Source organism: Calypte anna, chromosome 19 (assembly GCF_003957555.1).
Source record: "Calypte anna isolate BGI_N300 chromosome 19, bCalAnn1_v1.p, whole genome shotgun sequence".
Lineage (NCBI taxonomy): Eukaryota > Metazoa > Chordata > Aves > Apodiformes > Trochilidae > Calypte > Calypte anna.
In genome coordinates, this window is record NC_044264.1 from 9,606,936 (window position 1) to 9,890,535 (window position 283,600).

General features: G+C 46.8%; 7 protein-coding genes and 1 non-coding gene across 19 annotated transcripts in view; 4 read left to right on the plus strand and 4 right to left on the minus strand.

Annotated features, from left to right (window-relative positions):
- The first annotated feature begins 15,240 nt into the window (after positions 1–15,240).
- LHX1 (LIM homeobox 1) lies at positions 15,241–19,242 on the plus strand. The gene is made up of 5 exons (XM_008491255.2): positions 15,241–15,539; positions 16,632–16,858; positions 17,194–17,471; positions 18,085–18,250; positions 18,735–19,242. Exons 1-5 carry the CDS (start codon positions 15,370–15,372, stop codon positions 19,112–19,114), a joined length of 1,221 nt encoding a protein of 406 aa, XP_008489477.1. The 5' UTR covers positions 15,241–15,369; the 3' UTR covers positions 19,115–19,242.
- An 8,745-nt stretch (positions 19,243–27,987) lies between these two features.
- Positions 27,988–74,066, plus strand: AATF (apoptosis antagonizing transcription factor). Of its 2 annotated transcripts, XM_030462613.1 has the most exons (12): positions 27,988–28,094; positions 30,059–30,247; positions 30,515–30,952; positions 31,553–31,690; positions 45,715–45,829; positions 46,159–46,363; positions 47,119–47,283; positions 48,045–48,128; positions 57,109–57,176; positions 58,602–58,682; positions 62,147–62,218; positions 72,146–74,066. In XM_030462613.1, exons 1-12 carry the CDS (start codon positions 28,010–28,012, stop codon positions 72,207–72,209), a joined length of 1,704 nt encoding a protein of 567 aa, XP_030318473.1. In that variant the 5' UTR covers positions 27,988–28,009; the 3' UTR covers positions 72,210–74,066. The 2 variants fall into 2 exon arrangements, with proteins under 2 accessions (XP_030318473.1, XP_030318474.1); XM_030462614.1 differs by lacking the exon at positions 58,602–58,682.
- Positions 36,944–37,139, minus strand: LOC115599399. The gene has a single exon (XR_003988377.1). It is a non-coding gene; the product is annotated as a U2 spliceosomal RNA (small nuclear RNA).
- Positions 74,067–76,550: 2,484 nt separating the features above from the next.
- Positions 76,551–194,029, minus strand: ACACA (acetyl-CoA carboxylase alpha). Of its 8 annotated transcripts, XM_030462599.1 has the most exons (57): positions 194,015–194,029; positions 190,205–190,329; positions 183,602–183,648; positions 182,262–182,511; positions 170,633–170,765; positions 170,275–170,413; positions 169,933–170,042; positions 169,490–169,571; positions 168,944–169,042; positions 168,264–168,370; positions 167,414–167,524; positions 166,724–166,933; positions 166,013–166,183; positions 164,596–164,757; positions 164,149–164,312; positions 163,192–163,342; positions 162,591–162,694; positions 161,648–161,729; positions 160,438–160,583; positions 159,378–159,528; positions 157,962–158,096; positions 157,005–157,151; positions 156,363–156,551; positions 156,016–156,116; positions 155,764–155,852; positions 154,761–154,885; positions 151,481–151,594; positions 149,845–149,958; positions 149,247–149,336; positions 148,686–148,804; positions 141,728–141,751; positions 139,448–139,591; positions 138,731–138,827; positions 137,613–137,720; positions 135,478–135,534; positions 135,124–135,168; positions 132,598–132,639; positions 131,788–132,003; positions 131,140–131,295; positions 129,091–129,294; positions 126,568–126,723; positions 125,834–125,980; positions 115,238–115,507; positions 114,800–114,897; positions 114,053–114,173; positions 113,442–113,552; positions 101,509–101,652; positions 100,656–100,776; positions 98,662–98,758; positions 95,489–95,585; positions 94,718–94,853; positions 89,840–90,017; positions 89,207–89,319; positions 81,959–82,113; positions 81,656–81,826; positions 79,593–79,729; positions 76,551–78,907 (listed from the first exon to the last, which is right to left on the minus strand). In XM_030462599.1, exons 4-57 carry the CDS (start codon positions 182,483–182,485, stop codon positions 78,781–78,783), a joined length of 7,041 nt encoding a protein of 2,346 aa, XP_030318459.1. In that variant the 5' UTR covers positions 182,486–182,511; positions 183,602–183,648; positions 190,205–190,329; positions 194,015–194,029; the 3' UTR covers positions 76,551–78,780. The 8 variants fall into 8 exon arrangements, with proteins under 8 accessions (XP_030318459.1, XP_030318457.1, XP_030318452.1 ...); XM_030462597.1 differs by lacking the exons at positions 190,205–190,329; positions 194,015–194,029 and adding an exon at positions 187,619–187,739; XM_030462592.1 differs by lacking the exons at positions 190,205–190,329; positions 194,015–194,029 and adding an exon at positions 186,247–186,548.
- TADA2A (transcriptional adaptor 2A) lies at positions 193,889–219,328 on the plus strand. 4 transcript variants are annotated; one of them, XM_030462601.1, is made up of 16 exons: positions 193,889–193,934; positions 195,462–195,647; positions 196,220–196,326; positions 197,278–197,337; positions 197,951–198,042; positions 199,467–199,624; positions 201,198–201,286; positions 201,960–202,032; positions 208,097–208,160; positions 210,037–210,080; positions 210,596–210,706; positions 212,049–212,120; positions 212,733–212,865; positions 213,551–213,594; positions 215,731–215,804; positions 217,494–219,328. In XM_030462601.1, exons 2-16 carry the CDS (start codon positions 195,623–195,625, stop codon positions 217,677–217,679), a joined length of 1,332 nt encoding a protein of 443 aa, XP_030318461.1. In that variant the 5' UTR covers positions 193,889–193,934; positions 195,462–195,622; the 3' UTR covers positions 217,680–219,328. The 4 variants fall into 4 exon arrangements, with proteins under 4 accessions (XP_030318461.1, XP_030318462.1, XP_030318464.1 ...); XM_030462602.1 differs by having other exon boundaries at positions 193,911–193,934; positions 195,531–195,647; positions 217,494–219,031; XM_030462603.1 differs by lacking the exon at positions 193,889–193,934 and adding an exon at positions 194,836–194,867 and having other exon boundaries at positions 195,531–195,647; positions 217,494–219,031.
- A 6,390-nt stretch (positions 219,329–225,718) lies between these two features.
- On the plus strand, positions 225,719–238,109 carry DUSP14 (dual specificity phosphatase 14). The gene is made up of 3 exons (XM_030462648.1): positions 225,719–225,899; positions 234,485–234,581; positions 235,989–238,109. Exon 3 carries the CDS (start codon positions 236,098–236,100, stop codon positions 236,692–236,694), a length of 597 nt encoding a protein of 198 aa, XP_030318508.1. The 5' UTR covers positions 225,719–225,899; positions 234,485–234,581; positions 235,989–236,097; the 3' UTR covers positions 236,695–238,109.
- Positions 238,110–240,184: 2,075 nt separating this feature from the next.
- On the minus strand, positions 240,185–276,382 carry SYNRG (synergin gamma). The gene is made up of 23 exons (XM_030462354.1): positions 276,309–276,382; positions 273,119–273,159; positions 271,714–271,832; positions 270,219–270,349; positions 269,815–269,920; positions 269,099–269,210; positions 267,869–268,168; positions 267,086–267,310; positions 266,147–266,224; positions 265,280–265,476; positions 264,839–265,087; positions 263,885–264,021; positions 261,342–261,460; positions 261,117–261,179; positions 258,559–259,506; positions 249,980–250,579; positions 249,462–249,625; positions 248,688–248,741; positions 247,854–247,950; positions 247,427–247,575; positions 245,530–245,640; positions 245,063–245,098; positions 240,185–244,064 (listed from the first exon to the last, which is right to left on the minus strand). Exons 1-23 carry the CDS (start codon positions 276,380–276,382, stop codon positions 243,933–243,935), a joined length of 4,242 nt encoding a protein of 1,413 aa, XP_030318214.1. The 3' UTR covers positions 240,185–243,932.
- Positions 276,383–277,419: 1,037 nt separating this feature from the next.
- DDX52 (DExD-box helicase 52) overlaps positions 277,420–283,600 on the minus strand; it is a 7,180-nt gene continuing 999 nt past the window's right edge. The window contains exons 4-15 of the mRNA XM_030462622.1: positions 283,330–283,515; positions 283,035–283,178; positions 282,295–282,406; positions 281,942–282,014; positions 281,597–281,800; positions 281,147–281,237; positions 280,542–280,664; positions 280,200–280,350; positions 279,746–279,821; positions 279,418–279,489; positions 278,892–278,984; positions 277,420–278,533 (exon numbers count right to left, since the gene is read on the minus strand). Of these exons, the coding sequence (XP_030318482.1) occupies positions 278,446–278,533; positions 278,892–278,984; positions 279,418–279,489; positions 279,746–279,821; positions 280,200–280,350; positions 280,542–280,664; positions 281,147–281,237; positions 281,597–281,800; positions 281,942–282,014; positions 282,295–282,406; positions 283,035–283,178; positions 283,330–283,515 (1,413 nt within the window). The 3' untranslated portion in view covers positions 277,420–278,445. The remainder of the gene's footprint in view (positions 278,534–278,891; positions 278,985–279,417; positions 279,490–279,745; positions 279,822–280,199; positions 280,351–280,541; positions 280,665–281,146; positions 281,238–281,596; positions 281,801–281,941; positions 282,015–282,294; positions 282,407–283,034; positions 283,179–283,329; positions 283,516–283,600) is intronic.

Genomic DNA, 283,600 nt, shown 5'->3' on the forward strand with positions numbered 1-283,600 from the left:
AGTGGTATTTCTGGGGTGTCAGCTTCAGCCCTGGCTGCAGAGTGCCTGGGTGCCTGGACCCAAACACTCAGCTGAGGCTGGAGCAGCAGGGTTGGAGCCTGTGGGAGCTTTGCTGAGTTATTTCACACCTTCCCTTGGCCTCGTCTGGGCCAGCATGGTGGGATGTGTTGGGCTTGAATGCCACAAGGAACCTGGTGGTACCTGATGGACACGTCTTTTCTCCTAAAGGCCAGAAGATCCCCTTTACCAGCCCTGCTTGCAAAGAGGTGCTCAGCTTGCCCAGAGCCCCCCATGGTTTTATTTTGGTTTTTTGTTGGGTTTTTTTGCATGTTTTGAGTAGCAACAACTCCTTTTTGGAGATGCATTTGCTCCCCTCCCATGTCTGCAGGTCCATGATGGGCAGAATGCTTTTACCTTCTTGGGGTTTGGAGGGCAGGAGGTTGCAGGGTGCTGGGGCTGTGGTGGGGCAGGAGCTCATCCTGCCTCCAAGCAGCAGCAAACAAGCCCAGAGGTGGCCTCCTGTTCTCTTGCCTCTTCTTTTCTCCTTAAAGCATGCATCATATTTTGTGCTGACTTAATACAACACGGAGAGTTGTACTTTCCAAGTAGCTGGCAACCCTTAATCAATGTTAATTGGCTCTAATTAGCATATGTTAATTAATGATATTTACTACAAATTAAAGGTATGAGTGCTCCCAGAGGGTTTCCTGTTCATCCAATTAGTGCCAATTAGTTGCAATTAACACGTGTAAATGAGATGCCATTGAACCCAAAACAAACAGCAGAGAGGCTGCTGCACTGCCTTGCAGTTGAACTTGAGCAGGGGAGAGGGACCATGGAGGGCTCTGGAAAACCAGGAAGGTCTCTAACATCTATTTAAGCTGGCTCCTTAGCTCTGGTTCTGCCTCTCTGTTTGAGGAAGTTGATGTGAATGCAAGCCCTTGGCAGGATAACTGGGATAACTGGGATGTGTTTTCTTGTCTGGTTGGGCACAGCTCAGGACAAGCCCAGAGGTGCTCCAGAGGACTCTGCTCAGCTCAGCCAGTTCCCCAGGCTCTCCTTGTTGATTTTTCCCTCACCAATCTCAGCACCCTCATCAAAAGGTGCCTTCTCAGTACTTTTTCTGCTCGTTTTCTAGCCTGGAGGTAAACACCACCACAAAAGTCTCCCACCCTCAGCTTCTATTGCACATGCAAGCTGGCAGGCAGCAGAACAAATTGTCATAATTGTGTTTAATTAAAAAGCATAAATGGATTATCTGCAGGTAAGGATGATTTATTTAACTAATCAGTCTGATCAGGGGGAATCCATAGTCTGGAGATGGGAATCTTTGGGGGGAAATGGGTAATTCCCACCAGCTCCAAAGTAAGACAGAATTTTAGCACAAAATCCATTCCAGCAGGGCTAAGCCAAGTGCATGACCCTTTGGATGGCTGTGAACACCCTCTTCCCCTTGCCCTAGAGTTGTATTTTTCCTTTTACTCCCTGTTTTGGGATGAGAGCAGCTGCCTAGGCCCATTTTGGATGGTTTGTGCCTCACACTCTGGGCTCAGTCCTGAGCTCTGCAGACACCCAGCTCCTCACCCCATAAATTCAGCAGTTCTGGGGGGATAACCCAGGGCAGGGAGGACAACCTGGGGTGGGATGGAGCCAGCAGCAGCCCTGCAGCCCTTCCTGTGATGCAGGGACCCTGTCTGGGACCCTGAGCCCTGGGCCAGGCAGAGTTAACTCCAAAGGAGCAGAATTAATTGACCATCTGCTTGAAAAGCCAAGGCCTGGGTGGCACTGAAGTGTGACTGCCACGTCCCCAGCCTCTGAAATATCTTGGGAAGTTGGGTGCTTTGGGTACTGATGTGTAGCTCAGATGTCCTGAGCTTTCCTGTGGGTTTTTTGGTTTGGTTTTCTTCTGTGGGAGCTCTTGGATTTTTTAATTTTTATTTTTTGTGGTGGAGATGCTTTAGGGCATGATGCAAAGCTCCTGCCTGAGGAGTTCATCACCTCCTGGGGCTGGCAAGAAGAAAAACCCCATGGGAGGTGGCAGCCAGCACCCACTCACCCAGAGAAGGGTCTTTGCAGACCTCAGACCAAGCACATCCCCATCCCTTGGTTGTCATTATGTGTTTGGGGAATTATTTGAAACACCACGAGCTGGGAAATCAGGCACCTGTGGTGTTTTCTGTTATTTCTAAGAAAATTCTCCTTGTTTTTAATAGGTAGTGTTTAATAAAAATGAAAATGAGCTTATCCTGGGCAGGCATGCACACCAAAAGCTGGCATTTAAATTAGAAATTATGATTTAATAACTTATCAGGAAAGTCACCAATGTAACAGCCTGATAATTACTGAAAGGAGGCTCCAGAAATACTGACACCCCCTGATCTGTTGGGAGAACCCAGCTCACCCAGTGAGCTCTGCCTGGGCTGCAAACCTCGAGAAGGCTCCAGAGACCCCAGGAGGTCCTTGGGGTGATGGACCTGGAGTTTTGGGTACCTGGGAAGGGAGGGCTCCTGCTCCAGGGCTCCAGGAGCCATGGGTTTGGGGATGGAAGGTTCAGTCCCACAGAGCTGGAACTTCCCAGGTTCTGCTTAGAGCTGCTGCCTGGGCAGAGTCTTCTGTTCAAATCATCTGACAACCAAAAATATTTATAGCCTTGGGAGGTCAAGATTGCTCCTCTGCACCCCCTGAGCCTCCTCTAAACCCTTGGATGATCTGCCAGGAAAAATTATCTGTGGTGAGACCTTATTGTTTGAATCATGTCCCCTCTCTTAATTTAAACAAAACGTTCACATAAGGACTTTTTAATCCATACTTTAAATTACAGTCTTGCCTTTCTGTTGGTTGATTGCACCATATGACTCTCAGTTGGAAGGCCATTATTTCTGCTATGATTTACAAAGCACTTAAAAAAAAGTCTGTGCAATAAATATTGAAGCACTGGAATAGATAATTCCATGGATTTAAATGCATCCCCCCCCCTTGGCCCCATGGGTGGGTGCAGGAGGGTGGGAAGGACCTGGACAGGAGCAACTGGCAGGCTCAGGTTTGGGGTTCTGGCTCAGCCACAGGGCTTGGTGTGGCTCAGCATCCCATGGGGAATGGGTGATGGGTGTTTTGGTGTGGCTCAGCATCCCATGGGGAATGGGTGATGGGTGTTTTGGTGTGGCTCAGCATCCCATGGGGAATGGGTGATGGGTGTTTTGGTGTGATCAGCATCCCATGGGGAATGGGTGATGGGTGTTTTGGTGTGGCTCAGCATCCCATGGGGAATGGGTGATGGGTGTTTTGGTGTGGCTCAGCATCCCATGGGGAATGGGTGATGGGTGTTTTGGTGTGGCTCAGCATCCCATGGGGAATGGGTGATGGGTGTTTTGGTGTGATCAGCATCCCATGGGGAATGGGTGATGGGTGTTTTGGTGTGATCAGCATCCCATGGGGAATGGGTGATGGGTGTTTTGGTGTGGCTCAGCATCCCATGGGGAATGGGTGATGGGTGTTTTGGTGTGATCAGCATCCCATGGGGAATGGGTGATGGGTGTTTTGGTGTGATCAGCATCCCATGGGGAATGGGTGATGGTTCCCAGGGGCTGCCATGGTAACACCAGTCCTTAAGGACCACCAAAATGGGAGTGTGAGAGCCCAGCAGATTCTTACTGTATATATGGAGAGGAGACACCAAGTGGGAAGCAGAACTGCACATCCTCACCTTTTTTTTTCTCCCTGTGACTTGCCATCCTGGAGCAAACTCTTGGGGATGAGGAGAGAGCAAGAAAAAAATAACAAATTATGAAAGCAATGGGGAGAAATTGCTCTCCTGTTTCCTCTAAACCAAGGAAATGTCAAGGAAAAACTTTCATACAGATTTTTCCTACTATTTTTCAGTGAAAAATATGTTTCCTCAGAGAAATTTCAGGTCATTCAGTGACTAAATACTGAGCCTGCTTGTTATTCCAGCCAGTGCTCCAGGACTTTTTTTTTTTTAAAGTTAAAACAACTTGAGAGAGAAAATCTCTCTGACACTAAAATCAAATAGGTGTGTTTGAAGGCAATTGGACTGGCCTGGATTGAAAAAAAAACCACCAACAACTGCTTAGTTGATAATTCTGAGTTACCAAATGCCCATTGTGCCCTGGGAGGGTGACTGGGAGTGGGGTTCCCTCACTTAGCTGGGGCAGCTGGCAGTGAAAATCATGGCTTGTGACATTGTGGGGACAGATAAGCTGGGGGGTTAGACAAAAAAAAAAAGAAAAAAAAAAGAAAAAAAAGCATTTCTTGTTTAATTTTTGGTTTATTTTGCTTTCTTGGTCCCTCTCTTTTCTCCCAAGAGAGGGGAGGTGCTGCACCTTCCTTTATAAAAGGTGATGGTGTGGGTTGGGCTCCTGGCTCTCCCCCCCCCATGTTATCTCCCTCTGCCCAAGCACCATCAGCAGTTTGTCACCCAACCTCTCCCCTCCCCTCCCCACCAAACGGGGGGCACACAGAAACACACAGAAAGGTTAAATTCAGGTCAGCCCTCCCCACTCACACCTTTCTGCCCAGCAGCCCTTGGAAAGCCCCAGGGATGCCCAGCAGCTCCCCGGAGTCAAGGTGACAACAGGGGGGGGGGTGTCAGTCCCCCTGTCCTGGCCCACTCCAAACAAACAGAGCCAGGGTGAGAGGCAAACAAATGCACCTTTGAAGTCTTTTCCCGGGTGGGATTCCAGCCAGGGGCATCACCCATGGCTGGGCTTTTCCTTCAGCCCTGGCCATCAGTGTGTGATGTGCCCCCCCCAGCCCTGGCCTTGTCCCCACACACCTGGAGGGGCTGATCAGAGACCCCTGGGTCAGTTCTCCTCGGAATTCAACAGATTTGGGACCAAGGGCACAGCCTGGGTTTGGGGGGGGTTATCCTGGGGCACGAAGGATTTCTCCTCTGGGGTCCAGCCTGGGAGATGGGGTCCATGGCCCAGAGGTGCTCAGGCACTTCAGCCCCATTGGTTTCGAGCTCGTTTTTGCCTTCAAATTGGTGGGATTGGTTAAATTTGCTTCTCTAAGTTCCTGAGCTGTCTCTGCAAGTGGGCACAAGCCTTTGCTTTCACTGAATCTGCCTAAAATGCTCCTTTTCCATGAGGGGGCTCCGTGTAGGACCTGCTCCTGCCTGACTCCATCCAAACCCCAGCTAATCCTGAGTTTTGCTGGGATCACTGGGATCCAGACACCTCTTTTCATGCTGGACCCATGGGGAGGAACTCCCCACCTCAATGGGCCTGATGGGGAAGGAGGATGGAGAAGGGATGGAGGAGGAGGCTCCTTCTCAGCCTGGTGCAGTCTTCCCTGCCCCTTAACTGGAACTTCTCAAAGTTAAACAGGTGCTAAAAAGCTGGATCCTGAGCCAGGGAACTTGGGAATTTTTCTGTTGCCTCAACTTGGAGCTGGCTGTGGGGTTAGGGATGGAGAACTCTGTGTCCAGTGAGGTCCTGCCTGTAACGAGGGAGAAGGCAGGGAACAGGCAAGGAAAACATGGAAAGCAAAAGGAGGGATGCTGGAATGAGGTTGTGGTGGTTCAGTTCCCTCAGATGGCCGGGTCTCTGGTGTTAATATTCAGCAATCCCTGAGAAAACCCCCCTGCATTTTCCTAAAGAATAACTCTCAGCCTGGTAAACAGAGCTGGAGCTGTACAAACTGCAGCAGAATGGCTCAGCTTGTAGAGGCTTTGTGATAAATGGAACAAGGCAACAGCTATGCAAAAAAAAAATGGAAAAAAAATTAAAATGTAGAAAATTGACATTTGGAATTGAGCTGGGATGTGCGTGGGAGATCGACACGGGGGGACCTGCAGCCCTTTCTTAAACCCCAATGATGCTGCCTGATTTATATGCAGTTATTCACGTGTGCAGTAAATTCCAATTATGTTTACAGATGTCTGCTTAACATTTATGGAAAAGGAACCTCAGCATGTCTGAAATATCCTTATAAGGCTTTGGACTGGGCTATCTTTTTTATTTTTTTTTTCCCCAATTTAACTATATTTTGCAGATTTAAAAAAAAAAAATCCAGCTGAGCTCTCTGATAGAAGGTTTAACATCTAATGCATACATTTGGGTTGTTTGACCATTCCAGAAGTGTTTTAACTCTAATTTTTGTTTGTTTGTTTGCTTTGGTGTAAAACTCAGGACCTTAGTTGATTTTTGTTTAGATGCAGAAAAAGAAAGGAGAAACAAACAAGTGCAGTGGCAGATGCACAGGTTTTCAGATGGCTCCGTGTCGTAGGTGATGTTTTTATTCTTTGCCTCTGAGTTGCTTTATTTGAAATGTTTATTATTTATTTTAAGATTTCATTGCTGATGTGTGGTGCTGCTCAGGGTGTGACAGGCTCAGTGGTCACAGAGTGGCATTTTGGGGTCCTTCTCCTCCCTGGAAGAGTGTGGGACATTTCAGAGAGGGGAGAAGAGGAGAGACCCTGATGGGGTTGGGGTAATTTCTCTGGTCTGAGAGTGGAGGTGGGAATCCAGGTGGCAGATTTTAAAAATCAGTTTTGTTTATCACCCAACATTAAGGAAATAAAACCTCCATCCTGAGGAGTGATGTCTCCTCACCAACCACCTTCAGTATTTTCACACATTTATCTAATAGCCACACAAAATTCTTTCAGGGATTTATTCTGGAATCTTGCAGGCTTTACAAATATTAACTCATTACAGCAAGGGAGATTTTCTTTCATCAGCTGAAAAACAAACAAACAAAAAACCCAAGGCATTGCTGGGGGAATTCTGCAGGCTCTGAGTTGCTGAGTCCAGACATCTGCAGGAGGTTCCATCATCCCTGGTGTCACCCTGCCAGGGCAGGCAGCACAGAGCCCTGGGAACACAGGAACAGACTTGGTGAGGCTGTTCCCTGGGGTTTGGGGCTGTTCCTGGAGGATGTGGAGATGAGGAGGGACTCTGTGTTGGGATTGAAGTCAGGTTGTCTGGAGGCAAACCCAACACCTGGGCCTTGGCACTGGGTCCAATGCATCAGCTCCTGGAGCCACCTTCACCTGTGGGTACAGAGAGGGGAGAAGAACACACGGGGAGCAGGCAGAGAGAAGCTCTCAGAGCTCAGGAACTCCTCAGTGAGCAGCCCAGTGGCAAGCCAGGACAGAGCAGCAGGAAGGAGAGGAGCAGGGGGATGTCCCCCTGCCTCCTGTGCTGCCTGACCCCAGAGCCTCATCCAGGCCTGGGGAGGGCAACACAGATGGGGCCTGGGGGGACTGGAGGTCCCCATCCCCCAGGCAGCAGGGCAGGAAGGGGCTGAGGAGTGATGGAGGCTGAAGGGAGCAATGCTGCTGCATGGGAGGGGGAGGTTTGGGTGGTGCCCATCTCTGGGGGACCCTCCGGGTGCCCACCCTGTGTCTCACCAACACAGTGGTTCTGGGCAGGATCTCCAGGCCCAGCTGGGACAGGAGTGGCAGCCACACTGAGGAGTGATTTTTCATTAGAACTGGATCTTTTTCTTTTTTTTTAAGTCATGTTCTGAGCACTGAGTATGGGCAATGGCAGTGTGCAGCTCTGAGGGACCTGCACAGAACATCTTCAGGCAGGACCTTCATGGGGGCTGAGCTCTATCCATGGCTTCTCTTGGAAAAATGATTTGAAACTAGTGAAATTTCATCTTCTAGAATTAAATTATCTAGGGTTTTCATCTTGGAAACTGTGTCTTGATGCATTGCAGAGTAAGGGAACTGTGGCTGTGCATGTTGTATCCTCCCTATGGTGCTGCAGCAAGCTGGGGGTGTGCAGAGCCAAGCACATGGCATCACCCTCCTGTAAAGAAAGGGGAGGGAACTGGGGCTGCAAACAGGGATTTTTAACAAATAAAATAGCACGTTTGGCCACATGTCCTTCCTGCAGTGCTCCAGTTTGATGGCAGTGCAGTGGTGACCCTATGGAAAGCCACTGCAGCTCAGGTGCCCTGAGCAGAGCTAACAAGCCCTGTCAGGAGCCTGCCAGTCACCTCCAGGCTTGTGGAGCACAAGTTGTGCCAAGATGTGTGAGCACGTTGTGGGTCACCAGCTCCCAAGCAGCCTCTGCCTTCCCCTTGGCTTTTTCCTGCCCGGCCCTGGCAGACAAAACGTTGTGCTGAGCTGCAGACACCCAACTTTGTTGGGCTCAAACTGCATGAAAACAGCTCTGGTGGTTTCTGGACAGGTGATAAAGTGGGGAGAAAAAAACCAGGCAGGCTGGCCAGAGCTTCCACCTCCTGTCAGAAACCTTAAAATAGAAGCCTGTCTAAATAGGGCATGAATAGGGTGCTGTATGGTAACCTGGTACCAAATTGCAGGATCTATATATAGAGGAAGATTAATAGGTCAGGACTAATCAGAGATACAAACACAGCCAGGAGCTGTTCACACGTGGGGAGGGAAGTTCAGGATGCTGTGGCACCTGGTGATGCTGCTTTATGTCCCTGCCCCAAGATCTGCCCCTGCACCTGCAGCAGGTAAGCAGAGGGCAGGGCTGGTTTCCCCCAGCCTGGGTGCAGCATCCTCTGGTTTTTGGGGTACTCCTCTTTGGTTTGATTTTTTTCTCAGGTTCTCTGTGTGACGGTGCTGTCAGGCACCAAAAGCAGAGAAAAAACCAAACAGCAAACCAACTCTTAGGTTGGGAGCTCTCTTCTCCAGCTTTAAGGACAAATAACGGAGCAGCCCTTGTGCTGTACACGTGTGGGAAGCCAGCGGCGTGCTCGGCACAGGGAAGTCAGTGCAGTTCTCCCTCCTCTTCTTCTCGGGTAGGAGGGCACAGTCCCCGCTCAGAAACAAGAAAAAACCAAGGAATTTGCCCCGAGTCAGGCAGCTGCAGGGCTGGGCTGGACACCCTCTTCCCCCCAAAGGCTGCTGAGAGCCCCGGTGCCTCTGCACCGACCCCGAGCCGTGGCAGATAGTGGCTGAGATTGACTCTCACTCCCAGGGAAGTTCAGTGACTGTGAAATTAGTAAATTACACAGGCCCACAGAACTTAGAAAAACAATATAATCCTGGGGGTACTGAAATAATTAATTTGCTAATCAACTACACCTTGCTTTTTTTTGCTTTTTTTTTGCTTTGCTTTTTTTTTTTTTTTTTTAATTTGCAAATAGCACCCTGGTTTGTTTCCCCGTTTCAGCCACCTCTAGCAGAGCATTAATTCGGGCAGCAATGCTGAAGGGACCCGGGGGGCTGCAGGGCACTGGGGAGAAGCTTCCTCAGCATTGTCGTGAGCCCAGGAAGAGCTGGGAGATGCTTTGGAGGGGAGGGAATATCCTCTGGATCCAGCCACCAACTTGCAAGGGAAGAGCCGGAGCTGCCGAGTTCCTGCAGATGTTTTGTGCTGGTTTGTCTCCTGGTTGTTTGCTTTAAATCATTTCAAACGCAGGGGCTGTCAGACAAGACAATTAACATGGGGAAGGGGGAAAGTATTACCATCCATTATTTGCCATAACATGAATTTAAGCCGGGAAGTCAAATGATAAAATATGTGGTGAAAAGTGGTGGTGGTGGGAGTGCCTACATGAGTAATAGCCTTGGGCTTCCGAGCCTTGAACTTAGCGTGCTAAGTAAATCCCCGAGGTCAAAAAGTATGAAAATTGTTGCAGCTTGGGGAGATATATTTTAACTTTACACAAGGTCCTCGCAAAGCCTCCGCCGGGGCTCGGCGGGGAGGCAGATGCGGAGCTGCGGAGGCAGCCGGGGGGCTTAACAGCGACAGGCGGGGGCTGGGGACTCGGGTTCTTGGGGGAAAACGAACAAACAAACGAAAAAAACAAATAAAAAAAAACACCCAACAAATTATACTCCGGTGGGGAGCGCTGGGTGCGCACCGGCGGGACGAGCCCGGAGCGGCTCCGGTGGCTTCCCCAGCACCGCGGGGAGAAGCGATCGGCCCAGCCGCTGTGACCCCCCCCCCCGGAACAGCCCCAAACCACCCTCACCCACCCTCACCCACCCACCCTCACCCCCTCACCCACCCTCACCCACCCCAGCCGGGCCGGGGGGCTGCGCTCCGCTCCGCCGCGCTCCAACTCTTCCCCTTTAAAACTCTGTCTCCCAATCGAGCTGACCAGGCGGCTGGATTTATGGAGAGAGATGTTTTAGCAGAAATCCCCCCGAGTCTCCCATCAGCCCTAAATCCCCAGCCTGCTCTCCCTGGGAGACCTCCTGACACAGAGCATGCCAAAACAGCTTCGTTTTGCCTATGCATTAGCAATCTATTTTACCTTTTTGACATCTCTCACACATAAAACCGTAAGAGAGAAATAAAATATCTGTCTCTGGGCGAAAATAAAGCTTTGCCTCCCTCCTGATCTATAGGATATAAAATAAAGCCATGGCTTTGATAGTGGCTTTTCCTTATACTGGAGTTGCTTTTGCACACACGGAGACAATGAAGATGGATGAGCCGGGATCGGTGCATCCTCCTGGGGTTTGGTTCACCCTCTTTTTTTATAGTCTTCCCCCGCCCCCTCCACCTCTTTACTTTTCTTTCTTTTTCTCTTTTATTCGTCTTTTATCTGTCCTTTCTCTCTTTAGCAACGTGAAGAAACCCCTTCAGCTCTCATACCCCCTCCGGGGTCCCCCCGCTGGGTTCCCCCTGCCTGCTCTGGGCCCGGCCCGACCCCCAGCCCTCTGAGGAGAGGGTCCCGGGGGGGTTCTGTCCCACCTCCCTGACCCCCCGACTCCTTCCCGGGTATTTTCCCGTCTCCGCCCGCCGCTCATAGAGAAATACAAAAACCTGGGATTTGTAATTATTTATTAACTATATTTCCCATAAACAATGCATGAGCTTGGAGTGTAAGCGACAACATTTAGCGACGTGGAAGGCAATCCGAGGGGAGGGGGGGGCTAATCAAAAGGGAGGAGGGGGCAGAAAAATAAATAAGAAAAGGAAAAGGCGAGCGGAGCCAGGAGGGGGACGGTGCGGGACCGCCCGTGTTTACCCTCAGCATCGACCCGAGTGTGTCAGGAAAAACTGGGACCCTCTCATATATCATTTAAAGATTTTTATTTTGGTTTTTTGTTTTTTTTCCCCCAAAAGCTCCTTATAAAACAAACCCGGCACGGATGCTGCCCAGCAGCGGGTTTATTGCGTGGGGGGATTGTTCTACCGTCTTCATTTCATTCTCAACTTCAATATTTGTTTAGTGCATATAGATATATTATTATTATTTTTAAGCAGGCGGAGGAGCTCTTCCTGCGGGGAAAATTTCGGGGAGAGGTGGGGGAAGAAGGTGTGACATTTACCCTCTTCCAGGGGCTGTCCTCCCGCAAGCGGTGACCGGGACGCCGGGGACCGGAGTGGTCAGCGCTTGCGGGAGGATGCGGGAGGGGTCGGAGCGTGGGCTCGGCGCTGTCTCCCCCCTCGTCGGGGATGCTACTGGGCACGGAGATGCCTGGGATCGGGGAATCGTCTCCTCCGGTCTCTGAAAACCCGGTAACATCCCCGATCCCGGGCGCCGTCGTTGTGAAACGTTGCGAAGAAGGGAAAAATTAAATTTAAAAAGAATAAACTAAAATTTAAAAGGCTAAGCTCGGTGCTGCCGGGGGACCGACACGGTAGAAAAAGTGCCCAGCTGGGTGGGAAGTTTCTTTCTTGGTTTGGCTCGGGAGGGCGGCTGGAGCGCGGCCGGTAGCACCGGGAGGAGAGGGCTCCGGTGCTCGTACAGCACGAGTGCCCCGGAAAGGAGAGAGAAATCCCATTACCGAGCGCAGCGGTGTAGAAAGGCTGATGATAAACCGGGTGATGTTTAACTAAAAAGAGGGGAACGACACCAATGAAATGCAAATTCCAACTCGCCTGGCAGAGACTTTTTTTCTTTCCTTCTTCTGAATTAGATCTAAAATAATTTGATTTTAATTTTTTTTTCTTTTAATTTCCCCCTTTTCCAAACCCGGCTTCCTCGGCTCTGAAACACGCCGGCCTGCTTTTCCCGATCCACGGGTGGGATCGGCCCCGCCGCTGGGTCTGGGAGCTTGGCCCCGGCCGAATGGACCTGGGCGAATTACAAAATACAATGAAAAGCAACCAAAACTAAAACCCCAGAACCTCAACAACCCAGACGCACTGCTCTGGGGCTCGGAGAGGGGGATTTCCCCCCGCTCTCCTCAGGCTCGTCGGCCCCCCCAGTCCGTGGGTGCCCCCCGCCGGGACACGCGGGGCAGAAGATCCCCGTGGGGGTTCGGACTGCGCCAGTTTTTTTGGGGGGGAGCCTTCTGGAAGCAGAGGAGGCATTTTCCCCTCTCACTGGGTTTCCTCGAGAGGAGGGATAGGCGAGGAGGACCCGGGATACCCCACGGTCCCCACCTCCCGGGGGAGCTCCGTGCCGCTGCTTGTCCGATGCGGGGCTTGGGCGGCTTTGCGTGTCCCGGGGCAGGGAGCCCCGCCGGGAAACCCTCGAACCGTGGGGTTCGGCGGGTACCGACGGGCTCCGTTTCCCCCTCCGCATCCCTGGGTGGGGGACACCCGGCGATCTGTGCCCGTCTCGGCGTCCCCGGGCTCTGCGGGGAGGGAGGGGGCAGGGGACAACCAGATGCTTTCACAAACGCCTGGGAAAGGGGTGGGGGGGAGAAATCGCTGTGAAAAACTGGTGCTTGATGGACGTAAAATGCTCATCTCCTTCCCCTCATTCATCCCCACCAACACATGTCACTTGGGGGCCCGCGGTCAAAGGGAAGCGGTCCCCTCGGTCCCCTGACGGCAGCCCACAGCTGTCGCCTTCCCGGCCGGAGGAGCGGGGCCGCCCGCGCCGCCTCGGCCCCTCCGCCCCGCATGAGAAGCGGCCCATATGCGGGGGGCCCGGGCTGGGGAGGGGGGTGCCGGGGCGAGGAGGGGGTCTATTGATCCCCCCCGCAAGCGGCAAAGCAAACCCAACAGCTGGGCGGGGAGAGCAAGGACGCGGAGCGACGCGGAGAACCCTGCGCGGCCCCGACGGGGCGGGAAACGGCGGCTGCGGGGCACACCTGCAGGAGAGCTGCGGAGCAAATCGCGGGGGCAGCCCCGGGGCTTTTAAACACCCGCAGGAGCAGCGCAACCGCGGGGCAACCCCGCAGATTCTCCCGGCCCGGGCAGGCTCCGCATCCCCCGGCCCGGCAGGCAGCGCCCTGGAACGGAGAGGGTTTTCCTGCCTTCGTTTTCCTTCTTATTTTCAAATTTCTCCCTCCCTTATTCCCCTCTCCCCCGCTTCTCCCCGGGACGAGGAAAACAGCCGTGAAAACGCGGACAGGTGGGTAAGGATGCGGGAGGAGGGGGATGCTGGTGATTTCGAAGGGGTTTCCCCAAACCCCCGCGGCCGCGGAGGGTGCGCACCCCGCCGCGGCCGGCAGCTCTGCCTGCGAGTCACCCTTGGGCAGGCTCGGGCCATTTAATCCGTCGTTTCCCCTCCTAATTCCCCGCCATCGGATCAATCATCCCGCGGGGAAAGTGGAAGCGGGGGCTCTGCCGAGGAGGGGCCCGAGGCCCGGCCCGTGTCTGCCGGGCGGTGACACCTCCCGACGGGCAGCAAAACGAGAAGGAACGAGAAATAGCGGCCCTGCCAAAGTCCCCGGCCACCGGCCGAGCCCCTGGAAGGTAAAAGCAAATGCGGTTTTATTTGCTACAAAAAAAACCAAAACCAACAACCAACAAACTCAACCCAAAAAAGAGTTCAGCAGCGGCGGGCGGTGCCGCTCGGCCCTAGAGGGGCGCCGGTAACGGGATCACCGAAAAGTTCCCGGTTCCTTCTCTCTGCCCGGCCCCCTCGGGCACATCGGAGCTCCCTGGGGGTGGTCCGAGCCCCTCCGCACCTTTCCCCGCCGTTTATGATAGCGAGGGGGAAGACACATCCACACACATTAAACCGGGAATCCGCTTTGACGCCGCTTCCCATCCCGGTGCTCCGGCGGGGGAGGGGGTGGCGGTGTCCCTATACGGGATGTGTCACTCTGTGGGGGTGCCAGACCCCATCGAGTCTCCCAGCTCCCCCACACACACACCGCGAGCACCATCACACCTACCCGCTGCGGCGAGCTCCCGGGCCGTCTGTCGGTCGGTGTGTCTGTCTGTCGGTCGGTGTGTCCGTTTGTCGGTGTGTCCGTCTGTCGGTGTGTCTGTCGGACGGTGTGTCCGTCGGTCGGTCGGTGTGTCCGTCTGTCGGTCGGTCGGTCCCTGCGCGGAGCGGTCTCTATAAAGGGGCGCGGACGCCCCGTCCGGCGGTGGCGGCGGTGGCGGGCGGGAGGCGGCGGGGGTGGAGGTTTGGGGAGGGGGTTGTTGTTGTCGGGGGGTGTGTGTATGGGGGGGTCGTCGTCGTTGTCGCCGGCGATTGGCCGGGTCGGTCGGTGACGTGTGCGCGCGGTGCATAAGGCTGCGGGCTCGAGGCTGCCGGGAACATGCGGAGCGGGCAGCGCGGGACGGCGCGGGCAGCGCGGGCGGCCGCTCTCTGCCCTGCCCGGCCCCGCCACGGCCCGGCACGGCCCTCTCCCTCCCCAACACGGCCCGGCCCGGCACGGCACGGCAGAGGAGGAGGAGGAGGAACAAAAGGGCGGCAGCGGCGGGAGATGCCGGGGACGCGGGAGGCCGCCGCGGGTAGCGCGCAGGGCGGTGCGCGGGGGTAGGTAGGAGCCGGGTGAGACGGTACCGCCGAGACGTCGAGGGAGAGAGAAAGAGAGAGGAGAGAGAAAGAGAGAAAGAGAGAACACGGAGCCAGGAGCTGCGGAGCCCCCCCTTCCCCCCCCCCGCGTAAGGACGGCGGCCCGCTCCGCGGCGCGTAGGGCCATGTCGCCGCGGCAGCAGCCAAAGCCCGTCTGACTGCTGACGGCTCTCCATGTCTCCTTATTTATTTAAGTTTTTTTTATTTTTTTCGTCTTTTGATTTCTCCTTGGGAAAAGCACTTTGACTCCTGACTGCTCTACCTCAGACCTGAGAAAAACTCATCACGCTCGCTTTTTGGCGTTGTGTTGGTTTTTTGTTTTTTTGATTTTTTTTCCTAATTATTATTTTTGATTTTTGTTTATTTTTATGAGCGCCGATCTTTATAGTCATTGTTGTTTTATTGTCACGATTATTATTATTATTATTATTGTTATTATCATTGTTGCTGTGGTTGGTAGCGGCCGGGATTCTGCGGTTGTGTCGAAGCTCTGGTCTCCTTGGGCAGTGGGTGGTTTCTCCTGTGTATCCCTCCTAGGACATTCGAACGACGATTTTTTTTTTCTTCTTCCTTTTCTTTTTCTTCTTCACCTCTCAAAGGCTTTTAAAACAAACGAAAAAAAAAAAGCAGAAAAAAAAAAGCAAACCTACGCCGGTGTTGTCGTCTTTTTTTAAAAAAATTTGTTATTTTTTATTTTATGTTTTTTGCTTGACACCTGGGAAACCACTACCCCCACACTTCCAGAAATAACCAAAGACAATGGTTCACTGTGCGGGCTGCAAAAGGCCAATCTTGGACCGGTTTTTGTTGAATGTACTGGACAGGGCTTGGCATGTGAAGTGTGTTCAGTGCTGTGAATGTAAATGCAATTTGACAGAGAAATGCTTTTCGCGAGAAGGCAAGCTTTACTGCAAAAACGACTTCTTTCGGTAAGTACCGGCCCCTCCTGCTCGGTGCCCTGCATCCATTTGTCATCTCCCTTTTCCCTTGTTTGTTTGGTTTGGTTTGGCCTGGGGTTTTTTGTGTTGTTCCCCCCCGTGGTTCTCTGTGACCTACAAACGCTTCCTCCCTCCCGTTCCCCCTCCCCGAGCACACGCGGAGCCCCCCGACCCCGTTGCTGTTCCTCCGGGTGCTGCTCCGGGGCAGGCCCTGGGAAGGGACCCCCGGACACCCCCGTCGGGGTCCGCAGGGAGAGGCCCGGCCGCTCCCGGTGGCACCGGCTCCCCTTGAGTTCCCCAAAGTTGCTTCCAAACTATCGACCGGCGGGGAGGCCGTCCCGGGCCCGGTGCGGCGGCATTTACCGGGGGTTCGCTGCGGTTCGCTGAGCGGTTCCGTGGGCCCAGCGCATCCCGTCACACCGGGCCGAGGCCGCCGCGGAGGGCAGCGAACCCCCTCCGCAGTACCGACGGGTGATGGAGAGGTGTGCGGGTACCGACACACTCTCGCTGCCGCTTTCCCCGCGGGAACCGGCATCAATCCCGGGCTGGGAGCGGGCCCGTTGTGCTCTGCCCGCCCGGGGCCCCGGTAAAGACCGGGATGGAGCCCGTCCCGCCGCACACCGCAGCGCCCGGTGCTGCCCGGGCCCGGTTACCGGAGCGCCGGTGCGGGTTTGGTTCCCAGCTCCGGTACCGGCGGCTCCTCCGGCCAGCGGGCGGCCTTGACCCATTAATAACGAATAAGAATTTCTGCTTAATGTTCATTAGAATGTCATTAATCAACGTGCCAGGACCCTGAACATCAGGCAGCCCCGGTGGTTAATTCATCCCGCAACCCTGCGCGGTTCGGGTCTTTTTAATGATAATTTAAAATATATAATTTCAGGCATTAGATCGTTAGGAAGGGAGAACGCTCTGGAGGACTGTTTTGTTGTGGTTTTTTACATTTTATTTATTTTGCTTCATGTCTCATGGCCAAGCGGGGCGGGGCGGCCGGAGGTCGCGGTGCGGGGGGTGCTCTTGCCCCCGGGGCCGCTGTCGGTGGGTCTCACGGCTGCTGACCCCCTGCCCGGCCTCTCCCCGCAGGTGTTTCGGGACCAAGTGCGCGGGCTGTGCCCAGGGCATCTCCCCCAGCGACCTGGTCCGCAGGGCGCGGAGCAAAGTGTTTCACTTGAACTGTTTTACGTGTATGATGTGTAACAAGCAACTCTCCACCGGCGAGGAGCTCTACATCATAGACGAAAACAAGTTTGTCTGCAAAGAAGATTACCTAAATAACAGCAATACTGCCAAAGAAAACAGCCTGCATTCAGGTGAGCGAGAGCGGCCGGGCCGGGCCGGGGCGGGGATGCGCTCGGCCCCGGCTCTTCTGCGGTTCCTTCCCCGAGCTGGTCCTTCCGGTCCTTCTGCCTTCTGCCTTTTCCCTGCTCCCTTCTGCCTTCTCCCTTCTCTCCCACCTCCCTCCTCCTGTCTCTCCGTTCTCTCCCGTCCCTTCTCCCTTCTCTCTCTTCTCCCTTCTCCCTTCTCTCCCGTCTCTCCCGTCCCTCCACCCCTCTCTCCCGGCTCCCTTCTCCTCTCCTTCCCCTCCTCTCCCCGTCGCCGTTTCCCCCGGGCTTACCGTGACCTGCTTCCCTCTCCTCTCGCCCAGCCACCACCGGCAGTGATCCCAGCCTGTCCCCCGACTCCCAAGACCCCTCCCAGGACGACGCCAAGGACTCGGAAAGCGCCAACGTCTCCGACAAGGAAACGGGAAGCAACGAAAACGACGACCAGAACCTGGGGGCCAAGAGGCGGGGACCCCGCACCACCATCAAAGCCAAACAGCTAGAGACTCTGAAAGCCGCCTTCGCGGCCACCCCCAAACCCACCCGGCACATCAGGGAGCAGCTGGCCCAGGAGACCGGCCTCAACATGCGGGTCATCCAGGTACCGACGGCCCCCGGGGGGACCTCTGCTGCTCCGGGGGATGCGGGGAGGGGAGGGGGGCTGAGCCCCGCACTTCAGGGCCGGGACAAGTCCCGCCGGTGGTTTAAATCGTTTTGAGCGCCCGATCCCTTCCTCTCCCGCATCGCGGGTCAGCCGGCGGCGGCAGAGCTGCCGGTTGCTTTTAGAAACAGTCCTAAAGAAGCTGTAAATGGCATCGAAATTAATAAGCATAAATGTGAGGGGTTAATGGATAAATAAGAATGACAATGCGCTGGAATTATTAAAAGGTTTATAAACCCGCAGCGCTGGGGGTAATGGGGGGTTAAAGGACCATTAAAGACGAGGTTAGATTGGAGAGTCTCAGTGTGAGGGTAATTAGGAGTAATCTTGTCAGGGTAATAAGAATTAACTCAATCATTCTTGACCTGCAACCGCCGAGCTGCGGGCGGCGGGGAGCGCCCGGTCCCGTTTGGAACGGGAGCAACGGGAACGGGGCCGGGCGGAGGAGACCGGGAGGGGGGAGATTGTCCGCGGCGGGACCGGGGCTGCCGGAAGCGGGATCCCCCGTGGTCGGGGCTGCTCTGACCGGTACCTCTCCCCGCCGCCTGCCCAGGTCTGGTTCCAGAACCGGCGCTCCAAGGAGCGGAGGATGAAGCAGCTGAGCGCGCTGGGAGCCCGCCGGCACGCCTTCTTCCGCAGCCCGCGTAGGATGCGCCCGCTGGTGGACCGCCTGGAGCCCGGCGAGCTCATCCCCAACGGGCCCTTCTCCTTCTACGGAGGTGGGTAACGCGCTTCCCCTTCCCGCTCCCCGCCTTGGGGTGCACGCACCCCCCGCCCGCTCCCTGCGTTCGGCACCGACCAGCGCTGCCCGTTGTACCGGAGCTATTTCCCCCCAACACCGGGGCCAGCTACCCCCGCACATACCGGTGCCGTCCATCTCCCTCCTCCCCGGGGCTGTGGTCGGGTTTTCTCGCCCCTCGGAGCCCGCGGGGCCGGTTCTTGACTGTCCCCGGGATGCCGCTGCCGAGCCGGGAGCGTTTTTGCAGCCCTCGCTGTTTGGTTTGGGTGGTTCCTCCCGGGCTTCGCTGGAAGGGTATCCCCGGGAATCGGCCAAGCCTTTGGCACGTTTCCCCCTTGGGTTCAGCGAGCTCCGGGTGACATTTGGTGGCACCCAGGTGACATTTGGAGGCACCGCCGTGTATTTTCCAAGCTGGTCGCTTTGCCTGGTGTGTGACCTTCCTGCTGTCTCTCCTTGCCCGCCAGATTATCAGAGCGAGTATTACGGCCCTGGAAGCAATTACGATTTCTTCCCACAAGGACCTCCCTCATCTCAAGCGCAGACCCCCGTGGATCTCCCGTTCGTGCCCTCCTCGGGGCCGTCAGGCACCCCCCTGGGGGCCCTGGATCACCCCCTGCCCGGACATCACCCCTCCAGTGAGGCTCAGCGCTTCACTGACATCATGTCACACCCCCCAGGAGACTCGCCCAGCCCCGAACCCAACCTGCCCGGGTCCTTGCACTCCATGTCCGCAGAAGTTTTTGGTCCCAGTCCTCCGTTTTCATCGATATCGGTCAACGGTGGTGCTAACTATGGCAATCACTTGTCCCACCCTCCAGAAATGAACGAAGCAGCTGTGTGGTAGCTTTAAAACAAACTGGGTCTTAAGTAAGTTGATGATCATCTAATCTGCTTATTTGTTATGGTGTACAGAAATGAATTAAATATAACATCTCTCCTGCCCTAAGACAATATTACCTTGGGAATGAACTGAATCCAAGGCTCTCCAAGGCAAGCTTTGCTCTAGACCAGGACAATCTTCCTGTTACAGTTGTGTCAAACAAGCAAGGGGACTTTTTTTGTACCATTGACAAAGAAACTGGTGAAGCTGTACAGTAAAGTGCTGCCATACCCTAGGATGGCGTAAGTGTGATTACCCTGTTGGATGTCATCCTAAGAGCCACAATCCTTAGAAACTTCTCATTTAAAAAAACAAAACAAAAAAAAAAAAAAATTAATAATTGAATGAAGGAAAGGTCAAAGAAAAGGGGAAAAAAAAAAAAAAGCTTCAAGAACTCTAGCGTTCCTGGTTAAGGATGGTTCTGGCATTCTGAATTTGTTTGTTAATTTTTTTGTCTCTCAGAAAGTTCGACAACACAAGAAACTCTTTTTAGCTTCAGCCATTTCAGCCTGCTGACTACCAGGTGGGACAACTTTCTTTTTTCCTTTTTTTTTTTCCTTTTTTTTAATTTTAAATTTTGTTTTCCAAAATAGCAAATCCTAAATGTTAAGCCCTCAGCACCAACTCTTCTACCTTCACAAAGCTACTTGTACAAAACCTCCTCATCCTAGCAAAGGTCACCTCCCAGACCTCTAACGAAAATGACTTGAAAAAAGCAAACAAACAAAAAGTATTCTACCTTCACAGAGAGAGAAAAGCTAAACAAAAAGACTCTATTGAACTAAAAACAGTCAACTGTTTACGTCTAATGTTAAATTCAGGAGTTCAATGTTTTACTAATAAATCCTGTTTTAGAACCTCTTGTTCAAAAGCAAAATATTTTGAGCAACCAACCAAAATAGTTCCTTTTCTTTTCTGTAGATGTTATAACAGATTGCAGGGCTTGTGGTTCACTGTGCTAGTTTGTAAAAGGTGTTGTTTACAGAAGGCAAAGAAAAAAAAAAAACCCACAAAACCCAGACAGTTGCCAAATAAAGTAAATATATAGCACAAATACTGTAAGGTGCTTTGCACCAGCAACCCGAGAAGGTGTTTAAAAAAGTGTTACAAGGTTAAAAAAGAAACAAACAAGCAAACATCTTTGCTAATTTTTAGTCCTGTTGAACATTCATGGAATTGTTAATATGACTTATATAGACCCACACAGGTTTTATTTTTGTGTCTTTAAAATAAAAGTCCAAAATATTTAAATTTTATGGTCAAATATGCAGTCAACAGCTGCTACTTTTTTCTTTATATATTAAATTTCTCATATGTCTTTTATTGTTCTATTAAACCTAAGCTTGTGTGACCTCCAGTGCATATTAGACCATTCACTGTATGAAAGAAAACATGTTGGATAAAATTTGTGCGTTTTTAATAAAATTAGAAAATCTGATGTTTAGATAACTCGTGTTTCATTTGATGTTTTAAGCAATTTTAAAATGGATTCTCTTGAGTAAAATAGCCCTGAGAAAGACTGATCCACTCTGGTGATAATCCTGTCCAGCTCTTCTGCTCTGGAGGGAGCCTGAGCCCTGGTGTGGGTGCAGCGAGCGGCAGCTCCCGCCTCCTCCCAGCCACAGAACCTTGTGTTATTGTGTGCCAGGAAATCCCAACATTGGAACCGACTCAAATTGTTAAATGTACAGAGCTCTTCTTGGTCTGTGCTAAATCAGATTCAGAATGCTTATTTTATGCATAAAGGAAAATGTATTGTAAGTGTAAAACACATGCAAGGATGATCCTGTCATTTTTTTTTTTTTTACTTAAATTAATTCTCCAAAGGTGATTTCTCCTTTTTTTTTTTTTTGTTTTGTTTTTTTGTTTTCCCTAACTGAATGCTTTTCAACACAGCATAACCTCAATGTCATAGAAATAATTTGAATCTTTTTTTTAGAGCTGCTACCAAGTCAATTGTTTCATAGCCTGTGGTGTAGCTGGAGTTCTCTGAAGGGCAGCGGGGGAAATATTTTACTGTGCACTAGATACCTACTCATTTTCTTGGAGAAAAATGAAAGAAAACAAACAAAAAAAATTATTCCAGAACCTTGTGAAATGGCAGATTTAATGTTTTAATTATAAATGGTTGCAGAAACCCAAATATTCAGGTCTTCAAAAGGAAAAGTCTGACTGCTGCCGAGAGGACTTTGAGCTGTGTCAGAGCAGAGAACTGGGGTCGGTTCCGAACGTCTCTGGTTTAAATGTTTTCCTCCTGCTGAGCTAATAGAATGGGATGAGCTGTAATTGCATATTTTCCTCTGTCTCTCAACTGCTCCTGACTCTGGCTTCTTTATTTATTTTACATAGATGCAGAAGTTGACGCTGAACCACAGACATCCCCAGTGATTCAGTTAGTTTTCTCTGTGGACTGAGGGGGAAAAACAAATTATCAAAATGCTTTAAAGTTGTGTGATTTGTAATTTTCAATGATGATTTTTTCATTTTGTTCCCAGCCTAGTTTCTGTGCCCAGCAGAGGGGCCACCTAGATGAAGCAATAGTTCACTTTAAACACAAAATGTCTTATATGAGAATATAAAGATTAAAAAGGATCTGTTAGTGTTTCTAAAAAAATTCATGCTTTATTAAATACGGGGGAGATTTCTTAAAATCCTGGGCTCTGTGTCTAACTCATTTGTCTTTTGTATTGGTGCCATGTTTTGTTGCCTGGTTTGCATTTATATACGTGAAGTAATGGGTGATTATTTAGCACAAACTTTTAGGTAGCTGGGTGAGCACTGTTGATAAATATTGCTGCTTGCACTGCTGCTCTGTGAATCAATTCTTTGACATGAGAATTTCACCAAATCAGCTTATTTTGTACAAAATGTGTCTGCCAAGCGCATTTTATTCTTTTATTTATCTTTTTTTTTTTTTTTTTCTTTATTTTTTTCCCCTCCCCTTTTGGTAACGAAGTGTTTATCCAACTTGTTCCCTGTTCATTTAGGCAGTGAAGTGATGCTGTCCAGGTTAGGTCAGTGGTTTATAGAAGGCAGGGAGCAGAACCTGTATTTTTTCACTGCTCCCATCTCTTGTAGGGGTTTTGCCCATCTTCAGGAGGAGCCCAGGAGCCGTTCCCATGCTCAGGGCTCAGCGGGTCCTTCCCTGCAGCCCAGGATCCGTTCCGGAGGCCCCCAGCACTTTGCAGATTTGAATTCTGAGCTCTCCAGAGCGAGCTGGGTGTTTCTGAAGACCCTAATCCAGCAACAATTGCACAGTCAAAACTCCTTTTGAAATCATTGTCACGTCGGGTTCTTGTAAGTCCTTGTTTACAAGAGCATTTCCATTGACTTCAGCGGCGTTCCTGGGGTGAAGAGAGGGCTGTGGGAGAAGGGCCTGGAAAGCTACTGCTGCTTGGCTGGATTTGACATCTTCCTCTTCTTCTTTATTTTTTTTGAACCTCAGGACCATGGCCACGCCGCGTGCATCTGCAGGGGTGTGTGGTGTAGTTTGGAAAGGGGGTTTGGGGTTGTGGGTTGTTTTTTTTAAGATGTAATGACTCTCTTTTGATCTTTCCTTCCTTGACTGCTGCTGGTTCCAGTGACTTTCTCCTGGTTCGTGTGTCCCAGCAGGAGCTGCAGCCTCTGGTGATGTGAAACCTCCCCTGGCACCCATGGCCGTGGGCAGGGTGAGCAGTGGGTGCCCTCCCAGCAGGGACCAGCGAGCTCCGGGTGTAACGGTGCAAGGATGAGGACTTGTGCAAGCCCCCCGTGTCCCCACTGAGCAGGAGGAAGGTCCAAGGCAAACACTGTAAGTATAACTCCTGAGCTGAAGGAGATGTTTTGAAGGCTGATCAAAGTGGTTTTTAAATACCGGGAGTTTCCAGTGCCCCAACAGCTCTGCTTTTGGCCCAAAATGCTGGTGTCCCCTGTCCCCCTGCACTGTCCCCGTGTGTTGCTCTCCCCACCCTTCTCCTCCACCCTGGTTGCTCACTCAGGCCAAGATCTGTATCCCAGGAGTAAGAATAGACCTGAATTGCAATTGGTAGGCAAATGGTGTCTATTGTTTTAATATAGGTGTGTGCACCCAGGTACAAGATACAAATATATAAATGTCATTTTTACATATCACTGGCAAGTCACAGATTTTGGGCATCCTTGGAAGTTGCAGATCTTGCAGTGTCTTCTCAGGAATGGTTCCTTTTGCCTAGATTTTTTTCCCCTCAACAAAAGTGTTGTATTTAACTTTGCATGTTCCATATAAGCATTTGCAGCCTCTTTTACTTCCCTTAATAGGTAAATTCAGAAATATTAAGATTAAACAGCTGAAATGTATCTTTAAATGTGGTTGATGATGCTGAGCTGGGAACAGGGAATTGTGATGCTGGAGCAGGTTCTGGAAGGTGTTTTCTTTGTGTCTTCCGTGGCTTTGGGGTGCTCAGCATTCCTCAGGCCAACAAAATATCCATTAAATTATAAATTAAATGAACGGGACCACTGTAAATATATTTTGTTTATAAGTCCTCCTGGGATTGCCATCTTCTGTTCCTCTGTCAATACTCTTGGTGGTGCTTTTAACTCTGGAGCACGGGGTGATGCTCAGGATGTGGAATTTGTTGTTGTCTGGAGAGTTTTCCATTCATTAAATGCAGAGACCAGGGAGTCAAGGTGGCTTTACAGTGAGGTGACCTTCAGCTGCTCAGCCCTCTGTGCCCGGGGTGAACTGCTCCTAGGGCACCACCTGAGCTCCCTGGGAGCTGCCACCTGGGACCCCTGACCCCGGGGGTGGCAGGGGGGGTCTGGGAGGCTGGGCATCCTCCAGCCCCACACGAGGCTCCTGGGGTCGGGCACTGCTGCTGTCCCCTCGCTCTGTCACAGCCTGCTGCAAACCCAGGGCCAGCTCCGTGCTGATGGCATTTGGTTCACTGTTTCAGGAGCGTTTTTGGTAACTGTGAGAATTAGATTTATTTTTTTTTTCCCCCCCTGGATTGGTTTTCTAAAGGCAGAAGTGGTATTAGAGCCTTTAGAGAGGCTGCTGGCATCTCCCGTGGCTTGGGGTGACGCCCGAGGCTCACGGGACAGGTCTGGTGTGATTCTGTGGAATGGTCCCTGTGTGGCACGGGAATTGCCATGCAGCATGGATAAACATGAGCTGGAAAACACTCCCCTGGCATCCAGAGAGCAGGAGGCAGAGGCAGGGTGAGGTGTGGTGGGGATTAGTGCCTGGTGGCACGGGCTCAGTGAGCGGCTCTGTGCTGGCCAGGGCTGATTTTATGGCTGAAAAATAGATTAGTTTTTTTTCTTGCTTTGTCTAAAAAAGGTTTTCTTCTAGTTTTTAAATCTCTGGGTGACCGTTAGAATTGTTATCTGCTGGAAGCATCTTTGGGCTGGGCATCTCTTCAGGCACATCGTATTAATTGTATTTTTAGCTGCGAGAGCAATTAAAGGTTGATTAAATTCATAAAACAGTTGTGTTTTCTGCACGAGTGATGGGTCAGGAATATCAGAAATACTCATGTAAATAAAAAAGATGGAGGTAAAAACAGTAATAAATATTTATAAGGAATGTGGCTTTTAATGTACATAATCTAAATTCCCCGTTAAGTAGTTTGTTTTAGTGCGTGGGTTTTATGTGTGCTCCTTCCTGCTTCAAATGTTCTGGGCTTTTTTCTCTTTTTTTTTTTTTTCCCTCTTTTTCACTTGCCTTGCTGATTTTAAGAGGAGATCTTAACATGAAATAGTGAAAGTGAAAAAGGCCAGCTTGGAAAATCCCATTTGCCAGCCAAAGTGTTGGAAAGATAAGCTCAGCCCCAGCTCGCTGCTGTTTTGGGGTAGCCTGGGGTCCTCCTTGTGTGGGTCACATCCTTATATTGCAATCCAATTAAATCCAGCTGAGGAGACTCTGGACTCCTGTGGCTGTTCCTGGGAAGCCCTGGCAGATGGGTGCCTGGGTGGCTCCATCCCCCAGACTTGGTGCTGCCTTTAGAATGCTTAAGTAAAGAAATGCTCTGAAAAAACGGGTCCATAGCAATAGCCTGCAGGTGTGCAGACACACAAGGGTGACACAGTCCCTGCCAAAGCCACCATCTAGTCTGACAATTTCCTAAAAGGTGCTGAGCTCCACAAATACAGAGGAGCAAAAGGAGCTGAGTGTGAGCAATGAAAAATGAAAAATGCTTTATTCCTTTTTTTTTTTTCTTTTTTTTTCTTTTTTTTTTTTTGTAGCAGTCTATTCCCAAGTCACTTGTTTATCTGTTCTGTGTTTAGGGTGTTATTTCCATTTTGGCAAATGAGCATGTAAATAAAAAGTAAAATTAAGAGGCAAAAATGCCATAGAAATTATGTCAGTGAGTTTGATGGCTTCTGCTTCCAGTTTATAAACAGCAGAGGGTTTTACAGAACGTACTGTGATGCATAAAAAGGCTTTCATGATTGTCTTAAATTAAAATGTATTGATATAATTTTTGTACAAATATTCCCCTGCATGATTATGAGTCCAAGCCACAGCAGCGTGGTTTGAGGGCATGTGAACCAGAAATTAAAACCCAGCCTGAGAGTCTGATTTAATTACCCGGCTAAGTGGAAGGCCAAAGAGAGAGAATAAACAGTGAGGAGGGAGAGACTCTGCTGGTGAAATATTTTAACAACCCATGACTTCCATACACTGCATTTTCTGGCTGGTGTTGGTTGATGTTGACTGAATCTCCTTATCAAAAACAGTTTGGTTTGCACACAGACAAGTGAGGGGCACAGGAGAGAAGAAATGGGTCTCTAAGCCCTGTCAGAGGAACTCAAGTTTCCAGCTGTACACAGGTGAATTTTAATGCATTGCTGGCTTTGGGTTTGCACTGAGTGATTTTCCCTTTTAGTCTCTGTGGGTGAAATCCTGATCTCACTGCCCCGAGTGGCAACAATGCTGTTGACTTCAAGAAGCCCATATTTTACTCCAAAGGACTAATGCAACTTGCTGTGCATTTTTATTAATTATATTTGGTATGTTTTATTTAACCACCATTAAAAGCTTCTCTCTGATTATTAACAGGGCCATTTTTTATTTGTTAGGTTACAGAACAGCCCTTTTTCACTCTGTTAGGGTGCAGAGCTTTGGAAATGCAATTCTGCAGGGGGGTCTTGACACTAATTCTTTGGGTAGGTGAGTGGTTACTTACTGCTGAGTAACTTGTTCAGGTAAGCACTTCTTTCTGCTATTTCATTTTCTATAGATTTATTTCTCCAGGCTCCTCCCTTGGTTCCTAGTGGCACCTTTTCCTCAGGAAACAAAAATCTACAAACTCAGAGGAAGAAAAATCTGGGAGGAAAGGCAGGGGAGAAACACTGAACACATCATCTGCTTCAGAAGCTTCATTTTTATACACCCCACGTTTTAGGGAAATAATAAAATGGGAAATGAGCAGTGCTGGAGCAGCAGCAGCCCCCCGGCACAGACCACAGAGCATTACAGCTGTCAGGCCCTGCTAAAACAAACACAAACCACAAAATAAAGTTGCAATAGGAACGCTCGGCAGCTCCAGGGCTTCGGTTTGGGGTGAAAATGTGCGTTTTCAGCAAACATCGGGGTTTCTATGGACACTGAACTCCGCGGTGTCTCCGCAGTGTGTGGCACCGTGCGGGTTTATGGGGGGGGTCTGAGAGGGGGCTCAGATGTTTGGGGGTCTCTCTGTCGCCTCCATCCCCGGTGCCCCCCGGGTCCCTCCCGAGCGGTGCCGCCGCGGAGCTGCTGCCGGCGGTGCCGATGCGCGATATTCCTCTGCCCTCTGTAGGAGAGCCGTCTGCCTGCACCTGGGCCCGCTTCCCGGGAACAGATCCGGGCTGGATTCATTCCTACAGCACCTCAAGAAGGGTCAGGAACTGGGGAAGAGTTTTGTGTGGACGGGGAGGGGATGAAGGAGCTGCCTGCAGGGGTTGGCTCCGAGCTCGGGCCCGAGCTGGTACCCAACTTGAGTTTGCAGCTTGGTGCTGGCCCCTTCCCAGGAGGAATCCCGAGGCTGGCTGTGGAAAACCAGAATCCTGGGGTCCAGGCTGACCCCCTGCAGCTGCTCATCGGGAAGTGCAGACCGACATCTGCAGCACTGATAGGAGACTCTGACTTGGGACCCTGCTCCCTTGTAACAAAAAACGTGTCAGCCCTCCTTTGCTGTTCCCCAGTTCTAGGTCGAATCCTGTGGTTTTGTGGCCACCCGAGCCCACAAGGCCACCAGGAGAAGCTGTCAGTAGCCAAGCCCATGAGAACCTGTGCTGCACACTCTCAGCTCACTCTGCATCTCACTTCGCTGCCATTTCTGGGCCAGAGCTGCCCAAAACCACCCCGGGAGCTTTGGTGCTGGGGGGGATTCGCTGAGGTTGGTGTAACCCTGGTGCAAGGATCCATCTGGTGTAACCTCAGTGTAAGGATCCGTCTGGTGTAACCCTGGTGTCAGGATCCACCAGCTACACAGGGACTGGGGGTAAGCCAAGAACCCTGGCTTCCACACGATGGGACAATGTGGGGGGACATGTATGGGACAAGAAAAGCAATAACTGAGTTCATCCCTTGGTGCTGTGAGCGCAGCCTTGGGGTGAAGACAGAGCTGTGAGATCTGCGTTATGGAGCGGGGCTTTTACACCACTCCTATCCAGTGCTGCTGGGCACCAGAGCACTGCGGAAACACCAATTCCCCCAACCCCCCAGTGCATAAAATTATTATTATTAGGAATACGTATTTATTATAATAATTATTAGTAATTATCCCCCCTTAATGCCGGGGGGTGGAGGAGGCCGCGCTCCTGGGCTGCCCGAGGGGCCGGGCGGGCATTAGGACCCCGCAGGCCCCGCCCCACGTGGGGCCCCGCTCCTCCCTCCCTGCCTCCTCCCTTCACAAGATGGCGGCGCCCTTAGCGCAGCAGCTGGAGGAGCTGCTCAACCCCCGGCCCAGCTTGCGCGACCCCGAAGACGATGGGGAGGAAGGTGAGGGAGGGCCGGGAGGAGGGTTTAATACCCGCGGCAACCGGGGCCGGGCCGGGACAGAGCGGGTTGGGTGCTGCCGCCGCCGGACCGGCCGCACGTGGCGCCGCAGCGGGCCGGGACACGGGGCTCCCCCGAGCCGCTCGAGTTCCTCTCGGTGCTCCCCGCTGTTCCTCCGGGTGTCCCCATGCTGAGGGGTGCTGGGACCATCGCACCGCGCCCATAAGGGTGACTGGGGTTACCTCAGGGTTACCTCAGGGATACCGTCGGGATCGGGGTTACCTCAGGGGCTGGGATCGGGGTTGCCTCAGGGGCCAGAGTTACCTCAGGGGCCAGGGCCAGAGTTACCTCAGGGATACCGCCGGGGTTACCTCAGGGATACCGCCGGGGTTACCTCAGGGGCCAGAGTTACCTCAGGGATACCGCCGGGGTTACCTCAGGGATACCTCATGGACCGGGGTTACCTCAGAGATACCGCCGGGGTTACCTCAGAGATACCGCCGGGGTTACCTCAGGGATACCGCCGGGGTTACCTCAGGGATACCTCATGGACCGGGGTTACCTCAGGGATACCGCCGGGGTTACCTCAGGGATACCTCATGGACCGGGATTACCTCAGGAATACCGCCGGGATCGGGGTTACCTGAGGGGCCGGGATCGGGTTTACCTCAGGGCTGTCTCCGGTCTCGGGGTTCTCTCCAGGCTTGGGGTTCCCTCAGAGGCTGGGGCTGGAGTTACCCCCAGCGCTCAGTTCCCTCAGAGCTGCCCGAGCCGGGCTGTGGGCAGAGGATCCGGCTGGAAACTTCCAGAAGAGGCATAAACCCGCAGGACACAGTGGAGCAGCCCTGGGGATGAGACCCCTCGGGCCCTGGGTGCTCCCAGCAGGACACAGCAGTTACCAACTTAACCCTTCTAATCCAGCTCTTTTTGCTTTAGTTATGATTTTTGAGGCGTTCGTCTCTTGGTGTGTGTAAATGGTGGTGTAATCTAAGTTTCCAGGCTGGTGCCTGCCATTTCCTTGACTTGCCCTCCCCAGCCAAGCCATGGTCAGGACCTGTCTCCAGGGTCCTGCATTCACCTCTTGAGATAACCAGTTAACCCTCCCAGACTGACTGGTTGGCTGTAGGAGGTACTGGGCACCAGTCATGGTGAACCAGCTAACCTGGTTCTTCTATACCAGTGGTATCTTGTAAGCAACATCTTACTAACCACTGAGGAAATGAATGGAGCCAGCAGAGGTGTTTTCCCATTTTAGTAATCGTGATTTAGTTTCTGACTTCACACTTCAGTGGTGCCAAGACTGAAAGCACCAGGAGATCCATCACGTGCTAGAGGTCATTCTGCATCAGCCCCTCTTGCCCAGTCATTCCTTGGTGCTGAGCATCTTGCCATCCTCCTGTAGCTGCATTTACACCTCATCCTGTTGCTTTGATTATGAACAAGAGATTTTTTTTTTCCTGCTTCCCCCCTGCCTCAAGTAAACACTACATGAGAGGCATTAACGTTTCCAAAGAGACATTAAAAGAGCACTTAGCAATGTTCAGCCAGTTGGATTACTCAGTTGGTTGAACAAAGCTAACCCTGTAATTTTGCATACAGGGTGTCTTGCACATGAGTGAAAATAAGGAGGGAGTATGTTATGATGTGTTCTCTTTGCTGGACTGCTCTGGGCCTGTGTCCTGGAGAAGATGGGTCTGAAAGGGGGTAATAACCACAGTGAAATTATTTTCTCTCTTTAGCCATTCTGGTGTATTATGTGGATTGTGTATATATAGCAAGAGGCCAAAGTGCATTTGAATTGCAGTTTTCCTCATTTAATCTGCAAGCTAGATATTAAGTATTTACTCAGCAGTTCCTGGGCAGGACTAGAGCTCCTTCCTGTAACTACTTCTAGTCTGAAATTTTGTTCTGTTCACACACCTGCCTCAACCTTTTTTTTTTTTCTTTTTTTTTTTCCCCCTCTACAGCTACAGTTGCTAAAGTCATTGACAAATTTGAGGATGAAACTACAGATGACATTTTGCCTGTTGGTAATATACGGAAAAGAGCTTCAGCCTCTCTCTTGGAAGCTGACAAAAGGTACAGAGGAAAAGCGACGTCTCGCAAGGCCTTGCAGGAAGAACTCTGGGGAGATGATCTGTCTGAAGGAGGATCTGGTGAGAAATCTCATTTCTTTCACCTTTCCAGCAGACAAGACAAAATATGATGTTAACCTGTGAACTGAGCTAGTGCCATCAGACCTGAGGTGACAAACTTCAGGTCCCTCTTGCAGGGCAATGAACAGGCACAATTAAGTTGGACAATCTTACACAGGAAACGTTTGAAGCTCAGATAGCCCAAACCAGTACCTACTGATGATGCATACTGCAAACCAGCACATTTGGCTGGTAAGTAAATAACTTTTTTTCTCTTTCTATTATTAGGTGAAGAAGCATTAGATGAATGGTACAGTGGCAGTGAAGATTCAGATGGGAATGGCAGCTTGGGCAGTGAAACAAAGGAGAAGGCCAGCAGTGCTGGCAGTGACCAGGAAGATGACTTGGAAGATGACGAAGAAAGAGATCTGTCTGCCAAGGGCAAGCCACCAAGGTTCAGTTTCCAAAATATCACAGACTTTGAGAAATTTACAGAGGGGATGGATGATGTAGGAAGCAGTGAAGGGGAAGATGAAGATGATGCCAGCATGGAAGAAGGAAGTGAGGAAGAGGAGGAGGAGGGGGAAAGGGAGGAAGATGGCAATGAAAACCACAATGATACGGAGGAAACCAAAGATGGTGAAGATGATGGAGTGGTAATGACTTTCTCAAAGAGACAAGAGAATGAAGATGTAGAGAAAGGAAGAGCTGTGAGGAACCAGCTAGGTTTGTGCATTTTTGCTTTGTATTTTGAGAGGATTTTCACCTTGCTGACACTGCAGAACCTGGCCATTTTAGGAACCACTACAGCATCTTAACGTGCTGTTAGTATAGAGCATGGGCACGCTACAGCAGCCCTAGTGATCTGCAAATGTTCTGCCAGGTCTGCTGTGCAAATGGGTTGCTGCTGGCCCAGCAGGTCCTGTTATGAAGTGGATTTATCCACTGGCTTAGCTGAACCAGGACTGGATGTGCTTGCAGTGGTGGTGGGGATGGGGACCTCTCCTCTGGCAGTGCTGATCCTGTTGCTGTTTCTTTTCAAAGTGTCATGCTGATTGCAGTTTCTTCCTGCATGTTCCATTAAACTTTCAAACCTCCATTTGCTAAATGTCTTTTTAAACAGTAGAGCAAAGGGATGTTTTTGTTTGGTTTTTGGTTTTTTGTGGATTACAAAATTACACTCAGGATCCTGGGATGAGATGTGGCTTTGTCCAGGGACACCTTGTGGAGCACAGAGGAGAGGGCCTGGTAAATCAACAGCTCCTTCACAAGGAGCAAGCAGTTTGTCCTGATGAATAATTGTTTTATTTTCTCTTTGTTCTGAAGCTTTGTGGGATCAGCTCCTGGAAGGGAGAATCAAGATACAGAAGGCTCTCCTAACAGCCAACAGGCTCCCTCAGCCAGATACTTACCCACTCTTCAGAAAGGAAGGGGGACAAGAGTTTGACAACGCTGTCCAGAACTGTAAGAATTCTTCCCTTTTTCTACTTTGGGTATCCTCTATTGCAGCCAAAGTGTTTTGCTTCTGTGGGGAAGTGTTAGTGGGAAAGTGAGGGCTTTGAGTTGGCTGTGTCTGTAGTATTAGGTGCTGGTTTGTGTTGCCTTAATCATTAAGTAGCCACTGTGCAAACAGGAAACAGAAAGTGTTTCCTACCAGACAGAAAACGTCTCCTGTCACCCACACCTGTGTGTGCCTGGCTGATCTCTGCTGATGGCCTCTTGTCACTTAGCTGGTGCTGGTGAGCCTCAGTTCAGGCCCTGCTGCTGTTTCTAGGTCATTTGGGAATTGGAGTTTGCTTATCAGATGAAAGTTTCATGCTGGATCTTGGAAAGAATTGGTTTGGTGGCTGCTGCTGAGCTCAGAGTTGGGATGTTGCTTTGTCTAGAGACACCTTGTGGTACCAGTTTTGTGCTGGGTCAGTGCTTGCTGGTATTACCCTAACCATGAGTAATGGGGTGCAAAGGAGAGGCCCTGCACTGTTAAATCAACAACAAATATCTTTTCAGCTTAGAGCTGGTTCATCTGTTTGTTTCTTAGAATCCCTGTTAATGATATTGATCTGATGAGATTTGTTGTTGGCAAATCTAATGTGCACGCTCCAGCTGATAAGTGCAAAGGACTCAACTCCAGACTCTTGTGGGTCTGTTTAATTTTTAGAACTGGAGACTTTTTACTGGCCCTGAGGTAAATGCCCCGGGAGATAAAATGTCTGGTGTGTGATCCTTAGGAATAAATGCAGACTACTGCAGGTATCAGTTGGTGTCCAGTTCTCCCTGACCTGTTTGTAGCTTTATGGCAAAACCCACCCAGATGCCAATGTTTTATGGTACCTCTGCACTGAAAAAATTAGGTCTGGGCTGGCACAAGTCATCTCAAAACTGGATTAGGACCTTTCACCATCATGGAACCTGACCCTGAATCTTGCACCTGGGCCAAGTTCTGGCAATCATCTTACAGCTTACACCTGAGCTGAACATGGGTGATAATCAGCTTATCTGGAGTTCCAGCAGGTGAGATGCTTTAAAATCTGAAGTTAGCTCAGCTGCTTTAAATGAAGTGATTAAGGAAAGGCAAGGAGAACTCCCAACAACACTCAGGTGACCTTTCAGTGAAATGCAGGTTATTAATGTGTTTAATGAGATGCATTACAAACTGCACTGAGTGCCCTGTTTCATTACAGGTCTAAAATGCAATATCATTAAAGACCTTTAATAGAAACAATGGTTGACATTTTGATATTTCCCATAGCAAAATACATCCAAGAACATGGAGTAGAACACTGTACACAGTGCAGCAGAGAGCTTAAGCTTTCACTTGTCCAGAATACTAAAGGAAAATCCACTGTTAATAAGTGCTCAGTAATTCCCTCCCTACCCTCTTTTCCTAATCTGAGCAGGACAGTTGCAGTAGCACCCTGATGTTCCTGGCAGCCTGGGTGCCTGTCCTGGATTTCATTTTACAGACATCAAGGAATTACAGCTGAGGTGACCTGGGCACAGCTACTCAGACTTGCAGACAGAAAGTAATCAGTTTAGGAACATTCTCTTCCTACTATACTTGTTTAGTGGTTTTTTTGTGTTCTCTAAGGGACCAATGCTATATTCTTTTAAATTTTTTTTTTAATTTTTAAAAATATTTAAAATTTCTTTTTTTTAAAACAAAATCTGTAATCATACAATAAAGTAGGTTGCAATAATAAGCTATGCTGTTATCTAATGCATCTATGCAATGCTCTGCCCTGGAAAGATGATCTTTTCAGAAGTTTCAGAGTGCCAAGCATGAAATAAGGAGTAAAACTTGGCCAGGAAGATGTTATGGAGGATGGGGGTGAGAGCCATTTCTCTCTTGTCCCTGTGAGGGGCATTCCTGTCTTACAGCAGGTAGAGTTTACCCATGGGCAGTGTGAGCTGTGTGACACCTACACTGCCTGGGTAGCAGGGCTGTCACCTATCAGTTCAGGAGGTGAAACTAAGTCCTTTGTGATAACATACATCATCATCAATTTAAAATTCTTTAATTAATTGATGCACCTTGATTTATGAGGGGAATTACTATAAATCACCTTCCAATAAAAGTCCAAGGTTTTAGCTGATCAAATGGTTTAGTGGCTTCTGCTAAAGCAAACTGTTTACTTGATTCTGAATGGCTGAGTAAACATTTTTCAGGCTCTTCAATTCTTTTCCCAGTGGAGAGGATCCCATTCTCCCAACAGGAATAATGAGAATTATTGTATATGAGAAAGTTTAAAGATGAGTGGAAGGCAGGGTTTGTAAATAGTGAGTGGTGATCTGGTTCCATTGCACGTGATGTGCTTCAGTCTGGGACAGGATTTGGGATAATCATGACATTGATTGTCATCAGCCACTGTTTTGGACTGGATGATGCTGTCCTTTCAGGGAAGCTTCAGCACTTCTTTCCAAATCCACAGAGGAAATTTGGCGTGCTGCCACCACTGGCATTGGAGAGGGGGAAAGGATTTGGCGTTTAGGTTGCACAAAGCAGTTGGTGCCAAAAATCCAGACTCTGGGTGTACACTGCAGCCTGCTGAGGGCAGGAGAGCACAGAGAGCTCTTGGCACCCAGCTCTCTCTGAGGTCCTGGACAAGTCCCCCACATCTCTTTGGAAGCTGCCCCAGAATGCTTTCCATGATTTATCCCAAGTCCTTCCATTGCTCATCAGATTTCTGTTCTGTGCTCACAAGGTGTTTCTTTTGAAGCTGCTTTGGTGTCTCCCACTTGTGACAACCCTCTGTGCTGCTCCCCCTGGGAGCAAAATTCCCTGAGGGGCTGATTATAATTGTGTTTAAGAGCAGACAGCAACATTTTATACATTTTCAGGTTTAAAGCCAAATCTGAGTGCAAATAGTAAGGTCATGTTTGTTTTCCAAATGTTGAGCTTGATGGTTGTAGAAAAGGGTTTAATTTATTGTAATCTTTTATGATTTTATTACATATATTTTTTAAATGATACAATGTACATTGGACAGTCTTGGATTCCTGAGATCTCAGGTTCTGGTGGATGATTTACTGCAAAATTGCTTATAAATTGAAGTAGAAAATGTTTTGCAGACCTGGCAGCTTTCAGGCTTCACACCCATTTGTCACCCAGCATTTCCCTTTGTGTATAGAACAAGAATTAATTAGGCTGCACTGCAGGAAAAGTTTATGGCCATAATTTATATAGGATGAAATTCTGTTTAAAGAGACAGCATTGCTTTGTTTGCACTGTCTTACTTTTTATTTCCTTTTTTTTCCCCCCCCTTCTTAATCTTTAATTATATTCCGGATTTTTTTCTGTCACCCTTTTTACATACAAATTGGAGACCAAACTGTGGTCATGGAGCTCATGTTTATTCCTGTTTTGCATCCGTGGAAAAAGTCTGAGTGGTTTTTAATGCTGAAATCAGAGTGGCTGCCTTCTGAATGCAGTGCAAATGTTTTAATGTTTAATGCACTGCACACGTGAACTCCCCCAGCTTTGTGCTGCTGAGGTGCTGCTGCCTGGACTGGTCTGTTTCTCCAAGATATATTTGTATTCTCTTGCACCCTATCTTCCAGTCTTGTCCAGGGCTTGAGATGTTGCCTCTGCTTGGGGTCTTGCACGTTCAATTAATGTTTTTCATAATCAATGCGAGTCAGAATTTGCAATCTGCTCCTGATTTGCACATTAAAGAGACCCATTAATTAAAAATTCCAATCCCTGGCATGTTCCCGCAGGATCCTTGCATTATTTACATAGAAAAAGAGTGCAAGGTGCAAGTTTCTGTGCTGTGTCTCTGCACAGATTGCATGCCTGCCATTCATATTTCTGTGTATGGTTTTGAGGGGGGGGAAGGTTAGAAGTGGCTATCATGGTAATGTCACCAAAAATTACCTCAAGGACAAGAAAGAGCCAAAGAAGAGGTGAAAGCAACATCAGTGAAGCCACATCCAGTGTCAGGAATTAAACAGTTCCTAGGTTTGGGGCTTGTTATGGTAAATCTTGATTCAGTGGCAAAGCAACACAGCTAACTGGGGGCAGGGGGGCAACAGGAGCTCTGAGAAATTATATCTCAGTCACCAGAAGGGAGAAGCTTTGTGCCCTGGGTAGCTGGGCTTCCCAGTACAGCCATACAGCTCTGCTCTTGGTGTTTTAATTACTTTCTCTTTACAATTCTTCTGAAAAATGCTAAGTTGGGAGTATTTCAGTGAGCAGTAGTTAGACAGCAGTAGTTGATGCTTCACCAAAAGAGCTGGGAATTCTAGATTGTAAATACTGCAGTGTGTTATTTTCAGGCTTTAGTTGGCATTAAAAACATTACAGCATGTGAGGGTTTTGTAGGAGGCAAGGTGTTGGTGGAAATTGTAAGATTTAAAACAGATGAGCTGTTGTATATGTTTTCATGTGTTTGTGTTTTCACTTCCCAAGAGTTCAGTAGGTCTCTGAAATGGGAACTACCAGTGAATTTTTCTGGTGTTATGTTTTGTTGGTTTGTTTTTTTTTTTGCTTTGGCTCCATCTGTCAGTGGATTAAGAGCACATGCTGGAATCCCACATTGCTGTTCCTCAGTGTAAGATCAATATAAATTTGGGTTTGGTTTTTATTTTATTTTTAGAAATTGAGAGAATACTGGTAAAAGGTCTGTAGGAGTGGATTTGCTCACTGAAGGAACAAAAGTGGGGACAACAGAAATTAACTGTTATTTACACTTTGTAGAGCTGTGGAGAAGTTACACAAAGGTTTTTGATCAATAAGAAAATAAAGTGAATCAGATAAAAAAATCAAATTAAATGCTCCATGTGCTTGCAAGGCCATTATCCCCAACCTGCCTGGGTTATTAATGTATTCATGGAGCAGCAGCCTGAACTTCTCAGCACAGTGCCTTGTCTGGTGCCAATAGTTACAAAATTGTACACAGCTTTTTAAACTCTGCTGAAATTTGCAAGGCTTTTCTCAGCTCACAGTGATGTTTGAACTTTAATTTTGTATTCTCTCTGGTCAACTATATCTTCTTTTCCTGATCACTGTGATGTTACTCTTAAGATGATTAAACCATGGATATGTGCTGTGGCCATGAGCTGGTGGTGTTGCATCCATGCACAGGATATTCAGGGGATGTTTAGGTTGGAAGAGATCTCCCAGCTCATCCAGCCCAACCTTTGACTAACACCACAGTCAGCTACTAACCCATGTCCTTAAGGACCAGCTCCAAATGCCTTTTAAATGCCTCCAGGGATGGTGACTCCACCACTGTCCTGGGCCATTCCAATGCCCAAAAAAAATAAATAAAAAAAAAAAGACTGAGAGCAAGCTCCGGGTCCAACTCACAGACCCACAAATCTGTTTAATATAAAGTCCTCTCATTGAGGATATTATCAGATATTAAACTGATAAGAAAAATACCACACATCCTCCTGTGCTTCAGGAGGATTCATTATCCAGAAGCAGCCTTGTTTTCCCCATCATGTTGCATTTCTATAGTATCCCCTTTGAAATCCCTCCAGAGCTAGAAGGAACACTTATAAAACATTGCAGGACTTGCCCAGGGCTGTGCAAAGCTGGGTGTTTGGTGCTCCAGAAAAGCTCTGGTGACCCAGAAATGCCTGTTTTGGAGGTGGGAATAGGTGCATTTGTAGGGGGTGGGCTGGTGGAGGACTCTGCTGCCAGCTCCAGCTCCAGACCTCTGCAGTCATTGCCTGAGCTGGGCTCTCACCAGGTTGGTAACTGCTTCTGTGACAAGTGTCTGGCTGGTGACTAAAGAGCCTGTTTATGGACAGGGCCTCTTAAGGATGTGATTAAGAATCCCACTTACATTCATTGCCAGCAGGAGACCTCCAAAGATGCCACGTGTCTTCTGGTTTTACATTCTTGCATATTAAATGTTTCTGTATGAATGCTTCCCACTGATAATCTTTATTTTCTTCCTGGTTAGGTCTGTAATACTTTGCTGAAAAGGGACTTGAGACAGGGAAAGATTATTTTTTTTTAGTACCTCCTCGGTGTATGTTTGCTTGTATGTTCTGAGCATGGTTTAAATAGAGGATTTTTGCTGAATTCTGGTACTCTTGATTCCTGATCTTCCAAAAAAGTAAATTAAAATGCTGTGCAGCATCCAAGTAAGTCATGTTGAAGCAGCTGATTAAGCATTGACCAACTTGGAATAAGATCCAGGGTGCTTTAGGGACTGGAGAACCAGATCCACTTCTTGTGCCAGAGGTTTCTGGCAGGGCATCCTCCTCCCTGTTGGGTGGGCTCACCCTCTGCTCCTCCTTGGCTACACCTGGTTGTTGTTGTTGTTGTACACATCTGGACAAAGAAAAGCTGTCAGAGGAAAGGTGCTTTGTTGACACAGGCTTGGGATTTTATTTTATTTTCTTTTATTTTTTTTTTTTTCCAGAGATGGCTGTAGGAATTAGCTGCCAATAATTCACTTGTAATTTTGTTATCATCTCTCTTCGTGGATCACTTTTTAAAACTCAAGTGTATCCATATGTACATCTGGAGATGATAATGCATTAATCCAGAGCTGGGTAGGTGTCAGGGGGAGTCAGGGAGGAGCTGAGGCCCAGGCAGATTACACAGTTTCCAGAGGCACAGAGCAGTTACAGGATTAATTGGTGCTAGGCAAGATCATGGACTTACTTAAATATATTCTTGCTTTGAAGATTTTACTGGGAGCCTGCACAAATGTGTGACAGCAGAACTGGGTTTCAAGCCTGAGTGTAAATTATTGTGATCAGATCTAGCCCACTTAAAAGTGGTAGTTCATTTTAATTGAATTGTATCAGTCCAGACACTTCATGCATACAAAAAGCATCGTGCTTGTCAAGTCATGTGGGGCTGAATTTGATTTTAATGGCTGTGGATGCAGGTGTCCCCAAATTTCACCTTTCCTCTCTGATCTGATGAGGAATCCATTCAGCTCTTTTTGGGACAGAGTTAGAGCCTGTTGACACTAATGAAAGCTTTTCTCTTGACTGGAATAAATCTGTGAATTGGACCCTTTTTTATAAATTTTGCTGTCACAATCTTGTGCCATGGAGAGCTTTTGGTAAGATTTGGGGTCAGGAAGGATGATGAAGTCCTAAGAGGGAAGAGATCTGAAGTGAGAGGCTGTAGACAAAGGCCCAGGTTGTGGGTTTGGAGCTCTGTTGTTGGTGTGTAGGTGGGTAATGGGGCTGTGAGATTTTGTGCACGAGCAGAATTTGGGCTGTGCAAGGTACTGGACAAGTATTTTTGTATTTTTGAAAAGAGTTTTTGTCTGCTTCTTTTGTATAGATGTGGTGAAACCAAACTGCTCCTGGTTTCCATGTTATCTCCATGGCCATGCATGTTGCACCCTATTGGCATTTGAGGCTTATTTTAAAGCTGCCTTAAATTCTAGTGGAAGAAATGGTTGGAGAGCTGTTGACCTGATAAACCTGAACTTCAGACTGGGATTACACCACACTTCAAGCACATCAGATAGCTCTGCCTATGTTTGAGTTTCCCAAGATAATTAATAGCTAATTAAATTGAGTTTAGCTAAATACTTGTGCATATTAGTCTGTATACTCCACAAACAAGACCCAGGGAAACAAAGGCTTGCAAAGGATCCAGACAACCATGTGCAAATGTCAGCTAACTTGGATTAATTGGCAATTGGTTACCTTGAGCTGGAAACTCAGTGCTTGTCGTGATAAATGTAATTAATGGCCTGGTGTTATACGGGGAGGTCAGTCTGGATGGGCTAATGTTCCCTCCTGGCCTTAATATCCTGATAACTATGAAATTTCACATTTCCCCTTTTCATTCTCACACCTGAACTTGGGGATCCCTGCCTGGCAGAGCTGGGGATGCATGCTCTCAGCTTCCTTACATTTACAGGAATGTAAACCATCAGGTTTTATAAATCTCATTTTTCCAAGCCCTGTCCCCTCCCTGCTTGGGGCTGAGATCAAACCAGGACTGTTGAGCCGAAGCAGTAGAGCATGAACTTCATGGAAGTGTTTCTCTTTCTCTCCCTGCTCAGCATTCTCCCTCCCCCAGTCCCCACTAATAAAATCCTTGAATACCGAGCCTTTTATGCTGTTGTTGCATCTAGTTATTTTCTTTACTTTTAGCAAACTCATCTGTGTCTGATCCTGTTGTCCTTACTGTCAAGCGCAGTAATATCGGAGTGAAAGGGCTAAATTGAGTCTGTTCTGTAACTCTTTGGGAGTCAGCTGAACTGCTTGTGTGAAAGGGGGTTGCAGCACTGGCTCCTTTGTGCTTGCAGGAATACAATTTTCCCCTCTGCAAAGCCTTTTGCATCATTTGCATTCCAATGGAACCAGCAAATTGGGCCTTCTGTACCCAGCAGACCTTTTTATTGCAATCAGCAGAAAAGTTGCCCTTTTTCCTCCTGCCATTTGATAAAACTCCAGGAACTCCATGTTTTGGGGAGTGTGAAGGGAATGTTATTCCTGTCGTTTCCTTAAATGACCTGGACAGATTTACAAGTTCTTTGCTCTAGGATTCAGCTGAAGTCTGTGAGAAATGAGTATGGAAGTACACCTCCTCTAAAACCCAGATCCCTGTCTGCTGCCAGAGGGCTTGTTGCTAGCCTGTCATTTAGCCTGGGCTGCCTCTTGTACCTCCTGTCCTGTGCTTATCAGCAGCCTTTTATTTCTTGGTTTTGGGGCACGAGGATGGACAGGAGAGGGATCTGAAGGCAGGGAGGGTCCTCCCTGCACCATATTGTTCCTCCTACAGTTAGTAACACAGCAGGAATTACAGAAAAGCTCTTGTCCAAAGCCCTGTGGTTGAGATGCAATACCTGGAGGAATTTCCCCTGCCTTTTGCAGGCTGCTACCATTCCTCTGCTGCTGGGAATATAGAGCAAGCTCCAAAAGTAATACTGACAGACTTCAGAATTATGATACACTGGAGCTGGGGCGTAATTCTTTGTTGAAGAAGTTAGAGGCCTAAAATGTTAAGGCTTATTGTTATTCTGAGTTGATAATCTCTGCCTTGCTTTAATAATTTTTCCTCATGCCTGGATAGCCTGCGAGTTGCACAATAATCACTCACACAGCTTTGTAATCAATGCCCAAAGTAATAGGATTCCGCTGGCCAACGGCAATTAATAAATTTGTGTCTTTTTTAAAACACTAGCAAGTCGGGCCTGAAATACGACTGACTGGCTTTCCTCATTTGCATATTTATTGCAGTGGAAAAATTCTTGCCGAATGATTGATGTTGAGCCTGCCTCTTGAATTCCAAACAGCACATTATTATGAAATGAAAAATGCCGGCCATACAGTTGATTAAAGTTGAAGACAGTGGAATCGGTGTTTTTTAAGATTGTGGGAGAATTAAAGGCATATTTTAATAGATGTTGACAAGAAGTGAACTAACAAAAGCAAAGCAAAGGATTTGCTTGAAAAGATTTAATCAAACGTGTTTCTTGGGGGATTAATTGCTGGGGATGACTAGTGCAAGTGGCTGGCTTGTGGATTTGAATGAGAAGTATTGTTCTCAGGCCAGCATATTGAGTGCCATTTTGACCTGGAGTTTAACTCCTGTCCTGCAGTCGTTTGAAAGGAGTGAAAATTCCCCCTCTTCATCTGAATGTCGGGATAAATGCACCCACCTGATAAAGATACTTTTCATTATCTACAGCTATTAAAATAAAAGAGGTTTGATTCCTCTCCTCCTCTTTATTTGCATAATGGGGCCATCCTGCTGCCTGCCATGGTGACAGGGTGGCTCTCGGTGGTGGCAGGGAGGACTCCCCCAGTATCTGGCAGCTCAGCTTTTGCTCTGCAGACTGGTTCACACTCCAGCCTTCTTCCAGCTTTGCTGTCTGAGCTCTTCATGCAGCCTGTGGAGGTACATGGCAAATTAAAAGCTTGCCTGCTGACGATACTCCTGTGATGCCAGATCCTCAGATTTAATTGAGAGGAAAAAAGTAGTTAATTTCCAGCTCTGGCGTGGGCTCTGAATTTCAGCCCTGGCCTGTGCAATGCAGTGTTTGATGCTGGTGATGTGATGATGGTCCCATTCCTGCACACAGTGTCCACACAGGGCCAGGCAGGCACAGCAGTGACCTGGGAGATGCCACGAGCACATAGCCATGGAGTGAAAATCCTGGGATTTTTTCCCCCCAGTGTTAAGGATGCTGTCCCTGAGTGCCATACTTCTCATACTCCAAATCTCCTAGATAAGGGCACAGTGGGGAGGAGCTTGCCTGGAGGAGCAGTTTTGGGAATCCCCCTGGCTGGCTCTGGGAGTACCTCTGAAGACCTGGCCTGGAGACACTGCCTGGTTTTCCATGGATTCAGAGTTTCTCTGCATGGGGCTGCTCCCTGCTGCTCCACACCAGCTGCTGCTCTCTGCAGCTGCTTGGGAAGATGAAACGAGACCCCATTTTTAGAGGTCAGGAGAAAAGAGCAGAGATCTCTTTCTGCTCGGGAAACTGCCTTGCTCTAGAGATGCTGAGCTGAGAGCTGTGGGTGAGTGCAGAAGCTGTCCTGCCTGCAGGTCCCCAGCCTGCTCTGGCTCAGCAGCACTTGGAGGCAGAGCAGAGAGGGCTGGTGGGCTCAGGACCCTGCTGCCAGGAGCCACCCCTGTGCACAGGGATGACCACAGCACAGACAGTTTGTCCCTAACCACTGGCATTGACAAAATTGATTTTTGTGGCTTGAGAGCAGTAGGACAGCTTTCATCTCTGGTGGGTCTCTTGACATTTTGATACATGGCAGTGCTATCCCTGACTGCAGCTAAATACTCCAGGGCTACTTTCTGGCTGGGTGAAAGAATGTATAAAAATGAGAACATACAAGAGAGTATTAACAGAAAGGCACACTTTGATATACTGATACTGGCTCCCAGCTTTCTTGGTGGATTGATACGCTGTCTGCTGGATCTGGAACAACTTTCTCACTCCTGTACACAAAATGAGGGGGCTCCTGTGGACTCTTAAAAGTGACTCTTACAAGTTAGCTTCTCACCACAGACACTCCTGAGTCCCATTTAAGCTGGAAGTTATATTCAGACCACGTTTGCTGTGTTCTTGGAGCAGCTGCAGATGGATCCCACTCAGCATCTTTTTTTCTCTTTCCCTAAGGGCAGCTTTGAAAAGGTTTAATGGACAGAAGGCTTGTGTGTTGTCCTGGGGTTAGCTGGGCTCTCCTACACACAGAGGAGGAGCTGATGTTTGGGGATTTCAGGTGCTCATACTGAAATGCCATAAAGGGATCCAGCTACTTTCGTTTTTAAGGAAGTGCTGAGCCACCTGCCCTCAAAACCCACAGGCTGGACATGCAGAAGTCACTCCTGGAAAAAGAGAGAGGTGTGAGCTTTTCCTCACTGATGATGTATGGCCCAGTGTTAAAGGTGTCAGTTTTGTTTTATGCTGCCTTCATTCAGAAATGGATTCAGTCTTCTCCCCAAAGCAGACGGTGTGAAGGCAGATGAGGACATGAGAGGGAGGAGAAGATGAAGAGGGAGAGGGGGCTGGGAAGCAGACAGACCCTTCTGGAATTAAACACGAAATGGATAGAGTAGAGCTGGATGGGAAGAGGGCAGGGGAAGGTGACTCTTGGCTTCTGAAGTTGAGTTTACAGCACACTTAGTAACAATGAGAATGCCATCCTGTAATGCTTTTAAATAGACAAGAACCAAAAGCAGGGAAATTACCCCAGCTGTGAGAGGCTGGTGATGAAGCCACTGTTTGGAATAATTAGCTCTCCCACCTGCTTAGCATCACGGTCATTGGCTGCCCTGCCCTCTCCATCCCCTTCACTCCCAATAAAATTGCTCCCATCCCCACTCCTGTTGGGGTCTATATCTCATAGCCTGGGGCAGCCTGAGCCTGTCTTTATTCCTTGTGTGCTTGCCGTGGCCCTGCAATACCCCAGAAGAGCTGGAGTGCTACTCCAGTTGTAATTGACAGGATCAGAGCTGCCTGGGGTGCATTAGCACTGCTGCTGGAGGGGAGGCAGCGGGTAGAAAATAAACAGTTTGGGAAGCTCTGGGGAGCAGAGCTGTGTTGCAGGCAGCAGGAAAGATTTTGCTGTTGTAAGCTGCGTGCTCGGGCTAGGGTGGGGGCATTTCCTCTTTTGCAAGTGATGCTTTAGCTGCAGACACATACAACAAATACATTTTTTAAGGGCTTTTGTCTGTCTGTCTCTTGGAATTGTTTTGATGCTAGCACAGGACTGTTTTACAAGCACGGCAAACCTAATCCCTTAATAGGTTTATATAGAAGAGTTGTCAGAACGTATCTGTAATGAACCACAGGCTGGGGAGGGTGAGTCCAACAGCTGAGCTGCAACAAAAATCTTAAAGCATCTTCTCCTTGACATTGCTGTTACTGAGGTCAGGCTGTAATTTATCTGAAGATGGTGACAACTGAGCAATATCACAGTGGTAACATGCAGGAGATTGAGACCTCTGAGTGTCTGGGTTGATTCCTGCTTGCAGTGTCTCTGGCTGGCTGATGAAGATCTGCTTTCACTCTGCCCATGGGCTCTGTGTCCTCCAAAAAAGCTGCCAGGAAAAAGTTCCCCTCCATTCTGCTAGGGTGACTCAAAAGAATGGAACAGGTTTGGGAGTTAGGGAAAGCGCTGACTTCACGTGGGTGGAGGAACTGGCAGAGGAGGCACCAGGGGAACCCAAACCCACCCAGATGCCTCTGGCCATCCAGCCAAGGTGACTGCTGCCCCCCAAGAACCTTGTTCCTCTGGTGCCTCTTTGTAAAAGTAGAAGTGTGAGGTGAGCAGAAATGAATGTGTGTCAAGTTCAGTTCAGGTTTTTTGGATAGAAGCGTACTAAGAGCTTTACCTGTAAGAGCTGACCCTGGGATTGATGTGTAGCAATGTACAAAGGGAGAGTTTGTGTAGGCCTAGACAAACACTTGTTTTATATCAGAGTGCTCTGCAGGGAGGCTTGTAGTTTGCCACAAAGAACTATTTTTAAAGAACAGATGCTGCAACACTGTGCTGTTAACCCTTCCCACAGCCAGCTGCAACTCTGTGTCCTTGGAGAATGTACGATCCTTGGAATAGAGATTGTTTTAATTTGCATAGATACAGAAAATTTGTCAGCTATGAAAGCCTTTGGACACACAGCCTCAGATCTACATTCAGGATTTTTGTCTGCAAATGCCCTGGAAAGCAACTGCTCATCCCCCTGAAACCTTCACACCACAGATCGATCATGTTGTACACCTCTCCACCCCAATCTTTTCTTCACTTGCTTTCTTTCCCAGGCTCTCTGGGCCTGAAGTTCTGCTTTTCTGATGAGAATCCCCTCATTAAACGTGCCAGGTTGTTGTTTAATGTAGATCAAATCTTACTACATTTAATTTTACATTTCCTATATCTCCTGCATGGTGAGCGCAGTGGAATAGAAACCAGCAGTAGTCACAGCCCTACAGGAGTTCAGTTTTTTGTCTTGCCCTACCTCCTTCTGTTCCCTATGGCATGTATATTATGAAGAAGAAAGAGAATTCCAGAGGTCAAGTTCAGATGAGATGTACTCATATACATTTTTCCTTGTGTCACTTCATGCTATCCAAGTGTGTCTGCCCTGTGCCACAGAACTTAGCGTGAGACAGAAACGAGTTAGTCAGCAAAACCAGCTGATGTCATTTGTGTGTGTCACCAGACTTCTGCACACAGGGCTTGCTCCTTCAACATGTTAATTCTCCAGCTCTGCAGTCTGGATGTTTGTCAATGAAACATTAGATCAGGATACTCCCAATGTGCAGCCAGGCAGATGTTTAGAAGGCAGTCCTCCCTCCCTCCCTGCCTCCCTTTTTAGGGAAGAAGTGTTCTTTCCCAGCATGGTGGTGTTTGACATCATTAACAGCTATGAGTCAGTTTGAAGATAAAACCACATCGCTCAAAAAAACAGTTAATGGGACAGGCAGTAGCTGTGGCAGAAATTCAGATTCAAAATGAGAAACTTAAGCATTGCGAAGTTGTCTTCACCAGAAGCAAGGGCCAGTGGGGAGTTGTCACTTGTGTCTCTTGTTCTACAGGTTGTAAAGCCCTGGAGGCATTGCTGAAGGTGTTGGTGGAACTTCAGGATGAGCTGCTTTATCAATACCCAGGCACAAGGCAGCTGGTAGACGGAAAGCAAGCAAAATCTGAGAGGTAAATACAAAACAGGAACTTTCTGAATCATTTGGTCTCCCAACAAACACGACAGTGTGCAGTCTTCCTGACAATACTCACTCTCTACTGATCTCTATCTGGGTGTCAGACACTCTGGACAAATGACCATTTGACTTCCCTCTGCCATTGTGGAAGGTTTGTTTTGTTATTTTTATTGTAATGCAGGAGGGACAGAACCATGGGTGTTCTGGCAGAAATGTCACTGTGGTCTGAAAGAAACACGAGTGGCAGTGGCGGGGCTGTGGAGAATCCACACTTGGTGCCTTTAGAGAGGTGTAGGGTGTATAGTCTGTGTGTTTGTGTTCTAGTGATGATGAAATCCCTAGCAGCAGTGATGAAGAACAAGTGGATAAGGCTCAGGAGAAGAGGAGAAACCTCCCCAAACGAAAGCTGAAGCTGGAGGAGTACCCAGAGTTCATAGCCAAGAGGTACGCTGACTTCAGGACCTATCGCAACAACGTCCTGCAGAAGTGGCATGAGAAGACAAAGCTGGCATCTGGCAAAATGGGAAAGGCAAGTCTGTGTTATGTTTGCCAAGATGCTTATTGCTTTGCTGAGATTGTGGAGCAAGCTGATTGGAAAGTTTTGGATGGTAGATATCATAGCTGTTCCAAGTTAAGCTGAGAGTTACAACAGTATGAATTAAATTCTTCTCCCCAACCAAAGGAGTTTTCCTTCCTCCAAAGGAGTTTGGAATGAATCTTACCCCTCAGATTTCAAAGGCATAAGCTGCTCTCTTTTGTTGGTGGGCAGGACAAATCTTTTTCAGGGGAAAATGGTTTCCCAAGTATTTTTTCCATCCTCTTGGATAGTATTGTTGTTCTCCCAGCCAGACATCTCATTGTAGGCAGTGTCTGGCAGCAAGAAAGCTCTATGAAAATGCTGATCTGTTTGTCTTTTGTACCAGAACTAGGGACTTCTGTGGCTTTCCTCCATGAAGTGCATGCTTTAATACAATGGGTAATCATTTCACCCAAAGATCCAGGGTTTCCTAACATCTCTGAGTTAGTATTAATCATTGAGAAGTTCACCTGAACCAGAACAACAAAGGCATTTTATTAATCCAGGTGTCAGGTTGCCTCAGGCTGGGAAGGGAGAGAGAGGTAGAAACAAATAAGAAATCCTAGTAAAAACCCCTTGCAATGCAACCCAAACCCCCTCCTCATGGAATGCTGTCTGCTTATCCACTGACATGGAAAGATAGAGGAACACTGCTGCCTGGAGGAAAAGCTTTCTGCATTATCTGACACTGGTTGATGTTGTTGCAGGGTTTCGGTGCCTTTGAGCGTTCGATCCTGACTCAGATTGATCATATCCTGATGGACAAAGAGAGATTGCTACGACGGACCCAGACCAAGAGATCCGTGTACACAGTGCTGGGGAAGCAGGAACAGGAATCCCATCCCCTCCCTGAGCCTCTGCCGGAAAATTCAGTAAGGGCTTTTGTTTCTGAAACCTCCTCTAGCAGCAGGGAAACTCTGTGAAACAGTTACCTGGAGCCTGCCTGCAATTAGCAGGTGATATTCTTGCTCGTGAGAGATTTCTGAAGGAGATACCTGAGTGTTGATTCCTGGGATGTAATGGCTAAGGAGAAGATGTAGGCATTTCAATTCCAGTTTTATGGTATTTGCATTATCTCCTGTGCTGGGTCTTGGGAGGGGAAAACGAGATTTGGGATGTGATTGTTCCCCTCCTGTGCTGTAGGAACTGATGCTCACTAAATCTGCTTTTTGAGGTAGCAGCTGAAAAACTTTGCTTTTACTCTGTAGTTTAGAAAGTTACTTCCAAAATCATACTGCATATAACCCACAGCATATTTTAGTAGTAAGTCTGTTATTAATTTAGTATTTAAGAATGAATAAATACTCAATTCTGAGAGATTATGTAGAATTACTGCACTTGCAAGATATATTTTTGCCATTACATTAAAAATATCTGTAGTATTTTGCCAGAAAGACTTTGCACAGTCCTATTTATTTCCCTGTAAAGGTATCATAAATCTGTTTTGGCACTGGCAACATTTCTGCTTTGCCTTTAAATGTATTCCTAGTCCTTAACAGCCTGTTATGTTGGGAGCTTTCCTCCATTCTTTCATATCTACAAGTGTGTTTACAAGCTGCTGCACGTGATGCCATCAGAATTGGGCACAGCAATGTGCACATTTGAGCTGCCAGTGTTTCTTTTGTGCTTCTAGGAAGTCCTCCCTCAGTCAGAGTCCAACAGGCACCTGAAGGACATAGATGAGGAGATATTTGATGATGATGACTTCTATCACCAGGTAGGTGATGGTAAATCTGGGCTGGAATTATGGCTCCAATCAGTTTTTAATACTCACAGAACTATTGTGGGCAGCTCTGTGCTCTAAATCTCTCTCACCAGTGAAACCCAGTTACCTGTTTTCACATCTCTGTAGCTACTGCAGGGGACTTCACTCACAGCTTTGTGTGTCAGGCTTTGTCATCTTAAACTTGCACTGTGGATGCAAACTGGTGGCTACCACTGCCACTGCTGTGCTTGAGTGAGGTCTGTGCCTGGACCTGGTCCTGTTCTTACTGGTACACAAGAGAAAAATGACTGCCTTCCCTAAAGGTGACTGTTCCCTGTGGGTGGGGGCCCCTTATGAAAAACAGTTCAAGTAGATCCTCAAAAGCACCAAAGTTACTCATGGCTCAACCTAAATCATCTCATCTACCTACAGAGTGACAGAGCTGCAGGGCTTCACTGGCACTTCTCCTGGACTTGTGCCAGCTTGGATTGAAGCCAGTTTTTCTTTTCTTATTTGCAAATTTCTTAGAAAGAAGGAATCTGCACCCAGCATGTGGAGGCTGCAGCTTAGGGGAGCCTTGTGTTTGTAATTTAGTTAATAAATGACAGTGCCAACTTTACAAAATACAAAAATTGCCATAAACTGAGGAGTATGATTCACTCTTAAGTCCATCCCCCAATGTTCTGATGATCCACAGAGAGCTTTAGCTTCAGGACTAAACAAATACCCTTATATCCTTAGCAAGGCAGAAGTTTCTGATCTGAATAGTTACTAGAGTGGCCACTAAAGTGTTAGGGCAGTGGGAGAGAGCTCTGGCCATGTGACTGTGCTCTGATAACTGAGTTAACCAGAATCATTTTGACTGCTTTGAAAATCTGACTAGGACTAAAAATGAATAAAAAAGATGTATTAAATTGGGAGTTCTTATCTGTGTTTTATGGGTAGGAAATACAGAGAACTTTAATGCTGCCTTTTTTTCTCCCTCCAAGAAGTTTTCAACACACTTCTGACCCTATTGCTGTAGATGTCTAAAGAAATTTTTGCAGCAGACCTCCAGTAGTGCAGAATTGGGACACTTTGAATATTTAATGTTTGTGAGGGGTCTGCTCAAGGCAGCCTGCCTCAGGACCAGGAATATATTCCAAAGTAGCTCCTCTTTAGGCTGGGCATTTTAAGAGCATCTCTGCTAGGCAGGTGAAGATGCCAGGTTCATCTGTGTAGGCTTTCAACTGGTGATTGGAGAGTTCATGTCTTGTTGGCAGCAGTAGTTGAAGAGGCCAAATTTAACACGTAGAGATAATACAGAGGTGAAATTTGAGGGCCAAGTGGACCCCAGGAACACAGAACAAATTAAGTTAGGGTAACAAAATGCTGAAGTGGTTGGGGAGATAACAGCTGTGATTGACAATCTGTGGACCTGTGCAGGGAAGGTGCTTATTGGCCATGAAATGTTACAATTTTAGAGGAAAAATAGCTCTAGATGGATAGCCCATCTTTCCTTCTAATAACTTCAACTCCGATAAATCGTGATTTCAGAAATATGAGTACTCCCAGCTTAGCTTTTCCCCTCCCTGGTTAATTGGGGTGCCGGGGTTAATCTAAATTAAAACTTAAACTAATAGAGGTCATTGAGGGAAGAGAATCACCTGAGTAAAACAAATGGGTCTGCCAGGCACAACTGTATCTTGGCCATTTTCCCAAGAGGGAGGTGGCAGCAAATTGGAGTTGTTTCAGCAGTGGGTAGAGGTGAAGGATGGGTGACACCAGTTCAGTGCACGGCCCCTCCGGAAGCGTTCCAGCTGCTGCCTCCTGCACGCAGCAACATCTGCCAGCACAGCAAGGAATGGGTGCAACTTCTGAAACCCCATGGACTCTAAAATATGGTGTTTAGCCTGGTGGAGGCTTTCATCACTTACCAGTCCTAGGCAGTGGGCTACGACAGCTCATCCCAGCCTCGTACATCACACACAGACATCTGCTGAGCTGCCACGCAGCTACACATTCATTTTCCTTTCTTGTTTTCTGGGGTTTTTGTTTGGGCTTTGGGTTTTTTTTTTCCTTTTTTTTTATCCCTCCCTCCTCCTTCTCTTTCTCTCTCTCTCCCTCCCTTCCACCCTTCTCCTCTCCTCCCATCCTCACTAAGGGAGAGATGATCTGTGAAGATTACTGCTTCATTGTGTGTGAGTAATTGTGGGGATGCCAGCCCCTTGCCAGCCGCCTGTTCCGCTGACCTGGTTAATGTCTGCTCTTGAGTGGGATTTGGCAGAGATTGGAGCCGAAGCCAATTCAGTGATAAGGCTGAAGAAAACGGCTGTATGTTTTCTGTCACCTCCCAATTAAATTGGTTTCATAAAGTGCTTTGCCTTTATTTGTCAGGGTGGCAAGCTGGAGCTGAGCATTGCATTCAGGAAGGGCAGAGTGCGTTACAATGAAGCGCTGACAGGGCCTGAATGTGTTCTCATAACTGTGCAGGGCTTTTGTCTGCATGGGGGGATGGACATGGGTAAATAAAATGTAGCAAGGGACCTGGTTTTCAGGAGTAATAAGCAGTAACGTCTCCAGTTGTTGAAGCTCACATTGCTCAGAAATTCTGACCTCTGTGTATAATACTTACCACAAAATGTATCTGCCTTTCTTCTCTGTGTTTAACTCCAGGGCCAGACTTTTTTTAGCATCACTTTCATTTTTCTAAATAACATTCTGTAACGATTAGGTTATTTCACTTGCTGCTTATGGTTTGTTAAAGGTAAAAGTTCAGATAAAGGAGACTGGAAACCAACTTCCTGTGTATTTTGGTGTAAAATTAAGCAAGTAAAAATGGATGAGCTCTGATGAACACGCACAAGTTAATAACAGCAGAATAAGTAGCTGTAGTCTTTTGTTATAGATTGTAATACAGAACTCTGTAATTAATCTGCTTTTCCTGCAGAAAAAACAGTTTTCTTGCCCAGGTCTTGGTATTCAGTGGAATTCACCATGTGGGACTGGTGGAATTTTATGACAATCCAGGATTTAGCTTTGTGCTGCCTTTCATCTCACTTTGCCTTCTCTTATATTCATCATGTGTTTATAAGCAGTTACAGTTTTTATTGGGGTGGCCCATGCTGAATGGTAATGTAAAGCTGGGCTCAGCTGAGAGGCTAGACCCCCTTCCCTTTTCTTCTAAACTCTAGTTCATACATGGGTTTAAGGAAGAAAGAGGCTTTTTTATTTTTAGAAGTCGTATTTATGTATCACAGAATGTAGAATTCATTACAGCTGATACTGCAGCATTAAGACTTAAAATTCCAGCCTGCTACCAGAGAGCTGCTGGTCTGACATGCTACAGTGGAGATTTTATTATTAGGTTGAAATACTTCTCTAGTGAAGGCGAGAGTGGAAATTGCTTTGTTTCCAACAGGAATTAGGTTAGTGTTCATATGCTAAGCGTTCCTTAAGGAACCAGCTCTTCCCAGAACAAATGTTCATCATTGATGGCAGCAGGTATGCCTAAGGAGAATTAGGAATATACATAATCCCCTTTTTTCTCTGCTCTCCTGCTCCCTCCTCCCCCTCATTTTGGTTCTGTTCTGTGTCACCGCAATCCTTAATCATCAGTTTTGTCTGTGATCACTGCAACTTCCAGAGGCTGAGCAGGGCCAAGGTGGATGGGGAACATTCCACAAAACACTGAAGTCTTCAAGCAGAGATGGCAACAGCTTGCCAGGCAGGGCTGCCAGCAGGCTGGAGAGGGCTGTCACCCCTCAGGTATTGCATTATGTTGAAATGAACTGTTCCTGTCTGGGATTTACTCCTCAGGTGGGCATGCTTGAGTAGTGAGCAGCTGATCCTTTAGAGAACATTGTTTAATTGAAGGATGGCTAACTGCTTTATTGTTGTCCCTTGTGGAGTGGAGCTGTGTGTCCCTGCACACTCCTGCACACTCCGTGGGACAGAAGTGGTTTTTACAAGTGAGCAAAAAAAAAAACCTTCCTTTTTCTTAACTTAGTGTTCAGAATGCCTGGGTTAATCTGAGTAACCACACAATGAATTTTCAAATCTGACTCTCCTAAGATACTTGTAGCTTAATTTGTTTCTCTTCTGGGTTGTGCTTGTGCCTAAATCCCACTGCATGGCTTTTTCAAGAGCTATTTATTTGGTGAAGTAAATTTCTCCATGTCCCGAGCACGAGCTGGTCTGAAGCAGTTCCTGGGCACATGGTGTGGTTTTCTCTGCCAGGTATTTGATACTGCTGTAAACAAGTAATTACTAATCCAGTGAACTATTAGAAGTCGATGATGGTGAAGGATACAGAGAAGACTGGCTTTCTGACAAGCTGGTTTACCTTAATTAAACTGGTGAGTGATTAATATGGACAGCTGATCTTGTGGCTTTAATTAGATGCATTTAGAGTTTTGTGTGAATAAGAGATGTCTCAAACCATCCCACAGGTTAATGGCAATACAATACTCTTTTCACAGGCATGTATCTTTCAAATGCCTGGCTAGATGGTTAATAACACCTTTTAAAGCTTGATTTGAAACTTCTCTTAATGGCTTATTAGAAATTATGCAAGACAGTGCCTGTTTTACACAAAACTGAATTTTAGGAAAACGTGTTTGAAAACAAGGCTGTGCAGTGATTTCATCTTGCAGTTCAGGCTTCCCTGTGCAGCAGCCACCCCATCTCAAATTCCAGTTCAAAGGCAGCAGTGCCACTTTCAAGACAGAGAAGATGGCTTTGATGCACTGGAGCAGAAATGACCTGTGCCTTTGCTGGCTTTTCTGAAGATGTTAATAACATCAGAGAAAAAAAAAAAAAAAGTTTCTTTTGTTCTGATGGTATTTCCAAGCTTTGTAAACTAAGCTGTTTCCTGCAACTGTAGCTCAACTTTTGCAAGGTATTAATTGGAATTGTGAGTGCTGAGGAGAGCGAGCCTTTTGTCACGAGGCTTATTGCAGCTATACTTAGCTCTTTGTCTCAACTGGAAATTCTTAGGGGTCTGCAAATCAGAAAGGTCAGCAACTGGAGTATTAGAAACACTGATAGATAGCGCATGAAAATGAGACCTAACCTCTAAAATGAAAATTGACCTCTAAAATGAGAAATGAATCTCTCTTACCCTTGAACAACACCCTGATGGCATTTCTAAACCCCTCTCATTTTGTACAACGTGCTCTGTGTGCATCTCTAATGGGTGTGCAGAGGGAGTCCTTTTGAGGTGAATTCTTTAGAAAGCAGCACAGATCAGTGACCTCAGTGTAAATTTGAACAATGGCTTTGGTGTCAGCAAAAGCAGGTGAATACTAACAGCTCTTGAAGCTCTTGCCTTTGGCCATGTTCTGTGGGAGTGCTGTCGTGCTCTTCCTTACCTGGGGCAGATTCTAAGCTCTTGTGTGCTGAGGACACGGGAGGCAGAGTCAGTTCCCACCTGCTCCCAGCTTTCCATGGACGTGGCTTGTGGGCCTTGGCAAACCACACGACCTCCAGGTGCTTTTCTTTACTCATGTGGCTGGCAGTCCTTGGTTTTTAGTGGTAAAGCTTTGCTGAGCTCAGAATCACCCACACACAGGAGTGCTGCTTCCTGCCAAAGGCAAATAAAACTGAGAGCAGGAGCTTCCTTCTGCTTTCTTGCCTGTTGTTCACTTTGCACGTAGTTTGTCCTTGTGGTTCCAGCTTTTGGGAGGGCCAGCTGGGAGCTGGCAGCTCTGTTGCAGACTGCTGGAGGGGAGGTGTTTGCACTTTGTTGTGTTCATTTACGTGGGAGACTGAGCCTGGGTTTTTGAAGTTCAGGGAAGATGTGAAGAGGTGAAGGAGGGAAAGGGAAAAAAGGATATGTTTCAAATCAGAGCCTTTTGATGCTGAAATTGCCTAACTCAAACTCTGTCTTCACACATCAGGGCTTAATGCTGATAGTGATTTACTTACACTTCCTAGTTAATAATTAGACATTGGGAGACACCATATATCACTCCTAATGGAATATATGGGGTCTGATGAGAGTTTTCTGTTTTGACTAATAAATTTTAACCAGAATCACCAAGCTTAATGAAATATTACAGCTTCAGAAGTGTTTTAAGTCTTGTGCTGTGAAAACAGTGTTGCTTTATTCAGTAAATGAATTTATCATTCCCTCTGTATTCTGAGCCCTAGCTGGCTCTGGAGCATTGGCTGAATGCAAGACTCTGAACTAGAAAGTGGAAAAACTAATCAAACCCTTAAAGACCAAAGGCAGCGAGGCAGGTCTAGACTGACTTTCTCAGTGGTAGCCTCTGGCTACATCCCCTTTTATTTTAGTAACCATTGTTAGCATGATTTATAACTGTAGCTTTAAGACATACACTGTTTAGACCTAATAAGATTCTTCGCAGCTTTTACTTCTATTTCCTAATTTCCCTCTTGTCCCCACTCTTTTGTTTCACTTCCCCCTTGTCTTCAGTCCTGCAGCTGGAAGAACATTTCAGTGTCAGCCCCAAGGTCAGCAGAACTGTCTGTACCTCAGCTAAAGGCTGGTGGGCTGGTAGGGCAGAGGAGATGCCTGCATGCTGGGTTTCATCTCCTGCCTGAGGGAATCCTCTGTGCACAGAGGAGAGGCTGTGGCCCTCAGCAAGTACTGGAATCCCAGCTGGTACCCTGCTCCAGGGCACCCACTTCAGCTCCTTGAGTTCCCAGGCATCTCAGGACAGGCTGCCTTGCCACAAGGAATGGGATCCTGCCCACTGGGATCCTGCCTGCTTCCCAGGTGCAGTGTTAGGAGCCTGCCCCCAGAATGCATCTAGTTCCCCCCAGTCTGGTTACACCTTGTGGCTCTCCTTACTCTGCCATTCTGTGGATTTAGTTGGGCCAGCAGGAAGAGCACGTCCTGCTGAAAACGTCTTGGTGCTTAGTTCTCTAAGGGTGTAGGACATCTGGGCATCACTGTCTTCTTCTGCCTTACCCTCTGCCATTATTACTCAGCAGGTTTTTTGTGTGCACTGTGGCAAGGAAGCAAGAGAAGAGGAGACAGTAAACACACCTGATTGCTGGGGCAGGAAGAAACCACTAAAACCTTGCTGCACCGTTTCTGGCTGCTGTTAACACCCTCCCTCCCACCTTGCTTTTGACAGAATATTGACTGGAAACCAAGATCCCATTTCTGCTTAGCCTTAAGGGCAGCTGTTTACAGAGTGGCAGTGTTACATAGGTTTACTGTGTCATACGTCTGTGTAACACTGGATTTGGATCTTGTATTTAGCTGCCAGAAGTGACTGTGATGAAGTGGGAGAGATAAACTGATAGATTGTGTGCCAGAAAGATGTTGGGAATCAATCAGATAAATAGGGCAGAGAAGTAGCTTGCTGTTTTCGAGTGATAATAAACCAGTGGCCTCTCTTCTTGGCATTTTTAAGTGTAATTGCTGCAGTAATAATATCTGAAAATAAGAAAATAGAAAAAAAGTCACGGCAGGTTTTTAATTATGCTCGAATCACACTTCTCTGTGTAATAATATGTATTGGATGCCTCACAGGAGAGGAAAGATGTGGACAGGTATAAATATTATTTGTGTTGCTTGAATGTCTCACACTTGAAATTAAAAAGAGAGTCATAAAATGATGCTCACATACTCCTGTGGCATCTTTCTTTTGTGGGGTTGCTGTGTCTCACACCAGCAGTGTACGTCAGATCAGAAAGTACTCCTGGTTTCCTGGAGGGTCTGTTTCAGCCCTTTCTGAGCTGAGGCAGTAACTTCAGTAGCCAGTGAAATGTCAGCATTGGGAGGCAGCCTGTGGCCCAGTTTTGGAGGGTTTATTTCTGTTCTTTGCATTAACACCTTGGCTAATACCCAAGGCACAGCACGAGCAATTTACAGTGAGTGGTGATAAACGCATGGGCCTGGTCAAGTATTCAGAAAGGCTGCTCACAATATTCTCTGGCTGCAGGGAGCAAAAAGGACAAACCCTGGCCCTCAGGACATGAAAAGAAATCGAAAAGCCTGCTTGAACATTCCTGGTTTGTAGCTATAAAAAATATTTTGCTGTGCTGTTCCTCAGAGCCAGCATTACTGCCCAGCAATGCTTGGCTTGTGTTAGCTGAAGGGTTTTGGTTCCTCCCCTGCTCTCCCCTCTCAAAGTGCAAAGCAAGACCTGTGGTGCAGGGGTCTTGTTGCAGATCTGCCTGCCTCACATCTCTTGCTCATGGGAGCTGTGCACACAACAGCCTGCAAATGTTCAGGCCTTTTTTTCTCCTTCCAAAGCCCCAGGAGCAGTACTGGCCTCAGAAATACAAGCCAAATTCTTCATTCTGCATCTCTGGAGGAAAAACAACCATCTCATGCCAGGCTCAACTGCTCACATCCCACAACCTTGTCACCTATTTACCCTCTGTGTGATTGTAAGCTTTGTTTTGGGCTCCTGGGACCAGCAGTTACAAAATGGTTGGCCCAGCTGACAGTCCCAGAGTGGGCTTTGCAGTGCCCCTGGGGATTCCAGTCCTTTGCTGTTGCTTAGATTTGAGAGCATTGGTTTGCTTTGTCTATGGGGGGCTTCTTTTGCCTGGCCCGTGGTGCTGCTAAGTTGTGTCCCTCTGGCTCTGCATAACCTTTTAGATTCTCTTCAGATAAATGACATGATGTCACCTAAGTAAACCCTGATACTAGCCTGATACTACTCCTAGCCTCATCTGAAATTACATACAGAAAGTCTCTGGAGTGGCCTTCAGTGCTCTGCTCCAGTCACATATTCTGTGGGGACCTTTTTTCAGGAGTGGCATGGTCTACAGTTACTTAAGCTTTTAGCATGAGGTCTTAGTTCCCTACTTGAACCTTTTCAGAGCCATCAACTTTTTCCCTCAGAAAACTTGTGCAGAAGCAGTGGTTCTTGGCTTGGGGTTTTCTAGGAAGTTTCAAGAAACGAGGCAGAGAGGCTCCCTTGGGAACTTGTCAGCTACTTTCTTCAGTCTCTTGGGAAAGCTGTGAGCCTGTTTGCATGAGCATGTCTTTACTGAGCTTTAAGTGGGGTTGTTGGTTTCCTTCCAGCTCCTTCGAGAATTCATAGAACGTAAAACCACCTCAGTGGACCCCAACGACCAGGTAGCCATGGGCAGGTAAGTAGGAACCTATCAGTAACATCATGAGAAAAATTGCTGTGAGCTTCCAGTCCAATTCATCACATAAGCAAAGTGTTGAATTTGTTCTAGAGTTGGGATGTTTCCAGCTCTCAGTGGTTCCTGCAGCACAAAGGGAATCCACGGGGGGATGTCTCAACCAACCCTAGTGAGGGAGAAGGAGACAAAGTGACTGCTGAAATTTGGCCTTTGCTCCTCATGAGCTCTGATTTGTCATTTTTTTTTAGAGGAGCAAACCTTCTGTTGTGAGATCAGTTAAAGCAGTTCCTGTCCTCCCTGCTGTAAGAAAAGGTACTCTGCAGTTAAACAAAATCAGGGAATGTTTCCTGCATGCAGAAGTAAAATATAATTCCATGCAGGGAAGCTCTTATTTCTCTGTTTATTTCTACAGTTAGAAAATAAAGAATATTCCAACTACCACTTAATGAACAGTGTGCATTTGAATAGCCATGAGCTGTAAATTAGAATAAAGTGTAAAAGCAGAGGAATGCTGAAAATGTAGGAGTGGGACTCTCCACTGAAAAAGTGCAGTGGGGGTATGTATGTAGATGGGGGGGAGAAAATGCATTAGGAAGTTTTGTGATGGTGAAATAGCTTTTATCCATGTAAAATATTACCCAAATTTTAGTGCAATGTGTCAGATTTATTTTGTGAATGTCTGGAATATTATGGAAAGCTATTCACTATAATTTAACATGATATAGACAAAATTATATTTAAGTGGTGATTACATTGTACATTTATCTGACTTTACAATAAAATAGATTAGAGTAATTAAGATTATATTAAGATTGCAGTAATTGGATTTTGCTAGATTTTTTTCCCTGATGTTGAGTTTTCACTGTATAAATCAGGTGAGATGACACTCACTTGCATTAAAAAAAATAATAGTTATAACTATCAGAAGTTTTACCCTGCTGAAAACTTAGTTGGCTTGATGAAGTTGTGTTTGAGGAGCTGAATCCTTCTTCCTAAATAACACAGCAGGGGATCAGACAGCACTGTAAAGGCTTTTTTTTTTTTGCAGATTATAACATTTATATTTTTAAAATATTTTCTATTTAATGCCAAAGATTCTTAAAAAAAAGCCCAAGCCATCAGTAATCAACAAAGAATTAAAAAAAGGAGCTAAGGCTGTGCTTCAGCAGGTTTCCCTGCAGCAGAATATTCTCCCAAGCAGTGGCTGTGTTGTTGGGATCAGGTCTGGTCTGTGTGTCCCTCTGTGGCTGGAGAAACCCTTCGTGTTTAAATGCCATGTTCCTGGAGTGAAGCAGGCCCTGGGCACTCCAGAGGTTCATACTTGTTTTCCTGAGGCTCTAAGAAGGGTCCAAGGCCCTGGTGTTACTTGGTGCTGATTTGCCAAGTGGTTCTAACAATGGTTTAACTGTTGTTGTGCATTCCCAGGCAGTGGCTGGCCATCCAGAAGCTACGAAGCAAAATAAAAAAGAAAGTGGACAGAAAAGCCAGTAAAGGAAGGAGGATTCGGTGGGTGAGAGCTTCTGCTGCCAATCACAAGTTCTGATTTTGCCAAATAAAGTCTGTCTGTGCTGGGGTGGCTCTGGGCTGCATTGGTAGGTTTTTTCACACCTTTTAGGGCAAGATGTCTTGCTCTGGGGCATCCACTGAGGAATCTTCATGTGCTTTGAGCCTAGAATAAGGGCTTGGTTGGATGCAGCCTGTGATCAGTCCTGGGGAGGATGTTCATTGGTCTCAGAAAACACTGGAGAGAGGTGTTCAAATATCCCTGAGCAATTTGGGGCTGTAATTTCCAGTGAAAGCCAATAAAGCACCTCTTGTGCAATATATATTTAGCTGACTGAGAGGTGGATAGCAGCTGTAGGGGAAGATGTGCAGAGGTGCCTCATTGAGGTAGATGTCTGTGTCCCCCTGACTGCCAATTGGAATTTGGTGACTAATCTCTTTATTTTTTGTAAGTCCCATCACAGCTCTCTTGAGCTTCAAAGCATTTCACATCCTGACTCATGGATCACTAATTAGGGTTGCTCTCTCCTGTTGTGTCTTCCACCCTGTAGGGTGGAAAGGGAAGCAGTCTGGAGAGGATAGGGTTGGTTTTTTTCCCCTTTGCAGAGCAGATATATTAGTCTCCCTGAGTTTAGCATGACTGCATGATTTGTAGTGGAGGAGGTGTTTGTGGCAGGGAGGCATGCTGAAAAGCTGCACTGCTTCCTGGAAAAAATCTGCAACATTAACCATCCTTTTGTGAGTAAACTATAAATCCTTAGTTTAGATGGCATCTGATAGAAAGTCAGTGGAGTCAGTCTGGGTCAGGCCTGGCATAGCAATTTTTAAGATAGATGTCATAAGATAATTTATTAAAAGAGGGAAGAGCTACTTTGTTGGCCTGAAAAGCCTATAATTATTGACTATCAATATTCTTTTCTGTCAGCATCACACATAATTGGATATATTCATGATTCAGTCAAAACTACTGACAACATCACACAACTGAGTCAGACTCGTAAAGCTCCAGGAATAATGGGGAAGTCTCTCATTGTGTGCAATCTGTGCACTTCAGCATTCCTGAGAGATCAGCTATCTCACCAAGTCAATTGCCTCTTAGATCTTAGGTGCCTTTTTTTACTTTTTTTTTTTTTCTTTTTCTTTTTTTTTTTCTTTTTTTTTTTCCCTTCTTTAAGTAAAAGTTGCACTGACCCAACAGGGAAAATAGCTATAAAAGAAAAAAGTGTCATTGTCTCTGTTCTGGATTAATATGCAGTTAAGATCCAGCATCTTTTCAGAACAGTCCAGTTGAGCCCAAATGGGTGTTTATACATAGTTGGTTCTTCCACTGGGAGACTCAGTGTCACCCCAGGCAGGATCACTTCTCTGTTCTGTTTCTTTCTCTAAAATTGGGGCAGCATCACTCAGATTTGTTTTCATGAAGGTCTTTTAGATCCTGGAGAGCAAACACCAAATACTAAGTTTCATCTGTCTCCAAATTCTTCCTTTTTAGCAATCCTTTAGCAAACCCTCATTATTATGGCTCGTTTGGATGAAGTGTGCTTGCTTATCCTGGGGCTGAGGATCTTCAAGTGCTATCAAAACCAGTCAGTGTTCTGCTTGACACAGGGACCTGTCCCCTCCATAGACAGGGACACTGGGGCACTGAGAGGGGAAGTGAGCTCACCCAAAAACTCCAGTCAGCTTTAAGAAACCTGGTGCTCAGAACTCTGCTGTCCCTGGCTGGGATCTGCCTTCTCTTGAGGCAGGTCTGGAGGAATGATGTGTGCACACCCTGTGCTGCTGCAGCAGGGGATGTCTTTCTGTGAATAAAGTTAAATGTTTTGTATCTGCGGGATTTTTAAAGTCCTGATGTAAGAAATGGGACAGTAATTAGTTCTGGACAAACAACTCGTGTCAGAGAATTTATAGGGATAAGCAGTACTGGCTGTGCCTGTATGAGCTTTGATCTGCGTGAATCCATCAGTTGTTAAAGTCTCAGAAGTGAACTGTTTCACAGTCCAACCTACTGACCTGCTGTTTGTGCACAGCTCTGCCTGGTCCCTGACTGTCATTACAGCCTCACACCAGGGCAGAAGCCCTTGAAGAGCCATTCTGACACAGGCTTGTGAGCTGAAAATCCCCTCTAGGGAGTGTTCCTGCATGAGCAAACAAAAGGGAGTGCAGAGGTGACAGTGGAAAGGTGACTCTGGGCAAATGCTTGTGAATCCTTTTGCCTGCTATTTGTCAAGCTCTAAAAATAGCAGCAGCTTGGATAAAACATTTCAGACTTGGGTAGGCAGCAGGGCAATGTACACCAAAAACCAGTGGTTTGGAGTCCCCTGCCCTCAGACAGTGGGGTTTAAGTGCACCTTTTCCTGCAGAGTTTTTTAGTGCTGGAGATAAATTTTATTTCATAGAATCATAGAAAGTCAGGGCTTGGAAGGGACCTCAAAAGAGCACCCAGTGCAACCCCCCTGCCAGAGCAGGGTCACCTATAGCAGGTCCCACAGGAACACATCAAGGTGGGCTTGGAATGTCTCCACAACCTCCCTGGGCAGCCTGGGCCAGGGCTCCCTCACCCTCACAGTGAAAAAGTTCTTCCTTGTATTTATACAGAGGTGCCTGTGCTCCAGTTAATAACCATTGCCCCTTGTCCTGTTGTTGGTCACTCCTGGGAAAAGCTTGTCAGGTCCTTGAACATGAATCATGAAAAGCTACTGCAAGTTCCTAGCCCATGTGGAAAGCAGGAAGGGGACCCCTTTCTGGAGGTGTAGCTCAGCTTGCAGAAATAATTTGGTGTCTCAGAAGCTGAGACAGATGAAGCACTGTGTCACCTTGGACATGCCCCATCTCTTCTGTGCACACATCTTTATCCTGTCTGCTTTGCTTGTTTTTACATGCTTCATTTGTAAGGTATTCAGGGTAAGACTTTCTAACTTCAGGTGTGGCTACCAGAGTGGGAATTTGATAGCCTTTAGGGCTCTAGATACCACAGAGCAAGAAAAAAGTGCTAGCAGATGGCTGGTTGAGAAGGTCTGATGCTCTGATGCTTCTGCTGCCTGCAGTGGGCTCTTCAGGCACAAATTCCAGAAGGTGATTAGGATGCCAGCTGAAGGAAGGCTGAAAATGAGTTCTTGTTTCTCTGTCTCTTGACTTTTCAGGGTTGTCTGTCTGGGAGGCTGATTAGGTACTCGCACACAATTAATGGATGCTGTGTGTCCTCTTTCAAGCTGTGATAAAAAAGGACTTGCTTGCTATTCAGTTCATTGTATCATCTGATTATTCTTCTGTCCATGTTATAAGAAAGGAGGAGGAGGGAAGGGGTGGGGAATTGCCAGCTACAACTAGTGACTCATTAGTTATCAGCCACCAGGAAAGCCAGAGCTCTGCATTTCAGGGACTGGTGTGTTTCTGTTCAAGCTGCAACATTTCCTTTTCATTAGTAGTTACTAATGTGCTGCCTCCTTATTTCCTGCCCTGTTCAGGTATCATGTCCATAGCAAGCTGGTGAGCTTCATGGCACCTATTGACCACTGTACAATGAATGATGATGCCAGGTGAGTAATAGATTAATTATGTTTCTCAAATGGCTTCATGACAGCATGATATTGACCTGTTCTTCAGTCTGTCTCCCCCTCCATTTCTTCTTATCAGTTAACCATTTGTCTCTGGCATCATAGCCTGGGTGTCTTGGTCACATCTGTCCAGGCAGCCTGAGCTTTCCCTCTGTAATTACTGTGACACCAAACAAGAGTTTTTCATAAATCTCAATACCTACATTTTGCTCCTGCTTTCAAACTCCTGATTTTGAAATCTTAGGGAATTGTTTGGGAAATAGACAACTAAGTTACCTGGTGTCTTCAGATACAATCAAAATTCACAAAGAACTTTCCTGTAACACAAATGGCAACTCTTCAGTTCTGTTTAGTATGCCTTAGGTCAGTTATTAACTGGAATAGTTCAGTCAAGATTCACTCAAGACCTAAAGGTTGCTTGTGTTTATGTTTATTTAAAGAGTGAAGGATGTTTTAATGTGCTAATTAGAAAAGAAAATATAAATTAAGTTTTGCATATAGTTATCACCAGCAAGTGTGCCCAAAGGTCCTGCTGTATGGGCACCAGCATCCCACTCTGCCAAGATCAGGCTTTCAGGCCATGGATGGGGCAATTCCCAAGGCAGGCTGGGCAGGTTCTGTACCTAGTTCTGCTGGTGGCTTCGGGGATGACCTTGAACACTTTGCTTTGTGTTTCTGTGACTCTGATTCCCCTTCCAAGCAATGGAGGTTGAGAAATGCCTGTAAAAAGCAGTGCTTTAGTAATAATAGTATTTCACTTTTTAACATACACAGGGAAGATGTTGTTTCAGGTACAAAAATAGAAGCCTAAGCTTTCCTCACTGTTTGCCCAAATGCTTGCTGGTTACCTATGACACAAAGAAAATGCCTTAACCTTTGCCCATTGCAAGAATTGCTGTCCTCCTTCAGCAGCTTCTCTGCAGCATCCTTCCCACAGCTTGTGCTCTGCCATTGTTTAGTCCTAATGTTGAGCTTGAATTTCCCTTGGCTGTAATTCAGGCCAGTTACTTCTTGTCCTGTTCAATGTGGGCTTGAAAAACAGATTCTTGCTTCCTCTCTGCAGCAGCCCTCAAACATTTGGGTGGGCATTCTTGCTTTGCACAGTGAAAACAGGGGCATTCTTTAGCTTAGCTTCATTCTTTGTCTCCCTGGTTTATGCCATTTGAGTCACATAAAACAGAATCAAAATACCAGAGTGGCCAGTGTCTGAAAATTAGGCCTGAATAGGTGTTTTGGTTCAGCTCCCCTAAAATTAAGATATCTGCTTCCATCAGTCTTTTTTTTTTTCTAAATCATAGTCACTTCACATCCCTGTTTAAAATACTCCTGCATGGGCCATAACACCTCCCTAGCAGCACATAGCTGTACCAGACCAGGCAAGAAGAATTCAACCTCTGCTTTAAACTGCAGGTGAATTAAAAAGAAAGGACTGGGCATGTACACATGAGAGGGAAGCAGTAATGATAACAGCTTTCCTTTGTGACAGAAGAAGGTAATTTTATTGTTTGCCAGTGTGAATTACTAGATTGAAAATGCAGGTATAGACTTCACAGTGATGTGATCATGCTCTGAGCCTTTTTTTTGGCTGTTGTTGTTTTCTGGTCAGGCACTTAAAAGGTATGACCCTAAAATAAGTAACACACCTGAACAATGGGGTGCTCTGTGTTGTAATGTGAGAAATTTTAAGGTGTCAGTGAGACATATATAAAAAAAAGTTTGTAGAAATAGAGCCTGTAGACCAGTCCCCTGAAGTTTTAGCAGTGGTTAAAGTGGCAGGTAGATAGCTGGAAAATGCCAGTAAATAAATAGGGACGTGCAGGTGTGGATGGGCAGAAGCTTGGGGGGATGGTGCAGAGTCTGGGTGTGTGAGGTGAGGAGTGGGTCTGGTTCTTCAGCTGTGCCAAAGCCTCAATCCAAAGCCTCAATCCTCATCACAATGATGGAGCTACACAAGCCCTGGGTCACTGGGGCAGAAGCAGGGGGGACTTGTCTGGGACAGTTTTCTTCCTTTGCTCACTGTAAGTCCATTTGGAGGCACGGGTCTGTGTAGCACCTTGCTCTTTCTGTGCATTTAAGCAGCTCGTGCAGCCTGGGAAAACATTTGGGGCCTGATTCTTCTGTACATTTAATCCATTTTACACACCTCTGGCTGTGCAGGGAGATCTTAAGTTCCCTGTGGGTGGTGTCATGGCTGTGGGACACCCAGGATTTCCAGGATCTGCCACATCAAGTTCATCCCTTGCCACTGCTGCTGGCTGGGGAAACAAAGAGCAAACGTGTGTGAGGAGAAACAGCTCAGGCACTGCCTGGAGAGGGGCATGAAGACTCACTCCAGAATCCTTTCCAAGCCTGAATTTGAGAAGAGAAACGTGCAAGTGTAACAACTGCCTTTGTCAACATCATTGCCACTTCCCTTCTCATTCTTGCTGCTGGTTGGAATAATAGGATTGGTGCAGGCAATTAATCTTCCACTTGCCAGTTTCCCTTGCACCCTAGGCATGGGCATGGCTGTTTAACCTTGTGCTCACATATATTATGTTGTAATGTGGGGGACACTGGTGGCCTCCAGCCCTCCTGGAGTTTAACCCCTCTTTGGTAGTATTTTAAAACATACACTGGAAAGAGATCTTTATGGTTATCTTGGGGTATATGTTTATAGACTTAAATACATCTATTGTATTCTTGGGCCAAGGTTTTTCTAATTAGATCAAGGTCATTGCTATGTAAATGGGCCTGCCCTAAAGCTGTATTTCTGTTTGGGGAAACTGAGGCTGGAGATTGTCCCTGGAAGACTGCAGGTCCATAGGGCAGTGAGTTTATTTTCAGTACGTGCAGAGTTGCTGTATCTGCAGGAGTGGATCCTATAAACAGCCCAGTTGTGACAAGGTCAGGTGAAGCCTGTGTTCCTGGGCAGAGCCCTGTGTGGATATTGGTTTTCTTATATCTCTCTGTCAGCTTTGATGTATAGATCTTCAGATCTCTGCACTGTACTTGTGTGTGTGGGACAGAGACTAAACACAGACACCTTCAAAAAAAACCAAAAAAAAAGAGGTATAATATCAAATTACTGCTAAGTTTGATGAACATCATTATTTCACCTCTGGAGGGATGGCAACTTGCAGGAGAGATGTTCTTTAGGGACACAGATGTTTGGTCCAAACACCTTTATCTCCCAAGACAACTCAGGTTATTCTGACAGGTAAAACAAGATTGTGCAAATATGCAACAGTGATCTAATCAGCTGGAACAACAGCAATATTTTAACTGGCACTACCTTTTAACAGCATCATTAAGGGCTCTCATTACTCTTTTATTAGAGGCTCACTCTATTTCTTATCAGATTACAGAATGAACATAACTCATGGCACTGATTTGATCTCTTGTTAAAGAGGATTACAGCTTTGCATTAACTTGGATTGACACGGTTTATAATTTGCTGTTGATACACATGCTGGTGGTGCCACATGTGTGACCCCCTCCCCACAGCACTGCTGAGGAAAAGGACACCCATACATCATCATTAAAGATGGCACCCAGGGCAGACAGGGGAGGCAAAAGGAGCCTTTTCTGCAGGAAAGGCAGGCAGGACAAAAGAGACGTGTTCTCAAGTGCAAACTGAACTTCAGAACAAGGATTTATAACTGGGGGAGGGTGGGGGAGAACGGGTCAGCTTTTGGGTAGGTTCCTTTCTGCCTCAGCAAATGGTTCTTTGTTACCTGGGAGGACTTTGCATCCATGAAGAGCCAAATCAGAGGGAAGAAGATGGCTGGAACAGGACTGTGTCATACCATGCAGTTCCACCTCCAGTCCTGAGGCACAGAACCCTTTCCAGGAGCTGGAGGAATTTCCCTTGCTCTTCTCAGACCTGGGGGAAGAAGTGAAGTGCATGGCTCCAGCAGTGCCATTGGCCTCTGGTCCTGCTTGGTAGCAGAGCATCCAGCACACTCCTGCTGGGAAGCTAAGACACAGATTATCCAGCTTCCAGGGAGGCTTGGATTAGAGCATTTCCCTTGGATCCAGCCAAGATGCTGTGTGTTTTCCCAATCTGCATTCTCACTCTTGAGCTTAGTGCAGTTGCTTTGTCACAATGTGTCTCACAGCAAGCAGAGGGGGGTACGTAGTAGGGAATCCTGGTATTAAAAGATTAATTTTCTTATGTGACATAAGAGTTTAATATTAAAAAAAAAAAATAAAAAAAAAAAAAAGTTGGTGAGATACCAGCCTTTAAGTTAACTCACTTTATACTTTGGGTATTAAAACACCATGAGACTAGATTAAGGGAGGAATTTGGGCTCTGTGCCTGTCAATCCAGTGTGTTCACTGTGACACAAGTCCCTGGAAGGAGGCAAAGCCCCTCTGTCTGAACAACTGAACCAGCAGCTCCTGTGCTGCATGGCCCAGACCTCTGGTGGCTCTGTTGGTGTGAGAAAAAACTCTTCCAAGTTGGTACAGACACAGCCTGGAGGAAAGGTTGTGCTGCTTTGTTTGGGGAAACAAAGGGAGCAGTGCTCACATGGAGGGTGTTTTAGGGAGGACATTTTAGGGAGAACTGGGATGTGGGTGGGGGGCAAGCTGCTCACCTGGGCTCTCAGGCTTCTGGTCCCTTAGGGGAGATTTGGGGGCTCTCTGGGGAGGTGATGTCTGCTGTGCTGCCACCCTGAGCTCTGCTGGGACCCAGGAGAAGCCACGTCCTGTGGCACCAAACCTGCCTGGGGTGTGACTGTTGGTCCTGTAGGATTTTGTGTGGGGTTCCATTTGGTGGGGTTGATCCCACTCACTCTTGACTGAGCCTTAGGAGTCACTGGTGTAGATGCAGCTGGGTACCTGGTGTGGGTTTTGGGCAGAGTTGTGAGAGGGGTAGCATTGGGATGAGGAGGTTGTGCATCTTTTGAAGCTGGCAGCAGTGGAGTGGTGTACGTGAGCCCGGGATGGGCTGAAATCACCGTGTCCCAACGTTTGATGTTTGACATCCTGAGTAAGAAGACAGACGCCTCTGTTATGGAAATTTCCTTTTTAAAGGGAAAAAAAATAACCTGTTAAGAGCTGCCAGATGATTTGTCGCCCTTCCTTTGTGAGACAATTTGTCTTCTCCTGCATCAAATCTGTTATAAAACAGGCAAGCTGTGAAAGAAGGAAATCATCCTAGGAATATGGGATGTTAAGGTACACAAAGAATGGTCCCCTCTGTGTGGCTGTGTGCACACCTGCACGGGGCACTTCACACCCAGCATTCCAGAGGCTGCTCTGCTCAAATACCTGTCTGAAAACAGGGACTGAGAAAGCATCATTTTATGAATTTCATGGGAACATAAAAGCTGCTGGAAAGCACCCCAGTGCAGGAAGCTGGAGGGTTCTGAACCTCCCTGGATTTTGCTATTTCTCCATCCACTCTTTTAGGATTCATGCTGTAAAAGCTGACATGAAAAGATGAATGCTGTTGGGACCAAAAATCAGGATGAGAGAGGTCCCATTTATGCTGTGCTGGTGTAAGGGGGGATGCTCAGAGCTGCTGACAGAGGGGGCAGGTCTGAACCCCAGCTCTGGTTCAGTCGGGGGGACAGTCCCCTGAGCAGCAGCTCCTCTCTCTCTCTTTTCTGTCCTCCTGCTCTACATCCCCAGCCTCAAAACTGTGCAGAGTCCCTTTGTTCAGGGCAGGAACCAGCTGCCTGAAATACTTATAAATCTTGTGCCTGGTCTCACGAGACAAACCAGAGGTGACATGTCACCTTTCATAATTTAAAGCCGTGGGGACTAAAAGCATTTGCAGAGACTTGCAGGACCCAATCCTGACCTGCCTGAGCAGGAGGGAATTGCTGCAGAGCTTTCTGAATCTCCTTCAGGCTCGGGGCAGGGTGATGGGCTCTGTCTGCTGAGGAATTTATAGCCCGGGTTGTGCGCTTGGGAGTTTTGGGCTGCGGTGGGGAAGGGAGTGAGAGAGTGCCATCTCGTGGGGCTGCTGCCCTGCCAGCACCACTCAGCACCACTCCTCTGCCTCTCAAGCCCTTCTCTTGAGAAGATTTGGGTGTTTTCATCCTGCTTTGATGATTGTCCCTGCTGGCTTTGCTCCACATCCCTGCCCATAGTGTGGGTTTGTCCCGGTGGCAGTTCCAGGGTGAGGGATGGGTGGTGGGAGGTGTGTGACCACCTGCTCATTTAGGGTGATGTTTTCAACTAGAAATTAAGAAATAAAGAGCTTCTGCTTGTTTGCTCTCCCTGAGTACTTTCTCTGCTTGCTGGGTACCTAGCAAGCAGAGCTGCACACCAGAAGACAAAAGGTTCCTTGGGATACAGGCAAAGTTTTCCAATAAAATAATCAACCACTTGTTCCACAGCCAGCTTCAGTTTCCATCAGAAGGTGTTTGTCATCCTCCCTTTCTCACGTTCTTGTGTTCATGCTGTATCTTTCACCAGTTTTTGTGAATTAAGGATTCATTGTTCCCAATGGGGATGCAGTAGGAATGGGGTAGGTGTAGTTATTTTAGTACTGCTTGGACCATATTCTAAATTACCTCTATTTTTGGTTTTGTTTTTTACCCTGAAAGAAGAGAAGTAAAAGATAGAAGGGAATAGGTACATGAAGGGTGTTTTTATAAACAGAGCACAGCAGTGACTCATGCAGTATTGCTGTATTAATAGTACTCTGAAAAAAAAACACCCCACAACTCACTAGAAGCTGAATCTTTTCCCCTTAATGTGGTTCTTCTACTAGTTTACAAAACAACATGGGGAAAAAAGAAGTAATATGACTATAATTACACAATATAGTCCAGCATCAGCTGTGCTCCCCTCCCACATGCAGGTATATATTAGTTTCCCCTTTGTGTATTTGGTGGAATAGTGCTACTGCAGATGGGCAGGGTAGATTCCTGGGGGCCTGCTAACAGGTTCTATGATTTATATTTTGATGATTCTTGTATTTATCAAATGTGCTGTTGCTATTAATATGCACCCAGGACACTTCTGCCCACTGTGTGCTTGTTTCCCTGCTCCCTGATGCAGGGATTTGGGCTCTGCAGTGTGTGTGCCAGCAGGACCTGGGATGTGGAGGGTGGTGAAGTCCCCTGCCCAGTCAGCACAGAGCTCCCTGTCAGAGGTACCTGTCCCTTTAATTTAGTTGTTTAAAAATAAAGGCTGTAGACATGAAATCAGCAGTTTGCATGGAGAGGGAGGGCTGCTCATGGTGCTTGGGGAGCAGAGGAAAAGACCTCCCTCATTGCTACCCTTTGTCTGGGGCTGCTGGTGCCTTGTATGATGGGGCTGTGCAAACTTTTGGGGAGCAGGCAGGGGTGGGTGCCTGGGCACAGCACTCCTGGGAGGCACAGCCCCTGCCCTGGCCTCTGCCTCTCCAGTCAGCCTAGAAGAAATGCATAAATAATTAAGGCAAGGTACTTACACACACATGTTTTATGGCAAATGGCTGTGTGGCTCGTGATCATTTTTTCCAGAAACAGGTTTTATGATAATATAGTAAAAATATTAAATTAGAAAATGCCTCACTAAGGGTGATAAAACCTTACTACAGTGGAAATAGGTAATTATCCCCTCTACAGCCTAAATGACAGTTTAAAAGAAATAAAAATGTTAGTGCTCATTACTTGCTTTTGTAGGTTGCAATAAAGGGTAAGTTAAATTTTAATTCGAGGAAGACCCCTGCATCGACCTGCTCCTTCCCACTGCCCACCTGAGCTGCAGCCACTCTTAATTACTCACTCAGGTTATTCCTCAGCACCTTGCTGAGCCCCCTGCCTCTTTGTGCTAAAGTCCCCTGTCCTTCACCTGGAGGTGGTGGGCTTGCAGCTCTGGTTCCACTCGGTGGCTCCAGCCTGATGTTTAATAGATGTGGGTGGAGGAGAGAAATTTTATATTTTTTTAACCAAAACCCAAGTTCATTATGCGTAGCCTGAAGGGGGCTGCAAGTATTAAAATCCACACTTACCCTGGTGAATTGAAACAGAGACAAGGTTAAACCTGGAGGATTGATGAGTTTTGCTCTCTGCATGGTTAAATCCTGCTGAGGGGAGATGCTGCAGAGGAAAGGGAGCCTGGAGCATGAGAAGAGGGGGGGAGAAAAGGTTGGGTTGTTATATTTTTTTTTTTAGCAGGGTGAAATATTTGTTCTGTTTCAGGGTACCTGATCTCCCCCCTTCTCCCATCACTCTCTGGGTGCCAACCCATGCTGTGTCAGTATCCAAATGGCTCCACTTGATTTTTTTCCTCCAGCAGAAGCAGGATGAGGGCTGTGGGGTGCTGGGTCAGTGCTGCAGGACCCCTCTTTGTACCCACAAAACCTGGGACACCAGTGTCAGACTCTGTCAGTGCTGGCAACATTTCTCTGCCCAGGAAGACAAATTCTTGCTTGGAACCTCCCTGGGCCCTACTAGCTTGAAAAATGACTGTTTATATAAAATCTGTAGGACTGGAGCACATTCAGCATTGCTCCCTGAACTCCTGTACCCATCAGAGAACTATCAAAAAACAAACTTGAGGACAAAAACCTGTGAAGTCTGATTCCCCACCAGTGACAAAAGGCTGCAAACAAACATTATTTTTTTGCAGAAACTCTTGAAGGCAGAAGGTTTGGAGCCTGTCACCTGAGTGAGGCCTTGAAGTCCCAATGGCCTTCTTGGCACTAGTGCCACTTGCCATCTGATTTCTCAGCTGAACCAATAAAAAGCCAGTCCTAATTATCTTTAATAGTCAAGAAAGATGGAAAATGTGGGCTTCCATGAATTAGAATAGTTCCTTGTCTCAGTGGCCTGGCCATGGCTGGAATGGGTACTTCCTTCCTTGTCTTCCTGGGATTAATGGCAGTTTTCTGCCATCACTGTCCAAACCTTGGAATTTCCTTTTTTCAGGAGGCTGACAGGTACCTTTCTGCAGTGGGGATGTCTGGAAGAGGCAGACACCTTTCAAACCAGTTGCCATCTCTTATTGATCTGTGAAGGAGCAAGGCATCAGCACAGCCCCCCCAGAGTGGTCCCTGCTGTGGTCTTAGTTGAGAAGGCACCAAAAATCAGTGTGTCTCTGTCAGAGCTGAATTTCACTCTTGGAAGCCATGTTTTACCCATTCTTGGGTGTAAAGAAGTCCCTTTCCTCAGCCTTTCCTGACAGGTTTCCTGGCCCAGCTGCTTTGCCAGGAGCCATTGGGATGCTGGCACTGGGCTGGTTTGGTTATTGCCCTGGTGAGCCCAGTGACTGTCAGCCTGCTCTGAAGGAACAATCCTGTCCTCTTACACCAAGCTGTTCCTTTAAAAGGTGCATATATAGGCAATAAGGCCCTCCCCAGGCTTATCCTGGATTTCCAGACCTGTGATTTATGAAATGCTCTCTCTTTCCTCCCCCTTCTCTTCTCAGGTTACTTTGGTTTCAAAATTAGATAAATAACACCAGCCCAATTACTTTGTTTTTTTTTTTTTAAGGGAAACTTGCTCCTGTTATCAGAATTGTTGCATATGTGATATTAATTGGAATCTTGTTGCTGGGTCATTTTCATTGTTTTTCAAGTACTGTCAAGTCCAAGAAAACCTATGAAAACTAAATTATAGTCCCACGTAGGCTGTCTGATTGAATCCTCCTTATGGCTCTGCAGTCTCATACATCCTATTAAAATATTCAATCTTGTTTTCTTACTTGAAGAGCCTGTCTGTAAAGGGCAAACTTATAGAAAACCTCATTCTCTAGAGATATGGTATCCAGCCACACTGAAATATTTACATATTTCTGTACTGTGTCTGATTGGTCTCATGCAAGTTCTCCCCTTTGCCTGTATTTATTAATGAAGATTGTTGAATATATTTTTAATTATACAAGGCCTTTTCATTTTAAGGACTGGATGGTTTCACTGGCAGCTTCTTGCTTCTCTTTTGACCTTGAAAAGTAACTTTTCCTTCTTGTTCCTCTTATCCCCAGGACTGAGCTTTATCGTTCCCTGTTTGGAAAAATGACAAGTCCTGGAGAAGCAGAGCAGGATTAGCATCAGGATCCACACCAGGACATCTCCTCTGCCTGGGCAGCTGCTGGTTTGTTCCTAAAAACCTCCCTGAAGGAACATCACACATGGTTACTGCTAAGTGACACAGGCTCAGAAAGAAGAGGCGGGGGAGACATCTAGCTTGGCTAAACACACCCTCCTCTCTAGCCTTGAAATGGACTCTGTTTCTTCCCAAAGACAATCCATTTTTAACTATTCTCTTGAAATTCCTGACCTTGGTTTTGCAATCTGCTCAGCACAGTCAGAGGGTTCTGCTGGGGGGAAGGAGGGACACAGGGTTCAGACCAGCCAGAACCACCAGTCCCCCCTGCAATCAGGTCACCCACCTTAGTGTTAAATCCTGAGAGATTTTTTTTTTTTTATTTGAGGGGTTGGGGTGTGTGTGTTGAAGTCTGCTGTTCTGGTCATTAGCTGCATATCTGGAATGTGTCACTTCATGGGTTTTTTTCACCAAGTCAAGAGGATTTAAATGTCATTTACATAATTAACATGGCCTTAAAACAGAGAAAAGGTGCTCTGCCTTGCAGCCTGCCAGAGCTCCTGGTTCACCCTCCTGTGCCTGACTGAGAGACGTTTGCTGCCTGGTGATGAGGAGCTCCACACAGGGACATTTCTGCAATTAGAACAGATTGCTGAATTTTTTTCAGTCCCTCATTGATCCCTCACACTTTATTATTCCTGCTGATCATGACTCTGAGGCACCCTGCCTTCACCAGTGCCCTGACACACTGGTGTGGGAGGCCAGCACTGGTGTAAACTGGCCAGAGGAGATGACTTGAGGGGTTTTTAGCTCCAAAGGTCAGAAGCTGGGAATTAAATCCCCGTAAGGGGAATTGGTTGGCCTGCAGGGACCAACTGGAAATAGAGGTTATCTTGTGTAAATAATCCCTGCATGTACCTGTGTGGGGAAGGTGGGTGCTGCTTGGGAGCTCAGGAGCTACCCTGTCTTTGTTCTGTGTTTTCTGCCATCTAATTAAAACTCTTTGTAGATGGATTGTCCAAGGGGATCAGTGCAGACAAGGTTCCTGCAGCCACAGCCTCTTATCCCCACCAGCACCATGGTCTTTCTCTGGTGTTTTCAGTGCCACTTGGCAAAGAACTGCATGAGCCACCAACAGCCCAAACCCTCAGGCATCTGGGGTGGAGGAGAGGTGGGAGCACTGCGGGTCAGGGGTGGAAATTCATCCCCTGGCTGCCCCTGGGGTGAGCAGGGGCTCCAGACACAGCCATTTCCCAGGAATCAGGGTGCTGGTGGCATGAGCCTCACTCCTCAGGATGTACCCTCATGACACTGGGAGGAATAAGTCAGCTTTTAGGAACTAAAGTTTGCTTTTTAAATTATTTTTTTCCTAAGCTTAACTAAAAAGACATTCCCTTTTAAGTATGAAGCAGGATGGAGTGAGGGAAGGGATGCCCACTCCTTGCTTCCCCAGCAGAGGAGGCTCAGAGAAGGAGCAGATGGTTCCACCATGGATCTCCCAGCAGTGACCACCCCTTTCCCTACCTCTGGGAAAGGGGACATGCTGCAGCACACTTTTATCCTTTTTTTAAATATTATTTTTTTCCCCCCTTATATTTTCTCTGTAGCTGCATTGCTGCACTTCACTGTGTCCCTGGAGCTGTCTGCAAAGCTGATATTAATTAATCAATTTTGCACCTCATCATTACAGATTTGTCTCTTATTCTGGTCACCTGCTCCAGTAAATAGCTGCCCAATCCCTGCAGTGGTGTGTGGAGCAGAGGCCACCACACCCAGGTGTGGGAGAGCCAGCTCAGCTGCAGAGAGTTTGCTTAATCAAGTGTGGAGTCCTGGGTTAAAAAGCAAGGAAAAAAAAAAAACCCAACCAAAACAAGCAAGCAGAGTTGTGTACAGGTGTGTGTCTGGCTGAGTGCCTCAGAGCAGCTCCGTGGAGCCATGGGAGCTTTTCCTTTCCCTGATTCTCACTGGTGTTGGGCCTCAGCCCTCGAGAGGAGCAGCAGGTCAGCCCTCTGGAGGAGTGGAGCATTTTTCTTGGCTTTAGAAAGTAAGTGCCAAGGTGAGTATTGACTTCGTGCAGCAAACGTGTGTATCAGGGAGGAATAAATCTCCCTGGGCGCGTGCAGCAGGGCAGGAGCTGCAGCTCTCAGGGAAATGCATCGATTTCTCCTGTGTGTGTCCCCACCTCTGGCTTGCAGCTTTCTGCTGGGATTTGCCGGGTGGAAAGGCACCAAATGTCACCCTGGGCTCCTCTCTGCTGCCCTTTCTTGTGCAGCATCCCACCCACACCCTCCTGTCCAGCCCCATCCAGGGAGCTGTGGGGAGCAGGGGCTGGGAGGGGGGGGGCTTTTGGGGGGTTTATTTTGTTTGTTGGTTTGGTTAGTTGGTTTTCAAGGCAAATGTATTGGGATGCAAAGTATCTGCTTCCCAAGTTTGTGTGGGTGCCAGGGCTGAGGCTGTTGGAGCACTGTGGATGTTGAAGGGAAAGCCCCTGGCTCTGCCCTGGGGTTTGCTCTCACTCCCAGGACAGTGCAGCTCTGGGTCCCCTTCATGTTTGACTCCTGTGTCCTTTAAAGTTGTTGCACCAGGGCTCTTCTTTTTTCTTTTTTTTTCTTTTTTGAGCACTAGCTGGATGTACCGTTAAAAGCAGGGTAATGTGAACCACTTTAAATGTGATAACTTCTCGTTCGTATTGTTTGAAGAGATAAGAGTCAAAGCCTCACTAAGCATGCTTTTGAATTCACTTATCAGTGTTTAAGCAGCTTTGCTCCCTGCCAGCCCCCACCACCTGGGCATCAAGATACCCGGGGAGGACCTGGGCCGGCAGCTTCCCGGGGCCCCGTTTCATCTCCTGCCCGGGGCAGCTCTGTTCCTGCCGGGAAAACGGGGCCTTTCCCGGGAGCTGCGGGAGAAAGTGGAATTCCCGAGGAAGGACTCAGCAGGGGCACTGCCTGGAGAGGCTCTGCCGGGGACCTGCCCGTGTCCAGCAGCTCTGGTGGGGGTGGGCACCTGGGGACATCCCTGGGGACATCCCTGGGGACAGCCCCAGCCCCTCACAGCCCCGATGGGGAGGGGGTTCCATGTGTGCACCCCCCCCAGCACCCCGTGCTCTTTACTAAGGGCACAGATAACCAGGATGATTCTCACTGTTATTCCTAATGCTGCCAATTAACAGCAAGTGAGATATTTCCCCCCCCCCCCAAACAGAATATTAATTCTTTATTAATTGAGGCTACAGCTCCTAATTAGCACCTACACAAGCAGACATCATACCTGTGCAGCCCACTGCCCAGTGACTGCACGGGGTGCTGGGGAATTGTCTGTGTGATAGGGGGGATGAGGGGGGCTCTGGTAAGCTCCCCCCCCCCAGCCCTGCAATAGCAAAGAATTTCAACTTTCAGACAAACAACTTCATTTACAAGTGTGTCGCTAATTAGCTGCAGAATTAGTAAAGCAGAGTTTTCCCCCCATAGATCGGCCAAGGCCCTGAGGGAGGCTGTGGAATAGAGAGAATCGCATTTCCAATTATTTTGTTGAATTGCTAATTTAGTTATTGTGCCTGGCGTAATTGTGATGGGTATTGGGTGTGCAATTCAATTTGTTTTAAATATTTGTGGGAAGGCTGATCAGTAATGGAGCTGACCTATTTCATGGCCCAAATTGAGAGAAGAGACTAAAACAAAAAAACAGCTACAAAGCCACAGTTTGTCTCAGTTTTTATTTTGATGTCTCTCATCCCTCTTAAGACTGTTGATGCAACAAAAGGTTTACATTAAAAGATGATGGCACTTTGATCTTGGGCTTTTGAGAGCTTACAGCTTTGGTACTTCTTTTCTTGGCATTTTAATATGGAGATATTTTAGGCTAAAGAGTTTTAAATGTGTTTCTGGAGTTCAGGAGGGTCCGTCCCCTCAACCCCCACTCCCCAATTACATGATGTTTGTTAAGGTGATTTGTGTTTTTAACTGTCAGGAATCTGGTTTGAGAAATGGGTGAAAAATGACTGGGGTTGTGGTTGCTCTTGAACATGTCACGTGCTAACACTTCAGTGTGGGGAACATCTGAAGGTGTTTGTGTTCCTCAGCTCCCAGGGGACACCCCTCACCCAGAGGTCCTGGCTGGTTATTCCCAGTGGGCCCAGTCCCTCCCTGGATACCAGCTCCAGGGGCTCTGGAAGTTCTCCCACCCCCCAGGGCCACAGCTGGGGCTCAGCTTTTCCTGTCTGTTTCTGTAATATTAAAGCTGATGGAGGAGGAAGAGGATTTGCTGGGATGGTGGCAGGGTAGGGGGGCGGGGGACAGCACTCGAGACAAGGGGTGACAGATGTCCACTCCTGGCAACAGAGGTGTAATTCGTTCTTTTTATTAAAAGAAATTGAGGTAAGTGAAATACTTCAGCACCAGCAAGAACCGTTTGTACCCAGGGTGGTTCCCCTGCCCCATGGGAAACCCCCCCGGGGGGCTGGGGGAGAGGGGATGGTGACACTGCCACCGTGGCTTCTGCCAGCGTGGACCCCCCAGGGCTCCTCCCAGGGCTGGACTCTGACTTCAGAGCAGCTCTGATGTCACCCAACAGCTGGGCTTTTTTTAGAGCTACTTTACCCCCAAGTGAAGTGGTGCCCACCCCAGCACCTGTAACAGTGAGACGGGGGCTGCTCCTGCCCAGCAGGGAAGAGACTTTGGCAGCAAGAGCTCCCACCCCCAGGGAACGGAGCAGTGGGCACCAGGACATTCCCTGTAACACCTGCAGCCACCCATAGTAAGGGACAGCTCTGTGTCACCACCACACAGAGAAGTCCTGGTGGCAGTGGAGGAGAAGCCTGAGCTGCCCATGATGCCCCAGAATGGTCCTGCCTGGCTGAGACATTCTCTGTCTTGCTGCAGCCCTCACTGGCATAAGTAAAAGCATCTTTGGGGGTTGTTCAGGGGGCTCTAGTGGAAAAAAAAATTATTAAATCAAATCAAGTTCTTAACTATTAAGAAATAGCTCATCCTTCGGGTGACACTGTGCTGCTGGCCACGGGCAGGGTTGTGCTGCTGCTGCTGCTTGTCCCCAGGGAGGGGAGCAGGGACCCCCGTGCTACACCAGCATCTCTGGCACCACACCAGGGGCTGTGTTACAGTGCAGAAGGAAACAGTACAGGTGTGAGGCACTGGCATCATCATTAATTAATTCACTCATAAAAACATCCATTCTGATACATACTATACTAAAAAAGGAACTGTAAAATCGGAAATACTTTTAAGACAATCATTGGTGTAAGCTCTCTGGTACTGTTTAGACCAAGTTCCATACCAGGATCTGTGCGTTAGGGGGTGACTGTGCTTCCCTCCAGCATTCCAGCTTCTCTGATCTGTTATTGTGGTCAGAAGGCCCAGGAAAATACAAAAGTGTAGCAACAACCCAGGGACTGGGCAACTCTGCTGCCACCCCTGTGCCCTGGGCAGCCTGGCTCAGGAAAAAAGGAGACAAGGAGATGGGTAAAAGAATCAGCTGGTGCTAAGGCAGGGATTCCCACAATTACCTTGTCTTTTATATTTCCATCTTCTCTCCTGCCTCTGGTGCTCCCCTTCCCAGCCAGGGCAGAGGTGGAGGAAAGCTCTGCTCAGCTTTTTGGCAGCTTTAAGCCCCAGTGGTGTGGGTGACTCTGTCCTTTCCCCTCCCTTCCCCTGGCACTTTCTGTTACCTGCTCCTGCAAAAGGAGAAGCACAGCAGTGGGGCTGTTCCATGTCTGTTATCCCACAAAATAATAGGGAAGGAAGAGCAGCCATGGCTGAGCAGCTGGGTTTTGGTCTTCTCTTTTACCTCCTCCTAGCAGGGCCTCTCACACAGGTTACTGACCTCTTCTAAAGCAACTGGGCACAAAGCGAGCAGGGATTTAGCTTCCAAAATCCTGCCCCACCACCTTCACAGTCCTGGGAAGCTCCAAAGCCTTCCCCACAATCTGCCCAGGGCACAGAAACGGCTCTGGCCACACCACCCTCACCACAGTTTTACCTCCACTCCTCAGTAACAAGAGACACTGGGAACACAGGGACAGGAGGGACAACTCCTGGGGGGCAGAGCCCATCCTTGGCTGCTGCCACAGGGAAACGTTGGCACTTGTCAGGGGGGTGAGCAGAGAAGTCAGCAGGGGCACGGGGAGGGGGGGTCACTTAGAGGAGCCCCTGCTGTGCTGTTGCCAGGGCTCAGGGTGCTGCTGGAGCACCCTTCATGGCCTGGCGCAGCTGGGGTGGCAGCCCGAGGTTGGTCCAGTCACGCTTTGTTAAATAAATAAGGTCCAGTTGGACAGCTGTAACTCAGTTCTGCAGGCGCTTGTGTTTGTACATTTCCCTCGTGTCTCTGGCCAAAGAACACACTTCCTCTGGTCAGTCTGATTTGAGAAAATAAAAATGTCACTCTTCCAGCCTTTCCCTGAGCCTCCCCGTCTCGGTACAGTGGTCGCAGTCAAGCAGACAAAGGGCAATTCTGAGCAGCTTCTTTTTTTTTTTTTTTTCTTTTTCTTTTCTTTTTTCTTTTTTTTTTTTTTTTTTCCTCCACTGTACCAGGCAGGGGGAGTGTGGGAAATCGATGCTCTTACGTTGAAGAAGGTGAATCCATTGTGGAGAGGATCCGCACAATCTCTGCTCGCTGGGTGGGTGATATATGCTGGGTCATGTGCACGATCGAATCCATGGCAACCTCTGGATTGGCCTGGACCAGGCTGGAAAGAGGGGAGATGTAAGTGACAGCAGCTCCAGCACTTGGACCCCGGGCTGACACGAGGAGGCCAAGAGCTCTGGCGTGTGCCCTGATCCCACCCAGATCACCCCCAGAGCCTCAGCGGCCACAGCACGGGTGGAGAACCTGGTGGGGATGATGGGAGAGACCCTGTGGAGCCAGAGCTGGGACATGGGAGCCAGAGGAGCTTCACTGCCATTCAGTGCCCTCCCCCAGCTCTCTCAGAGGCAAAGCTGCTGTAAGAAACCTCCAGTCCTACACAAAACCATCAGAATCAGATCTGTTCAAGTCCAGCACAGCGTTTGGCTCATGAGGCAACTCACACAGGAGGAAACTACCGAAGTTTTAGTGTTTCAGGGGTTATTTGGTGCAGTTCTAAACTGCAATGAAAAGGAACCGGGCAGTTTAAGACACTGAGCAAAGATCCCAGATATCTTGTCTGGGATGACTGGGGCTGGGAAAAACAAAGGGAAAGAAGCCATAAGGACCTCCCAGTTGTGACTCTGCTCGTGACACCTGCAGGTGCGGCAGCACCACAGCCTCTGCAGGGACTGGGGCTGGAGACTGAGTCCCAGTAGCTCTGCATTTCACATGAGAGGTGTGGAACTGAGCCCCCTCAGCTGGGACAGTGCACAGGGCCTGAATTCTGTGCTGCGGGCAGGGCTCACCTCCGGATCTGTTTCAGGATGTAGTCCCTGGAGATGTATTTGATGTTTTCATCCACGACGGAGCGGACGCCTTCTTCTTCTGTCAGCTGCTTCTCCAGCCACTCCACCACGTCCTTGTTGCTGTCCCACACATAGGCCTGCCAACAAACCACAAGTGTCACCTGGCAAGTCCCCACAGCCCAGTCACAAGATGAGACAATCCTTTTGCATCCCCCTCTGTAAAGGTGACTAAAGGGGAACCAGAAAGGCAGGAGCTGTCCCAGGTGAAGCCCAGCCTCCTGCTGTGCTCAGATGCCCAACTTGTGCTGGGATCTGCTTGCCTCTGAGGTGAGGGTGGTCAGAGATGCAGCTGAGCTTGGATTTCTCCCCGTGCCAAGCTGTCCTGGGACCCACAAGTCCCTGTCACCTCAAGACCCCCGTGTCCATGTCCTGTGCCACTCGCAGGACCCTTGATCCAGCCCCTCCAGCAGCTCTGCACACAGCTGAGGTCAGGGCCTTGGCAACAAACCCCTTTTTTTTCTTCCCCAAGATCATTTCACCTGGTATTTGCTAGGTAGTTGACTACATAATAATTCAGGAGTGTGTTAGATGCCTAATAGCCTTCTCGCTCCTCTCTTCTCTCATTTTCTTTACAAATCATTTAAGAATCGTTTTGTTAATGGTTTCCGGAAAAGCAAGTACTGCCATTAGCACTCATTCATATTTATGTCATTTTATTTGGGTAATTAAACACAAAGCTCCTCATTTAAAGGTGCACTATCTTTCTCTGTTATCACTAACCCAGTCAAAGTCAGAATGACAATGAGCTGGGTGCAGCCATGGGGCCCCCTCAGCCCCTTTCCCACCAGGGATGATCTCAGGAGCTGTCCCTGGCAGGGAGCAGGGGGTGCAGAGGTGCTTGGAGCAGCAGCAGTGAAACCAGTGACTGCTTTGCCTTACAGAGTTCCTCCTCCTCCTCCTCCCCTCCCTCCCAGCCCTCTCCAAGCCTTCCCAAAGCTCCTTCTCCCCTATCCTTGCTTCAGTGAGGAGCACCAGGGCAGTGCTCACCCTGGCAGCTTCCTCCTGGGTTTGGCTGTTTAATTACAGGTTTCTCAAGTCCAAGAAACCATTTCCCTCCTCTCAGGGACTCTCCCAAGCAACGTTTTTCCCCACCTGATGTGCAGACCCTGCTCCAGCCCCACCATCAGCCCTGTCTGACACTTTCAGACAAAACTGGGATTTTTTAAAATTTTTTTTTCTTTATCATTCTACATCTGCTTGTTTGACATCAGTGATGTCACGGCAACCTCCAGATTTTGCTTATTTCATTGGTTTTTTTTTTTCTTATGATTTTAAACTCGATGGGTTTTGCTCCTTGCTTCTGCCCCCAGCCACACTCCCTGCATACCAAGTAGGGCATTTAGGAAGATTTCAGGAAAAAAAAAACCCAAGCCCGAGAAGCTGCCTTACGGTTGCAGACCTGCGTAAAGCTAGATTTACCCAAGAATCCCAAAGCTTTTAGTTTAGGAGAATATTTAATACTCTTATTAATCATTTTTAATCCGTTTGCTTTTAATTAAGAAACAGCATGATGCTTTCCTATCAACATATGCCAGGGAGCAGATTAATTGTGGCTTAAGATAACTCTCCTTGATTGGTGTAATGTATTAGCTAACGAGATGCCCGCTTTTAAAGACGCTCAGACACTACCTTGGAAAGCCTGCTGCCCTCCAGAGAATGCTCCCCCCCTTTTCTGGAACCCCTGAGTGTTTGTGACTTCAAAAATAGAATAGAATAAAATAAAAATAAAAGAACTCAGATTGGAGGACTGTGACAAAAACAACCTACGAGCAGCTCCAGAGATTGCTCTGCAGAGCTTCCAGCTTCAGAGCTGGCACACAATTAAACCAGAAATCCTCAACGTCAGATGAGGGCCATGGCCAGCACCAAGGCCACCCCGACCCCAAGGCCATTTCCCCCCCAAAATTCAATTTCATCACCTAAAATGTCTTTGTACATGGCAACAGACATCAGAGCTCAAAGCACTGCACTTTCAGCCTGTGGTGCTACTGCTTTGTCATTACCTTCACAGTCCCCTCGGCCTCCACAAACCAGCGGCGCAGCATGGCCTGGATCTGCCCGTCGGTCAGCTCAGGGTTGGCATCATGGATTTTCTTTTTCACCATCTCTTCCAGCAGGAGACGTCTCAATCTCCAGTAGAAGAAGGTACGGGAGGTTTTCCAGTCTAGAATGTCCTGCCCAAGACATATGTGGAGAAGGAGAAGTGAACGAGGGACAACGTTCTCAAGAACACAGCTTGTCCCCCTGGAGCCTGCCATTTCCCAGCCCCTCCCCTGTGTCCCCCCGGGAAGCCCCCTGACACTCACAGTGATGGCTCCCTTCTCCTGCATCCGTCCTGGTGTGTCATGCAGGTCAGCAAACTGCACAGCCACCTGCTGGTACATGGGGATCAGGAATTCCTCCCTCTCCCTCAGCTTGGTCTCCAGCTCCTTCCGCTCCGCGGGGCTCAGCTCAGGGGTACCTGCAGGGGGGCACAGCCACAGCTCAGAGCCCCTGCCTGGGGCAGGGAGGGACAGCCAGCAGCTCCAGGGTGACCAGAGGGAGCAGGGGGAGTTTCTTCTGTCCCCGAGTAAAGGTGGAACCCAGCCTGGCTCTGGCCAGGACACACACCAGACTGTTGGCTCCCAGCAACACCAAGCAGAGCCTCGAGTCAAATCCAAGTGTCCCAGCCCTGATTTCCTGCTACTGATATTCAGGAGAGAGCTTCAAAAGGAGTTTTCACCATGGAAACTCCATTCCATTTAAATGCCAATGAGCTGAGCCATCAATTAAGTGACATTTACTGGACTTGCTCCTAAAAAAGAATAATGTCCCAACACGCAGTTCATTCAGCCATGTGAAACCACCTACACAATTTTGGGCTCTCCTGCAGCCTGGCTCCTGGCAGCAGCTGTCAGAGCCCCTGCCTTGGTAAGGAAAACACAAAGTTATGCTGGAGATGCCAAAACCAGTCATGGTCAGTTCACCAGTGCTCAGCACACACCAGGATCCAGCATGGACTCCCACCATGGACAGGAATGCAGTGTCCTGGGGAGTTCAGGATTTCTCGTTTATTTTAAAGCATTCAGCTCAGATAAAATTAACTTCAATTAAAAACATGCATGAAACAGTTTCCAATTAATCTTGGAATTGCCTGACCCAGACCAAGGGGAAATTGGTGCTGTGGGGCCAAGTGCCACCTCCTGCCCCTGCCCAAAGGGAAAACCCCTCTTCCTCCCAGGGCTGGCATGTTTTTCTGTGCCTCCCAATATAAATGTTACCTAACCTTTCCCGTGCTACTAAGAAGGTTTTAATTAAGAGAAGCTACCCTTAGAACCTTCAGATTAAAAAATTATCTACATTTCTCCATGTTAAACTCCCAGGCTCCTCCAGCTCCCCATTTTAAATGTCCACGTGTGCACTGAAACCAGGGCTGCTGGTGTATCCTGGCCTCCCTGCCACCCTCACCATGTACAGGCAAACCAGCCAGGCCCAGTAATGATTTAGGTGAGATTAACAAATATGTCAATGTCTATTTTCTGCTTAATTTAAAAGCAGCGTCTATAAAGATTTTTGACTTCTGAACCCTGTTCTCCTGGAAGAAAGAAGGTAACAATGAGGAGGGGGGATAAAGAGTGATTATCCCATCATCGATCGTTTGTCAGGAGCATTTCTTATTCACTGGACTATTGTAAAAAGCTAAGCTCTCGATCAATCCTGTAAGCCCCCTGTACAATTAAATATCTTGGAATGGTTTTCTTTCTTTCCTAGGCAGATCTTGAGGCCTGGGGGGGTTTCAGAGAGCTGGGGCTTTATTTATTTATTTCTCAGGAAGAAAAAAAGAAGTCGCCTTCCACAAATCTTACCCTGGCGAGGAGAGGGGAGTTAAAATATGGGATTCCTCTGCTCTAAAGGTACTTGACAGTTAATGAAACTGTTCAAGTTTAAATCATAGGAACATTATAGACCTCGAGGTATGGATTGGCTGCTAATCGATAGAGAAACAAAAGCAGCAGCACTGGGAAGCAGCCCCAGACACAAAGCCCAGTGGGGTTTGGCATGGGGCAGGTAAGAGGAGAGGACAATTTAAAGGCAGAAAGCACACGTGTGACCTTGCTCCCTTGGCAGGCAGTGCAGGACACTTTCTAAGGCAGAGCTCTGAGCACCATAAAATGTCTCATTCATCTTGGATTGCAGCTTGCTCTGCAGCCTCCCTGCAGCCTGGGTTTATATTTAGTGCTGGCATGGGGACAGCTGCTGGCAGGATGGGAAGAGCCCAGGTGAACATCTTGATCCCCCTCTCCACACCTTTACAGCCCCAGACCTCTGCCTTCTAGGGTGTCTACTCTTTTTTTTTTTTTTTTTTTTTTTAAGTCAACAGCAAAACCACATTTAACAAGTTCAAAAAAGCACCCTGGGGATGTGGGGATGTGGTAACTCTGGGGCACCAAACAGACCTGAGGTCAAAAGAGCTGTGGCCAGGGTCCTGCCCTACATAAGATATTCTTCATGAAGAGCAGCCCCCAGACACATGAGGAAGCTGCTGCTGCAATAAATCCAGGGTGAGACCTCTCCTCTGGTACTGGATCTCCATTTGTACTCCTCTCCAAAAGTTAAGGGAAAGCAACATCCAAACTATTCAGACCTGTGCCCCATTAAAGACAAAACCTCCTGGGCAGGGTCCCCAGCACCGCCCCAGCCGTGTCCTGCAGGGAGGGCAGGTTGGGCACGGGCTGCCTTGAGTAAAGTTCCTGCCAGGTGGGAATGGCTCAGCAGGACCATGAATCACAGCTTCACATAACATTTAGTAGCAAAGTGCTTTTTTTAAATATGAGCAGTTTAACAGGTTAGACAAAATGACTTCAAGAAATGTTATTGTAGGTTGCCTCTGATTGCAGAAAGCCAGGCAGCTGCTGAATCAATTTGATGGTTTATGGTTCCTAAGCTGTTAAAATGTGGGATTTTCCCCCTCACCCTCAGCACACAGACTCCACAGGACCAACCATCTACTTGTTCATTTTCTTACCTCTTCCTCAAACATCCACTCACAGAGCTGGGTAAAGCCCAGCACCAAGGCTGCTGACCCTACGGGTTTGTGGAGCCTTCAAGGAGACTGCAAAGGGGCACTAGTAATGATTTTCTGTGTTACAATCACTACTGTATTACTGCTGGCAAATCTGGGGACTTTTTTTTTTTTTTCCCCCCAAAAAACCCTCCACATTAAATTAAATTTATCTCATCATCTGCCTGTGGCCACTCTTCAGTGAAGTGGCTGAATCCCATGGCAGCACGTGCTGGGAGGGTCCTCAGGGGATGAACTCTGGAGATGCACACCAGTTGCTCTGCACCCAGTGACAATTAAATGCCCATTTTAACCCTGGTCATGACTGGCTCACCTATTTCCACACCTGCAACACCAATCCTCCCACCTGAATCTCACCTTTCCTTCCCCTGCCTTGAACAGGCAGAATTTCAGCAAATGCAGCAAGAATGCCAATGGTTGGGGCTGCTCAGGCATCCCAGCTCCCAGCCCAGCTGGATGGAGCTGCTCCAGAGGGCAGAGGGAAGGTCACTGAGAGCCACTCACGTCCCTGGGGACAGAGGCATTTTTTGGCTGTCGCTTGTTTCTTTAAATGAGACTGCCTGTAATTGCTTCACTAAATATTCAGTAGGATTTATGTTACAAAGGTGCAGCATGAAGCAGCAGTGAAGGTCACACATGCTCCTGACACGGGCTTGGAATCTCCTCGTGCAGCTGTGCTGGGCACTGCTCCACCCTGCTCCTTTCCAGCTCTTGGCTCCCAAAGCCTCAGGTTGGCAGCAGAAAGAGTGGGCAGAGTGTGGTGGGTACCTAATTCCAAACATTCCTCTTTTGGGGGAAACCTCTCATCCTGGTGGAGCTGACAGAAAGCAGTCCTTGCTCTTCTAGACTCATGATTGTGAATTAACAACAATTTACAGGCAGCAGCATTTGCAGACAGGAGCAACTGGAAACCTCCTGAAGAGACAAAGTTCCAACCACACTGCCTGCATTTGTCCAAGACTTCAGGAGAGGTGGGATCACAACAGCAGCATTTTTCTTACATTGTTGCTCAAGAAAACAACCAGCATTTTGATTAATTACAACACAGAACAAACAGCTCCCCCCAGAAAAGAAGTACTGGACTTCAGAGCTGCAATCTAACTTCCCAAGCTCGGAACCAGACAGACCACAGGGCTGTCCCCAGGTCACCAGTGAAGTCCTCACCTCTTCCCCTTCCCAAAATGCTGCACACTCCCCTGCCAGCACCTTGCAGGGTGCACACAGGTAGATGTAAAGCAGGCATGTAATTCCAAATAAGACCCAAGATGCAGGCCAGCAGATGAGCAGTTGTTTCATAGGAGCAGCTGCAGAGGATATTCCCACTCTTACAATGTGTATCAGGTGACATTCAAATGCTGCTCCCTTTTACCACATGCTAAATACCTGATGTGAAAATGTAACATCCCATCTTGCTCTACCTGGAGCCATTTTGCCATTCTGTTCAGTCAGATTCCACCGAATTCTCCCATACATTACCCTGTGCACCTGACACATCCCATGCCCAGAACCTGCATGATAAAGCTGATTTTTATTCCACTCCTGCCTCTTGTACTCTAATTGTAATAAATAAATAAAACCAAATCTCTGTATCTGTGGCTACAGCCTGAGCCTTGCAGTCTGAACCACTCCAGCATCCCTAGGCTCCCCTTGCACACCCTCTCTGTGTGGAGATGTGCTCCAGGGCTGGAGCAGGACCATCCCTCCCTCCCCTGCCCTCTGCTCCTCTCCCTTTGCTGCTCTGCAACAGCACAACTCTTGAGTGACATTTTAATAAAACCCGGGGCTAATAAACATTTCAGCAATAGGGCCAGAGAATTGATAATGAACAGATTTATGTCAAATTATTCAATAGCTGCCAGCCTCCTCTGCTCTCACACTCCCCAACTCCAAGTCCAACCCCAATATCTCCAGATGCCTGGAAGGAGAAGGCGGTCGCCCTCTCTCTCCCCACCCCTCCGCAACAGGCACCCGGGAGAGCATCTCCCTGCTCCTCGGCAGCTCCGGGGAGGGATGACAGCCATTCAGGGGTTAAAGAGAGGCAGTGAACCCCCAGCTAATGAGTAAGAATTCAGCAGGCAGTGTAAGATAAATGGAGCTTTCTCTGCTTCTGCTGGAGTCAGCATGAACTGCGGCCCTGCGGCTTGTTTGTGGCAAATGGAGTGCGCGAAATATCAAAGGGCAGTGATCCAGAAGAAGACCGACTTTGACAAATTTTAAATTGGCCAGAAAGAAAACCAGCAAAAAAAAAAAGAAAAAAAGAAAAAAAGAAAAAAAAAATTATGCAATTCAGTGTGTCCTGCAATCTTGGCTTTCCTGCTCCCTGGTACAGAATTAGTGGCAAAACAACAGCAATGATCGCGTGGTGTTGGGAGCAATTACGAACCATCTAAGTGAGATGCTTATCAGTGACTGAAGCTTTTAGAGCTCTCTGTATGTACAGTTGTAAGTGACTTGCTCTTGTGTTGCAGTAATTTTAATTAAAGTGTATGGAGTTTGCTAGGAGTAATTACCCTGTAGAGGAAGAGGGGGGGAAAAAAAAACACCCAACAACCTGAACAGACTCCTGCCTCCTCACATAGTGGCACTGGGGTTCTGATTGTTGGCAGGGTTGTTCTTGTTCTGATTGTCTGTATCCTCTCCTTCTTGTTTTCTTTTCCAGGGATGCTGGTGCAGGTCCCATTGGTGTGGTTCAAGGGTGTTCTGCACCCAGGCAGGGTGCTGGACCCTTGAGAGGGACCCCCCAAAGGTGATGGTTCTCATTTTGCTCTGCTCACCTCCATCCTCCACAGCTTGAGGGCTCCAGCAGCCCCCTGTCTGCAGCCAGGGACTGCTCCTGGGCAAGGACTCAGCCAGAAGACCCCGTGTCTTTGCAGAGGCAGCAGGCTGGCTTGCTCACCAGCAGAGCCAGTGGTTTTTACAGCAGGGTGAAGGTAAATACTCTCAGGAAGGGTGCTCCAGCTGTAGTGCCATTTATCTGCAGGGAGCAGAGCTGACTGCTCAGCATTTTGCCTCCTCTAACCACACATCTCATTTCTCCTGCTCCCTGAGGCTGGTGGGCAGCTCTCCTGTGTCCCAGGAGGAGGTGGAAGCACCCCTCAGGAGCTGTGCTTCTGTGAGGAACTCAACTACAGCCTCCAAACCATGAAAGGTGACACTTGGGGGGGGGTGTTTGCTGGCTCCCCAGGATTTGGTGTAGTGATGCTAACCCCCTGTTCCCTAGGGGACACTGTCAAGTCCAAAAGGGAGGTTTTTCTCCTTGCTGTAACTACCAGTGTTGGAACTGGTTTGTAATTCCACCAGACCCAGGCAGAGGGAAGCACATCCCTCCATCGGGGTGTCCCTGCCTGCTCTCTCACCATCATGGACACCTCTAGGAGCTGAATTCAGACTGAACTGCTGCCTTGTGCCAGGCTGCAAAACTCAACCCCCTGCTAACCTGCTTCTTGCCCAGAAAGCAATGAGCACAGTGAGAGAAAACAAAGAGAGTGTCAAAATGCTATCATTAAAAAGGAGGCAATGTCTTTGATGCTATCAGAGACATCAGTAAGAACCTATCAGTCTGATTCTCAGCACTCCCCCATACCCTTCACAATGGTTATTCTCTTCCCAAGGCCCATCAGAAGGGTTGTTTTGTATATAAATTGTTGCACTGTCATAAATTAAAAAAAAAGCCAAATAATAAACTGCAATGGCAGCAATAGCCACGATTTATCAGTCATTTGCAGAACACTTTCCTCCTGAAGGATCCCAAAAGGGTTTATAAATTCAAACCATCCCCACGTAGTGTGCTTCTTCCACTACTGAAATGTAGTCAATTTTGGAGGTAAAAAAGAGGCTCTGTAAGATTATACTCTTGCAGTAAGAGCTAGTAAAGAACTATTTAAAGAGCCTTCTCCCCTGAGAGAGAACATATCTGCTATTAAGTGCATTTTGCTGCACATTCTGTATTTGGGGTTGTTGGGTGTTGAGCAGACACAGGGATCATTTGGAGTGCAAGGCACAGTAATAACACAACAGAGGCAGTGATGTCCCAGCCACTGAGCACTGCATATCACCCCCTATTTTACTGAGGAGGTGAAGAATTATGGGGTTTTTTTCCTTGAATCCAAAGCACAGACAGCTATCCTTATTTAAAACTACTTCCCACAGTGAGAGTCCAGCAGCCCAAAATGTCTTTGACCAAATTCCTTGGTTATGCCACATGACACCAGCTGAGGGTTTGGCCCAGGCCGTTTTGAGACCCATTCAATAAAAAAAACCCCAAAACCAGAAGAAATAATTTCAAAAAGGTGCTTTCTGTGTCACCCCCCCCTTGGTACAGTGCGTGCTCATCAGCATCGTCTCGCTCACACCTACCTACACACCACTCGTCTCAGCTGGCTGTCCCCCCAGGTTAGATGACAGTAAATAACAATTATCAATAATTTGATAAAAAGCCTCAGAGCCCTTTGTAAGGCCTATGAACACCTCCCCCCTCAGCCCCCAGACCTACCCAGCCTCTCAGCCAGGCGGATGTAGACGGGGTCCACGCGCCGCATCGTCTTCACCAGATCCTTCCTGCGGAACTTGATCTCCACTGTCCCCTCTGGCTCCAGGACTCCTCCTCTGATGGGGGATGGGAAAAGAGAAAAGAAAGGCACTTTGAGGTCATCAGACACAGGGAAACACAAAATGGAATGGTTCAGTGTTGTCTAGAAAGTATGTTAAAGAAGAAGTGGGGGAGGGAGACAAAATGAAAAGAGAGAACAAGAAAGAACCTTAGCTTTTATTCATCCAACACCACAAATGCACAGCAAGCTTCCCAGAAACACAGCTATCCAGCAGCAGATAGCCCAGCCTGGCACAGCAATGCTCCTCCCCTTAAGCTGTGACCTGAAAGGTCTTTCCAAAGGCAGGCAAGCTTAATGAAACCAACCACATAACCAACCACTGCCAAAGGCAGAGGAACACGTGAACTGAAACTTGGGCTTGGTGAGTCAAATCACTTCAGTCTACCTGGGAGTGGTGGAAGATGGTCACCTGGGAAGGTGCCCAGTCCCTTCAGTAACCAACTGCCACCCTCTGAAGTGAGGGTTCTCACTCAGGCAGGCACTGGTAGCTCCTGGGGAAGGAGAAGCTGCCATACCTGCTCTCCCGGTCAGCGTACATCTCCATGTGACGGGGGTTAATGGTGGGGTCAACCACAACCCAGGACCCCCCCCTCAGCTCTGCCTGGGGGGGGATGTAAATCAGCACAGGTTGATGGTATTCTCTCAGGCCATCCACAATGTAGGCACCAAACTTGAGCACCTGGTCATACATGTCTGCAGGAAAAGGACACAATGCTTGAAGTCACAGCTTTCTAAAGCTTTCATTTAGAAAAAACCAACAATAAATCTACTACTGCTTTAGGGACATTTCCACAGCCAAATAGGTGACATTTTCCTCAGTATTCAGCCAAACTTCTTCCCCATCCACATTAATTTCGTATTACTTACTCCTTGCATCACCCTACATAATCTCTCCAGTCCTTCAGGCTCACTAGAAACAGCAGTTGGGTGTTTGGCCACAGTGCAGGTATTCATTTCCCATGTCTCCCAGGACTGTTTTCAAGCCTCTACATCAGCTTTGTTCTTTGCTTGGCACCTCCCAGTTTGCCTCATTTTCCCTGGCCATTAAAATCCCAGTGAACAGAGCAGAAAACCCAAGTGGGTTGCAGGGATGTACCAGGCCCAGCAGAGCAGTGAGGGGCTTACAAGTCTGAGACACTTTAATTCAGCTCAAATCCTTACACAACCACTTGAGCAAGACACCATTTCTGGGGAAGAAAGAGATGCCAGCCCAGGTCCCCTTGTCATTTAACCCCAGTTTAATGTTAAGCATTACCATGAGCATAGTTTAGTACTTAACTCTTTGGGAAATGCTCTTACAGATATAAACCTACTATATAGAATGTGTGCCTGTGTACATATACACACACAAATACATATGGATATAGATACAGTTGCACCATATACACTAATGCAATCTCTTCAGCTCATCTACAAGGTCACTGTCCAAGCACCCAAGAAAAAGAATTTCACATATGACATTTAATAGAAGTCAAATACTGATGAGGAGAATGATTTATTTCCTCTGATTGCAAATAAACATAAATTCTGGCAGACAGGGGGGACTGAAAACCAAACAAAATTCCAACCTTTCCCTTTGTCCTGAGCAAAGAAAAAGGCCTCAAAAGGGGTGACAAATTTATTACTAATTACACAATTATTTTATTATGTAGTGCTAGTAATAAACCACTTGAAGTACTTTCAGCTAATTCTAGTGTTAAGAAAATAATTGCTTGATTCAAATTATTTTAAGGGAATTAATTCTTTACTAGACATTTTTTACTAGTGCTACATAATAAAATAATTGTGTAATTAGCAGTAGATTTTTCACTCCTGCCAAGGGTATATATTTTACTCAGGTTAAGTGTAGAAAAAAAGAAGCACTACTTGTTTGAACAAGGCAGAAGGAGGAGGAGCAGAGGAACTGAGAGAAATTTGGTGCTTTCTGTGCCCAGCTCTGAACCTCCCCAGGTTTCCCAGGGGCAGCAGCAAGGTCAGGGCAGCATTTCTGTGCCTCCAACACCTCCAGGCTCAGACTGTCAGAGCTACCCAGATGCATCAACTGCACCACTAAGCAGTTCTGCCCCCCATTACTCCTTTTGGGACCTGGCAATACCCCACTTTGTCTTCCTGAGTGTCCCAGCAGCCAGAGGTTTTTTCCATACAGATCTCCAGCAGCTTCTGCCTTTCCTTGCACACTCCCAGCTGCCCCTGAGCTCAGTGGATCTGTTCCTGGGGGTACAGCTCCACCTTCCTGCTTCCTCCCCTGCCTGTCACCTCCCCAGCTGTAGGGGACTGCCCCTGTTCCTCTGCTGACACTAATGGAGACCAAGTTTTGCCCAAATCAGACAATCCCCCTGGCTGTCACCACTGAGGGGTCCCCACGGTGCCACACACAGCTCCAGGCCACAGAAGATGCTGAGCTCCAGAGAGGAGCCAAGTGGAACCCCAGTATCCACAGGCTAGGGGAAGGTTCCTGCTTTTCTCCCACCACCTCACTGGTTCCATCTTCCTACACCTACCATGGCAGCAAAGCAGGGATTCTTAGAGAATCTCTATTTTTAACAGGTAAATTATAAGTGGAGTTGATGAAGCTCATAAAAGTGCTGCCAAGACAACCCAAGGCACTGCCTGTGGCCCCCATGCCCCATCCTCAGACCACACACCCTCCCTGGTGTGGGTATTTGAGTGAGAAACTACCAAACATTTGCCATACTGTGCCTACTGCCCCTTACCTGCACTTGTGCTGTATTCTTCAATCTTACAAGAGAAAACAGTGCAGAAAATGTAAACTGCAGGTGGCAAAGGATGCCAGGTCTCTGTGGTGCCCACTGCCCTGGGCTGGAGCTGCCCCTGCCTTGGCAGGCTGCAGATTTTACTGTAACTCCCACACTTACATCTTGCAAACAAAGCCTTCTCACTTCCATCATCACCCCTGCAGCAGAGAGCACCAGGCACATCTCAAGAGCAGGCTGTTTGCACAACTGCTCTTGCAAAGTCCTCACTCATGTTGATACTGGATAAATTTAAACCAAATATTGTATTTCTGGGCCAAATTTAATTCCTGTATTAATGTACAAAGCCTCTTGCAAGGCAGGGAATGCTGCAGCAGTCCTGCAGCAGGGCAGAGCTCCTGGTTCCCCTCCCTGCTCCTGGTTCCCTGCCTGCTCAGCTGCAGCCTGCACCAGCATCTCTGACACAGGGACATGAAATCTGCTGGAAGCTGTTATCATTACCCTGGATGTGTAAATATTGGCACTCAGCTGCACCAAGCATGCTAGAAAGGCTGGCAGACAGCTTTTTGCATTTCCATAGTGTCGGGCAGCCTGCCCTGAACCCTCCAAAAGCTGGAAGGGATCTCATCAGCTTGGCTGGATTATCAGATAGGACCTGAAGGTAAACACCAGGCAGAGATTGGCTGCAGACACATCACGTCCCTCATAAACCCGTTACAGACAAGCAGTACCAGCATCCCACAGCCAGGTAATCAGAGATTTAAAACAACCTTTTTCATTCTGCTGCAGTTTTCTCTCTCTCTCTTTTTTTTTTTATTGTTATTTATAACGTGTCCCAGGAAAAAAAAGAAGAAGTAAAACATGAAAACCCAACTGCGAGTGACCCTGTAGCAGGAGTGGAGCTGCAGTTTAATGTGGCAGGGATTTGCATGCTATCAAACTATTCATGCCATGTCCAAGACCCTGGTGCTAATTTCCAGTAAATTTCACGCTTGATGTCTCCCCGTTGTGGGTCACTGCTGGTTCGCCTAAATAAACCACTTCCAAATGGCTCCTCCATCTAAATATTCAAGCCAGTTTTTATAATTTAATTTTACATTATCCTGAACAGCCTTCCGGCCAGAGAGAGCTCGTTGGGGAAACCACCACCACCATTGTCAGATGCCTTTATTTATGGTGCTTATTTATTTATTTTACAGCTAGAATTAGACCTCCCAGGCTGACTGGTAAAGAGAGGGTTGGGGGGTTTTTTGTTTGGTTGGTTTGGTTTTTTTCCTCTCTTGTTTTTTTCCCCCTCTGCTAATGTCAATTTTCAGCATAGCAAGAGCTGTCTCTAATCTTTTCCTACTCATTACACACAATTTTGGAGTCATTTTACCCACAGTGCAGTCGGCTCCTGGCAGTGTGTTTGTGTGCACTGAGGGGTGGCATAATTGTTTATTTTCCCTCCCTGCATAATCCCCAGCCAGCACTGAAACCAAAACTGCAAACAACTCCCCAAGGGACACAGAGAGTGTCAGGAGAGCCCAACGTTGGCTCTGCTGGCCCCAGCAGCAAACAAGATGCAGGAAAATGCAGGGGACCAAGGAGCAAACTGCCCTCCTCCCCCTGCCACCACCTGGGGACAGGTGACACAAACACCAGCATCCTCAGGGGGCCTGCTCCACCTTGGGCTTCTGGTCCCAATTCCAAAGCTCAATCAGTTTCTGAGGAACCCAGCAAAGGGCACAACAGACCTCACAAAATTATATTTAACAAATACTTGGTAAAGTGACACCAACAACTGCCCTGCCTGTGCTGCAGCAGGGGAAGGAAGGGATGAAGGGAGCACAGGAACAGCACATGGAGCAGAAACCACCCAGAGAGGCAACAGCATTGTCCAGAAGAAAGAATTTTGTCCTCTTTTGTCTTTGCATCTGCAAACTCACTGGCATTGCTTTCTGCCCTGCTGATGAGACAGCAGAGCAGGAACTCTTCCTGTGTTAGTGCTGCTGTAACTTTTCTTCTGTGTTTGTTAAGTGTCACATGCAGGTAAGAGGCCATCATCTTTTACTTATTTAAATTTTATAGTATCAATTTCACATTCTTGGCACTTGACAAAATTTAAAGTAGCAATATGTGGTGCACAAATGTAACTGCTGGTATATTAACTGAGCAATTTTATAACTCTTCACTTCACAGGAACATCACTACCACCAAAAGAGTCAACTGGGAGACAGCCCTTGATAGGGAAATATTACAGTGGGGAAAATCATCAATGCCACTTGACAGAATATGCCAATACACTTCTGGCCTGCAATAATGCTGCCTTCCCCAGCCCCAGCTGGAGGTGAGGCAGAAGGCTGTAAAGCTTTCTGAGCAGGAGGGGTTTCCTGAGACCCCCCCAGCCCAGTGGCAGCTGTACATCTGCCAGAGCACTCCTGACACCCACCTGCCTGTCCTCACTGCACCTCTCTGGCCATGTCCTAGCACCATGTATGAAAGTACACATCAAAAAAACCCAACTGCATTGCTCTGTCCCTCACCACGTGCTGCCAGCTGCTGGCCTGTCCCCAGAGGGGACTGCAGGGTGTTAAACCTGTGGAGCTGGTGGCACAGGCTGTGACACAGTGGGGAAGAGCCCTGAGTAAAACACAAGCTGCTGGATGGGACAACAAGGGGACCCACACGGGTGCTTACCTTTCATTCCACCAGAGAAGCCTCTCCAGTTGGCAAAGACCATCAGAGGAAGCCCTTCCCTGTTGAAGTCATTGATAGCCTGAGCAGTCTTGAAGGCAGAGTCAGGGAACCACACCTGACCAGCCTGCTGGATTATCTGGTGGGAAGAGAACAGACTGGTAAGCCTTCAAATGCATCAGTGGTAGAGCATAAAAACATAACAATGGATGGGACAAGAGCTGTGGTGTGGAATGCAGTGGAATGCTTAGGATCTGTTGGCTCGTAGAAAAATCAGGACAATCCTTTTTTCACCATCAAGAGGAGTGTTCCCACTGATTCAGCTAAGAAGAGGAACAGAGAGGGTACAGAAAGTCTGATACCATTAATGCTGTAAGAAAGTGAAGGTGGAGAAAGAGAAAAGGATATGCAAAGGAGAAGATCCAGAAGAAATGCTGTAGGGCCAGAGCTGTGACATCAGCAATGAGAAAAGCAAAATGTCAGAGCAGAAAGAGCATGGTACACTGAAGTGACTGCCAAAGGGCAGGGAAATGATTTCTACCAGCCAGATTCCCTGGGCCCTACTCCCTGTGCATCACCCAAGTGCCAAGAGAAGCAGGACTGCAGAGGAATGTGTCCCCTGGATGGGTGACCAACACAAGTGTCCATTCCCTCCTCCCAGCACCCCCAAGGAACACTGTACTTCTTGTCCCACATTTGGGGAAAAAACCCATCCCATCAAAAGAAGTGTTTCCACAGAGCCATTCCCAGAGGACAAGCAAGTGTTCAGCCCACCTTGGCCTCTGAGTCCAGGTTGGCAGGATCAGCAGGGATGCTGAGCTCCACTGTTCTGGTTTCTACGGCAACGACTCCTACAGGTATTCCTCCCAGCCTGAGAGACAAATCAAAATTCTGATTTCTACTGTTACACAAACAGACATTTTTTTTCCAATTTGCATCAAAATACTCAAGAGAGACCAATAATGCAAGCAAATGTTGGAAGAAGCATTCTGGCCCTTTTGAAGAGTTCAGGGATGTGGCTACATTTCAGAGTAGAATTTACAGTTCTCAAAGCAAAATCTTGGTCTAAAAACTCTCTCATAATTCACTGTAGGTTAGATTGAATAGAACAAAGCCCAACTTCTGAACAATACAGCTACATTTCCACCACCCTTCAGATGTTACCACACAGATTTTGATACCAATGGTCCTGACCACAAAAAACCCAACATGCAGCCCCAAGGCTTCCCATGCCCTGTTTTGATAAGGGCTTTCAGCTGATGAAAGGCACCCACAGGCTGCATATCTCAGCAACCCTGATGTCTCAGCCCCCCTGCACCTCACTGCTTAGAAAAACTCCCTCTCCCGAGAGCTTAGGGTGAAGGATGGGGCAAGGTTTAGGTTTGGCTGTTTCCCTCCTCCCTTGGGAGGCTGGGAAGGGCAGAGGGAGAGGCAGGGAGCAGAGGCAGCAGGGAGGATGCTCAGCTCTGCTCTGGGCAGCATCCAACCAGCCCCTGACACAAAAGGGAACTGGTGTGGGCTGACAACTGCCTGCTCCCTGGACAGGAGTCCCAGCAGAGCCTCTGCTCTCTCCTCGACCACCTGGAGCTGTCTGACACTCTGCAGGCAGGGAAAGTGACAAGGCCCATGTGCACCAGGGGGCTGGGAATATTCCCACTGGCTGTGATGAAGAGTCTGCCCAGAAAGCTGTAATTGCAGGAGCCGTCTTAAATCGGTAACTTATAACTTCTGTATTAGGGCCCATGTGACCTAATAAAGAACATCTTTATCCAAGTATTACAGTTATTTATTGAACTTGAAAACAGCTCAAAACAACTTCTGTTTTCCATTATACTTCATATAAATTTTATCAGGCTAGCACATGAAGATGCTACATCTTGTTTTATAGTGTGTCCCTGGACAAGTTGCCATAGAATAATAAAAGACAATTTACAGCCAACAGCACACATATTCCAAACATACATACAAAAGATGAGTTTTGGCAGCACTTACAGTAACAATCCCAGAAGAATACACTCGGATTTGTTTTTTTCAAAATGCCACTGCTTTTGAAAGAAGTCAGTTTCATTGGTATTATATACACCTGAGAGTTCAGAGCAACTTGGAATTTGTCAGGAGAAAGGGACTGCAAGTGATGCTGAGCTTGGGCCTGGGCAGGGACCTTCTAGCTTTGCCAAATCATTGATTTCCCCCCTTTCCTCACATACTGCTTAACCTAAAAGCCTTTAAATAATTATAGGGTGGCAGATGAGAATACCAAAGGGTATCAAAAGCTCACAGGACATGCCAAGGTTATGTGGTCAGCCAGCAGGTATTTTCAGCTCAACCAAGCCATTTTAGAGCTGTCCAGAAGGGACACAACCCTTGCCCTGAGATGCTGCAGGTGAGCTCTAGGTGAAGGCCAGAAGCACTGCTATTTCCCATTGTATCTGCCTCTGCCCCTCAGCAGGAGGACTCTGGGGCTTTAAGGGGTCAAGCAGAGAAATGGGAGCTCCCAGTGCCAGACCTACTGGATCCACATGTGCCACCACCCCAATGGAGAGAAGCAGCAGCACTGACCCATGCTGGGGAGCCCAGAAGGCCATCTCACCTTGCCTCCCACTGATTGCCCTGGAAATCCAACCCAGCACCCCCAGGGCTACCCCCAGAGGCTGAGGGAGTCAGCCCCCAGGGCTGGCCACAAGGTTTCCAGAAGCTTTTAGCATGATCCAATTTGGGTCTGGAGTGGTGGCACTGTGATGCTGACAGTTTGGGAGGTGAAAGAGCTGTAAATAAAATATTTTTCTTTGATGCAGGCTTCTGCTGGAACTGAAGCACTCTGAACAGCTGCCTTCACAGGCACAGCTGCATCTCAGTCACTGCAACTGAAGCTTCCTGAAGATCCTGAAGCTTCCAGGATCCCATTCAGACACTTCAGGTTTTTTCTGCCCTCTCATTTGTTAGAAGAACACAAAAAAAGGCCAAAAAAAAAAAAAAGGCTGACAATTAACCAAAACCACTGACATCAATTAGGAGCTGGGAGTCTGCTGGAGGCAGGAGGATGCAGCTCTGTCTGGAGAGGAGAGCTGGTGGCAGTCTGAGGACTGAGGAGTGACAAAGGATAATCACTGCCTTTGGACAGCTCAAGCACTTGTAGCTGAAACCCAAGGGAGATGAATGTTCTCTTTCCAAATGGCTTTATTCTGAGAGGAAGCAGACAATCAGCTCACAACACACCCAGTGCCATTTGGAAGGGGGCAAAAAACTAAAAAAAACCCCAAAAACCTAGAGAAGAGGTGACTGAGGGGTTCTGAGCCCAGCTGTGATTTGCTCCTGCCAGCTCTGAGAGTTCAGGGACCTGCAACACCAAGAACAACCCAGGCTGCAAATACTGTCAAGACAGGGATCTAAATCTTGAGGCAATAGGGGACATTTTAGATTTCTGCCCAGGTACCCTCTGGCAGCAAGGTAAGGGGAAGGGAGGAGGTGAGTGGTGCAGGTCTGAGGAGCTGCACATCTCTGCATCACCAGAAACACTCCCATCAGGTTTGGAAAACACTGCAGGTCGTCCCACACAAACCTCAGTGTTGAGCTCCTCTCTATGCAGAGTTTTGTGCAGTCTGCTCTAGTTTTAGCTGAACTTTTATTGTGAGTCAAATCCGACTGCAAAACACCAAACTGAACCATGGTCCTTCAGCTAAGTCAGAGCTGCAAGAAGGCAGCTGTGTGCCTGGGGAAGCACACACTGCCTGCCAGCATTTTTAATAGCAGTTCTCTTTCTGGCTTTTGTGCATGTTAAAGCTGTCACCTCCAAGCAAAACAGGACAAACAAGTCATGTGGTAAAGAAGTATCCTGTTTAAGTTAGTTTTACTTACAGCCATCAACTTTCAAAGGAGTTCCTAGAAAAAGGCAAAGTATAACCAAAACTTGATCTCTACAAATGTCCAAAATGCCTCTTGGAATTTACCTTGCTCTGCCAACCACAACTGTCTGTGCCCAGGGCTGCATGATCTCCAGGAATGAGCCATTGTCAAAGAAACCACTTAGCCACTGTCCTTTTTGACCTAAAGGGAAGGGGAAAAAATGAAAATATCAGAGGAGGGAGGGAAGAAAGAAGAGAGAACATAAAAGGAGCAACCGAAACTGGCTTAAAAATGCCAACTGGAGAACTTGGCACTGTCTTTTTATTTATTTCCTTTTAAATCGAATATGATACAAGGGAACATTAGACAGCTGAACATTTGTCTGCCTTCAGCCATCATGTCTGATTTCATTTGCAAGTCTACATAGAGACAGTCATTTATCAGCAAAAGCATCATTTATTGTTAAACGACGGGGTTCAGATACCAGAGGGACTTCTCACGCTTTTAAATAAATAACTGGCTTTTTTTCCAAGACACTACAAACATTTGTCAAAAAGCAGTAAAGTCATTAAAGATGTTTTTCAAAATGCCTATTTCTATTTTAAACCCTATCTCACATTTTTCTCTTGATTCTGCCTAAGAAAGAATGTGGGAAAAAACGCAGGAACTAGATACAAACATTTCTGTGGTCTTTTAAAGCTGGACCAGGTGTCTGAGCATGATCACATATTCTTTCAGAAAACCTGGGGTGAAGTACTTTGATATCAAAAGCCTCTTGCTTCTCTGAAGACACCAGATGATGAACTCCTCTCTACACCAACACTCCCAGAGCTGCTGTCCTGGCTCAGACCATGGGCTCTCAGACCTGTCCTCTTGCCTGGGAGAAATCCAGAGAGCACCTGACCAAGATGACTGCACAGTTCTAATAGAAATAAACTTTCTCCTGACTCTTGCAGACAGTCAGCTTCTACCCTGAATATGAGGGCTGGATTACCCTGACCATGATAACTAGAAAGCAGTTTTATTTGCCCTTTAGAAAGGCAATGCAGGATCAGGCATTGGGATGCTCCTCTCAGTCACTCAGTTGCAGAAGCCACAACTCTCTGGGGGCTCCTGCTTTCCACTGGGGCTTCACTTGCAAAAACCCCCCCAAGCCAAACCCTCCCAGCTTCACCCCTTGGCACACAGCTCCTGAGGAACACTTTAATCTGAACAAGCACCTCTGCCTCTGCAAACCCCAGCCCAAAACCAATTAAAAGTGGAGATCTAAGCAAGCTAACCTCTGCTGACTTAAACAGGATGGAGAGTGTTTTATCAAGACCAAACTTGTAATTACTGTGTTCTACATTCCCTGCCTCTGTGGCCCCACTCTAAAATGTGACCATCCATTTCAAAATTATCTCTTGATCGTGAGCCCAAAGCTGATGGTTTAGATTCTGGCCTCGTGTCGGGCGTCACTTTGAAGAATATCACAGCAATATCTCTGCTAATAAATGGCTTTAACTTTTCACCTAGGAGATATCTGCTTTAACTTATCACAGGGAATCATCTGCTTTCCTTAACGCTTCCACTAAATTAAAATCTGAAGTCACTCGATTTGGAACCCGCGTTAGCTGCACCCAGACAGCTGAATGAATTACTTGAGAGATGATGAAAAAATATTATCCCAAAACAGAAAACTTAGTTTATCACAAATCTCATTTTAGCCTCCCAAACTCATTAATACCAGCAAGTGTAATGGTCACCCAGTCTGCAGCTCCTATGTACACAAGCTGCTCAACCCCAAAAGCATCCACAGGAGTTCAGTGGTTTGCAACCTTTCCACCATAATTATTCTACAAAATCAGCAGAACTTGGACTTTCCTCTGAAGCATTAAAAAAAAAAAAGAAAATCTATAAACATAACTATTATGTGTCCTCAAACACCCAGGATTTACATGCTCTTTTTTAATATATTATATTAAATTTATTCGTAACTAACTGCTTTATAAACTCTGAAATACATCTGGAGTGCAGACAGAAACTGCTGCCAAGCAGCCTGGACAGAAGTTGCACTATTGTGCACTATTGTCCCTCCTGGCACCACAGAGCCACCTACTTGGGTTTGGTCGCCCAGCCAGCATCCAGCGAGGGTCATAGGGAGCCTTGGTGGGAACAAAGTCTATGGTTCTGTCTATAGGATCCTTGACTTTGAGGATAGGAACAGGGCTGGATACACTCTAAGGGAAAAAGAAGAATATTGAACACAGTAATTCCCCTGTGTGGCTTTGCATCAAACCCCCCTCTGCAGGACCTGCTGGAGTCCTCCTTCCCCCACACCACACAACCCCTCAACTGATGGGATCCCAGAACTTGGCAAGAGCCTGAAGAAACTCCCAAGGTGCTCCACACACTTTTTCTCAGACCCTCCTATGGCACTGCATGGCACACGTTGTACTTCATTTGCTCTTGAACTTCAGGCATAGGCAGCATTAGTGAGGGGTTGCAATTTAATTTTTGAAAGGTAACCAGGCCACCTGACTCACTCCACACACTCTCCTGAAGGAAGGTGACCTGCCTGTTCTTGTTGCTGCCTTCCTGGCTGCAGAGCAGTTTACACACATACATCAGTTCCTACAAATTACTGCCTCAGAGGGGAACTTTTAGGGTCTTTCCAGTAAGAGACAATCCACCACAGACATAAACTCCTGCTGCCATGCCAGGGGAGAGCTGTGAATGTCCCTGAGGCAGCACCAGCCCACATCCCAGCTCCTCCTGCACTTAAGACAAACTCTATTTTGTGTACTTCAGTACCATAATGCTTAACAGCCTCGATCATAACTTAAACCATTTCACCAGGCACCAACCACAGAAAAAAATCCCCCAGATACAATGTCCTTCACCCCATAAAACCCTGTGAACAAGGCAAAGAGGTAATGGCAACCTTGAGCTTCTGCAGGGCCAGGAATTACCTTTGGCATGTAGGAAAGCCACTGCAGAACAGTGTAGACTCCTTCAAAATCATCACACACGGTGTTGTGTGTCACTCCATTGTTGTGCATGATCTGGATCCCGCCCAGCTGGTTGTTGGAGGTGTAAACTTCCCTCCCAAGCACCTTTGGGGAAAAAAAAAACCAAAGAGGAAAACCATCAGAGGGTGGGATTTGATGAGGAGGTGCTGGGTTAGAAGATTCCTATGAGCACTTCCCTGCAGCAAGTCATGACCACTTCAATGCCACAGGATGGAGCAAGCCACTCAGAACAGCCCTGGGGACAGGTGAGATCTTATGAAGAGTGGGAGCAATGCAAGTGGGGAAACTGAGGCAGAGCAAAGGGCAGAGGACTTGCCCTTCCCCAAGCAGCAAACAGGGCTGATACAGGCCCAGTCTCCTGGGTGCTGACCTGAGCTCAGCTCACTAACCCCAACTGCTCTGAGGAAGATGAGTGGCAGGACAGACCTACTAAAACCTTGACCTGGGGCAAAAAACCATCACTGTGCACAAGGCTGGGTACAGCAAAGACAAAGCCCCAGCAGCTCCTTAGAGAAACTGGGATGAATAAGACTCCTGCTGCTGGGCTTCCAAGCCTCCTGCACAGCTCCATCTCTAATCTCAGCCCGGGCAGTGTGGCTCTTTTCTCATTCTCCTGCTGTCTCTTTCCATTTGCCCTCTCACTGACTGATACACTGATCTCTCGGTCACTCAGCTTTCTGCTCCACTGAGTCCATATTACTAATAACACCTCTGCCACGGCCAGTTTACCTCATGAAGGCAGGAGCACATCATTACAAAATAAACTCATAACTTTGACATTCTAGCAAATACATGCCGTTTGTTATTTTTATGGGTTGAGTCTTTCTAACAGACAGAGGGCATTACATACCTGCTTCATTTAGATCTTGGAGAAAAAAAAAAAAAAAAAAAAAAAAAGAAACAAACCAAAACCAAACCCTCAAACACACAGAAAACAACCTGTCTCCCCCACAAAACAACCAGCACAGCTCAGTGGAGGAAAGGCTGTCCCAGGGGAGGAGCTGGAGCTCCTGGTCTTTAGGGAAGGGATGTTTGGGTCTGGCTTCATCCCCATATCCTACAGTGAGCACTCAGGACACAGCTCATCTTGCCCAAAGCAAAGAGGAACTCCACCATTTCTCAGGATTTTGGGTTGAAAGCAAGAAGGTGATAAAGGGATATGAAAATAGGAAATTTTGGTCTGGTTATAAAACTACACCGGGCCGAGGGGCTTCCTTCCTGCACAGTGATGGATAATGACAGCTGGGGCCAGGGAGCTGCTGTGCCCATCTAAAGCACTGCCCTACCAGTAGCATTTCCTAACTCCAAATTTATTTTCCTTCAGAGAAAAGACCCAGTGGCCTGGAATTTCACAAAACTCAGCATTTTACAAGCACTGGCAGATCCTCACAAAGCCCTCCATGAGGCAGACATCACTCGAGATTTACACCCAGAAGAAACCGAGGCACAGAAGTTGTGTGGCTGCCCCCAAAAGTTAGAACTCAATGTCAGCACTCTGGGTTTGCACAGATGTCCCTGGGCCTCCCACCTCAGCTCCAACACCTTCATCTTCCTCCAACAAACTCAGTGCCACAGAAAGGCACGGTAGGAACAACAGCAGCACAGATTTAGGTTCAAGGAAAAGCACAGGCCTCCAGATGCCAGGCTCAAGCCCGGCTTAAATGCTTTCCACAGAGGAAAATAAAAATAAAGAGGATTTAAACTCCCCATCTATGAACTAATGCAAACGTATGTACATGCAAAATGGGCCTCTGCTGCTGCTTATCTGGAGCCAGTGCAGACAGCTCGGGTTTAGCACTGCTGACAGGCAATGAAAACACTGATATACCGCCCGCTCTTGCCCTTAAATCCCTTTTTGGAGATCAAGATAAATATGCAGTTCCTTTTCCCGAGCGCTCCCGACATTTCAGTGAAGTGGCAGAGCATTGTGAGGGGCTGTGCAAATGAAATCCCTCTGCAGCCCCGAGCCGGAGCCGTATTTCCTTGTCAGGGGCTGGCAGGAGCGGCAGCTCGGTCCCAGGCTGCGTTTCCGAGCTGCCCCCGCAGCGCTGCCCGCCTGCGTTTGGCTGTGACAGCTCCGTGCGGGGCTGTGCGGCACCCGGGACCTGCCAGCCGGGCACATCCCGGCTCTAAATCAGCCCCTGCCCGCAGCACAGCCCCGATGCAAAGCTGAGTGCTCCCCGGCCAGCAGCCCTCTGCAGCAGGCTGCTTCCCAGGGGTCCTGCTGGGTCCCCGACCCGACTCTGCCGAACCCGACTCTGGTTTCACAGCCAGGGGGTGCCGGTGGTTAAAAAGGCACCGAAGGGCTAAGCCAGCTCCTAGACAATGATCCTTGGGCTTGGGAAAAAAATGAATGTGCCAGCTCATCCATTCAGCTCTGCTAACCACCTCATCTCTGACCTCAGAGGACTACATTTTTAAAGGCTGACAAGTAATTCAATCTCCAATTAACAACCTTAAATGGGGCAATGCATATTGCTGTATAAATGTTTCTGCAAGAAAATATCCAAGAGTGAAAGGGAATACATCTGCTGGAAAAGTCCAAAACTGATGCTTCTGCCATGAAAGGATTTTTGGATGTTCCTCAAGAAGACACAGGGGCAGCAGGAGGGGAGTCAGAAATGTTGCTACATCAGGCAGGTAAAACTAGGAACAAAATCGTGGGAGAAATTATGATACCCTGTATCTGACATGACCAGCATCTGTCAAATGGTAAACCTCAAATTCTGAGAGTTTGGGTCTGCCAGGGATGTCCACTGAGGTGCAGGAGGTGAAAGCAGCCCTAGCTCCCAGCTTATAGAAGGCACCTGCTTAACAACCAAGAAGGTGCAGGGAAGGGTTAAGTTTGCAAAGCAGACCCTCCCGAGCAGAAAGGTTACCAGCACTCCAGGGAGCAGTCAGAGATGCAGCTACCAGAGCCAGCTGCAGCAGCCCAGAGCTCAGGAAAGGTCCATCCAGAGGGCTGGGAAAGAAGAGGTTCCAGGATTTTAAAGCTGAGACACACAATACACATACACCTGAATATTGGCAATATTTGACCTCTGAGACTGTGCTTCATCTGATGGCAAAAACAGACAAAAAAAAGAGCAGCTGTGAACAGCAAAGCACCAGCCAGAAAGCTTCTGGTGCCAGAAAATTTTCTTTAAATACTGATTCTTTGCAACCTTTGAAAGCTCAGAAACCATCTTTCTGGGCACCTGGAGTTTGACATGGCACCACAACCAACTCAGCAGGACTGCCACCACCTGCTCCTCCTCTATTTGATACCAAAAAGCCTCCTGGTCACTAAAGATCCAGGTTGAGATGAGCATCTCCCCTCCCCGGGCTGCTGCTGACAAACCCCTCAAGGGTGCCCACACCTCAACAACAGGATGAGGCCACCAGTGAAGTGGGCAGATTGATTTTTTTTTACTTCAGAGGAGCTTTTGGCAAGCACAAAGGAGAGGCAGGATTCTAACAGCTTTTTCAGCCTCTAAGAAGCCATCCTCAACAGGTTTATAGGCATGGTATATGCATATTAATAATTTTCTAGCACTTAAACCCATGATGACCAGCTGCTTTCTCTCTGCTCCTTTTCAGAACCTGAGCTGCCAGTTGGTTGAGGCACTGGCTGCAAAGCTGGTTTGGCTGCAGACTGGCTGGGCTCCTGTGTTTCATCAAAGGGGAAAGATCTGAAAAAATGACAGCAGAGGGCTTGAATGGGAATCATTATGTAACCTAAGTGCTGTTATTATTCAGAGCATATCATGTGTTTATATCAAATATAAGTGCCAGATTTTTATCTGAATAGTTTCAATAATTGCAATTCCCATCCCACAATTTATATTATCTGCCAGAAACCTGAAGCAGAAAAGGCACATGCACATACTATAAATAGCCTATTTTTCATAAACAGGCAGAAATGATGAGAATGAATGTCTCATCAGAAAACACAATGTAGGAACTTAAAACCTGACTGCTATTATGTGCAGTCAAGCCTCAACAGATTTTTCCAGTGTTCACCCCAGCCACTCAGCTCTTCCCCTGCACACATGGTGTGCCATGAGAAGGTAAAACAGGCTGACCAGGAGCCCCAGGATGAGGCAGGACACCAGCAAAAGCTGTGCTCCTGAGGCTCCAGCCTGGTGGCAGGAGCAGACACCTCCTCTCTGCCTGGAGACCAAGAGCACTTCTTGCATTTCTAATCCAGGAACATGTGCAGCTCCTGCACTTTTAATTTACGAGTGTTCTGAGGGGGACCCTCCTGGCTTGGGAACATATTGGCTCGGTCTAATGCTTGGAGATTATTAAAGTCAGAGCTATACTCCACTATCAAGTCTACAGATCTTTTATTTAGAAGATATGGTGCTCTAAATGCACAAAGAGCTCCCTGTCACCTTCACATTAAAGCCCCTAGTGCCTGGTAAATGGAATTATATAGCTGTCATCTCCTTTCCCCAAAGTTTTAAGAGTACAATGGGCTCATTTTTTCACACTCCATCCCAGCTTCAGAACTAAGAGACCTACTTTGTATTGATTTAAAGTCTCAGAAATAAATAAACCTGCTTCACCAATGTGATTCACAAGAAATTCATGATACACTATTGCATGATATATTTCAAGCTGTGGCTCCAGCTCTTTTTTTCCTTTGGTGAGTGATGGGGGAGGTGGGAGGTAGGGGGAGGTGGGGGGGAAGCTGACAGCCTGATGGTTATTGGAGATGGCTACAGACTGCAAATCCAGAAGCAGGTCTTGCTGGTGGACTCTTTTACTTGCTTTAATTTGGTGAGATCAGAGGGGGAAGGGGAAAAAGCAATTGCACTTCACCTCGGAGGCAGCAGGGGAAGAGCATCCAGATGGACACTGAGATTGCAGCTGGCCTTCTGCAGCACCTTCTGCCTGGAGACCCCCAAGCACCTTACCAGTACAAAGGGAGCAGGGCTCCAGAGCTGAGCAGATGCAAAAGAGGCTTTCTCTCTGTTTGCAGATAACAACAGGAAATGGTACTGAAAGGGAAAGGTTTTTCCATCTTGCAATCACCTCTGAAAAATTCTGGAGCGCAGAAGAAAATCAAGTTTTGCAATCTGGAGATCTGAGCAAACACCAGACAGGGTCAGGATGTTTGCTTTTGACTTCTGAAATATTTGTTGTGGGTATTAGAAATAAAAAATATATCTATATATATCTGGAAAGTCAGGTGGGGGGGAAAAAAAAGAAAAAACAACTTTTCCTTTGACCAAAAAATTCTGAAGGAGAAATCTATCAGAAATGATAGTTTTTCCTGAAGAGTCCCAGTCTCAGGGAACTGGCATTTTCAAATGACAAATGTCTTGTCAAAAAATTCCTGCCTAGGAATTGTGTAGGGAGACTGCATGTGTTGCTCAAGGTCACTCCATCAGTCAGTGGTAAATCAAAAGGACTCCACATACTTTGCAAACTAAAATTACAGCCTCCTATTCTACACTGTGCCAACATTCATAAATCCCTCCTGCCTCAGCCAGGGGTCCCTAACGTAGACACTGGCCCTGTGAATTGGCAAAGATTGTCTCCAGGATACTTGGAGATCTTGTTTTGGTCATTCCTTGGGTCACCCTCCTTTTCAGAGCTCACCCAATGGCACAGGCTGCAGAGCAGGTACCCAGGAGATGTGCTGTGGGTTTAGGGCTCACCACCAGACAAGTGATAGTTCCCCAACACCATTTCTCCAGTTCCCACTCAAGTGTCTGGAATGATAATTCCCCTGCAATCCACTGCAGGAAAGGCCCCCAGAAAGGTCACCCTGATATCCCCTGGAGACCTCTCAAGAGAGGAGAGGTCAGGATGAGTTTTGGGACACGTCTGAGAAGTGCCTTCTCCTATTCCAGGTGGAACCTGAGGTACCAGACTTAATGCCCCAGTAAGAAGATACTCTGGAGGATCACCAGGAACTGGGATACAATCCTGGTTACATGAAACACATCCAGGGTTTAGAATGTGGTGGAGAGTCCCTGGAAAGTAGGAGAGGAGATTTTGATAGGCAGAACACAGGCCACTGTGCTAAAGTCCTCTTTAGAAGGAATAAATACACACACAGCCCCCACAGCACAAGCACCAGCCCCATAGATAAACTGATCAAGATCCATATTAAAAATGATAGAAGGAGGGGGAAAAAAAGGTAAACAGAAATCTATTAGACTTTCTTCCCTAAGCAAACATAAAGGGACTGATAATGCAATGCCTGGAACGTAAATTGTCTCTAATGGGAACAATACACAAATATCACCACTTAAAGCAAGGCAATTAAAAATAAAATGCAGAAATCGAGGGTGCTGGCTGTTTATCTGCACTCATCTAGACTCCAGGCATCCATCCTGCTCACATTAATTTCTCTACAAAGAGCACAGACCTTTGTGCTCCCAAGACTGCCACCAACCAGACCCCACCAGCAGCAAATGCCCCTGGCTGGCGGGAAAAGTCATGAATTGTCCTCTCCTCCTCTGGCCTAACTGAGAGTGACCTTACCAGAGCTCTGCCCTCATCTTGGGTCCCAAACCAGGCTGGCTGTGTTGGGCTGTGAGCGATGGAGACCTCCAACCCCAGCAAGGTTCTCAGAGAGCTGAAGGAACCAACCTCCCCCCATGAGACCACCCTGACCCCCACCCCATCACCTGCAGCCACCACCCAGGGCATGGCAGAGCAGCCCCTCCTGCTTCCCCCACTGCTGTAACCTTGGTGGGATCCACCAGAGGAGCTGCCTGACAGGGAATGTTGTTGAAGTGTCAGTTTCTGTTTGACATTTCCAAGCCCCTCTTTGATTAGCATTCTCAAACACCCTGTGCCCATACGTATCTTCCTAATAGTCTTGCTGTGCCACTACAGAAAGATTCATATCATGCATTAATAATTATAATGCTTCTTTGAATGACAGGGATGGCACTTGCTGTTCTAACTCACATGATTGCTCTCACATGACTGCTTTGATCTAATCCTAAGACTGGAGTCATCTCAAGCAGATATTGAGCCATCCCTGCCTTGAATCTCAAAAAAAGGAGCTTTCTACATTTGATATTTTACAGTAAAAAACCCAAACAACATCAGTCCAACTCCCACAGCTCAGCTGCAAACCTGCCCCAGGCTCTACACCAAGGAACACATGGACCTCCTCCACAGCAGGAGCTGAGCACTGGCTTTGGCAGGCAGGAGTGAATGTAAACCCCAAAGACATTTTCTTTTGGCCCAAGGCAAAGGGGTTGTTGTGCTTTAAACATTGTCAAAATGATCCTTGCAGCAATTATGGTCTGTGGTATCAACAAGTGCTGCAAGGATGGCACCTCCCATGGTTACAGCTTCACCAGGCACAAGCAGCCTCTGAGCTACTGAAGATGTACTCAGGGAAGCTCACTGGACATGTGCTGCTGCTTGGCTTAGAAGTTCCTTAAGATAATTACATGCTGATGAGCCTCCTGATGAGCCCATCTCACCCAAGCCTCTCTTAGAGCTGTTCCTCAAAGTGTCTTCTCCCTCTAAGAGCCCACCAGCTCTCAGTGCCAGCAGCAGTGCAGTGCTCGCCTGGTAAACTGCTTCCTGAGCTCTTTCAGGTCTCAAATAGGTTATACAAACAGACACATTGTTTAGATTCAGATCATTCTGAAGGCAAAAAACTTCTACAAAAAGAAATTCTGAGGATGGGGCCACCAGCCCTGCCAGTGCTCCACTGCTGGCAAATACTTTGTCTGAGTGGCTCAAAACCACTGCAAATACAAAGGAACTGAGGGTTCAAGACCAGGCAGGCAGCAGGTACCTGCTAAGCTCCTTTCCCTACACAGACACACACTCCTCTGTCAAGCTCACACTTGGATGTTCTTCACCAACCAGGACATCAGCACAGTACCATGGGGCCTGGGGTCACTGGAGGACAGGGTGATGCAGCCTTTGGGCAGGCCAAGCTGGGAGAGTTTTGGGGGAAATAAAACTAAATAGGAGGGAAAGGAAACAGAAGAGTCTGATGGTTAAAATCTTCCCTTCACCTCCCAGGGTGAGGCCACTTTAGATGCCCAGCTGTGGAGTGCAGGCTGTGGGACAGTCCATCACCATCATCACTCAGAAGAGCTGTTGGAAACACCAGGTTGAACATCTCTATAACCACCCGAGGTGTCTCAGATCAGCAGCAGTTCCTGAAAACCTCTACAAAATCTGACTTCCCCTAGAAACAGCCTGGAACATGTCTACATAGAGAACATGCAACTGAAAGCCACAATTTGTTAATGTGAACAAAACAGGATTTCTTTGAAACACAAAAGACAAGGAGGAGCCAACTAATTAAAAAATAAATCAGCAACAGACTTGGGAACATCCTTGTGAGGACTGAAATGAAATGTAGTCCTGGAAGCTTGAACCATCCAAGCAATGCATACACTGGGAGCGTTGGGCTCCTCACTCTTACTTCTATTACAAAGAAAACCAATGGAAATTAACCTGTTAGTGCATGGAGGCAGCACGTCACCTCTCCTAGGAAATCACCCCGTGCATTCCATGACGAGGACAGGGAGCTGAGGGAGGTGGAGGAAGGTGTGGGGGTGGGAAAAGAGGGGGGAGGCAGGGAAAAGTTAAAAAAAAAAAAAATAAAAAAAATCTCTGCCTCAGCAAAAGTTTTCATTAAAATTTTAGACAAATGATCTCTGTGTCCTTCTCCCATGCTGCCTGGGGCTCCATGCTATTTCTATGCAAATAACAACCTCGTGGTTTATATCTTATTATTTCCACCGGAGCTGCGGCGACATGACCCGAGACGTGTGTGAGGTAGACGGCGGAAGAGAGAGAGGGAGAGAAAGAGAGGGAGAGGGAGGGAGAGAGAGATGGAGTGGCTGCTCACTGAAGTGTGAAAAAATATTGTCAGGAGTGAGCGGCAAGAACAAAAAAAAAAAAAAAAAAAAAAAAAAAAAAAAATTGCAGGGATAACGTGTTTATTTCAGCCCCTCTCCCCATGTGAACCAGCACCTTTTAAAATTCATTGGGCATCAGGCGATCATGCACAATCCATCTGCTTTCACTTTATCATTTGCATTTCATGCCTCCTGGCTTTTGATGTGCTGATACTTTGATGCAGTCAGGAGACGCGCATTATCATTATTTCAATTTTCAGGGGGGTCAGCGGGCTCGGCACAGGCGCGCGCACACGCTCGCAGGAGAGGAATGAAATGTCATTTCCACCTCTCCACCCCCTGCTGAAATGCAACGGGGGAGACAAAAGGGGGACAGATGAGATGCAGCCCTGGTGCCCCCCACGCAGAGCCACGTCCCCACCGCCCAGAGTCACCCCCTGTCCCCGGGCCCTGCCTGCGCCCGTCGGTCTGGGCTATAAACAAAGACAGCTTCATCAGGGGCAGAGGGAAACCTTGTGCAGCTCTTGTGCAGCTTCTTGTCACCCCTGACAGGCAACGGGGCTGAGAGAATCCTTAAACCTGCCTGCTATCAGGTGTCTTACAGGGATATGGCTCTCTACTTACACAGCAGCAACACGGACACAGCCAAAAGCCAGCCTCCAGCACCAAACACCAGCTTCAGCTAGAAAGGATACTGACCTTGAGCTCATCAGCTAAGTTATAGGTTACAGTCTGGTTTTTCCCCTCTAAACCTAAACCCTCAGGCTGGTTTTACATAATGATAATGAACCAGAGCAGCAACAGATCTGCTGCAATGCAATGTTTGTCACAGTCCTCCACTGCTCCCCTTGTAAATTAAAAAAGAACCCAGTATTTCACAGGGAAAAAAAATAATTAAAGAAAACCAACAGACGACTTTCCAGAACGAGCCTCTCCACAAGCCTAATTGTCTCCACTGCTGCAGAAACATTTTTGCACTGCATATTCTCCTCGTGCAGGGAGAAGACATTTTGAAGATGTGTAGGCAGCCGCGAGGCTACGCGGAAGCTTTGTACAGCACCCTCTGCAAGGAGAGTATTTGTATTGAGAAGTCAGCAATGGAAAAAACTGTCCCAAATCTCTGCCACCTAATTGAGAAAAACTGAAGAAATATTTGCATGCGACTGTGTTAGAAAACATTGAGTTCCAAATGCCATGCAAGGCATGATTCCATTGATTTATTTTTGTTTCAGTCTCAATCCTTCCTCAAGTCCCTGCCAGCTGGATTAGTGACCTTCTAATTGCCCCAAAGCAAAGCACTCCCTTTGCTGCACAGCCTCTTCTCACCAGCCACTCGAAGGGAACAAGAACCAGCAAGACTCCACAGAGAGAATCTACAATAAGTCTCCACCATGAGACCCTTCTGGAGTGAAGGGTCTCCCACTGTTCAAGGACAGGCAAACTTAGTGATGGTCTGGCCCTAGATTACTGGGAAAGCTGGGTAGGATGCAGGTTCCTCCTCTGCCTGACCTTTAGGCAGGGAGAGGTTCAGTGCCTACATAACAATATATTCTTTTCCAACAGAGCAAGGAGGAAAGGAAAGGACACATGGGATAATTCAGCCCACTGAAATTCTTGGGAAGGGCTAAGTCAGCACCAGAAAGCATCTCCTTCTGCCTGTGCCTGCTGACAGATGTCAGAGGCTTAATTTAGACTAAACCCTTAATTTTTAAGTGCCTAAAATTTAGTGAGATTAATCCAGTCCTACAAAAACAAACATTCACTGTATGGATAGAGTGCAGTTAGACCTGGGAAGAAGAGAGCAGAAGAGCAAGACTAAACAGACTGGCCCTGCCATCTGGGAAACTCTGCAGGGCCCCGATCCCCAACAAATGACAGCTGGAACCAGGCAACTTACTCCACTTCAGCAAGCACTAAACTGACTCAATTTCTTTTTAAAGGATGGATCTTCAAATGCCTCTTTTCCTTCCATTGATGCAGGTGTGTGATGTGTGTAAGAGATCTAACTGAGGGTGCCGCATCCTAGAGTTGATAGGATCAATGCTTCATTTTTCGCAGAGCCCCCTTTATTCAGGGGAATAATTCAACGAGAGACTATTTTCCTTTTATCTCCTATTGTCAGGCAGGCACTCCTTGAAACGCAGCTTGCACTGAAGCACAACCACCCCAGGTGCTGGAGAGTGCCTGAGAACAAAGCTGCACAATGGGGAAGGGCACTCGCGCCCGCACAATCCCAACTCCCACGTAAACAAAGCCCTCAGTGAGAGGGACAAGAGCAGAGCTGGCTGTGAGCTGTGTCTGCTACAGACAAGGAGCTGGAGGCTGGGATATTAATGGGCTCAGGGCAGCAAGGGAGAAAAACCACCTCTGGTGAGGGGAAAAAAAAAAATAAGCCACTTTAGGAGTGAAAGCAGTAAGTTTTCTTACAGCCCGGGTTGATCCTCCCTCCCTGCCCCCCGAGCTGAGATTTCCAGCAGGTCTGACCCCTTGGAAATCCCCATCCACACTTCCCAGGTGTCAGGGCTCCCCCAGGAGCACTGCAATGCTGTGGGGGCTGTAAGTCCAGGGTGATTCTGGCCCGTGTATTTTGAAACATGGTCTTCCAGATCCTGTGACCAGCCCCTTCTGCTCTGTCACAATACCCAGGGGGTGGGAGAAGATGCTGCCCAGGCAGGGGGTTTCTCCTCTTCTGGCATTAAGTCACTGCACACAACCTATGATAAAAGCTGCTCTCCTTCCCCTTCACCTGGGTCATGCTCAAGCCCTCAACTCTGCCTGGGTGCCCTGCCAGCCTCCAGATGGGCTGCCTGGAGCAGCACCTCAGTCAAGAAATCCAGCTGCATGAAAGGACTGAGAAAAAGAAAGAAGACTGCAAAGGCATGGGATGTTTCACACCTCTGCCCTGGGTCTGCTCTCCTTGATTGGGAGGAGCCCAAGAGGGAAGAAAGCAGAGAGAGCACAGTGACAGGACCAGAGACTCAGAAACACCAATTCAGTTCACATAATTCTAAAGACTAAAATGCAAGAACTTACTTTGTTGAGGGCTCCACAGCCAGTCAGGATTATATGGGAGTTCTCAACCTGGAGAGTCCTCTGCCCCAGTCGAACCAGGTAAGCCCCAATCCCAATTGCCCGACATGTAACCTTAAGGAAAAAAAAATAGAGAAAAAAAAATAAGGAAAAAAAAAAATCACATTGATTTCTGTCTTACCAAACAGCCAAAACCTATTGATTCAAACATCTAGATAAAACTAGTCATGTCTGGATTACGAGGCTATAAAATCTTCTCTTACTGTAAAATTCCAGAATCTATTTTTTTGTAAAACATGGTATCTGCAACACATATGTATTATTATTATTTATTATTATTATTTATTATTATTATGTTTAAAAAAAAAAAAGAGAGAGAGAGAAGCAGTAACTTGCAGACTGATCAAACATGAAGCCAAATGACTCGTTTCCTAAAAAAGTTTTAAATTTAGTCTGAAAGGCACCCAGCCCTGAAATGGTGCAAGTAGCATTGCTCAAAGCCTACAGGAGCATCAACCAGAAGTATGATCCCAGATGGATCTTCTGGATATCACTGCAGGATTTTTAGCTGAAATAGACAATAGTTTGAAGAATAGAAAGCAGCAGGGGATTACCAAGTTGATGGTGATAATACTGTCATAGGCTAAAGATGTTTCTCCAGCAATCATGCCAGATCCTCTGAGGTTCTCTATTCCAAGTCCATCTTCCTTTCCAATAATATCTGTTATCTTATACCTGAGGGAGACACACACAGCCTTTGAGTCACAAGGTCCAGTGATTTGCTGAATCAGTTTGCTACGAAGAAAATGAAAAGTGACTAAATATCATTAAGGCTCCAAAGAGTAATGTGCATAAAAGCCAGCCAGGACCTGTACAGGGGCTCAATCTGCAGGAACAGTCCCACATACTGCAAAGGGGAGATGCCAAGGGAGAGGGATGCCTGTGAAAAACATTCTTCTGTCATTCCCACAGGATGTGAGAAGCAGGCTGATGACAGGAAAAAGGGTAAGAAAGAGAATGCAGTCAAATGAAAAAAGAAACAGAAGAAGAGATTACAATGAGGCTTTTACCTTCTCCTTACTCCCTTCTTTCATGCCTTCCTTTCCTAGCTCAGGCCCTTCTTACTCAGCACTCTCTGGCTTCTGTCTTTTCCTCCTCCTCTGCTGTCCTGGCACAGCAGAAGACTTGAGCCTGTGCTTCAGTGCTTCACTGAAGAGAGCCACTGCCTTGCCCACACACAAGTGACACACACGGATCCCCACACCCAGCACCCTCCCTTTGTTCTCCCAGAGCTTCCCAGTCTGCAAACTCAGCCTCTTCTGGAAACAGAAAACTTCTCACCCTGCCATGTCTGTGCTTACCTGGACTCACCACTGTCCTCCACGTGTTCACAGTGAACAGAGTTCAGGGCACTGACTTTCTTGTAGTCTTGAGGAGTCAGGTACAAGTATTTGTATCCCTGCAGGGAGAAGCAGTTCAGTCATCTCATCCCCACCTGTAGCCCCTTCCTGATCCCCTTCCAAAGAGCAAGTTTTTGGGGAGCAGTATTTCATTGCAGATAGTGACAACATCCTCTCTTAACATGGGCACTCCAGCTGAGCTCATGGGTGTTCCCAACATTTAGCACCAATTCATTCTGGATGCCAATCCTGCTACCTGAGAGATCCAATTCCAAGAAGAACTTTGGACCTAAGAGTCTGGCAAACATTTACCCTCACCTCTATTAAAACAGGCCATGTAAAAATAAAACTAATTTGTGATAATGTAGAGCTTCACTTCTGCTTCCTGCACCTTCTTACCTTGTATGGATCCTCTGGGTCTTCCCAAGCTACATGGAACATGTGCCGAATCTCCTCAGCCAAACCAATCCTGGCTCCACTGTTGGCAGCCACATAGATCCGGGGGATGCCATGTGTTCGAGCAAGCTCTGAAGCCCTCAGGAACAGGATGTCCTCCTGAGGCCCAAAAGAACCTATTTTGTATGTAATGTCATTGCCAATGACAATGATATCACGGCCTTCAGGATACTCAGGGGTCTTGAGAGTCATCTTCCAGGCCACCATGCCAACCTGCAATCAAAGAGCAGAGAACAACAAAAATGAAGTATCTTTATGCAAGATGTGAATCACACAGGGTCATTTCTCTTACGTGTGTTGCACTTTGTGCATTTTCCTTGGGAACTCCAGCAGCAGCAGCTCTGAGACACGTTGCCAGTGCAGAGCACAGCTGGCAGGACTTGGTCCTTTCCACACTCACTGGAGCAGATCCTCCCTCACTCTCATCTCACCCAAGACACTCACACTGCTCCCCCTGCCTCCTCCCCTTCAGGGATCTGTCACAGCTCCAAAGCCCATCCTGCAAACACCCCCCTAGCAGGGTGCTGCCTGTATTCCCTGTGCCAGAGCTCCTGGGATGAGGATGGATGTGGTGCTGTACAGCAGTCCTGACCACCAGACAGCACCCCAGAACCTCATCATCTTCATTCACTCTCACCCTGCCCTCATTTTAATAATCCTTTTGTTTCACAACTACCTCCTTTTGTGTTTTCTTTCCTCTCCTTCCTTTCACTCCTTTGGCTCTTCCCTTTTTCCCTCACAAATACCACAGCAGTTCCATTCCAAACCTGCCTGGCTAAAGCAATGCTTTTTGCTGCATATTTTTCTTTTTAAAATCACCAGCTGATCTCCTCTGGCCCATCTTATGGAGATCAGCAACATCTGTCCTCTGCATCTCACGTCTCTCAGCTGCTGCCTGTCCCTGCACGGGGGAGTTGGCCATCCTGGAATGCCATTAACAGATGGAAATAGCAGTGTCCCTTGAAAGCCACATGCATCACCCAGTCTCTGCTTGCCCAAGGATCATAAGCTCCGAGTACACATTCCTCAAGCCGATTGCACATCCACTGCAATCAGGAGGGTTTCAAACTCTCATTGTGGAGCCTCTGAATTCTGAACATGATGAACTAAAGCAGGAGGGGGAGAGGGGAGAAGCAGCAGATAGATATATGCCATTTAATCCAGATCAGAATGGCACAATACACAGTTGAGATCCAATCAGCATCTTATTGCGTCTGCAGCAGGATATGCCTTAATAGGCTCATTAAAAAAATAAAAAGGCAGAGGAATTAATGAAAGGGTCATGGGAAGTAAAGTGGGCAGCAATCCAAAAATATTACAACTATCTACTGAGAGATCCTTCCCCTGCATCTCCCCTTTTTGAGAGCTGAGGCTGCAAGTTAACAGAGTGATGGTGTTTCAGTTCACCTTCTCACTTTCATCCAGTGCTGTTCTGACTGACATGTCTAAGGGATTAATTTGTTTGCCTTTGAATATTTGCAGATTTACAGTTACATCTCAGCATCCAACCACAGTGTTTGGAAGAGAGAGACACTGCAGCAGCCCTGAAGACAGGAGCATAAATCCCTAAAAGTCAGTGGGATGCTTGGCTAAGACATGAGTATTAATGCAAAATGAAAGGGAAAAGTTTGTAATGCTGCAAAGCAAGTGGATGCAGCTGTTGGTCAGGCAGAAAGACCAAAAGTGTGTGTGTGCAGAGAGAGCAGGGGTCACACAGACAACTACTCCAGTCTGGATGCACAACCTAATTCATCTCAAACAAAGCTGCACAGCCAGAGGGGTTCCTCAGGCTTCTGCTCCTCTGCTGTTGGACTTTCAGAACAGAAAAAGGGAGAACAAAGGTGAAAAGAGGAGAAGAAAAGTATGCTTTATCCTTCTGACCTTACTGTTGTAGGAAAGGAGATGCCAGGGGTTGGATATTGTGCCCCTGTTCTAACCCTCAGCTGTGGACAAGCTTGCAATTAGAAGCAGCAGGTTAAGAAGCCTGAAAAGCTAAAATTAAAGGCTTGAAGATCAGCCCCCAAGAACCAAACAATGCCCACCTACACCCTGCCACCTGCTACAGCTCTGTTTGCCATAATTTGCAGATGTTTTTCTTTCGATCCATTAACCAAAATCCCTAAGTGAGTGCTTACCAAATCTTTCTGATACCACCTCAGAAATCAACTCTAGTGATTGGCAGAACCCCCCAGGGAAGATCAGGTAATACTGTCTTGAAAATTGCACCATAAACTTCTTCCAAAAGAGCAGAGAAGTGACACCAATTTCCATGTTTCTGCCCAACTACTCATGTCCTTGCAGCTCCCCTGATCCCATCAGCCAGGACCATGCCAGGAAGCTTCAAGCACCATTAGATGACCACAAACCACAGGAGCAACAGGAGAAATGCTCAGGCTTTGTGTCTGCTAAATACCTGTCTGCTCATGAAACTGCAAGATAGAAACATGTGAAGACACTCCCAGAAGCCTCCACAAGAATCACAACATGCTGGAAGGAAAACCTCAGCACCCACAGCTCACAGGGGAAGCAGAGGAGTTAAAACTCTTGGGCACAGTTCATGGCTGATAAACACGAAGCAACCACGTGCAGTTTAAGAAAAGAAAAATTAAAGTGCATCACTTTATTTACTTGTGTGTCTTTGTCTTCCCAAAACACAGATATTTTTGTGCTATTTATCAGTAATAAGAATCACAGGGCTCACTAAGGATTTTTTTGGTATGAGCAAAGTAGATTCTGGTTAAATTTATGGCTGGTGGAGGACAGCTTTTTATTTCAGAAAAAAAATTAAAAAATAGAAAATGATAATTTTAAGTTAACGGCAGCATGCCAAAGAAAGGAGAGTTCACAGGTTAATTAGACAGGCTGAGCTAATCACCTAAGAGCATGGACAGAACAATAATGGGTGATGGTAGCCAGCAGTGGCCTCAGAACAAGCTCTTTTTAAGAGCCAGCACAGTGTGGAAGTGCTTCTCCTGCCACAGCTCTATTCCCAGCACACCCAGCAAGGAAGAAGAGAGGGATAAAAAAAAAAAAAAAAGGAGGAACCGTCTTATTTAACTGTTTTTATGTTGGCAAAATGATTTGTGCCAGGGTATTTCCATAAGAAGTGGGACCATTATTCTCCCGTAGGAACACATTTGGTTTGAAAAGTATCACTGGACAGAACGTGGAAATCAAAGCAGATGAATTATTCACAACCCCTGATCAGAAGTGATCATTATTTCTGATGTTCCAAACTGTGATTAGGATTCAGTGCTCAGATGTCATTTGCTCCCTGAATAGCCCCAGCAAGGCAGGACTGCACGACACACATATATTACACCCAAGTTCTATATCTATAATTTTATACACACCTTCTCCCACTAGATCTTCTCCTTAATGTAACCATTAGCAGACAGTAAAACACAGTATTAACTAACGGGGGTTTTCAGGGTGCTCAGAAACGCCATTACTTTGACACAGAGTGTCAACACTAATCATGGCCTAAAATTAACACCAAAATTGACTTCAACATTAATTGGGCTATCGATGGGAGCAGTAATACACACACTGCTGCAGTTACAAATTGACTGCTGGTGGCAGCCCCAGCTGCTGACAAGAGGCACCGAGGGGAATGGGGAAGGAACAGAGCCCGAGCTCCCTCCTGAAAGCTCCCGGAGCCAGGCAGGCATGGGAAGGGTGGCTGGAGTGCAGGCAGAGGGGATTTGAAGCCTCTTTCTAGCAGGATCTGTAATTCCTGGAGAAGTGCAGCTGACAGAAAATCTGATGTTGACAAGAGCAGCTTATTATTTGACAGCTTCTGCGCTGGAGCCGTGCCAGCTGTGCTGGATTATTCCACTTCTCTCCCAAGGAGGATGAAGCTCCAGCCCGGGTTCCTTACGCCGTGCTTTGGGTTAGTTATTTACACCCAGATGTGGAAATGTGGCTCTCAAAAGCTCTGAGTAGGACAACTGACCTCACAGAACCCTGCCAATAACTTTGCCTTCTGCTGCATCTGGACCGGACGTAAGTTTTATACATAAAGTATTACTTAAAAAACAAGACTCTATTTATATGTCAGTATTTCTCACATGGAAAAGTTGTAATAAGGAAGGAAATGCAACAGTTTAGCATGGAAATGCCAAAGCTGAACATTACTGAGAGCACCTTTTTCCCCTGCTGTGCACACACATTCTGGCAGTGTTAAAGCAAGGAATAAGTTGTCTATTCCCCCCCTTCACAGCCTCTGTCTGCTCTGGAGGGGAACCAGTGTCCACTGCCCCCAGGATGCTGAAGCACCCCACTGCATTACCATGGACAGGGTGTGTTTAGAAAGAGAATAAAAACATCCCCCCAAATTGTACTTGATTTGGTATTTCATTACTTGAATCTGATATCTGGAACTTGAGATCTAAAAGAGAGTCTCTGCACATACACTGTCACCAAAAGGTGGTAACAAATTTAAATGTAGACATTTGATTAAAATCAGCATTACCAGGAAGGTAACAAAATTAATAATCTGTGTTTGATAGCATTATGAAACTTAACAGTCAAGTCTGATTATTATTATTTCAGGGAAAAAAACTGACTTGTAACCTTCCAAAAATTAATCTTTTAAATAATTACAATAAATTCTAACCCAGAGGTATACATTGGAGGTTCACAACCTCTGGTTCTGCAGGAAAATCTTTTTAAATCTTCAACTTCCAATATTGCTATAGCACACATGTACCTGTGCACTGATCAGGACACAGGCTGCATCTCCAGCAGAGTGAGAAACAGCTCACTGGAGATCCTGATCTGCAGGAACATTAACTCTTCAAACAATCCAAGGCACTGCAGAGTATCCCTGCTTAACCACACAACCACTGCTCAGCTAAGGAGATGCTCCATATACACAGTGACCACGTCCATCCCAACCCTGACACAGCTCAAGAGACCCTCCCAGTCCCATCCTCCTGTGCACACCCCTCCTTAAGTCACATTAAATGGTCAAAGCACAGAAATGAGGAAAAAAAAAAAGTATTCAGTGATGCCAGGGGGACCCTCTGCTAATTTGTATTAGATCTCACTTGTCACAAGTCATTCCACCTTGTACTAAAAATAACTCTCTCCAGCCCAGGACAGAAACGTGCTCTGTGCTGATCCCTACCCCCAGGTCTCACTGTGACCTTTGAGCATCTGCTTGATAGGGGCTAAAATTATCCTGCCAAGGGAGGATCACCTTCTGATTGCTTCAGGAGCATGGCAGATGAGGAGGCACCACTCGCTGTGCAGCACAAAGAATTGTCCAGATTCCCTGTTATTTAAACCCATTCCTACTGCCAGAAGAGCCTTCAGGTCAGGAGTGTTCCCAGAACACGCCAAGAAGGATTGGGAAATCCAAAGAGAAACAAGAATTTTTACAGTGATCTCTAGGGAAAGCAGCAGTGGGGTTGTGTGTGTGTGTGCCTGGGGCAGGTGCAGGGGGTGTTTTCCTTCACCTTCATGTTAATTCCCTGACTTTGCCATCCCCTGTTCCCTGGTTCTCTCAAGTCCTTACCATCCTCTGTAAGAAGCCCAATGGATGTTTTAATACCCTGTGCCTGTCATAAAATGCAGGAACACGGGGTGACAAAGCAGAACATGCAGTTCAACTATTAAGCTTTGCTTGTATAAAATTCATTAGCTACACCTTGCAGCCCCAGGCAATCCAGGGAGCTGCTGGAGCAGAGCTGGAGCAGAGCTGGAGCAGTCCTCTGCCCACTGCTGGCCTGGATTTCACCTGGCCGAACCCTCCCTGAGAGGCTGCAGGCCAGCACCCGCTCCGGCTGTGGATTATTTCTGAGCCTCCTGCGACTGAGAAGGAAAAACTGTGACATCTAGTGCCAGCAGGGAAAATGACAGAGCTCCCAGGGCCACCGCATGCCAGCGGCAGGGCAGCGTGGGATGGATGGAGGGATGGATGGATGGATGGAGGGATGGATGGAGGGAAGGATGGAGGGAAGGATGCGGCGGCTCCCTCTCCCTCGCTCCTTGTGGATGAGTTGGGGCCCCGGGGCCAGGGGATCAGGGGAAATGGTCGTCAAAATACAGAAAGAGCTAGAGCAAAACATCAGAATGAGCAGCTCAAGAATGCCAGTAATATACTGAGTTCTCCAGCAGGCTGAGGGAATTACCTTCTTCACACCAAGATTTCAGCTAACGTGCTCATCTGGGGAACAAAGGCAGCTCCAGTGGGCATCTGAGGAGTGCCACTGCCTTACAGCTCCTGTCTTCACACAGCTACTGCAACCAGCTCCTTTGAGATACTGCCTGAGTTGCCACAGATTTCTGAAGTCCAGCCCCATTCACAGAATTCAGAGATTTCCCCATCTTAGCCCAGCCAGGGAACTGCAGAGCAAGAGAGGTGTGGATGGCAGCAGGACTGAGCTCTCAGGATTAGCAGAAGAAGTCCCAGTCACGTGCCAAATGAAGCCAGAAACACCAAACACTGTGCCACTAGAGTCTTTCACTTCTTAAAATTAAATTAGCAGAAAGATTAAAAGTCCCGTGTCATAATTTACCTAAGCATCCAAGTTGTGATATGACAATTTTCTTAAAGACATTTTAGAGTAAAACACACAAGACTGCAAACAACTACAAGTGGATTTTTTTCCACTTTTTGCATTCCAGTGGTCCCTGTCTATCCTAAAGTCTGTCTGTTTTCAGGCTGAGCATCCACCTCTGGTGCTTAAGTCTTGATGTGCATACTTGTACAACAAATTATACCCCATTTGTCCCAAAGTCTATTTAGTCTTTCCTCAGAAGAATTAGAAGGGAGATAACTACTGGTGTTTGATTCTGCTGATAAAATAACGACGTCTTCAGCTTCCTTCTATACCTGCTGGCTTTGAGAATTATTTACAAACTGTTCTCAACTTTTTTGGTGTGCCACATTGAGCTCAGTCAAGGCTTACTGAGTTGTGTTGGCTTACTGAGGTCCTGAGGTAGCACCACAGCTCATCAGAACAGTGCCAGAAGTGAGCAGGGAAGCCTGACTAGGCAAAAGAAGACAAAAAAAAAAAAACAAACAAAAACCAAACCCAAACACAAGCAACCAAACAGACACAGTTCATCATCTTAACATGAAGGATCCAGAACAGAAACCATCTAGGAGAAAGCTGCAAGATGCAGGGTGCTGTCTGGAGCCCAGAGGAACAGCAGATGCTCTTCAGGATGGGCTACATGGGCAAGAGGCTGGAAAAAGGCCATGCACTGGTGATGCCTCCTGAGCTGCAAGAGCAGCAGGGCCAGCAGCACTGCAAGCTCCCTCCCGTGGCCATGACAGACACAGGAGCCTCTCTCTGCTCGGAAGCAGCAAGCACTGCCTAGGAAAAAATAGCAAGTTGTATTTTCATGGTCCATTAAGTCCTTGGCTTCTTTGTTGAGACTGCTAGCAAAGAGATAATTACTGCCAAATGAGGTGGTGGGCTACGTGAAGTGGTCACAAGCTGAGCACAGAAAAATCTCTTACATTGCAGAAGTTCTTGAGAATCCCCATTCCACAGATTTCCTGAAAGCATGGACAGGTTAGCCAGGTGAGCCCAGAACTCTGCTTGCAGACTCTGAGGACAGGAGAAGCTCAGCTTTGAGCTCCTGCTCTGCCCTGTATTAGAGCAGGGATTACAACTTTGGCTGTTGACACCCAGCTCAACACACTGATTACCAATCTCTGTGATTTTATGCTGGTTTCTCAATTTCACCTGCTAGCTAAAACAATTAGGGCACTCAGCACAGCTGAATGCTTTAAGAGGAAGAGTGTCTTGACCCCTTTTCACATGGAGAAAATGTGATTGTTCATACCGTGTAGCACAGCTCCAATAGGAAAGATAAGCCCTAATAATGATATCAGTCAGAAAAATTCATCTGTAGTAAAAAATGCATGATATACAATCTCTCAAAAGACTTTGGATTCAGAAAACCATCAGCTTTGGCTGGGAAAAAAAAAATCAATAAAATAATCACAGTTACTTAGAAAGTTCTTACCAAGCACTCCCACCCATCTGAACTGGGAAAAGTTCACACCTCTGGAGCTCTGGGGCACAGATCAGCAAAGGTTACTGCCCAAAACTGGGGGAATGCTCTATAACATAATATCCAGCACTGACCTAGCAAGTACAAATTCAGAGCCTTATAAAATGCATCTGTCTAAATTATCCTCATAAACTCTGGGTAAGCAAGGCACTGCACAGCTTGGGCACCTGGACCTCCCCGTGTACTCATTTCTTTAGGGATCACCCCCCCTGTAACATGGTGAATATGGGCTTCTGGCATTTTGAAATCAAATACATGCACCTGAGGACAAAACTATTCCTAAGGAAATTCAGACAAGTTTGGAGAGCCAAGGAAACACCCCATCCTTTGAGAAGGCTTCACCACTGCCACGTGCAGAAGTGCAGACCCAATTAATATTTTTTCCTGCTCCTTGTGGCATTTCTCCTCTCCTGATGCAATACTACAGCTACTGCCACGTAGCTGGATTACCCCAAGGATCTTTGCTTCCTGGCAGATAAGATGCTGTATTTCTGTGCCCTGATGCTATGCAGACTGACTCTCATAAAAAGCAGACTGGACCCACTTACAGCCTCAACAAGGAAAAGGCTCATGCTCTGCGTTTATCTAGCATCCTGTCTCTTCCTTCTCCCCCCCTGCAGCCATCTTCATTGGAAAGAGAAACTTGAGCACACGTTTATGAAAATTTGTTTCCTCAGCTGAACAAATGAAACCATGAAAGCCTGAAGTCAGCTCATCCAGATAAAGTGAGTGCAGTGCAGAGGAATGAAGCTGCTGAGCAGCTCATCACCCCCTGGATGTCACCTGTCCTTCAGCCTGCTGCTGGAACCTCCTCCTCCTCCCACTGCCCACACTCACCACTCACTGAGTTCTATTGTCTGATCAGAAGTCAATCCCATTGCCTCAAACCTCATCCCAGCTGCACATGCAGCAGCCTGGAGCTGCCTCCTCAGGCTGAGCTCCCCAGCTCTGGGCTGGGATTTCACCTCTGCAGCCAGCAGCCTCACCTCACTTCTGGGAAGCTGTTAAAAAGCAGGTTCTAGTCTGCCACAGCCTCCTCCAAAAAGTGATTTTCAGTAGCTAGACTGAAAAATGGGAGGAACATGGTACTTTCTCCTCGTTTATTCCACTTTCCAGTGGTTCAACCCATCAGCATAACAGGGCCTGAACCTCTGCATCAGACACCAACACCACACACACCAGTTCTTTTCAGATTGAGCACAACTAAGTCTACCAAGGGTTAAAAAAACCTCCCAATTTTTTTTTTGGTGGTCTTTGGGTACAGAATCTCTTATAATAAGACTATTTGTATTCATACTGGCAGAGTAAACACTACATGTTCATGCCCAGGCAGCTCTGTGCTTGTAATTTCAGCAAGAACAGAGCTATGTCCCTGAGGGACTTTGCTGTTTCCCCAGCCACCATCCACTCAAATGCTGAATGAGAGCAGAGAAAGAGAGAAAGATGATGGCATAAGCTTCCACACAGCACCACAGCCTCTGCTTCCTCTCAGAATGCAGGGAACAGCTCATTTCAGGTTTAATTACACTTGTTAAAACACTTCTCCTACAGGCCAGCAAAAGACAAGGATGTTGAGTCCCAGAGTCACCATTTACTGATTAGGTTCAATTTGAAAACATCATATTCAAAACCTTCCCCTCATGAGACACATGCAGTAAATAGTGGTGAAAACCCCTGTTTCCTCTCATCACTGGACCTGATGTTTCTGAAGGCAGCTTTTGCAAATCTGAAGTCAGCTAGCTAGTCAAAGGACAGTGCAAGTTCAATGATGCCAAGAAAAAACCTCATTATACCACCACGTGCAACTGTTCAAATTTAAGTTACTGTGGGAACACTGACTTACTGAATCCCACCTAAGCTAAGCAGAAAACATGAACACTTCTTCTCTGAGTTAGCTTTATTCTCCACTCATTTCAGTGCTGCAATCTGTGGCTTGCTAATGTGAGAACACAGCAGGCAAAGCCCAGCACAGCCACCTCCTGCTCCAGCTGAAGGAGTAACTCTCATCCCAGCAGCAGCAGCCTGGTAGTCTCGAGTAAATCATTCACTAGAGGGGGATGTTGCACACACCTTGCCAGAGTGCCACACAAACACTGCATGGGGAGTATTTAAATGGAAAGCACAAAATTGGTTTTTCATTTTTTTAAGCAAATGAAAACATTTCTATTTAGTCTTGTAAAACATATTCTTTCTCAAATACAAACCCCAGTTACCTGGAATAGCTGAACGAGCACTTTTTAATTATGAAGAAAAACCAGCACAGGCACAAGTTTGAAATGGGATCATCATTTACTATGGAGGTTAAAACACCCATTGTATGGAAGTTATTAATTTTTAATGAAACAAAAATCTCATTTTCAGGGGAGAGATTTCATCTGTGAAAGACTGGATGAATAGATTTTGTGCCTGGCTGGTAAATTTTCATTACAATTGTCAAACCTAGTCCAAAACACAATGTACTGCAGGACATGGAAAGAAAGTGATGTTCAAGAAAGTGCAACTTGCCTCATTTCCTCCTGGCAGCCTGTTCATGTGCACGAGTTGGCCCTGATCATCCAGCACCAGCTCAGTGTACGTCAGGATGTCAGACGGCAGCGGCGGTGTCGGCAGGAACGCGTGGTCGTTCATATGTCCCCAGAGTTTAATCAAAGACTGGAGGATGAAAAGAGAAATTCTTGTTAGGAATATAATCTGCAAATATTTTTATTCAACCCACAGAACAGTCTGTAATATCCCTCCCAGTCTGACTGACAGTATTCAGTGGATATCACTGACTGTGGAATTTAAACCCCAGAACGCAGTTTCACAACAAGTGGCATAATTCAAATGCTGTGATTCAGGACAGACCCAGCAAATCAGACATACAATCAATTCTGCAACTCATTAACACATTTAATGATGTATGAGCCCTATCCTAGGAACTATCACCCCTGCACTCTCCAGCCTTCTAGGAAGGCTGGGTAACAGGACAAGAAAACAAAGAAACATAAACAAAAAGCACAAGATGTTTTACATTTCAGCTTCTGCTGATTGACTTATTAATGGAACTACAGCAGCAATGTATCAGGAGTCTTAATTTCCTCCCAAACAGACCTAATCCATGGCTGTACAGACCCCAGGGGACCACTGTTAGCCACTCGAGGCCACTTGTTTCCCTGACAAGTTAGGGTGGCAAGCGACAGAAGTGTTTTGCAGGTACAGAAGCTGACACCAACCCACCAGGCCTTAAGAACACTTACCTGCCTAAACATCTCAGGAATGTCATAGACATATGATGTCCCTAAAGACTGTGCCTGGAACCTCTTGGACTGAAGCAGGTCTTTGGTCACGTAGGGGGTATTGATCAGCATCCCATGGAGTGGTCCCTGTTTATCACCGTATGCCTGGAACATAATCTGCAGAACCAAACACGACCAATTACAGTTTAATCCACTTGTTCCCACACACTCATCTCTTCCAGATTTTACAAAATAAAATAAAAATAAAATCATCAGACTGCTCCAGACCTGTTTCTGTTCCCTACCAATAAGTGAATGCTGGCATACCCTGTAACCTGTGCTCCATCATGCATTACTGCCCTTCGGAGACAGCGCTGGACCATTACTGCACGGCTCGGAGTGTCCCTGACTTATTGCCACATCACAGCAGAGAGCCAAGTGAACACAGCCACATCCCCACAGAAAAAAAAGCAAAAAAAAAAATAAAAATCCTGTGACTGAGATGACTTCACATTCCTCAGTATTTCCCCTGACGCCGTATCTGTGCCGATGGATTGTGATAGCTGGGAGCAGAGAGGAGAACTCTGTTATTTATGTAGTCGAACAGCGCGGGATCCGCATCTCCACTGACTGATCACGGGAGCTGGGTCAAGACTTGCATATGTCATTTGGCTTGAAGTTTTGATATTATAAGTTTAAAAGATTTTCCCAGAGTAGCAACATGAATTATCAGCTGCCATGCTTCATGGCACTATATATTCTGCTCAGCCAGGCCTCAGAAGGAAATCTATTGCAGCTGAGGAGCAGGAGGAGCACTGCTCAGCCGGGACAACACGGCACAAATGCTGCTAACACAAGAGGCTGGGCAGCAGCAACCTGATCTGCCTGGGTTCACCAGCATGCTGCTCAGATCTCATGCTACAAACAACAGATATTTTCCTAAATGAATAATTCCACTAAAGATAAAATTCAGGGAGCAAAGCCTATTTTAGTTTCTAAATTAAAAATTTCAGTTTGTGCTCTCTTCAGTCCTCACACAAATGTTGCTCTGTGAAGTAGAATTTTCAGTGGCAGAAATATTTATTCAGGTTAACAAGTATTAGTGACAGAGCCTGTGGGAGCATCTGTTACTGCACTTGGGACACAGTGCTCCTTACATTCCTGGAAAGCTTCTGAGCAGTTCTGTGGGAGCTGGAGAAGTCAGTCCTGAGCATCACCACTCCTGACCACAGAAAGCACCAAACACGAGTTGGGGGTCATTCTCTCCTGATGAATCAATCTGTTTTTCCCTTCTTCAGAAACTGCCCAGCACTCAGTACATCAGTATTGTTAGTATTCATTTAAAAGAATAATATAAATGCAAGATAACTCTCTGGAAAAGCTGGAAAACCCCCCACAGATCTGAACTTATCCTACAAACCTCCATCATGAGGGGAAAGATTTACAGAAGTTGCTTAAAAAAACTAACACCTTCAAGCTTTGTAAGACAAACCTTCCTCCCAGCTACTCAGAGAGTTAATTAAAATAATTCCTATAAGTTTTTAATAGAACCTGGTTTAATATCCTGGAAAATAAGCAATTTTTAAAAAATATTGAAAAAGTTGTTAAAAGCTGTACAAGTGCATTCTACCAGCTTTTAAAAAAATAAAGCTCATCAGAGAGTGTAAGAGGAAAGGTGACCTTCAGAAATGACTATCAAAGTCAAGTGTTAAGCTCAGCTACTGGAGACCATTAAAATATTCTATTCTTTCCTCATCTCCACTCAAAGGCACAAATCTGTTCTAGGATCTCCAGAACTGGACAGGCTGTAAGGCCAAGCAGTTTGCTGGAAACACTGAAATGGAGAAGACAGGGAGAAAAGGTGACTCAGCACTTTGTGTTCAACATTAACAGTGCCCAAGTGATTTATTCTGCTGCTGCTACTGCATGGCAGAGGGATTAATGCAGAGGCAGATGTAAACAGTTCTGTATTTAAATATTTTTCATGCCCCCTATGCTCCATGTATTTTAGCATATGATGCTATTTCAGTTAACCACACTGTCCCTAGGCCATGAAAAGCAGAAATACCAGAATAGCCACAACCATTACAAAAGAGTCCATTATGCTTCATTAAAATTATATAAAAGCACCTTCAGTAATTTTACAGCATCCTAGCCAGGTCATTCCCTGTATCTTTAGAATTTAAAAGACGAGTTCACACATTTTCCCTATCTACTCAGGGAAAGGTATAATTAATAATATTTTTTTATTGCAACCTGCAGGATGAGCACCAACAGCAACTGCTTTTCTGAGCACTCTGCCCCAGAGGCAAACAGATGTACAACTGACTGAAGGTATGTGCAGAACAATTAGAAGATATGCATTTTGACAGAGTTACTACAGGACTGTTGCAAGCTGATCTGTGCATTCTCCCTCCTTTGGCAGAGCTGAGTGGCAATTTTATTTCCCCTGCCAACACCCCAAAGCACAGAGGAACTTCCCCAGGCAGAGCGTGTGTCCCCAGCCCATTCACCCATCAAACCCCGCAGCCATGGGGACCATACCTGTCCTGTCCTGGAGTCTGTCACCTCTTTGTACAGGCTGATGTCCAAGTAGTAGCCTGACTCATTGGTCAGGAAGAGCCTGATGGGAATTGCCTTCCCTGTGGGTGTCAGCCGAATGTTGATCTTCAGCTCTGCCTGGAGGACGCGGAGTTTCCAGAGCCGGCTCCCGTAGCGCATCACCATGCTCCTCACCGACTCCTCGATCTTCAAACACACACCAACAACTGCCCTCACCCTTCTGGACACACCCAATGTTTTGTCACCCTTCCATCTTTTACAGTCCTGCTCAAAGGGGCACCCCAGTGTGCAGAGGGAAAATCCCAGAGGAGAAGGGATGGAAGCACCAAACAGCAGCAGGAGGTGCCCGGTGCTGTCAGAGGACCTGGGTGGCCCATCTGCTCTCCTTCTTACAAGCCTTGAGACAGGGACTGAACTCAACCTGGGAACCAGGAGAGGGTTGAGGGAGGTTGAGGGAGAGGGACAGTGCAGGATTCACATCCTGCTGTCCTCAGGGGACATGCCAGCCCAGCCAAGCACGGGGTGCCCACTGCTTCCCCTCCCGCTGCCACCCTGCCCGCACAGCTCACAGCTGACAACTGCGAAAGGCAGGGAGGTGAAATCCTTGACAAAGAGTTCTGGGGCACTTTGTGCACAATAATCATGTTCCACCACACATGCTCTAAATCAACAAAGCAATTACTACTCAGAGCTTGGCCTTCTGGTGTTCTATTAAACTTTGTAATATACTGCTATTGGCAAATAGCGCATATTAAAAGGAGGCAATTTATAGGTTCTTTTAAACATTCTTTTAAAAAACAAAAACTCTCGTTTCCACAGGAGCTCAGGGAAAAGTCAGGGTACACATTTGAGGACAGCCTAACTTCCAGGTGGTGGGTATCCCAGCTTCTTCTGAACTTCCTGGGAAGTAGAGATTTTTAGATGTGCCAAGAGTGGATTTACTCCCAAGTGATTTAAGCCTCCAATTTTTAATCATGATTTAAAAGTCAGCAAGCAAGAGATATTTATTTTGATAACCAATCCATCTTTTTAAACTTTCAGTTATTCTCATAAGGAAAGGTCAGCTCTCATCTTTTGGCAACCATGAATGGAATTGTTGATTTCCAACTAAATGCAGCCTTTAGAGTTTATATGGGACTTTCTTTGTGGTGGCTCTGCTAACCAGAAACATGCTTTATGCCTTAGCACTTTCATTTATGCATCTACAAAGCTTAATGTCCATTTATTTATAATGTTGATCTCTGTGGTTTTGTACCAGAGAATGAAAATGAAGCACTTTGTGTAGCTGAATTTACAAATTCTTTTTAAGTTCATGGTTTATCTTCTTTTATTTGGATAAAATCTGAACTTTTGTAACCAGTAGAAGAGTATTTAAAGCTATTTTCTTATTAAATCTGTTTACCTCAAACACAAAATGAAAAAAGTTTGGTTTAAAAAAAAAACCCTATTTTTAATAAACTTTTCCTTAGTTTATGTAGAAGAAGTGAGATGTGCTGCCCAAAGGACTGCACTACTCCACTAAAAATGTGATCTCTGCTAGCTCTGAAGTCTTACATTTAGTATTTATTCACAGACTGTAAGAAAACACAAAGCTTTCTTCTTTCCTCACACTCAAACAGGTTGCTCATGTGACACAAACTAATTGCTTGCCTTAACTCCCTAAAATAGACTATGTTTTTTAAGAGAAGCTGCTCTAGCAGCTCAACAAACAGCCTTTAGTTAGAAACATCCCTTAGGTATGTGACTCCACTTTCTTTACCGAAAGTTTTTTACTGAAAGCAGAACTACAATATTTGTAGAATAACTCATCTAACCCTCATGTCACCACTTTTAATTCTGGTCCCCGATTTCTTGTTCTTTCTGTTATAAAATGGCTGCTGGAAACCACATCTCATTCACTACGCTGCATTAAAGTGGAATCAATCAATAGGTGCCCCTTACACAGCATAAAAAGGCAACCAAAGCCCATCTAATTCTGGTGAGTCAAGCCCAGGAAAACCAACCAGCTCAGAGCTAGAGGAAAGATCATACCTTCGATGGGTCCATGATGACAGTAGGCACGAAATTTAAGAAGATGTGATTGCAGTCTGTGCGCACGTTGGTGTTGTTAAACGCCACCTCCAGCTCATCCATGGCTTCCAAAAGCAATCGTTCTCCCTCATTTTGCAGGTACTCAAAGGAGGCTTCCTGCCAGACATTGTCAACATATAATTTACTCTCGACTCAAAAATCACAGCCCAAGAACACAGTGTTTGAAAAACTGCAGAAGGACTTGACTGAGAAAATAGGTTACGTTAGTTTCAGATGTGCAGCCCTGCAGCAGATCCAGCTCCATCACAGAGCCAGCACTCCCACTGCCTGGATCCACACTGCTGCCCTCATTTAGGTCAGAACAAATCCCAAACCAGACAAGGCAAACCATTGCTGCAGCAGTGCAGGAGAAACACAGAGGAACAAGTGTTGCCTCCAAACACGAGGACTTCTGACTATGCACTCGGGTGACAGCAAAATCTCCTTGATGCACAGGAAAATCTGGATTTAGGCTTCTGCAGAGCCAATGCCAGAAAAGATGGGGCAGACCTCCAGGTGCTCTGTGCAGGGGACATGTTTGCATGTTCACAGAATGACTTGCAATGCTTTGTACACTCTCTTGGAAAAGAGCCCTTGCACCAAACTCACCTTGGTGACCAGGTCTGAATGCCTTATAATGGCCCTCACGAAGAACCTGTAGTCTGTCACTTCTGTTCCCACTTCAACTTTAGCTGCTCCCAGGTAGAGATGCATTTTGTGATTGGCACAGGGGATGGCAGTGAGATCGAAGTTCCTCATGCGGTTCAGCTCCAGCTGAAAAGCCAGAGCTGGCTCCAGGTGCCTGTAAATCCTGTCCTCCTCAAACTGGAGGCACCCAGCATCATACAGGGAGTAAAGGGTGAAAAAGAGGAAGGTGGGTTAAAGAAGCTGAAACTGAAGTTGGAAAAAACTAGATCACAGACATTAGGAAATTTCATATTTAATTTCAAAACTAAAAAATTCAAATTAATGCCACCCAGAATTTTCTGTGTCATGCAGATCATTGGCATGAAGAGCTGCAGTGAAACTGCTGAACTACTGAGAGCAGAACACAAACTGCAGACCAGCAAGATCTCAGACTCACTCCCCCCAAAATCCCCATTTTCACAAAAGCCAGAAAGTTTGGTACTGAATCATTTGGCTGCCTCCAGTGCCCCCTTCTTACACTGTGCCTGAAATCTGCAGGAAGAGAGGCTTCAAGTCAGGCTTCCAAATGCACCAATTTTTATCCCTAAATATCAGCCTCATCATTGTGACTGACATAATTCACTGTACATGTGGGCTAGCCAAGTGAGGGAGGAGAAAGTCCCATGCAAGTTGGGCTGAAGAACTTCCCACCCTCCTGGACTCCCAAGGAACAGCTACATGAAAGAAGCATAAAGCCAGCACTTAGGAAAGTATTAAGAAAATACAAATTACCTTATCCCGAGCACGGAACGTGAAGAACTTTGGGAATTCTCTCTGTCAGAAAATAAAAGCAGTGATGTTAGCCCTCCAAAACAAGTCATTTATCTACCCAGAGTGCTCACAGGCCAGACCTGGGGCAGCACCACAGCAGAGGAGATGGCAGAAGTTGCTACAAGCTACTTTTTCTACATCACAAAAGATGGTGGAAAATCAAGTTACCCTCAAGAAGGCAGCAGAGGTCATTTAAACCCATCTGCTAATGCAATAGATGCTACTTGATTGGCTTTTGATTATTATTGTCAGTTATTAGCAGACAATAACATGGAACTGTCCAGACAGTAGTGGGAAATTTCATCTGGTTCAATAATGACCATGATTACTGTGGAAACATTTGGGAGCCATACAATGACAGCAACACTCCATTATGTAAGCAGATGCACACACAATAATCATCTGTATTCTACTGCTCTTTTCATACTATTACTGCTAGAAATACTCACTTCCCAAGGAAAACCATGAATTGTAATCACATAACTTTACCCTCATGCATTAAATAGTTCTCTACAAAAGTACCCCAAGTATGATTAGTTTTCTGGGTTACTGAATAGATAAAATAGAGAGCAAAGACAGCTTGTCACAATTGTCTTACTGAAAAAAAAATAAAAGGGATCTGACCTGAAGTCACTGAACTTCTGAGTGGCATCTCAGTACCAATGAAAGAAGTGAAGTCCAAGCTTGGTTAAGTGCCCCAGTGCTGGAGCACAGGACTCCACTGAGCAACACAGCTTTTAAGGCTAGAATCCACCTTCCAGGTACTCATCTTCCTCTCCTCTTACAAAAACCAGTCTCCAGAACTTCACCTGACAGCTCTCAGCTGAGCAAACTAAACTGTGGTTGCCTGTGTCTTCAGACTAACCAATGGCACAGGAAATCCTGCCTGAAAACTCAAGCAGTGGGGGTGTTAGGTGAGCCTACAAACATCAACTGTACTCTAAGAAAACAAGCACTGCCATGTTTCCTCCCTTCCAGGCCCTCCTACCTGTCCCTCCTCTGCACGCTGCCAGTTTCTCCTCACATCATCCATGCTCATTCTATCATTAATGTAATTGCTTCCAAGGCATCTGACTAGAGTTGTGGGCAAATATAATAATTAGATGTGCACACACACAAAAATTCTCTGTGCTCTGGTACCAAAATCCAAAAGAGTGCTCCATTTCCTAGGCAGAAGAATTATACCCCTGCTGTGTTCTAATCAACCAACCATCATCAAGACAATCAAAATAATTTGCCTAAATTAGCCAATCAAGACACCCTGCAAACTGCAGAATGTGAAAAGCTACAACAGAAATCATCATAGTTGATTATTATACTAATAATCACGTTAAAAACCTAATGAGATGAGGAAATTGGAAGCTTGCTGGAGCAACTCTCTATTACTTCAACATGCTGGGAACTAATTATATAGACTGTAATTAAAACAAAAACAAACCCAAGCCCAGGCCCTGGCTAAGTTAATAGTTGGTCCAGTAATAAACAGAATAGGAGATGGTAATAAACACTGACACTCACAAAGGATCCCAGAGGTACTCTAGAAACTTTGCTGACAGCTGACATCCCAGGCTGCCTCCTCTGGCTCAGGAACAAGGAGCATCCTGACAAACCATCACTCCAAATGGCAGCTCAGGCCAGGCTTTTTGCAATGACTCCTTTTATCCTGTGGCTCCTTTCTGCCCACTGACACATGATGCAGTGTTTATTCAGAGACTCCTATGTTATGTCCTCCAGTATCAATTCAGTTCTCTAAAATTTCCTTTTTTAAAAATCTATAGCCTCAACTTTCTTGCTCAGGGTCCCAGCAACTCTCCAGAGTCCAGTTTCCTATCCAAGCTGTTGATGGATCTGTACTGTATCTGTACTGTGGGCAGCCATCCCCCTTTGTGATACCCACATTTGTTCAGATTTCCCTGCACTGTCAAGCCCCCTAATAACTTCCAAAATTGTAAAGTAGATAAATACACAAGGAATAAAAATCTGGTTTGTGCCTTACATTGCCACAGGAAGGGTAAACTAGCCCTCACTGGTGCCCAAGCCCTGGGGAAAGCAGTAATCCATAGCAGTAAGAGCATCCAACATGTTCCACACCACTAAGCCACTCTGCAAAATTTAGCAAGTCACTTTAATTACTTTTCTAAGTTATTTCAAAAGCCTAAAGAAATCACCACACTACATAAGAAACACAAAGGTTTAATTCTATGATTATATTTTAGAAGAAAAACCAATATTGGACCAAACAAGTTCTTTATTAATGTGGCAGTCATGAGCTCAGCCAGGTAACAAGAGTGACTTCAGCATGTGAATGGCTCCCTGAACTCAAAGGTGCACTCCTGTGTTTGAAGTCAGCTGTTTGTTTAAATACTTCACTTAACTCTGAAACCAATGCTGGCATTAAATTCCTGACCAAGATCCAAATCCTGAGTCACTCATGTGTCTCCTGGCCTCAGGTCAAGAATACCACCACGTTCTGCCCTTTTTACTTACATGAAATCTCTGATCCACCTCATAGTTGACCTGTTTCCTGAAGTCCTTACAAACGCAACATAGAAGCACAGGAAGAGAAGAAAAAAAACAGCAGAAGAAAGCTAGCAATTAGGATGAAAATCAAAAATTAATTAATTCAAGAATACAAGAGGTGTCAAGATTGTTTACAATTGTAAATTAATTTTAAGCGAATTCATCAAAACCATCTCCAAATTTAGAGAACAAAAACAGTGAAGAGAAAAATAAATACAGTTAATACAGCATTTAATTTGGAAAAAAAAACCCATCAAATGTCAATGCTTCTCTGAGCTAGAAACCCAAGAATTCTGAGCAGCAGGAGAGATATCAAAGTACCTTTTGTGCTACAAGGAAAGTCAGCCTCCGAATCCCGTGTTCAAACAGGACTGATTTCTGTAAAAAGGCAAGGAGGGAATCAGGTGACTGGATTAACAGACAAAGAACACATCCAAACCAGGTCAAAGTCTTATATGAACTGAAAAGCTCTACGGATCCTCCTGCAGCCATGCTGGAAGCTGTCAGTCCCCCTCACAGCTGAGATTTCTCATCCGCTGATCGTCTCAAGGCACACACACAAACACATCACATCTGGAGAGGTAAGGAACCAGATCACAAGACCAGAATATTCCAGCTGAGCCTCACCAACAAAGAAAGCAGAAGAGTCATTTCCAGTTCTTGCAGGAAATACTCTTGTTCATTTGCCAAAGCAAGATGTTCTTTTTTGCAAAGGTCTGCAGGGAGCAGAGCGCAGACAGGGCAAGGCCATTGAAGATGATGGAAAAGGAGTTTTAAAGGAGCTAAGCCAAGGAAACATAGAGCAACTACTTGATTATGGCACAATAAGCACACAGACAAGCCAGACCAAAGCATAGATGTGTCAAAACTGCAAAGGTGAGAAACGATACGTGTTACTGAGGGGTTTTTTCAGCTAGATAAGAGAAGATTCATTCTGGCTGCTTCTTTATCGAATGCCACTAAGGCACATTTCAAATGAGTGCTGCCATCAGGATCTGCCACACCACTGATCTTTTAAACTGTCAGGACCTCAAAATTCTGCTCCTCTTTCTAAAAGTTTTTCCTTTCTCCTCCTTTCTCCAGTTTAAAAGCAAGGAAAAAAAAAATAAAAAAGAAAAGAAGTAAGAACTCAGCTCAACCAGGGACAAAACAACCCCTTTCAGCACAGACTGAAATGTTTTACTAAGGTTAAGCCCTTTGAAAATGAGCATCAGTGACTATATTCATGGCAAGAGGAAGAAAATAACTTTAATAATGCCATGATTTAAAAAGCAAAAATTGTTATTGCTTTTAAAATTCCACAAGTGGCAGACAATAACAGCATAGCAACAGGATTCTGATTACATGGTAATAATGTGGGTCTCACAGCAAGTCCACAGCTATTACAGAGCGATTAGCCATCAGCACCTGGAGAAACTCCATTTGCACTGACTGCCTCAATCTCCTCCACAAGTCATTTACAAGTATATGATCCTAATTTCTATTAAAAAAACCACACATAACATGCTGGGACTGGAAGATTATTTGGACAATTTGGATCAACCTATTTGATAGTTTAATGTGTTTCGGAATTTTTTTTTTCCCTTTATTTCTTTTTTACCCCCTCCCAGAAAATGCCTGGAGCATGATCAAGCAGATGAAAAGCAGAACTAGTTTTAATTTTTCTGTTTGATTCTTTTCTTTGCTTAAAGAGACAGGGAGCTGCAGAAGTCACAGGGACCCCAGCCCCTTTTTGGAAGCCCTGGTTTCTGCAGGATGTAATGCCACCTTCCACACTGGGAAATTAAGTTTAAAAAAGCAGATTTTTAACTGGGAAATGAAGTTAAAAAAGCAAATTTTCAGGCAGGCACCAGAGTGAGGCCTCATGAGGAGGCCACCCCCACCCCAGGGTGTCTCACAACTGACCACAGCACTCCTATCTGGTACTCTCAAGTGTATCCCATACTTAGGAAGGAGCAACAGCACATACCAAAGCAGTTCCAGTTGTGCCAGGGGCATGCTCCAGCACACCACCACCACCAATAAATATTAATTGCATTCAGACTACCACAATACAGAATGTTAATCCCATTTTAATGTCACTTTCCACGCCTCTGTTACTCATATCACAACTGTGGGATACAGCACATTTTCTGGAGAGAGATACTTAAGATCGACCCGATGTGTTTAAAGACTGAAAAGGTCTTGTTGTACCTTATCAAAAATGAAAGGGAAGAAATCCTACCCTGATGGATCAGAATGCAATGCAAAGGGAAACCATCACCCAGAGGTTTCAGAAAGGTGCAGCCACATCCAGCCAAAGAGGTGGTAAGGTTTTAGATGGAATAAAACAAAGATGTAACTGTTGCATGTGTTTGTTTTGAAGAACAAACAAATGAGGAACATACTGATTTTTCCCAAAGCAGCCAGAAGCATCCTGAACAATCACAGTTCTGGAGAGAATCAAGGCAACTTACCTTGCTTTGTGTGAACTCCCTGAACATGGCTGCCAGCCCATCATCATCAACATCACTGTCAGTTTTAATAGCAACATTAAGAATGTGAATGGGTTCCTCACGGGAGGTCTGCAATTTAAAGAAAATATTCCCCATAAATAAATTGTTAACAACTTAACACCTGGGTGTTCTCAAAAGAGCTCCCCAAAAGCACCTCTGGTACACAGATGCCTTTGGGGAAAATGACCTCAGCAAAGCATGCTGCAAACCAAGGAAAACTGTGAGGGAAATCCTAAACCAAGCAGCTCCCTAAATTTGTGATTTCAGAGCAATAAGAGTTAATGTCCATAAAGAGCAAACTGGAGCTTCATTTGGAGAATCCAATTCTGGCAGCCACATCTGACTTGGTTAACTCAAGTGTGCTTCATTAGGATGCAGAAAGAATGCAAGGTCAGGACCTCTCTTCACAAGATGAGGACAGGCAGGACATAACAGGACTTGGGCATCAAGAAAGGTAATGAAATTAAGTGAAATCCAAGTGTAGGAGCAAAACAATGTGTGTTTTCCTATCTACAACTAAATGAAATAATGTGGGAGCATCAATTACTTCAGAGCTCTGAGAAATTACAAAATAAGTATTTATTCCTCTGCACCTGTTCTCCACACCAATGCAGAAATTGAGAGGTTCATCTCATCTTTTCCTCCTAAAAACAGTTCTAAAAGGCAGGATAGAGGGAAGAGTCAGGAAGCAACATAGAAGACAGAAAATATGGCAGCTGAATATGCAGTTCCAAAAGTCCAATGCCCAGAGGAGGTCTGGAAACATAATTATGGGTCTGAACTCTGAGTTATGCCCTGGATCCACTAATTCTGCTGATGTTAAAAGCTACAAACTCAATTTACATGGAGAGTAAGAGATTTAGACACAGTTTTTGAACAGAGTCAGAAAATGGCCACCTACTTGGAATCATCTGCTGTGGAACAAGCAAACAAATCATACAGAAATACAAAAAGCTTTTAACTCCTGCTTCCAGCACTCAAATCAGTGACAAGTATCTGGCCTGCAGCCACTGCAGCACTCTGCACACCTTCTATTTCCAACCTGAGAGCAATCTCAAGAGAAAAAATCCCCACTGTACCTTGTCTTCATCATACAAGGAAGCATGGCCAGCTTCAGGGAAGGTTGGGCTCTGGGGAGGAGAGTCACAGAAGCAACCCATCACTTCATCAAAGATTCTGAAATACACCAGAGAAATACCAGTCACCTCCAAGCTGCTGCTGGCAGGCTGAGAGCATACAGCACTCAGAGCCACAAATCATGCTGCTGAGGAGGGGAGGGAGAGCAAAGGTCTCCTTCTTCCCTTTGCAGGCCTGGAACTCAAAAGATGAGGAGACAATAACTCCTCCACCACTCAAACCAAAGCAGAGCCTGGATCTACCAATACTTGTCAGAGATCTGATGGTTGCAGCCCTCATGACTGCTATGGGCTCTGCTGGGGTTTTTGCCCACCCCTAGGAAGTTGAAAACATAAAGAACACATCCTCCCACAGGTATATGCATGAAGAAAACCATTAGAAGAAATCAGCACGTTTGCAAGTGATGGCCAACCAGCAGAAATTCAAGATGCTGATCCTTCTGCCTGCAAACTGCTCCTACAGCAGTCTGAACTCCAGTTATCTCAAGGAGAGGGACAAGGAGATCCAAACAAACTTCCACCTGAAACCCCAGAAACTTAGCAAACAAGCTCAGGGCCAGCTTAAACCTGACTATAGACAAAGCAAAGATTTTTTCCAGCTCCATTTAGGACTCCCTAGCAAGCTGGCAACACAAACAATCATCCCCCTTCCCCACCTACCTGACAAAGTCTTCAAAGGTGCGGAAGGAGACCATGCCCCCCATCCGCTGGCACGGGGGAGTGAAGGAGTTGTCCAGCAGCACATCACTGACACTTGCTACATGGACCATCCCGTAGTGATTGAGGTTGGAAGAGAAGGACATTCTAAACAGCAATTCAAGAAGATCAGAGTTAGCAGGGGGAAGGGAGAGAAGCACACCACTGGAAGAAGCTCTGCCTGCCAGGAGTGTGGAGGTTCATGCAGCACAAGTGCTGCAGTGCTGGGGGACTCCCTGTCTGTGCCCTGAGTGCCCTTCCCTGGGCCTTCTCCCAGTGGCCAGGAACAGCAAAGAGCCAGGAACTAAGGCTATAACCCTTTTATCTTGAGATGACAGATGAATTATAACTATGCAAAGCTGAATGTGTCTTTCCCCCCCCGTACGTTTGTTTTGCTCTACAGTTGGAATACTGGCAGCAGTAATTCTGACACTTTAAAGACTTAGTACATTGGTACAAATTAAGCTGAGGTGTACCAAGCCATATTATCTTATTGCTTCCACATTTGTTCTGGTCATACTACAATTTATACTCCCCAAATGCAGTGTAGTACAGTGACCTCTCTAAAATCCTACACTGCAAACAGGGTTTTCTGTAGTCTCAGAGCAGTGTACCTACCCCAAATAAAGCCCTTACAGCCTTCCACCTAACTGATCAAACTCATGCCCTCCTCCATTTTATTTAATCTATGCTTTAAAAACATTGCAACTCCCCCCACTCATTGACAAGACAGCATGTGGTCTGGGGGTGTTGAGCTGTTATAACCTTCCTTTTGAACACCCACAATGTTATGGGTCAAGACTAGCAGAGAAAGTTTCTCAGTAAATAAAAAGCATGCAACTAGACAAGTCTTTCCCTAGCTCCTAGAGCTGGGGTTTGTCTTCTCTGCAATAATTATTTCTAATTTCTGAACTGTGCTACGGAGTCATCATCTTAATTCACTCTGGGACCTACTTCAAAAGCTCCCTGCAACATGGTGAGACCTTCAAGCTTGCTCTGAAGAGACTGAACCCCTGAGCTGGGGCCCAGCAGAGCTCAGTGGCAGAGGAACAGAGCACTCACACTTGCTTTGCTCTCCCAGGGGCTTAGGAGGACATTAACAACATTCAGTTTCTGTCCTCCCCAACGGGTGCCACAACAGGAGGCAAAAGGAGATGGGGAAAAAATAAAACTGGGGTGCTGATTCAGCACAGCACATGCTTGGTTTCCAACCTGTAAAGCCAAACAGGGGCTGAGGAGTTGGATCAGCCCCCAGTGTCCCAGGACAGGCCCAGCAGAGCTGCCTGCTGCAAGGCTGGGACCACCCCGTGGATTCCTGACACTGCTCCTCACCACTGCACCCAGATTGCTTTCTTTCCACATAGAGCAAACCATTGTGATTTGGTCCTAAGCTTATTGCTACCAAGTCTAAAGTAGCATCAGCTTGATTAATAGCTCTCTGTGTTTAAAGTCACTCTACATTTCTGTAATTTCTCTCTGATTAAGAGCTGTGAGACTTTCAAGCCCATTTTTACCATTTGCCCCTAAATAGGCTTGTAAGCAGTAATAAATAATAGGTATTCCCCTTTTGAAAGAGAAAAATCTTTCAGGACATGCCTTGGTGTACATTTCTTACAACTAATACAAAAAATACCACAGAACAAGTAAGTAAACAGAAAGACAGCAGACATTTTTCATGTATTATTTAAAACAAGAAATACTTTTCAACTGAGACATGGGAGGAAAAATTAGTGTTCAACACACAACAAAACATGCTGTCAGCTGTTTGAGATGTAGATTCATCTATGGTGTGAGGGAGGTGAGACAGCCTCAACAAATTCTAAGCTAGCTGCAAGAAACCAGAGCAGCACCAGGGTCACTACCAGCCAGAAGCAACTGCCTGTTCTGCTGTGACACCCTACCAGAGGGTCGACAGCCAGGAAACCAGTTCCAAAAGAGACCCCAGAACCAGCATGCTGCTGGAAGTTGACTGTGCACTATACTGCAGGTGAGCTGAGCCACCTGGCAAATTTAATGTTAAAGATTGCAACATGCAAAGCTTTTTCAAAAGGGTGAAGAAAAGCTGAAAACATGTTTTAGACAAAGGGAGAGGAAAAGGGCAGGAATTATGTTAGGGAACTGAATTATGTTAGAGAACTTCCCAAGTAATAAGGGCACTAAAACAAAACATGTTAAAACATCAAGTATTAGGCTACTTCTTTCTAGTCTGCCATTTCAAATTTTAAAAGATGACAAGTACCATACCTGTTTAGCGTGGGGATGTTCCCTCTGTAATTAAACAACCACAGTTAGTTACAGATTGGTTAGTGAAAGCCATAATAAAGAATTACAACTAAGCTGATACACAGACCAGCTACAAGTTTACAATTCACTCAACCAGAATTTGTCACCCATTAGGTATTAGGCAAAATTCAATTTCATTGACCCTGAGAAGGAACCCACCACCTGAATTTGCTTGCCAGGGGGATGAGCACAGAGCACACACACCACATGCAAAGAGCATCCCCCAGGAAACCCCACTGGATTTGCAAGGTTCTCTGCATTGCTACAGCACCTCTGATGCAAGCACCAGCACGAGGAGAGCGAGGGGACTGCACTCCCTGACAGAAGGGCAGGTGAAAAAACAAGCCACCATATCCCACAGGAGGTTGCAAGAGGTGGAGGGAAAGGAGCCAGCTCCTCCCAGCCAAGCTGCAGCCCACACACTGGCTCCACAACCACACAGGAATAAAGCAAGCACACAAACACCAGGTAATGCTTTGCACTTCCAGCATTTGAGGCCTTGGATACCAAAACGAAGAAGCAGAACTTAAGGCAAGTTATAGGAAAAAACTGACAGCTCTCTTTAGAACACCAATTCAACTCTCCATGTTCTTCATGCAGACTAAAGGCTCAGTGATGCACAGAAAGAAGGTGAGGGACACATTTTCATAGCAGCAGCAGAACAGCACAGTTTAGCCCCTCCTAGCTACATTCATGAAAGCACTAGGTAGTGTATTGCTCATTGCAAGATGTAGAAATTGCTGTGATCTGACATTCAGAACCATGTAAAGGATAAATTGGGGAAAAAAAAATAAAAACCACACAGAGGAGGCTTGTGCAAAGGGGTCAGCAAACATGAAAAGATTGAAAGCAAAACGTTAGGGAGTATGTAACTGGTCATGCACTCTCCCCTTCTCTGCAGAAAGCTGTAGCAGATGAAATCACAGACTTTCTTACCATCCTTGCACACAGGCAAGACCCCAAGTTACTGGGCATGAAGTCTTAACAGTACTGGAAGACCAGGGTATTTCCACCACTGACCATTTTTTGTCATAGCAGAACCATGTTCACTACAAGGTTCTGTGTCTGGTGCATTGCACCTAGAGGCACAAAACGTTCCCATGATCTCCTCAAGCCATGCAGGAGAAGGCATCAAATGGCCTAAATATTTATATTTTTTTTGATGCAGTGGGGCAAAACACCATGCTGCAGAGCCTGGGGGCAGGACTGAAAGGACCACAAGGCCTCAAGGGGTTGAGACTGTTTTGGTTTTTTTTTAGCTTGGCAAATGGTAGGAAAGCTGCATGTGATCTACTTCAGTTGGAAAAAACAGTCTGGAGAGGACTGGCAGTTCCTACACCTGGTACACTTGTGTGGCAGTCACTGGAATACTTTCAGAAAACAGACAGGAAAAAAAAACCAGCACAACAAATGTTCCTTTCTGCCTCAAAAAAAGGCACCCTGTTGCCTTGCTGCAGGATCTGGTCCCCAGCCACAGAGCTGAGGAAACTATGGGAAGAATTGCAATGAGGGAAACAAAGAGCCCAGTGGCTGGAGATGTCAGAAGGGGAGAGAGAACACTCTTCAGTCTGCACATTGCAGGCTGGGTTGGCATCTCCAGGGCTTTCACACCAGGAGCTGCACGGTCACTTGTCCCTCAAATGCACTCAGAGGTAAAGCTTTGATATTTGCAGCACAAAAAGCATTCCAGGCCTCTCCCTGACTGCACCTCTGCAGCCTCCACAAGTGGAACCCTGGCTGCAAAGTGTGGGGAGCTGCTGAAGGCACAGCCAGCACCATGCAGCTGAGCACAGGCTCAGAAACCCTCTCACCACCCCAGCCCCAGCCCCAGCCCCAGCCCTTCTCTCTGTCTCTTTTGAACTATTCAAAAGGCTTCTTGACCAGGGAAGCTGATCTCACTAGGAATCTGCTCCATACCAGTGCAAACTCTACTGTTACAATTACTCCTTCTGCTCCAGACAACAGAAATCCTCTTAGCTCCCCTCTGCACCTCCTGTTTGAATCCATTTTCCCTTGCCCCTCCCTTTTTTTTTTTTTTCCCCTCTCTGTTAAACACCAGCTCTCCCCTATGAAAATGATGGCAATGCATGCAAAGCACCACTGGTTATCTCCAGCTGTGATTGAGTGCCAGCACAGGGCAAAGCTTTTGAAATCAGGCAGCAAAGCAGAATCAGCAGAGGTCTGCTGAATAACCCACTTGTAGTTATTAACAGCAGTACCACAGGAGAAAGAGCAATTCCACTGGCTGTGACCAGTGGCATTCCTCTTATGTTTCTTCATTTCTGTAGAAGAATCTAAACAGAAGGCTGTGAAACATGCCTCAAACCATACATTTTGATTGAGTTTTTCCTCTCCCTCTTTCTCTCCTTATTCTCCTGCTCCCTCTGTGATTCAGCCAAGCTGAATCTGCTACTGAAGTCCAATTTGCATAAAATTATCATCGTTCCATTCAGTTTGCTGCCCCTCCAACAGCCCCTTCTTTGCTCTGTTGGAAGATTTTGCCCTTTCTGAAACCAGCAAGCCAAGGGAACTGCAACACATTATGCTGCCTGCTGGCTAATTAACATCAAACCCTCAGCATGAACTGCAGGGATTTACAGGTGTCCTGGAAGTATTTTCCCCTCCTCCCTCCTGGTATCAGCCAGTTCCCCACAACCAGGAGGGGACCTCAGGCTGCCTCATGATACCCCAACAGGCTTCACACCCAGGTCTCCGGGCTGAGACAGGTAGAGTCCAAAGCAGCACCACTGATTCAACACTAGCAATCCAAGGACTCTTTTAGCAGCCACTTTAGTCCACAGAAAAAGCTTCCATTTTGTCAGAAATTCAAATCTTATGAGTATAGGAAGGAACTTGCAAACACTGCTCTAAGTGTATGCAAGTTTGGGTTTCCTATTCTTCTGCAAAAAGCACTGCTTGGAAACAGCAATATTTAATATGGCTTTCAGCCTTCAAAAAGGTTTCTACCTGCAAGCTAAAGAAAGAGGCTGACATAAAAGAACAACCAAAATACTCCATAGATGATGAAACATCAAGACATAGCAAAGGAGAGACCATGCACCATTCTTAAGCTTTAAGATCACAAGTGGGGCACCAAGAAACATCCAGGAGCACAGGAAGAGGAGATACTGGGCAAAACCAAGCACGAGGTGGTCGAGACATTTACACTGATATCCTTGGAAAGAAAAAGCAACTAACAACTAGACCTAACTCCACCCTTGGGAGCATCACAGACAGCAGGATGCAGTCCTGAGGATGAATTCAACCTGGACAAGTCTAAGTGAGGCATCTGCCTGTGTGTCCATGTTTGCTGTGTGTGCATTCCCAGCCCCAAAGGTAGCTGGGGTCAATCAGACAGCTTGTTCAGCAAGTTTCAAAAGTAAAACTCACTTTAAAGCTAACTAAGCCAATTATCAAAACTTGAAAGTTAAATCTGCAGTGCTAAACCCTTCCTTCACTCCTGCCTGGCAGTGACACATCCTGACTCAAGGCTCCCCAGGATGTCTCAAGCCCAAGTGTGGCAGTGAGGATGGCACATGGGACAGTGAGGGAGGCATGGCTCAGGCCATGAGTGAGCAAACAGGATGGGGTACACTTCATTTCCTTTGGGGCTCAACACACTGAGAAGACAGAGCCCTGAGGTATCATTGCCATACTCCAAAATCAAGATGTAGCCAGCATCTCCACGTCTCCCTTGCCAGCAACTGGGTTTCTGACAGAGGGAATGCATTTACCTCCGAGTAAAACAGAGGGATCTGTTTTGTGGGAACACATTTACCTCTGAATTCTTCCCTTCTGATCCTCCAGCACATCTGCTACTGGGGAAGGAAAGATCAGAAGAGCAGCTGAACAACCTGGCTGGGGGAATGCAGGGAGATGGAGAAAACGGGATGCTTTAGGAGGAGCAGTGCAGCAGCACAATGCTGCAGCAGGCTCCAAAAGCTGCCTACAGCAGACAATGTCCCTGTTTAATTTAAACCTTACAGCTTCAAACATAAGAAAGGCTGCTCGAAAGCAGCAGAGGAGAGAGGGATTATTAGAAAAAAAACTTCTGTTGAAAAAGCACCATAATTCCCTCTCCTTCTCCCTATACTAGACACACAATGTTTCTTTGAACAGAAGATTTCAAGCTAAGATTAGGCAAGCAGTGTTTCATGTGCTGAACACCTATGAAAGGCCTTTCAGTGTCTGTCACCTGCCTTGCCATTCTCACAAAGGAAGCTGAACTCCCTGAACACCAGTCAATATTCCACCAGCTTCCCATCTCAGCAGGGCAGTCTGAACAAGAGGGAAGCAGAGAACAGCTCAGAACAGGGCTCATTTCTTTGCCCCACCTTTTCTCCCCAGGACTCTAGCTGACTGAAAGAGGCAGGTTATCCACATGCAAGGGGCTCTGCACAGAAGTGTTTGTTTGCAGTATCCTGCTGCAGTGTGGAGCCATCAGCATCCCATAGATCCCCTCGTGTCCCTGCCTCCAGATTGGATTGCTGCAGTGCCTCTGCTTGGAGAGGGCTCACAAACTCCATTTACCACAGAAGGCACCAGATGGTTACACTGTGCTCCTCATCTGCCATGCACTGGGCAACAAGGAATGCTGGGCTGGAGCTATGAAGCCCTCTATGGTTTCAATTAGAAGCAGCTTGTCTTCCCCTTGCAGTTGGGATCAGTAGGATTCTTACAACAGGATGCTTTCTATTAAATTAAACAAACAATTCCCAAAACAGTTTCTGCCCGCCAAGCCCACCAGGAGCAGGCTGCATTTCTGTGACTTTGTTAGCAGATTGAACAGTTTTGCTCTCATCTCTGCTTCTATGTAAAGCTTTCCTGTGGGTAGTTGATGACAATCATTCAGTGGCCAAAAATACAAAGTCTGAGTGCCTAGCTGTGACTAATCCCATCCAAAGTTGTGACTGTGATTGCTTCCGTTACAATTAAGTCGAGGAAAAGCAGAGTTAAATAGCAATAAAAAAGAATTTAAGTATCAGTTTGCTATTTGCTCTACATGAATATTTGCCTGGGATGTCTCCACTTTGGGGTTTACACTTGGAAGGCATTTTTAGCTTGTCAGTCTACAAGTTCATGCTACATACAAAAAACACAGGATGAAAGTAGAACATAGTGAAAAACAACAAGACTTAAGCAAGACAGTGTCAGAGGCTTGAGATTTCTGTGTCTTGGGCTTAACATAAGGTCTGCTTTTACAGCAAGCTTCCATCTGAAGCCCCCAGGTTCAGCACTGCTTCAGCACCCAGCCACACAATAGCTACACAAGTAGGTTCACACTGCAAGGAGCTGCATCAAGCAACAAAAGCCAAATTCATCACTAACAGACAGAGGTGCAGCTCGAGGGGACTGAATTCAAGCAGTGAATTTGTCCCCAAGCCTGCTGGCCTCTGCACAAGGGCTGTGATGCATTTTCAGTCTACCATCAGCAGTCCCAATGGATGAGAAGCAGAGCTGAGCTCAAGAACATTGCCCCAGCCAACTCAGCATAAAGGGGAGAAGAGATTTCAGGACAAAGAAGCTGTTCCCCAGGCAGGTAACAGTTCTCCTCTTCCATCTGACCTTGTCCAATTAAGTTTGTGATCAGTAACAAAGCAGGGGGCAGCATGGGCAGGCCAAACAACCCCCAAGCAACAGAGGTAACTGAAACCAGCACAGAGAAGAAATGGAGAAAGAATGATGGGGGGGTGAGGAGGGGAGGGAGTATTATAAAGGGGTACTAAAAATAGTGTGCAATTATTTACAAATATTCTAGAAATGTAGGAAACAGATGAGACCAAATGCATGTCCCATTTGTATCATGAGTGTTTTGTGTTGAGGACAGTCATTCGTTTCCAGCAAACCAGATTCTGAAAACCATTTCATAAAATGTACTGATGGATTCTCAATGAAGCGAGACTGGACTCCATCGCCCAGGCCCACCAAAAATAAAACAAGGAAAAAAAGATATTTGGAAACAAAGGAGAAAAACAGGACTGGTCCCACAGTGCCAAAGCAGCACAGACCAAGAGTGGCACCCGGTGGCCACGGAGCTCACTGCGCCTCTCGGCACCAGCAGCTCTGAGCTGCCGGGAACAACAATGAAACAGTCTGAAACACCCTGATGCCAGTGAAAAAACACGGGGACTGACTGACCTGACAGATGCTGAACAAGTTCTGATAATCAGGTTTGTTAGGGGGTGGCTTTTTATGTCTTTTTCTTTTTTCTTTTTAATTATCTTAGCACAGCCCAGGAGGTATAACCCTTCCAGAGGACAGGGCAGCAAGTAGGGGTTGCTTTTGGTTGAAGTCATGGTAAGTACAGTCTGAAAAATACTGACTGAAAACCAAAGTGTGTCACAGCTCTGGCAGTTCTCTATAAAATGCATTCATCCATGCATCTTGGTCTCCTCAGTCAGAAAACATTTCACCTCATCCAGTAAAGCCAGGTTTGAAAGTAGAGTGAATCACAGTTAAGAGAGGGTTGGCAGGGGAGTGCTGCAGGGTGGGGACACAGACTGTTCCACTGTTCTTTATTAAAATTCCAAGTACTTGATCAATTCTGCCTGGAACTGTATTTTTGGGAGGCTTGGGATTCAGCTAGAACTGAAGTTCCAGAGGAAAGTTACTACAGAAGCCAAACTTAAAAAAATCAGAAAGTAACATGAAAACTGTATCATATTTCAATGAATCCAAACTATACAAAACTGCTAATGAAAACTACATCATATCTCAATGAATCCACACTGCAGAAAGCTGCTACCTACAGCTTCCAAGGTTTAAACAAAAGAACTGGGGAATGAAGGGTTATCTTCAACCCTTTGTGCTTATTTGAGTCACTGTCACTGGCCCCTTCTCTACCAATTCTATTGCAAGTTTTAGGGTGTAGCCCCTCTTAAACCTCCAGTTCCAGAGGTGCCTGGCCACGTGGTCTGACCTGTTAGGGTGGGAGGTGGGCAGCATGAACTGGAACTCCACCACGCAGGTGTTGTCCTTCAGCTGGCGGTGCTGGACGCTGTTTAACTCGTAGGCAATGTAGGCTCTCCTCACATACACCTGGGTACAGAGAAACTATCAGCTGAACTCTGCTGAGGGTACAGGAAGAGAGCAAGAAATACACCAGACTGCAAAAATATGAAAAAACAAACAGGTTTCTCCAAATGAATAACCTAGATAGAAACGTAATTCAGCCAGAATTCCAAGTTATTGCTTGAGGAAGGCCTGGCAGGAGCCAGCACAAGGCACACAGGGCAGGCTGACCCCATTCTCTGACTGCAGCTCCACTTCCAATCCTTTCAGCCATCCAAGTTTTCAGGCAGAGATGATAACTAGAATCTGAAATTTCAGTCAGTTATGAATATTAATGCTGCTAAATGCCAGACTCAGAGTATGCCAGATTCTAGACAACCTACAGATCTCTTAATCTTGCAGGGTAACAGTGCTCAAAAAAACATCAAAAATTTAAAAATATTTATTCTTTCAGTGGGCATAAACTTACCTCCAAAGCTGCCATTCTTACCACCTGGTTACTGTGGTAGAAAAAGTTGGGTAGCACATCAAAGATGGATGTCTCAGACAAAATGAGTTTCTAGAAGAGAACACATGAAGCAGAATTTTGAAAGAGAACTTCCTGTCTCACAAACAGGGCCGAACAAAAACCCCAAAACAAGCCTGGTAAGTTCTGATTTACAGGCTTTTCCTGTTGTTCATCAATGATTATGACCTTTTTTTTATATTAAATCATAAAACTGTAAAACATCTCAAGCTGGAAGGGACTCACAAGCTCTCAGGGTTATCTAAAATTAAACCATGTGACCAAAGCATCACCCAGATGCTGCTTGAACTCTAAGAGTCTTGGTGCTGTGAATGCATCCCTGGAGAGTCTGTTCCAACCACTGACAACTCAGTGAAGAGCCTTGTAGACCATGATGAGGTCCTTCAGATATCAGTGCAGGAATGAACACAAAAGTCAGGGGGAATCTAGAAACCAGAATAACACAATTCAAAGCCACGGGGACCTTGGGGCTAGAGGTGAGCTTTAATACAGAAGCACTACAGTCAGTGAGCAGAAACCAGGGAAACACAAGTTTGGGTACCTGGAGGTTCTCAATGCAGAACTGGTGTCCATACATGTCAATAGCAGAGAGGAAGATGGACTCCACCTGGTTGTGCCTCAGCTCGTAGGATGGCAAATGGGAAGCAATGAGAACCTGGGAAAGAGCAAACACAAGGAGTGTCAGTGCAAGGAGCTATGCAGGGCCACAGGCAGGAGGCTGCCACCTCCGAGGTACCACCAACAGCCTGCTCCATCCCAGAAGAGGCCACTGGCTTCTCCTGTGAATTCTGTGGCACCTGGGTGATGCTGCAAACTCTCCCTCCCTCCCCAGCCTCATTTGTGTATCTGCTGGGTTTGTATTATTGGCAATTCCCCATGGAGAAAAGGAACAGCTTCAATCAAGTTCCATCAGTGCATGTGATTTAGCACTGCAGAGCTGCTAGTCCTGGGGATTGCCTGACCGGCTGTTAATTGGAAAGCAGAACTGGCAGGCAGCAGCTGTGGGGAGGCCAGCAATGGAGACTGCCTCTCACAGCTTCCCAGCAGAGGAAGCAAGAGACACTGGTGCCAGGTATTAAATGCCCAACATGAGGAATATGGAGATGGGAAGAGGAAGCAGCTTGCAGGGTAAAATGAAGTGAAAGAGCAACATAAAGACATACAGAAGGACTGCAGCACCACCCCCAGCACGCTGCTGAGAGGTTCAATAACTGAACGGTTCAAGGACACAAATACAATCCTGAAGGAAACATAAGGTCACTGAGCAGCTTCAAACACCCCATTCATTTTGAACAGTCAACCTCTGAAATAAAAGGAGAGATCTCCAGAGTGTCAGCTTTCCTGCTGAAGACTTTTAGAATGGAGATAGAGACTGTGGAGTGAGAGAAGTGATCAGACTACGGGGTCAGCATTACTGTGAAATGATTATGCCCTCTCACTCCTTTCTAGCTACACACTAACTGCTAAGGAGGACACTCACAATAATATCCAGGTGAATATCTGACATTTAAATTATTATCTGTACTAGACTCTTCAAACTGACACTACTAGAGAGTTTTTTCAATTATTTGCAGCTTCAAAAGAAACTTAAAACACAACTCAAAAGCTCGCAGAAACCCTGCAAAAGACCAACATAATTCTTTGCAATAATTCCTTAGCAGCTGCAAAGAACATCTTTGTTCTCTTGTTTCTCCCTGTTCTCTGCACACACTGATTGGCAATTGTAAGGTAGCTGATGAACCCAGAGATCATGTCCTGGCTGTTTACTGCACTCCTGCCTGCACTTCCAGGCAGCCTGTGCTTGTCAGGTTCACAGACTATAAAGCCAGAAGGAACCACAGAGAACACGTACTTCAACTTCCTCTATCACACACAGGCTACTCTCAGTTAACTCCTACATGAGCCAGACAAAATTTTCTGAGGGAGAAGGGACAAAGAAATGTAATCTTAACTTCAAATTTTGCAGTTCTGGGGAATCAACTGCAATCTCTTTTTTTTACAACAGATAATCATTGGTCAGCAATCTACTCTTCGTTTTGGCACAGTAATCAAAATAAACATCAAGGGGGTATAGAGTTTCCAAAAGAGGAAGCTCCAAGTGGGAGCAGCCTGCACTGGCCTGAGCAGCAGTGCCAGTGTCTGTAGCAGGGCTCAGCCTGGCTGAACACCTTCCTTACCTGCCGTGCTCGCAGGGCCACTTTGGCGTTGGTCGTCTTGCTGAGCTGGGTCAGCTCTGTCAGGATATTAATCAGCTCATCTGTCAAGGTGGGGTCACGGCCACAGAGCTGGTCCTAAAGTAAAGAGAACTGAAAATGTTTACAACAGAGGAAAAACATCTCCTGTCCTCCTGCAACAGAGTTTAAAGCTGAAGAGAATGGCACCATCACCCATAGTATTTTAGTGTATGTTTCGGCATCCAAACACAAGAGAAACACTGACCTGTCAGACTCAAGGAAAACATTTCCCACTACCCAATTTTAGCTTTGCACCAGAAGTCTCCCGTTTAAATGTAGTGAAATGCCTTGTGTAGCACACAAAGATTAGCACATCTCTAGCATAAGAGATGACCAGACAAAAAGAGTTGAACAAAAAGAGGGAGAAGCTCCTGAAGCCCACTTAAAAAAAAACCACAAACCCCCAAAACCCTCCCAATTCCACACCCACAAACCAACCACATCAGCAAAATCAGAAAAAGATTCTGCCATTCCTCTAACAAGACTAAACAAAGCCAACTAAAACCAGAAATAATACAATGGGCTTCCTTCCACAGTACAGGAGTGACTCCTAATATTTCTTCTACTCAGAGACCCCTGGCTCTGAGGAGGTTCACTAGCTTCACCTTACTGTCTGAACTGGCTGGATAAAACAATAAAACCAAACAGCATCATTTTAAGTGTTAATGCTGTTTCAAAAACTGCCTTGGATTAAGCTATTAAAAAAAGGCAGACAGTAAAGACTTTCCTGGACAGAGGAGGCGTGCTGCCATGCACATTTTCTTCCAAAAATAGTTTCAACTCCCATGAATAATCCCAAGGACTTCAACTAATCCCACTGGCTTGCAAGCCTCCTCCCTCCCACTCCCAAAGCTGGAAACCCTCTAGGAACCCTTAACATGTTTCTTCTACACAGCACTTAACAGCTTTTCTCTTGGTAAATGAATCATAATTCAAGAGCTGCCTTTGTTTTATTTGAAGCACAAATTCCTGGGTGTTGTACTGTTACTGCTTGAGGTAACAAAAATCCAAGAGGACACAGGACATCTGCCATGCCTCAAGCAATGCTCTGCAGCTGAGGTGAGGATGTGTGGACAACAGTCAGCTAAGTACATAAAATGAACATACAACTTCAGATCACACTATATTTCAACAAATATATGAAGGATGAAGTAGTTCCCATCCTGCCTTAAACGCCTGCTAGCTAAAAAAGGTGAATGATGGCAGCATAGCCCTATTACTAACACCATCCTCAGAGCCTCCTGTTAATAATGGATTCCCAGGGATACATCAATAACAGCAACATAAGCATCAAAGTATCTCAACAAGATGTGTGCCCTTGCAGGACACACTTAACCCATCCCACACAAATAGCCATAAAACGCCACAGCCTTGCCCATGGTGTCACCGCGGGCCCCTCAGACATGAAGCGTGAATGGGGAGAAAGAGGAATCATGGCCTTCTGGTTAATGGCGTGGCCTGTAACTCACCTGATGGCAACCCCTGGCCCTGCCATGGATGTCACAGTGACCAGAGGCACATCTGAGCCCCGTGTCCTGCCTGCTGGCAGTGATACTGCTTGTCTGAGCGCGGGCACCCTGCGCTGCCAGAGGCCCTAAAAATGGCGCCCGCATTTCCCGCTCATTCCCCACCTGCTCTCACAGCGTGTGGGATGCTCCCTCCAGGAGCAAAGGGGGAACGTCAGCTTTTACTTGAGAGGGAATAACTGAGGGTGGTGGTGGGAAGAACACCCGTGCAGCAGCAGGAAAGGTCCCTCTGCCTTCCCCCTCTCCCACCACACTCCCTCAGACCAACGCGAGGCACTCACCGCTCACCCCCCATCTCCGCGGAGGTGGGGAAAGAAAAGACCAGACAAAAAGTTTCAGTCCCGTTTTAGCAAGAAATAATCAGGGTGACAACAACAAAATAAAGCAGGTAGCTGGCGCCGGGCCGGGTTTTGCCTTCACTGATTGGCAAAGGCAGCGAGCAAAGCCTCAAAGCAGGTCTTTGACAAGGGCTAACGCCTCCCCGGCACCCCCGTGTAATTACACACTCGAGTGCCCGGGCTCTGAAGGAAATTGAAGGCCTGAGCTGAGAACAGCTGCCATTTTCTCTCTCCATCACGCCAGCATGATTACTTGAGAAATGAACAGCCCCGGCTCAAAGCTACACCAGAATTCTCAGAGGAAATATGGCTCCGTGTTCAAATAATGAGATTCTTAAGGCAAGCGTTACTTACAATCACACCGCGCACCAAAAAGGGAAAGAACAAAAAAAAAATAAAAAAGAGGAGAGCTAGAAAGAACGCCAGAGCCCTTATACCTTACAAATTAGAATTTAAGGAACCCAGCCTCAGCCTAGGACAATTATGACTCTTTTTCTGCTTTTCAGAGTTATTTTGTGGGTGGCTATTTTGGACATATTTTTGGCAGTAACAGACTTTTTTTTTTTTTAATTAAAAAAAATGAAAATAAAAGGTGGTCGGGAGAGAGAGGTAGTATTTTAATTAGCCTCTTAAAAAGCAGGATTCCTAACTCTAGTCTGTTGAAAATCATGTTGCAGCTAAATTAATCCTGCCTTGAGGAAGCTTGGTATTCATTCTGCTTCAAAGCATTATGTGGGAAAAGAATCTCTTTGAGGCTTTCTAGGAAACGGGGGGAAAGAGACATTGCTCAATTGTTGTTTTTAAATTATTTTTCCTAGAAATACAATTTACTGGAAGTTTTACCAATTAGAGTGGGACTGAATTTAATGAGATCCAAGATTTTTCATGGAGTAACAAGCCAGAAGAACATGAGAAGGTGATGGCAGGTCCTGGCTTGTGCTTCTAGGGTGGAATCTACATCTGTCCAAGAGTAATTCCAGCTGCAGAAGATTCCCCATCACCTTCCAAGCCTGATGACTGAAAATTTGCCTCTAGCACCCTCCCAATGTAAGAGCCAAGTCTGCATTCTTATCTCTCCAGAGATGCTCACAGATCACTTGCATAATTAGCCCTCATTGCACTCTGCTAGGCAATCAATGCAGGAGAGTCATGAGCCAGAAGGTTCACAGCCATGGAGCTGAGCAGCACGTTCTGGGCCTCCTCTAGTGCATGGATTACCTGCTCCACATGAGGAAAGTCCACACTGCTAGAAAGCTCTTACCTTTAAAGGGTAAGAGCTGTCAATTCAGGGCCTTTCAACACATCAAACATCAAACTAGAAGAAGCAGCAAATTTCTACAGCACTGAAAGACAACTTACAATGAGCATTGTAACAAGCAGGTTCTTCTTGGTGACCTGAGCATGTGAGAAGATGTAGTTCAATACAGCATTCATATCACTTTTATTCTCTTCCCGAAGGGTAAAGACACACTTGTCATAGTGACCTGCAATCAAAAACGCACATTTTTTACAGTCTTGACACCTCTGTGTCATATAGTACATGTGACTAGATGTGTCTTTTGGTTTTTTACATTCAAATTTTGAGAGTCTGGTTTGTATTGTGTACACAATCAATTTTGGGAAGGAAGAAGTGCTCCCTCCAACTACAAAGTTTCATTCAAGCATCCTACTCTTATTAAAACAGTTCCACAACAAACATGTCTTTTGCAAGGAACACAGAAACAGTGAGCTCGGTCTTTCATTCAAACAACAATGAATAAAATAAGAGCAAAAAGACTGGTATCATCCTCTCCCACCAGCAAACTGAAGTAGAAATGGATCTGCAGTACTCTTAGACTGGTGCAGGAATTGGAACAGGACAAAAGAAAAGTAGAGCAAAATCTGAACTACCTAAGAACCAGTGCCTGAAAATGAGCTAGTGCTTCATTGCCATCTTGTGCCAGGACACAGCAATGCAATGCATTTATTTCAATTCTCAGTTTCAGGCTGAGGTTAAAGGTTTGTTCTTATGAACACCAAGCAGCTTCCTGGTAATTTACAGCAGCCACAAATAACTTGGTGACTTTTTTCTTTACTGCACTTGACTTTCTTACCGTAGGACTGAATAAACAGGCAAGATAGCACTGAATAGTGTGGTGAACTGAAATAGTCTTTCTGATTCCAATTTTTTGCAGGTGCTAAGACATAAAGGAAGAAAAATCAGGCTTCTAACATGAAGCTTCAGCATGTGGAACACCCAACTGGGGATGCTCTACTGCCAGAGCGAGGGAATGCTTCTTCCTTGAAGCAGGCCTTGGAGCCCTCCTGGGACCAAGTGTTATTCTCTCAGAAATCAAATCCTTGATGTCTTTAGGAGACTCACCATGCTGAAATTGAGTCTCCACCTTCAGATACTGACGCAGCAGATCCATCACCACAGCTTTCATGTGGCCTCGAATGCCACTCCGGTACCTGCAGAAGCAACTCAGTCAAACCCAGTGCCAGCCTGAGGGAAGTATCCAGGCTTACTCCTAGTGACTTGAGTGTAACAAAACCAGCTGAATAAAGACAAGCAAGCTCAGGTCTCTCAAGAAGCAGCAAAAAGAGTTAGGGGACAGCCCTGAAAAGAGCTCACCTCTGTACAAGCTGCACAATGCTCTGGGTGTTCATGAAGAAGACCTCACGTTCTGACTTGCGGTTCAAGGTGGCCGCGTGGCTATCCAAGATATTGGCAATCTGAAAGGGAGCAATCACGTAACAGTCCCAGTCCTGGCTGGGACAATCTGCCTCTTTCAAGTTGTACTGAGCAACGAACACACACCCCCAAGTAATGGAGGGAAGCCTTGAGAGTCTAGTGATGCAAAGATCCCATGTTCAAATGCACCTTTCAGGTCCAACTGACCTCCAGGGAACTTAAACCAATTTTCTCTCTGCTCCAAGGCAAACCAATTTTTATTCCTTTATATAAGTGTAGTTGATCACCTGTTGGCTGGGAAACTGGCAAAGAACTGATGTGATGTTGCTAGCATACTGGGCCATCTCCTTCTTGATGGACTTCTCAACATTGGGTGGGATCCGTCCGGAAACACTGGTCATGATGTCCTGAAGTTCCAGCAGAGGCAAAGAGGGATCTCTCAGGGTCTTCATCAGTCGCTCAACCCAGCCTTTCACCTGAAAAAAGGCAGGGTAAAGACATGAGTGAGGAAAAGAACAAGCAGAAAGAAGGGAGAATGTGAAAGGCTTTTCATTGAGGTCTTCTTCAGTACTGTTTTATCACACAGCTAGTCCAGGCACTGAGAGAGACAACTGGGGTAAGCTGACTCAGATTTGTCCACTCTTTCCTCCTCCCTCTAAGATTTCCACCCCAGGTAGCTATGCAAGCAGCTCCCATGCACAAGGCTGTAAGCTCAAGCTCAACTCCTCTTTGGCTTTGGTTTAGGTGCCATGGGGGCTCTCTGGTGAGACCAACTTTAAGGAAGTCCACAAAAATAAAACTGAGCTGGCACTAGCAGGGTAGCACTGCTCTGACTCTTGGTCCTCTGGCTGTGACATGCAAGTTGGCCAGCTTTACCTGGAACAAAAAAATATCTATGCTCTCATCCTGAAAGAAGAAGGAACCAGTACCTTGCTGCTGAAGAAGGGCTCTGGCAGGCAGTACCCATTCATCACATTGACCAGGTTGTCCAGGACGTAATGGAAGATGCGATGGAGTTTCTCTCCCCGAAGTGCTGTGCTCTGGATCTGTGGCAAGGCCCCTGTGTGCAGTTCAGCCTGGAAACACAATAAACAGCAGTGCCACTACCCCTCCTGGCTGCCAACAGCCATCTGAGTGACCCTCAAATGGAGGCTCAGAATTAACTTGGAAAAAGTCCCAGAGTGAAAAGTGCATTTGGTTGAGGGAAAGAAAAGTTATGAGCTGAAACTTCAACAGTTGTATGCTGCATACACCCACCCTTCCAGCCACTCCTCCAAAAACACTACACAGTTGACCTTGTTTTTTAGGCCCAGGAATACTGAAAATCTCAAAGAAAAGCACAGGAAAAGCCAACAGTTCAGTGCTGTCATTTACATTCCTACATGCCAGCCTCCCATCCCTAAATGGATATATCTTTTTGCTTTTCACCTTTAAAAATATCCCTGTCCTAGGCTATTTTATTTGCTGCAGTTGCTTTCATCAGGTCTGACACTCTTGGAGTGGGATATCAATTCCCACCTTCCCAAAGAGAGTCACTTAAAGAAGAATACACAATCAAAAGAAATGAAATAAACTTGCATAGGAGTAAAGCAGAGAGAAAAATCTGGCCAGCCTCCAATATCCTTGACAGCCATGCACCCACAATAGTGATGAGACAAAAAGAGAACAAAAATGGTACAGCAGCTTAGCCTGAATCACAGCAAGGCAAAAATCTGAGTCCTCGTTTTCATGTGAGACAAATAAATGGTAAAGTGGCACTGGAAATGGTAAAGTACATTAAACAAGTCTGAAACTGGTTCAGTACTTTGGACCAGACCATACCACTCCCACCCTTGCTCCCCAGGGAAAACCACAACAAACATCTGTGCTTTCTGCAACTTTCTCACCTGCTGAACCCTGCTGGGATCATCCAGCTGGAGCTTGGCAATCACACAGCCTGGATCCAAGACAGCCCCTGGGCGTTTGACATAATGGATGCAGCCTGATTCCCCTGCTGTTAGTGTCATCACCATTTTCATCACCTGTAGCAAGAAAATGGGTTACACACTCAGCTTCTATGATCCCCAAATGGTTTTAGTTTTGTGAGTCAGCAGCCAACGTAACCTACATGAGAACCTTTTGTGCTCAGGCTTTTTCCATGGCTTAAAAGCACAGACACAGGGAATGGAACCCCAGGCACTAGGGTGAATGGTAGAACAAACTCCAAGGCCACAAAGGAGTGCAGCAGGAAGCCATCCCCAGGAACATCACCTGTTCCACACTGCTTAGACCCCCAGAGACTCAAGAAGGTCCCAGATTCAACACAATGAAGGAAGCAGATACAATTCACTGCTGCAGCTGCTGCACTCTGAAGGCCAGGAGTGGGAGAGTCACTATCAAAAGCTACAGCAACACATTTCCTTCCAGCAGAGAGACCTAGGATTAATTTCTAGAGGCCATAGGTCTCAGAGCACCCTTCACAAGCAGCAGTGTTTCCTTAGATCAACCAGGGAAGCTTCTGAAGGAGGGCTGGGTATGGGGGAAGCAGTCTAGCTTCATCATGCTATAGTCTGCACCACAACTGGAAGCAGAGGAATTGAGTAGGTGGTTCCTTCTTAGCCATGGCTGTCTTAAGGGACTCACATAAAATATCTGGATCTCTGGCTTGATATTCTTCTCCTACACATTGTCCCCAACTGCTTTAATTGCCCCTCAGTCAACAACACCTCCCCTCAAATCTGCTCTGAGCCATGCACTCCTACACAGCCTCTTGTGCTTTCCTCACAGGGATGCAGAAATTGTTCATCCTCCTCCTCTCCAAGAGTTAAGTAACTTCCAAGGGAGAAGGGAGGAGTGAACTTAACTCATCTGATGAACCTGATAAAAGATCAAGTAATCAGAGAAGTCTTAATTTGTCACTTAGTCCTGGCATATAACTCTGCTTCTGAGTCTGGATTAATACCAAGTTGTGGTCTACAACGAGAAGGCCCTCTTCCCCACAGTATGCATGGATCCCACTCTCTCTTGGTATCACAGTGAAATGACAGGCCCACTGCTGAGAGAGTTTGCTTATCACTTGGTATTACAGTCATTAACACTCTAATTTCTGCTGTTAAGTAATTTCTTCCCCACCCCTCAGTCTCCCTGCCGAATCCTGCATTAGCCCAAGTCAAAACACAGATAAAATTTGAGAAGAAATACTGTGGATTATCCCTCATGCTCAATTCCCAGCTCCAAAGCACTCAACATTTTTTCTCTCCCCAGCTTTTGCCTGGGCAGATTTCAGCCTCTGCAGCCAAGTCAGTTCATTGACATTCTTTTACCTCTATTTCTGCAAAGCACTGGCCTGCAAACACGTGTCCCCCATCCTCCACCACATACTGGATGAGCTTCCCGGCCGAAGGGGAGCGCAGAATGGAGGGGTCGTTCTCCTTCTCAAACACACAGGTCTTGTTACCTATGGTGATGCGATACCTGGGGCAGAACAGGACAGATCACTGCTACAGAACTTCCTGGGGAAAGCATGGGAAGGGGAAAATCCATTTCCCTGTTCTACTTCCAAACAAACTAAATGAAACCCCTCCTACCAACTCTTCTGAGCTGAGCAGTACGTCCCTGCCTGTGAACATACAGATCACCCATGGCAAAGCAGGACTGGGGAAGCCAGGGATCAGCAGCCAGGCAGATGAGCCCTGAGCAAGGCTGTATCTGTGCTACTTCTGTGCTGCTGCTCTGCCAAAACTGCTCACTGTCAGAACCAGAACCTGTGAAGTTTAAGATTCCATAGAAACAAAAACTGAAGTGGATGGAGGTGACACTTGCCATATATAATGCACAATCCTTTCACCAAACTGCCCACTGTGTACCTTTCAGAGCACACAGCCTTCTTGTGTACTCTGAAAAGAGTAGATTGTCCCCATGGAACAGTCTGAGAGGCTGAGATTTTATAGGATTTTCCAGTACAGAAAGTTACCCAAAAGTTACTTTGCACTCTTGACCAGAATCACAACAATTGTCACAGAAAGAGGCCAGCAGAGGGGGCAGTGGTTCACGTTCCAGCACTGGAGATTTACTGACCTTAGGGCTATGATCCCTGCACTGAAACAGTAAATCTTGTATCTATTTCCAAAGCCAAAAGGGCATTCTTAAGAGCCAGCAGGAGGATATGGTCTCCCCTTTGGTACACATGCAGATCTAACAGTAGCCAAGATCTGATTTCTTCAACTGAAGGCAACTTCTACCTTTACATTCACCCATTATACACCAAGTAATCTCTTCCTAGCAGACAATTCCATTCCTAGGTGATCTCTGGGAAGCATAAAGTTATAAGCACACCTAATTTTGGCTTGTACATGTTAAATGTTAATCTTTTCAGGTTACTACCTGTCCACTTCTTCTTTCATGTAGGTGGTATAGCTGCTCCCATCATAGGAGAGGAGCAGCCCCCCATCACTCAGTCGATGCACATCAACTTCCACACAGGAGTTGTTCATGATGACCACGTAGGAATTGGGAGACTGCCGGGTCACCTGCAGAGCCACAAGAATGGCAGGCAGCACATGAGACAAACCCAGAATTGACACTTGGCTGCCACAACATACAGTTTTCCAAGCACTGCAAAAGTGAGAATTAAAGAAGGGGACCAAAGACATTTGTTCTTATGGTAGATTGAAAAAAAAGGTTAAAAAATCTGGAATCAGAAAGCCAAGGGTTCAGTGGTCATGAGATGCCAGAACTAATCCTGACCATGAACCTTGATTTAATCCTCTTCTGCTTATGCATTAATTGGGTAGGGTTGCTTATACCATCATACACCATTTCTTCACCCTGAGCTATGTGCAAGTCCATCATGTACTAAAATTGCACAATGAATGAGATAATTTGAGGGAAAAGAAAAAGAAGAGAGATCATCTCCTGGAGGAAGCAGCTGAAGCCCTCCCTGGAAGAAGGGCTCCTATCCCAGCGTATGCTACAGAGTTCCTCTTTGAAGTCACAGTGTACTTCAGCTGCTGTTCAGTGCCTCTGTATTTCAAAGGAGGGGTGACAAGATAAATTCATGGAGATGCAAAATACTCACAGCTAAAAAAGACATCACCAAAATCTTTGCCATAATAACTTTGCCTGGGGAAGCTAACTAAGATTGCAAAGGCAACTGTAAGTCTGATATTTCTAGTATTTCCTAACTTTTGTATATTTGGTTTCAAAGAAAAAGCAACACTAAAGGGGAAAATTGCTATAAATTCTGTCATGCTGATGAAACTGGGCTCAAACACCCAACAGAGTAGATCTACATACTCAGAAACAGCAATTTAAAGTTTTTGTCAACCTGCAGGCCATGCTCTTTCCCTGTCAGTATTCTTTCACCCTATGCAGAGCATTTCTTGACCTTGGCAGGTTAAAAGGTTTACAGAGAGACACAGAAACATTGCAAGGGAAAGATGTGATGGGGCATTATCACAAGGGAGACTGTACTGATTTCCTAACCCCACTAAAGCAGAGAAAATAACCCCTGCACAGATTTCATTCCAATAATTACCCCTATTACAAAGATTAAGTCAGAGCACAGGGTGGGTTGCCACACTGGGTATCATACCTTCAGCACATACTTGCGTCCTTCATAGATGAGCTCCACATCCACAGTGTTCAGCAGAGTATGAGCAGGCAGCACTTGGCCCCTGTAAAAAAGAAGTACAGAATAAAATGGGTCTTCCAGAAGCCACCAGATGGACACCAGGCTGAGAGATGCATGCAAGAGCTTGGAAAACAGCAGCAGAGGTGAGAGAAGGCTTCTATATAGGGCCTTTCTCCAGGAGACACCCCTCAGCTTGACAAAATCCATCTCTCTTCAGCCACACATACCAGCTGTAATCTCCTTTCTATTCACTCACTTTTGTCTCAGAGTCTGCAAAAGGAACAGCCTGGATCACAGAAGATGTTCCATGACTCAACATGGGGATAAAGCAGCTCTGCCCCCTGCAGCTCTCTGACTGGACTCACCACAGGACACTGAGGGGGAGAACTCTGTTGGGAGTGGACCTGCCTGGATCACACCAGGTTTATCCTGACAGTGTTATGACTCATTGCCTTACAGTGCCTGCTCTACTTTAAAGCCAGAAGAAGAGAGGATTTTTAAAGTACTTAGTGGGAAACATACAAATTGGAACAGTATGTCAAATCTGGAAAATGAAATCAATCCTCAGTATGGGAGGAAGGCAATCTCTAGCAATTAAAGACTCCTTAATACTGTCCTAGCAGCACACAGAGAAAGAACTCTGTATTTCTGAGCCATTCCTAGGAGCTTATGCCAAAACTGCCAGAAACCAAACCAATCTGTGCAAGCAGCAGGGGATATTTTGGGGAGATGCACAGATACATTTGCCAGGTTTCTTGGGCCCGTAGACAAACAGCTTCCTGGGGCCAAAAAACAGTAAGTAAAAAGCTCTGTGCACCTGTGGACTGTTCTGTGCAAAACCTGTAAATCAAACCCAATTACTATCTGCTTATCAGCTCTCTACCAGACCAGCTTGGAATTTTACCTTTCCAGAGAGTGCAGGAAGTTTGAGACACTGTTTCTGAAGTTCACATCAGCCACATGCAGAGCTCCACACACCACTCCCAGGATGGTATCAGGCCTTTCAGCCTAAAAATCAAAGGGTACATAACACAGTCACATCTCCTTCAGCTTCAGTCCACTCTGGACACCCACTTGCAGAATCAGCAGTCTCAGTGCTGGTTTTTGTTCAGTCATCCTCTCTTTACAATTAAGTCGTTGTAGCATCCATGCAAACATTACAGTAGGAGCAATTACTCCTGTAACTCCTGAGAGGAGAAACACATTTTTTTCTTCCAGGATGAAATCTGGAAGCTCAACTACATTTCCACTATCACCTGCCCCAAACTGGAACCCACAATACTGTCCTTAACTCACATGAACACTGAGATGATTTTCTGGCCAACTTGAAGACCACTTTTCCCTGGCAGGGATGACTTAGAATTCTGATATAAATAAGAACTAAGGCCAGAGAAAATGTTTACTCATGAAGTGGTAAATGGACATTAACCACTCCTGAATCCTTTTTCTCTTGCATGAACCCAGCTTGCCCCCTCACCCCCACCTGCAGCCCCCTGAGGCCATACCTGAACCTTCTCGGCAATCAGCCGATCCAACCAGCCCGTGTCGATCCGGTTCTGCTGGAAGCTTTCTGTTTCCAACAGTTTAATCAAGTACTCAACAGTGGTTCGGAAATCCCCTCGGATGGACAGCTCCTTCAAAGCCACCACCATGTTCCTGAAAGAGAAAGGATTATCTATTATCTACCCTGCACTAACAGTAAGGTGCAAGCTGGTAACTCTAGATAGTTCCCCATGAGCTGCTGGGAAAAACCAGCCCGAAAGCAGCAGAGGGAGAGCATGTGCACTGGAGCAAGAGCCTTTGTGACATGCTTGGGAATGAAGGAATATTGATTTTCTTCCATCTGCTGCTGGGGTGAACAAAAGCAGCTCAGCCAGCACCAGCTCTGAGCTGAGGAGTTCCCTGTTATCACCATGCAGGCACCCACCACATGTCAGCAGAGTACCAGAGGCAGAGTGACTGGGCTCCATCCCACCCAGGAGGGAGCAAAGGAAAGGCTCTGGATGACAGGGCAGACAGTCCTGTCTTATAACTGGGTGCTTTAACCTTCCACACAAGATGAGGACACTCAGTGGTTTACAAACCACTACAAGGCACTGGCAGAAAGAGTTATCAGTGGTTTTCCTGTTAGAAGCCTTCCACCTGAATGCTTCCCAAGAGGGAGTTCAGCACAGTGGCAGCCATCTCATACCCCAGCAGCAGGTATACAAGGCAGGAATGACACAGGATAAAAATACAGTGAAGTGAGCAAAAGGTGCTGAAATGTAGATGCAACACAGTGGAACTGCAGAGCAAGATGGGAATGAGAAGCCTGGCCATGATGTGGAAAACAATGTAAAGAGAGGGAAATTTCTCTTAAAACTCCTAGAAAGTATGGAGTCTTGTTTTACCCACTGCAATTTGGATCAAAGAAGACAAAACCAAGCAATGCTCAAGGTTCTACCACTTTTTTGACTACTTACGAGATGGCTTCTTCACGATTTTCTCCCCAGGAGAAGCAGTGACCAAACTGAGAATCAGCAAATTCATGGAGCCCTCCTGCAGCAGCAACACTGAAATAGCCCCAGACATTCTTATTGCTGCGGAAATTCAGTTCCTGAACTGTACCAGAACTGGGTTTAAATCCCTGGAAAGACAGACAGACATTGCTACACATCCTAATGAAAAAGTAGACAATCCAGAGTTAGGGAAATCATCAGAGTTCTGAGGGCTGGAACACCACGACAATGTACACACAACTGAGTTCAGGCTGTGTCTAACCAGAGTCCACAGAATCATCAGCTAAAGGAGATAAGGGAAGATTCTTCTAAATTTGCTGCCAAAATGTTCAGGGTCAGCAGCAGGGGTTGAACCTAGGTGTGAACTCTACAGCTCTCAGACTGTGGAACTGCAGAACTGAAGGCACTCACCTCATCAGGATTCTCACTGGTGATCCGTGCAGCAATGACGTGGCCACGAGGAGAGGGGACATGGGCTGAATTCTCAAAATCAATATCTCCATCTCCCCAGGGAGAAACACCATACATCACCCGGATATCCTTGATCCTGTGGAGAGGAATCCCCATGGCAATCTGAGGAAAAATAGTAATAAATAAAATAAGAAAAGAAACCACCACTAAGCGAGTTGCTCTCTCACAGACAGAACCTGTTCCTTGAAGAATTAATTCCACTTTTCTCTGCAGAGGCTGCTGCTGCAGTTCCAGCACAGCAAACACATGTGCCTGCTTTCTGATGTGAGCCTTCTCCACTGACACACCTTGGAACATTCCTGTTTCCCAGGACAGCCAAGCTCAGTGTAATATCCACCTTGAGCTCTTCAGCCAGTATTTTCCATTGACTGATTAAAAGGCTCCAGAGAAAGCTGGCCAGTGCCAGGTCAGCTGAGGATGGCCTTGCATTAGCTCTGTTAAAAATATACCAAGGTCCCAGTGAGAGAGAAGGCTTCTAACTGGTCACAGGAAACTGGAATTTTGCAACTACAAACTGCAAAGAGACCAATCTGCAGAACTGGCTGCTGGCTGTATCCTTATGGAGTAAAGTCCCACTTGTGCTGTTCATTAGCTGTATTTATTTATTTTTTTACAGCTACAGTTCAATAAGGCTGAGCTTTAGCTTAAAAATGTATTTCTCTTAGCCAGACAGCAACTCAGAATGTGCCAGTCTAGGAAATTGTGTCTAGCACAGAGAGATGAAGACTAGTGCCCAAAATATAAGGAAAACATCTCACCAGTTACAAAACTCTCAGACTTGGCAAATACAACAGGGAGCTACTGGAACCATGTGCTGGGAGAAGGCTCAGACCAAAGCCAAACAGCCTCCAGACAAAACAAAGATGATCTTATTCCTGAGCAGCCTACAAGATATTACTGTTCAACTGTTTGTTTTCTCTGCCATCTATCCAATAAACTCCAAAATGCAAACAGCAAGAAGAAACTAGAAAGAAAGCAAGAAGGTAAGAATGGGAAGGCTGAGAAAATGGAAGTAGAAAAGCAACTGCAGGTGCAAGAGAGGGAAAGAGGACTGTGGCATTCATCCACCAGTGGAAAAGATGGCAGCTTAGTCTCTTTAATAATTAAAGTCAGTCTAATACTCTAATATCTTTTTTATATTCCCTCCTCTATCAGCACCAAGATCTGGTCATCTGCATAATGTCAGCACATGATCCAGTTCCAGCACAGAACCCTGGCTGTGACTCAGGCACGAGTCCGCCCCTCTATTTTACTAAGGCTTCAGCAGAACAGGTTTTTCATGCCCAGACTTTTCATCCCACAGATTCTGAGGACTCCAGAGAGCCTCCAGGAGGAGAGGGCCTGGGCACTGACTCACCTGGAGCTGTGCTGCTGGCAGGTTGACATCAGCCACCATCTCAGTGCAGGGGTGCTCCACTTGCAGGCGGGGATTCAACTCCAGAAAGTAGAAGCTGCCATCCTGGCTGTACAGGTACTCCACAGTGCCTGCACTCACGTAGCCCACCATCTTGGCAAGCTTCACTGCACACTAGGATACAGGAAAAAAGGGTTGGATTGCCAGGTCCCATCCTCTGTTACCTCTGCACCCACCCCAGCCCACTGAGGAGGTTTTTTTGTTGGCATTCTGGAAGAGCTAAAAGCTTGTAACAGGTCTGAGAACTGCTCAAGAAAAACCACGTGGCACAGGAGTTCTGATTTCCAGGTTATTTCATTTGTAACTTACAGAAGGCAAAGTTTGAAGCAAATATTTATAATTTATAATAATCGGTATCAGACAATTCATACAGCTCCTGCATCTGCTTTTTTAATATGACAGCACACTATTTAAAAACACTTCCCTGGTATTTTTGGGGCACACATATTTTTGCAGGGAGCTCTACAGCTGTTTGTCAGCACGTGGTGGACTCAGTTTTAGAAACATGAGCAGTTTGAGACACACAACCCTACACTGCTCCTTGAGAAGATTCAACAACGCAAAACTCTCGGTGAAGTCAAGAAAGAAAAAACCAAAACCCTGCCTGTTCCTGGAGCCTCACAAGGAAGAAAAGCTTTGCAGAGCCACTCTCACCTGTTCCATGTGCTCAAAGACCGCCGAAGTGGCAATAGAAGCAGGAGCTTCCTCAATGATCTTCTGGTGCCTGCGCTGCACGGAGCAGTCGCGGCCGAAGAGGGAGATGGCGTTGCCGTACTGGTCAGCCAGGATCTGCACCTCCAGGTGCCGGGACTGCTTGGCCAGCCTCATGACAAAGATTGGAGAGCCTGGCACTTCAGCTTGAACCTGGAAGCACAGACAGCACCTTCACAGGCAGAGCAGTTTCTGCAGATGCCCATCTTAGTCACCAGCATTCTAAGTCCATCTTTCAAGCACGGAGCATTCGTATTATTGCCACTTAAGGCTGAAAATCCTCTGTGTTCCCTGGTCTATAATTACAGGGCTGATTCCATCCCTCTTGGCTTTGCTAAAAGACCCATAAATTAAAGAAGGATCATGTCCTCCACATTTCTGAATCACACTGCAAATGTCCTCCATTACCTGGATTTATTCAGCATCTCCCATGATGTTTGGGCATGTGACAGCTGTATTGGAAATGCAGATATATTGAAATCCTACCAACACACAGATCTCATGATTCAAAGTAGCTGTGCAGGCTCTGATACATAATGCAGCCTTCTCCAGTTAATTCTGATTCAGTGCTCTCAGAATCACCCAACCTGAACATTTAGAGCAAGGCAAGTACAAATCAATGGGAAAAGTTACCTGTCTAAAGAGGTTGGAGAAGTCATCTGCATTGTTAACTTTCCTGATTCCTTTTCCTCCTCCTCCTTCAGAAGCCTTGATCATGACAGGGTAGCCAACCTCCTCAGCAGCCTGATGAAGTTGGGCAGAAAAGCATGGATAAGTACAAGTCAGCAGAATGAAGTTAAAAAGATCAGTATTTCCCTGCTGATTTGTGTCCAAGCTTCCACATCTGACTATTAAGCAAACAAGACACGAATGGGATAGAAATAAAACGTTTTAATTTGAGAGGGTGCCTATAATGGGAAATATCAGCCATGATTTTGTGGCTATAGAGAACTTTGGCCCCTCAAAGTGTCTGCAAAATCTTTTGGCTTCACACCATTAAATTTACAAACTCATAGAAAAGCTTTTTTGTAATATTGAAAAATCTTTTAAGCTGAGTCACATGAAAAAACCTTCTCCTCCACCCCCTCTCTTCAAAAAGAAAGATTCCCAAACCTTGTATTGTGCTAGGAGTATTTCTCATTCTAGAAATCTGCCACAAGGGAAAACTTAGCAAAAGGTTAAACCAAATGTGAGGCCACAGGTTTTTATTTAAAACACCTTAATCCTGCATTAAACAAAATCCAGAAGGTGGTCCTTAATGAAATACAACATTGTTCCCATATTTATCTCTTCCTCCTAATGCTCACCTCACTCTGCAGACTAGCCCCAAAGATCACTTTCCAATTTGCAAGACTTGGTTCTGTGAGGCTGCCAGTCTAGTGCTAGTCTGAACAATCAGTAAAAATAAATTCAACCTCTACCCCTCTCCAGTTGGTTGCATGCAGCAAGACCTCAAATCCCCTTCAAAATCCCAGCCACCTACCCTCAGGCCATCATCTGCATCTTTCACATAGCCCTTTTCATAGAGTTCCTGAGGAACGTTCAGGATACGCTTCTGGAAATCATTTTCCTCCCAGTCCACCCGAAGACCTGAAACACAAACAGCAGCAGCACCTGAGCTCAGCTGCAAGGCCCAGGGAGAACTCACACACCAGGGACTGGCAGAAAAACAGCAGTTGTTCCATAGGGAACTAGCCTGGAAGCACTTATTTACAAAGAGAGAATGCAGAATGTAAACAGACATTTCTGTTTTCTGGAGAGCAGATCTCTTCAACCAATAAATCATCCCTCACCTCACTTGTGCAATTCTGAGAAACAGGTGGCTATTTACAGCCTTTTAAACTGCACAGAGTTTCCATGGAAGCAGAGTATTTACTCTGTGCTCCAAAACTACACACTAGAAAAGCAGCAACTGCAGAAATACCAGATATTACATCTGCATTGTCAGACTAACAGCACATTACTCAACATGTATATTGAGCCTGACATATCCATATATATCCTAGTCACTATCTAAGCCTTGGATAATACAAATCTGAAACCCTAAACAGATGGAACATCTCTTCAAATGCCTTTTTGTGCACAGACACTACTTAACCATCAGATGTGTCAAAGAAAAAAAGATCAGAACTATCTCAACAAGCAGAGCAATTTCCTTCTTACCACTGCCACTCCAAGGAAGAGTCGGGATGCCCGCAGTCTGAGCCACGATTGAAGAAGCAATTTTATCTCCTAAGGCCCACATTGCCTGGCTTGGAGGGCCTGCAAAGAGCAAGAGCAATGCATGAGACAGACACAAGAGACAGCAGACACCAGGGAAATACCCAGAAGTCTGATTGGGGTTCCATGTAAGAGGGATAAATAAACATTGAAAATATTCAGCTTTCAAAACAATCTGCTTGAACAGGAATCTTTTTCTGGTTTTGTACCACACTGCATTCAGAGACATGTTGGGGAACTTGCCACTTCTCCCACAGAAGCTCTATGTCCCAGCACATGTCCAAACTTCATCTACTTTTGTTAGCCTTCACAACAGCATATTCTGCTGTGTATCTCTGATATATCTCACACCAGCATATCTCTGACTACTGTAGATCTCCTACTTGTAAACTTCTTGGCTCTCTTTTAGGCCTGGGATTTTCCACCTCACTAAAAGCCCCCATCTTAAAAATAAGGACTAGAAATTAGATCAAAAACATATATCCTCACCCATAAAAGCAATCCCATTTTTGTGGAGAAGTTCTGGTAATTTTGGGTTCTCAGATGCATGGCCCCAGCCAGCCCACACAGCCTGCAGACAAAAATAACACCATTCAAGCTCTGTTTTAGTAAAACAAGCAAGTGAGTAGAAATAGAAAGCATGTAGATACTTCAGGTCTTTCTTTTCCTCACTGAAAACAGCCTCACAACACTCATAAGCTGGACCAGCCTCCTAAACTAAATGGCATGTTAGTTTAAAAGGGACAGTGTCTTGTATCATGCAGGCAACTCAAAGAAGACCACCAAAGCAAACTGCTAAAGAAGAACTGAGTCTAGGGAAGTGAAAACTTGAAGGGAATCTTCTGTTTCCTCCAGGTAATCCCACTGGGAAGGCCACTGCATTGTAATATCCATTAAAATATGTTTTGAAAATGATCTTTGACACTTCTCACCTGCACTGGAATCCGCTTAGCAATATCCAGAATGAGTTCCACATTTGCATAGTTGTTATTGTTGGGGCCTCCTGGAACTGGGACGTAGTGATCTGCCATTTTAATATACTCTGCAAACACAAAGAAGGTCTCCTTTAGTCTGCAAACCCAACGAGCATCTATTTCATCTAAAACTGCCCAAATCTACAACACTGCAAGTACTCAACCTCCTCCTGGAAAAATCTGTTTCTTGGCAGAAGATCAGGCAATACAGTGGACATGCATTCAACACCTTTCATCCCTGCGGCCACGAGGGTCTGTGCAAGGAGGAGGTTTTGCACCTTCATGCTCTGGACAACTCACCTGCATTTGCTTTCAGGTCCTCAGGAGTCACCATGACAACAAATCTGATGGCCCGCTCGTTCCGAAACATCTCGTAGGACCAGCGCCGGATGGACCTCATGCACTTCACTGCTGCAATGCCATTGTTTGCTATCAGGACCTGAGCACAGGAGAAGCAGAGATGAGACAGAGTCTGAAGAGCACAGAGCACTAAACAGGAATGAAAACAGGGTCTGTTTCTCTGTAGAAGCACAACTTGCACATTCAGGAATATTATTACTTTGACATCTGCAGTGTACAGCCTCCTACAGGGAGAAGTCATAGGTGAAGAGAAGGGGAAAAATGCAATATGCTAAAGCCCCAAAGGTCAGTAACTTACCTTTTCAATAACTTTATTCCCTCCAAAACGAGTAACAAACTCTGCTGGAGAAGCCACAGTGAAATCCCTCTGCACATCAACTTTCTTCCTGTCCCGGCCTTGCTTTACAAGGTGTAAACCAGACATGCTGGGCCTAAGGGGGTTTGGAGGAGACAGAAAAAAGCAGCTTGGCAGTGCAGATGTATACAAATAGAAAAGGATACAGAATAATTTATGAAGTTCCCCCCTTGGTGGTGTTTCCCAAGCAGAACCACTCCTTGCCTCCAGGCCACTCAGATGCCTGGTCCTCAGCTTTATGGGAGGACTTTGTTTTTTAAATACCTTTCAGGAATCTCTCTGCAAAAGTTAGCTGTAGAAATTCTGGTTATGCTAATATATATTTAAGTAAAAATCTGTTCACTGCATATTGCTGCCTACCACAGAACAACAATACACCACTCTGTGGAACTCCATTCACCTGGAAAGCTGGGAAACCACAACAACGTTTTCTCGCCTTGGTGAAACAACCTCCTAAGAGCAGACTCCAGGAAGAAATCCTGTTTGGGAGCCACAGTAAATAAATCTCCAGGTTTAAATGAGAGGCTCTGCTATCATTTTACAAGAATTTTCCACCATCCAGTCTTAAGATTCCTCAAAAGTTCTGAGCAGTAGAGGTCAAATGGATCATGTTCCACTACAAGCAGTGAAAGCCAGTTTTGTGTCCAAGAAGATCACCCCCCTGCTCTGCCATGGCCTTTCTGTGCCCATCTTATGCTCCAGCTTCCTCAGAGGTGACATGCAGATAAATTACCCCCTGTTTTTCAAGCACTACAGGATTTGTTTTGCTAAAATGGACAGAGCAGCTTTCCCAGGTGTAGCAAGACGAACCTCATTTAGAGAACGCTTCAAGGTCCAACCAGGTGTTCCAGCAGAGACTCACGAGCAGTGCTCCAAGCCTACAGCCCTCAGGGGTGACCAGCCTGGATCTGTGCTGTTGCTCTGAGAGTGACTGACCTCTCTACTGGCTAGCTCAGGACTGAGCTGAGCCTGTGTCTCAGGCCTCACCTTTTATTGGCCCCCTAATCCTGCTCGTGGGCAGCTGGGGCCTGCCTCAATCAGGCACAGGTGGGCTTGACACAAGCTCATGCCACTCCCTGGGAATTAGTGGCACCTGGTTGCCTCATTTCACTACACCCAGGAGCCATGCTTTCCCTCTAGCCATGGGAAACCCACCAGGAACCTCTGGCCTCATCAGCTGCTGAAATGCTGATACCATTGAGCAACCCCTCTGGGAAAAGGGATGGGATGCTGCAGAAAGGGACTGGAATTGCTGCGGGAGGGCAACAATGAAAAAACAACCCAAAGAGAAGCCAAGTCACATACAACATCAAGAGGTCTCCTTTCAAACCCCACCAGCACGAGCTGAGACCTGCACCTGGGAGGTTCACTGCCCCCTGGGGGGTTTGGAGCATCCCAGCTGCTAGGAGAGGAGCTTAGGGACAGCCTGAGCAGGAACACAGATTCCCCCTCAAGTTCCCTCAAGAACATGTTATGGGCTATGAAGATTTACCCACCCAGAATTCAGACTCTCCTTAACTCCTCCTCAGGAGCACAGTAACACCAGACTGGTATTTTGGATTTTTAAAATTGCTGATAAAAAGAAGCCATGTAAAACCAAACCATAGCTCATATCTGGTTTAAATGCAGATTCTTAATTCATCTTTCCTATGAACAATGGCACTAGCACAGACCAGGCTGTGCTTTACAGGACACAGACAGAAAGGAGCTTGATCCATATCATGTAGCACAACGTGTACAAAAAGGTTTGTGCCAAACCCTGGTATAATCAGCCAGGAACTGCAGCAGAATGAAAGGTGATGCTTTGTCAGTAAGGCAAGACCAGACCCCAATTGATACCCTACAGACACCTTTATCTACCCCACACAGGATAGAGTGGATCCTTCTCTCCCTTCATGGACATCATCTCCTTTGGTTGTGACATCCTGCTGTGGCCTGACCCTGACTTTGTGAGGATTTCCAGCACAGCAGAAAGCAGATTTATAGCACTTGAAATTCAGGTCCCCTGTTAACAGGCCAACCTCTCTCTTCCACATGTGAGGGATTCCCATGACAAATGGCCAGACTTCTGGAGAACTTCAAGTTACAGCCTTGCAAAGGTTGAGCTGCTCTGGGAAGTGAAATCCTGTTCTACACACAGTGCAAAGAGACTCAGAAGCAATCCATGAAGTCAAGAGTGGGAGATCCAAAGGTGACAGGAAAAACCTGACCAATAAAGTGATTTTAAATGATGCTAAAGATGCCTAACTCCCAGTGATATTCTGGGACATGACAGTGGCTGGACTAGCTCAAACCAAAGTACCTCCAGCCTAGTTCCACGTCTCAAAGAGCTGCTAGCTGATATCCAGAGAAGGGCACAGGAAAAAGTATGTGTAAGTTCTTCCCCAGCTTTCTCTTCTCCCAGCAGGCTGCACTTCAGAGATAGATGCTGTCATTGAACTTAAAACTTCTTCCTATCAGCCAGAGTTCACAAACTGCTCTGTGATAATCTCAGCCCAGGAATTCAAGGGCAGCAGCCAACAGGCAAGAAAACAAGGCAAGGTGTAGTTAAGGTTGAACTTCTGCTAAACTTATGTATTTAAAGATGGTCAGAATCTATGGCATGGCAAGGAAAGAGCACAATCCAACAAGTGAGATAGGTTTATTTATTGCAGGTTTATTGACAGCAGTGCCAACAATAAAAGAAAAAACCTGGGGTCAGGATCTGTGAACATGTATGGATGGGACCTAGCCTGCCAAGTTGAAATTACTACACACAAAGATACTGCTACAGATAAAATGTCAACAAAACCATAAAGTCATCATCCAGAATAATGCACAAACACTTGTTTGCCAGCAAATACAGCTCTGTTTAATGTGTGACAGTAAGCATACCAAGAACATCGAGTTTATTTACTAATAACCACAGGCTGCACCTTATAATCAAAACAGGAGAGATTTTTTTCTCTTTTGCAGGGTAAGATGAAGCAGAAGCTGGGCAGCAAGTAAGAAAGAGCAGCGAGCTCTAAACAAAACAGAATAAATGCTGAGTTAGTAACAGTCATCCCTATTAATCACCCAGTCACAACTGCAGTTCTGTTACGCAGGAGCTTTCAAAAGGCTCATCTGCCCTTCAGTTTACAGGGGGTTAGAAGTTGTGCAGAAGCTCAAACTTCACCAGTGATTCCCCAGCTAAGATGTACTCCATCATCTTTCTTACAGACTGCAGGCACAGACACCTGACAGGCACTGGCATGGCTTCAAGAGGATAAAATCAACATGGAAAAAATATCAGTATGCATCTCCAGCACACACTGCCCAACTGCCTCAGTCCAAGACAGCAGCTGCTGCTAGGAGGAGACAATCATATCATATTCTTACCTTTGCAGCATGTGGTATCTCATTTCCTGACTCTGCTCTGCAGAATCCTCCATGCTGTCTCACTGAAGGAATTAAGGATTTCGGGCTCGCTTAGGACTCGTCTAGTGGAGCTGCTGCTAGTTTATTTTTTTCAATACTGCAGCTCAAAGCCCAGCAGGAGAAAGCTGCAAAGAGCCTCTTGCACTCATGGCGTTCTCCTTGAAGCAGTGGCACTTCCCAGATTGCTTCAATCTCTTAACCTTTGTCCCTTGCTTTCCACCAGCCCTCTCTCCCAGTCACTCTTCCTGTGACGCAGCATGCAGAGAGAGGGGAGCAGCTTCCCCCTCCTGCATTCAGAGCAAAGCAGCTGATCAGGAAAGAGAGAAAATGATCTCCAGGTTACGTAATGAGGCTTAGCACACAGCCCCGGGGCTGCACCACCACCGACACCACCGGGGCAGCTCCCAGCCAGGGGGGTGTCGGTGAGGAAGCAGAGGCTGCACAGCTTCCCCCGGAGCTCCTCCAGCATCCCCGGCCCTGCAGCACTGCCCCGAGCAGGAGCCAGAGCAAAGCAGCAACCCCGGGGCACAGAGAGCCTGAAGAACTGACTCGATATGGAGAAATGGATGTCAGACTCTCAGGGGAGGTGGGGTGGTGACAAGGAAAGCATTTCCAGGGCTGCAAAGCAAGTGAGAGGCACAGCTGGGACAGGCAGACAGAGCACAGAGCTGACCCAGACGGGAGACAACAGACGAGACCAGAGAGCTGCTGGGGAGAGCCTGCACAATCCACTGCCAGTTTTCTGTCTTTTTTCATCTATAAACTGGAGCTGAGATCACTCCGAGTGCTGTAATTATAAATATCCTCACAAGCAAAGTGCTACAGCACTGCAGGGTCCAGCAGCATCACTGGAGAAAGGAGAGTGCTCAGTATTGAGCACACCCAAACCTGTGAATTGCCAATTTTGGGGTAATATTCTCCAATAGAGGAGAAGCAAGGGCAGCAACTGCACCAGGACACACACACATGGATTGGAACCAGCCAGAGTAATTGGATTACATTTTTAAGTTTGAGGACATGAAGGTCTGTCCCAGCACAGAGCCACATCCAGGTAGCACAGCCTTTATCTGACAGACACACAAACTCCTGACAAGTCCAGGAGATGGAGCAGAAGCCGTGCCAGCACCTAGGAGGGGGGCAGGCAAAAAGGGAGGCAGTTCCCAGAGAAGTGTCACCTTAACGTGATGATAATGTGCACCCTGGAGCCCCGAGGGGCAAGGTGAGGTCAGGGCAGGAGATAGGGAACCAAGAATAGTCCAGGCAACATGAGCAAGGAGGGGCAGCGAGTGCCATGTGTCTGATAAAGTGCAGACAAACAATTCTGTGCGGATCCGGTTTCTCCGAGCATTGTCACAGGAGGGGACAGCGACACACGCTGGCAGTGAGGCAGGCAGAACACTGGAAATAAATCTCATCACCAGACAGCAGAGACGAGAGCGAGCAGGGCAAGAACAGAGCTTAAACAAACAGAAAAACCCAACAGCATCCATCTACCTAATAACTAAAAGCCTCTCACCTGCCAGCCTTTGCTTCCTCTCTGCAGAACTATTCAAAATACTCACTATGAAGTACACCAAACATCTCCCACTTCACTCATTTTAAAACAGAAGTATTTAATAAAAAAAAACAAAAATAAAACCACCACACCAAAACAGTATGTTCTGAAATATTTTCCAGCACTGGTTGCACTTCAAGAGGCTGCCTGTGGCACCACATCCCCAGCCCTGGCACAGATCCCTGCTCCCAGCCTGCCCAAGGGAACTCGGGCTCCCATCCTCCTGCAGCTCCAGAGTCACTCTGCTCCCTCCAGGATCCTGCTTTCCTCCAGGAAAGGACAAACCCACCCCTTCAGCAGCTCCAAACAAGGCATCGTGAGGGCAGAGAATTGGGAGCCTACAGAGTTCTGCTTGATAAAATCTGTGTCACTGTCTCTTCTGGCCATTACTGACACCAACAAACCCAACAGACACAGTGCCTGCTGGAGAGTTATTTCATGTATAGTATATTCCATCCTTTTCAAAATAAAATACTTGCATAATCTACGGTTTCAGTAGATTTCCTCTGGCTTTGACCCTAATTCAGGACTAAAATTTATACACAGTATAAATGAGATTTTTCAGTTTTTGTTTCCCAAACATTTGCCTTTGCTCCAAAAATCCCTACCCACATCCCCCAATCCAAACAGTGTGACCACTGCAGCTGCAAGAAAACAAATCCTACAGCTACACACAGCTTGCTGTTAGAGGAGCAGCTTCAGCACTGGCTAAAAATATTCATCCTGCCTTCTGCCAGCTGAATTCACTGCTCTGAGATCAATGGACAGGATCTGCTGCAGTGAAAACATGCAGCAGGCTGTGTCACCCTGACTGATCAGCACATGCACACTACAAAGCACCTTTCTCAACCACAGCACGACTCAGAACCCAAATGGCAGCAATCCTAGGGAAAGCCATCCCTCTTCTCCAGGCCTGCTGTCAGACAAAAGCCAAGCCTGCCCAGCTCCCTCCTCTTCCAGCCTCCAAGAACAAACACCCACAGCAGCCACGTACCTGAGGCACATTGCAGCCAGGAGCCTGCACTGCTCCCAGCACTGGAACATGCCAGGTGCTCCTGGGGATGCTGCACTTTATCCCAGAGGCTGTGATGCATCAGCTGCCTCAGCTGGAAGCAGCCTTCAGGAGACAGCACACACACACACACACACACACACAGAAAGGATTTTTTTCCCCTCCTCTAGTTGAAGCCTATAAAGGGACAGCTCTCCTCTGCAGCTTTCTGCTCTGTGAACATGGATGCACTGATGCCAACATGGATCTGAGCTGGGTGGGAAGGCTCTTGAGATGCAGCTGAAGCATCTGTAAGGTCTGCCCCTGCTTTAGGTCTGCCCTCACAATCTATTTCACAAAAAGGCAGAAAGAGAGAGCCAGCAGGTGTGTGATCCAGCAAGGGATGCAGGATCTGAAGTAAATGGCTCAGTGTGTCTCAGGCAATGGGCACTGGGCTCATTCAAAGGCAGATTGTGCCTGGGAGGTCAGAGGCAGGGCAGCCAGGTGTCCTGCAGACACTGTGGGAATCACAGCAATCTTTTCAACCAGAAGTACCATGAGCCAGCAAGGAGGAGACTGTCAGCACTGGGGTGTCTCAACCACCTCATCTTTCCAAAATGTCCTGACAACCCCCTGAGTGCAGAGGTGATGTTTTCCATGTTAACTGAGGTCAAAGGCAGCAAGATACCTGTTACACCACAACAACAACAGTACTTCTGAGAGGCATGCGGGTGTAAAGTCCTTTAAAGGGCATTTGTTTATTAAACAGAGTGGCTCTCAGAGAGCGAAAAAGTTGCAATTCACAGGTTATCAGTACAACCAGAAACAGATAGGAATCCAGATCTCCTTAAAACCTTCCTCTTTTTTAAAAGATACAGGAAGAAATTCAGCTTTTCACTCCATGAAGTTCAAAACATAAATCACTCACTGCCAGTAGTGGTAACAGGAGGAACCCAAACTCTTTGGTTTTGTCAGGAGTTCCTCAAAGATACACAGTTTGATTTCAATAACTTGGGGAAGCTTGGAGCAGCACCACTGTCCCCTACCTGCTGCCCCAAGAGCCACTGATCCCAGGCAGAGGAAAGCATCTCAGGGAGCAGCACACAACCCAGTTTCATGCACAGCCTTCTGGGGGGGGGAGATGCAAACCCATGCCAGTCCCCTACACAAAACCCAGGGCAGCTCCATGGCAACTGAGAGCACAGACAGGAGGAGGAGCAGCAGCCCCACAGGCAGGAGTGTGCAGAAGGGGAAGGAATCGGTTGGGCAATGGAGAAATCCATTGTGCTGCAGCTGGGCCAGGCTCAGACACAGCAGTGAAAGCAGCAGCCTTGCAGACACTACAACATTGCTACTTCAGGGCACACCTTTGTGCACAAACTTACAGCAGCACTTAGAGTTTTACCAGGTCAATGTTCTATAGTGTGACCTCCCAACCAGGAGACTTAAAATTCAAAACGAGCTCAAAAGGATCCTTTCTTTCCTTTAGTACTCAGTGCAATCACTCTGTAACTGGTTTCTAAGCAAGTGCCCTGTCCCAGTGCCAGCCTGGGTGTGCTCACACACTCCTGTCACAGCCAAAAATCGAGCTGTTCTTCCAAAACTACTTGAATGGATGATGAGTTCTTCTGAAGCATCTCAGTAATTTACTGAGGCTCCTTACTGAAAAGTCCAGATACTGTGAGGTGCTAAGGGCTAAAGCCTCTGTGGGCTTCGTGTCAGCTGCTTCCAAAACATTGTCAGGTGACTCCCTACACCCATTTCACTGCTTATGAAACCAGAGCCCTGACATAAATACCAGCAGACATGCAGGATTTATTCTATTTTAAACAAGAATTTGATACAAGATATCATCTTTGAAGCTAGGAATTAAATTTAGCAATGGTCAAGAACAATTTACTAAACAAAACAAACAGACCCAAAGTGCTTTCCAAGTGATATTTATAGAGAAGTTACCTAACCTACCACCTAAACCTTCAGAAGGGACCACAGCAACTGTTTAATAGCTCAGTACACAGCAAGCAAAAAGTCCCAGCAGGACTACTGCCTTTGGCTGAAAGAGCTGATGGAATCTGACCACAAAGACAACACAACTATGCCTGGAAGCAAAGAGACTAGAAAAAAAAACAATAACACTTTTGGTTCAGTATCTAGAGGTGCAAAATGTGACAAAGAAAAAGTTTGTAGGCTCTTCTCAAGAACACTTGTTAGGGGTTGTAACTAAGGGAGTGAGCAGGACACTTCCATGATTACTGATACTCTTTAAATACAAGCAAGAAAACAATGAGAACATTTTAACCTCCATGCTTGCTGTTCCAACACACCAGCTCTGTTAAGGACTGATGCACCACACACCAATTTCAAGTTCATTCCCAGAGCATGGCTTTCTCAATCCTACAAACCAGCAGCCAACTGGAAGAATCAAAGGTCTTCATAGATCTCTGTTGGTACAGAAGCCTGTATTGTACAACCTGCCCCAGCAAGATGAATTTAGCAACAGCATAAACACTTCCCAGGATCAATAAGGGGATGGATGGAGCAGCAGAGCACACACAGCCCGCGTGCTCACACTGCCCTGCCTCAGCAGGGATCGATCAGGCACTGCAGCCCCCCAGAGATAAGGCTCTGGGCAAGGTTTTCCAGCTCAGGCAGGACACATCCAGCTCTCAGGTGCTGAACATATGCCAGCTAAGCTCCTGAAAACCCTGTGCCTCATGGGATGTCATTTTTACAGGGGTCTAACAGCAACAGGGAGTCTGTTTCCATTCTGCATTGCTGCACAGTGTCTGTGTGTGCAGGAAAAGAGGCTCTGGGGGGACCAGATCTGAGGCAAGGCACAGCCACCCCTCAGCTCCCATCGTGGCATCACAGGCTTGAGCACCTTGCAGAGGCACAGCTTATTTGGACTCTACAGAATGAGTGTGTTTGCTATAAAATAGCATGAATACCACAGTTCTGGAGAGATGATGACCAAGAGAGAGCATTTCTAATTATCAAAGTAATTTTAAAACTGACATGAGGGGTGAAAATCTGCTTGGGATGTCAAGATAAGCACTGGAACAGCTGCTGCACAAAGGTACAAGCACCAGCATTGAATATTCTAGGCTGGATTAGACAGTCTTACAGTCAACCCCCACAAAAAACAAGGGAGTTTAGAGGAGAAAGGAAATTTCACTATCTAAACTTCAGTAACCTAAAGCATGAGAGGAAAAAACTAGGTGAGAAGAGTGACAACCTGCTTTCCAGCTCTCCTGTGCTGTAAGAAGAAATCTCTTTTCTCTTGCCATCAGAGCAACAGACTTAGTCCCTGCCATGCTCTATGAAGAGGTAGAAGGATGGTTCAGGTACTCACAAACCTTTTTTTCAGCAAACTAAGATCTGGATTTGAGACACAATTGCTCCCTGAGAAGGACTTCCTTGCAGCAAAGTCCCTCACCTCAAGCACAAGCTATCCCTGTCTTTAGCTGACCAAAATTTCCTGTGTGTAACTAACCAGCAAACTGAAAGATTTCTGGCAACTTCTTCAAAAAAAGAGATGCTCCCTTGCACCTGCACCCTGTTTGATCCACTGGTCAAGCCACACAGAACTCCCCTTGAATTCATCTTTGTCACTTCAGAAAGTGTTATGCCTCTGTGATTATTAAAAGAAAGCTGGAAGCAAGAGTTCTGAGTTCTATTAATTCACTGCCATGGTGATTTCAGGCAAGTTGCTGAACTTGTCTTTGTCTCAGTTTCCCCATCAGTAAACATTATTTGGAAATCCTTTGGCAAAAGGCACTAACCATCCTGGAAAACTCTTTCAGTTCATCTTTATCTTAAAAAAACAGCCCTATAATGCTGTAACTTTTTTTATTTGAATTGGCATTTCTCTCCAATTTAACTGCAAGTCAAGTGCCCTCAAAAGAGAGTGCCAAAGCAAGCAAGTTACAACAGAGGTGGGTCAGGGTTGTTCACCTGTTGCATTACAGCTCTCTGATGCCAGGCAGTGTCCTACAGGCTGCCCCATTTTCTTGCTCCCCCATTGTTTATTTACACACAAAAGTTGTGCGTTCACTCAGTTCCTTCTGTTCCCAATGTATACACAGATCCAGGGCCGGATCTGTTCCTGCTACAAAATTGCCTTTTGTGCTGCCAGCTTCTTAGAGCTGGCAGTGACTGGAAAGGTAAATCCCCTTTACATTGGTCTGAAGATTTTATACTGGTTTGATCACTGCCAGCTGGCTAAACACATCCACCAGTATGACCATAACAAATCTGTCAAGCAGGGACTACTCTCCCTCTCCAGCCTTGACCCAAACAATATGCTACTATTTGTTTCCAGAGGCTGGAAACTTCCCTGAAGTGGGAAGAGAATCCCCAGTAAAAGGACAGATTAAAATTCCTTATTCTGCACAAGCAATGAACCCAGCAGAACAGAACAAGCTGAAAGGATTAGCTGGCCATATAAATATCTACTCCTGGTCAGTAAAAGCTAAAAGCCTTATGGGAACCAACCATTTCTTCAAAAGCAACACAGTAAGGACAGTGAAAGCTACAGTGGGCTTCAGACTGGCCTTTATGCTCCTGGAATGGCATGAGACCTTTAAAAAAGGCAGGCAGAAAAAGCAGATCAAGAGAAGTCTCTTCTAGACTTGGTTCTGATCACCAGGAGGATCTGCTGGGAGAACCTGAGGCTGAGAGGCACCAGAACAATCACAAACCTGCTTGTAAGGAACTCGTAGACAAAAATGCATTGTTATGTCCAGCTGGAAGATGTCACTCCTGTACCCAGCAGTGACCAGGCCTCAGATACAGCACTGCCTTCAGCTCTGGGCACCAGGAGTCACCCAAGAGTGCCCAGACACTGAGCAGCTGATGTGTACAGGACACTGAGGGGGCACATCCCACCAGTGGTGTGCAAAGCAGCAACACTGTAAAAACAGAGGGGCCTTCTGACATGCAAATATTAACACCATGACTCAAAGTCCCAACTTCATAGCTCATTTGAGCCCCAAGGAATCAGGAGTGGGAGTGACACAGCCCCCTTCCCAAGCTGTGAGGCCAACACCTCTCTGAGCTGCAAGCACTAAGCCTTGGCTCACCACCACTCTGCAGGACACCAGTCTTTAACAAACAACATTCCCTCTATCCAAACCAAAAAACCAAATTCCAAGTGATACAGAGTCACTGATCTTACCCAGGGTCCTGCCAATTCTATGACTCCACAGAAAGCAACAAATCCCATACAAAGACAAAATGAGCTAGTAAAGCCCTTGATGCCAACAAACACAGCCCATCTGAACCACACACACAGCTGCAAACTGCCAGGGTCCCCTCAGCACACTCCCATTTTCTGAAAGCAGGGACAAGAGACAGGCAGTGGAAGCAAGCCCATCACAACACTCAGCAGCTGAGATGTCTGAAAGGTGCTCAGGGAATTTAGGCACAGGCACTTCATCAAAACTGATGGAAAACAGGAGGGTTTGCTACAGATAAGCATACAAGTGGTTTTTTTGAAACAGAATGCCCAAAGATGTCTTGGCACAACAAAAACATTTGAAGCCAAACCTGGGTGTAAAGCTGAATCTTTGGATTATCTTTGGGGTAAAAAGACCAAAGCCCAAATCTGAATACTGTTTTCTCCTTACCTCATGTGGCTTGCCGGGCCATCCTGAGCATTAGGAAGTCCCAGATCCGACAGGGAATCTGAGCAGACAGATGCAGGTGACAGAGACCTCTCCTTCTCCTCCAGATCAAGTTTCACCAAGGAGCTTGTCTCATCTTCTGAGTTATCCTCTGACACAGAGCCAATAATGAAGCGGGAGTGAGAGTTTGACTCCAGGGCTTTGTCAGGTTGGGAAGACTCTGCCATGGTTCCTACAAACTGGGCTCTCAGCACTGTAAGGAGAAAGGGAAAAAAACAGAACCTGAGGTATCTGCTACTGCAGGACAAAGAGGACAAAGCAAGGGTCACTTCTGATAGGAAATGCAATGTTAAAACACCAGAGCTGAGCCCAAACAGGCATCCAGGATCAAGAACAGTTACTTCTGCTGTAATCATTGACTTTTCTGTTTGCACAAGGCCTCTGAGATGAAAGCAGCTGGGCATGCTGATCTGTTGCAGAACCTGCTAGTTTAGACAAAGCTGCAGGAGCCACTTGAAGGAAAAAAAAAGACAAAAAACCAAAACAAAGCAGAAAAAATCCCATCCATACACATTATGAAAAATCCAGCATTTCTGTTGCACTGTTATTCTTTGTTATTTGGTTAGAGGGTTAGATGAGCTGATTTCCTACCTCAGCCATTCTGTGATTAAAAATGTGTATTCCAACAGCATGGAATGCTGGGACTCGTGGTGCTAGGTACTGCAGATAACAATATTTTTGCTATTCAGATGATGGATCTGGTTGATCAAAAACCACCCTTTCCCCAGCCCCTACCAGGGTACAAGACATGAACATAAAGTTTGTCTCCCCAAAACATGATCTCCACTTCCCATGCCAAGAGCTCAAGCACCTGTGAAGCCAGAGCTGCTCCCTTTGGGCTTAATGGCATAAAAAGCTTCAGCTGAGGCAAAGTGAATAATTGTGAAGTTTTCACTGATGACAAAAATCCACAGCTGTAATATATTGAAACTTAATGGCATTGTTTAGAATTGTAGAGCAAAATACAAGAGTTTCAGGTCTCCATTTTCCTTTTAAAAAAAATCATGTATATATAAAGAGAAAAATCTCTTAATACGGGGAGCTCTGATATCAAAATTCAGCATTGCTCCCACAGGGACTGATGCCTTCTACTAAAGTTAAAAAATAATAATTACAACTGAGAACAAGCAGGATAGATGAGGAAACAAAAATAAAAGGAGCACCTCACAGCACAAAAACAGGTGGGCTGGGGTGTGAACACGATTGGCTCTGCTCTGCTGCAATTCCATGCTAACTGCACACACCTGGGAATGATGTTGTTATACAATTAGGAATGCACTGACCTCTCGCTAGCCTTGCAATCTGGGCAGTTATCCACCTCCAAAACGAACTGCAAAAGAAAAGAACAAACAAGTACATCTTGTTATTATTATAAAGAATATTTGGTGTATTTTTTCCCCAGCTATATAAATCTTTTAACAGAAAACTGTCCTGAAAAAACTACAAGTAAGAAAAGACTCGATGGCTTGCTCCAGGTCACAGAATAAACTGGGAACTGACTGTGTAGCATCCAGGCCAAGCCACAGCACCTCCTGCCAGTCCATCCTTCTGGCCACTTGTGAGCAGTGTGTCAGCACACATCAATACCCCACACAGATTTTAGTTTGGGTTTTAAAAGAAATGACACTTTGTGCCAGTGCTATCTACTTAGGTCAAACATTTTTTTCTCTGCCAGCTTCTGAATCTGCTGGCTGAGCTCACTGAAATGGTCAGGAGTAATTCCCAATGGGAATTGGAGATCTGGGGGAAAATTGGTGGCTAAAAGACACAGCTAATATACTTTATTTTCACATGGAAAGAAAAAAGCCAGTCCTTTACCTGCAAACTGTGATACAGCACTAGAAAGAAGACAAGGGGGGGATTTCTCCTGGGGCCCCATTCTCCCAGCAGGACTGCTTTGATACCCCAAGTTCTGACACCTTAAACCAGTGTGGAAACCTCATCAGTCCTGCTCATTATACCCACGTTATGAATCAGTATAATTGCTATGAGGATGACAGCTCTCCCCTGGTACACAAACAAAACTGGACCATGTCCTGACACAAAGAGGACAAGATGGTGGTTTTAATCACAGGACAGACAGGAGTTTAGAGACAGGGCAACCCTTGAACCCCATCCTCTTTTTTTCCATCAGTAACTGAGAATTAAAAACTGATCCAACTGGCTTATGCACTTTTACCATGAATGTACTTGACTGAATTATTTAGATCAAACCCTGTGTTGACATCACTACTCCCACAAACTCCAGTTTCACCCAGGCCATGGGCAGTTCATTTCACAGAGATGTACTTAACCATTTTATGGCTGAAAAGCCACCAATACCTGTCTGACACTGGCATGGAAAGGGCAGATCACTGCATTTTGAGGGCAGAGATGGAGAAGGAGAAGCACTCCTGTGAAGTTTGCACACCTATCTGTGTGCAAGATTAAACCACACAGGGACATTTCTTTAACTGAAGTGCTTGGGCAGGACTGGAGCACAAAGCTCCATCAACTTTTGTTTGTGCACATAAACACCAAGACAATACTTAGGTGTATATTTATCCTGGCATCAGAGAACTTCATCCAGATGGATTTACTCTTGGCACATTTATCAGTGCTGAAGAATCTGGGATCCAGCCAAAGTCACTTCAGAACCTCCATAATGAAGAAAAACTTATTTCTAATTTCAAGAACTTACACTTTAACCACCAAGTTTCAAGGGGTTTGGGTTTGGTTTTTTCCTAAGCAGAGAAGGAAACTGGTGAGGAGGCAGTGAAGCATTTTACTCAAATACTCCATGAGAAAACAGCAAGCCAGCACCCAGGCTCCTGATCCCCAGTGCCACACTCAAACAGCTCCACTCAGACCCTGTGTTTGCCCAAAGCACTTTGCTCTCCATGAAGCCCCATTCAGCTCCACTTCCCAGTGCATTTCCAACCCCTTCCAGTCCAGTCCCAAAGCCACCAGTTCTGCCAGTGCTTTCCAGTCACCTGGTCACTGCACAGAGCTGGGCTCAGCTTCCTCGAAGTTGTTACTCCTATTTCAAGTCATTTCAGCACTGCCCAGGGCCAGATAAAACGTACAATTTCTCAGAGATCTGCAGGTGTACGACAGCCCTGACTTTGCTGGGAGTGTGAAACAAAACCCCTGGAATTCATGACAGGAGACAGACTGAGAATGAGTGAATCACAGCTGAACCTTTGCAGCACTGGAGCTGCTCTGCCCTCCCTCCTCCTGCCCTCAGCTCCCACCAGAGGCCTGCAGACACACAGCAGCTCCTCACCTACCTCGGTATTTAAGACCCAAATCGTGTTCCTGCTACAAGCAATGAAAACTCTGCCATCCACATTCAAATAGCAACGCATCTGGTTTTGCCTGAGGTGAAACAAAACCCATTTGCTTCCCCACAGCTCTCCTCCCATCATTAATAAAGTTTTTGGCTTGACAGTGAAATGCACGTGTAAAAATATTTGACTTTAGAAGTTTTAGTAACAGTTTCACTTTAAGATGTTGTTATTATTGTCAAATACAGGCAGGTAGATTTACACAGTGTCAGCTGGAAATCATGTTTCCATTTATTTCAAACTACTCCATTCAAAGACAATTACACCGCTGAAGGGAAGAATATTATTTCAGCAACAATGAGTTGTAGGTTCTTCCCAAGAGTTGGAACAGCACCTCTGCAATATTGGTAAGTGGTAGAAAAAGGAAATGGGCCAAACTAGTTTCTAGTTTCACTGAAAGGTCTCCAGTTTAAAGCTCAGAGATCCACAGCATTGCTCATCAACACAGATAATTCTGAAACATCAAAACAGACTCAGAGTTTCAGCCCCCTAACTGAAGACAGGTACTAGAAAGCACAGGAACAATAAAGGTAAAACCAAAATAAAGCTGACTCCTTCACTGCTTTTCCTGAACACAAAAACTCAGCAAAATGCTCACCTACACCAGGACTGAAGCAAGTGTGCAGATCAGGATCAGGCAGAGAGGTGATTCCAGCACCGAGAGGGCAGACCAAAGCATCAGCCCATGCAGCTGCAGAGCTCCTGCTCCTTCTGCCAGACCTGCCCCTATCTACACCCCCACTGGGCCAGGGCTCCAGCCCTGCTCCCCCCGAGCCATGCCCCCGGGTTAATAATTGGGCATTGCTTCACTCCCTATCCAAAAACATCCTCAGCACAGACCCTGCAAAGCTCTCCTGCTTCTGATGGATGGAACAGAACCCCACAAATTGCACATCCACAGGAGGTGTAGCTGGGCAGGTTTCAGATGAGCTCTCTCAACATTAGGCACACACAGGTAAGTATACAAGGGGAATATCCACTTCCTAGGTCTCCCTAGGGAAAAGATGTCTGTCACCTCCCAAAAGAACATAACAATGAAACAAACAAAAAGAGGATGCATGTACAGCTCTCCTACTTTGCTAGAACACTCAAGTCTGTGTTTAAATCCCATTGTCTTGGAGAGTATGGAGCACAACTTCAACAGTGTGCTGAACAACCACAGCCTGCTGAGCTGGAACTCACTACAGCTTTACTTCAGATTATTTTGTTTAACATGGCACATTTAATTTCAAAACTTTCTCAAAACCATTTACGAGACACCAGGAAAGGACAGGCAAGATTAATAACCTGTTCTGAAATCTACTTTTAACACTTCATTATCTTTAAGCCGCCCTCGAGGGGGGACATTCCGAGGGCTCCCTTCAGCCCCTCTGAGAATTCAGGCCCCCAAATCCTCCCTGCAGACCCCGAAACGCCCCCGGGAAGGGGAGCGATGCCCCACGCAGAGTGCTGCCCATGCCCGGCACACTCAGGTGTGGTTCCCGTGCCTGCACTCCCTCACGCCGGGCACACCGCCACCCACTTGTTGTACCGCGGCCGAGCACCCACAGGGAGGGACCAGGCACAGGACCACCCGTCCCGGGGCGGCACGACCCGGCGGTCTCCGGCGGTCGCCCCGGTGCCGGTCCCGGGGTTGGCCCGGCCCGCGCTCCGCGAGGCACCGGGAGGAAACCGGCGGCTCTTCCGGTCGACGGGAGCTGCCCGCGCCGCAGCCCCGCGGACCCCCGAACCCCCTTCCTTCCCTCCGCCTCGCCCGCCCGAGGGTAGCCCCGGAGCACCGCGCCCGCCGGGGCGCTGCCCACAAAGCCCCGGGGCTCCGCCGGGCGCCCCGCTCCTCCCGCCGGCACCGCGCGGCCCGCGCTCCCCCGGGGCCCGGCCCCGCCCAACGCCGGCCACCCGGCGGTTCCCGTCCCCATGCGTCCCTCCGGGCCGGCGGAGCAGCGGTTCCCGGAGCCCCGCGGGCCCGGCGCTCACCTCAGGGTGCCGGGCGGGGCGGAGGGCGCGGCGGTCCCCGGCCTGGCTGTGGGCAGCGGAGCGGGCGGGGGCGCGGCGCGGCCCCCACGGCTCAGGGCTTGGCCACGCCCCCGGACACGCCCATCCCCGCATGGCCACGCCCTCCCAGCCGGCTCCGGCGCCGCGGTGGTGACGGGAGGGGTTACCTCAGGTCAGCACCTCCGGGACCGCCCCTCTCGGGCCCCGCCCCCAGACCGCTCCCATTGGCTCTCCGGGGGAAGGCGGCGGGGGGCGTGACCAATCAGGCGGAGCGCGGGGGGCGTGGCCAATGAGGAGATGCCCGTGGCCTGAGCCGCTGGCTCGGCGCGCTCATTGTCCCCACCCCTCGGGCCCTGACGGCAGCACCGGACCGGACCGGGTCCCCTCCGGTCCCCCGGGTCCCGGGACACAGCGTTCTGTACGCACGTCCCGAAACTGCCGGACCTGAGGGAAAACTGGACCGGCCGGGAGGGGAGGTGCAGCTCCACAGGCGGCAGCGCCCGTAACGGGGCCCAACCGGCCGCAGACCGGCGGGCAGGCCGCAGCCCCGAGAACGGCGGGCAGCGGGACCCCTGCCCTGCGAGACCCCGACGGCCTGGGCAGGAGACGGTGGAGGAGCAGAGGGGGCGCTCAGCAGTCCTCTCCCGGACAGGGGACAGATAACACACTGCCAAGGGTCTCCTCGTTCTGTCAGCGCTGTGCTGCCTGTCCTCTGCCAGCACGATGCGTTACAAACAGTTCCCCTCTTACGCTCTGTGCTCCCCAAGCTCTGCACAAAGATTGCAGCAACACAGGGCTGCTGACATTTAAGCAACACAAGTTTAATGCCTAATGCTGCTGGATCTGTCAGCTGCGTGGGCAGGAACTTCACTGCAGGAGTGAGAACCAGCCAGAGAATTCCCTCAGCCACAGACTTCAGATTAAAAACTTCAGTATAAACTTTAGTTTAAATCTCCAGACAATTTCATTTTTAAATGTTTTTAAGTCTGAGACAATCTTTCCCAGGGCTGAGGCTGCTGAGGCAGGAAGAGCAGCCTGACTGGGGAGCACCTGCTGGAACATCTGCCTGCTGCAGGGCAGTGGTACCTGGCTGGAAAACCCGAAATGAGCTTTGTGGTTTGTAATGTCAGGGAGAGCAGTCCTTGTTCCCACCTCCCTCAGGACTGAAAGGAGCTCAGGAATGGTTTGGATGATGCTCTGAGGCACATGGTGTGATCCTGAGAGTGCCCTACACAGGGACAGGAGCTGGACTTGAATGATCCTGATGGGTCCCTTCCAAACTCAGCAGATTCTGATGTAAAGGTAAATCCAGACATGGATGTTTTGATCTGGTAGCTCTGGAGAGACAACTTTTACATACAGAATCTCCCTCCATTTGAAGCTGTGTGTGCAGGAGCTCAGGTGGTCAGCAGCCCCAGTTCTGGAGCCCAGGTGTGGCAGCAGTGAGGGGAGTGCCTGGCACGCTGCAGGAGCGTGTCCCAAGCTGCTGATAACAGCCCCAGACTGAACTTACAACACCAGGATTACAACAGGTGCCTGGTTCACCCTGTCTGCTCCTCTGAGGGCTCTGGTCATGCTATAACCTGCATGCTGCTCCTCTGCCCTGCCCATTTCATCCAGTCAGTTAATAAATACTATTCAAATACTGCTGGGGGAGTGATTGCTACATGTAATTAAACCCTGTAGCAACTCTCCCATTCAAGGGCAAAAAGAGAAAAGAACACGTGAAAACAGCAAATAAAAGGCATTAACCTGAAAAATAAAGCATGGATTTGGAAGGTGCTTTTGAAATCAAACCATAACAACAGCCCTGGGCCAACCTCAGCTTCAGTGGCCTTAAAGCAGCCCTTCATTTGTCATTGTCACATATCACACACATTGTCACACACATCATACAGGACAGTGGTTAACAGCCTATAAACACAGGGCACAGATCCCAAAATATTCCTTTTGTGAATCATATAGAAGCTGTGGGCTTTATATCTTTCCCACCTGCTCTTACCCACTCTTTCCTCGTTGTGAGGAAATGTTGGTGGGAAACTTTTTACAGGGAAAGACAATCTGGGAGGAATTGCAGCAAGTGGCTTGGCATACACTGCAGGGAAGGAGTACCCAGCAGTTATTTACTGCACTGAGGACAGCCAGTGGATTTTGCTGTGACTTACAGATGAGCAGAAATGGGTTTTTTAAATTTCCCTCAATTCCAGACTGAAGTAGTTACAAAGGACTGAAAAAAAATACACTCAGATATCAAACTGTGAGCAGCAGTTGTGTGGTTTTAGTAGGAACACACTGTTTCACTGAGTTCAGACATACTTTACACTAGTTTTATCAGATTTTGGACTGAACTGTTTCTGCTGGGGGGGTACATGCACATCCTCTCCTGTTATGTTCAGCAATTGCACACACAACATTATTTGCTGGTACAGGACTGGTGGGTGCATGCACTGCTCACATGGGCAACTCCTCCCTTCCCCATTTGCTCAAAAAAAAAAAAAAAAAAGCACGTGTAGCCCTAATAATGCAAGCAAATAATTCCCCCAAAAAATAGAGGGACAATGTTATTACCTTTTATGGCACCAGGTCAGGGTTCCATGCCTCTTGCTCAGATAACAGCAGCAGTGCAAACACAGGAGAGATCATCCCAGGTTAGGGGGGTTGGTGACACCATCCAGCCTGGCACTGCCCCCCTCCTGGCAGGCAAGGAAAAAGAGAGAAAGGTCAGCTCGTTCCTTAAAGCAAAATCATCCTCTAGCTATTCAGAAAATGTAACAGATGAGTTTAAACATCAGGGATGAAATGCTGATCCTCCTGATGCTGACACTCTCTGCCTGCTTTCAAGGGTCATCAACAACAGAATGTTCCCCTCTGGCTCCCCCACAAGATGGGCTGTGTGGGACACAAGTTCCTTTGCAGCAGAACTGATCAGAAAGCAAAACAGGAGGTGGGAGGCATTAAAAATAAACATTGCACTGCTTGAACCAATTTACAATTAGCCCTCTTTACAATATTTTTCAATTTTTATTCACAGGCTGAGGAATTCTGGATTCCTCCCCATTTCTATCTGGAGAAAGCCACACTGGAAATATTAACTGTGGAAATACAGCTTAAAAACAGGATACAAGAGTGAAGTGTTTCTTATCTGCTGGGCCAGGAACACACTTATTGACCAACTGGTGTGGTCACTGGGTGGCAGTGCTGAACAAACACAACTCCTTAGGAAAAACGCTCAACACAATCCTAAATATGAGGATTAGCCAGGAATTTACTAAGAATCCCTCCTAGGTGTGGAGCAGACCAAGCACACCTCACAGGAGCACAGTGGGAGATTCTGGAAGTCATTAATCTATTTTCACCCTTACCATCATGGGTTGGTTGTATTGTGTGTTTGGGGGTTTTTTATTTAACTTCTACTATTGCTTTTTCAATTTTAATTGAAAAAATCATTGAACTAAAGCAGCTGAACACACAAAAATAAACAACGTGGTCTCTGTACCTGCAGAACAGGGAATTCCAATGAGAATCTGGTTTTTATACCACCCGATGGATTGTAAATATTAAATATTTGCTCTAAAATCCATCCTTACCTACCCGCCATGAATATCTAAACCAAACAGACATGCAAAACAAACACTGACATGCATTGCCACTCAGTTTGCTCTCTCTCTAAACTTAAACATCTTCTGGCATTATCAGTGCTAATGGAAACGTTTTCTGGAGCCTCAAAGTATCAGGCATGGGAAATGTCGGGGGTTCTTTTAGACTGAACAATAATGTTTTACACTTTTCGTGCTCGGGGACTCACACTTGTGGTTATCCGGTACTCCAAAGCCGGGGCCTTGGAGGAAAAAGTGATTTCAGTGATTTCCATCGCCACCTTGTGTCTCATACAGAAAACGCCAATTCGCCAACACCACCCAGCAGCTTTAAGAAACCTCACCGGCACTTTGGGATGATTTGCCCACTTATTTCTGAATTCTGCCTTTATTTATTGCCTCTGAATCTGCTGGGAGTTAGTTTTAGGGTGCATCCCCCGAGGACTATTGCATTTCACCCCGTGGCAGACGGGGCTCAGACTTTAGGTGGCCCAGGACCTCCCAGCAGCTCTTTTGGGGTTGCTGGGGACCCCCTCTGAGGGAAGGGTTCTGCTGGGTTCTGTTAGACCCTCAGCAATGGGACAGCTGGTGTTCGGGACCAGGCTCTGTTTGGGACATACCTGCTGAAAGGAAGTTTGACCAACAAGTAAGATTTGTTTTTTCCAGGTCTATTTTTTACCAAATTCCACATTCAACCTGAATGGGTCAAAACTGGAAATTGATACAATCTCCAGTGAATTAAAGCTCTAACTTTAAACCCTCTGTATGTTGTCCAGGTGAAAGGTGCAGGAGTTGTGAGCAGGAACAGATGATTACAGAGCTATTCAGGGATCTCTGCTAATCAGCTCGGTATCTGCTTAGAGACTTTTACAACATTCCTCAAAGGAAGCAGTAAAGATAAAAAAGGCTCTGAGATGATCAGAAGATGCAGTCATGCTCACAGCATTAATATTTAGCTGAGTGTTTGTGCACAGTCTCTGCAGGAAAGGGAAGTTGTTAGGGACTCACATGTTCTAACTGAATGAAAACCAAGGAATCTGTAAGAGACCCAACTTATGTAATATTAGGAATAAATATATCTTGGATAACTTTCTCTCCTCCTCCATATGCTGAACTGTCTCTCATCCCTACGCCCTCACCTGGAGTTCTTCCACCTCTGCTGTCAGCCAAACACTGACATGTAAAATGAGTTACTAAAAGAGGGTAGAACTGACTGAACTGTGCATTGTCATTACAGGTGCTTCATCCCTCACTCCATTCCCCAGAGACTCCCAATTTCTCCAATTTTTGCCACAATTTTCCCTGTGTATCTGTGGCCTGGGTGAAAGGAAAAGGAAATAATTTCCAGTGCTTTCAGTCTTGCAGTTAAATGGTTCAGACAAGGAGCACATATGGAGCAAACTCATTTTAGGACACCAGATATTCTCCTCCAGCCCCAACAGGAACAAAGCAGACATTAATTATTGAGCTTTAGCTGGGACACGTGTTCATACAAAAAGAATCTCTCTATCTGCACTGTACTTACAGCTAAAGCCATCTCCAGCTCTTAGATATGAACTGCCCAAAGCTACATCTGTCTGCTAGAGAACAGCTCTCATCTCCAGTTCCCAGGCAAAGGATTAAATGCTTCAAGATCTGCATAAATGAATCAGCAGCAGCCCTGGAGCCCCACAGTGAACAATCCACCACTTCCCCCCCGTGATGTGATCCTGTTCATCTACATCAGCATCATGCTTGCTCTGAGGGCCACCAGAACTTCACACAAAATTAGCAGCTCACAACAGCATACAAAGTGTTGCTCAGAACCAGGAAAGACAGGTTTTTGGGAAGATGTATGGGGTCACTGAGCTGTGCTGGGGAGACACAGCCCTGGCTGTGCGAGCTGCTCAGGCAGGTCGAGTTTACAGCACGAACTGCATCCAAGAAAAAGGAAGTACTTAAATCCATGAAATGGCAGCACCAGGGCACCATGAACAGGGAATCCACTTGGCACCTGTGTTAAACCCCACTGTGTCAGCATATCTGCTGGCTGCACCAGGCTCTGGACAAGCACCATGTCCTGAAGGGAGGACACAGAGAGCTCCAAGGTGTGCACTGCCACTGTGCATTTCTCGATGGGAAAGCAAATGCAACGAGCAGCCTCATTCCCAAGCTTTGGGGGTTACACAGTGTGAGACTCATCAAACCCCACTCAGATCCCTCTGTCGGGATGTCCTCAACAAGCTGAAGGCCACCTCTGCACCCAGCTCACAGTGTGGCCACGGGAGACAGCCAGGAGGTGTGGCAGGGCCCTTTCCCACGCGAGCCAAGATTCACCTTTGCTACCTCAGAACCTTGAAGGACGAACCTCAAGACAAATGACTTCCCTGGCAGGAGCCACCTGAGAGCTGATTTATCAACTGCTGCGGGAAGGACCTTCAGCTCCTCCCCGCTCACCCTGCAGCGCCGCTGCCTCAGGGAGAGCCGCGCAGGGCAAACACACGGGGCAGGGCGGTGAGGAGCCCCCGGGGACTCTCCGCTCCTCGTACCCCCGGACGCTCTCCGGTCCCCGGTCCCGGTACCCCCATTCCCGGTACCCCCGGTCCCGTCTCCTCACAGAGGGAGGGGCGTGCCCGGCGCCGCGGGGGCGCGCACGCAGTGACGCAGCGAAAGGCGGGGCGGGCGGCGGCGCGCGCGGGGCCTACCCACCGCCTCAGCGTGAGGTGAGAGGAGGCGGCGGCGGCGGGGGGGGGGGCGCGGCCGGCACCGCCCGTGAGGGGCGAGAGGGATGTCGGGACCCTACCCTAGAGGGGAGGAGCTGGCTCCGGGGAGAGGGGGAACGGGAAAAGGCGGTGTCCGGACGGGCAGCGGGAAGGAGGAAGAGGAGGTGGAGGTGGAGGTGGAGAAGGAGGAGGGGGTGCGGGAGGAAGAGGAGGGAAAGGAATGGAGTGAGGTGACGGGAGCGCGCGCTGCACGCACCCGCCTCGAGGGCCGCGCGGGCACCACGAGGGGGGCGGGGCCTGGGGCAGAGAGCGCCCCCTGGCGGTGATGGGGAGAAGGGTCCGGAGGGGGTGGGAGGGGGAATGGGATAGGGATAGGGGATAGGGGATAGGGGAAGGGGATAGGGGATAGGGGATAGGGGATAGGGGTATGGGATAGGGGATAGGGATAGGGGTATGGGGTATGGGGTATGGGGTATGGGATAGGGGTATGGGATAGGGATAGGGGATAGGGGTATGGGATAGGGGTATGGGATAGGGGAATGGGATAGGGGTATGGGATAGGGGAATGGGATATGGGAATGGGATAGGGGTATGGGATTGGGGAATGGGATAGGGGAATGGGATGGGGGTATGAGATAGGGGTATGGGATAGGGGTATGGGATAGGGGATATAGGGGTATGGGATAGGGGAATGGGATAGGGGATAGGGGATATGGGATAGGGATAGGGGGTATGGGATAGGGATAGGGGTATGGGGTAGGGGAATGGGATAGGGGTAGGGGATAGGGATAGGGGATAGGGATAGGGGGTATGGGGAGTGCAGGGGGTGGTGCAGGAACGTGCTGGGTATGGACAGGCAGCAGTGGGACCTGGTGCCCAGGCTCCTGGTGCCCTGCAGACAGGGCTAGAGAGGTTTGCAGCTCACAGAGGGAGGTGAGTGTCCAGGGGTGGTTGTGCCGTGTCACTGAGAGCCACGGGGTCAAAATCCAGCCTGGAATTTGGTCGTGGCTGTCTGGGGATCCACACAGGGATGTGTATCCAGGCTGGAAGCAGCTGCATTCTGTGTGGAGGGGCTGCACAGCTTCAGGGGTGTCCCTGGACACTGGCCCAGGTCTCCTCATGTGCTGCAGGGAGGAGAAAAGTCTAGAAAGAAAAACATCAGTTTCTGCAAGCCAGAAGTCTGAGCAATTCCCCACAAAAATACCTTGTGAAAGTGAGATCCCATCAGGGAAAGCCCCTCAGCTCCCTGAGGAGCAGCAGTGTAGAACCTCCCTGCAGAGGTTCTGGTGGCTCAGGAGCTGCCACACAGTCAGTGCTGAACATCTGGGTGACAGCAGCATGGTAATTTTTTAATCCACTGCATCCATGTCACCTCTGAGGTGTTTGTTCCCATCCTGGTGCTTCTTGGAGGTGCAGAACACTTCCCTGCACCCCAGCAGTCCCACTGGAAGCTCAGGACTGGTTGATATCCCCATCACTTCTCTCTTTACGCTGTGCCCCATCTCACCACATCTGATTTCTTCTCAGGTGCAGAAATCAGACTCAGCCATGTCCTGGCACACAGACTGCTGACAGCCCTTCTGCTTTTCTGCTCAGTTTAGTCCAGGAGGATCTCATCTCTGGGGTCATCCTTTGGGACAGGATTACACCCTGGGCCTGAAGGCTGGAAGAGCAGGAGGAAGAGAGGGATGGAACGTTTGGCTTCCTTCAGCAGTGAGTACCTGGGGGGACATTTGGTGTGAGACAGCAGCAGCCCCCTGGGGGAGAGAGAGAAAAACTGGCAGTATTGCCCCACAGAGACCCCTCTGTGATCAAATTCTTAGGACAGATTAATGACCTGGTGGGAATTTGGGTGTTTTTTTTTTCTTTTCTATCTAGTTCTTATGTTTGAGGTAGTTCTAGTCCATTTTCTTGAAAACTGTGGCTTAGAACTCGACAGTCTAATTATCTTGGCTGCTTTGCAGTGAGCAAAGTGAGAAGGAGTTGCAGAGCAGGGGTTGGTTCCTGGCTCAGCAGTGTCTGCAGGGTTACAGGACAACCTCTCTGCTGCCTTTGCAGCCCCAGCAGTGTGGTGCCTGCAGGGCAGTGGGTGGCAGGCTGCAGCTGCCTCTGCAGTCTTCTCCACAAATAGCTGAACAAGGAAAGTCTGACAGATATTTGGAGAAGCTGCAGAAGAGGTTTTGTACAGTTGAGTTCACTTAAAATGGCTGGGCAGAAGTGAATTCAGGTAATTGCAAGCCCAGTGCCTTGTTTGTACTGCATGAGATTTACTTTTGGCTTCACAGATGACCCTTTTGATAAACCTCCCTGCAGAGGTTGCTCCTCATACCTGACAGAGCCCTATGTGAAGTGTGCTGAGTGTGGGCCTCCCCCCTTCCTCCTCTGTTTGCAGGTGAGTGCAAGGATAAAAGCAAAGGCAATCTTTTCTTTGAGAAGGCCATCAAAGGGCTGTCTGGTGCTGAGCTGCTCCAGAAACACATTAATGATTGGTCTCTGTAAGCCTGGATCAACACAGGTGTTTGCTCAGGGACAGGGAAATGACAAAGGAAATGTTGGAGGCTGAAGAAGTGAGGTCTGAGCAGCTGAAGGGGATCTTTGTGGGGGCAGCCAGAGGTCCCCAGAGACCTGCAGCCAGGCTGGCTGTGTGCTGGAGCATGTTCCTGCTCCTCTGGAGAGGCATCATCCCTCTCATTTGTTATGGCCATCCAGAAACACTCCTCCCTGTCACCATCCACTGGTTGGTTCCTTCCCAAATGGAAGAGAAAATCTGAGGAAAGTTTGTGACATTGACAGTAATTGTTTGTGACCAGGTGATAAGCACAGGAAGTACTCTAGTTTTAATTACTACATAAATCAGTTCAATTATTTATTATTTAAAGAATTGCAATAACCCCTAGGACTGAAAAAGGAGCTTAGTCTTGTGCTCAGGTGTGTACAAAATACACAAAACCATATTCTGTATATTGGGTTTATATTGGGGCATTTACCTGGACTTAAAAACCAGAAATGTTGAAAATAGCTGCAAACCAGGCTGGTGCTTTTTAAACTGAAAACCATGATTAAAAGGAAACTTGTTTTCAATACTGAAGAAATGCTATCTTGGTGCAAAAAACCCAACTAAGATACAAAGATTTAACAGAATTTTAACAAAGGTTTTCCTGCCATTTTATGGTTGGGTTTTTTTTTTTTTTAACATGAGATTAGAAAAAAAACCCAGTATCTTTTTCAGCATATCAGGTGGTCAGTTTTGGATACCCATTGGGCAGAGACTAAAAGGGATGTATTAAAATGTTTTCAGAGCAGAAGTAAGAGACTAACATAATGCCACTCTTTTGTTCTACAGTGTTTCACACGAGGATTTGAGTACAAGAAACATCAAAGTGATCATACTTATGAGATAATGGTAAATATTCCCTTTAGATAAGACCTGCTCAGTCTTAGGCTTTCAGAGCTTCCCAGGAGCTAGACCCTTTCTCACTGATATTCCACTGAAAAGTTAAGCCTTTGATTTAGAGGTTTAGGACCATTACCAGAGGAAAAAAGTGTTCCTTGAGAGTGCAGAGGAAAATCCACCTGAACATAATGGAATAGTGGAGACATTTAAGTTATCTACATTTTTTATTGTGCCAGGGTAGCACAATGCAGCTCTAGACATCCAGCTCTTTACCCCTGTGAATCAATCCCTGTTTCTCTACTCTTTTCTTCCCCCAAATGAATAATTTTAGAAGCCTTCAGTAATTTTTATTGTGTTTCCTAGCATCACAGTCTTGAATTACAGCTGGTGGATACCACAGGTAGCAGTACAGTCACAGGAGATGTACTGACCAACTGATTTTTCCTCTAGTTGATGACCCAGTGCCCTAAATAACTCAACTCTTATTTGGTCAGGTTTCCTGGGACACAACAAAATATTCCCAGTGTCACACAGTGTGTTGCCCTGTAGTTCAGAGCTTTGCTGTTTGGGGGGTGGATGATGACAGGATCCCAGCAGTCTGGTTTCCTTTTCTCTTCTCCAGACTTCTGATTTCCCTGTCTTGGATCCTAACTGGACAGCTCAAGAGGAAATGGCTCTCCTGGAAGCTGTGATGGACTGTGGGTTTGGAAACTGGTGAGAATTCAGTGGTTCAGCCAGCTTCAGTAACCAATGGGTGGTTTTTCCTTTCATTTCAGTGGGTCTGTTGGCTACCTCAGTGCACACTGAATGCTCAGTGACTTGCTGTGGGTGAGACTCTAATGAACCAGCTCAAGTGGAACACTGGGGTGGCAGATTCTGCTTTCAGATCAGCTGTTAGATATACCAAGAAATTGTTAGAGGCTTCTTCTGAGATGCAGTGAAGTGCAAAGTTCCCTCAGTTCACATGAAAGACCCTGGGTCTGAAGGAGCTCAGCAATTGCACAAGATTTTCTGTGCCTCAGTTTACTCCTGTGTCAAAACCAAGTACAGAATTTCTCATCTTGTGTGGCTTCAGTTTGCTTACACCTGAACAGCTAGGTATTATTTTTGGAGGTTTCCTGCTTCTCTGTCATATTTAAGATAAAAATGGGAAATAATATTTTTCTATTAAATTCTGTTAATTTCTGTGGACATCTCAGGATTTTTTATGCATTTGTAAATAAAAGAGATCTATAGTCATGAGTTCTCTTTCTTCTCCTTCGTGAAAAAAATAGCTGTGTTAAAAGTACAGAACTCTGGACTTCACTGAAACAGAACTGTGAGCTCTTATCTGTACATTGCTGTCATAATTAAGACTGAAGACTGGTTGCAGTTATGTCCTGCTGTCTAGTACAGTTTGCCCTACTTAGCAATACAAGTAATGTTAACTTTGTCCTTAAACACTTGGCTTTTTGCAGTCCTTACCAAATAAAGGAAAAACTGACTTTTCTTCCTGGAAACCCTTCCATCCAGCTTTCAGTTTAACAGAAATCAGAATGATAGCTGCTGGTGGATTGTATTTTTCTTTTTAAATCCTCAACTTCCACAGCCAGTTCAGTAAGACAGAATACTTCATGTTTGTAGTCACCCACTTTTCCAAGAAAGTTTGGCAAAGATTTCTAGCATGTGTTTAGTACAACCACTTTGGTGTTTAAAAAAAAATAAAAATTCAGCTGTTTAACATTGCCACTCAAAAGGGGAAAAATCACAAGAGAGATTGAGAAGCAGAATACAGCTCTGGACTTAGAATTTACCATTACTTGAAGTTAGTAAAATATGTAAAAAGCTCACAAATAACAATACTAAATTTCAAGCATATAAAAGATTCTCTACATTCCATTGGCTGGGGATTTGCTCACATAAAGTGAGTTGGATTACTCATGACCACCAAAAAGTACTGCCTAGGACTGTATTGAAGGTGTAAGGATTGGCTGAGTGTTAGTACACAAAATGGGAACTAATACACCCTCACAGATCAGCTCTCTGCACAGGATGCCATCAATCTCTTATCCAAAATTATCTTTTCCCACTTAAAAAAAAAAAAAGCCCTCAACATTTCTGTGTTATTCATACTGAGCCTCCTCCTCTCCCCCCTTCAGGCAGGACGTAGCCAACCAGATGTGCACAAAATCCAAGGAGGAGTGTGAGAAACATTACATGAAACACTTCATCAACAACCCCTTGTTTGCATCTACATTACTGAACCTGAAGCAGGCAGAGGAGGCACAGCACAACGAGACAGCCATTCCTTTCCACTGTGAGTATTCCCTGCCCACCAGCACACACAGGGAGCTTCCCTCACCAAATCTGCCAAAACTGGAATGAGCAGCCTTTGGAGAAAGGCACCCACCTCACAGGCAGCTTGCTTTCATTCCCAAAAGGAGAGCTTGTTTGGATGGCTCACTGGAATAATGTTAATTGTAGTTTCTTCACATTGTATTCAATCTTTGGTGTATCTAATGAGGAGACTGCCAGTTCAGTGGGAAAAGGCAGGGAACTGAGTGCTCTGATACATGAGGTTCTCAAAACCAGAAGTTCCTGCACAGCCAGTGAAATGGTCACTGACAGAAACCACCACACAAAAGCCTGGATGTGCATATTCATTTGAAGGACAAGCTAAAGGGGAAGCTAACTCAAAGCTACAAAACACCAGTGTGTCCTTCACAGCACACATCAGTGTGAGTTCACAGCATCCTGTGGTTACTGTGCTTGTCCAGGCCCTGCACAGCAATACTGACTGAGAAGGGTTCCTACCTCTGAAACATTGCATCTGCTGAGCTACTCTGCACCACACCTAACTGCTGCTGGGCCTTCTCATAAAAGCACTCCCTTTCAACCATGCTGATTTCACACCTCTCTCTTTAAAACTGCCTTTTGGGAAGTGTTTGAGAAGTGTAAGACCAGGCTGGATGGGGTCTTGAGCAGCCTGGTCTGGTGGAAGGTGTTCCTTCTCATGCAGGGGGGTTGGAACTGATGAGCTTTAGGGTCCCTTTCAACCCTGACAATTCCATGATTCTCTGGTTCTAAGTGTGTACTTCACTAATCAACAGATTTTCAGTTTTCTTCCAATAGAACATCTTCAGAATTCCCCCAGTCTCACAGCTGTTCCATTAGAAAGCTCCCCGAAATGGCTGGGTAAAAAACATTTCTTGGTATCTGGAGGTTTAAATTTCACAATAAAGTGGTTAGAGCTAGAGCAGCAGGAACTGGACAATTTTGGTTCTGTCCCTGGCTGTCATTGATTTTCTTTTATGTGACCTGGGCCAAGACAAATTCTCTGTGCCTCAGCTTGCTTTATCTGCAGCGTGGGACTTGCAGGGCTCAGCTCCCTCACAGGCTTGTTGTGAGCCTCAGTCTGTTTCTGACTGTAAAACACAGAGCTCCTCAGCTGGGAAGCACTGTAAAAATTCAGAGCTGCACAGCTTTAATTGCAGCTCACTGGAAATGGCACCCAGAAGGTGGCAGATTTAACACCCCTCTTGCTATTAACTAAAAGAACTTGCAGGCTGAGACTGAGTGATCCGTGGGGATTTGCTGGGGGTGAGCTGAGCTCTGAAATGTTGAGTTTACATTTTATAACCTATTTATTACCTGGAATTCCTGTGTTTGACTTAGGAGAATACTATGAAGATCTCAGACTAATGCATTTTTTTCTGGATGAGCTCAGTCATTTTCTGTACATGAAGCTGAATAAAAGCCCAATCAGTGTGTTTTTCTTCAACTAATTATCCCCACTTTTCCTCCCAAAGAATCACCTGTTTATGGATCCTTTTGTGTTAAAAAAGACCCCAAGCCTTACACAAGGACTCAAAATCCTCTCTGTTTTTCAGCTGCTGATGATCCCCCACGGCCCACTTTTGATTCCTTGCTCTCCAGAGACATGGCTGGGTACATGCCAGCCAGAGCTGACTTTGTTGAGGTAAGACTCTCACTTCTCCCATTATTTTAAATTTCCTTTACACTGTAGGGTCAGCAAACACCCCCTGTGTGCCTGTGAGTCCCTGCTCTCCATACACAAACCATGAGGAGAGGAGGCAGGACTGAGAGAAGAAAGGCAGGGTGTCATGGCAGAGGTGATGCTGCCAGCCTCCCAGCAGATGTTCAGCCCTGAGCAGGCAGGCTGGGTGGCATCACTTGGGGTCAGCTCCAGAAGGCTGCCATAGCTCCAGAAACACACAGGAGCCTGATCCAAAGATCACCTGAAAGACCTGCATTGTTTGTAGCTGTGGGCCCAGGGCCCCAGTTCCTGCTGCAAAACAAGCTCCTGTGCATGAAGTGATGAATTCAGCCATAGAAGGGGTTCTTGGGTTTGGGACATTTAAGCAGAATTTCCAGCAGAGTGTGACAGCCATGGAGATTACCTGATTAATTCTCATTATCCTGTCACAGCATCCTGTTCCAGATCCAGCCATGGGGGTGCATGTTACCCATTCCTTAGTTAAAGCTCCCCAGGGATGTTTGTTGCTCAAGTATAAAACCTTGTACAACTGGGTATGAGTGAATACCTGTGTTCAGTGCTTCTCTGTGCACTGAAACTTGATACTGATTTTTTAGTGCTGGTTAGTGACAATTTATTAATCACCTCTGTGCAGGAGTTTGACAACTATGCTGAATGGGATTTGAGAGATATTGATTTTGTAGAAGATGATTCAGACATTTTGCATGGTAAGTCCCATGTTTTTGTACACTGAAAGCAATGTTTCAGAGTGCCTGCACAACATTTCATCAGCTCTGGTTTTCTCTACACACTTTTTTAAAAGTGAACATACATTTTTAATGATCTCATTTCCCTGCACTGGGACTTAAACACTGGCATTTCTCTGGCAATTACTTTCAAATCTGTTTTTAAAGCTCTTAATCAATGGACATACAAATGGTACTTATATATAAATAGAATATATATAGCATAATGCACTTCACTCCCTGCTGCAATGGAGCCACTTTTCTAGAACATGACTGGAATCAAACAGTCCCCACCAGTCATAGGCATCTCCTTAGGAAACACAAACATTTTACCCAGTATAAACTGCAGAAGAAGTTTAGCTAGGTAGAAGCAAGAAGTTATCCAAGCCAGCAATTTGTCTGGAAACAGACAGCAGGACATCAGTGTTTGAATAAACAGACCTACAGGCCTCTCAAAACCAGAACCACCAATGCCTTGATAGTGCTTCCCCTCCCCAGCTTTTCTTCCTGACTACAGGATGTGAGCATCACAGCAAGGCACAACTTCTGTTCTGATTCAGAAAGAGAAACACTCCCTTCTCTTTGCTGACACCCCTCTCCCCTACTACATCTGGATTCGTAGAAGATCTCTCAGTTATTCTAACCACCTCTGTTGGGTTTGGAAATCTGCTCTGAGGACAGGTACTGATGCAGGAAGGTGCTGTGTAGCTTAAGGGCTATGTGCAACACCTTGAAACTTTCTGCTCTTGGAGCTGTGAGGTTCTTCATCTGCTAAACATGCACAAGGGGTTACAGCAGCTTTGGCTGTAGGGGACAACTTTCTGTTTTATTGGGAAGAGATTGGTTGTTGCATGAGTTCAGTTACAGCTACTGAGTTTCTGTGAACCTCGCTGCCTTATGTAATATCAAATAACAAGGATTATTAAAATGAAGTTTTAATCTGCAGAGAAGGAAAGATCATACTTTTCCCTACATTTGTAAGTACATATGTGTTTAAAAGTACTGTGTTTATGCTTCAGAATTCTCCCAGCTATGTCAGGCAGTTCTAAGCTAAAGCCCTTGGAGACAGACAGATCCTGTTACATACAGAAAGTCTTTCCAAACTTAAAAAAATCAGTTTGAAATTTAGCAGTGTACGCAGAGTTTTTAGGAATGCAAACTCCCCTGGCTCAAAAACAGTTATGAGAATCATATGTCAGTCTCTCTTCCCTTGTAACATTTACTGGAAGGGGGACTGACATGTCACAGATCCATCATGCCATCTCTCTACTGTTTCTTTTTAGTACTACTACAAGATATATTTCCTTGCTTCCATGTCACATGAGTCCTGAGAAACTGAAAAAGCCAAATAATCTCCCAGTCCTGTTCATGAATTGACAGCATAACACTCCTTCAAGCTGCTTTACCAGCACTGTTTCCATGCCCCTCACACACAGCCAAGATGCCTCCTGGCAGCCTCCTGAATGCACAAGTCACCTTCCCTCACCTCTTCAGAACATCACAAAGCCATGCAGGGCCAGACCCTCTGCTTTGTCTGGTACCCACAGCAGAAGCACAGGAGGAGAATGTAAGAAAAGGCAAATTGAGCTGACACTGTTCCTGGAACAGCTTCTGTGTGTCCTGCAGTGGTAAGTGTAGGGACTTCTTCAGCCCTGGAGGGTCTTCAGAGCATTTTCACCAAAGGATCTGCCCTCCATGAACCTACCTAACCACTGCTAGAACTCTGTGTGTTTGTACTTTAGCCCCTGTAACATCCTGTAGCAGTGAGTTCCACAATTGAGTTAGGACTTCTACAATTTAATTATGTGTTGTGTGAAAAAATACTTCCTTCTGTCTGTCAAATCTTTTGCCTGATAATTTCATTGGATGTTCTCTAGTCCATTCTTCAGTTGTCTCCAGCATTTAGTATGAGATGTCAGGCATTTTTGCCCTGTGAAAACTCTCTGGCAGAGGTTATGGAGCATGACCAACTACATTTTCCATCTCTTAGCTCAGGGACTCTGGCAGCTTCCTTCCCACAGCTGTCCTAGATCTGCCCACGTGAGAGAGAGTGCCTCTAAAAAATGAAGTCCCAGGGTCTAACCAGCTGTTTTTTCTTTTGCATCAGGCATCTTGGGGAGAGAAAGAATAGGTTTTTTAAAAAACCTTTGGAATTACATCTTTCCTTTCTCCAAGGTAATATCTACAAGGAAGGATTCACACCCTGCCTGTCCTGCAGCTCTGCACATCTCAGCTGCTGACTTTGCTTCATTGCTTTGGAATATTTTGCATCCTAATTTGAAGATTTCATACTAATTGGCTCAGGGTTTCAATCTGAAGGCAGGGGCAGGCATGTGGATGGTTTAAAAACCTCTCTGTGTTCCAGTTACCATGCAGAGCAGTTGTGAGGAGCCCTGGAGGGCCAGGTTCTGCTCACCTCTCCCAAGGGTGCCTCTGCTTCCAGGCAGCAGCCCCAAGGGGCCTCTGCCCCAGCCCTGCCCACTGCCAAACTTCTTACCCTGTCTGCCAGAAATGTCCTTGAAAAGCAGCCCTGTGCCTGCCTTCCACACCTGCTGGAGACAGTTTTGCTGGCCAGACAGCAACCTTTTTGTTTTAAAAGGTGAAGGTGTAAGCCAGGGGTTTAACACATTTTAGAGCCCAGAGGAGCCCAAATGGGGTCCTGCAGCATGGATTAAATACCAGGTTTGTGAAAAACTCCTCAGTTTGATTTCCTGCTGTTCATTAAGCCTCACTGGGTTCCAGATTAATTTATGAAATCTACTTATATATGCCATTTTCTGAAAGTTACTCAAGCCAGACTCTGAGAACACACCAACCAGAACAATTTCTGTGGTCTCTGGTTCCACAAGCCCCAGCTCAGTGCTGCAATGTCTGAGTTGCACGTTGGTGCTGTCAGTGTAAAGAAATTCCCCCTGCTTCCCTTTCCACCACACTGCTCTGTTTTTCCTCACATTTTGTAAAAACCATTTCTTTAAAAGTTCTAGTTCTCACCTACTTGACCTCTGTTCTGTTTTCCTGAGTCACTCTAAACAGATTCTCAGTATTTCCACAAGAAAGCAGAAATGCAATTTAATACAAGGGGGCAAAACTTCCCAGGGGACACAGAAAGCTCTGCTGCTCTCTCCCTCCTGGGACACAGGGGGGCACAGGCCCTGCTCAGTCACTTGAGCTGGCAGAAACTGTGTGGAATCTCTCATTTTAATTAACATATTGAACTGTTACCTCTTATTCAGTACTTGCAATTATTTTAAGTGCACACAAATATCTGTTGCAGCTAAACAGAAACATAATGGACAGATGAAAAGGAACAAGTAGTTACAAATCTGAGTCTACCCAGAGTGCTTGAATATTTCATGAATTACAAGTTTTCATCAGGCTGAATTGGAACCTCAGTAATTTATCTTTTCCCCCTCCCTTTGCATCTAAATGATTTTTACCTCCAACACTGGAAAGTAATTGCTGAAACCACAAGTTCAGAAGCAAGTGGAAGCAGACTCTGGCTGGGCAGTGAGGAAATTTCATTTTACAAGTTACAAGGCAGTCAGTGTCCTTCTAAATATTACATGATGTTTATTCTTTTGGGGAAGCTCCTGACATGCTCTGAAGGCAGATCCTCTTGTCTGCCTAGAGTCCTGTTTTCCTCTAGGGAGGGGGGATTTGGATCGGAGCCATGAAGTTTGTACCAAGCAAGGCAGAGATGGGGTACACAGCCTGTTTACTTTGATTAGTTTGCATTCTTCCCATTATTTGGGCCTTGCATGCCAAGCAGAGGTTAGCAAGCATGAGACAAAGCTCTCACTCATTAGTGCTCAAAAAAAAAAAGTTTTTGCAGACCAACTGAGGCTGAAGGGGAATGAAAAGCACAGAAACTGTTTCAGACACACTCTGGAGAAATGAAAATATTTTGATTTTTGGGAATGGAGGAAGGAGCCTTGAATTTCTGCCTATCAGTGGATCCTTCAAAGCTGCTCTGACCATCTCAAAGAACCTTATCATTTCCCAAATGGGTACTTAGAACACGGTGTCAGTTTGGATTATCTTTAGTTCCCAGTACAAACAGCTGCCTCCCTGGTACACCCCGTGGGGACAGGCACAGGCAAATCATTTTCATTCACCCAGCATCTCCTTTCTCATTTCAATGCAGCACGTACCAGTATAGTACTCTGAGTTATTCATACATTCCAGATCTTGTAAACGGCTGTTCCTCTGTGAATATGTCTATTAAAAACAAAAGCCCCTTCCAAAAGTGCATGTGGCAGCAAATACTAATTTTTCTGTAAGCAGAAGCTCAGTTTTTTTCCCTTCATTTGTTCTCATGAGTGTTCCTTGTCCTCCCCAGTTGATTGTCATTTCTTCCAGAAAGTTTCCAGGTGAAAACATCAAAATGCAATGGTTATAGGTACATAATTACTGGTGATATTTATAGAGGTTCTCCAATGCCATTTCTGCTTATACTTACCAAGTTCTGCCCACAGAAACCCCAGAAAATAACCTGTTAGCTTAGCTTACAGGAGGCTTAAAAATATTTTCCATAACTTGGCATCAGTTCTAACACCTGTAAGGTATTCCCTTCATCTTTAACCTGCTGCATCTACCAATTTTCATCCCCACATTTAAGAAAGAAGGAGAATCTGCTACCTGTGCTTGTTCTTAAATGAGGAAACTTAAACACTTCTTTATGAAAACATCCAAAGATTCTTCAACACCTTTTTCAAGAGATAAGCAAAAGGAAGTGAGGCCACTGTCCCACCCCTCCTATCTTCACACATCATCTTTCTCTCCTAGATTAACATCAAACCAGCCTGGGATAAATTGAAGATTTTTTTGGCTCATAGAGGATCAGCAAGTGTAACTCTGAACCCTGAGCCAATACCCACATCCTCTGGGCTGCAGCTGGCCCTGTTGGTACAGAATGGGATTACCCAGGGGACTGCAGGGATGAGTTGCCTGGAGGCAAGGGGCTTCCTGGTGTTTACATACAAATACCTATTTTAAAACAGACACATAACCAGGCTTCTTTCCTAATTGCATTATTAATTATTTATTGGAGAGTGCAATCAATAAGCTGCCAGTATCTGGTTTGCTCTTTTCTTGTACCTACAGAGAGAGGATGGGATTCTGGGTGCTGTCACCCTGGGGCTGCCCCCAGTTACACAGCACAGAGGGCTGGAAGGGGATGTGCCTCTTGCTTAGTTGCAGAGAGCTGCAATTTCTCTCCACAGACCAGAAACCCACCCTCCTTCTTCTGAGAGCATAAGTGGAATGATTAACAGAAAGGGCAAAAAGCCAACCAAGAAATCAGCCAACTCCATGCTTATTTCATGACCTAGAATTTTTGCATGATTTAATAAAATGAGGGAAGGGAAGGTGGTAGGTGTCTCCCTATCCCTTCTTTCAAGAATTTGCCAAAAGAAGTTTCCTAACCTAATGGTTTACAGGAAAAAGCAGGTGAAGGCTCTCTGAGTGGGTCAGCCAGGCTGCAGACAGATTTGATTTTGAGAAGGGTATGATTTCAAATGAGCATGGCTTTTTCCTGTCCTTCACATTGCCATGAACTGTTCTCTTTGTTCTTCTGGCAGACAGATAACTTTAGAAGTTAACAAGCTAATATATTGTAGATATTTTTAAGCAGCAAAGGCTACTGTGACTCTTCACAGCTCAGAACTGTGTCTTGCTATTTTTTGGAGTTCCTTGTTCTATGCCAAAAAGCCTCTACCCAAAGATAGCACCTGAGATCCTTAAATCTGATTCATTTGCTTTTCAGGAGCAGGAATGCTTAACAAGTGCATGTATGCAGGAACAAATAAATGCTAATAGTAGAACAGTCCAAGAATGAACAGGGGATCTACCCAGGTTCATGTTCACATGCAGTCTGCAAAAGGTTATCCTCTAGCAGGTTTCTCTCCCTGTAAAATTGCCATGGGGTTTTTAAAACAGCAAAGAACAGTGACCATTTCCACCCACCATGAGCATAAAGGCCTGGAAATTAACCTGAAGTACTGATCACATATGTGTTCTGTAATAATTCATTGGTTTTATTTTGCAGCTCTGAAGATTGCAGTTGTAGATATCTATCACTCCAGGTTAAAGGAAAGACAGAGAAGAAAAAAGTGAGTTTTTAAGGAGTAATTGTGTTCCTTTCCTTCATTACCATGGTTTAGTCCCAGCTTTGTCCTAATACTAAGGAGAATTAATTTCCTGTATCATCCTTCCAGACAATTCCCCCACATGGAGTCCTTCTGCTGTCAGATGTGCATGTCAGGCTCCATCTTCTGTGTGTGCTTCTCCTCCTGCCCACAGATTAAGATCAGGCAGATGGCTTGAGCAGTGGTGCCAGCCCAGAAAACACAGATTAACAGAGCCTGATCCTGATTTTTATAGATGGCTGAGAAAGCCCTGACACACAGTGCAGTGCTCTTCATGTTGCCAGCCCAAAGCCAGCTCCACAGACATCCCTGAAGCTCTGAGCACACCTTAGGAGGCCACGAAGCCATTTAGCAGAATGAGCAACTGGAATAATATTTGGGAAACCAGTCACAGATCCAGGGCTAGGAACTAGAAAAGAGAGGCAAATCTCTGTTCTTTTTGTTCTCTACATAATGCTGATGAGCTGCACATAATTAATTTTCTACTTTATGGGGAAAAAAAACCCAACCAAACCCTGCCAGTCTGTGACTAATTACCAGGCCCATTTGTCCATAGAAATGTTTGCATCATTATTTTTAATTCTTAGTGGTTCATAAGTTAGTTTTCCACAATGTGTAATGAAGATAACAGTACTGCTGACATGAGTTTGAATAATTTATTCAGTTAATGTTTCAGCTTTTTAGAATGACTCAATCTATTAATTAGATTCAAATTTATTATAACTTTCAAATACTTTGTTCTGTATTTAAAATTCTATCTTGCTGTTCCCTGCTGGAAAAATAAGTAATCTGGGGAAAGGCTCTTCCATTCCTTCTCCTCATAATGCAGCATAGTTCTGTGAATGACAGGGAAGAGCTGATGTCTGCTGACCTGGTCCTTTATAATTCATAAATACAAATATTTACATGGTATAATTTCCATTATGATAAATCATGTCATGCTAAAAGAAAGTGCCATAAGGCTCAGTTATGTAACTCAGTGTCAGGTTTTGTAAAGTTTCTGCAGCAGGATGGGACAAAAATCTGGAAAATGACAAAAAAGTGCTGCTGTTACTGCTGAAGGCTTCTCTACGTGGGACAGGGATACTATTTAATGCATACTCAAGAAAATAAAATGGATTTCATAGAGCAGATCCCAACCTGACTGTGACAAGCCTAACGTTGCAGAATCTCTTATCATCTGCAGAAGTTGGGTGTTTATCAGATCAGCACATGGCAATGGCCACATGACATTCACCCAAACCTGTGACAAATCTTTTTGTCATGCACTTGTAAATATCTTCCCTGCCTTCTCACACTGCTCGTTTCCCTGATCCTGTCAGGAGCATTTCAGACTTGGGAGTAACCCAAATCATTTTCCTCTTTTTAAAAATCTGAGCTGTCAGAGGAAAACTTCTTCATCCTGCTCCCCATGGTGAACTTTACAGCCCCTTCCTCCCCCTGGCTCTAGCAGAAGGACATCTGTGTCTCTCTGAAGCTGGAAGTTGTGCTTCATGAGATATTCCTTTGCCTCCTGGTTTGGAAGGACAAGTTATAAGAGGCAGTAGATGCAAAATCTGTGCCTAAGAAGCAATTTCAAACCATGAAAGTGACTGTAGCTCTCTCAGTGCTGTCAGAGCTGGAGTAATGCACACCAGCACCCAAAATGGGCTGTGATGAAAGCCCTGCTGCATCTCTACATCGTGTTCCTCAGCCAGCTCAAAGGTTATGGAAATTACATAGTGTTTATTTTAGACCCCTCTGATGGTCTGAATCAAAGTTTCTTCTGAAGCCTTTTTATTTATGGGGTAATACATTAGTTAAAGCCTTTTTATTAATATCATTTTGCTCTCCATTACAGAATTATAAGAGATCATGGCCTAATCAACCTCAGAAAATTTCAGAGTGAGTATCAGATGTAACTGCTTAACTTCAAAGCCACCTCTGCCCGGGAAGCAGAATTTCACATGTTCAGTGTTTCCAGTGCTCCAGTGTGGTTTGTTCATACTGGACCACATTCAGGTGGCCTGAATTCCAGCAGATTTCCTGCCCTGACTGTTTCCAGCTGGCTGGCTCTGGCTGCTCCCAGCTCAGTGTTTGTCAGTGCCTCAGAACTGCTCTTCAGAAGCATTTTGGGCTCTAAGCAGAAAGGGTGAAGGTGAAATCCAGGCCTTTCTCAGTGCATCTCACTATTCTATGAAATTACCAAACAACATTTAAATATTATCCCTTATGCTTTCAGAATTGCAAGGGCTGTATAATTTTGTTGCTTTTCACTCATCAGTTTTATAGTTGTGACACCAAAGAAGTGTACCAAAGCTGGATCTTTGGGAGCCTGGTGGTCACCTCAGGTTCCACTGAATTTATATTCTTCTTCTCACAGCAGGAGTGGTAAGGTGTGTCACTTTTTCCCCCTCTAGTTTTGGAAAGGAGATACCCAAAGGAGGTTCAGGACCTGTACGAAGCAATGCGACGATTTGCACGAATTCTTGGCCCAGTGGAGCATGATAAGTTCATTGAGAGCCATGCATGTAAGTGTTCTGAGGATTCAGAATTGATGTTCAATGATGAGGGCTTGCATCATCTACAACCTTGCCTAAATATTTACCACTCCTGGAGGGCAGGAGGAGGTTTTTCTCCTCCTCCCCCTATCTTTTACTACCTCAGAAAAACAAATACATTTATTGTTTAGTACATTAAATAAGCAGCAAGTGGTTTTTTCCACTAAACTCTGCCTGAGTTCTTTGTTGGATTTCTCAGTTGACTGAACACTCTGGTCATGTGTTAGAAATAGTATTTTCTTATCAAAAGACCACTGTTCATTTACTGGGACTCTGTATCACCAAAAGAACAGAAGCCCTCAAATTTCTGTCTGTACTGAGAGAGCAGGAGCTCGCAGCAAACTGTGAATTTCTTTGAAAGATATATGTTTAACTATTCTGTGTGTACATAATTATGTAGCTGTCATCATGTCCCTTACCTTAAGGGGAGAGGCATTGTTCTGTCACCGAATCATCTGGAGGCTTTTTGCATAATCACAGCATGAGTTCAGTCAAATTCCAGTACAGTCACTACATCCTGCCTAAGTCTCTGACTTCAGCTGGGGAAATTGTTCCTCATTAAAAGGAACAAAGCACTCGAACAGTTGCGACCGTGTTTTCAGGACACCCTGTGTGAAATGCCAGAACTATGACCCTGCAAAATCATGGGTCCCACATGGAACCTACTCTGGTTGTTGTAGTGACAGTGAAGCCCTCAAGTTAACCTGCCGGTCAAGTGCATAGATCACACACAGCTCCTGATGAGCAGGATGAGTAAACAACTTTGAGACAAGCAGACTTGCTCACTGTAAAACTCAGCAATGCCTGGAAGCCAGCTGATAAAAGCTGCTGGGCAGTAAATATCTCTGAGCAAAAGAAACATGGGTAGTTAATCTTACTGACTGCAGAAAGAGTTGTCTGCAAGGAAAAAATTTGGAAGGTCCAGTAATGAAAATCATAGTTCAAAGACAGCATGAGATGCTCTAAGGAGCCTGGGTGGAGTAATTTGTCAGCCCTGTTGAAATGCCTTCCAGATATCCTATTGTTATTTGCCTTGTCCAGGGTATGGCAAAGGAACTGTCAAAGCATGAAGATAAAATAAGTTTTCTGAGCACACAAATGCTAGGAACTTGCTTAAATCTGTGATCAGGGAGGATTGTGACACAGTGAGCTTGAGATCCAGCTTGCTCAGAGAGGTTAACCCTGTCTGTGATCCTCTGCACTTCATAGCCCAACTGTGTAGATAAATAAGAAACAGCAAAGTGCAGCCACCCCCGCTGACTCACATTTGGTTTTTTGGATTTCCCTTCTGCCTGCTCTTGGGGTGAAACAGTGGAATTTGAGCTGCGGAGGGAAATAAGGAGACTACAGGAATACAGAGCAGCAGGAATCACCAGTTTCTGTAGTAAGTACCTGATGCATTATTCAGCCCATTCCCATTCATCAAGGTGTGGAAGGATGATTTTACAACAACGAGGATGTGTTGCATAAAGACATTTATTTTTGAAATGCATTTGCCTAGCTCTTTAACTGAACAAGGCTTTAGCAATAATGCTTCACTCCAGCTGTGCTCTTTTAAAGTTAGTTTGAGCCATCAGCTTGGGGAATGTGCTGTCTCACAGAGCTCTGCTTTAGTTACCACTTCGCAAAAGATCCAGAAAATAAATAACGTATCTCATGGCACTGTGGTCTCCAGTGCTTTGTCTCTGGACACTTTCACTGGCTATCAACAAGCGTGAGATTTGGAGGGAGGCTGGAGACCTCTACATAAATGAAATGGCCTTTTTTTTCTCCTGGAATTGGATCGTGCAAGCCTTTTTTGTTTGGTTTTGGCCTGAAATTACCGGGGGGGAGGAGGGCAGGGTGGAATCTAAAACCTTCCCGTGCCAAATAGTTGTCATGAGGGAGAATAGCAGAGACTGGTCCAGAGCTAGGGAACGCTTTCTCACTTTTTTCCTGAAGCAGTGTGAGCAGCTTGCCCCAGGCAGCTGGTGGGAACGTGGTGTGTTTGCCCTAGGTGCCAGGACATACGACCACCTGAAGAAGAGCCGGGATGAGGAGCGGCTGAAGCGCACGATGCTGTCGGAGGTGCTGCAGTACATCCAGGACAGCAGTGCCTGCCAGCAGTGGCTCAGCCGCCAGGCAGACATGTAGGTGACAGTCAGAGGGGGCTTGTCCTCTCTCACCAGAGCAAATGCATTCCCCTTTTGGTGCTGGAGGAGCAGGCTGCAACATCCAGCAGGGCAAGAAAGTGGAAGGCGGCACTAGTGCTTGTGAGGTGCAGATGAGGGAGTGAGGAAGGGTCAGACTCTGTTTTCTGTTTGTTCAGGAGCTTAACTGCTGTTCATGAAGTCATGGAGGGGAATTCTCCTACGTGAATACTAGGGCACAGATGATATTGAGGTGTTTCAGGTGATGCTGGCTGTAGCAGCATCACTCGTGTGTAGTCACCCTGCAGAACACCCTAAGGAGCAGGCTGCAGTGCAGAGGAAGTGCATCCTGGATGCCACGTGCTCTGAGATGAGGTGGAATTTCCCCACTCAGTATCCACTGAATTTTTTGTTTTGTCCCTCCCCCTTTATTTTTTTTTTTAAAACAGGTTTCAGACATGATCTTCAGTCTGGGAGTACTAAATACTCCAGAATCCCTTTGATTTCAGAGAAGGGTTTATGCAAGTTGAATCTATAATTATTACAAGTTGAGGGAAGAAGTAGTTTCAGGGCCAATGTATGCAGTTATTCTCAAAAAAGACCCCAAGCAAATGAAAAACAACCAAACAACCAAAACCAAAACCCAAACCTGAAAGCAATTTGAAAATTTCCTTTCTCTTCACAGTGATTCTGGCCTGACTCCCTCGGTACCAGTTCCTTCAAACTCAGGTAACTGTTAATGATGTCTGTGGTGAAAAGCCAGCCCCACACCAGCAACCCTGGTCTGACAGTCAGAGGAACTCTCTTCTCTAAGTCCAAGAGTGTCAGTCCTCAAGTCTCGTGGTTAAACACTGCTCAAGTCAACATCACAGCCCATCCCACATGCACATCCTGCAGGGTTTTAGCTGAATGTCTGGATTTTTCTGACTGCAGGTAGAAAGCCCATCCTAAAGCTACATTAACAAGTCAGGAAAGAAAAGAATTTACACAGGAGAACAAAGATTTATCTTTAAAAGGTAAAGCTGATCCAGGTTTTTTGATGAAGCTGTGTAGCACATACCATAGCAATAACAGCCTGGCAGAAAGCAGATTTGGGAGGGCAGAACACCAGAATGCAGTTGCCTCAGAATCAGGCAGTGGTTACCAGGCACTCCAGAGTGACAGAGTGAAGTGATACAGATTGCCTCTGCAACTTCAGTTTTCCTATTACTTTATATTCTTTAATTCTGAACTCACAAATTATGTGTTTTCCCACCAAGAGTTATTTCAGAGCCCAGGAAATGTTGTGGAGAGAAGACAGCATTGTGTATGTCAGGCTGGGCAGCCAGAGCCCGTGAGATGGGTACAGCATCCCCTCAGCTGAAGAATATGAAGAATAAAATTAATTTTTGTCAAGTATTCAGTCAAGTGAAGGGAAGAGCCCAGGAGCACAGGAATTGCTTTGCCTAAGGAACTCAGCATGCAGTGTTTACAAACATGATCACATGCTGAACAAGACCCAAACAAAATATCATACAGTTGGTAATTAAGTAAACATGCTGCATGCTGACTAAGGCAAGGATACTGCAGAAAAAACTGCCACGTGTCTATATAATTAAAGGCTGCATCATACTGCATAGAGAAGAGGGCAAATTAACATTGCTTAACTTTACCTCTAGAGTTTGAGATCTTGACTTTGCAGCCTTAACATGTGTTCTTTAACATAGCTTGTATGTGTGTTACCTTCCTAGGTTTATGAAAGAGTAAAATTCTGTCATGTCTCACTGTAGCACCCATTCCAGGCTGTAGAAAGAGGAAGCAGTGCTGGGAAGTAACTTCCCCAACACCTACCAGAAACTCACTTCTCCAGCTTATTTCTAACCCTTCAGTTCTCTCCCTGGCCAGGCTCCTGTTTCCTACAGATGCACAGGAGAGAGAGACTGCCCAGTCCCAGAGGTAGGACCCAGACAGGGCAGAGCCTGGAGCAGTGGCCAGCACAGTCCTTGGGAAAATGGAGCTGCAGATTTTCCAAGCTCTAATAATCACTTTGCCAGATTTGGGAAGTCTGTCCTGGGACAAAGAAACCCATCTCTGACAGAGCCAGATATGCAACCCACAGCACAGGAACAACAGACTTTCTAGAAATGTAAATAACCAACCTTAGCTTTGTTCTTAGCTCTGGAAGATTAAAAAGAACCCAACACACTATTAGACAAACAAACAAACAACAAGCAGACAGCCCTGGAGAAAGTTCAAGCTGCACCAGTCAAAGTTCAGCTAAGTTAAAAACAAAGAGTGAAAGCAAGAGTGGTCAGACTCCATTGGGATAGAGAATTCCTCCAGTACTGGTTATCAGAACAGGCAAAAACAAATCCACAAAGTGCAAACTGTATCTGCATCACGTTTAAAGAAAACTCTGCTTCAGGAAAGTATCAGTAATGCCAGCAGAATCAGCTGCCAGTCACACCAAGAAACGACCCCAGCATCCCTGCAAGGTGCTGCTTTCCCAGCTGCCGGGGCTCAGTCCCACGCTGAGCACACCCTCCCAGAGTCCCCTTAGTCAGGAGGCACAGCCCAGCCTGGCCACAGCCACTGCCAGGGTGACAGAAAGCTGCTGTACAGTGCCTCCCCAAAGCCAGCAAGGCAGGAGTCACAGGAGTCAGTCACAGGGCAGGAACCCTCACGCAAGATAGTCACAGCACTTAGCTGGGGCAGATGCAGACCCATCCCTTGTACCAAATCAGCCCAGCTTTTGTGTTAAGCCTTAAATGACCCTGTCTATAAACACGGAGGGGTTTAATTGCCTCTGTGATAACACACCTCAGAACCAGCCACCACCAAAGTGCTCCGAGTGTTCTCCAGTGTTTCCCCTCCTTGTCTCCGCAGGCAGACGCAGTGCCCCGCCACTGAACCTCACGGGTCTCCCAGGGACAGAGAAACTCAATGAGAAGGAGAAGGAGGTGAGGAAAGGAAGGGAAAGGATAATTTATGTCAGGCTTTATCTTCACAGTCTGGGGCTGCTGACACCATCTGTCTCAGGTGCTGTGAATATCACCTCGGCTCTGTGCCCTGACTGCACTTTCCTGCTCACAAAAACCATTCAGGTTTTCCAGTTGGCTTCTTAATTTCAGTGTCTGAACCATATGTACAGCAGGGCTGCACCAAGTTTGTTTGTTAAACAAGGAAAGGTGGAGCAAGCCCAGGTGTTCTTACATGCCATCATAACCTCCAGACTACAACATCCTTTCTTCCTCCATTGTGAGACTGGGGTGAGCACAAGAGTTAGTTTTGCCTCAATCAAAATTTTGAAGTTGAAAACTTTGAAGGGGATTTTAAGGGCTTTTCAGTGCATATCCCAAGCTTTTTGTATGCATGTGCAGCAGAGAATGGACTCTGGCTTTCCATAAGCCATGGAGTTTAGCTCAGCCTGCTGTTGGGGTTTGCAGTCCCACAGAGAGGGCTCCTTCACAGCCACCCAAAAAAGAAGAGGTGGAAGGAAGGTGGGAAGAGCAGCCAGAAACAGGAGTGCAGCCCCCAGGAGAGGCAAACAGCACAGCAAGGGACCTGCCCTCCAGTTATGGCTCAGTTTCTTCTGCAGCCTGGTCTAGGCCTGCCCTATTGAAAGAAAAACTATTGAAATCAAATATTATTTTTTTAATCGAGTCATAATAAGTCCTTAGATTGCCCGCAAGGCAGATTTCAGGGTATGTAAAATGCAGATGCATTTCGGGCTTCTCCCTCTGCCTGAAAGCTGTTTCCCCTTCACTGGAGATGGCAGCATTGAAAATCAGCTCACAGCTTCACCGTGGAACGTGGCATTTCTGCCTCCATCCAGCATATAAATAATTGTGACTGGGACATCAGCCTGTACAGGGAATCTGATTTCCTTGTCAGCTGAGACACGAAGTCTGAGTTCCTCTGAATTCTGCAATTTCCTATCAATGAGGAACAATCATTAAGCATTTCCTTATTAAAAGGAGGAGACAGGCAGTGTCTCCACTGGGAGCAAAGCCACGCAGAAGGCAGCTGGGGTTTGGAAGCTGAAGGGGGGAGCTTGGCAACCCGAGAGGAGGGTGTGGGGGCTCTGGGAAGCGATTCCTGTCACCAAACTTCCCAACACTTAATGCCCTCCCTGCACAGCTCCCTCCCCAGGCTTCCGGAGGGGGCAGCGCCGTGTGCGTAGCTGCTTTTGTAGAAAGGTATTAAAGACTTAGTCTGCAGGGGATTAATAGACAGATGCCCTCTCTGGCTCCCATCCAGCAAGCTGAATTGCTGGTTGCAAGTCTCTGGCATGTGTACTTCCCTTGGGTTGTAAAGAACAACGCCCACACAGGACACACTCATGGTTCTGCTCCTGTGAGCAGAGAGCTTGCTTTCATCCTCCTAGTTTATTCTGCAGTCAGGAATGTTTTTGAATGTGGCAGCCAGCAAGCTCCTCCCCTCCCTACCTGTGGATTGGAACAGCTCATAATGCAATTACTCTATGCTTCTCCCATACCAAAAAAAAACAAAAAAACAAAAAACCCCAACAACCCACATTTAAAATGTTTTCAGAAAAATCCTCACAATGTTACTCCCCCAACAGGGATCATAAAATGAAAGAGCATGACAAGTGTTACTGTTTATTAACTTCACCTTTTGTCTTCCAGCTCTGTCAGATGGTGAGGTTGGTCCCTGGAGCCTATTTAGAATACAAAGCTGCTTTAGTGAACGAGTGTAACAAACAAGGAGGCCTGAGACTGGCGCAGGCTCGGGCGCTCATCAAGATCGATGTGAACAAAACCAGGAAAATCTATGACTTCCTTATCAGAGAAGGGTACATCACAAAAGCCTGAGGACAGACAGCAGTGCTTTGGCTGGAGCAGGCAGATGTGGAGAAGCTTTGAAGTCACTTTGACAGCACTGAAAGATTTTAGCAGTGTTGAATGAAGGACATTTCCTTTTGTTTAAAATCTTTCGGGGCTTTTTTTTTTTTTTTCTTTTGTAAAAACAAGTAGGAAGCTTTGTTAAATTGTAAGAATACTGACATTTCTTTGTGTGGTTTGCTTTTGACTCTGCTGTTTAACACCACTGTTGTCAGAATTGTGCTGCCACGTAGCACTGGAAAGAATCATTTGCCCTATAAGCTCATCTTAAATGTGAACGGGCATTCATGTCTGACACCTCTTGTCACTAAAGAGAGAATCCTGGCACTTTTATTCTGACAGGGACACAGAACGAGGACAGAAGAGCAGCAGGTGATGAGGATCACATTTTGTGTGAGTGTGGGGGTATAGAAATGAAGTCCCCTCCCTCCTTGTCCTCCTAAAAAAGCATCAGCTTTCAAAGGAGATGGCACATGCCCAAGGGTATGAAAATAGAGCTTGCTGTGGCCCGGTCCTTTTAACTTAATTGTGATAAAAGATGGGAAAGGACATTGCAGGGAAGCTCCTCAACAGTTGTTACTTTTATGGGATATTAGCACATCTCCCAGCACGGGAGCACTGTGTAAACCCATCAGCTTCATCTGCTCACCACTTGATTTGTGATTGTCAAGTCAGATATAATCCCTCAGTTTAAGTCTTGGTTGCTTCTTGGAAAGTCTGTGTGTTACCACCAGAGCAGCCTCTTGGAATGTAAATGAAAAGATGCTCAGGACCCCAAAGTTCTCTCCCAAAAGACACCAAGAGCACAACAGACAGCCCAGAGATGCAGCCCAGCCCCTCCTGCCCTCCACTCCATGGGTCCTCTCTCTCTCAGTTCCCTGGGTCAGCAATGACATTCCACACACACCAAGGAAGCAGTGATGGGGCAAGCAAATCCCTACACATGCACACACCTCCCCAGCACATCAGAGGATCCCCAGCACAAAACATTTGTATTTGGAAATGCAGAGTAGGAAGATGGTTCTTTCAGATGCAGCCTGGAGCAGGTTACCAGGCAGTGAAGTCTTGCTCACACAGCTTTCCTTGCTAATGTACAATGCCAAAGTAACATCCCAGAAGTAACCTAAAGCTGAAACAGGTGGGGTGTTGGGTGCTCCCAAGTTTTGGGTCTTGTGTATAAAAGCTTAACTGAGCTACAGCAACTGATACCTATTGAAGGTGTTTCACCCCCAAGAGTAATTATCCTGTGAAGCGAAGTGTTTTGATTTGTAATAAAATCAAAATGACTTGAAATTATCTTAAATTGATGTTCCTGGTCTCTGAGTGAGGCTGTAAAGGTCAGGCAGCTGCCTCTATCCATACCCAGCAGCCTCACCACGAGAGAGGAGGTAAATGCACAGTGGTGGCTGCATGGATGTCACCACGGAGTTACCTGAAAAATATTAGTGTTTAAAGAAAAGCAGCAGTAATAAAATACTTGCTGAAGATTGAAGTCTGTACAAATTGAGACTGTACAGGCTGGGAGTGCCAGGGGAATGAGCAAAGTCAGCTGTAAATACTTGGAAATGTTCTTCCCAGTTGTCTTTTAACATTAAACAAGCAGTCAAGCTACTTCTCCTCTTTCCCAGTCTCCTGTGCTGTGACTTGTACAAAAAAGCACTGATCAGTCACCAAAGCCAGCCCCATGGCAGGGGTTTGGGTACAGATCTGAGCAGACTGCAGCACCACTGGGGACAGATGGTGGAGGGGAGAGGTGAGATGGGGACCTCTTCACCCAAGAGCTTTAAAACCCCTTCCAGTAAAAAAAACAAACAAACAAATGAACAGCCAAGCAAACCCCACCCAAACAGTGCTAGCTGAGACCCAGCTCATCCTCTCAGAAGCAAGCTCAGCTGCATGGGTTTTACACAGGGCAGCTTTTCAGGAGGAGGCTCCTCCAGGGCACAGTCCCAGCTCCTTCAGTGACAATGGCCACTGCTGCTGCCTCCCCACCACACTCACAAGCACCATCAACCAGAGAGGGCAGAAAAGCTCAGGCACAGGACAGCCTCCATCCCCATCACTTTTGTCCCGCTCCTCCCAGCCACATTCATGATGCTCTGGCCCCTCTGAACCATTTCCCAAGGCTGAGGAAGGTGTTTGGGGAACCAAAGCTGCCCACCAGCTCCTGGCTGCCGCTCTGCCACACCAGTCCCTCCTCCTTTAAATCCCTGTTCCTCTCCAGCTCCTCACAAAATGTCTCCTTTCCTGCCTGCCAGACCTGGCTCCAGCCTCCCAGGAGCGAGCTGTCGCCTCGATGCCATTTGGAGAGGCTTTGGAAGGGAAGGGGGGGTGGGAATCTATCTTTATCCACCCTGGGAAGCGCCATGCGCGGCTCTGGCACTGTGCAAGTAATTAACAATAATGAAAAGTTGGGGTTGCCATGGATATGCTGTTCTATTTACAACAGGCATCTCTCTCCCCATCACCCAGACCTGTGCAGCAGCCCGGGGAGATCAGAAGCCCATTCAGTGCTGTGGCATCTGGTTTTATTTTTACCCAGGCTGCTGTCCCAGGAGGGTGTCCAGGGGGGACATCAGGGCAGGAGCCACCAGCCAGCTCCTTGGGAAGCAGCACATGGGCTTTCCCTGGTGCTCTGCCTCGCCTGCCTCTCCTGAGAGCTGCTGCCAGAGGAAAGAAACCCAGAAAAAGTGCTTCTGAGATACCTCAAACTATCTGGCCATGACTTTGCCGTAAAAAACAAACAAACAAAAGCCAGTCCCCACAAGATGTTTTTGAGAACTTTGCTGCAAACAGGCTTGCACGTCAAACACTGCTTTGGGACCAGTGCTAGCTCAGGAGGGGAGGAAAACCAAAGATAAATAAAAAGGAGAAGGAGGAAGAAACAAACCCAAAATGTCAGCCTGGGGGTTGTTTTTTGGTGAGCTGCTGTGTGGGTCTCACAGAACACCAGAGCTCCTTAGTACACCACGGGACTGCAGTTGGTTTAATTACAGACTCAGGTGAACATGAAATATTAAATATGGAACACAGCTGGGGTCAGGCGGGAAGTCGGCCCGTTTGGGTTCGTGTTCCGATCTGGGTACCTGCGGAATTACCCGAGGCGGGGCCGGGGCGGTGCGGGGAGGCTGTGGCTGCTCCATCCCATGCAGCTTTAGTCACTGCCAACAGCCTCGGCATCAGCCACGCGTGCTCTGACTCTTCTGCGGGGCTGGGCTGTCCTCCCGGCATTACCAGCACCGGGGATGGGGTTTTTTTTGGGTCTCGGAGCTGCCGTCACAGAGCAGCACCCGCACCCTCACCCCGCAGTGACTCAGCCCGGGGAGGTGGGGGCTGCGGGCACCAGACCCCCCCGGGGCTCCCACAGCCCCACGGAGCGGCTGATAAGGAGCCGGAGTGATAGTGCCTGCTCGAATTCCCGTCCGGTGGGGGCTGTGAAACCTAAACCATCTCCTTTTGGAGACAAACAGCGCGGGGCTTTTCGGTTAAAGAAACGCCAGAGCTGCCCCTCCTGCCCTGTGGGACGCAGAAAAGGGAAAAGCAACAATCCGAACCACGCAGCAATGCCCCATTTCGAGCTCCTCCAACGAACTGGTTCAGCAGCTTTCCCAGGAACCCCCCCACGGATTCGTTAGGGAGTGCAGAGGCACTGACTGACAGCACAGGCAGCAGCTCAGGGAAGCCCACGCGTTGCCACCCACTCCACACTCTTCGACCAGAGCTGGTGGAAGGTGCCAGGGCAGGGACCCCCCAGCATCTCCCATCCTGCTGTGCCCCTGTCCCCCCCTGGCTGCTCCCCACAAAGCCAAATATGTGATCCACAGGCCAGACCACACATCCCTGCGCAGGATTGGGACCCTGTGGGAACCCTACAGGCCCCAAACGCAGTAGGAAGGAGCATGAGAAACCCAAACGTGGGGTGAAGCAGAAGCTCAGAGCACACAGGGTCCCTGTATGGCATGGGAGCTGTTGGGCAGTGCCTGCTCCACTGCAGGCTCCCTGCAAGCCCTGGGCAAGGATCACCTTTTGCACCAGAGAAAGTAACCTGGCATGCTCTGACCTTTCCATACAATCACATCTCATTTCTCTGTCCAGAAATGCCTCATGAACCAGCACCTGCAGGCACCAGCACTCCCCAGCCCTTCCTGTGGCAAGTGATGGGAGCATCCCTGGGCAGCACCAGCTCTGCTGGAGCACACTGGACTCCCAGGAGAGGTGTGAGGTCCCCAGGATGTGGCAGAGACCCCAGTGCAGCTTCCTGAGAGGCAGGTGGTGGATGTGATGTGCAGGCTGGGATGGCAGGGAAGGAGCTGCTGTTGGAGAGGTGTTGGAACTCCTCTGGGGATGCAGAGCTGCTGGGCCACGTCAGCCCATCAGCCCTCGCTTCTCTGCCTGGCCACAGAGCCTTTCCCTGGGGCACAGGGAGAGGGGTTGGGGAAGGACACAGAGCATCACCCACCAGCTGGGCTGGTGGCACACATGCCGTGGCTGCACAGCCCCGTGACTCAGTGAGGGCCTGGATGAAGCTCACCCCGCCCTCCCCAGCCCAAACGGCACCTCAGCATCCCTCTGTGCACAGGCAGCTTCCAAAACACAGCCCTTTCCACGGGGGCAGGCACACCACACCATCCCTGCTCCCCCAGTGCCATGAGGGCACCTCTCAGTGCCACCAACACACCCAGCAGAGCTGCTCCCCGTGACCCTGCAGAGCCCACGGTCACCTATAGCCCATCAGGGGGATCAGAGAGGGAAAAATGGCCTTGGGGGGACACTGCTTGCCTCTGGGTGGCAGAGGCAGCCAGGTTGGGGTGCCTGGGCAAGGCTGGAGGGTGGCCCCAGCACTGACTCAGGCTCTGACACATGTGGCTCTCTGCAGCTGAACATGGCCCAGTGAAACACACCTGGGCTACAGAAAGGCTTCCTGCTGCACCCACCAGCCCGTGAATCAGAGCATCCCATGGATTTGGGAAGGAGCACGTGTCCCTGCAGCACACTGCATCCCAGCCACCTCCCAAGAGCCAAAATCTACCCCTGCACGGGGGATTCAGCCCATGGATATGTATGTGCTGGCCCCTCTGCTCCTGCTGTGGCTGGAGAGCAAAGAAGGCTCTTGCCGTGTTCTGACCCTTGCCTCCCCTGAGAGGCCCCTGGTGACCCACATTCAGCCACCAAAATCACACCCAGGGACCTAAAGCACAGGTTTTGTTTTTCCCCATTAAGGAGCCACAGCCCCAGAGCCTGCTCAGGGATCTCTGCTCCCTTCTGTCACCTCACATTGAACAAGAGGTGGCTGATGGCTCCGTGGCTGGGTTTATCCCTGGGAGGTCACTCGCTGCCTCCCCCGGGGTCCCTGCTGCTGTCAGGGAGGTGAGGAGTAGGCAGAACCCCAAAACCAGAGCAGAGCTCTCCCAAACTCCACCAAGGTGCCTTTTGGCTGAGATCAGGACGATCTGCGCCCGTTTCTCTGTGGTTTGACCACCCCAGGATGCAGTTGTCCTGGACCCAGGAGGTCTCACGTCCCTGAGCTTTTTGCATCACTCAGGGACCATTTTTTGCATCAGGCCCGTGCAGGCGGTGGAAGGCAGGGACGAGTAAACTCTGGCGTAACCATGGAAACTGGAGAGGAGGGATGGATGGAGGCTGAGCCCTGCACGCCTGTGCCACGCGTGTGGAAAGCAGCTGCCTGCTCCCCACTCGGCTGGCCTGACCCCACGGCTGCTGATCACAGAGCGTGGCAGGAAAACACCCTGGTGATTAAGCTAATAGCCTTAATGACCGGCTGATGGCCTGCTGGCCAGACCCACCCTTCGGGAATGTGCCCAGCACCTTGCTCATCCAGGCAGGGCTGGGCTGTGCACCTCCAGCACCACTGTTGAGAGGGGATGCTTCTGTCTCAAGCATCTCTGCCCCACCATGGTCTTCATGTCTCATCCTAAAGATGCACAGGTTCCTATGGGGAGGGGGGAAACCTGCCCACAACATATTGTCTGCCACACCAGATTGCTGCTGCCCCACACAGCTTGGGCAGGGCCTGAGGGGCACAGGGCTGGGGCAGGGGATCCCTCATCGGCTCCCCACACCAGGCAGGAGGGGCAGAAGGTGTCCGAGAAAGCCGTCGCTGCCTGACACCTCCCCTGTGCTCAAGACCAAACCTTCTCGGTCCCACCTGTCCCTGCTTTTGGACCGAGATGGCTCTTTGCAGGAGGGGTGGGGGACAGCAGCCCTTGTGCAGCAGCCTGCCCACCCAGTGTCCCCACTCCTCGTTCTTGCTCCCAGCCACCCGCAAGCAAACCCTTTACCGGGGAGGAGCTGACATTTCCTTCTAGCTCTGGTACCCACTGTATTAGCTGCATCCTTGGGCCAAAGGCCTCCCAAGTTTCCCTCTGCATCCTCTAACCCACGTTAAAAACACCCAGAGCTCCCGGCAGGGTGAAGGTTAAATGCACAAGTTCCAAAAACATCCCTCTGGAGTTGTTAAGAACCAGAGTAGTTGAGAACCGCCTGGGACCAGCAGGCAGGGCTGTCCAAGAGCCTGTTTCTCACTCATTGATGTTCAAATGGAGGAGAAATGAGGGGTTTAGGTCCTTGGGAGGGAACCCCACAGGTCGCTGAGGCTGCCACCCCAAAACCCATCACACTGCTGGTGACTGACACCACCCTAGGAGGCACTGCGAGGGCTCCCGGTCCCCAGCCCAGGGCACGGTCCCTGGACCCCAGCTCCCGGGGAACCCCCCCGAGGTTCAGCTCTGTCTCAGCTTCTTGCCAGACTTGAGCCTGCTCGGGGGTTCAGCTCTGCCTTCGAGATGGTGCAGCTCCGAGGAAGGGAGCAGAGGAGAGCAGAGCTGATTGCAACTCATAGGCAAAGCAAACCTTGAGCTTACAGAGCCGAAATCCTTCCATTTTCATTCTTTTGGCCTTTTGAGGTTTTCTTAATTTGTCTATTTTTGTTCCTCGCCCACCCCCGCGCTGAGTGTGACGAGAGCCCTCGCTGGAGAGGCAGGGTTTTAAGGAAGAGCGCTGGCTGTTACAAAGCAGCGAGGCTCTTGGAAAAACAGCCTCTGGAGCAATAAACAGATTTGGTGCTGAGGGCTGTGAGGGATGGCTCCATCTGGGCTGCTGAGTCATGAAACCTGCTGAAGGGAGATACAAGCCAGAGGGCTCGGGGCAGGAGAAGCTTCCTAGCAGGGATTTTTGCTATTTCGGTCTGAACGTGCAACAACAAAACCAGAAACCGAACAAAAGAGGGTTGGGAGGGGGGTGGTGGTTAAACGCTTCGCTCTGGCAGGCGAGGGGTTAAAGTTGAGGCTGCCCCCCTCCTCCTCCTCCTCCTCCCTCCTCTTCCCCAGGTCCAGGCAACCGAGTCCCATCCCTGCCACAGCAGGAGCCACCAGACCCTTCCACCTTAGCCCGACGGTTTCCAGCCGAAGCCAACCTCTCCCCTTTGCAGTGTAAATCCTCCTTCCCACTCCATCCCTCCATGGGGACCCCAGCCCACCCTGCCACAAGCAAGGGACATTCCTGGCACCCAGCATGGCACCCAGGAGGAGCCCCCAAGGACACCCTGCTTCGGCTGTGGCTCAGGGATGTCCTGATTCCATAAAAAACAGGCTCAGCCCTCTCTCCTAGGGTGGTCTCCCTCCCCACCGGGCACCCACCGAGCACATTCCCGTCTCCAGGGGGACCCTGACACATCCCCACAGGGACCCTCTTCTGTCCTCACAGGAACCATCACTTGTCCCCAGTCCCTCGCTTTCCCCCATCTCTAGAGTCCCCCATTTGTCCCCAGCCCCACAGGAACCCCATCATGTCCCCACAGGGACTCTCACTTGTCCCCCAGCCTCACAGGGACCCCTCCACATCCCCCCGGGGACACAGGGCGAGAGGGCGCGGGCCGAGGCCGGTTCAGCCGCCCCCTCCTCAAGCCCCTTCCACCCCCGGTCCCCCGTGTGTCCCTCGGGCAGCGGCGCCTTTAAGGCTGGGCCGGGCGCCAGCAGCCTCCGCCCGGGGGCAGAACCGGGCGGGCCGGGCTCCGCCGTAGCCTGGTAACCGCGGCTCGGCGGGCGGAGGGCGGCCCCGGCAGCGCCGCGGTCAGGTGGCAGCCCCGGAGACGGAGCCCGGCTGCCGCCCGATAAAAACTCCTGCCCCACCGCTGCCCGCCCGGGAGCGCGGAGGATCCGCCGAGGAACCATGGTAGGAGCGGAGCGGGATCGGGCCGGGCCTCGGCCGGGGAGGGAGCGCGGGGCCGGCGGTGCTGCGGGGTACCGGGGGCTGCCGGCTCTCCCCGCGGATTCGGGATTATTTACAGCTCGCCCTACTCGATCTGCCTTATAGTGCCCTTCTGCGGCGGGCAGGGCAGCTCCGGCTCGGGGAGGGCGACCACCGGTTCCCTCCCCCCCTTCCTCCCTTCCCCAGCGGTGCCTCGGGGCTGCCCCTGGAGCTCGGGCGGTGCCGTTGGGGACCGGGCAGTCCCCGGGGGCCTTGGGGACCGGGCAGAGTCCCTGTGTGCAGGCAGGGAGCGGGCTGCGGCGGGACGGTGCAGACCCGAAGGAGCCGGGAGAAGGCAGAAAGCCGGTGGCGAGTGGTTAAAGCCCGAGCCCGGCTGGTTGGAGTCACAGCCCGGGTGTTTCCTCGACGTGGAAACGAGCCTCAGCCCACGCCGCGGGGCCGGAGCGGATCCCTGGATCTTCCCTCCCCCGGTTCTGCGGGGCACCTCGGTGCCGGCAAACCCCGGCACCTCGAAGCCGGACCGGTTCTGTGTGTGTGTGTGCGCGGCCCTTGAGGCAGGTCCGGAGCGTGGCTGCTGTGAGCGGCACCGGGCAGCAGCGAGCGGCGTTTGGCTGGAGGGAGATGGGCAGGATCATAACCTGTTCGACTGGGCACTAAATGAGTCTTTTATTCCGGAGCTCTTGAGGACTGACAGATGTCCTAATATCCTCTTGCAAGTTCAGTTTATCCCTCATGCCCCTGCCACAGGAATGGTGGAGGGGATTAGCAGGGACAAAACGCTGTTTTCCCTTACGATACTTTGGATCAGCTGTCCCTGCTCTGGCAGGGAAAGGATTCCTCCCCCGGGCCTCTCCCCATCCTCCTCAGTTCGTGCCACCTTCCCGGGGGCTGGGACACTGGTTCCCGAGCAATGAAAAACAAGAGCATGCCGTTTCCCACCGACAGAGATCTGCTGCCATGACTTGGCTAACGCAGCCCTGCTGAACGTCAGGAGGTGAGCAGTAATGCAGCAGGTTTTAATCGATTTATGCCTAGAAGGTGTGAACGTGCAGTTCTGCCTGTCCTTCCCGCTCCCGAGGGCTCGCCTGGGTCTGGGATGGGACACGCACATCCCATCCTTCCTCCAGGAACACAAGTGAAATCTCAGGGATTTCATCCAAACCCTCCCTGCTCTGCAGGATCTGCTCCAGGCTCTGGTCAAGGCAACACTGAAATTTATGTGGCTTTCATTCAGTACCTGATCCCAGCTGGGATCTCCGAGCTGGAAAGGCAGAGAGCTCATGCTCCTCTAGTGCTAGAAATGTACAGGGTGTGGGGGACAGTGCTGTGGAAACCAGACATTACGGGAGGGAAGAAAGAGATGCAGCAGCCTACATGAGAAAGTCTCAGGCAGAGAGCTCTGTTTTGAGAGTTGGTACCAGCTTTGTCCCAGAGAACCAGCCACGTGGCACATCTGGGCATCCAGGCAGAAGTCAGGAATGTGGAGAGGGGAAAAGGCACCTGGGCAAGACAGCAAGTACCAGGAGCAGCTTTGCTCCTGCTCACCAGAGCCTGGCCTCAGAAGAGCCATCTACCTGAGGCTGTTCACCAGTGAAGCCTTCCAGGCTTCCTGCTGCCACTGCAGGACCTGCCTTGTCGGGGAGCAATGCCTCAAACCCAGCATGGGGGCTTCTCCCACCCCCTTCCCAGCTACAGAATGCTCCCCAGATGCATGCTGATATCATAGAATCATAGAACCATAGAACCATAGATTGTCAGGTTGGATGGGACTCCAAGGATCATCTGGTCCAACCCTTCCAGGTAATTCAATTTATTGCTTTATAAAGAGACACACCGAGAAAGCATGGTGCAAATGTCCAGCAGACAGGGCTCTGGCATTTGGAAAGAGCTAAGGAATCTCTGGCAACAGCAGCTCCAGCATCCCAGCTGCTTGGGAATAAAGCCTGGAACTGGAAGGCAAACACATTTGCCTGCCCTTCCCAGGGCATGGGGTGCCAGGGTGGCTGCCTCAGTGGTGGTGGCTGCAGAGCACTCCCTGGTGCCAGCACCCAGCTTGGGGGCTGCTCTCACACAGCTACTCCCACACTTTAAAAAAACAAACAAAACCAAAACCAAACAAAACCCCAAAGCATTAAAAAATAAAAACCAAACCAGGCAGATTTGTTTCCCAGCAGGAAGGCTCAACAGGTGCTGCCACACTCACTCCAGCCCTGCAGTTTGGGATACCTGGACTGATGAGACTTCATTTTCCCTCTGTCAGCATCCCCCTCACATGCCTGGGGGGTGGCTGCAGGTCCCTCACCCCTGGGGGGAGGTTGATCAGCAGCTCACAGGGGCAGGGCTCCTGGTTCTCAAAGGAAACCTGACTTTGCTCAGAGCAAACCACAATTTCACCAAGGCTTGAGCAGACAGAGCTGGGTGCTGGGATTCCAGGGGTGCTGGCCCGGTGCTGTTTACACGGGAAGCATTTGGTGCTGCACGTAAACTTCATTTCCAACTAATTGATTAAAATTGGGCTCCCTTCCTGTTACCCTAAGCAACCCCACTGATGTGCTCAGAAGGTGACCTCATTCCTTGTAGCTGCTGCAGGTGGCCAGGCACTCCAACCTGTCCATTCCCTTCCTGCTTTCTTGCTTTTCCTGCCCCATGCCAAAAGGCTGCTTGGCCTTGGGAAGTCTGGGGGTTCCTTTACCTTGAGACCCCCCCCGAGCAGTGGGGCTGCATTCAGAACATGAACAAGTTAGCAGGAGCCCTGGGAAAGGTCCGAGTGCCAGGACAGAAACACCAGACAGTTCCCAGGGCACATTGCAGTGAATTTGCCTTTTATTTTCTGGGTTTTCAGTGGGTCCCCCAGCTCTGCCACGTTAGCAGGAGACTGCACTGACCTGGGTGAGCCCTGAAGTGCCAGTCAGGCAGCCCTGGTCCCAGCAGGGTCACACACTAGCAAGCACACCAGGTCCCTGTGTTTTGCTCAACTAATAAGGAAGAGAGTGAATCCCTCCTGCCAGCTCTGACTGCACAGGGCACATCCCCAGGAAAAACAAGGCTCCATCTTGCAGCTCCCTGAGCATGCCCCAGGCTCCTCTCCATCCTCATCCTCATCCCCCCAGGGTCACACAGGCACTGGGACACTGGGAGCTGGGGAGCTTTACTAAACTCCACCTGGAAGCCAGATCCCATCAGCTGGCACTGAAATAAGCTGTGACACTTCAGAGGAGACAGTATCTCCTCTTAGGGTCCAAAGCCACCCCTGCTGCTTGGAAGAAATACACAACTGTGGGATCCCATTCGTGTCTCCTCCTCAGGCTTAATTCTGGTATTGTTTTTTTTTTTTTTAAGAGCCCTTCAAGCACCCAAGCAGAGATGTTAATTAAGGCATGGATGGCCACACTGCTGGCTTGTCCTGTGGCCCCAGAGGTGAGCCCTGTGCCCCTGCTGCAACTGCCAGGCAGAGCAGCTCCAAACCAGCAGCCCCTGCTTTAAAAAGAAAGATGGTCTTGTTTTTCTTACATAAAATCCTCTTGCTGGTTGCTGAGGGAAGCTTGTCCCTGGAGCAGCTTTATCAGGCTGGAGTTTATAAATACCAGCATGCTGGAGGTTGCACCTGTGCTTGCTCCCTGTCTCCCTATGACCCTGCATGCCAGTTGGGTGCTGTCCCACAGCCAGAGGTTCTGCTGGCAAGATCCAGCTGTTGAGGAGAGAGAAAGGATCTCTGCCTCTTCCCTCTCCACAGCAGCAAGGAGTGGGGGTGGCTGTGTGGCAGGGAGTGGGTTGTGTGCCCGTGGGCAGGCTCTGACGAGGAAGTAGTGGCAGGAAAAAGCATCAGCAGAGCTGCTTCCCCTGCCTGGGAGACAAGTAGCATCCTTGGATAGACCCTTCCAAAAGCCTCAGCACCCAGGCTGCTGCTGTGGGAGGCAGTGGGGGAGATGTGTGAAGCCCTGGCCTTATCCCAGCCCTCCCAGAGCAGCAGCTGTGCTGCTGGTGCCCGGGGAAGGGACACAGGCAGTGATACAGGAGCACCTGCTGTCACCCCTCCAAAGGCACCCTGTCACAGCAGGCTGGGACAGGTAATTAATTAGGGTTTGTCAGCCCTGCAGCCCTGGCTGGGGTCATGGGAGCAGCCTGAATTCCAGGGGTGTGGAGGAGGCAGTGCTGCACCCGGGGGAGTGAGGCTGTGTATGGACTGGAGAGTGTGTGGACTACACATGTTTGATTTGGGTCCTTGAGCACGGATAAACTGAGGATGTTTTGCAGCCATAGCCTGGGGATTTCTCACACAAAGGGGGGGAGCCCTGCCCAAAACACACCAGGAAATCTTTGGGAAGTACCAGTGTGTGCTTGCAAGCGCCGGAGACCCAGTTGTGCCGTGTGCTGTACCAGCAGCCAGGCCAGCTCAGAGCTTTGGGTAAACAGATTATTATCTTGATTTAACATCTGACAGCTTCCATCCTGTGCTCCAGTGAGAGGGTAACGCAGGAATCAATCAGGGGTTTGGTCACAGCCTGAATCACCCCACCATCCCCTCCTGCTTCCCTCTTTCTTCTTTTCCGCTTCAAATCCCAACCACTCGTCCCTCTCGTCACGGGGATGTGGTGGTGGCTCTGAACCACACACACACACACACACTGTCACAGCTTCAGGAGCATGTCCACCCCAACCCAAGGCAGGAAAGCAAAGGCTCCAGCAGAGCAAGCACTGAGCTGCTGTGACACCCAGGAGGCAGAGGCTGCCGAGGGCCTCGAGCCCACTCAAGCAAACTCCCTTGGATCAGCGTGAGCAAGACCTGACCCTGAGAATGGCTGAATGGCTGCAGTTTGTGCTCCCTGCTGAAATCTCTTTGAAATGCTGTTCCCCGAGACCATTTCTGAAGCAATTTGCTGTTCAGCCTGGCTAGGAAGAGCCCTGAGCAGGCTCCTTCGTTCAACACCTGCAATATTGACTCTTCTCTTTACTGCAGCGTTACAGAGCGTTTGTCATCTCTACAATGAATAACTTTTCCTCTCCTGGGGAGGGGGGGAAGGCTGGCTTCAGTACTGACATTTCACACACCCAGCCCACAAACCTGCTTCGAATCCCAAACGATACTTTGGGAATAAAACCAGGGGCTCTGGGAGCTTTGCTCTCTCAGCACAGTGGAGCTCTTGACTCCCCTGGTTCTCTCCATGCACTCAATCTGCCAGGTACCTCTCAGGCCCTGCCAGGGGCACCCAAGGGCAGCAGCAAAGCCACAGCAGGACCAGATGTCCCCATTTCCTATGGTCCAAGGGAAAAAGAGCCTGGGAGATGCTCTCCTCCCTGGCAGGTACCAGCCATGTCACCATCTTAGTGACACACCACCCAACACCAACTGCAAGTCTTACTCAAGGCCCTCATGAACAAGTCACAGGCTGTATGCTCAAGCTAGAGGAGCTTAAAAAATAAAAAGAAACTCCCAAATCAGAGACAATGACCCAGCAGCACCAGAAGAAACCAGAAGCTCAAACTTCACCAACTCATTGCCTATAGACCAACAAATAAGGCTGTCCCCTCCTGTCCTAGAGATCACAGCATATTTAACTGTTTGCCTTGGCCTTTCAGAGGTGTTGTCAAGCCTTTCTTAGAAGGTCTAGGAACACTTTCCAGTGGGAATTTCAGCCTTTGTTAGCAGGACTGTGTTCCTGAGAATGAAAGCAAGAGAAACAAACTCCACCTATCACAATATTTAGAAGAACAAAGCCCTAAACATTGCCAGCAGCAACCTTTCCAAGGGGCTGGACCACTCATACATAAGTCATTGTCGTGTTGCTCTTGAAACCCTAAGAGGAGCCCCTCTGATGCCAGGAAACCCAACCAGGGGGATATGACCCAGGGTCAGACTGCCCAGACCTGCAAAGTTACACATCACCCTCCTCCATGGGAGCAGCTACCACAGACAAAGCTCCTGCCTCATTTTCCAACAAACCTGACCACAGATGAGCAGCATAGCTCAGCCTCAGGAACCCACACAGTGCCCAGAACCAGCCCAGTACCAGCCCGTGGTGCTTACCTGGGGGTCTGCAGGGAGCCAGGGGCTGCTGGAGAACTCGCATCCATGGACAGCGCTGGCCAGAAGCTGGGTAGAAAGGAGCTGGAGGCTTTGAAGACCAGAAGAATCTCCAGGCTGTAATTAACCACTTGGTTCCCCCACCTCTAATTATGCAAATGAGAGAAATGGCAGAACCCACCAACCTGCTGAGGAGAGTCCCACCTCTGTGTCAGCAGGGCCAGGGACCCCTGCAACCTGGGGGCTCTCCCAGACCTCCCCATCAGAGCTCTGTCCATGGGGAAGACCAAAGCAGAGTCCAGAACAAGGTTTACTGTGGGTCACAGCTGTTACAAGGTTAATTAATCCATTAGCAGGGGTCAGCTCAGCAAACAATTGGGTAGCAGGAACACCTGGTTGCTGCCAAAGGGAATTTCTGCCCTTTTCAGGGAAGCACAGCCACCTCTCCTCTCCTCTCGAAGGTGGCACCCACATCAGGGAGCACCCACAGCCTCTCTGCTGGGTGACACAGTGAGCAGTCCCCTGAGACAGGCTCCAGTGCCCTGGAGACACCGACTTGAGTCTTGTGTGACCACCCCAGCCTGTGCAACTGCTTGGAAATGCTGAGAAGAAACAGGAGGAGACGTGTGGGGTTCTTTTTTCCGTTGTGTGATGGTGCAGGGTGGCTGTGTCTCTGTGGCTCTCCCCATCTTGGTGGGGGCAGAGCAGGACTGCACCCAGCAGCTCTCTCCATGCCATGGTGCTGACCCCTTCTGCCACTGTCCCTTGCAGACACCACCGATGACAAAGATAATTTGATCTGCAGCCATTTTTCTCTTTTTTTTTTTCGTTTCTGCATACAAGAAGGGCCGGGCAGAGGCTTTTCACTCTTCTCTCTCAGCCGCGGGGCCATGTTGGGAACAAAGAGCAGCAGTGTTGGGTTACAGCAGGGCCAGGGTGGGTCGGAGCAGGTGTGTTAGGAAAGGCAAATGGAGAAAAGCAGCAGACCTGAGGCAAGGCTTTGTCCAGAGCTGTCTGGGGCCGGGCAGGAGGTGACAGGAGGGGGCAGCTCTGGGGACAGCCCGGGCCTCACGCCTGCAGGCCCAGGGGCAGCTCCTGCCATGCCAGGCAGATGAAGCCTCTTTGATTTTCCAGGTTTTTCATTTTTTCAGCTCTCAGCTCGGTGGGTGTGGGCAGGAGGACCGAGGCGTTGTCACAGTATGTCACAGCCGGTGCCATCCCCGCTGTCAGAGCTGCCAGACGCAGGCAGGGCTGCCCGCACCTTCCCGCCATTTCCCCTCAGCTTCCTGGGGGCCGCCTGGGATGGAGCGCGGGATGGAGCACAGCAGCCTCGTCCCTCACACCACAAAATCCTCTCCAGAACGTTAACTCTTTTCAGGCAAGAGCCTTCCTGGTTCCATGTGGCCGTGCTGCCCAGTGTCAGCCATTTGCAGCCCCCGGGAGCAGGGTGCAGCTGGGACACGGGATGGCGGGCACCCCGCAGCCACCCCTTCCCTGATGGCGGACGGGCGCCTGCCTCAGGCTGCTCCTCCGCTCCTCCTGGGCAGGCGGTGTGGCCCGTGGCAGGAGGACATTTGTCTGTCCGTCTGTCCCACCAGGGGCTGCTGGCGTGGCCCAGGCCCCTCAGCAGTGCAGTTTGCAGAGCCAGCCCAGCCTGTCACATGCAAATGTCGGGATAAGTTGCTGCCTGCAAAGAGGAACCACGTTATGGAAAGCAGCAAAGCCCTTCCCAAAGCACCCCAGGAATGCGCCCACTCCACTTGGGGAGCAGCTGGAGCTGAGGTGCAGCGGCTGCAGTGAGGACACAGGGAGTGTGCCTGACCCCAAGCAGATGTCAGGAGGCAGTGTGACAGGGATTGGGGTCACTGCTCCGTGGGAACAACCCCTGCTGTGCCAGAGGTGGCCATCAGATGGGATGCAGGAGGGTGAGGGAGGCTCTGCCATGCTCTGGGCTGGCTTGGGGAAGTGCTAGTCCGGCAGTGCTTCCCTGCAGGCAGCTGCTTCACCTGCACTCTGGAGACTTGGGTTCTTTCTGGAGGAATAAAAGAAGGGGATGGGATGCTGGCATGCTGTCACCATCCCCTGCTTTCCAGGAGCAGGACACTGCATATGCAGCACCAGCTCTGTCTCTTAATGTTTGTAATTCTAGCAATGCTCTCAAAAGCACCAGCTGCCTGGGACTAGGTGAGCATCTTATCAGATGCTAAAGGAGACATTAGAGCAAATTTATTACTTAAAATATTAATATCTTTTTTTGAGGTTTGGCTTTTGTGCCAGCCTCAGATTTCTCGGGGCCTATCCTGGTTTTGCCTGCTGTGTTGGCAGCAATTGGTGACATTACACTCTTGGCAGTTAATACCTTCTCATGGCCTCTGGGAAGGCAGGGAAATGGTGGTCCCCCCCTCCCAAGTCCTTGGACAACACCTGAATTGGGTGGCTTAAAGATACTCCAGTGGATGGAGCTGCTTGGCATCCCTTTGGGGTCCAGCACAGCTCCCAGTAACCCCAGGCTCTCTTCTCTCCCCAGCACACCACTGGACACACTCTGTGAGACATCTCCTCTCCAGCCGCCCGCAGCATCCCCGTCTCCACCCGTGGTTTGCAGCAGCAGTTTGGTACCTACCGTAAGTTCCTGAATCCTTTGCCTTGTCAACAACAGCTATTGGAGAGCAGGGGGTTTCCCCTGCTCAAAAGACTTCCTCATTCCTTTGGAAAACTGCCTTCCACTGCTGCTCCAGTGGGGTGACTGCCACGGGGGTGTCTGCAGGGGAAGTTGAACCCTCACTCCCTGTGTTGGGGTGTGAAGAGCTGTTCAAGGAGCTGCCAGCAGGGAACAAGCCACAGAGGAGATGGTGTGATGCTCATTAAGTTACCACAAAGCCATGCCAAAAATCCACTGGCAGTGTAGCCAGCTGCTGCTGAGACCTGTCGGTGTTTCCCAGAGCGTGGTATGCAGATGGATGGCTGCACAGTCATGTCAGGGCTGGGGAAGCCACAGCTGGGGTCTCTCAGCCCCTCAAGGACTAGAGAGACAGACACCCTCTTGCCCAGTGGGTGTGCCCAAGGTGTTGACCACTCCCAGGTCCCCTCCACGTGAAGCCTGGTGACATTTCAGTGGGATTCCCCAGCCCAAGACAACTGGAGCCTCTCCCATGGCCCATCTCTGGCTGAAGAGTGCACAACTAACAGGGACTTGCAAATTATTAATGCTCTGAGGTTCATGCCCTCGCTTGTGGCTTCCCCACTGGCTTTGGGGAAGGGGAGTAGGGAATTTAAAGCAGGGATCCTTCCTGGGGACCACAACAGAGGCAGGCAGGGAGGCAGGGCTCAGGCAGGCGAGCCCAAGCCTTTGCAGAGCGTGTTTTTCTCCAAAGCATGAGTCAGTCATGAAGGTGGCAGGAAAAGAGCCTCCCTTGTCCCAGCCTCTGCTTTGGTTTTACTCTCAGCTTCTGACATAACCAGGTCACTCTTTCCACACTTGCCCAGCCTTGGTGAGAGCTGATCTGGATGGACATGACTCACTGCCTTTTCTAATGAGCAACTTTTCTCTGTTCATGTACTTTGGCGGGGCCCTTCATATGCCTAAAAAAGGAGAAGGGTGGCACTGGGGAGAGGGCAGGGTGATCTGGCCTCACCCAGCCCCTGTCAGCTGGTTCTCACCAACCCGCTGAACTCCAGCCAGTTGTGAAGTTGCTGCTTTTAAGCATTCAAAGGGTGTAGCTAATCTCCCACGTGCTAATCCAGGTGAAATGCTATCCAGGCCCACAGGTAGGCTGCCCAAACCCTTGACAAGTAATTGGAGCTAATTAGGCTGGGAGATTTTTTTTTTTTTCCCCTGTTAATCTCTGTCCAGGCAATGCCTGGCGGTAATAAGCAGTGTGCAAACCCAGAACCACCTCACAGCGGGGAGGTTTGCCAGCAGGACGTTGCCCAAGCCATGGCAGGGCGAGTTGGGTTTTCCTCTTCTCTTGCGGAGAGAGGGGCTCAGTGGGCAGCTGCCCTGCTCACGTGGCCTTGCTTGTGTTTTGCAGTGACTTAGCGGAAGAAGCTCTCGCACCACCAGCCCAAACAATCCTTCCCTTGGCTGAAGATCCCGTTGAGTCTCTTCCCATAATGGAAGTGTGAGTGCCAAGCTCCTCCATGACCTCCAGAAGCCACAACTCCTTACCGAGGACTCTGATGGCTCCACGAATGCTTTCCGAAAGCACCCTGGGGGGCATCGCCCAAATCACCCCCTCCCTCTACCTGAGCCGGGGCAGCGTCGCTTCCAACCGGCACCTGCTCCTCTCCCGGGGGGTCACCTGCGTCATCAACGCCACCATCGAGATCCCCAACTTTAACTGGCCCCAGTTTGAGTACGTGAAAGTGCCTTTGGCCGACATGCCCAACGCCCCCATCTCCCTCTACTTCGACAGCGTCGCCGACAAGATCAACAGCGTGGCGCGGAAGCACGGCGCCACCTTGGTCCATTGCGCCGCCGGCGTCAGCAGGTCGGCCACCCTCTGCATCGCCTACCTGATGAAGTACCACAAGGTCTCCCTCTTCGAGGCGTACAACTGGGTCAAATCCAGGCGCCCCATTATACGCCCCAACGTGGGCTTCTGGAGGCAACTGATAGACTACGAGAGGAAGCTCTTTGGGAAGACGACGGTTAAAATGGTACAGACACCGTATGGCATCATCCCAGACCTTTACGAGAGAGAGAGGAGACCCCTGATGCCTTACTGGGGAATTTAATGTGACTGCAGATGGGAAGCACAACGGAAGGGACACGCTGTTCTGAGTCGACCAGACTGGGGACATTCCCTTCTCCTTCTACAGCCAACTTTGGTTCTTTACCATACAGCAGAACCTCAACTAATTCTCACCTCACCCGCAAGGCCAACGATTCCCTTCAAAGCGTTTCTCTCTACAGGGATCCCCCCATCCGCACTTCTCTGATTTAGCAGAACGAGGTCTCCTTCTAAGTTTATTCCTTTCCATAAGGCCTCCTTCCCTTTTTTAGTCAATTTATTAGTACCCTACAAGGAAAGGCCCAAGAGGCGTTTGGCAGAGTTAATGAACAAAGCGCGCTTTGTGATGCGGTAGCCTGGATGTTTTGTTAATAGCTTGTTTGCTTCCTTGCAAAATCCTGTAGTGGCTAGGGAGCAGCACTAGCACAGAGCCAGCAAGGCCCTTCTCCCTGGCAGTGGGTTTTTCCAAGAGCCAGGAAGGCAGGTGTGCAGGGTTGGGGTGCTAGTGCTGGTGTTTTCTTTAACATCTGTAGTGACTCTCAGTATATAGTGTTTGAGATCTTTAGTCAGCTCTTAATCTGTATTAAAAGTAAAAAAAAAAAAAAACACAAAACACAATGGAAAAACGAACAAAAAAAAAAAAGAGTGAAGTCAGTCTGTGTCGGCCACAAGTAAAATAAAATTTGAAATATTCAGATTAAATAAATATGAGATCTTTTTTTTTTTTTTCCACTCATTCCATGCCAGGGCAGTAGTCCTGGAATACACTTACAGTACCTGAAAAATGCTGGTGTGTTTTGTGGGTGGAAAGTAAACAGAGATCTTGTCCAAACGTGGCTCAAGACAGACAGGAGAGGTTAACCCTCCCTGCACTGACACCCAAAGAAACCTTCAGGAACCTGTCTGTGCGTGGCCACCTGCCAAAGGGGCTGGGCTGTGTTAGCTCAGAGTCAGTCACCCAGTCAGTGGAAAGTAGGCAAAACCGCTCCATTACTTAGCTCCAAGTATGGTTGTGATCTGCCTTAGCCCATTTCTCAGTCACTTTCTGATGTCCTCAAGGTTATGTTGCAATCTAGAATTACTCTGCACAACCGGCGATCCGTCCCACCTCCCGGACAAGGATGGTTTTCCAGAGGAGGCTTTGCCTTGTTCTGCCTGTGACAAGAACGATTCCAACCTGAGAGGTGGGAGAAGCCTTGCCCTGGCATTGCTGCTGCCTCCTGCCCACTGGTCCCCTCCCCGTGGGGCAGGGATTGGTTTTGTTGGATTGTACCTGGCCCACCAGGACAGCAGGGCAAGTCCTCCGTGAGACATTCGTGTCCTCCTCTGTTGCATCTCTGAAGGAGGAGTAGGCAGATTGCTGGATGTCAGATAGCTATCTGATTTAAATGAGATTCTATACTTGTAAAAAAAAAAAAATCAATAAAGATTAAAGAAGAACATGTGTTGGTTTCTGTTCAGAACTGTCCTAATGTATCTCAGGTAACAATGAGAAGGTGGTGTGATATGAGCAGTGGCTTTAAGCAAATCTGGACCTCAGCCTTGAGAGAAGTCCTGTGATCTGTTCCCCTCATTTGGCTCATCAGTTCACAGTCCTGCAGTTCCTGATCCTCATCACAAAAGCCAGGCAATTACATTGGGTATTTCAAATTGTTTTTCTCCCCAAGCCCTAGCTGAGGTGTTCAGGACCAGGCTTTCCCCAGGCTGGGAGGATTGCTGCACACCTCGGTTTCTGGTTTCCCCAAGCTAAAAGCCACTGGGGCTGAAATACAGTTATCACTGACACAAAACTGAGCACGTGGCCTCCTCCATGTCAGAGCAACACCAGACCTGGCTGGAATTACAGCCCAGGTGAGAGGCTTTGGTCAGTTCCAACCCATAAGTCAGGTTTCAAATTTACTGCAGAGGCAAGCGTTTTACCAGGCTTCAAGTCACTCACCAGGGGAATGAAACAGGGCCCTGCCATTTCCAGGCTCCTGGGAGAGGTCCAGCAAAGTCAGTGAAGGCTGCTGCAGAAGTTCAGAGACTTCCACTTGGATCCAAGAACACTCCTTGGGGGGGATTGGTGGCACACAAGCAAAAGAGTGAGGTCCGAATCCCTGGAAATCACAAGCTTGGCCACAAGTCCAACAGACTGGATTAAGGCCAAACCTGTGCTTGGAGACACCACTGTGAGATGAGCTACTGCAAATTCCTCATCTGTGCAAGGGCATCCACTCAAAACTTTTCCTGCAGGCACATAAATACAGCCCAGTCCCCCTGCAGCCCCCTCTTTAATCCTTTGTCCAGGATACACTTAGACAAAACACGTGAAAAACCCCCAAATGATTCAACACCATTTTTTCCCAACAATACCAACACTTGGATCTGGGTGTCCTTTGGTACCACCAGCACTGGCAGGGAAAGGTCTCCTCCTGCTTTGGAGATGAGCAAGAATGAGGCTTTGGCTCCCTGGAATGAAAGAGATTTGACATTAGCTTTGTGCAGTTCAGGTTTCATGGCTGCCCCCCCAGTTTCAGTGACAAAGAGACACAGGAGACTGAAAAAGAAATTAAAATCATCTGTCCAGTTTTATCATGAGTTAAACTGTGAGCAGGGAAATGGTAAGTAAGAAAAGGAACTTGGGACTGCAAATCAAGACTAATCATTAGTCTGCATTCATTCTGAAAGCTTGACATTTCAAAGAGAAAAAAATACTAAAAACCAAAATTTGCTTTAAATGGACTATGTACAATGTAACAGCATTTTCTCTATAAAAACTGGAAAGTAAAATATTTCCATTTTAAATCATTATATATACATTGTACACACACTGCCCTAGTGCCTAGGGGAAGGGAAGATGCTACTCTTGTATCCCATCATAGCTACAATATCATATCATAAAGATCAGCCAAGAAAGCTTCAAGGCTGACTTTTGAACAAAAAGGGAAGTTAGACCTATTGCAAAATGTAATTGCCTAACAAAGCACATTATGAAATCAAGAACTCACCTGCAATATACCCACTGGAGATGGTACCAGTGCAATGGTGTCCATACCTGTAGGACTTTCTTTGCAGAAATGCTCCTTTTGCACTCATGCCAACAAGATACTTCACACGAGTGGTTTTTCCCCTTCAAAATCCACTTTTCCATGCATCCCCAAATCTATGGAGCCAGAGATGGTGCAACTCCAGGTTGCTGGAAGCAAACCAGCTGGATTTGAGGGGAAGATCATTCCTCCTGCTCCCCACAGGTTTTCCAAACAGTTGGGATCTTCTTGCTCAACTGCAGACAGTAGCCACATGGGAGGTTTCACTCACTCAGCCTCCTTATGTTTAAGGCCCTTTTTGTCAAACTTTCAAGGCTTCTCCTGAGTCCTGGAGGGTTTCCCTCTGCCGTGTGTATCCATGGAGCCCTCACAGAGGTGACAGCCCTTGGTACCAGCAAGTAGCAAAAAGCAACATTTTTTTTTTTTTTTTCTAGCTGCATCCTGAATAATCACTTCACAGGTTGGTCAGATATGAAATGAGCTCTTTATTGAATACAAAGTTTGAATCCCAACCAAGGGTTTGTAAATCATTCCAAGAATTAAGGGGGTAAACAATGGACTAAAGTTAACTAATAACACTTATTCTCACTGGATTTAAAATATCAGCAGGGACTCCAGCATAGCACAAACTGAAATAGCTCCAACTACTAATCACAAAACCACTTCTTGGAAGAGAAATAATGTTTGCCCAGAGGGCAGAAGGAAGAATCACAATACAGAGAGAAGTTTTCTGAGCACTTTCCTTCATAAAATTTTGATATTTGTATTGTAATATTGAGAACTGGAATTAAATACAGGTCCAGAAAGCACAACCAAAACCTTTCAGAGCAAGTAGTTCGTACAGCAGCAGCTTTTATTGAAAAGGCAGTTCTTGTTTCAAGTTTAATTAACCTGACACTTGGCTAACTAGAAACTGGAGTGCTCCTTGGGTTTTCAAGAGCATCTTCTCACCCTTAGGTTAAACTTCATGATCCCTTCAAGGGAAAAGCTGCTCCACACAAACCCAGGTGAAGAGAAGCTGCTGCCAGAGAGGAAAAAGCAGGGGAATGGTCAAGTGCAGAATGTAACAATTTCCACCCCACAAATAACCTCTCAGTGGCTGCAGCCAATGCTGGGCAGCAGCTCTGGGGGGATTCTCAAACCAAACCAGAGCAAGGGGTTGGCAGGGGAAGGGGCTGGGGCCACCCAACCCTGCCCCAGCCCTCCTGTCACCACAACACATGAAGACAGCACAGGAGCACTGGGAATGCAGCTGGGCAAAGGGCTGTACACATTAAATAACCAAGGGAATAATCTCTTAAAACTCCAGATATACACAAATAAACAGGAAAAACCCCACTTTCCATAGGTAATCCTAAGGCAGCTCCAGAGAACACAAACAGTAAATACAAAAATTCCACGTTCCTCGTTTTTTCCTGGTGATCCATGCAGAGAAAGGAGTCAGGTTTATGAAATTCAACACAACCCAAGCAAAAGGCAGCGTGTCCATTGGCCTGTATGCAAAGGAAGCAAGGGAACGTGCTCTGTGACAATGGACTGTAGAAAATACTGTAACCTTGGATACAGATTGCAAGGACACCGGGCTCTGGCTGGCAGCACAATGCCCGAGCTGCTGCTGAATGCAAGAGTGAGTCATTTTAATGGCTGGGATGTGGCAGGGAGATGATCCTGGTTGTGCAATGTCTTTATCAGGGGGATCTACATGCAAACCATTTGGTGTTTTCCCATGACGTCAAGGCGTTGGGCTCAGAATGCTTTCTGCTCACCACACAGGCAGTGGTGCTGCCTGCTGCTTTCCCTGCTGGAGGGAGCAGGCAAGCAGTAGTGTCAGACTTCAGTCAGCTCTGCTGCAATTATAATTGTAAATGTCAATTCCTTGTTTTCATGGGCCAAAAGCCACGCTGGCTGCAGTGCAGAGAGGGAACTTACTTGCCTAACAAGTACAAGACAAACATCACTGAGAAAGGCTTTTACAGCAACCTCACCAGCACCACGTCTGAAGCACCAACTGCTCCAAGTTTCACGTTGCAGCCTCCTTTATTTGTGGCATTCTCTTTAATTAGAAAAAATAAAATAACCCCCCCTATCTAGCTAAGTGTTCAGGAACTGTGGTGGAAACCCAGGCTAACAATAACCTCCCTTTTCCCAATATAGCATTTCATAAGCAACAGCCTCTGCGTCAGCCAGCGACTCCCAACCACTTGAGAAGTCCCCTGGCTAGCAGCGAGGCGAGGCGGCTGCTTCAAGTCAGATGGTGCTGAAGTGCTCCTGTAATTCAGGATGCAAAAGGAGAGTGCTGGCTCCCTGTGCTGAGCAGCCCCCAACCCCCCCTGGGAAGACCTGCACAGAATCAGCAGCCCCTGATTCTGATGGAAAACAAGGGCTGTGGTCACACACTACGGTGCTGACTGACTGACTGCTGTAACTATTGCACACCTAATACAGGAATCAGAGAGCAGGCAGTGAGTGACTGTCCTTTTTTTGACAATGAGTGGGCAGCAGAAGGTAGGCAGGCACTGTCACTCTATTGAAAATCTGCTACTTGATTAGCTTGAGCTTGTGACTGGAAGCACAAGTTGCTTATTTTATGAAGGAGCTAATTTCAGGCAGTAGGAAGATTTATATTAATCTGTGTAAATAAGGGGCCAGACACCTAGCACTCTGATTAGCCAAGATTGCTTCATTTGGTATAATTAATAGTTTAGTATAACAAAGTTGTGTCTGTTTTTTTTTTCAATACAAAGCATCACTTTTCCTCATTGTAATCTATATTTCAGCAAACAACCACCCATCAGTGTCAGCTACTCAGGAGGCCGGAGTAACTCAGAAGAGCTGCTGGTACCTTTGTCGAGAATGTTCTGAGACACTTCAGCCAAAGAATGAAGCAGCAAGTTGTACCTGATGGATAAACACCCCACTTCACTGCATACCAAGACTGGAGAGGGGTGAAGCTCTTGCAATGATGCCACAAAGCTCCCACTAGGTTTAAAATCCTGTGAGTAGAACCAAAGCTGATTGCACTGCTGCCTGGATGTGCATCTGAAGATAAAATCAAGTACTTTAGATATATGGGTAACATTTTGGGACACTCTGTTGGGCCAACCTCCTTCTGGTCTGATAGCTGCACCTCCCCTAACCAGCAATGGGTGGGTGTGCAATACCCTGCTCCAAAACCCAACCAGGCTGCAGTGTTAAATCACTCAGGAGCTCAGGACCATCCTGTGCTGCCAACTCTGAGTCAGACAAACAGGTTACTACAGAGAGCAGCAGACTGTGCAAGCTACACACAGGCACCCCATCCAGAAAAGCATATTGATGTTCAGAAATGTTAATGTACATCCAGAGAAGCAGACACACTGCATCAGAGGAGTCTCCAGTTCTCAGCAGTGATGCAGCCACACAAGTGCCAAGGGGTCAGGGGGGACACAAGAACCCAGACCTGCAGGAAGGAGTCTGTATTTACACCTCCAGAGAAAGAAACTCTGTATTGCTACAGACTGCCAGGCTCAAAATCCAGCTTCCTGTACTAATGAATCCAGATAGAAGAGGGAGAATTCCAACAATTTTTCCAAGTCCTTATCCCCCAGTGCAAACCAGTTATGCACAGAAATGCAGTATAACTTACAATACAGAACAGTCAGAGCATAAATATCCAGTGGCTCTTTTCAGGCTCATCCCTTCTAAGCAGATAATTCATTTTGCCTTGAAAGTTACTGTGACTTGTGCATTGTGTGCATTCCAGCAGTAGAGCAGCAAATATCTAAAGAAAAACATCCTGGTCCATATACCACAAACATCAAAGAAGAGATATGCTTGCAAATATGTACTTCAAGTATTTAAATGGTCACTTCCATGCAAACCAGTCTAGCTCTGCAGTTTTTCTTGGAATCTGGCTATTGGCCTCTCTCAGAGACTGATGCTCCTGGTTAGCAGAGTGGTTTGTTACACAGACTAACTCACTTTCACCTTGGGGAAAGACTGAAATGCCACATTTTTTTGCCACAGTGCAATTATTTTCTGGTTATTTCTGAAACCCCATCCATTTCAAGTGAAATTCTTCGTGAGAATTGGCAGGTGACTGTGGCTTTAGCCCATTATGGTACCAAAAACACTAACCACACCCCAAACCCTTCCACTTACCCTACCACACCATCACCCCAAGTGTCCTGTTACTCTCAGACCCCATCCTCCACCTTCAGTGCTGCTGCTGCTTTCAGAGCAGGTCTGGCAAAATGAGACCTGGAGGTTTGGGCTCCACACAGTTGATCCAGAAATTTGCACAGCTTGCATGGTACTGGTGCCCTCCATATGCCAGCTTGAAGTTATCTGTTTCTGAATTAAAGGCCTAAAAAAAAATCACAAGAATTGAAACAAGTGTGAGAGTCTCATCTGCTCCAGAGTCAGGGAGCTGGAGTGGAAAATGGATACTGCAGAGGTACCACCCCAGCACCCTCTCACTCTGGACAGACCACCCAACAAACAACATTCTATTTCAATCTATGGGTGGACAAAACCCCCCAGCCATCACCCCTGATCCCTCCTTTGCCTGTCACACCTTGTTTTATGGGAACCATCTGATGAGGATGCTGCTGAATCTGAACCTGGCAACTAACTCACCTTGTTTCACTCATCTTCTCCTACCTCTCCATGCAAAATAAAAGCTTGTTTGCCAGCCAGCAGATAGCTACTGCATTTATTTCACTGGCTCAATTTTTGCTGTGATTTAGGCAGGTGCAACTCTTTGTATTAGTGTTATTTCAGGTTGAATTTGATCTACTTTCTTCTGCTAATTGAATCTGATTTACAAGAGCAGCTCCTGAGCAGAGCGTGTGAAGCCACAAACACGTTAAAACATCTCGATGTGTGTTGCTAGGAGATACTTTTCAATGATTCACAGCTACCTTTTTAAAAAAAAATATTCTGACTCTCTTCCCCACACCCTGGATTCCCTGCAGAGATTTCTAAAAATGCCACTGCCTACCACATAGAGCTAAAAGTCAATATTTGTAGCAAAAAACCCTACTGTTCCCCCTCCCTCTCCTGTCCAGACACACAGGCAGATCCAGGCTCAGAGACTCACTGCAGTGGATTTTCCCCACATGACAGAAGTAGCACAAAACCAGAAGGTAATCACATGATACAAGCATGCAGACAAGACAAAGGGGAGGCTCTGGAGCATGTTAGTTGATCAGATCAAGTGTTACAACCACAAAAAATGACTAGAAGAAAAGGATTCATGATTGGTACAATTGAGAATGAGAGCTGAAAGCCAGCTAGCAGCTCAGCCTTCCACACTCAACTAAGAATGATTCTATAAAGAATATGTTTTTTACAGATTCATACTTTTCTAGGAAGCTCTTCCACGGGTTTCTCTTCTTTCTGAAATAACGTGGAAACCAAAAAGTCAGGAAAACTGCTAGTAGGTGTTACTTGGCTGGCATTACTCTGTACATATCCTGGGATTCCCTCCCAGCACTGCTAATTGCAATAGTCCCCTCCTGGTCATCCTTGGAGATGCATTTCATGAAGAAAAGTCATTAAAAGATGTTTATTTTTTAAAGACATACACTTTTTAAGTATTTATCCCAGTTTCTTCCCCATTACGAACCATTTAACTCAACCCTTTATCCACGTTTGTGTCCAAGGAATGTAGGACACTGACTGAGTCCCACCTATGGGTCGTATTCTGCCTTTGCCCCTTCCAGTTACAAATTACAGCCATAAAATCTTTTTAAATACACCCAAGGCCTAAATGCAATCCAAAGAGCAAATGAAATAATGAGTTTAACAGCAGAAGCCATGATACTTACTTTACTTCTTGAATCCACATTTAGGAGGCACACTCCACAGGCAAGGTCTTGGGCATTCTTAATCCCTGGGCGCAGCATACAAGAGGAGAAATCCAGGGAGTTTTCATCTGGCTAAAGACATGAGACAAGAAGCTGGAGGCATTTGCAGTGGCTACAGAAGTTTCAGACATCACGATAACAATTATTGATCTGGTTGCTGCCCAGAGGCACAGCACCACACCAGCAAGGCAGCAGAGATGAGATATGGCATTTTCTCATAGGCTGATGTGTGATTTAATCAGAGCCATCAGTAGGTATTTGCAATCCTGCCATGCAATCTCCATCAGCATTAATTTATAACACTCAAGCTCTCAAAAAAAAAAAAAAAAAAAAAAAAAAAGGGTTAGACTACAAAGGAAAGAATTCTTAAGTTCCACCTTCCCACATCAAAAGGGGAAGAAACTTCTGAGGAGAGAGAAAGAGCCCAGGCGGCGGCTGCTCCATCCCAACTGCAGCCTGTGAAGAACTGGCCCAAGATAAACCCTGGAATGCAGCAACTATTTGTGCAGCTGCAAGGGAAGGAGCCACCAAGTTCCCTTGCTCATATTTGAAGTGGTGTCTGTGGCAGTGTTTATTGTCCTGAATTCCCTATTAGTGCCTGATCCAAAAAAAAAAGAAAAAAAAAGGGCAGTTAATTCTTTCTGAAGCTCTGTCTGAAGCCAGAGCATGGCACAGCACTACAAAACAGGATATTAAGGTTAACCAAAGCAGAGAAGAAGAATTAAGGTCACCAGCCATACACAATCTCAAGTTAGAGAGAGGCAAAGGCTGGCAGAATAAGCCTGCAAATCAGTACTAAATGAAGACACTCACTTCTCCTGTACATGAGTTTACATTCCAGCCACAAGATAAATGAGAATTTACAATTTTGCATAAGGGTGGCATAAAACTCTGGAAGTTTTTGTTTGAAGGTGGCAGTGCAAATAAAAACAAGGGCTAGAAATAAAAGCAGATTTAAAAAAATTTAAAAAAAGGTGTGATCCTAGAACACGTGTGCTCTTCATCCCCACCCTGGGTATGCTGCTCACGCTCCCCTGCTGAATGGCTGGAGAATCATTGGAGTAGTGAAAAAACAGCCTTTAATCTTTAAGTAGATCAATCAAATTAATAAAGGCACTCTAATATTTGTTTACTAAATGCATGAGAGAAGCAAAGGAGAAGGTCATCCTGTAATTTGGAGTGAAAAACCACAAGACTGTGCATAAAATTACCTTGTAACAAAATCCTTTAAAAGATAAAATTAACCTTTCCAAGCACATGCCTCTGAGCTACAATACTGCTCCCTGCTTAAATGCCACTTCTGCATCAGCTGGGATCTGTGGCTGAAACACCCAGGGAAGAAGATATGGGTTTCACACCTTCCAGTGGAGGAACAGAAAGGGACCAGAGAACACCTGGCCAAGCTCTGGGCGTTAAGGTAATCCCTCTAATCTTCAAAAAAAAAGCAGTTTAGGGACTACATTTTAATCCACTTCCTGAAATCAGGAGAAGATTCTGATAGCTTTTTAGATTGTTATTGTCAGCAATGCCAAACAGGTGAATCCCAGTCTATCAACTTCATTTGCCAAGCAGTATAACATAGAAAGCACTGATTTCATACTATGCCAGGCTTTATGTAACACAGGACAGAACCAAAAATACCTGCATGGCACCACCTAAATTACTAAGGCAGTAAGATAACATTTTGCACATAAGTTTCCTTACAGAGAACTTTAAACTGCATATCCCAAATATCTGCCCAATTTCCATTCTGCAAGAGGAAAATCCAAACTGCAAAGCTGGGACACCCCATGAAGTCACTTTACATATCATTACAACTTGGTTTTTTAGTAAAGACAGAGCTGATGTTTGGTCTTACTGTTAAAGCAGCAAGTGACATGAAGCTGATGAGGTTGTTCCACACTTTATCAATGTCCTTCAGCAGCTGCTGGAGTTTCTCGCTACAAACAGCAGTAGCTTTGATACCCAGCTCTACTCTCTTCGTTACTCTGTAGACTTCAACAACCCCTGTTGATACAAAACACAGGGGAAGATTGCAGAGAGTTCACTACAAGCAGGGGCTGCCAGAACCTCAACTCAGAGCAGGAAACAGGCAGGGCTGTCCATGAAAGGTGGTCATGAGAGGGGATTTCAAAGTAGTAAATTACATTTACTGAGTAGAGGAATTGTTTGTTACTTTGGTGCAGGCAAAGATGAGGTAAAAAATAAATAGCATATTGGGAAGAGTGGTTCTGTGTCACTGCTTTTCTGAGAAATTCCAGTGTAAGAGACAAGGCAAACCATACCTAGTAAGTATTCCATGCCTTGAGCAGACTGGATAACTTCAGTGCAAACAGATGAACTGCTTATTCCATTTAAGGTATCATTTGCTTTCTTTATGACCTGGTAGATAAGAATTTCATAAAAAGGTGGTGTCAATAATGGTTATTTCAAGGTAGATAACAAGATTGTCCCCAGCAGAAACTGTTATACAAAGCAGGAGGCAAATTACATAAGAAATAATTGCCATCCACCACCACGTGTTTTTATATATTCAAGCTGCAGCTATTAGAAGATCAGGGGAAAAGTATGAACATCTAAAACCTGAATACATTTCCCCAAATATTTGCATTACCAAAATAATAGCTTTAAGAGTATGCATTCATTGCTATCTAGCTGAGTAACAGCAGTCACAGTTTGGGCTGTCTAACACTCAGATGCAAAGAAGAAATTTTAAAGAAAACTAAACTGGCTGTGAAACATCTGACACCCATTACCAGAAAATTAATGGCCTCTCTACACAGCACATTAAACAAGGCCATTTCTCAAGAAATGCAGAGGAGCCAGCTGCTATCTGTGCCCTGAACAACATGGCTTACTGGGCACCCAGAACACAGGAACATCACAGTCATTCCTATCTTGAGATTTTACCAACAGCCAAGCTAATCACAAAGGGCAGGGAGATTTCTACAGGCCCTTCAGCTGAGGAGGTGATATTTCTGCTGCCTGACACCTTTTGTTTTCAAAACTGTGATTCACTTGGGCTGATTCACACCCTTTCTGTGCCTCTGTGGGCTTAAACACTGAAGCAGGTGGTACCTTTAGGAAGAAGGAAAAGGTTTTGGAAACTGTTCACTTACCTGCAGGGCACTCTCCAAGCACCTTTGCCATTCATAAGCATACCTCTCACTTTCCTATGTGAAAGAAAAGGACAGTCTGAATCCTGTTCCTGCACACATTTCCCTGCTTCTCACCCCAAGAAACAGACATTAGGCAGGGATTCTCAGGGACTACCTGCAGATTGGCTATGTAAACTTTTAACATACCAACTCCCAACTTCCTCTCTGTTCTTTAAATATTCTTTTTGCACCTGTACTCTAAAAATTTGACTTCTGGCAGTTAGAACTTGTTTCAAAAGGAAGAACATACATGAATGGGTCACCTGACACATTTGTTACAAGTCTGTTGCTCAAGAAATTGAGGTGAGGAGAATTTAATCCAAGTCCTCTTACCATCTATTCTCAAGATGAGCAAAGAGCAGTAACTACTATGAAGCCAAAGATGTTGAAACACTTCTCCAAACCAATGGTCTTGGTGCCAAAGCTGGGATCAGATTTAAGTGAAGAGTAATTTCCATTTACAAGCTTAGACAGCAAAGTCAAGTGATTCTGACTGACTTTCAGACAACAGCATTTTTTATTCCCATTTCACAAGACTTTAAAGGCATGAGAGAAGAAACTTCCTTTAAGGGCAGTTTCCAATCAGAACATCTAACCTTGCCCAGGTGCCATTTCAGAACCACACCCTGAACTCAACGAGCTACAGTCCCAAAGAGCTGGATACAGAACCCCCCCCCCGATGCCTCACTGAGGAAAATAATTGCCAATTTACTTGCATTCCAGATAATTCCTTACCTCAACTTCCCCAGTCAGGTCTTTGTATTTGTCTCTGATGACAGGCAGGGCAGGCTTCTCACTGAGAGTGTTTGAACGATCTCTGAATGGCTGCTCCAAAACTGGCAAAGGTGAGGAGCGACTGATTTCCCGATCACCGAGGCTCAAGCTCCTTTTGTGAGACCCTAGAAGTCAGGATATAAACAAGTCACTGTTTTACTCATCAAAGCATGGGCTACTTAAAATTAATAAAGCAGGAGCAAGGGATGCCCCACTCCACTAGAAGAACAAAGCTTTCTGTTTATTGGTGCCTGGTGCAGATTTCCCCAGTTCCCCAATTCTTATAATTTTTGGCATAAAAATGTTTTTCTTCTAGAAAGAGACCAGCTCCAAATGCTACAGAAATCCACAAGAAGATTTGGCTTGTTTCCAGCAGCCTTTGGAACAAGCCCCACTGGCTAATTTCTAATTTGATTAGAAAACTTAGCCTTTGATAAGGTCCATGCATTATGGGCTTCTTCCACTCTGAGCAGCCTTACCTTGAACAGAGAGGTCAAACGTAGCCAGCTCACTCCTGATCATTTCTTCACTAGATTTCACCTTGCCTTGGGAAGTTGCCACCAAGAAGTCAAACTTGCTGATCTTTGGCTTCTCACTTTGGAATTCTCCAAAGTCATCTGTGGACTCTCTTTGCAGCTCAGAAGGGAGAGCTCCAGCAAGGAAATCTGCCTCCTGATTCGTGTCAGTGGCTGCTGCATCCTGGGCTTCTGATGAAGGTCTTGCAAAATCACCAAAGTCTCCAGTGTCATCATCACTTGGACCACTGGCTATTGGTCCAGAGTCTTTAAAGTTTGCAAAGGCTGCAAAGGAAACATCCTGGAAAGCATACTCACTAGAGAAGGTTGTCACTTTGGAGACTGTTGTCATGGTAATGTTTTCTGAACTGCCAAACAAGGTCTCCTTCTTCTGAAGGACAGAAGTAGCCGCAGAGGATCCACTTCCTGAAGACTGGCCAAGGGAGGAGAGCTTCTTGCCCTGATGAATGTCTTCTTTGTCAGACCAGTCATAGCTTGCCAGGCTGCTGACTGCAGACCCACTGTTATAGCTTCCAAATGGGGCACATTTTAAGTCATCTATATCTGAGAAAAACAAACCCCTACAATTAGAACCTGAAGTTCAAACGTTAATCACTCCACATGCTATAAACACCAAGAGTCTTAAAGAACTGCAAGAACAAACACAGTGAACTGTTGTTTCCATGAGGCTTCAACTGCACAAAAATAACCTGGAAAACACCTACACATATAATACAAAAATTTCTCACTTTAATAAACGTAAGCCTTGACCTTTGAGTATTGCCTTGTATTTTAAGCTGGAAGTCACCATCCTGCTATGGGTAATGAAGAAACACACACAAAAAATGTATCTAGGCAGTAGAGGCTGCACAGCTCACCAGCTCAGCTTTCTGATGCTGGCTGCAGCAAACCAAATGTAAACATTAGCAACTCAAACATCTTATCGCATTATTTCATCTTATCAAAACCAACCACACAGAAGACTGGGCTAACTTTTCCATTCCCTCCGATAAAGCAGTAATACAATTTAATTTTATATTCATGCTTTGATACAAATAACACGTGAAAACGTGCTGCAAGAATTTTGAAAAAGCAGCAGTCCTGCTGAAGCTTATCACAGCTACAGCAGCGCCGTGCGGCCGACTCGTCAGACTCAGAGGTCCCAGGAATGACAGGAATATTGGGAATGTATCACACTTCAGCTTTCACAAACTACTTATTCAGTTAGGTAGAGAGAAAATCCAATTATTTTGCAGAAAGCTCCAAACACTTATACTCACCTGGCAATTACATGGGCCAATAGGTTCTCCTCACTGCCATGAGCAGGTATGAGGCAGATCCTGGCTGCTGCTTACATTGGAGCCAGCACAGTGCCCAGGGTCTGCTGGGCTCTGTCTGCCACTCATTGAACTGATCTTTCACATTTAGACTGAGATTGATCCAGAGTGAAGGCACAGAGAGCCAGGGGCTGGGTAGTTTTCATTAAAGCACTAAAAAAAAAAAACCAAACCAAAAAAACCCAACCCAAAAAGCCCTACTAAACTACACTTGGCATTTGTTTTCCAGCATTAACAGTTGTCAGTCTGGATTAGACATTCAGCTGCTGCTCAGTGCCTGGGGTCAAATGGTCTGGAGGTAAAGCAAACCCAGAAAATATATTCTCTGAGCAGTGTTTCAGCTGAGACTCCTCTGACAAACATTATGGGCTTAACCAGCTGGCACATGGTAGCAGCAACTTGGTTTAATAGAGCAGGGTGGGAACAAGCTGACTTCCCAGCTGCCCTCTTGCTTCAATCTGGCCACCCCATCCTGAGGAGGAATAAGCCATTTCAACAAAACATTCCTGCCTTCATTTATTCATTTCACTGGGAGGGGAGAGCTAGGCTTTAGGCTGCTTTCCAGGCACGACCCACATACATAGCTAATTAGAAAGTCCAAGAAATGCACAATGTAATGATGGAGTTTAATGGCCATGACAACAAAAGGCCCTTTGCCAGGGGTCAGCCAGGCAGGGTGTGTTCTGTCAGCCCCTTCCTGGGGGAGTCTTCCTGCAGCTGCTGCATTTGCAGATGACAGCATCTCCATCACAGGCCTTGCACATCCCTACAGCAGGGTTTCAAAGTGCCACTCGAATATTAAATCTGTGGAGCAAGCAGTTTACAGAAGGGTAAACAGACAGGAGATGAAATCACCTGCTTGTGGCAAAACTGAAGAGAACGAAGGCTCTGAGGTGAAAAGGAGCTGACTTGCAAGGGATCAGTAATTTATCACACCAAGCCACACCTTGTGCTCTCAAATACATGGTTTTGTTTAAAGAAGTTAAATGAAAGCTTCACTGGCATTAAAGAGAGTGCCAGAATAACCTCCAGAGTGTCAGCCAACTGTAATTAATCCTGGGATCTTGAAAACACCCCAGTCTACTAAGCAACCTCTTTTTCTTCCTTTTTTTTTTTTTTTTTTTTTTCCCCCAGTTTGTGTTGACTCCAAAAGCCAGCAGAGATTTAAGCATGGCTATTGCTTCAGTGTTCACCAGGAAATGAAAAGGATGAGTGATGCTGCTCCTGCGAAGATCTGCACATTCTGTTGGGAAGGATTTCAGGGATAATTGGTATGAGCTGGAGCTGCAAACACATGCTAAAGGACCAGGTCAGTGTACTCCTGATCTGGGCTCAGGGACAGCCAGAATTAGCAGCCAGATTAGCAGGATCTCTGGTGGGTCCTGAACACCCCATGCTTCACCTGCAAGCCAGAGTCATGGTAGGGAGGGCAGAACAATGTTATAATTATTCACAAGCTAAGATTCAGGACTCTCTACCTGACTTCATGCAGACGTGAAACCCATCTGCAGAAGTGGAGTTGAAAGAGTGGAGTTGAAATGTTCATTATACACATTTTATTTATTTGGATTGTCACAAAAGAATTGTTCTGGTGAATAAACTTTCCTAAGAGTATTATGCTACAGGAAAAACACTGTGTTCAAAGTGTTTGCAGCTCGGGCAGTCCTAAAACAACTTATGGAAAGGTATGCACAGCTGTCTGTAAGCCAAAGCAAACCAGCTTTCCTGAGAAGTTCTATTGCATTGCAAAAAGCCCAGCAGATTGCTGTGCCAGGCACTGCATTTCACAGAATCACTTGCCACAAGTTGGATCTATTTTTGTGTAGAAGAAGTAAAATCATAAGGCTTGTCAGAGCCACAGCAAAACCAAGGGCTTAGCTGAGCTCCTGGTGCCCTTGCTGCATAATGAGAGGAAAGAAGAGGAGAGGAGAATTCCCCCCCTGCCAGGGAGCAGAACAACTTGCCACCAGACTAATAAGCAAGGAAGCAGTTTACATGTGAAAAGCACTTCAGGGTTCACCCCTGGGAATTCTTCATGCCGTGGGTGTTTTTATTATTACCAAAAGGACTGTTTTATTAAACAGCATCAAGAACTGCTCCCTCCAACAGCCTTCTTCTTAAAGACCACAGATAGGCTGAACTGATCAAAAAGCAGCAGGTACAAAGCTGCAGTTCTAGCCCCTGGTGTAACAAAAGCTTAATTTTCCTGTTATGGCTATTCACAGTTTAAAAACATGTATGTGTATCAGGAAGGTTTTTTCCAAAGCAAGAGATGGTTAAGTGAGGGGGGAAAAAATTAAATAAATAAAATATGCATTTTCTCCCAAAGCAAAAGGTTTGAAATATTTACCACCTATTTTCCATCCATATTGAACTACCAAAGCCATAGTCCAACCTGTCTGATCATCACCTGGGGACATGTACAGCTCCACAAGCCAGCCAAGACAAGGGGCAGAGGAAGAGCTGTCAAGGAATACGCAGGAGAACAGTGACAGAAGATGAAATAAAGCTAAAATGCTCTTTGCCAGTGTTATCTCATCTACAGAAAAGCTTGACAGCCTTCAGTTGAGCCAAATATAACAACTTATTTCAGATACCAAGGATTAAGTTATGGCTGGAGGCAATTTACAAGCTGGAGCCTTCAATGTCAACAGTTTAATCACTTAAGGAAAACCCTTGACAGCCTTAGTGATCCTCTAAAGAAACTGGAAAAGACAATTCAGAAGATTGTAATATATCTACTGATTTTAACCAACATAGGAGACTTGCAAGTTTTTGCCTTCCAGTTTATATTAAATTCTGATTAATAAATACAGCTCTTGTTTCAGTTTTTGGTTGTGAGGGTGATGCAGGTGGTAACTAGTTCTGCTGCTGGTGGAAGAGCACCAACACCCAACACACCAAACCCAGGGCTGCTCCACTGGGAACATCACCAGCAGCTCCAGCAAGAAGCCCAGAGGCTGCTGGATGGGGACAGGACCACCTCCTCATGGCTTCCAGGGCCCTCCCTGGGACAGACACAGATGGAGCTGGGAGAGCAGAGGTGGTGTGTACTGCTGCTCCCCTGCCATGCCTTCCAGCAAGCACAACAATCTCTCAGCCCATTTCTCAGCTGGTGCAGTCTGGAGCAGCATTAATGAGAGGGGAGTTACTCCCAATTAACTTTGGCAGAAGAATGGCACTGCCAAGGTGGAACCCAGCTAGAATGCTGCCTGGAAGATAAATTAAAATGAAGGCAAAGGGAGAGAAAAACCTTCAAACCTTGTGGAATGAAGGACTTTGCTAATTATTTTGTAAGTCTCACAATAAACAACATTTCATGGCAGAATAAAGAACTCCTGAGCTTTCCAAAGAGCAGGGAGGCAGCTGAGCTTATCCTGGGGAAGCCCAGGGCAGTTGTGTGTCCCTGCAGCCCTGGAGCTTGGACAATGTTGGGAAACCACAGATGCACTCACTGCTGTCAGAGGCCTTGGTGGGATAAGGAAGTGCTGTTGAGCTCTTGTGTCTGCAGAATTAAACCAAACGAGAGCCAGCAAGTGAATCTGACTGTCAAGTCTGGACAAAAATGTAATAAAGTATAGAGTCATCAACATTACCCTCCCTCCTCCAGGTATGATTAACCAAACAAATACTAATAGTACAAGCCTTGCAGAATTAAGTGTCTCAGCTTTACACTCAAGCCTTCAGTTTAAAAAGCTTTAGGGCTAGGCATAACCTCCTGGGGATGCAGAATGAAAGAGGGGTGTCAGTTTGGTTTGCTTTCTTGTTTTGTTGTTTGTTATTTTTTCTTTGAAAGTCTCTCAAGATTGGTGTGAAGAAGAAAAACATGTATTCTGGTTTCTGGTCTGGTTTTGGCTCTTGAGGCAATGAACTACAAACACCCAGCCTGGGCTGGGTAATGCTGTCACTCCATTCTTCACTCCAGTTTAGGTTTTTACACCTTGCCTGCTAAATTAATGTTAATCCCAAACTGTCAGTGGCCCAGGTTTGGAGGAATTTGAAGTGACATAATTATGTGACAGATTCACAGCTGTCCATTCCTGTTTGAGAGCTTCAGTGCCCAGTAAGCAGGAGTTCCCAAACAGAAGGAGGGAGCAGGGCCCTTCACTTTGAGGCACTAATTAACTAAAGAAATATCAGAATATTGTTGAATGGGCTCCTATCAGTACAAATTCCAGTTGGTTCCCTTCACAAGGGTGTATCATAACCTTGGCTGGCAGCAGGGACACCCAGAGGAGGAGACAAGGGGACAGAGCAAACAGCATTTCTGTCTTCAGCCTCGACTACCACCACACCCTCAAAACCAGCTCACACAGAAACAGCCCTGCCAGCCACACACAGCCTCCACTCAATCCCTCTCAAAAACTGCTCCTTCGAAAAACAGTTTTTAGCCTGATCTGTAAAGTTTCCAAAGTGCACAGGGAGGGAGGTAAACGTGTTGCAAGAGAAGCTCACCCACACCAAGCTCTGCAAAGAGAAAGGCACCCACCAGCTGAAGGGGATACTATGACTTTAAACTTTGTATTGTTCAGGAAAAAGAGAGAGGCTGCAGGTTGGCAACAAATCACACACATCCCCGTATTTTCAAAATATGCCAAGATAATATTTATTAACACAGCAGGACTTACAGATCACAAAAGATAGTGATACATAGGAGCTTGTAAGGGCGTTATCAGAATAAAGCATGCAGGTCAATACTTGCAGAAGAGAGATATCAAAGCAGATCTGAGAAGGCACATTCACACAGGAAATGTTTAGTTGAAATCAGACATTAGAAAAGCAGCAAAAAAATCTGAAGTTGATTAAAATATACAGAGATCTCCAACAATGCCAAAGAAAAAGTTCCTTTACAGATTTGTAAGTGCAGCACATGGATAACCCTTTGACAACACCCGGGTGAGGGTACCCTCCCATTGCAACCTTCAGCAGGACTCAGAACAAATCAGGTTCATGGAATATGAGTAGGTGCTAATTAAAAAGCTTTCCTCTTGGAGTGAAACATAAAATTTGGTTAAAAAGAAGCAGCCTGGTTGAAACTAACAGCATGCAGGCAGTGGTCAAAGGGTTATAGGAGGTAAATGCAAGAGAAATCGGGCAACATTGGTATAATCTTCCTTTCACACAGAGAATTATAGCAAAGTTTAAAGAGACAGTATCCCCTTTGGACAGAGCAAAATGGAAAACCATCCAGAGACCTAAGTCAGTTTTATGGGAAGCAACAATTCCTTCCTAATTCCCAGCATAAGCAACCTACCTGCCAATACCTGGGAGCTAAGCAATGGGAAATCTCAATAGCCAAAGGATAAAGCCCCCTGTGTCAGTGTGTCAGGAAAGTCAAAGCCTTTATCAGCACCTCTGCCATGCTGCTCTTTCCCTGGGGATGTTACATGGTGCTTGGTTCCCAATGGCTAGGCTCCCACTTCACAGCTGGGAGGATGGCAAAGGGATACTGTCCCTTTTTGACATTAGATTTACAGAGGGAAGAAAATTAAGAGGAGAAAAAAAAAAATTAAAATCTGCCTTTTAACTAATGTAAACTAAAAAGAATAAAAATAAAGGGCTTGAACATCAGCAGTTCACAGCTTGAAATGCACCAAACAGACATCAAGGAACACGTGAGCACTGAAGCACTCACAGCAAATCATCCAGAGCAACGCCCTGCTATGAGATCCCAACAGAGCTAAAGGGAGGGAAACTCTCCCTGTGGAAAAACATCTAGCTTGGCACCATAGGAGAATACAGACTTGTTTAAGAAAAATAGCTTCTAATTAATATTTAAGAGTTCAAAAGTTTAGCAACAAGCACACGATCAGCTAACCCCTTCAGACAGACTGAAAAAGTCTTTCCTGCCACAAAGGGCAATTATCAAATCACTGATTTCTGTGGCAAAAGTTTTCACATCCTGTAGAAGAGCTACGTAAGTCAAACTACCACTAAGAGAGGCTAGAAAAATATTAGGAAAAAGTGCTTTCAAAACCAAAGTAAACATTCAAGAATACACTGTAGGTGCTACGTTTTTGACAGCTCACTCAACTTGGAATTTTACCAAGCAGTAATATGAAAATTAAATGTCTTTGCTAATAAATTATTCCTGATATTTTGTACCCTGTTATAGAGTATCTTCCATGTCAGAGTTGCCAACTTCATTCTCTCCCCTACTTAAAAATATCATATAATGCAAAATTACAGTACTGTGTATTTCCTCTACCCATATCTGCCAAAATGGAAGAGATACTTCAGAAGGAAATAACCAATTCTTGCAGTAACAGCTTTTACATTTACAGTTTGTATGCTTCCCCCTGCTCAGAAAAGCCTTTGACTGCATAATACTCCTCGCTAGACCACAGCAATGGTTCCCACATCATTGAAGGCCACAGAACATTTAACTACATCTTATCTGCCTATGTACATATGAGAAGGAAAAGCAGGACACTTGGGAAATGTGTTTTATGATATGCGATCGGATCGGAGCCGGTCAATTCACTCCCCTGGGAGAACCTTCATAAAGGGAAATTAAAGAAGGTGAAACTCTGATAAGGAGAAAGTAAAAGTCCCACTGTTTTAAATTTAGGTCCAAAAGCTATCAGTCATGAGACGAGCATTTACAGGCCCTTGGCACAACTATCCCAGTGAGGGTTTGAACTCTAAAGGGTGTACGCAGTGCTTCTACTTGCAGTCCTGCAGAATACTGGCTACAGAGGTTAAGCCCCCCTGTGAGGGGAATACACTGGTGGTATTGATTAGAGAGCTTTTCAATTAACAGCACAAATTAGTGTTCTGCCTACCCTTTTGGAAGCGCAGAGCGGGTTAAGTCCACAAGCCAAATGCTTTGTTGAAACCAAGAGATTAAAGTGAGACTCTCAGCCATTCATCTTGCTAATATAAACGGAGTGACATTTGTTTGCATTAGGAAACTTTCCACTGGAATCCCTTCAGTGACAACAGCTAACAGGTACCCGTTCTGGGACGTTGTCAAATCTCAAAAATAAACTGGCATGGAATTCAAACTGTTCAATCTATTTATAGTCATCTAAGACAAAAAAAAAAATAAACACTGCCCTGCTAAGGGGCTGTTGGCTAGCGGGTGCACGGCTTCTGAAGTCTTTCACCACTGAAAGACCAGTGCATAATACTGAACTGAGCACACAGACCACCACCAAAACCTCCACCACCTACATTACCAGAGCAATCTAACCAGTTCCTCACCTGCTGCTGGTGGATGCTGGCCACTAATTGTTGGCAAATCCAAAGAGCTATCAGACATGACATGCTTAAGATCTCCTCCCACATCAGCCAGTTTCATGTCAAACTGAACAGACAAGGCATCTTCAGAATCCTCCTTGCCAACACTGCTGCCACCAATAGAAGGGAGATCCAGAGACTTCACTGAAGCAGAATCTTCTTTGGCCTGCTTGAAAGCTGTGACTTTGTCCACCAGGGACTTATCAGCGCTGCTGCATGTGGAAGAAAACTTGTTGGAGTGGAAGTCGGCAAAATCGTCATCGCTCTTCACCGAGGAAAGTGTGTTGTCCTTCCCCTCCTCAAAGCCTGCTCCAGAGCCCTCCAGGGAAAGCTGTTTGAAGATATCATACTTGGTGGGTGTAGCTGTGGTGGCAGAACTCTGCCCACTCTTCACCGTGCTGGCAGAGGAGCCAGACTGAGGAACAGGACCGGCCTCAGGCTTAGGTTCATTGTGTTTGTCATCTGCTTTTTGTTCAGAAAATCCACTGCTATTGTTGAAAGCCATAAAATCTGCAAAGTCATCTTGTCCACTGGCTGATGAGCAGTTAGAAAATTCCCCAAAAAGGTTGAACTCTCCAAACTCATCTGCTAAGCTTGAAGTTTTGCTGGGTGCTGGTTGGGCAGCAGAAGGAAGAGGCGGTGGAGGAAAGGAGCCCAATTTTGATGTGTTAAATGCAGGTGGAAAGGATGGCTGCTTGCTTTCACCAGGAGAGGAAAAGAGATCCAAGTCTGCCAGGTTCAAAGAGGTCTTTGCTTGTGTTTGCTGTTTTGACTGAACAGGCACAGAAGGGAAGGACGTGGGGAAAGCTTTGTCTTTTGTAGGTGGCTCTAAGGGTGAGATACTGTCAGCGGTTTTAAAATCTGTGAAACCATCGTCGGTTCCTGCAGGCTTGAATTCTGCAAGGTTATCTCCTGAGAGTAAAAACAACAAAAAAAACCCCATGAGAAGACATCACAGTGACAACAAACACACCACACTCACACCATGCAAGCAAGCAAATTATTTCATGCAACGTCAGAAGTTTTTATGCAAAGTATTTAAATTAAGAGCTCAGGAAGCACGGAGAACTGCAAACTCAACTTTTGGGAACCACACGAGTTTCAAGGTCAGCAATTCTAATTTTCATTCCAGCAAACACTAAGTCTTTCAAATAGCCTCAGAGTCATATTACACTCCCTTTACACTGAGTTAATATCAAAACACACCGTGGCCAGTGCTTCCAAAAGGTGATCAGCACTGTCTCGCTCAGCTTCCAGGTAAGTTGTTTTCCCCACCTCATCCTTCCCATATTTGCCAAGCAATTAATGTAATGATTAATTTCACTTACACCAATATGGCTTTTGGCTTCTTACAAAAGGAATTCACCCTCTCTCTCCCTTCAAAATATTGCCCAAATGCATTTCCTTCACGGGTTTCAGCAGAGGGCTGAACCAAAAGCAGCCCTGCTGATAACCTTGAGTCATTTAACCCATTCACCAGCAGGTACATACTTGGAATTTCAAACTATTGATGCATACTTGTCAAAGACAAGAGTCCAATAGACACTTTTTGCTCTGTTTTAGAAATAAACCATTAACATTTAATTCTTCAGCTCCCACACAGTGTCATGCTTCAGTTTAACCAAGATATAAGGACCATGACTACTCCTGACAAGTTCTTCCATTCTCCCTCTCCTCCAAATCAATTCACTGGGCCCAGCAACAACACAAATATTGGTGAAACTGCTAGTTATTGATCAAAACCCAAACATCACAGCACACTACACTTACTGATGCATTGCAAACTTTTCCATTAGAAATGTAAGCTGGTGAAAGGGTTAAGAGTGGTCAGACCTGGGCAGTAGGCAAATACAGTAATTTGCTACATTATAGAACAGGTATGGAGAGAGATAAAATGTCATTTCATTGCATTTAATCCTGAAGAGGTACTGAGCATGAAAACCTCACAAAACATTACAGGAGTTTCAGAAACTCAGGGTCTGAAAAAGAAGAATTCTGTCTGAAAAATAAGGAGGAGGAGGGAACTCAGGTTTATCCTAGAATCTAAAGTGTAACATCATCTAATAATGAAACAAAATGCTGGCAGCCACGTTGAGTTAGTAATATGTTTCCAAACCAGTTAAATCAAATTTCAAAACAAGTGATCAGATTTCTTAGAACACCACAGACCACAAAAAGTTTAAATTCTGCCCTGACAATAGGAAAAAGTTGCAATTTTGTCTAAAAGTGCCTTATTCTGCCTAAGAACGTATGACTCCTTCGTAAAAATGAACACATTCTAGCCATACTGTTATTTTAAAATAAAACTCAGAAGCATTCAAAGGAGATGCCAATTGTCTCAAAATACAATCTGTAGATTGTTCCAGTAGTATTATCAGAGTATTTTGGCCGGGTGCTTCCTGCTAAGTTGGTTAAAGGAACAGAAGCACCATTATTCTAGAAGCCTAGCAATGGAAATTCTTCACCTTACAAAAACAACCATGAAAACATGTCAAAACAGCTCCAAACCCCAGACTGCTTACCTGGGTGTTTGCCCTCTGATGGCTGTTCCAGTTCTCGGAAAGCACTGTACTTGTCTGCACCATCTAGTGAGCATGAGAAAGGGAACACATTTACACAGAGATTTACTGTAGGAATTGTAATCTATATTGACATAATTGCTCTGGGGTTCATGATATGAATGTGATCAATGTGAAAACCAAGATCTATGAAATACTGCAGGAGTGGTTGGATGGTTTTCCTTTTACCTCCAAAAGTAGCTGTACTTTCAGAAGGCTTCTCAGCTGCCATTCCTTTGAACACAGCATACTTATCAGTTGATGAGAGTGTCTTATTACCTGGGAGTGGCATTAGTAAAGAAGGAACACTAAAAATAAAAGAGACACAAGTAAAATTCCTTGATTTATCCGTAAGAAATGTACATTTCCAGGCTTTATTTAAACTATGACTACACAATGTGGATCACTGAACCTCAGCTTTACCCTGAGGAAGTCTTAATCAAGAACATGATGAAAACCACCTCAGGATCTGCTAAGACTAAGATCACCTAAGCAGGCAGCTGGGTAACTGAGGGGTGAATTCACATTTTATCTCACCTAATCATATTTCTTTAGGCCAGGTGTCAATTTTCACCCCTCTTGATTTTAATTTGTAACAAAGCATGAACAAAGCACTGCAGAACTTCACAGGAACTCTTATCCCAGGAGGGAATAAGCACATGAATCTACCCCTGGAATCACTGATGTTTAATTTAGGACTTCACCCAGGGCACCACAAGGACAACTCTCTCTGATAGAACTAGATATAGTAAAGAGTTAAAACTGCATGGGATTTTGCCAGCTCCATACTTTTTTTTAATCTACTTTTGACTTTATTTCATTGCAAAATTAAGAGAAGAGGAGCCACTGTTCAAAAGGAAGGAAAGAATTATTCTGAATTTCCATCAGGCAAGCCAGGGAGCTCAGGTAGCTATCTCATCAGCAAAACAAGGATTAGCCCACAGATACACAAGTAAATCTTTTTGCACATAAACACACTCTTCTTTATGTAGTAAAACTGCCATAATAAGCTAACACCATGTGAGCAGCTGCTGGAAGATTTAGAAGACATTCTGTGAGAGCTGTGCTTGCCCCCTTATCATACCTTGGCAGCTCTACACAACAACATCTTTACATATGAATGCTGCATTTTACCTCCAGTTTCTGTTATTCAATACTCTGCACGTGAATGAATTTCTATGCCATTCTTTGGCCCGAAGCAAGAATCTTTCCAGAGCCATTTAAATCTCCTTATCAGCAGCCTACAAGCAACATCCAAGCCCAGCACTTGCACACACGTGCTACTGATGGGCTGTGATGCTTGCAGACAGACAGTGCAATCTCAAAGAAAATATAGCTTATGGTAATATAATTAAATTTCACATCACTGCAAAACAGGCTACTAGAGATGCAATCTTGGCAACTGCAATGGTTAATCATCTGTGCTCTACAGATGGCTTTTTTTTTAAATAAAGCTCCATAAGCAATTACAGTATAGCCCATTGTAAGGTTCTGTTCAAAACAGAATGCTTTTACAACTGAATAAAGAAAACTGCTGCAGTGAAAAAGAAACACCCTTTTTGAATTTTTTTTTTATGATCCCCTTTGTGGGCTCTACAAAGTTTCAGTTCAAACTTTCAGCAACAGAATTGCTTTAATTGCAAAATGTGGTCCCAGACAAATTAAGACAAACTTAAAACAGAGCATCCTCAGATGCACATGGCACTGATTGATACCAGCACAATGACATTTCTTACACAGAATGCTGTTAGGCATAGTGGAACAGAACGATTTGTTTCAGTATTCCCATTTGGCATCACTGTTGAGGAAGCAACTGGCAATTCCTGCTTACCTGGAAAGTGCTGGTTCTGTCTGTGTGCAAGTGGGAAGAGTCAGCTGTATGCAGAGAAATGTGTGTGTCTACAATCAGACCCCTGGGAGGTAGAGGCAAGGTTGCCACAGGCAGGAAAGGGAGACAAGCACTGAAATTATATAATCACAGGACTCTGAAAGATTGATTGTGAACTCTCAAAGGGAGCAAACATGCTTAGTGATCTTGTTATACAAAATTTGCCTGATCTGGAATTACATTTTGGCAGTCTCCCAAATGAAAAGCCAAGACTGAATGAGATTTCAATTGAGATTTATAGTCAGTTATCAAAAGTTTAAGTGCTGGCCAGAGAACTGACAGGCAGAACAAAAACCCTGTCTACTGGAGTTCTCACTTATTTAAGAGTATGAGGTCATGCTCTTTGCATGAGTTTTTAAAGCCCATATCCAGGGCCTGAAGAAAGCCCTTGATGTTAACAAATGGCTTCTATCAACTCCAGAAAGCACAAGGTCACACTTGTAGCAGAAGCCCCCAGCACTAACTGCATAGTTCCTCTGTCCCTGTGCACTTTTTCTGAGTAGCTTTATGTAAGATTTTTGCCTGAGAGCACAGTATGAAGTCACTTCCAACTGCCTGTGGAGTAAACACCTGAAAACCTCTCCCTGTAGCTTGTAAACACAGTTTACCTCAGTGTGGTTGACCAGAATGCTGAAGAATGACCAACCACCTACGGCACATCAAATGTCATTTTTGACTCAGAAAGCCTAACTGTAGCTGTTACACCCTTCAAAAGAAACTGCCAGAGCAGAAGTCAGCTGAGAGATGAAAATGACAGGGTAGAAAGCTACCCAAAAAAGAGGAAAACATTTTCATTTCTTAAAAGAGTTCTAGAGTACTGACAGTGTGGAAATCAAAGATCTACCTGCCCTGGTGCTGTGAACTGGCTGCTTTGGAGGAGCCAGCTCCATCCCCTTGGAAATCAGGGAAAGAGTCATCCAGTGAGCCAGACTTTGAAGCATCTTGGAACTCCTGGAAGTCATCATCTTCTGGTTTCACTACCTGAATGGCAAACAACAAACAACACATGAACTGCTACCTTGTTGTCCCTTCAAATCGTTACACAGCATGAAAGCAGTTCAGAGAAGAGAAACTGACTTAAGTGGAGAGGAAAAAAAAAAAAGGAAAAAAAATCTTTCACCATTAGCAGACAAAATCAGTGTGGTCAGCCTTTCCTGCACCCCAGCCACTCAAAACACACACAGGGTGTATCAGATTGCAAATAGTTTTTGTGAAAAGCAGGTAAATAAGCAACTCTGCTCCTCTCACATTAAATGCATTACTATCATAGCCAGGTAATATTTTTAATACAGGGCAAATATTAATAATGTCAATCAATCAATAATGTAAAATCAATACACACAGCAAAGCATCAGAAGTATTTTCCAAAGAAGGATAAACTATACTTGCAAACAGCAGAATTGAACCCCTACATGATTTAGTGTTGTAAGCCAAAGGTTTTCAGTTCTCAGCTTCTCCTGAAAGCTCTCAATTTTACCAGCTGAGTCTGCTGTGTTCTTTAACCTAAAATTCCATTTGGTGTGTATTACAAAATCCTAACTACAACTAAAATCCTCTTCCAGTGCAATTAGTTTGTAACGAAGAATGCTTTTGTACCTCTTCTAATGCCACTGGAAAGAACCAGAAAAAATATAAGAACACCCTCAGTGTAGGACTTCATGTTTTCAGACATCAGAGCCTAGATTTCACCTCCGCTCTTTCCCTTCTGTTGACCTGCAGCCTGCTGTCATTACACATCTTTGACAGAGTCTGCAGGACTCTGCAGGACAGTGGAGATGTGGAAGGGGAGGGAGCTGACCTGTCCAGGTGGGAAGGAGGGCAGGAACCCTGCTGAGGGCTGTGCTGCAGCTCCTCCAGGAGGTGCCGGGATGCCGAGTCCCACCATGGCTGTTCCCATGCCCAGGGACACGGAGCCGGGCGGAGCAGGGGGCAGCAGGGGCTGCTGGCTGACACTGGGAGGCAGGGACATGGGAAAGCCACTGAGGGTAGGGATGGGAGCTGCTGGGAACTGGTTTAACACGTCAGGACTGAGGGACAGTATTCCTCTCTGCAAAGAGAAGCACAGACAGGTCAACAAACAGGCACACTGACTGCACCCCCAGACCCAAACCATGAAAGAGCAGGGAACTGAGGGAGCTTCAGTCCTCCTCTGGACTTCCAGAGAAGTGGTGTTTTGCTAGAGGTGTGAGGTATCAGCACCCAAGCTAGGGATGATAAGTGCCTGATGTCCCAAACCCACCTGGGTGACTGCTATCATGGCCAGGACAGCATAGAGCTCCTCCTTGGTGAGCTTCCCCGGGGTGGTGCGGTTGGCTAACGCCCAGATCTGCCCCAGGGTCTCCCTGGGCAACCCAGATGACATCAGTATGGGATAGAGCTTGGCTGTATCTATTCCAGAAGGGGTCAAAGTTGTTTCTAAAATTTTCTTGTACAGCTCTGTTAAGAGGAAGCCAGTATTAGACAGTGACAACTGCTGCTTTCAAGTACATTTGAGGTTGCTTTTCTATATTGTCTAAAACTCAACATTGCATCAAATAAGTACTGAGGTAAGACAACTGTGTTGCACTGATCATGGTGTTTGATCCCAATGCACTATTGGATGGTCTTTATAGACAAGTTCAGCACAAGCAAAGAACTATTTTATGCAAAGTACACTTGGTGTTTCATTTCAAAACATGTTTCTTCAATGAAGCTGCAGGATGATCCACATAGAAAGATAGCTGTAACAGCTTTCTGTATTTAAACCTCAGCATAATCAATATTTACTGTTACTTGCATATGCAAGATAAATAGCCTCAAGAAATGAGTGTGCTTAATTACAAGAGGTGCCAAAAAACTGACTGCCCAGGAAAGCAGCATTATCAGCAGTGCAACCACTAGGAGCATAATCTGCTGCCACAACAAACTCTAGATTAACATTTAACATGCTTCAATAAACCCCACGCTCCTCCAAACCCAGATAAAGCCACCATAAATATGAAAGGTATCACAGATACAGCTTTGTTTGGTGACTGAGTAATGCACTGATCAATAAGAGGCAAGGTCAGCACAGGCACCTTCACACCTCTCACTGCCCACTTGGCTCCATGCCCACGTGCAGGTTTACCTGGGACCAAGCTGTCGTTGTAAATCCAGGGAGGCATCATCTGCTGAATGGGGTCCTGTGAAGGGAACACTCCCACTCCTGCATGTGTTCCATTTGGGAAGAAAAAGACAAGACTTAGGATGTACAGATTCAGAGTACAAAGATCTCAGAGACAAGCTGGGAGTTGGTCAGTATCATTTAGCATTCCAGGCAAAGATTTCAGAGAGGAATCACTGTGCTCAGAGGAAAAACAGCTACTGCAGAAATATGTATTCAACAAAACACAATGATCTGGCAGTCACAGCAAGAACAGAATTATACACATAATGAAAGGAGCTCCTCATTTGCTCCTCTCTCTTCATTTCTAGTTGTACTAAAGTTCAAGTCTCATTGTCTCTAAAAATTTAACAGCAAATTGCTTCTTTCCTTCTGCACTGTGTGGACTCAGCCTCAGTCTCATGCTTTTCCCATCTCATTCTCTCTAAGCTGATTTTATGCTCATATTGGATGGAGCCCTGACAAAAATCAGAATAATTTCAGATTCCATTGTCTTTATCCCTCTTCTTCATCTCCTCTCACCCTCCAGTAAAGCCAGATTACACAAAAGACTACATGTATTTTTTATCATACTTGACTACAGAGGAGCCCACATTTCACATAACCCATGAATACAACATCAGAGTGCCTTTCCAAGAAAGAGGACAGGATATTGTAAAACAGCAGACCTGATTAAACAAACATGTTAAAAGTGATTACAGCAGTAAATTCACGTGGAAAAACTTAAGAGCAAAATCAACATTGTTACACTTTTAGCAAGGAGCAGGAGGCACTGCCATATTATTCAAGCAGGCATTCAGAGCAAAATGATGCAGGATTGGTCTCAGAATTAGTGTACAGAGTGTTAGCATTCAAGCAGGATCTCATTAGCTTTACATTCTGTCAGATGTTTCATTTGCTCACCACACTCTTCAACTGCTATGTTTTGTTCTGAAGCCTTGTGCACCTCTGCAGCAGTGGTACCACTTTCATGTCCACCTACAACACCCCAGTCACTGCTGGGCAGACTGGGATGAACTTGGCTTGCAGCTGAGGCTTTGTGCCCAACTTCGGATGCTTTAATTTGGCTTTGCTCTTGTTCAGATTCTTTTGAGCCATTATCTAAGACTTTCTCCTCCAAGGAAGGGCCTGAATAAACAGCAGGAGGAATTATTCATCTTTTGTTATTAACCACCCAGATGGCAATTCCATGCTTTTAAAAAGAAAAGTATTATTGGTACCACTGAGGAGTTATACAGGTGAGTATCTGTCCCAACAGCATCACCCTCTTCAAACACTTTATAGCTACACACAACTGCAAAATTCTTCACACTAATCTCACCAACATCCATTTAGCCTCCAAGAAAGGAAGCACACAAGTGATCCACATTAGCATAACATGGTTTTTTTATATACCACCATCTCAAATGTGTCTTTTTCTGCTACACAGGCTTACAAAAATGCTGGCACAATAGACTTAATTCACTAAAGATCAGCCAAGTGCATATTCAGCAGTCTTTGGATCCACACAGAATCACAGCACAGTGCAGCTCTAAGGGAAGGAAGAAAGGGACTTAAGTTTTCTGCTCAATTGCCTGTATACTGCTTCTTTCAGCCTGACTGAGAAAAACCCAACAAAATAAGTGAAGCTTTGGTGCAGCTCTATGACAGAAAGTGATACGTACAACAATTATACTTTAGAGTTACCTGTTTTATGGATACTGGGTGAAGATGCAGAGGTAGGAAAAAAGGGAATCTGCCCAGCTGTAGCATGCAGGATGGGTAACACTGGAGCCTGGGCTGGAGGGAGAGGCTGGAGCACAGCCTGTTCTGAAAGCAGGTGGCCAGCCTCAGGGGCAGGATGGAAAGGCTGAAAGGGCTGAGAGATGGGTTGAGGCCCCAGTTTGGGGAGTTCAACAGGCCCTTGGATAAAGTCACTAAATTCTTCATCATCGGGAAAAGCAGAGTGGGAAACAGATACAGCAGGATGGGATGATGTGGGATGATCTGTAAAATGGAATGAACACACACAAAGCCATGAGGAGAGAGCTTCATGAGTGGTGGAAAGGTAGGAAAAGCAGGGGACACTGGGTACACGTAGCAAATGGGTGAGGGGAAACAGCAGGGAATGTGTTCTGAGAGGTATGAGAGTATTAATGTCAGCAGAACACACACAGGAGGCAGGACTGAGCAGCCACTTCCAGCCATGCATCTTCTCTCCCAGATTCTTTTTATGATGTAAACACTTTGAAACTTAATTAATAGCAGCCATGGCAGTATTCTATTTGTTTTAAGCAGCCTGGGTCAAAACAAATCAAGAAATAGTATTGTGAATTTTCAGAAACAACCTGTAACTTCAAAATTACCAAAGAGCAAATCCACAGTGGATTTTACACAGGGAAGAGCTTCTCTCAAAAGCTTCATGTCAGGCCAGGCACAGAACAAACTCTGCTCCAACCCATAGGAAATCTTTGGTAGCTATTGTACAAATGTAGCAATTACTGAGAAGAAAATACAGAAGGCTTTGGTTTGCCTGTGCCCCAGCACAAGTAAGCTGTTACAGTACAGTCATTACACAGTGTCCTGATCATTCTTAGAACTTGCATAGCACTTCTTGGCTTCAAAAGGACTCTGCAAAAGATTAATTAATGCTTTGACTAGAAAAGAACAGAGGAATTATCAATTTCCATATTTCACATTCAGCACAGCCCATCAAGCTTTCTTCTAAAGATTCAAGTCTTCAAATAAAAGCTGGTATCTAATATTTCACCCTCATAACCTGACCAAGCACAGAGTTGCTAGAATGACACTTTGTTTTGCCAAACAGTTGATTCATTCACTTTGTACCACCAAATAAAAACACTTCTTGCAATTAGTTCCCAACTAGTTCCCACTTGCTGAATATTTCAAAGATAATAGATGAGAAAAACCACAAACCTGGCTTTTTTGGATGTGATGCTGGTGTTGGGTGCATTTTAGCATCTCTAGAAAAACCATCTAAATTTCCTTTAATGGCTTCCAAAGCATCATCCCTGCTTTTTTCACCTGTCTGAAACACCAGAAAACAGTTTGAAAATTTCACAGGAGAGCTCAGCTTTCTTTCAACATCCACATTTCTTCAGTACAAAAGTTAGCAATGCTTACTGTTAGATTAAACCCTGCCCTCTCCAGCAGTGCCTTTCTAAAGCACATCAACAATAATTCCCACATTTATAAAGCATTTTTTTTTGCAGACCACACCACAACAGTGTTTCTCAGGCTTCAGACATAGCTTCATGCCCAGGAACAATACACAAACCTTACTCAGCTACTCCTGTTCTTACAGATCAGAGCCTTGAGCTCATTGCAAGTGTCCAAAACTCTGGACACAATTAACAAACAAGCAGCCAAAAACATTCTCCATTCCAGAAACTCAGTCTGCTCCCAAATGTTACATACCAGGAGGGTTTGTTGTTCAAAACTGATTTCTTTTGCAACACCAGACTGTTTACATCTCACAAAGAGTGTGTGAAGGACTGACTATTCCAGATGCTTTTCAAGATGTAATCTGATGTCTCCTGTAAGTTCCCCAGTTTCTTGCTTGTTGAAAGAGACCACCCCATTAAAAGCCATTAAAAAAAAACCCAAAACCCCACTTATCATTTAGGAAATACCTTAGGTTTCACACTGCTTAGGAGTCTCAGCTTTTGTTTCTGCTCTTCAAACTGACGCCGTTTTCTTTCTTCTTCTAAGAATTTCTGCTGATGTTCAAACCTCTTCCTGAAACAAAATTATTTGGTTTTTTAAAAAAAAAAAAATCTAAAAATAATTTTCCACTACAATTCCCATGGCAAGCTTCCTCCTGGCTTTTCCATTCCTTCCATCTCAAAGTCAGATGGCTTAGTGCACACATCCCTGCTCCTTCTCATAGCTGCACGACAGCCACTGCTCACTTCACAGATGGCCTTCAAATCATCTCAGCAAGATGGTGGTGCTTTTACTGCGTGGAGAAACCCTTCAGACTGCACCCCCCTTAATACCAGAAGCATTTCCCAGGAGCCAGCAAAGCCTCACTTACTGTTGTTCCTCTGCAAACTGCTTCTGCATGTCAGGGCTGTACTGGGGGGCTGCTGGGCGCATTCCCAGGAAAGAGGCCTGGCCCATGTAAGGCATCCCCGTCGCTGGCATGGGCCCCATGGGCATGCCACCCTGCAACACAGCACAGAAAACAACTACCAAGATGCCCATTTTTCTGTTTTTCTTTTTTCCTCCCACCCTGCCAAACCGAGGAGCTCGTAAAATGCTAAGGGTGGAGCAGTGAGCAGCTCCCGGTCCCTCAGCAGGTGGCACTCTTCCCTCTCCATAACCAGCTACAACTTCAGGTCTACACCAAAATCAAGACAACCTACCCCAAGCACAGGAATTTTGCAGGCAGACTACAGTGCTACAAGTGGCTCGGTGCCATACTTTGGTTCGTTAGGGTTTTTTTTTCCCTTTTTTAACTTCCTGTTCTAAGTGGCTACAAAGCCACGACTAAAGATTAAATTTCAGCAAAGTGCAAATGTGTACATAAGCACATATGGTGCTAAATAGAGAACAAAAGATTAAAAGAGAGAAGACATCACATTAGCTGCTCATATTTCATTCTTATTCCTCAATTAAAACCAGCAGAATTAAAGACAGTTAGTTTAAGGAAGAGGAATTATGAGAATGAAACCAAGGAAGTCAGATAAATGGGAAAACCTGTCACGTGAGAACGTAAGAGATTCCTTGCTCCCTAGAGAAAGGCATTTAAAAAGAAAGTTTATAAATTGCCACCTACACTCAGGAAACATGATTCTATTAGCTCCAGCATTTGAGTTACAAAGGGATGAAACAATCCAGTGACTTGGTCATGATCAATCAGAGTGTGTACACAGCCACTCCTTATCAGCCTATAAAGGTCTCATTTAAAATCCTACCCAAGAGGCCACCCCAACAGCAAGCACTGCAACCCAAAGCAAAGGAAGAAAAAGCTTGAAGCAAAATCAAAAAGGCAGAAGAGCCACGTTGTGGGAGTTTTGAATTGTGGTTAATTAACAATTCAATACTATCAGTAACCACACTGTGGAGCAGGTGCCATCTGGGAGCTTTTCAGCATCTTGCTGACGCTTTTGTTTCCTTCCCTGTTCAGAGACTCTGCTTCTCTGAGCACACTTTGGTGTCATAACACATAGGATGAAAGGCAAGTTCAGATCCTGACACCTCTGAGTGGGCTGCAAAATCCCTGATGCTTTAAATGTTACTGATGCTGTCCTTGCACCACACTCCCATTTCTCTCTGCTCCACACCAGTGAGTAATGTGCACCACACTCCCCCACCCGCCCTATCCAGATCCCCAGGGAAGCAGAAGAATTCTTTAAATTACCAGAAATATTTTCAAAGAGAATACTACAAAACATGATGTCCCACTACAGACTGATAACCACTTCATTTCTAGCCAAGTTTCTGCCTTTCACCCCACTGCAGTGGTAAGGGCTGGGGCATCAGCTGTCCCCTCCCAGGTGAGCATCTCACATCCCAATGCCACACACCTGCATGGTCATGGCTCCAGGAGGCATCTGGGAACCATAATTCATCCCCATCATGCCTGGCATGTTGGACTGCATGACAGGAACCATTGGAAATCCTTGCTGCTGCATAGGAATCATCCCTACAATCAACAGTAGACAAGGTAAGCACACAGTTAGTGTTAAAGGGTTTGGTTTGGGGTTTGTTTGTTTTAACTAAACCAGAAAAAAATCTCTGGGTTTTGCTGGACTGTTTAAAAAAACACAAAACACACAACACTGCAGACAGACACAGAGTTTCCTTAGTTTAAACACTGATCATTCCAAAAGAACCATGATGGGCTTTCCCAGTAGTTAAGCTGATGGATTCTCCCACCACACTAAGGATTCTCTGTGGGTTTCTTCCCATAGGATTTTTTTGAAAAGGTCATTTCCAATTAACAAGATTTAATTAAACAGGTTGACTGGTGCTGATAATTTCTCATTTCTCTTGAAAGGGAAAACTTAACAAACTGGCAGCTTTTGTAGATGAGTCTTGGGAAATAAAGTAATCATTTCACTAAGCATCTCCACACCCTGACCTGCCTGGATCTCTTCTCTCTATGCTCATTAGCCCACTACATACATTCTGAGTAGTTACAATATTTTTCAGTAAAAGCTAAACTTCAGCACACTTGGACAATGAAAACTGGAATGTATTAATTCATATTTTGCTATCTTGGGAGACATGCAATAACACTCATTTGTTACCAGCACACTGTGAGATAATTATATATAATATAACATTATATATAATGGTGCATAACCAAACATCACAGGCAAAAGCACTCCAGGAGGGACATGACACTCTGAGAAATAATCCCTAAATCAGTCTCTGAGAATTTTTATAAGAAAACTCTCCACTTTCCCTGTAAGTTCTCTCTGTATTTTCCATGAATTAAACAGCACTGCAACAGGAATGAGAACAAAGGTAATTTAAGGCTGAGGCCCTCCTATTGTATTAATACTTTCCACACAGGTTGTGACTCTTGTCCCAGGGTCTTGCTGTGCTTTGTAAATATTTACCAGGTCTTGCAACACCCACACAATATGGGCATACACAGCTGGTAGATGAAGCATAAAGAGGTTAAATACCAGAGTGAAAATAACACAAAAATCTTAAAAGGCAAATTCAGGTCAAAAATAGATACAGTTTTTCTAGCTCTTTCATCTTGTATGCTGGTAACTCTGCTTCCTCAACACAGCAGAGGAGGTTTTATAAATAGAGTTGCAAGACTCAGCTAACCAGCATTAAATTCAAGAGGAAAAACTTCTACAGAGTCCAATTAATAACCATGCTTCTGAGCATCAGGACAGAACTTCTCAAGCTGTTTCACATATCTAAACAGAGCAAAGCACTTCTTGCTCAAAATGTTAACCTCATACATACCTTGAGGGGGGCCTAAACCACCTGCCACAGGAAACATGAAGCTGCAGAAGAAAAAAAATAGGGGTACATGAAAGTCTATGATTTTTAAATGGATGAAAAACCCACCTCATCTCACATGCCAGCACCACCAGCTAAAGCCTCCCACTCAGCACAACTGCCTGCTCCTGCAGATCCCACACACCACAACCCCACTGCAGGAAAAAGGGCTCCACTCCCAAGGATTCCCCTCCAAGGCACTAGAGCATCCCCCCAACACCATCATGGGCTGCAAAGCTACAAAGAAATAGGTCTTGTCCTCCACAGCAGCACCACTGTGGCTTTGACTCATCGACATCACCCACAAGAGAGTTTCAGCGCCTACACAGGTTGGTCACAGGTCAGTTTGTTAGTGTAGGCCAGGCCTCCAGGCACCACAGAATGAATAAACATCTCCTGGTGGGAATATCTGGCTCAGCAAGACCATTAACTGCATCAGACAATAGTTCTCAGCTGCTTAGTAACAGCTTTCCACAGAGAAACCAACCGTCCCTGAAACCCCACCACCTCTGCGCTCTTCTTGCCTTCGAAACACCAAGCAGCACAACAGAATGGAGCTCTGCTTTCTCAATGACATCTAATTGCAAGAAAAATAAGGCTTTGGAAAAAAAATATTCATTCAAGCATCAACTGCCAAGTGCACCTGGAGGAAGACTTGTTAAAATTCCAACTGAAATCATAAAGGAAATTGCCAGCCCTCCCTTTCCAACAGAAGCATGTGCTGAGCTGCCAAACAGCAAAAAAAGGACCTTGTGCAGAAGTTCTCATTTGCCAACAACTCTCAGAAACCCACATGGGCAGTAATTCACTAAACAAGAACCTTACTCAGTGTCCCAGGCAGCTATCACATCAAAATAGCATGAAAGAGAAACAAACTTAGAGCTATTCAATATTCCTCAGCGTGAGGGTGGATGTAAAAGAAACTGCCTAAGAGTAAATACACAACCAAAGACAGTTTCTCAAAACCTGCAGGAAGTTCTGAAAGCCAACCTGGCTTACAAATGTAAAGGAGATGTGTAATGTGAGTACCAAGATAAAATAAGGAATTTAAATTATGCATTTATCCAGGAACAAATTGCACCTGCCCACTGCACAGACAGCAGGTTACATGGTCACCAAGACAACCCACATTATGCCTCACTTCATCCTCTAACTCAGAATCTTCTTAATACCAAGCTGTTTATTTATCCTGACCACTGTGTGCTAACTGCTTTTTTCCACAGCTAACACACACCTACACTTTTCAGCAGCTTCTGGTCCTATCATGCTCAGTCACCACAATTTCTGGTTTTTCTCTCCAAAGCACTGTGCAGACACAAAGGGAAGTGCTGGGATGTACACCTGCCCGTGGAACATCTGCAGGTTCAGATTATCTGCAGAGTTTCTGTCATAAACCACATCTGCAAGTGCAGCAACATTTAGGCATCATAAAAACACACCATACTAAGAAGGATGAAATACTAAAATTTATTTTTTAAAAGCTCACAAGCACGGAAAAGTGTTAGTAGCTTGGTGTTTTCTTCATGGGGAATCTGGTCAACAAGAATTCTTCTAAACCAACAAACATAATATAACCTGAACAAGCCTAGCAAGGTACCACTGCCTGTTGGAAGCAAATAAAGGCCAGACCATTAAATATTTATCCCTTTCTACAAAGCTCCTGATTTATTTATAAGTCCCTGTTGGAAAAAAAAAAAAAAAAAAAATTCAACAAAAGCCCCTACAGCTAATTAGAGGGCACTGGAAGAGGAACTGGTGAGAAGCAGCAAAGCCAGCTCCTGCAGCACAGCACTCTGTGTGCAGCGTGGATTCATTACAGACCTCACTCCAAGATTCAGCTGAGCCACTGCCAACATCAGCCACACACACACCTCCAGAAACCCCACCAGCTTCCTCAGCCAGGCAGCAGGAACTTCATCTCTAAACTACATTTTGGAGATGCCAAAGAAACGCAGACACACTTCTAGTTAAAGCAGCTGCTCCTCATGGCTGAGTGTGGGCTAAGGCAGCGTCCTCTGGGAGATTAAGTGAAGCTCCACAGAAAACCACAGAACTTGACAAACCACATGGTGATAGCAGCCACACAACATTTTCCTGTCTACGAGTGGATATTTAAACCCTTTCATTCCCAATCAGTACAACTCCAACACAACACAGACTGTCACAGTATTTTTGAGTGGCAGTTACCCATAAAAACTGAGGTGAAACAAGGCAAAGGACCCACACAGAGAACAGAACTTTACCTCCAGATTTCATTCTCAAAGAAACCAAAATACTAACAACTAAGGAAAATTATTTTTAAATTATTTTTCAAAACCTATAGTCTGCTGACAACATTTTTGTTACTTTTCTATTAGACTGCTGAGCAGGCAGCATTACAGTAAGAGGTCTGATAATTTATCCAGCCCCTTGCAAGAATTGCTCCAGGTTTGTATATGTGGGGAAGGACACAGACAGCCTCCCATCCCTTCCACAAAATGCACAGGCAGACAAAAATGCTCCAGCTTTTCCCTTCCAAGTATCCCAGAGCCCCTGAGATGTCTCTTTCCTAATACAGAGAAGCACCATCAACAAAACTGGGGGCTTTAAATAGCCAGGACAACCCAAGGAACTTAAATTCCCTTTGTCAAATCCAAATTTTACCCAGCCCCCATAGAAGCAGGACAACTGATAAACATCACACAAAAGCCTATGCTAAAAAAAACCCACCACAATTAAATTACTAAGTCTCTGAAGGTATCAAAACACAGCTTCCTAACCTTTCAAAAACCACACTGACATGTCCACACGCCTCATTTACCACCGGTCCTGTCCCCTGACACACCCGGAGTCACCATGGCTGCATCCCCCACATCCCCCCTTGGCCCCCCACACCGCACCCAGGGCCACACAAAACCCACCTGGGACCCCCATACCCCACCCAGGACCCCCCAAACCCTCCCCTGGGCCCTGACCCCTCTGTCCCCACATCCCGCTTTACCCTGAGCCCCCACCCCGCCGGTCCCCCCCTCACCGCGCACCCGCTACCCCACCTCCAGGCCCCCATCACCCCCTCACCATCTCTCCCCTCTCAGTGCTCCCCTTTTCCACACGCACCCCCTGGGCTCCGCACAGCCCCGGCCCCGCTCCCCCTCCGGACCCCTTCGCCACAGACCTGGCAGCTCCCGCTCCGCCGCTGCCCGCCGCCCCGCCGGCACCCCCCCCGCCGGCTCCGGGCCGCAGCGCCATCTTCCCGCTCTGGCCCCGGCAGCTCCTGTCAGCTGAGCGGCGGCGGCTTCCGGGGCTGGGCCCGGACCCACGGCCCGCCCAGAGCCCGGACCCAGGGCACAACCCACGGCACAACCCCACAGGACAGCCCCACAACCCCACGGGGCAGCCCCACAATCCCGCAGCCCCACAGCACACCCCTCAGGGAGAGATGGCGGCGGGAACACAGACGTCCCGCCGGGCTTGGTGATACCGGGTTGAGGAGGGAAAAGAACCCTGCCTTCTCCTCACAAAGCTTTTAAAAAATCCAAGTTTTATCTTGATAAAAGTCAGCTGCAGGGACCTAAAAACGAATCTCGCCTGCCTTCCGCCGAAGCACCAAGGCTCCCGCCGTTCCCCAGGGCTGAGCTGACAGGTCATCCCCTCAGCTGCTGCTGCTGAGGACACTGGAAATCTCTGTTATTATTACCTTGTGATTGTACCAGCCCAAAACCTCAACTCTGCTGATAAATAAAGGCTGCCGAGGAGGTGCGGTAGGAGCATAGCACTCGGTGCTCATCTCTCTTCCCAAGGTAAGGAATCTTTGCTAAAACACAGGACCCAGCCTGGAAGCCCTGGAGTTGTTCTTTGGTCTCAGGTAAAGCACAACAGCATTGCCCAGGGGGTAAATCCTGGGAAAAGCCACTGCTTAAACCTCTCTGTAAGCTACCGACCACTGTGAGAAACCATTAAATCACACCCTGAGAGAAGGAGCTGGATGGAATTTGAGGTCTCCTTTTAAAACAAAGTCCCTCAAAGATAACTTTTTCTGCAGTTAGAATTGCACTAAGCTGCTCATGAGCAAAAGCTGTTTGCTCTCCTGCTACCACTCCTGAAGTACACATCTACTCGAGATAGCAGTAGTGACTTTAAAGGTGAATATTGGCAATTCCTTACTCAAAATATATTAAGCATATTCCCCCTCTTATCCATCATCAGTATCTTGCAGCAAGCAAGCTGCTATTTATCAGAATCTAAGGCTACATTTTTATTAATACATACAGGTAAATTTGCTCACGGATGACCAAATTAAGACATTAGTTCTCATACAACCCAAATATAAGATACAACTCTGCAAACAAAGCAAAAGCAACTCATCTCTGTCTAGTTCTGGAGCAAGCAAAACAGGATGCCGAGCCTTCTATCAGCTCCTCACAGAACTTCAGTCATCCCTTGGCAGAGCTGTAAATAAATTATATAGACCTGGGCTCCACTTCCACTCTGGATGAGACATGACAAAGCAAGGAGACAATCCTGTAGAGAACACTTGCTTCAAGAAGGATTGTAGTGGCAAAGGAAAAGCCAGTCCTGCCTTACTGGAATTCTGACACAACAGTGAGCTGAGAACACAATCATGAGATGGGGAGGTGGGAATTGTGTGGAGCCTGTGGAACAGCCATGGAATAATGCCTGGAGACCTGGCACACCCAGGCTCTACAGACAGGCAGCTCTGTACCAGAATCTTTTACAACATTGTTTATTCTGAGGCTTAAACAGCAAACAGTTCAAAATTACAGTAGTGTTTACAGACATGTAAACCACGAGTTGTTTCAAAATTATTTTATAGAAGCAAAAAGCCCAAGGAGGGGCAAGGCTTTACTGTCAATACAAGAGGGTTCAGTTTGGTTTTTCAAGTGTCCAGGGAAGTCTCTTGACTGCCACATTTCTCACACCTAACAGCAGGCTTTGCAGAGTTTCTGCCACTGAATCTTCTCAAAGTCTGACAAACGTATTAGGGTTTATCTGAATACAGAAATGACAGTATTTCCAAGATGTAATATAAAACTCTGTGACAGTAACACAAACAGATGCAATGAACTGCTGTTCAGAAACACAAGGCATTTACTGCAGGAGTGCACTTCTATGAGAAGCATTCAGAAATCTGCTACTGGTTCTTTCAGCAGAGACTTCCTTGCATGTCAACACCTATCCTCACCCAGTAGGAAACTCAAATATTTTTTTCCTTTCACCTTTGCTGCTACCTTCATTCTTCTGTTCCTCAGTACAGAGGTGTCAGCCCCAGCTCCCCAGCAGGCTGTTGTTATTCAGCTGTTTGAAACAGTCTGTATTTTACTGCCATTTTTCTCTTCTTTGGCTTTCCTTTTTTTCTTAGTATTTTCCTTTGTAGTTTTCCTACAAGAAACACATTGGAGACCTGAATATAATACATGAAGTACACAGCAGAGACACAGACATTAGTTGTTTTACATCCTATTAGTGCAGCTGAGTCAAGTGACAGCTCACCTGAAGCCTGGCTCTAACCCCAGCAGTTTAAACCCAGCTTTCTGTCACCCCACATGGCACCATGCAAGGCAAACTGATGTTCATCCAATTTCCAACAAACAGATACTGACACTAAAACTTCATCACTAAAACAATTCTGACTGGGTGGTCCATCCAAACAAGTTACCAGTTATTTTAGAGGAAGCTTGCTGGGCCTTCTCTGGATAGACAGAATCTCTTAACTCCTCTTGAGAAAAAAACTACTTACATTTTTCTTTTGTCTTTTTTTAAGAAGCACTTGGGGGTGGTACAAATGGATTCTCTTTTCAGTGGTTTCTTAATGAACTTCTTCTTCTGTTTGCTGAGAACAAGATACAGTGAAGAAGGATTATATTGCTTTGAAGAGCAAAAAAAAAAAATAGTAAATAAAACAGATAATTAAATCCTCTACTAGTTGTTAGGGATTTATGGGTCTAAAAATATTTTCAGTGTTGCTTATTCTGAGACTTGTCTCTCAAACTTTATTTTGATACATAAAATATATATAAAATTTCCAGGTTTAGAAACTATTGCAAGTAACAAAGAAGCATGTGAAAAACATTAATTATTTTCCTACATGCATACACCAATTTTTCTAAAGATAAAGGACTTTCTTCCAGGTACCAGAAGCCCAGTTCTGATTCTAAACTGCAGCTTTGTCAAACAACTTGATCTTCTGTAACCCTTATACACCCAGCATCACTTGTGCAGGCTTTTAAAATGGGAAACTGGTACAACTATTCAAATGAAGATACCTTTGCAGCCTGGGTAAGTGTTTTATGTAGTCTGGCACAGGACAGCCAGCTCGCTGGATCACGTTGGCTATGCTGGAAAGGAAAGGAGAGGAGAGATGAACCCCACTGTGGGACCCCTGGAAGTTTCACCACGTTGGTACAGAGAGAGTTCTCTCTCATATATATATATATATATATATATGTACTTGTAAGAGCTTTGCACAGCAGTGTGGGGTTTCCAGAGCATGGCAATGCTGTGCTGATGAGGTACCAGACACAAGCAGATGGTTCAGCAGTACACTCTTCAAAATGTAAAAATAATTTTTGCTCCCCCATGTTTCTAATTTACCTCCGTAATAAAGGTTTATCATCTTCTGTAAAGAAAGTCACTGCTTTCCCTGTGTGCCCAGCTCGGCCAGTCCGACCTGTCAAACACAGATTTTGCAAAGAGTAGATTATTTTACTTTAAGTATCTCCCTTTATTCTATTCCTCAGCCCCAGTCTCCTAATGTGTGTTAGTGTATTAAGCATACAACCAAACAGCTGATCCCCAAAGCCTGTACCTATTGAAAGCACAGGTATGTCCTGAAGCTTCTGAACATTTAAGGTTCATAAAAGGTTGAGAAAAATTAACAGTTTTACTGAAAGTTAAGAGCAGACACAAACAGGCTGAAGCAACACAGAAGGTAGTGTTGCAGCAACAGAGGAGGTTTGGCTCCAGGATTTTCACTTGTGCACAAGAGCACTGACATTAAAGACCTAGGAAATGAGAAAAAGGACAGAATTTGGGACCCATCACTCACCTATCCTGTGGATGTACTCCACAGCACTCGTTGGCAAATCATAATTGATGACCATATTCACACCTTTGAAGTCAATCCCTCGAGCCAGTAAGGCTGAGCAGATGAGCACCCAGATCTTCCCAGCTCTGAAACTGTGTACCACGTTATCTCTCTAGGGAAAGAAAAGGAAGGGACTTGGAAGCAGTCCAAGGAGCAATTTGAGAAGGGAGGTAAATTTGTTTCCTGAAAGCTGTTGTGATGTTAATGAGTAAAACTTAACCTCTAAATGAAAACCTGCAGTAATTTACTGCTAATGTTACCTGAAGTTACATCAGTAAAATATTCCTTGGCATGATATCCTACCTGCTGCTGGGTTTTGTCTGCATGGATGACATCCACGTTGATGCCTTCATAAATAAGTTCATGGAAGAGCTCTTTAGCCCTCTCAATAGACTGTACAAAAACAAGGACTGGAGGAGCAAAACCCTGCAAAAGAACACACCTGGTTAAGGCTCAGTAATGTACCCATCACTGGAGAGACTTCACCAGCCCCAGCATTTGATGGGTTTTTTGGGTTTTTTTGACTAACCAAATCTTTGGAAGTCAGAACTAAGCAAGCTCAGCTCTACTGCCTTTGGCAGAACAGCTCCTAACTTAAGCACCAGGTTGCATTTTAATCCACAGAAACAAACGCTTTTCTCTTCATACCACCTGATGTGAGGGACCCACTCACACTGCCAAGAGAACTTCAACTTTTGTTGCACAAACTGCTCCTGAGAGCAAGACTCAAATATACAGCCAAGAGGAGGGAGCCCCCTCAGGAGGAGGGCTCTTACTCTTCCCCTTGCACAGCAGATGTGGACAAAGGTTTAACACGTGTCACAGAGAAGCTTTGCCTGAGGAGGTGCTGAGTCCCTGAGAGAACACACAGCTCAGTGCACAGAACATCCTTACCCTCTCCAAAATACCTTTTTAATGAGCTCTCTCATTGCTGTTAGTTTTCCTGTCTCAGAGCCAACAAACAACAGCTCTTGTTCTACTGTCTCTGCTGCAGAGTTTCTGAAAGGAGAAATCCAACAGACATCGTGCTGTTAGTTGGCATATATGAACACTAAAAACCTGGTGAATGAAAACACTGCATGAGAAACCTAATTCACCAGTACTTGCTTTTAAGAGTAATGTTTCTTTGATGATAAAGTAGTGGGTAAAGGAAAACAACACTTTCCCCAAGAAGTGAGAAAGCTCTGTGTGTCCAGTTTTTTTTCTGGAGACAACAAACCTGCAGTCCTAAGATCAACAACAGAGGCACACAACCAAACATGCTGATGAGGCAAAGCAAGTACATAATTTGCCTAGGAAAAGTAAAATACAACAAACAAAAAAGCATGACAGAGCCAAGAGTAGAGCTGCAGACCCACCTTGCTCCAACAGAGACCAGAATGACACTGTCCAGGTTGAGTTTACACCACTCCTCCACATCGTGGGCAAAGGTTGCACTGAACATGGCTCTCCTGACCAGGTGGGAGGTGCAGGCCAGGAAGATGGAGGCCAACTGCTCCCTGAACCCCCTCTGCCCATCTTCAAACAGCTTGTCTGACTCATCCACCACCAGCCACTCCACACTGAGGACAGAGAGATTTGCTGCTGACTAAAAAGTCACTCGTGGAGAAAGCAAAGGTCCCGTGGGACCATCACAGATGCCAGGATTATGTCTGCACCTGCTTCGTGGTGACAAAGCCAGAGGCGAGAAAGATGCTCAGTACCTGGTCAAGTCTATGGCTGGAGGATCTTGTTTCAGCAAATAAATGAGTCTGTTTGGAGTAGTCACCAGTATGTCTATGGGGGGAAGAAAAGCAAAACATTAAAAAGGACACAAAATAAAGCAGCAGACTAACAGAACCCTGAGAAACCCAAGTTCCCTCTGCCAGAGGTACAATTCCACAGGCTCCACTGCCTCAGACCCCAGGTCCTCCATACCAGTTACTTCTGTAGTGCTGAGCCAGAGGCAGCACACCATGAGTGGTGCTGAGTGATCTCTGTAAAACCACACAGGCCAGAAGGGGGGGTGACGTTTTGGGACTTTTCAGAAGCACTTCAGAAGTGAAAAAACAATTACCAAACTTCTTAGATGACTTGGGCCCAAACTTCTTTGCAGCCTCAGCTGCCTTGTGGATGATGTGGATCCTGAAGCCTGTCCCCTCTGCCAGCTTCACCAGCTCCCGATGTGTCTGCAGGGACAGCAACAGGGGTGACATTTCCAAAAGGAGCTGCCTGGCTTTGGAAACCAGAGACCTGCAGGCAGCCCTGGAGAGAGAGCTTCCAACACCACCCTCATTTCACACTCAGGAAAAAGCTGCTGGGTTTTTCCATGCATGTATTCCTAACGTGTGTTATTCTGATCCTCACATCTTGAGTCTCAGGCTGCAGCTCCCACACATCCCCTCTCCCATTTGAATAAAACTGGAACCCTGCCCCACACTGCACTTCTTTATTTCAGTTTAATAACAAACTGTATCAAGTTATTTGTTGAAATTCCATGTTTGGGACAAGCAGATGAATCTCTGGTAGCAATCTCAGCCATGAAGGTACTAGGAGCACCTAAGCACTGGGCAGCTTTAAAATATGATCAAAGAATCTTGAGCCTCTAATCTAATCATCTTGATTAGATTGGGATCTAGATAGGCCACTGCTTCACAGGAGACAAAAGACTTGACCATTTAAATCAGCTCTTTCTGATATCAGAGGGTAATAAAGGGAAAAAATATTTACTCAGCTGCTATTTTACTGATTCAGAGTGAAAACTTTGAAGTGCATCAAGGCAACAACAACAACAACCCCTTTCCCCTCACAACACACCTGGCTGGCAAGCTCTCGGGTGGGAGATATGATCAGAGCTCGGAACCCTTTGTTCCTGGGCTGCTTCAGATGGGCTAAGAGAGGGATACAGAATGCCAGGGTTTTTCCAGACCCAGTAGGAGCTGAAGCCAGAAGCTCCCGACCCTGGAAGAAGAAAAAAAAAGAGGGAGGTTTTATTTTATCAGAGGAAAACCAAAACAAAACCAAAACCAAAGACATTCAGGAAAATATTACTGCTCCAAGTTGACCCAAAACACATCCTACTGCAGTGGTTAAGTGAGAGCAGAGCACTCACATGCAGCATGACAGGAATGGCCTGCATCTGGATGGGGGTGGGGACCTGGAAGCCAGCAGCCTGGATGTTCTCCATGATTCTGGGGTGGATGTTGTACTCCTTCTGAAGCTGATCAAAGGTGGCAATGGGGTCAGGAAGATCTGTTCCCTGCACACTGATCCTGTGCTGATTCCTGAAGCGATTTATCTGAAGAGGCAGAACACAAACTCTTTCTTTCTTTCCTTGACAGCATAAAACTAAATACATGTGGATTCATCTCCTGGTTACTCTT

What these genes read in the sequence shown, in the direction of transcription:
- LHX1 (XM_008491255.2), top strand. Translation starts at nt 15,370, where the DNA reads ATGGTTCACTGTGCGGGCTGCAAAAGGCCAATCTTGGACCGGTTTTTG. An exon ending in AGAAAACAGCCTGCATTCAG is followed by an intron (nt 16,859 to 17,193) that starts GTGAGCGAGAGC and finishes CCTCTCGCCCAG; the next exon opens with CCACCACCGGCAGTGATCCC. An exon ending in GCCCTTCTCCTTCTACGGAG is followed by an intron (nt 18,251 to 18,734) that starts GTGGGTAACGCG and finishes CTTGCCCGCCAG; the next exon opens with ATTATCAGAGCGAGTATTAC.
- AATF (XM_030462613.1), top strand. Translation starts at nt 28,010, where the DNA reads ATGGCGGCGCCCTTAGCGCAGCAGCTGGAGGAGCTGCTCAACCCCCGG. An exon ending in AGCTGTGAGGAACCAGCTAG is followed by an intron (nt 30,953 to 31,552) that starts GTTTGTGCATTT and finishes TTTGTTCTGAAG; the next exon opens with CTTTGTGGGATCAGCTCCTG. An exon ending in TGACAACGCTGTCCAGAACT is followed by an intron (nt 31,691 to 45,714) that starts GTAAGAATTCTT and finishes CTTGTTCTACAG; the next exon opens with GTTGTAAAGCCCTGGAGGCA.
- ACACA (XM_030462592.1), bottom strand. Translation starts at nt 186,323, where the DNA reads ATGCTTTGGTCTGCCCTCTCGGTGCTGGAATCACCTCTCTGCCTGATC. An exon ending in GGACCTGAAAGCAAATGCAG is followed by an intron (nt 170,043 to 170,274) that starts GTGAGTTGTCCA and finishes TTGTGTTTGCAG; the next exon opens with AGTATATTAAAATGGCAGAT. An exon ending in AGCCCTTCTTCAGCAGCAAG is followed by an intron (nt 156,552 to 157,004) that starts GTACTGGTTCCT and finishes GCCTTTTTTCAG; the next exon opens with GTGAAAGGCTGGGTTGAGCG.
- TADA2A (XM_030462601.1), top strand. Translation starts at nt 195,623, where the DNA reads ATGGAACGTTTGGCTTCCTTCAGCA. An exon ending in GACAGCCATTCCTTTCCACT is followed by an intron (nt 199,625 to 201,197) that starts GTGAGTATTCCC and finishes TCTGTTTTTCAG; the next exon opens with CTGCTGATGATCCCCCACGG. An exon ending in CTCAGCCGCCAGGCAGACAT is followed by an intron (nt 212,866 to 213,550) that starts GTAGGTGACAGT and finishes TTCTCTTCACAG; the next exon opens with TGATTCTGGCCTGACTCCCT.
- DUSP14 (XM_030462648.1), top strand. Translation starts at nt 236,098, where the DNA reads ATGACCTCCAGAAGCCACAACTCCTTACCGAGGACTCTGATGGCTCCA.
- SYNRG (XM_030462354.1), bottom strand. Translation starts at nt 276,382, where the DNA reads ATGGCGCTGCGGCCCGGAGCCGGCGGGGGGGGTGCCGGCGGGGCGGCG. An exon ending in CCATGATAGCAGTCACCCAG is followed by an intron (nt 265,088 to 265,279) that starts GTGGGTTTGGGA and finishes TTCTCTTTGCAG; the next exon opens with AGAGGAATACTGTCCCTCAG. An exon ending in ATGTGGATTCAAGAAGTAAA is followed by an intron (nt 245,099 to 245,529) that starts GTAAGTATCATG and finishes ACGTTATTTCAG; the next exon opens with AAAGAAGAGAAACCCGTGGA.